General features: G+C 37.0%; 4 protein-coding genes and 1 long non-coding RNA gene across 7 annotated transcripts; 2 read left to right on the plus strand and 3 right to left on the minus strand.

Moving 5' to 3' along the window:
- Positions 1-2,303: 2,303 nt before the first annotated feature.
- On the minus strand, positions 2,304-14,667 carry GLO1 (glyoxalase I). The gene is made up of 7 exons (XM_034428033.3): positions 14,338-14,667; positions 11,858-12,336; positions 9,907-9,989; positions 8,243-8,383; positions 5,942-6,009; positions 3,653-3,742; positions 2,304-3,245 (listed from the first exon to the last, which is right to left on the minus strand). The coding sequence occupies exons 2-7, from the start codon at positions 11,936-11,938 to the stop codon at positions 3,157-3,159; spliced, it is 552 nt and encodes a 183-aa protein (XP_034283924.1). The 5' UTR covers positions 11,939-12,336; positions 14,338-14,667; the 3' UTR covers positions 2,304-3,156.
- Positions 14,668-14,704: 37 nt separating this feature from the next.
- DNAH8 (dynein axonemal heavy chain 8) lies at positions 14,705-147,794 on the plus strand. The gene is made up of 93 exons (XM_034428025.2): positions 14,705-14,918; positions 16,977-17,248; positions 19,306-19,440; positions 20,374-20,458; positions 22,151-22,299; positions 23,131-23,320; positions 24,919-25,082; positions 25,993-26,169; positions 29,507-29,620; positions 30,327-30,434; positions 31,933-32,034; positions 32,755-32,901; positions 33,988-34,185; positions 35,703-35,779; positions 36,586-36,685; positions 38,044-38,163; positions 39,867-40,002; positions 40,100-40,287; positions 42,347-42,427; positions 44,779-44,895; positions 45,301-45,417; positions 46,616-46,760; positions 48,357-48,472; positions 49,110-49,216; positions 50,255-50,360; positions 51,328-51,511; positions 53,352-53,548; positions 54,628-54,754; positions 55,678-55,913; positions 56,012-56,116; positions 56,530-56,643; positions 57,950-58,012; positions 60,036-60,136; positions 62,253-62,390; positions 62,825-63,065; positions 65,420-65,619; positions 68,786-68,939; positions 69,064-69,227; positions 70,016-70,118; positions 70,353-70,457; positions 71,567-71,728; positions 72,621-72,845; positions 74,688-74,860; positions 75,080-75,258; positions 78,302-78,489; positions 80,404-80,490; positions 80,651-80,758; positions 83,429-83,563; positions 84,355-84,516; positions 85,446-85,692; positions 86,130-86,371; positions 86,464-86,604; positions 86,845-87,082; positions 88,699-88,841; positions 89,625-89,759; positions 90,015-90,137; positions 91,906-92,119; positions 93,705-93,814; positions 94,450-94,613; positions 96,123-96,315; positions 98,760-98,882; positions 100,304-100,434; positions 102,188-102,341; positions 103,041-103,205; positions 105,148-105,374; positions 105,964-106,082; positions 107,445-107,548; positions 109,886-110,062; positions 111,099-111,266; positions 113,769-113,981; positions 114,877-115,014; positions 115,986-116,113; positions 116,923-117,094; positions 117,854-118,009; positions 118,999-119,154; positions 120,761-120,943; positions 122,228-122,333; positions 123,813-124,065; positions 124,167-124,357; positions 128,901-129,022; positions 129,325-129,443; positions 129,656-129,858; positions 130,594-130,667; positions 131,121-131,273; positions 133,340-133,495; positions 134,893-135,009; positions 136,663-136,764; positions 137,369-137,529; positions 141,572-141,728; positions 144,868-145,020; positions 145,118-145,307; positions 146,319-146,440; positions 147,342-147,794. Exons 2-93 carry the CDS (start codon positions 16,985-16,987, stop codon positions 147,627-147,629), a joined length of 14,025 nt encoding a protein of 4,674 aa, XP_034283916.2. The 5' UTR covers positions 14,705-14,918; positions 16,977-16,984; the 3' UTR covers positions 147,630-147,794.
- A 16,305-nt stretch (positions 147,795-164,099) lies between these two features.
- On the plus strand, positions 164,100-273,573 carry GLP1R (glucagon like peptide 1 receptor). 3 transcript variants are annotated; one of them, XM_034428023.2, is made up of 16 exons: positions 164,100-164,401; positions 192,451-192,516; positions 200,417-200,482; positions 213,563-213,659; positions 216,021-216,131; positions 227,044-227,144; positions 229,454-229,560; positions 230,623-230,776; positions 231,835-231,994; positions 247,122-247,182; positions 257,464-257,533; positions 258,208-258,296; positions 259,462-259,600; positions 261,565-261,606; positions 265,972-266,086; positions 271,939-273,156. In XM_034428023.2, the coding sequence occupies exons 1-16, from the start codon at positions 164,321-164,323 to the stop codon at positions 271,947-271,949; spliced, it is 1,470 nt and encodes a 489-aa protein (XP_034283914.2). In that variant the 5' UTR covers positions 164,100-164,320; the 3' UTR covers positions 271,950-273,156. The 3 variants fall into 3 exon arrangements, with proteins under 3 accessions (XP_034283914.2, XP_034283913.2, XP_034283915.2); XM_034428022.3 differs by having other exon boundaries at positions 265,972-273,573; XM_034428024.3 differs by lacking the exon at positions 200,417-200,482 and having other exon boundaries at positions 265,972-273,573.
- LOC132712055 (uncharacterized) lies at positions 262,513-264,978 on the minus strand. Its single transcript, XR_009622767.1, has 2 exons — positions 264,716-264,978; positions 262,513-262,587 (listed from the first exon to the last, which is right to left on the minus strand). It is a non-coding gene; the product is annotated as an uncharacterized LOC132712055 (long non-coding RNA).
- Positions 273,574-278,012: 4,439 nt separating the features above from the next.
- SAYSD1 (SAYSVFN motif domain containing 1) lies at positions 278,013-281,317 on the minus strand. Its single transcript, XM_034427280.3, has 2 exons — positions 281,078-281,317; positions 278,013-278,578 (listed from the first exon to the last, which is right to left on the minus strand). The coding sequence occupies exons 1-2, from the start codon at positions 281,207-281,209 to the stop codon at positions 278,243-278,245; spliced, it is 468 nt and encodes a 155-aa protein (XP_034283171.1). The 5' UTR covers positions 281,210-281,317; the 3' UTR covers positions 278,013-278,242.
- Positions 281,318-288,358: the final 7,041 nt, after the last annotated feature.

Consider the following 288,358-nt stretch of genomic DNA (forward strand, 5'->3'; position numbering starts at 1 on the left):
CTAGATCCTTAATTCCATCTATAGTTTGCAATTTCCCTGCCCAGGAAAAGGTAAGACTGGATAAACCAAAATTAAACTTTCCTCCTTGTAATATCCTATGCAGTAAGCAAATTGGAATAATCCTTGAAAATGAATGTTAGGCAGTACAATCATGTTGCCCTTTTTATGCCCTTTTGTTGTTAGTTGCGAAGTTGTGTCCGACCCATTGCGACCCTATAGACAACATTCCTCCAGGAATTCTTTTCTCATTCTTTCGTCCCCTTCTTTTGCCCTCAATCTTTCCCAGCATTAAGTTCTTTTCCAGTGAGTCCTTCCTTCTCATTAGGTTGCCAAAGTATTTGAGTTTCATCTTCAGGATCTGGCCTTCTAAAGAGCAGTCAAGGTTGATCTCCTCTAGGACTGACTGGTTTGATCGCCTTGCAGTCCAAAGGACTCGCAGGAGTCTTCTCCAGCAACATAGTTCAAAGGCCTCAATTTTTTGGCGCTTGGCCTTTCTTATGGTCCAACTTTTATGCCATGATGCAGTGAAAACGGACCTTTCATTCCTTCATTGATGTAGGGTTCAGAATTCAGCAACCAGTTTATAGGATGAAAATCGCACTTGCATGTACAAGAAATACTCCTATTACTATCCTTTTCTTCTGTAGTCTCCAATTATGGTCGCAGTCTGCCAGATTTAGTCAGATTAGATTGGATTTGGCATTTTTACTTACCTATCAAGCCCTTCACAAGGATCTGAGATAGGCAGATGTTTGATGGTATTAAAGCTACTGTTGCAGGATACAAGATATTCCGTGTAAAGGTGCTTTTTGCAAATGACTGATGATGATTTTGTCAATGCCAATAGAGTTCAATGTGGGTTTTTTTGGGGATTGCAACCAAGGCACCTATCGCTATTGGTACTATCTTTGCTTTTTTTGCCAGTCGTTCTATTTCTATTTGCAAATCTTTGTAATTTGTGATTATTGAAGAAATACAAAGATCAGTGCTGATCCCCTAACTGCCTGGGGAAAAACCCTGTTTTCTTGGCAGGCTTTCAGAAGTGAAAGTTTATCATTGCCTGCTTCTGCTTCCTATGACCAGAGAAAGTGACTGGCCCAGGATAATTGAGCAGGCTTCTAGAACTCACACTCCCAGTTTGTAGCCTGATACCTTATCATTATATATTTATTTCGTAGTGTTTTAGTTGTTTTTATATTTTATGATATATGCTGCCCAAAGTCACTTATTGAGATGGGCAACTATAGAAATCAAATAAATAACGGTAAAACCACTACAAGTAGTCTTTCCTAACTGGAATCAGCAACTCCACTGCTGAGCAAAGCAGATGATAAATGGGAAACCATGTAATCACAACTGTGCTTTCCAGCTACAAAGACTAGCAAATTTCATACCTTCTGTTTTCTGTCTACCTCCTAATCATTCTCACCTTTTGAAAGGCTTGTATAGATAAAAAGTAATATCATTGTGCTGACAGCTCACAGCTGGGAACTGCTGATATGCTAGGCAAACATCTTACAATACTCTCTTGAAATCTCTTCCTTTCCAATCGCTCCACTTGTGAGAAGGCAGACCAAGTTATTTCTGTAGGCCAACTCTCCTTTTCCTGACTCCACATTCACAACAGAGTTATGAGGAAAAGATTTCAATAGAGTGCTATGTACTTCTGCGCATCAAAAGCAATGTGTTTGTGCATCGGCAACGGGAAAGAATCAGACAAAGGAGGATTGCCTATAGAAGTTGTTTTCCCTGTCCTCGTAGAGCAGAAAGATTGGAGGAAAAAATTTCACAAGAGTACTGTAAGCTATCTGTAATGTGCCGGCAGCTTTCAGACCCAACCTGCTTGTATGATTGCACTAGTTTCAATGTGTAGAAGAGTAAACAGCTTACTCTCTTGCAATCCCTTCCTCTCCTCTCTCTCTGCTCGCAGTGGGGGGAGGGAGAAAAAAACAGGGCAGGCACACATGTCCTGAAGGAATGATAATCACTTGACTAAGGAATGCTGTGAAGATATTAAATGGTAGTAACTTGGCTGTAAAATTATTTTTTAAGCACCTGTGTAACTTCAAACACTTGCTGAACAAGTGTTTGGTAAGAGAGGAATATCTATGCACTAAACTGGCTCTCAATTTAGTCTCTAAAACCAATACTGTTTTACTATGGTATCTTCCTAGTTTTCATTTTGCAAACAACCAACTGAAATTATTTTTTCCTAGTGCCAAATATAAAGAAGCATAAACAAGATTCCACAAAATTGAAGAGTCAGCTTCAGCAACAGAGAATAAAAAAAGAATACAACTTAATAATTTAGTATGCAAGTATTTAATATTTTCCATCTTCCAGAAAAAACAGTCTTAAATTGCCATTTTGATCTTTTGTCAGCACTTCAAAATAAAGCAACAGTTATTTACTGAACAGGAGCTAGGAGCAAGAATCAATTGTATTGCACCAACCATAAATGGTTGGAATTCACCAACCATAAAAATGGTTCTATGGTGAACATTTTTCCAGAAGAAAAATTTCAGAACACTTGACTGCATTCAGGCACTATGGCAAAATAATATATTTTTTTAAAAGTTGGCCCTTAAACATGATTTGTACTAACTGTGGTTCACCATTTTAAAAAATCAGTTATGAAGGTTTGTTCTACCCCAAGAGATCTCTGCTTAGTAAAAACAGAAGTAAATTTCTAAAAAACAAAAAGCTGAAAGCTCTGCTTTTTCTATGGTAGATTTGGAAACTCAAACCTTGATAAAGATCTTAACACTGGTTTTGAGACTGACCCACGGTAAACAAGTTTACATGCCCCAAAAGAAAAATATTAGAATATTCTGTCTTCAGATTGAGTAGGAAATTGCATGCAAGAGCCAATATTGAGCTTCCAATATCTTCTTGCATACAAAATGAAGAGAGAAAGAAATTTGAGACCATTAGTACGCTGTTGCTTACTCCCTAACCTCTAATCTGAATGATTCTTCTGCTGTATTACACTAAAAGTGTTCACATTCACAACCAAATTCATAAATTAAGTAGGGAGAGGAGAAACAGAATACAGCATCAGCTAGTCTTTTTTCTTCCTGATTACATCAATTATTTTCCCTTAAAGAAATTACAATAGTTTCTTATAACTAACAGTGCATTGTTCTTATTTCTAATCTAGATTAAAGTCACCATATGATTAGGGTTCAGGATTTCAATCCAGTAGCCATCAGGATCCTGAATAAAAGCGAGGCCTTTCATTTTACCTATAAAAGAGGAATATATAGTTTTAATAAATTCTCATTTTAAGTCTTTACATTGTAAAGATAATGTAGGATCCAATCTGAATCGGTCACCAGAAGTTTCCTGAAGATGGGCTCCAGCACAAATCCGAAAGCTTGGAAGACGAAACCGCTGGTCCCTGTGACAGATCCAGATTAGATCCTACTTTACAACTTTTCCAGATTAATACCATATCTTTGCCAAGGATTTTTTTTCTAATGACAAGATTTTTATCATTTATTTACAAAAAGCAAGCTGGAGATAGACAAATAGGTTGGAGATACACATCATGCTACCCTACATATGTGTATATATAATTTGACATGATCGAAGAAATTCACCAATTTATCTCAATACTACATACAAAGAAAAAGGCTCACAGCACACTCACCATCATCTGGTTTTTTCACAAATTTTACCCCCAGTTCTTCAAATCTTTCACAAGCTTTATTTACATCAGGAACAGCAATTCCAATGTGACCTAAAGAACAGCAGAATAATCAAAAACAGTGCTACATTGGCAATATGTGAATAATGCCTTTGTTCATAAAGCATTAACATAAATCATCCATTTTTTGAAAAAAATACAACCATTATTCTTTACTACATACAGAAGAAATCTATTAATTGTATTCAAAATTATATTTAAAAGGGAACACCCCCAATCTGAAGTGATCCAGATGCATTGGTACAACTTCTATCATTTCCATCCAGTACTGAAACTCAATGATGGGATTATGGGAATTATAGTCCAATAAATTTAGAGATTATCAAGAAGATACAATTTTACTGAATGAACCAGAGTATTACTGTGGATCTTACATCTAGTCCAATCCCTAGCTTCTGCGATATGCTAAACCAGCAGTCCCCAAATTTTTCGGCACCAGGGAACAGTTTAATGGAAGACAACTTTTCCATGGACCGGGAAGTGGGAGCAACACGCAACCTAGATCCCTTGCATGTGCAATTTAGAATAGGGTTTGCACTATGTGACTCTAATGCCTGATGATCTGAGGTAGAGCTGAGGTGGTGATGCTAGCACTGGGAAGCAGACGCAAATACATATGAAGCTTTGGTCGCTCACCCATCACTCACCTTCAGCTCTGCAGTCCAGTTCCCAACAGGTCACGGACCAGGACCAAATGTCTTAACAAAAGTCTGAGCAGCATCCACTATTGTTGTAAACAAATATTCAATCTTACTCATTTTAAAAATAGGAAGTCATTACACCTTCTCCTGTCCTTAACTTCAAAAAAAAAAAAAAAAAGAATAAGTTCTCTCTATGCTTGTACACAGCAGGCTTTTTCTGTTCATGCTTGAAGACTGTCATGCCTTTCCATAGTCTTCTCTTTTGTAAGCAAAATATAGTCAGAAAGCTTAAGCATTCTTCCTGAGATTTGGTTTCCAAGCCCCTTATCACCCTCTTACTAAACCATGCAGCACACTTAAAGCTTATTAACTTTTCCCCCCTGGGAATTGCTTGGATCTGTGCTTGCAGTATCTTGTTTTTAAGGCTGTCCCACATTGTTGTTTGTCTTTTTAAGATTTCAAGCTATAGCATGCTGCCCATCTTTTTCCTTAATACATTCAATTCTTGAAGCCGAGTGCATATGGCTAATTTTTCACCATTTTTCCCTTCCTTCATTTTTGTGAATTTCAGAACATAGTCACTTGGCCTCAAGGTGCCTGACTTATTCCATCAATCTCCCAATTGGTCATAATTAGACCCAGGAGAGCCAATTCTATCATCATATAAAACCATCTTCTTAATAAAAAGTGCTACGTTACCCAAATCTATACCTCTCTCCTTCCTTCTGGTTTAGTTTTTATTCAGTTATTTCAATTTATATAGTCACCCATCTCCCTTATCTGACCCTGGTCAACTCATAAGTTAAAAAAAAATTAAAGTTGTTTCAAACTATTGTTGAACACTGCTCCTTTGTCTGCCCTTGAAGACACCTCAGGATATGCAGAATGCTGAAACCGACATGCTGCCTGGTAAAAGTAGAGCTGTGTAACACCTAAACTGCAGACTCTGCACTGCTGACTTGACCTTATAAAAGGTTTATTCTTGATCTTTACTCTCACATGCTGTCCAAAAGCCAGTTATTCTTTACATTAGTTGCCTTCTGGAAAGCCATTAAAACATAACTGTTTTGACAAGTCTTCAGAGTTGTGGTATGTCTATTATTTATTTAGTAATATGCTTTCAATATTTTTTTCACTCTGATATACAGTTTTAGGATTTTGCTATTTTGTAATTTTGTTTTGTAAATTACCTACAGAAGTGGCGGTATGCAAATAATGACAATAAATACAATCCAGATGTAATTAATATGATAATCAGGTATATTGTTTTTGTCTGAAGTTCCTCCAGTAGAATTACATAGTAATTGTAAATATGGTTTCTCTGACAAATGAAGCCCAACCTAGAAGGAAATTTATGCTGCCATCAAATTGTGGAAACTGAATACAACCAGATGCATTAAATTGGGGAGAGCTGATCCTAGAGCCAATGCCATTGTTTTATTTCTTGGATAATTTTTTTATAGATGAAAAGATTTAAAATAAATATGAAGCTGGAGTCCCCCCCCTTTTTTAATTGAAGATTAATAAACTTTTCTGGAAATAAAAGATACACATGTAATGCATTTTGACTTTTTTCCTTTTCAAAACATACCAAATCCTCTGGGATCTGAATTGCCATTGTGGTAAGCCTGATTCTCATCATTTTCAGTTCCCCAATTGCTAAAAGAAAGAAAAGGGAGAAATGGAACAAGTGGAGGACAAATATATATTGATTAAGCAGTTCCAGCACAAATTAGAAGCTAGCTAAACTTTTTGAAAAAATATTTATGCTTAAAGAAACTAAAGAAAAGCCTAAACTCTACTGTATTTTTCGGACTATAAGACACACTTCCCCCCCCCCAAAAGGTGGGTGGAAATGTCTGTGCATCTTATAGAGGGAATATTGCGACCCGGGGGGCGGGGTGTTGGTGCGGCACCAATCAGTTCTAGGCGACACACATTGCCGCCACCTATCGCTGCCACCCGTTCGTGGTGAGCGGACCGTAGCAAACGGGCCGCAGGGGCAAACGGGCTGCAGAGGCAAAGGCAGATTTTTTCCCCTTGTTTTCCTCCTCTAAAACTAATGTGTGTCTTATAGTCCGGAGAGTCTTATAGTCCGAAAAATATAGTAAGTATAGAGAACAGTAAGTATATAAATTTAAACCATTAGCAAATTTCAACCATTTATATTGGGATTATTGCTTTAGATAAATCAAAGCTACTATATACTAAAACCATCCATATCAAAAATGAGCTGCATCCAAAACAAATTAAACCTATAAACTTATAAAGAACAATGATTTATTTGCTTTGATATAAGATTGGAAGTAAATCATTCGGGAGGAATCTGCTTCTTTATTGCAGTGAATCTGGTACCCAAACTTGTAAAACTGCAGGTAGAATTTGCTTAACAATCATTCATTTAGTGACTATTTGAGTTATGATGGCACTGGGTACCTATCCCCAGCCTTGAAATAACTGTTATAGTGCCTCTGCAGTCACATGATCAAAATTCAAGTGATTGGCAGTCCACCTGCATTTACAATTGTAGGGATGTTTCAACTTCCCCTAACCATCTATATCCTTTTGGCTTTTCTGCACTCTGCTGCCCCAAACTGACAGCACAGTAGCTGCTTGTACACCCTCTCACTGGGCAGCAGCCATCTCCAGCCACCATGGCCATTAAGCAAATCTATTTTCCCCAATGGGCATGTTTTCTCAGAACCTGGAAATAAACATTGGGAACTGGAAAAAACATTGGAAATCCAGTCATGTAACCGCAAAGGAGCGTTGGTTCCAAGAACCCAAAATGTGATTACGTGACAGTGGCATGAGTGGATTATGTGGAGTAACTAGTTTTGGGGGACTTCTAATGATCATTAAGCAACCAGTTATAAATCAAGGACTACCAGTATTTATTTTAATGTAATTTGACAGTCACATGATTTGTAGCTGTTAAGCAATCAGTTATTCTTGGAATTTCTTTCCACTCTGAGTAGAATTGGGAACTATTTTCATTCTTTGACCAGCATTTCTATTTTATTTGAGTGCTGGTAAGTCGGACACCTGTTCCAGTTTAAAACTGATTACACGCATTGAAAAAAATCCATATATGACAATAGGTTGATCAAGCACACATTAAAAGCAGGATATGTATTCCTTTATATGGAACTGTCCTTTGAGTAGGCAAATTATAAAACAGACACCATATGAATTATTGGAATGCTACTCTATTGTTATATAGCAGTGATGGCTAACCTTTTTCTTTGGACTGAGTGCCCAAAGTACGTGAGTGTGCTCAAATGCGCGTCCAAGCCCCCAAAATGCAATGCGAGTGCCCCCACACACACCTGCCCCCCCATGCATGCACATGTGCCCTGCCCCCTGCACATGCATGGCAGAGACCCAAAGACCAGCTGGCCACCGGGAGGTGTGCACGCATACACAGCAGAGCTGAACTGGGATGATGGCTTACGTGCTGTCAGAGAGGGCACTGCGTGGCACCTCTGGAACGTGTGCCATAGGTTCGCCATCACGGTTATAGAGTATACTATCAGAATCTGAAAACCTGAGTGACTCTCCTTCCTTCTTATACTAAAGAGATCAAGGTAGAGCATCCTTAACTTTTCCCCTCATCTCCTTCTTTCTGCCTGGGTTAAATTATTGCTTGTATAATGGATGGTGATTTCCTTCTTCAAGACCATTTTCATACCCTCTACAGGAGCCAGATCTTTCTTTAAAAAAAATATTTTAAGTGTGTTATCTCTTCTAGGTGATCCATAGTTTGCAAAAAGATCACTCCTTATTCATTTCTCAGAATCTCCAGGTTTGAAGAGTATATAGTAGATGAAAACGTGGGGACTGGGGAAAAATCAACATGCAACAGTCATCACATTTGAGAGAATACACTCACTGTGTCAGTTCTACTGTGGCCTTCCTAGAAAAGGTCCATGCTATCCTCTCATTATTATCTTTTGGAATATCATTTTTATCTTCATAAGCCAAAAAGTAGAGGGAGAACTTCATAGAAGGAAAGTCATATTTTTGAAGTAAACTGAGGGAAAAAACATACAAATTATTTCATCCTAAACATGTAATGATTTGCTATCATTTCTTTTAAATGATTGTAAATGTACTGATTTTTTGAAGTAAAAAATATACCAAGAAAGCAAAATTTATCACATCTCAGAGAACAATAAATTCATTTGGCGCAAGCTTTCAGAGAGACCTCTATAGCTTTAAATTGAAGGCAATCCAATCTTTCACAAAATAAAGCTGATTTTTTTTCCAATTTCCTCATTATAACACAGCATCAAGCTCCTTGATGATCAGCTTTAGGACTGCTGTTCGTAATTTTTTTAATTGAAAAAAATTAATTAAAAATAAACCTGAGGTTTACAATGACAACAAAAATGTACAAAAAAATTATAGTTTTGTTACATAGATCAAATCCAGAAGGACACTTATTATGGCAATGTTGAAGAAAATGCAACTGTCAGGTTTCGATGTCTCAAATAAAATAAATTGCATTTCCAAACAAATAGTCTTTGATGAAATCTTTCATTTATTAAGCACGACAATCTGTCCCCGATTGTGGCATAGCCAACACTGACTTCCTGACCCCAAACCTTCCCTTTCCATTCCCCAATTCTCTGCGTCTCATTGGCCATCTTCCAAATCACTCTCCCCATATCTACTACTTCAGCTTCCAGGAATGTTCCCCCTTCCATCTCATCTCCTAGGGGATATTATCTTCAGGGAAAATAAGTAGGTGAGAAGTCAAGCGTCCTCTTGCCAGCTGCCCCCTCTTCTCCTTCTTATGTCAGCACTAGAGTAAATGCAGGTTGAAGTGCTGACAGCAACATTTTTCCTTGGAGGAACATTTGTAAGGAACAACATAAATTAACCTATAGTTCGCTGTACAGTAACCTATTACTGAACGAAATTCCTTCTGAGAAGAGACATGAATTCACTTTACAATACATCTCCCAAATCCTTACTTAATATGTCAATCAGATTTAATTCTGACTACATATAACAAGTATGCTAGCCAAAAGCATTTGGTTTCTTATTATTTCAGAGATTTTTGTAGTTACTGTTCTTAGAAAATCAAGTTTGTAGGGCACACATTCCTTTCATCACATGCAGCAAATAAAACCTTGCAGGCTGTAGCATACTGGGGATTTCCACTCAAGAATACTGCCTCACACCTAACTATACTCCAATATACTGGCAGGGTGAGATGGGAAAGAACAACACTGTGTTTCAAACCTTGGAGAAAATGCAGAGTTAAGCATGTTTCTCATTCAAATTATTGACAAAAACATTACATCCACAAACAAAACAAAGACTCCTTTTACTGAGTTGAGGTTCCCATCAAAGAAAAAGGAAAAGATTTTTTGGTTCTTTCTTTAGTAGTTTATCTCTTTTGTGCCAAGTTTTTTCAAAGGCCTTCCAAATCATTGGAACAGTTTAAAGCAGCTTAAAATCTTTCATTAGTGGAGGACTAGATTCAAGACTCTTTTGTTTTTAAATAGTTAAACTACTAATGAAGACAAGTAAATTGTTTTTACTTACGTCATCCCAAGAATTCTAGTATAAAAATCCAATGATTTTTTAGGATCTTTTACTCTTAGCATTGTCTGCTGCATAAGAAAGTCCTACAAAAAAACACAACTTTGGTACATCAGAAGACTCAACAAAATAGAATATAGTTTCCCTAGGGACAAAAAAATGGCCAAGACTAAAATATTTGTTTTAATATCAGATTAACAGCACTATACTACCTGGTCAGTTCTTGCATGATTTTAGCAGGATTCTGGTGGATGTTGATGCCTAGGGTACTGAATAACAATCAAAGAACCATTGTTTTGAAAGGGAGCTTCAAGTTCAAAATTTTTGTTCAGCCTAAGAATCTAAATTAAAATATGGTAAAAGATAACTGTCCAGGCCCCTTAAATACATCACCTTACTTGATAACTGGTTCAGTTTACACCTGTTCTTACTGATAAGAATGTTTCTAACTTTCACTGGAGCCATTAGTAAGAGAGGCTTGATTTAAATAACTCTTGCAACATACTTCTATTTTATCTTTTCAAGAGCATATTATAGTATGTTAAATGGAACTAATTCCCAGAGATATGTGCAAATAAGATTACAATCCACTACCTTGTATTAAATCTTCGTAAACTTGGTAGAAATACCAACACAACTGTGTTATTAACAGAGAAGGATATAAAGTACCTCAAGGAATTCTGATAACACTTGAGAAGGCATCTAGAATACAGATAGTCCTCAACTTATGACCACAACTGAGCCCAAAATTTATTAAGTGAGACATTTAAGTGAGTTTTGCCCTATTATTACTTTTCTTGCCACAGTTGTTAAATGAATCACTGCAGTTGATTAGTTAGTAACTCGGTTGTTAAGAGAATCTGGCTTCCCCATTGACTTTGCTTGTTAGGTGGTCATAAAAAGTGATCACATAATTTTGGGACACAGCAACAGTCTTAAATATGAACCAACTGCCCAGCATCTGAATTTTGATCACATGATCATAGGAATGCTGCAAAGGTCGTAACTCTGAAAAACATGGCTGTTTTTGCAGTGCCATTTTAACTTTGAAAGGTCACTAAATGAACTGTTGTAAATTCAAGGATTACCTGTAATCAATTCAGGTTGCAATGTGCAATCTTGCAATCCTAAACAGATATGAGGGGCCCTTGATGCTCTCTGAGCTTGGTTGTTTTCTTGCAGATGTTTCATTACCCAACTAAGTAACATCATTAGGCCTAGCACTCGTTTGGATAATGAAACAAAATGAGGATCCCTCATTTCAATCCTGAGCTACAAATATTCTCCTTTATTGGCTACGCACATCTATATCATGGTTAGTAGGATAGCTAACAAAGTATAAAAGAAATGTGCAGAATTGCTTTTCTCAGCTTGGGGCTGTCCAGATATGAACCAAAACTCTCACTGTGCAAGGTTTCAGATGATGGGAAGTGCTGGCCAAGCACACAGACCAGGCTGGGAAATAAACAATATTTGTAGCTCAGGGTTAAAAGGAAGGGTCTTTGGTGCTTTCTGAGCTTGCTTGTTTGGTTGCAAGATATTTCATTACCCAAACTAAGTAACATCATCAGTGCTAACATCAGGACTAGCACTGATGATGTTACCTAGTTTGGGTAATGAAACGTCTTGCAAGAAAACAAGCAAGCTCAGAGACCACCGAGGACCCCTCAGGCTGGAAAAGGCTGGCATATGAGGCAAGAGCATTCCGGGAAGGATTTGATCCTCCGGCAGCCAAGACTTGAGGTCATTTTTTGCTTGGCTAAGCGCTCTGGCTTCCACCCTGGCATTCTGCAACCCCTGAATCCTGCGAACTCTACCCGTTCTTTCGGCGAAGCCAAAGTCGCTCGCAGTGAAATCAAGAGTGCCCCCCTTCTTCCCACTTTCCAGCAAGCTTTCGCTATTTGTTCAACGGTTTCTTCCTCCTCCTTCTTGCAAGTCACTTCTTTCTCTTTACCTTCGTGCTGGGATCGGGGTCAGCACAGGCGCTATAGGCTTCTTCATCGGTCAGACCGCTCACCTCGCCTTGCTCCGACATGCTGCAACCTAGGACCCGAATAGCCACACAGAATTACGCCCAGGCCGTCCCCTCCCTGTCGCGTATTTTAGAGGCGACGAGATGGGGGGGGGGTAAATGAGCGAGAAGGCTCTCCAGCCAATAGAAGCAAGGCATGCAAATCGGGCAAATCCGTTGTTCCTACAATTCCCAGCATTCTTTGCAGCAGGAGTGTGTTTAATTCCATCCTCCTCCTTTGCATCCCCAGTTCCTTTTAAAGAAAAGATGATTCATCCCCTATAACTGACGAGGAAGCTAAGTAATTACTGCGAATTCGCTTTTGCAGGGGAACGATGACCTACGGCCCGGAAAATTAGAACAGTAGTTGAAAGAGCAGCAAGAGTAACTGTATGACTTATATAGTAGTCGACTGCAGAGAACTGGAAGAAAAGAAATATATATATTTAAAACAAAATTATGTATGTTAATTCTAGCAAAACTTTTTAAAACTCTATTAATACATCCAATAAAGCTCAATCAATTTGATCCACATGATCAAATTTGAACCACATTCATGCTTTTCGAAAGCAAAGAACTGAGTAAAAAAACTTCACAGCTACAGGAGACTTAATGGAAAATTTTAACTTGTTTGGTGTTCTCACAAAATCCAATTTTCTGAAATGTAATGGTAGCTGTGAAGCATTGGTTTTCAAAGTCAGTGTTTATTACAGTAAATAAGGCATCTGGTAATAAACAGTTGAGCAGAAGGCTGCAATTGAAGAAACTGTTATTAAAGCAATGCTCTCCAATTTAGTATTGTCCCCATGTACGTTGCCCAAATGCTTATTCAATAAAATATGAGTTGGCTCAGTTAATGCAGCAATTCGTTCATTCATGCCTTCAAGTTAGTATTGACTTGGCAACTGTCTGGACCAGACCCTGCAGTGTTCTTGGCAAGATTTGCAGAAGTAATTCGCAGCATAGTAAATCATAAACAATCATTTGTAAATTACACTCTTTGATTTACCACAGCACTCCCTTGGGGTAACTTTCTTGGATTAGACTGGCAGACTGGAACAACAGAGAGCAGGGTTTAACCTTTTTCTGCAGGGCTTTTCAAAGTACTGTCCTGTTCCTTCTTTTCTCAAGGCTAAATGACTCCCAATTCTTCCAGTCACTCAGTTTAAACTTTTCTTGCCTGGTCCTTCTAGTGTACTTTTCTTCTGAATCATTCCAACTTCCCAGAAAAAAAATCATGGTGTAAAAAGAAATGCCCACAGGAAGGAAAAAGTCACTGACCACGGTCATTATAAAGAGCAACCTATACAGGACTTCTGATCAAAGTTGCTTTGGAGAGTGCATGTTTGCAACTCCTTAAAGCAGCTGGAGCTGTAGTGCAATCTCAGGGGAAAAAGGTGTCTGGTTTAAGGAATTCAGAGAAGTATAATGCTTACACTCCCGATCTCAGTGAAACACATTTTTCCCTTTAATTAAGGCATTGCAAGTCATCGTATGTATATCTCAAAGATCTATTAGAATCCTATGTAGGATTATGAGAGGAAAAAATATAACTGAAAACTTCAAAAGCCAATAATAATCAGCAACAACTGCATTGAGTAAAATGGATTAATAGTCTGAGTCAAGTTTACTGCAAATTTTTAACTTTTTATGAGATTAACTTTCCAGAAGGTTCTGAAGAAACATACCCTAATCTTAAAGTGAATGTTTGTTAAGATGTTTGAAAAAGTTGCATAATAACATAATGCAGTAATTCAGAAGCATTTGTAATCATGTTGTCATCCTTTACCAGGACACACTAATCAAAACAACAGGCTTGATCAAGAGGGTCTAGATTTAAAAGGACTAGAAGGATATGCCAAGATACTGGCTGAGTTAATACAGCACAGTAAGGTAATAAACTATGGTTTATAAAGGAGAATGTTTGATTTACCACAGCACTCTCTCCAGTTCTGTTTATATAGAATGCATGCCCATGATTAAACATGATTTAGCTAAACCAATTTTGAGGTTAGAATGACACATTAACCAACAAACTATTTACTTTGAAGAAGTTATTATATATTATATAATGAATTTGTTCTTTTATTGATTTGGTTCTTCACAAAACCAATATAATCCAGATGACCATTTATTCATGATCAAACAAGAGGCAGGGATTCTCAGGCTGATCTCTCACAATTCTCTCTAATAGGTTAAAATTATTTCTCTGTGAAGCTTCTAGGCAAAAATGAAACCCAAAAAGTGACTGGCAAGCATCTTTTAGATGCTATAGCTTCAAATTGTGCAAAGGGCAAGCTGGCTATTGCATTCACTAGTTGTAAGTATGAAAAATGAGTTTACTGTTCTTCCAGTACCAAAAAAATTCAACATAATGATAGCAGTGTTTTAAATTTAAAGAAAAATTGAAACTTGAGACTTACTATTCAATATAAAAATATTTCTGAGAACAGGAATTAAATAAAATGCTCAAGATTCGATAATGTTTTAAAAATAAGTTAGAAGCAAAGCTGAAATAAAGTCGCCATACAGAGCAATAGTTCCCCCAAGATTGAGTACAAAAATACAATTGTTAGCAGGAAAAATATGCTGATTCCAAGTGTTCTTTCTTCTTTGATGATATTTTCAATATTTGCAAGTTGGAACAGACCGCACTCCAGGAACCATCTGTTTCAGCAACGGCACAATACTTGTGAGATATTCCTACTGCTAGGCAGTAATGCTGCATTTTGATTCTATCCCATTATTAGATTGATAGATTCTGCACTCAACTGCCAGTGTGGCCCTTGCACAGCTTAAAGGTTCCATGTCCTTCCACTTATAGTCCAAGCTGAGTGCTTGAAGCCTTTGGAAGCTTTGCTGCAAATGTGCTCTCTCTGAATTCTTCCGCCCACCTTTATTAGACTTCATTTTCCTTTGAGCTCAAGAGGGAAACTGCTTAACACTCAGTGGATGAAGTGAACTTCCTAGCGATCTGTCCATTTCCTTGCATCTTTTGAACACGGTCAGTGAAGAAAGAATTTTGGTTTGAGTTTGGTTTGAGAAAAAGATAAGGAAAGTTGGTTCATTTAGACTCAAGCTCATTGCCCTCTTATTCTACCAAGAGCCTGTTGTGCTGCTCTTTAAAGATAGCAGTAATGATTATATATATATATATTAATGTTTTTATGCAACTCTAAAGATTCCAGTGATTAATTTCTATCTTCCAGTATATGAAAGATCATCTCACCTTAAACATTACAAGAGGAAAAGAACTATTTTAAATAGATTTTAAATAGATTTTATTTAAAACAAATAATTGTTTCTTTTCAGTATTCTCATTTTAAAATAACTTAGATGGTCAAATATAGAATAAATCAGCATTAAATAAAAATTCTTTGCTACATACCCATTATCCTGCTCCATATTGGGGTAAGTCACATTTTGCCAAGAGCAAACAACAAGTAATAGAAAATTTTAAAAAGGCATGAGGTCAGAGGGTAAAAAAGGTAAAACTAATTTACATCATCATTCATGCTAAGTCTTCATATCTCCCTGTCCTTACTAACAAACTTCCAGCACATATATATACTGTGTTATACACTGCCTTTTGTTCTATATAACATAAAACCATGCACAGGTAACCTTTGACATATGACTGGTCACAGAATGCAGTGTCACCGATGCTGAACAGAAGGAACAGGTTTACCAGAAGAATGCCAGTTTTATAGTAGCTGTACTGATTGCCAGTAGGCTTCCAGTCCAATTGAATGTCCTTGTTTTTACCTATAAAGGGATTGCTTATTTTTTAAAAGAAAAACAGAAAAACCAAGAACCTAAAAAGAGAGGTGTTCAACAGAATACCTTAGTTATTCAGGAATACTTGATACTCTAAAAGAGTATTTGTAGTTCATGGCTGAACTATGGAATTGATACTCTGATATATCAGCATCTACTGAAATCAATTATTCCAGATACTGTTATTATACCTTTTGGTTGCATTACCCTCATGGCCTGAGCTTCCAAGAAGTATTTTTGGGAAGCAATAGGTGCTTCCCTTTTTATTCTATTGTAAGTATGAAAAATAAGTTTACTGTTCTTCCAATACCAAAGAAATTCAACATAATGATAGCAGTGTTTTAAATTTAAAGAAAAATTGGCCTAATCTCTTCCCTTTTTTAAATATGTAAATTTTAATCTGTTTTTAAATTATTGGGGTGTTTTAATCTGTCTGGGCCAAAATGATTTAATTTGATTTTATCTGGTTTTTAAATTTTTTGTATCTATGTATTTTATTGTTTGGCTGTTCACCACCCTGAGTCCTTCGGGAGTAGGGCGGTATACAAATCAAATAAACTAAACTAAACTAACTGTTCTGCAGAAAAAGCAATGTGAACCAGGCATTTTTCCCTAGCTATGTGGTGGAACATCTAAAAAGTAGTTTATTCTCAAGGCTGCTTAAAAGTTCATTTTTATGGGGCTGTTTTGCAAAACGGCACCACTGCACTGCAGCAGTTGCCAAGAAAGTGCATTCTGTCAGATGACAGGGAATATTTTCCTGATGTGAGAGACCTTAGTATTGTCTTCTCACCCAACATCAATACAACAGAATAAAACAGTCCTTGCAGTTTTGTCTGCCATTCCACCAGAAACTCTTTATTCTGGAGAGAAGCATTATTCTAAAGGGAAATTTTTCAGAGCTGCATAATAGCACTTAGACTTATATATTGCTTCATAATGCATTATAGCAGTTTACAGAGTCAGTATATTACCCCCAGCAATCTGAATCCTCATTTTACTAACCTCAGAAGGATAGTAGGCTGACTCCTTTCTTTCTTTATCAATCCTTCATTTCTCTCCCTCAGCCACTTTTCTCAGAGGGCTACTGAGGAAAGGACAAGATGGTCAAGCAGTAGGTCTGAACTGTTCATTTGAGGACACTATGGTAGATGCCTAGAAGTGGATTTGAAGAATTTAGGTTTAGATATAAGATATAATTCTTTTGGAAGGGATACACACTTTAAGACATTTGGTATCTTCTATTCTAAACTATCACTTTGCAACAATTATTAATAAACCACAGGAATAAAAATGGAGAACGTAGCAGACCCTGCTCAGGAGGAGCCTGCTGCTCGAGCGGAAAACCAGCCTCCTCCACCAGAGATTATAGAACCTGGTCCTGGACCACCTGAGGATGAGCCTGTCTCAAAACAGAAAGATGCAGATTTATCCGACCGTTCTCATTTGAAACCCACTGTTCGTGGAGGCGGAGAATCTGCAACCCGTAGAATGTCTAAATTTCGCCGAAGTAACAGCGGAGTTCAGTCACTGCAGGAAACTCTGAAAGAAAAACAGGTTTGTAATCATGATGCACACAGTAATAACTTTTAAACTCTCCAAAATTAGGCTTGATTCCTGCCTCTTGATCCAACTATTTAAAGATCTTTGTTCTCAGTTAATATTTTTCTGCATTACATATTACTGTATAATTTGAGGCAGTCATGTGGACAAAAGTACAAATCTCATAAATTGTTGCCATGACAATAACCCTGCTAACCTTAGTAGCACACTTAGGATAATATGTTGTTCAGATCATTTGATTTGATTAACATCCAACTTGGAACTGGCCAAAATATTTAGAATATAATTAAGAAGGGCAAAGCATGTATTCCTGGATCCACAAGGATTATTATATAGTGATCCATTAGATATTTGCAAGAGGAATAGTATCAAGAGTTGCATTTCATGAATGAGTTTAGAAGGACATTGTATTTTGTCAAATCGATAATTCATGGCACTCATATTCCAAGGCCTGAGCAGGGAAGATTTTGCAATGTAGATGTTCTATTTACATTTTCCAAAGTACTGGAAAGCAAATGTCAGTTAAAAAATAGTTGGGGATTTTATACCAGGGTTCTTGACGGAAACTTTTACTATCTGGGATAACTGTCACAACTGATTCTGATAGAAACTGTACAGCAGCATCCATGGCGGGATGGGGGAGGAGGTGGGGGGTGAGAGAGCATTGGGAGGTAACAGGATGAGGAAGCATATTCTACCATTGCAATGCAAATTTCACCCCTTTTCTATATGTCACGGCATCACACACACTTCCAGAAGGCTCAGGGGCAGGGCCTACAGCACAACTCTGCTTTTGTTATTTTGATGAAAGAATCATGTTCTGGGGCACCAATGCAATGGTGAAATTAAAAAAAAAATTCTACCAGTTTTGTGGGCGTGGCTTGGTGGGCGTAGCCTGGTGGGCGTGGCAGGGGAAGGATACTGCAAAATCTCCATTCCTATCCCACTCCAGGGGAACGATACTGCAAAATCCCCGTTCCCTCCCCACTCCTGGGGGAAGGATATTGCAAAATCTCCATTCCCACCCCACTCTGGGGCCAGCCAGAGGTGGTATTTGCCGGTTCTCCGAACTACTCAAAATTTCCGCTACCATTTCTCCAGAACCTGTCAGAACCTGCTGAATTTCACCTCTGCACCAATGTCTCTGCACCACTTTCTGGAACCAAGCCATTGATGGATTGATTGTTTTTTTAAAGGCCAGGATTTTTTTCTCAGAAAAACTGATGGAATATTTTTATTACTCATAAATTGAAAGATCACATTATGATTTACAGTGCTGTACCTTTGAAAATAAATAACTTTTTATTGTAATTCATTTTTTGTTTTGCATTCTTTTTTCCTCTCTTTTTAAAATTTTGTTCACCTCTGAACAAACATGTTCATTTGGGGTTTAGTCTTAAAAGGAATTATTTTGAATCTCTGAAGTATGCAAAATATTTTGACTGACTAAATGCAAAAATAAATAAGGGGCTCACTGCCTCATCATTTTTTATTAGTCCCATTATGAATTAACTGTAATAATTCAAGAATGAGGTGGCATGCTGCCTTCCTTCCTTCCTTCCTTCCTTCCTTCCTTCCTTCCTTCCTTCCTTCCTTCCTTCCTTCCTGTAATCTATTTTCTTCCTTTTAAAACTGGTGTATTAGCTGAATAAATTCAAAAACATATCAGGATCAGTTGTAACTGAAACAATATAAAACATAAACATAAACTGTGTATAATATAGAGAGTTGATTTTTTTTGTTTCAGATCAACATTTTGCATATATACATTTGCATATCTAAAAGCTTGAAGTAATATGTATGTATTTCTATGTTTATGTTATTGTGTAAGTATTTAAGAATCCCTACCTCAAAGAACTGTTTAGAAAATAACAGAAGAGAAACAATAAAGAAAGGCAAGAGAAACCAAAATAGGGATAAATTTGTTGAACATTGCCCATTATTTAGTTTCATACCATTGAATATATTTGAAATAAAATATGAGTACCACAGAAACAATAAATAATAAACATACGACTATTGCATATTTTTTCCTCAATTTTCCCAACTAGGCACGATACAAAGAAGCAAGAGAAGGCAGAAAAATGAAGGTTAATTCTGCATATAAATATATCTTTGAAATTCTATCCGACAAACTTGGATTAGACATTGGAACAGTAGAAGAATTAATCCTAGATGGCCCATCAGTGAGTTTACTTTACATTTGTTTTACAAGGAACATTTTTAAAACTTTGTTCATTCTGTGTTTTACCCTCTAATACTAATACATTGATAACTAATATCATCATAATACAATCTATGCTGAGATTTTCAGCATCAGAGTCACCAAAATGTAAGGCATTATGATTAAATTCAATGTGTAAATCCAGATAAACATCAGAATAACTTACATGTGAACAACTTACATATTGATTTTTTTTTTCTAATCAAATGTGCATGCTGTTATAACCACAGGGTACTGTATTTGTACTCTATATTATGACTTTTTGGTCTCATTATCTGAATCTTCTTGTATACACATAAATTTATTTACACATAGTCACACAGTATAGGATGAAGGGCAGGGAGATTCAGATAATCAGACCAAAAAGTCACAATATAAAGAATACAAATACTTTCTGAAATGCCTTCCACATAAGAATAAATAAATTCAGGAATCCAACTTTATTTGGATATGGCCAGCCTATTATAAAACTATAAATATAATAAATTAATTAAATATAAATTAAATAAATTATACACTCTTTGATCATCATGTGCGTTTTTATAATCAAAGGTATTTTTTTTAAAGTCAGTATTCCAAGATTTAAATTCTAGATTTTTCCTGTCCAAATAATGACTCTTTAATTTAATTTGAGGAAATAAAAGGCATATAGGATTTATTAACATAGTTGCTCTCAGGAGTTTAGGAATTGCTGGTCTTTGCTAGTTAGGTCCGTCCCTATGTTTTCTTCCTAATCAAGCTAGAAGGGAATCTTACTCATCACAACATAATGACAACTGAAAACACCTTAGAGGCATTGTTTTCCTTTAATATTTGGAAATTAGTACTCCCTTAGGGAATTTTTAAAGAAATAAATAATCTGGTGAATTTACACCATATATTTCCTTTTTAACAGTTACAAGCATTTGATAGTTTTTTTGCCAAGGGAGGAAACAGAACACTGAAGTTTATCTATCAAGAGGGTGAAGCTCCTGGCATAGGTAAATGTTTAAAATGATTTTATCTACAACTTTAGAGAAAAGTAAATTGTTTGGGTTTGAAGGAGGGGTGGGTTCTAAATTTTTTTACTACTGGTTCTGTGGGCCTGGCTTATTTTGTGGGTGTGACTTGGTGGGGTAACGTGACTGGGTGGGCGTGGCCAATTTTTTTTTTAACTTTTAAAAGCATTTTTTCTACAACCTCTTCGGCCGAAGAGGTTGCAGGAAAAAATGCTTTTAAAAGCCTCTGACGATCCCAGCTGAGCTGCGCGATCATCAGAGACTTTTTGTTTTAACTTTTAAAAGCATTTTTTCAGCCGAAGTTGTTGTAGAAAAAATGCTGTTAAAAGTAAAAAAAAAAAAAAAGTCTCTGATGAGGTGGGAGGGGTAAGCGAGCGGCGCCCGTCCAGGGACCGGTTTGGGGGTGTGGCCAGCCAATGTTATTACTGGTTCTCCAAACTACTGCAAACTTTTACTACCAGTTCTTGTGAACCGGTGCGAACCAGGAGCAACCCACCACTAGTTTGAAGTATTGATAACACGCATACAAAAAAAGAGCCAATCATGTAAAATAATAAAGAATTTCTACAAATTGGATTTTATCACTGTGGTATTTTCTGCTGCCGATATGCTACATATCATGGGACGATCTAATCAGTGGTGGGACTCAAAATCCTTTACTACCAGTTCTGTGAGTGTGGCTTGGTGGGTGTGGCATGGCATGGCTTGGTGGGCATGGCAGGGGAAGGATACTATAAAATCTCCATTCCCACCCCACTCCAGGGGAAGGATAATGTAAAATTTCCATTCCTTCCCCACTCCAGGGGAAGGTTACTGCAAAATTCCCATTTCCTCCCAATCAGCTGGGACTCAGGAGGCAGAGAATAGTTGGGGTCGGGGCCAGTCACAGGTGGTATTTAGTTCTCCGAACTACTCAAAATTTCCACTACTGGTTCTCCAGAACTGGTCAGAACCTGCTGAATACCACCTCTGGATCTAATGCTAATAATAATGTTGTATTTTCTAAATGATGGCTTGGAAACTCATTCAGTATTAATTTTAGAGGTCCCATGGAGGAATTTAAATATAACTTGAATTATATGAGGGTATAGCATTAGTATAAGTGTTTTCTATGAATAATTTTTTCAAAGTTTTATATTCTGTGTTTTAGAAAATATATCTGTTGTTATTGCTCATTAATATCAAGTAGGAACAGTCAATTGTTTTGTAGCACATGATAGGTCAGCATAGGACAAATTTAAATGATAGATTGAGGGTAAATATAAGTTAATATGGACTAGACAAGGACCTGTACATTTTGATTGATTGACAAGTTGGTGTCAACTTTTAGCTGAGATTTTTTGCTGTTCCCAACCTTATCTTCAGTTCTTCTAAGGGTGCATGCACTGCTGCTGTACCTCTGTACTTCTTTTGCACAAACCAGTGTATTTATTACATAGCAGTGACTTGATGAAAAGATAGCTAGAAGTTTGATACCCTAATCAAAGGAAGTGCCAAAGTAATTCCACAGCAGCTAAACTTAGCTTAACAACAGCAGAAATAACAACAACAATTTATTCAACCGCCTGACTCTCAACAACTCTGGGCTGCTCACAACAATTGAGAAAAGTATAATAAAATCAATTTTAAAAAGAGAAAATTATTTTTGTCTCTCTTTTTTTTTTTCATTTTCAGAGTGTGGGAGAGCAATTCCAGGTATTCTGAAAGGAACGAAAATGATGAAATTGTACGTAGATAAATCTCAAGACAAATTCAAAGGACAGTGCTTATTTTTTGTACGTGCTAGAAATGACGTGGCTGTGAATATTAAGACAATGCATGAGGTATTTTTATTTTCTTTCTCATTATTACCTCTCCTCAAAAAGCAAGATCATCAAATTTAAGGACAATAATAGAAATAAAGCCCATAAATTATAAAGAATCTTAATTCTGGGTGAGTGCATAGTTATTTGATTTGAACCACATAAGCACCATTATTTTGTACTTGGGCCCTAGTCTCAGATGAAAACATTCAAGCCACATGGATTTCATTATGACCAGAGGTGGGTTTCACCAGGTTCTGACCAGTAAAAATTCTGACTGGCCCCGCCCCCATCTATTCTCTGCCTCCCAAATACCACCTGATTGGGAGGAAATGGAGATTTTGCAGTAACCTTCCCCTGGATTAGGGAGAGAATGGAGATTTTACAGTATCCTTCCCCTGCCACGCCCACCAAGCCACGCCCACCATGCCATGCCATGCCATGCCACGCCCACCAACCCACACCCACAGAACCAGTAGTAAAAATTTTTGAAACCCACCACTGATTATGACATTGCAATACACACTTCCTCATTTGAACCCCAACCCATCCTGTAGATGCCAGTGGGTAGATGTAATATTATAGCGTCTGGGTTTACAAAGTACAAAAAGCCATAATGTGATTTGTTTGCTTTATTGTTAGTAGAGTATATGAACAGAGCAACTGTAAGATTCTTCATAATTTAGGCAGTATTAAATGCAAGGAGAAAAAAATATTCTTGTTGCAACATAAAACTTTTTTTTAATTGAGAGAGTTAGTATATTTATTTTGAAATGTCAACTATTATTGCATAATAGCTTTTTGATTCTTTCCACATCTGATAGTCATAGTATTTTAATCTTCCCTGTTTAGGACATATACTATTCATCAATGGATGGAAGTGAAGGTCTTTTGCTTGCCATCAAAAATACCTTGGCAATAGTTTTTCTGCCTGCCATTCTTGCCACAAGCAATTGGGGTGCTTTAAATCAGACCAAGCAGGGAGAACTTGAGAAACAAAGTTTCATCGAAACCTTGAATAGATATTTGTCATTTTTGGATGGTAAGAACAAATAGATCAAACAAACAGACAAATAAGTTGACCCTTCCATTTTTCTTTTTAAAATAATTGATAATTTGATGTACTGTCTAATATCTGGTTGGGACATATTATATCCTGATTCTTATTCCTATCCTGGCTAGCCAAAAGAACTGCTGATGTGGACAGAAAAGAAGAGCTGAAAGACCTGATTGGCTAATCAATGGCATACTTTTTTCTGTCCCTCTTAAAATACAGGCATCTTTCTGGGAATCCAGTAAAAATCATTAAAACCTTGTCTGATCATATTAAATGTATTGCCCCAAGTAGAGTGGGAAGAACATAATACTATAAAATTTACATATCATAGCTCTCTTGCTTCAAATATGAAAAGTTGATAGTTTTATAGTATATGAAAAGTCATCCTAAGACTGACTGAAATAATAAACTGGAGTGACCCAGTATCATATGACGAAAGGAAAGCAGTGGATTGTCAGAGCATTTTAGTTCAGGGGAAAATTACAAGTAAGGATAATTTCCACAACTCAAATACTGTACTTGATTTTGTGCATTTAACCAAGAGATGGGTCTTACTCCAAGGCCATTCCTAAAGATTGCAGAGAGGTAATCTAAAGCAATTCACATTTGTGTTATATGTACTTTCACTGTCAATTCTACAGAAATCATTTGTCCTTGTATATTACATTCCTATGACAATTTGTTATTATTGTTAAAACAATTTGTTATTATTGTTAAAACTTCCCCAGTAAGCTCTTCCTCTGGATTTTCCCTGACAACAGTATGCTTATTCATTTTCTTAGATTTTAAGCAAAGCTGTTGTTCTTATATAATAATAAATTAAGTACTTCATATGTTAAGTAATTATATATGTGTATTGAACGAGAGCTCTTTATGCTTTATGCTTTTCCCTTTTGCTTTTTCGGTCTTTCTTCTCCCATTAATTTAAAAATTTGATCCTTTTACTTCTTAAGGCTGTCTCTTACTAGACTCACCATTTCCTTTTCCTCTTTTTCCTGGCCATACATCAGGTTAAGCCCTTTCTGTTCCTTTCCTTTCACCCTGAGCATTTGTGTGTGTGTGTTGTTGTAGCTGTGTCTGAGACTTGCATACACAGCTCCATAACTTTTAATACTTTCTTAACTGCTGAGCTTCATTTCTGCTTTTGAGACAACTTCCTCCACTCCTTTGGAGATCTCCAATTCTGGTTTTCTTACTGACTCCACAACGCCTCTCAAGAAGTCACTTTATCTCTTCTGTGATCTGTAATGCTACCTCTCAGGATACTCTGAGGATCCCATTTCTTCTGTTTCTGGCATCTTCCACTTACAACCCTGTGAAACCAGACTCTTAGCGCCCAAATTAACTTCCTAGCTTCTGGCAAGCTGTGGTCTATATATATCTGTATCTTTGAGGTAGGATTCTTTTTTTTCTCTCCATCTTTTCATTTATAATATTTGCCAGGTGCAGCACCACCTGAGAATGTGCAAAGACTTGAAAAAAGGACATCCTACATGCTTTTCCCTAGAATACAAACTGTTGTAATGAAACAGCCCAGGAAACAAATAGTAGAATCTGAAAATGTTCTTACTCATTATACATAGGTGCTAGAGTGAGCATCCAGGGAACTGTTCAACTGAAAAAAATAGATAACATTGACTTCTCAAAATTCCAGTCTTTTGAGGAAGTGACAGCAGCTGCCGCCAATCCTGATATTATACATCAATTGGAGGATGCACTTATGATATGGTACAAGCAAATTGAGCAAGTAAGCATCTTCTGGTACCCTAGACAAGCAGAAGACTATGTATGAGAAGCATAGTTTTAAAAAAAGAGCCATGAAGAAGGCATTTCTGTGGCATCTTTTTCAGCACAGAACACTGTGGTGGCCAATCACATTATAAAATACAGACACACCTTGACAGTTCCAAGCTGGCGAAAATTGGTTTATATCAACATTCCAAACATGCTTTTTTAAAGCAAAATCTTTTCTAGATTAACCAGGCATTTGCTTGTGTTGTGATTTTACCCTGAAAGTTTAGGAAAGTGGTTTCCCTTTGACCAAGATAAGAAGTTACTGTTTCAGATCAAAACAGGTTGGTGCTTCATTTGCTCTTGGAACTGTTGTAAAGGCCAATAGCCTGAATGATAAGCAACTATATTTCAGCAAATCAAATATTATTTCAGCTGATAGTTAAGTATTAATTGAAGATGGCAGCCTAAGATAAGGATTTCAAGGGGCTAATTTTGGACATCTTAAAAGAGTAGCAAACTATTAGCTCTGATGAAGGTAAGGGTCATGATGATGAGGATGATCATGAGGATGAGGATGAGGATGAAGGTGGTGGTGCTGATTAGTAATGAACAGAAGCACTTGTAAGATTTCCAAAGCACTTTTGTGCTCTGCAGCTTAAATTACAAGATGAAGGCAGTGGTTTCTGTGCTAGAGGCACAGGGATAAGAGTGATGCAAACAGCATAATAATGCAAGCCTCACTCTTTGTCTACATGCATCTTGGAATGCATCTTGGAACATGGTATTGTATGCCAGCCCTCATTTTTCTGAGGAAAGTAGGCAGGGCCTGCAGATGCCATTGAAACAAAATATCATGTGACATCTTGAATGTGACATAGCAACAAAGACATGATACTTATCTTGTACAAATTTAATATTTGCAGGTTTTGATTGAGAGTGAACAGATGAGAAAGGAAGCTGATGACTCAGGTCCACTTACCGAATTAGAGCACTGGAAGCGTATGTCTGCCAAATTTAATTTTATTATTGAGCAGATTAAAGGGCAACCTTGCAAATCTGTCATAAATGTTCTCAACGTTTCACGTTCCAAAATTATAAAGGTAATTCTTAGTTGTTGGGTTTTTTTTTTTTTAAAAAAATGAGGTTTTAATGAATTTATACAGTCTACTTCAATATATCCCCATTCCCTGTTTAAAATAATATAATCTCTATGAAAATCTGTGGTAAGAGGCAATACCTAAGCAGCCTGGGATGAGCCCAACAAGTTAAACAGGTTGGGCCTGCCTTGAACTTGGATGGGAGTTACTATAAAATCACACTAGGCTAACTTGGGAAGTAAAAAAAACCCAATTAAAAAAAATACATTCATATTTCTGCCAGGAAAATTACATGCAATCATAAAGAGTTAAGTTTGACTCTGTACCTCTTTAATTTCATAAACAAGTTATCACATGTTTGAAGTATTACACTTTTTCCATTTAGTTTAATTAATTCATAATTAAACTGGTACATCTGCCTGGTGTAGCTCTAATTGCTAACATGTATTAGAATTGTGACACTCTCATAAGCATGCATTTCAGAATGTTTTAATTTAATCAGTTAAAATGATTACATCAATCCAATGGTATGACACATAAATTATGATCTAGATCAGGGGTGTCAAACTCACATCGTCACGGCGGGGTCACATGACATATCGGGACTTTTTCCCCCTTCACTAAACTGGGCATAGCCATCACGTGACACATCCAGCCCGTGGGCCGGGAGTTTGACAGCCCTGATCTAGATGTAAGGGTCAAGCAGGTGAGATGGGAATCTGATTCTCATATCAAAGTTGTTTTGTAAATAAAGGACAGAGGGCAGTACTTTCAAGGCCAAGTAAAGACTTTACTTGGAGATCCACAATTTAAAGCTGGGCCCTCAGATACATAGAGCGCAAGACTGGCTACTTGTTGAATAGCTTCTAATTCTCCACAATAAATCTACTTATCTAACATGTCTGCTTGGAAATGTGGAGTGGATAGAGTTAAATGGACGTAGTACTGTATTTGGCACAAAGCCTTCATTCTTCAAAAGTTGGGCTTTAATTCATTTCCTTGTGGTCTCTATGTGTGCACTAGTACTTAGATGTAATGCAGCTATTTCTCTAAGTGTCAGAACTGCATTTGACAGCAATATGATTTGGTTGACTGTTTGATACTACTGCCATTATATGGCGTAATTGATTTATTCTAATTTAACATTCAGAAAATTGGGGCTAACTTATGGCAACTTTACACAGATATGAGCATTAACATTTTTTGGAAATCCCAAGTCCAACTTTTGATGACTGAATTAAAACAGCTTTTAGAGCCTAGAGATTTGGAGACAGCCAGTGGGTTCAGTAGTGGTATTCACTTATCTTTTTTACTAGTTCACAAATATGAGCATGCCAGTGGTGGGTTCCTCCCGGTTCGGGCCGGTTCCGCCGAGCCGGTAGCAGTGATGATATGACGTCACCAAACCAGTTCTGCCCCCCCGCCCACCCCCGCGTTATTCTTACCTTTAATTTGGCCCCACCCCAATCTATTGCTGCCTCCTGAGTCCCAGCTGATGGCTAGAGGGAAAAAAACTGTTTAAACTCTTGCCGTGGGGCTTCAAAGGGCCACCCTACAGCTGATCAGTGTTAAAAGAAAACAAATGAGTAGACTGGTGCCTGCAAAAATAAATGGGTAGACCAGTGCCTGCAAAAATACATGAGTAGACTGGTGCCTGCAAAAATAACTGGGTAGACCAGTGCCTGCAAATATACATGAGTAGATCAGTGTCTGCAAAAATAAATGGGTAGATCGGTACAGCTCTGCAAGCAGTTAAAAGCCTGGTAGACCAGTATCTCTGCTAAATCCTAAATAATTATCACATGACCATCAAGCCACGCCCACAAAATGAGCCATGCCCACAGAACTGGTAGTAAAATAATTTAGAACCCATCCCTGGAGCACACGTGCTACCTTTGCGCATGTGCAGAGCATCCATGATGATGTCCGGGCGGGTGGGCAGAGCCTACCCTGCCTGACCGCCGCCAGTACTGGTTCGTACAAACCGGGTAGAACCAGTAGAATCCCACCACTGAATGGGTTGCCACTGCTCTCAGCAGACAATATTGTCCTTCCAAACAGTTGCTCTTCCATTTTTTTATTCTATTTCCACAATCTTGAATTAGCTGCATAGCACTGCATGAGTGCATTGTAATACCACTTCCCCGGTATGAAAGTATGCCCCTTCAGTCTACATAAGTGTATTAATGTAACATGGCAATGTCCTAATATATTTGTTGTGGCTCCGTTACCTGAGCCTGTGTCATCGGCAAGAGAGGACTCCGAGAGCGAAGGAGAGGAGTTGGCAAGGCCTCCCTCTCCAGGATCCTCCTCTCTGGCAATGCCTTCGGTGTCTGCCGAAGGGCAAGAGATAGGCCCGGGGCCAAGCATGTCCACGCAGCCACAGGTGGACAGTAATGAGGGAGATGAGTCTTGGCTGGATCCTCGGCAGCGTCGCAGAGATAAGCACGCACAACAGAAGAAGAGGCGTGCCAGAGATTAAGCTGAGTCACTGGACCACACCCCACAGGGTATAAAAGGGGGTGAGGTGGCCATTCAGACTCTGTGATGGACAAAACTAACTACTATCGAGTCACATTGCATCTTTGGAAACAGCATTATCTGCCTTGGATTTAATTACGGACTGGACAATTCTTGAACTGTGTGTATCTTGTTTATGAGTAAAGTTCTTGGCAAGCAGCTACTGGGTTGCTGCCAAGCCTCTTATCGGAAGAATTGGTTGTCTGCCAGTTTATTTAACCCCGGCTGTCTGTTTGTGTGCGTGTGTGAGACGGGGACAGAACAATATTGTTGTGCTGCCTCAGCACTCAGAACAACTTGCAAGTCAGCATGACTACTTTGTCATGGCACCGATCTAATGCCTCACCCCTGATATACATGGTCCTGACCCTGATGGCCTTCAGGAAAAATACTAAAAAGTTTCCCCAAGGTACTAGTGTCAGTATGTGGATAGAACTGACATGGGTGGCTGATGGATGATGTGAGTTTTATGGGGCCTCAACCTTGTTTGTTGTTTTAAAAGTTTTCATTCTGGTAGATGGGGAGCTACTGTATATAAATTTATTTAATAAGTAAACAATATAGTTTTGTTGCATATACAGTGTAATCTCTAGTCTCAACAGTGAGTGCAATCACTGGTAGTAAAATGAAACAATTTTCTTTAAATAATTTATTAATAATGTGTAGTTATCAAGAATTTGAATCTGTAGGCTTTTAAATTTTATTTATTTATTTATTTATTTATTTCAAGTATAGCTAGAATGTAATTACATTTCTACTATATGAATTCTGCACATTTTATTTCAGTGTTTTAAAAGTTCAACATTTTGTTTTACTCTAGCTGTGGCGAGAACTGGATGCCAGAATAACAGATACAGCAAATGAATCCAAGGATAATGTTAGATATCTATATACACTTGAAAAAGTTTGTCAGCCACTCTACAATTACGATTTAGTGAGTAAATTTTGAAGACGTCTGCATACAGTTTTGTGTATATTATGTAGTTACATTTTCTATTATAGTACATGCAGTAAAATAAATGGCTTTAAAATGTATATTATAAGCAGAAGATTCTAAATCTAACTATATTCTAGATATTCTAGTGTCATAAAATATCTGACCTTTAGGGACAATTATTATTAATTGATGCCTTACATCTTTCTGTTAAAGATGTAGATTTAAATTAATTGTCAAGACTCCGCTGTAGATAGGAATCTAAAATAAGGAAGAAACAAACAATAATCCAAAGTATAACCCAGACTGAAAGGAGAACCCGGAATGCATTCATATGAAATACAACAGAAGATACTTGATAGAAAATAATTTATAAGTTACTTGTTAATAAGTTATGCTTTATTATTTTTATGGGTCTATTGTAAATTGCCTTAATCATTCTTGGAATAGAAGAGTGATTCCAAAATGAAGAATTACTTTTTAAAAAACTTTTTATTGGGTGCAAAGAAAATGGGGGGAGGAACTGCATCCAGAAATTTGCCTTTTAACTGCAACAAACAAACGCTTCACCCTGGCACTTCTCATTTTAGGCATTAGGAATTTAGACTTGTTCTGAAAACAGCCATCTCCCTCTTGCACCCAGTCCCATCTGGTAGTTTAAAGTATGCCATCTTTCACTCTGAATTCTACAAAATATTTCTCTTAGGTTTCCATGGCCCACGGAATACAGAATTTGATTAATGCTATAAGAATGATTCATAGTGTTTCCAGATATTATAATACTTCTGAAAAAATGACATCTCTCTTTATCAAAGTAAGTGCTTTTAATCAGTGGACTGGAGAGCATTGTGAACATAAGAATGTTGTGCAAGCCTCAATGTTGATTATAGTTTTCTGATGTACACAGTCTATTTCAATGTTTTACATCTGCTGGTAAGTGTATCATTAAACAACAATATGTATTGCAAGAACTGATATACATATTCACTCTAAAAGGCTAAAGGGCCATATGAAATCTCAACAGGGCACCTGAGGTTTCCCAAGTATTAGCAGACATTATTTTCCTTGGCTTCAACCAGATTCCCTCTCTGCTTGTTTTTTCACATTTTAATTTAAATTATATTTTAAAACATTTAATTTTAAAAAGGTGTTATGTTTGAAAGCAAGTCTCCAGCTTCACAAGCACAATGGGCAAAATAAGCTTTCTTGGAAAATTAAAGTAAGCCAGTGCTATCCAGTCATCTCTTTTGAAGAGAGCATAAAGGAAATGGGAGGGCAGGGAGGTAAACCAGGGAGTGTTTTCAGGGAGTTAGAGGAGTGCTAGGTGGCATCCTAGGAGATCAATATGTCAGAGCTCATTTAAATGGACATACATGTAACATGTTTGACCACATGTAACTGATTTCCTATGCAAAGTGGAGGTTACTTTTATCTTGTCCAGTCAACTTTTCTCTTGCATTTTCTTTGATGTGTTAGCTATAAAATGCAATGTAAGCTATGGATCTGGGTTCCCTCTTTGAATTAAGGGAATCCTTTTTATCAGAATATTCTAATAAACTGAATAAAATGATCTTCTTGTCTCGGTCTTCTCATGGGAAAATATGCATACTGAGGCACAAGCCTAACAGCCATATTTGGCCTTTCAGCACACACGTTTCTCAAAACTACAAATATAATCAGTAGCCCCAAATGGTTGGAGACCACTAGTTTCAAATGTGTGCACACAGAGTATATTTAATTGTGGAACAACTAAATGCAAGGAAGAGATGGTGTCACACTGCAGAATATGCATCTTTATTTATTGTGCCATCAAAAGTGGAATCTAGTTCAGATGTAAGTCTATCAGTATGACTTTTAAAGCTTTCAAGCACCCTCTTGTCTTTACGATTTATATAATAAAATAATGATTTTTAAAGATGTGATTTTACTGTAAATTATCTAGTTTTTGTGATAATCTCAGTCATAACACAATAAGTACAGTCTGAGACTGTAGTCTGATGCAAGCTTGTTTTCATTAGAGTATCTTGAAAGAAAAGAAAAAAAGGCAGAAAAAGTATACAATACCAAGGCACTTGTAGGAATAGTTTCTTTTAAATTTTGAATCTCCCCCCAAATAATAATACTGACAATTAGATTCCTTTGGTTTGTCATTAGATCAGCAGTTGCTATGAAACTTTGGGCATTTTTTTTTTACTGTTAATGGGAGAGCATATCTAAATAACTAGCTATATACAAAGTTCTGGAAACGTGCAAAATGCTGAACTTTGATGTAAAAAATTATGTATGTTTTTTCCTTTTTAAAAATACAATAGGTTACAAATCAGATGGTCACAGCATGTAAAGCATATATTACTGATGGAGGATTTAGCCGTGTATGGGAACAGGATACTCCAACAGTAATTCAGAAAATTAAGGTATGTTTGTAATGCTGTATATATTTTCTGTGGTATTGTTTCTGCTCCCTACTGAATCCCTATAATGGGATTAGCATGATGTATAACTGCTATAAAACAAGATTTTGGATTTCATGTTAGCTAACTTATTATCATGAACCCTCATTAGTGTTATTAGTAAAATTCATACAAAGCCATAATTTACCTGATTGTTTATTAAAAACAATACCAATGTGGAGTTTTCTGCTTAATTAGGCCTCTGGAGATTTACTCCAGCATTGTACTTCATAGTTTTTATGCATGGAAATGAAAAGAAATCAATTTTGAATTATTAGAAAATAGTGAGCATTTTGTCAATATTTTCCCTTAATTAGCAGGAAATTATTAGCAATCAGTATAGGAACCTTATTATGTAGGCTAAGAAAAAATTATCTTCAAAAGCTTCTGCTTGCTCCTATGATCTAAAACAGATTTAGATTTCTTCATATTTCAGTTGACAGCATTAAACCAGATAAAATATTAATTATGAAGATACAAGCCTAAAATCAAGTTCTAATTGGAAAAGTTCTTTGTAAAAGATCCATAAATGGTGGGCTTTTTCCTACAGTAAATTATATGCATACATTAGATTAGTTGAATGTATATCCACTCTAATCATAAGGCTTATGCCTCTAACTAATCTTACTAATTACACTCTGATAGTAATTGCTACATAATGTTGGGGTTTTTTTAACATTTTAGGACTGTATTTTTTTGTTTAAAGAATATCAGAAAAGTTTTCATAAAACAAGAAAACAAATTTTGGAAACTTCAGGGGAGAAGACATTTGAAGTATCTGAGATGTACATTTTTGGCAAATTCGAAGCTTTCTGTAAAAGGCTAGAAAAAGTAAGTATTCTTTAGAAAACCTCAGTCTTTGCCTAACCTGTTCTTAATTATCATTGTGGTTTAGGATGTAACATTTCAGATTGATATAAAAATTCATGACTGAAAATGTTTGCTTTTTAAATATGGAACTTCTTTGGTATGCTAGAGAAGAAAGCCATGTAATAGCATCCTGGTTTATTTCAAGCAAGGGCTTGTGAAACAACTGACAGTAGTACAGACAGATACTAGAGCTAGACAAAAAGAATTAGATTTGGTTTGGGCCTACTTGGTGATTCAGGATATAGCTCAGTTGAACTTGGTCTTTCATAGTTGTAATTTAGTAATCCAATGTATGAATAAATGGCTCAGAGTGGAAATGGCAGGATTTCAGGCAAAGAATGAGAGTCCTAATAAGGTTTGATTTAAAAAAATGAAAACTAGTAGGAAGAAAGAAAAAGAATTAATAAGCCCAAAAAGAAATAACTTGTCCCATCACTTCCACTATCAAAGACAAGCTTTTGACAATAACTCTTTACTTAAGAAACCATTAGGCAGAAAATAAAGCAAAATGTGAGACTGAATAAACTTTATTAAATCCTTGCTTACTTCTGGACACTAGAGAAGGCCTCCATTGTCTCAAGGAGCACAGAATATATTTGAAGTGTTTGGTTTATAGAATTTGACTAAATTCAGTGAATGTTGGGTACCAAGCAAACCTCAACCTGTTATGAGCTGCCCAGAGTTGCTTAGGTGAAATGAATGACCATACAATCAGATTAAGAATACCGGTAAATATAAGGATAACTTTGAAAAGATGGCTTAAGATAAAATATGACAATAGTTGTCAATCATAGATTACTTAAATCAGTTAGGCTCTATATTTTGTAATTGCTGTAATTGAAAAATAAAGTTGAGGATTTTTTTCCTAGGGAAAAAATATTTTAAAATATAAAGTCATCTTAGGTGTTCAATATTTACAGTATAATAATGGGTACATTTTTTTGTCTGATGTCTGATGGTTTTGTGCAAGACTTTTCATTTAAGAAAAATATAATATTAAAAGAAACCATAGTTAATACTTGAAAAAAACAACTTTTCTGATTTTAGATAACTGAGATGATAACGATTGTTCAGACTTTTTCTGCCCTGAATATGTCTACCATTGAAGGAATTGATATTATGGCAATTAAATTCAAAAATATCTACCAAAGTGTTCAAAAAAAGAAATATGATATACTTGACCCACGGAAAACAGAATTCGATGTAGACTTTGCAGATTTCATGACAAAAATTGAAAATTTAGAGGTAGGTCACATAAATATCTCAATTCAACTCAAATATGAAAAATGTTATTAATTCAGATTAGGACAGGCTGTGAAGTTGTGGTTTCCTTGGTTAGCATGATGATCTGTACTTAAACTCCCAGATTTGACAAGCTGTTTATGTGGCTTTTCAATAAGGCTTAAAGTATTTTGCTAAGTGAATAAAGTTATTTTATTTTACTTTATATATGTATATGGCTGTCCATTTCATACCCATAACTGGGCAACTCACAATTAGCAAGATGGTTACTCAGATATCTTAGACCCATGCCATAAATGGCTTTAATAGTAATAAGCAATTCATTAAAACTGGCCACGGAAGCCAATCAGCAACCAGTGCAGCTTGTGTAACAGTGATGTTACATGTGCCTCCAAAGCTGTTCATATCATTGCATTCTGAACCAATTGTAACTTTCATATACTTTTCTAGGATAGCCCCATGAAGAGCACATTGTAGTAATCCAAATGAGAGATGACCAGACCATGAGTAACTGAGCCTTATGACCCAAAAAATGGTGCAACGGGTGTACAGCATGAAATTGTACAAAGGCTCTTCTAGTCACAAATGCCACCTGCTCTTTGATCAAGAGTTGTGAGTCTAGGAGACTCCAAGTTGCATATCAGTTTGTCTGAGGTAGTGCAACCCCACCCATTAAAGATAATAAACCTCTGAAACCTGAGGTACTACACATTCATAGCCAGGGTTCAACTGTCCCACATACAGACCCTTACAGCTTCCAGGAACCACAAAGGGCAATCATGCCATCACTTGGATCATCTAGGATAGAGATACAGAGTTGAGTATCATTGGCATATTGATGATAGCTCAGGCCATGGTGACAGATGTTTTCACCCAACCTAGATGTTAAAAATGAACAAGGAGAGTACAAAGTCCTGCAGTATCCCATAGAGGAGCAGCTATAGGCTGGACTTCTCATGGTCTATCAACACCAACTGAGACATGGCCTTGGAGAAAAAAACCGAACAACTGTAAGACTGTGTAACCCAGTCCAAATCCTCCAGTTGACCCAAAAGGATACCATGGGTGATGCTTATCAAAAGCCACTGAGAGGTCAAGGAGGGCGAGAATGGATGCAATACCTCCATCCTGCTCTTGACAGAGATTGACAGGTGCAGCCAATGCTGTTTCTATCCCATAACTGGCCTGAAACCTGACTGAAAGTGCTCCATATAATCTGTTTCATCCAGGAACCTCTGGAGCTGCAGCAATCACTTTTTCCACCACCTTCCCCAAAAGGAAGGTGAATGACTGGACAGAAGTTTCTAGGCAGGTGGGATCTGATGAGGGTTTCTTAAGGAGGGATGGTATGGCCTAGAAATGGAAATTCTTGCCACCTCTATTTACCTCAAGTTGTTCTTTCTTCAAACAATGACTTTAAGTGAAAAATATTATATTCTTATTCTGTGGCTGTCTTACTCTCTAGGAAGGAATGTTGATTTCTGAATTACTAATATTCAGTTTTGTTTTGTTTTCTGTAGGTCCAAATACAGACATTTATGGGTGCTTGTTTTGTAAAAATCTTATCTTCACAGCATGCTCTCCAGCTGCTTCAGAGGTACAGCAAATATTTTAAATTAGCATTTCACTTGGGTAAAGAGTTACGTTTATGTCCATTTGAAAGATTAAAGGCAGGTGCTCTCTTTTCACAGTTGATCTAGCAAAGACAGTCCCACATTATCTTGTTTCCCATTTTTTTTGGTAGGTGGGTAGCACAATAGACTGTAACCTTTCAGCTAGAGCAAGTTAGATAATTATTTAGCAAATTATATGTAGTAGAAAAAACCTAACCCAATAGCAAAACTTAAGTTTGTTTTTTGATCAGGTATTCTTTGGTCTTTAATGTTCTTCAGCTTCTTTTCTTTCATTTGTTCTGTTTTCCTGAACCTCCGATGCTTGTTGAACTTCCACCACAACTACTATGTATATATTTTCTAAAGAACACATAATAAAAACTACCAGATATTAGCTGCAAAAATTAAAATAATTACACAAAATTCTAAGCCTTTGTCTTTCAAGGTTATCTCAATGCTTGTAGTTCCTATTGGATAGTCCTCCATAATTATGATTAGCATAGCTAACAAACTGACAGCTTCCTTTGAAAAGAACAATCTTTATTAAATGCCCCTTATGAAATTATTATAAAAGTGGATGCTGTAATAATTGTCTTATCACAATATAATGTGATAAGACCTTTGTGGATTTTACTACAACAAATTAATTTAGTTGATCTTCTGGAAGCATAGTGTTTACTGTCTTATAGCCTACTTTACATCATTTGAAATTAAAAACCTTTATTTCAGTTTGATTATATTAACAGTATCATATTCCATACCTTTATGTATTTGAATATGAACTCTGTAGGTTTCAGAAATTGAACATGCCATGTCTTCAGAATGAAATTGCATATACAATCGGGCGTATTCTTCAGCACTATGTTGCCGAACTTGAATCAACTAAGAAGGTATTTAGTGTATGTTTATATTAAATAGAATCTGTTCATTTGAACAGGTTTACTTGTTGGAAGAATCAGTTTTAAGTGATAATTTTGTGGAACTTACTTTAACTCCATTCAGACAAATTTTAATAAGTCATGTGGGGTTGTTATACATACTGTATATCTTTTTTTTTTCTTTGATAGTGTTACAAGGGACATCTCGTGGAAAAGAAGAAGTAATTCAATATTAATATAAATAAATAATAAAGACAAAAGCTTTATTAAATATGAACAGTCTGCATAATCAAATGGTAGATTTGCTTTTAAAATTGTAAACTACATTGCACATATTTTTTAAAAAGGCACTATACAGTAGTCCTCACTTAACAATGGCAATTGAGTTTGGCATTTCTGTTGCTAACCAACAGTTATAAAGTACGTCAGATGACTGCATCACTTAACAAAAAAATTCTGACATTTCTAGTTGCCATTGTTAAGTAAATCACCATGTGACAAGGATGTCACATGTTGCCATTTTTGATCACCTGTGGATTTCCCCATTGCCTTTGTTTGTCAGAAGCTGGCAAAAAAAAATGCAAGTGGCAATCATGTGACCTTGGAAATGTGTTGATTGTAAGCAATTGGAGACCAGCTATAACTACCACTCATTCAGCATCATTGTAAGTTTGAACAATCACTGAACATTAAACAAGGACCGCCTATAGATGCATTAGCTATTTGTGCAGTTATTCAAAGACAAAAATAATTAAAAAGATAATAATCATCTAATTTGCTTTCACAGACTTCACTTCTAGTAATGAGATCTAAAATTGTGAATGCAATAGAACAAGCAGAGAAGCTTGAAATGTCTATAATGTACTTCATTGTGTATATTATAGATGTTAATTTCATATTGCCTACTTTGGAAATGCCAACTGGGTTGATTAGCATTAAAAATTATTAATAAAAAAAACAGCTGGAAAGGAGAACAAATGTTACATACTTTCAAAACTATTCATAATGCAGAAAGAGAGAGTTGAGGTGGCTTTCCATTCTCATAGTTATTAGCAAGTAAATTAGCTCTAATATATAATGTTTCACTTGCAAGCTTGCCTTCCTCTCCTTTTTATTCCCTTACTGAAAATTATACCTGATTAGTCTGGAATAGCTAAAATGGTCTAATCCAACCTCTTCCAACCTGCTGCTCTCCATTGCAGTTGGAAATTCTTGCAAATATTCTTGCAAATATTCTTTCTGTAGGCCATCAAACTGTAGAGGTTTAGTCTCATATATTACATTCCTTCCTATGCAGATGCTTCTGGAGTGACTTGTAACTCAAGTACTAATGGCATTCTCATTTGACACTTGACTTTGTTTTATCATAGCTTTATCAGGTACAAAAGGATAATCCTCCCCTGGCTCGAAACATGCCACCGGTAGCAGGAAAGATACTGTGGGTGAGACAACTGTTCAGACGTATAAGTGAGCCAATCAACTATTTTTATGTAAGTTTGTCATCACCCACCTATTGGTAAACGACAAAGCTGACACATGATTTTCAAAATATATTTCATAGTCCAGTGAGAATACTGCTTGTTATTATCTTGTTTCTTCTATCTTCTTCACAGTCTTTCCATATTAGTGCTGCTGGCTATGAATGTAGGTAAAATGTTTTAGAATATCCTGTAGAGGGCAATGTTTAATTGCTTTGAAAGCAATATCCCTGCTATCTACTGGTAGTTTCCACTCAGTTTCAACAGAACCATATTAACCATGGTGTTTAAATTGTAGCTGCTAGAAAATGCTAGTAAAATGTTTTATGCGTATGGTTTTGTTTTCCTTATGTCTGCAGAGATTCACTTTTGTCAGGCATCTCTTCAGAAAGCCAAGCCCAGCAGATTTGATGTTTAGGACAGTGCTAGACACTGTTAGAATCGCTGTATGATTAATAATGATAGTTGTTATTGTCCAAATTATTTCTCATTAAAATTGATTGCATGTGAAAATCAGCATTTCAGATAGGAAGGACGGCTATTCTCACATAGATTTGGATGATTTTTCTTCTTACACTGGGGTAATAAATTGCATTGATTATGCAACAGAATATTGCAGAATATCATCACCCCTTAATACGGACTTCTTTTCAGACTTCCAGCTTGCTAGATAGTCTTCTTTGGCAGATGCAATAAAGAAGCTCCAGTAAGCCATCTTGTTCTAAAGTTTTACTTCCCTAATCCAACAAGCTCCCTATTTTCTACAGTTTTGTGAAAACATGTTTCAAAGCAAGGGAGAGAGGAACAATTTTGAATGACCCTGCAGTGTCCACCTCTTGTTATCTTTAATTGTGCTGAAAAGCTGCCATCACTCAATGCAGTTATTAGTCTTACAAAATTGGCTCTGAGTGACACCCATGGAATTGTTTTTTCCTCTTAATATTAGTTTGGAATGAATTTTACTTCATTGTGATTCTGGCTAAGAAGAAAAGGCTTAAACTTTCCCTCCTTATTCTATGATCATGCTGAAGATGATCCTTTGCCCATGCTTTCTATTATATATTATAGATTCCACATGGAATTACACATTTCAAAGGTGCCTCATAGACCACTGAGTCCCAACCTGCAAGGCAATAAATGAATCCAAATTAAAGCCACTCCAACAGATGGTTATTCTATTCCTGCTTTGCATATCCCACAATGGGAAGTGCAACCTCTTTTTCCTAGATAAATTAATGTGTGCCATACTCATTCTGGAGACCACATGCTCTCGTTAAACTGATAAAAGCAATCCAGGCTCTTGATTTGTCTCTTATTAACCAGCTTAATATTTGTATTGGTTCTTAGGTCTCAAAAGACCTGGGACAAGTATAATTTTTATTTTGTTTTAGTGCAAATTGGAACACACCCACGCAACTTAAATTTCATTGGATTTCCTTAAATATTCCTCCAGGAAGCACTTTTACCCATGAAAAATGCTTATGTTTCCCACTGTTAGGTATTTATTTGAATTTAATTTGTGATGCTATTTGTAGAAGAAATGGTGTGAACTTCTGGCATATATAAAATATTGAAAGGGTTTTTCAAATGCAAACATTGCAAGATTACAGGTAAATTTGAGAGATAGGAATTCTGAATGTACTCTTTAGTAAAAGCAGAAGTATTTTATTCACCTACATTTTAAATATGTAGCTCTTTTGTTATTATTTTAACAGAAAAACTCAGACATCTTGGCAAGTGTGGAAGGAAAAGCAGTTGTTCGATTATATAATAAAATTTCCTATGTATTGGTGGAGTTTGAAGTACTTTATCACACAGCATGGATGAAAGAGATTTCACAGTTAGAGTATGGTAAGCCATTTAATCTGTTGCAAACTCTATTGAATAATACCATTATGCTGTCTCATTAGTTTGGGGAAATATCTCTAATTACAATATTTGACTTTAGCAATGCAGGTTACACTATTGGTACGTCACCCTGAAACTGGAAAGCTACTGGTAAATTTTGATCCCAAGATTTTAGAGATTGTTCGAGAAACAAAATGTATGATAAAGATGGGCCTAGAGGTACCAGAGCAGGCAAAGAGGATAGTCAAAATTGAAGGAGAAGTAAAAGGAAACAAATTATGCTTGGAGGTAGGTAAAGAAGAAGTATGTTGATTTTTCAAACAAATATTTATCTTGATGTAAAATATACATTAAGGAGACTTTATGATATATGTTGAGCATATGAGCAAGAGAGGAAAATAAAGAGAAAACTCAAAAAGGGGCCAAGGTAATACTTTAATTGCAAATTACATTTTGCTGGGGTAGGCAGGAAGGAGGAGCAATCTTATTCAACTGACATTTAATTGAGAAATGTGTATCTGTAAAAAAAATGTCAGAATAGTTCAGTAATAAAATTCATACATGAATACAGAGTTCAAAGCATGACAGTTAGAAAGCTTGAAGCTTTTTTAAAATACAGTAAAAAGAGGCAGATATGTCAGGATTGCTCCTGGGGAAGAGGTCATTAAACTAGTAGAGAGAGTGGTTTTTCAGCTTTTCAATATTTGTTGCTTTGATGCTGTAAGGAATTTCTCATCATTGGATATGTTCACGAATACCTTTAATGCTATTCAGAGCAGTGCAATATAATGTTGAAAATTATATGCATTATATGATGATCTCTGGAGGGCTCGGGACAGGGGTTGTTCCTCTGTTCTGGTCCTGTTAGATCTCTCAGCGGCTTTTGATACCATCGACCATGGTATCATGCTGCACCGGCTGGAAGAGTTGGGGGTGGGAGGCACCGTGTTGCGGTGGTTCTCCTCCTTTCTTTCCGACCGGTCGCAGTTTGGGTTGGCAGGGGGGCAGAGGTCGACCTCAAGGCCTCTCATCTGTGGAGTGCCGCAGGGATCGGTCCTCTCGCCCCTTCTGTTCAACATTTATGTAAAGCCGCTGGGCGAGATCATCTGTGGCTTCGGGGTGAGATACCACCAGTACGCTGATGACACCCAGCTGTACATCTCCACCCCAGGCCACCCCAATGATGCCCTTGAAGTGATGTCCCAGTGCCTGGAGGCTGTGCGGCTCTGGATGGGGAGGAACAGGCTCAAGCTCAACCCTTCCAAGACTGAGTGGCTGTGGCTCCCGGCATCCCGATATAGTCAGTTGACTCCATCACTGACCATTGGGGGCGAGTCTTTGGCCCCCATAGAAAGGGCTCGCAATCTGGGAGTCCTCCTGGATATGCAGCTGTCCTTGGAGGACATCTGACAGCTGTAACCAGGGGGACCTTTTGTCAGGTTCTCCTGATTCACCAGTTGCGTCCCTTTCTTGATCGGGATTCCCTGTGCACAGTCACTCATGCCCTCGTCAACTCTCGCCTTGACTACTGCAACACTCTCTACATGGGGCTCCCCTTGAAGAGCACCCGGAGGCTCCAACTGGTCCAGAATGCAGCAGCGCGGGTAGTGACGGGAGCAGCATGGCGCTCCCATGTAACACCGCTCCTGCGCGAGCTGCACTGGCTCCCAGTGGTCTTCCGGGTGCGCTTCAAGGTGCTGGTTATCACCTTTAAAGTGCTCCATGGCATCGGGCCTAGCTATCTTCGAGACCGCCTGCTGCTACCGACGACCTCCCATCGTCCCGTGCGCTCCCACAGAGAGGGCCTCCTCAGGGTGCCATCAGCCAATCAATGTAGGCTGGTGACCCCCAGGGGGAGGGCCTTCTCTGTGGGGGCACCTACCCTATGGAATCAGTTGCCCCCAGAGATAAGGAGAATCCAAGACCTTAGTGCCTTATGCCGTGCCCTTAAAACCCACTTTGTCCAGCAAGCCGGGCTGGCTTAAGAAGAAATTTTAAATGTTTTAATTGGTTTGTATTTTTAATTTTGGGCCAAATTTATATATATTTTAATTGTTTTTTAATATTTGTATTTTATGTTTTTTAATTCTGGCTGTACACCGCCCTGAGTCCTCAGGGAGAAGGACAGTATATAAATTTAAAATAAATAAATATCTTGACTAGCTGTTCATGAATTGACTATATATAGCTGAAGCTTGCTCCAGAAGATTATAGATTTTATTTTTTTTAAAAAAATGTATGTTTTTACACAGAAATCTGCCTAGGCTGAAGGCTTTAGGAAATTCATTATATATTTTAATTTCTATTCATATTAAGTTAAATCCTGAACATTTATTTTAATTCACAGAACATTCTACACTGCTATGAAAATTTGTGCCAAGAAGTTCCAACAGTGTTTGTCAACTTGATGGGACCTAAAATGAAGAAGGTATATTAGGATATCTATCTATATACTACTAAAACTCTCGTTGTTATGATTGTTAACTGTGAGAAGTGGTGCAATTTTTGAACTAAGATACCTCAAATAGCCTAACTTACAGAATATGTCCAAAATCCAGCATCCTTGACTCTCAAGGAAATAAAATTTGGGAAAATTGGGGCTACTTCAGTGCTACTGGTTACTGGTATACTGGTGCACTGCTGCTGCTGTAATCATGTGATCTTCATTTTCAACGTTCTGTGACAATTTCCCAGTCAGTCTCACAATCCCTCTCTCCTTCCCCAACCCAGCAGCAGCCACTCACTTTCCTTCTCGAAAGGATATGGAAGGCAAAAGAAGAGAAGAAGGAAAAGGGAGGAAGGAGGATAATGACAGTCTGACTGGAAGAAAGGGAAGGAAACAAGGGGAAGGGAGGAAGAGAGGGAAAAAGGGAAGAAAGCAGAGAAGGGAGGGAGGGAGATTTCTGATGCTCCCAGGCAGCTTCCCACAAGGAAACTAAATGGGGAAGCTGCACTAAATTGGAAGTTGCCCCATTCCTGCTGCTTTTTTACCCATCCATAATCATTCCATTTCTCTGTTTACATAAGGAAATATCTCTGAAATGATGACCCAATGGGTAACAAATTGCCTACTATATATGCAGATATTCATCTCTTGATTACATTATGTCTTGAGAGTTGCAGTGTATTTTCTAGGATGCTGCCCTATCTCTTTTACTATGCCATTACTGGTAAAAAAGTTAAAGTTAAAGTTAAAGTTTCAATAGATTGCTTTATCTTTGTACTTTATATTTGTGTGAAAATTGTTTTAAATTTTACAATGTTCATTTCGGACAAAATGTATTTATGAAAACCAGAAATAAATACCTTTTGCTATATAAACTATGTAAATAGAAGTGTCAGGAAGCAACTTGACAAAAGATTTCAGAGAGTTGTAAGAAGTGGCAGAAGAAATATTATAATAACATCTGTAAAGCCATTGAAGAGAAATGGAAAAACACGGAAAATCTTCCAAAAGATCACTGAGCTCCAAAGGAGATTCCAACATCAAATTTTATACTCAAGTATTTCAATAGACAAGTAGTGCTGATTAGAAAAAAAAATAAAAAAGGTGAAAGGAGTGTATTGAAATTCTGTACAGTTGAAATGTCAACATTCGAGATACCTTAGAAGATACTCTCTATTTACAAGCACCTATGGTTTTACTTTTAGTATGTGTGAGTGTTTGTATGTGTTTGAAGTTTAAAACAGAGCAGAAACCATGATCAATGGTATCTAAAGCCACTGAAAGGTCAAGGAAAGCAAGAATGGATGCACAACCCTTATCCGAGAGATCATCTGAAAGCATGACCAATGTTGTTACTATCCCATATTCAGGCCTCACTACTAATTGAAAGGAATCTAGATAATTTGCTTCATCTAGGGTCCTCTAAAGCTGTACACAACCACCTTCTCTATTATCTCCCTACCCCAAAAGATATTGGATAAAATTGTTCATTATATTGGGGTCCAGCAATGGTTTCTTGAAGAGGGATGTAGTAGCAACTCCTTAAGAGGCAGAGGAATGAATTCCTCATCCAAGGAGGAATTCACCACTATCAGAACCCACCCAGATGACATCCCCTTCCCAGAAACTTTAATTAGGCAGAAGGGCCATGGATATAAAGAGTAGGTGGCTGATCTTAGAGTCCCAAGGTTCCTGTCCACTTTCTCAGGTGCAACTTGTTCAAACTGTTTCCAGAAAATAGGGTAAGACTTCCATGGGACTTACAACAAGGCCAACATCCAACTGAGAATGAATTTGAGTGATGTATCTAACAGGAGTTGAGCACTGTATTCCACATAGCCCTATAAGGGGCTCTCAATATCCCCTCTACCCAAAATTATATTTTTGAGCATGGACCACGGGATGGCTGTCTGTAGACACAATAAGGGTGAAGAACTATTGTCACTTTGCCACCTTTACTACCACAAAGTAGGCCTTCATAGCAGTTCTAACCTGTGTATGTTAAGTTTATCCCTTGTTGTGCATAAGCAATGCTCTAGAGGTTTTTTGTTTCATTTCATCTCCCTCAGTTCCTTCCTCCATGGTGAATGATTGGATACATGAGAAGGGAGAGGTTGCATAGGTTCAATTTGGTTGAAGGCCTTAGTAGTTCTCCTGTTCTAGATGGTATCCAAGGCCTCAGTTGGACTGTGGCAAACTGACAGGCATACCACCAGCTCCCTCTGAAACTCATCTGGATCTATCAGTGAGGGTGTTTAGTGCAGTATAATCTATGAGATGCTAAAAATTTACTATAGTCCTAATAATTCTTTTTCCCCTTCTCCTTTTACTAGGTGGAATCTGTACTGAGGCAAGGGCTTACTGTTTTAACTTGGTCTTCTCTGACATTAAATAGCTTCTTTCAGGACGTTGATGAAGTTATGAAAATGTTTAATCAGCTTTTGAAAAAGGTATATTTAGTGGTATCAAGGATTGAAATTGGGCCCCAAGAATGCAAAGTATGCATTCTGTTGCTGAATTTTGGCTCTACAGCTTAATTCAAATTCAGATTTGCAAAGTTTCATAAGACTGAAAGAACAGTACAGTTAATTTACTGTATTGTTATTTAATATAATTAAGTTACAGTCTTATTGAAGGATTGGAGCATAGACGAATCTTTTATGTTGTATGGATTTGAATCACAGCTTTTTAATTTTAACCTTATTTTAACTTAATCTAATTGATTAATCATGCTATATGTTTTTCTAGTGGGGCTTCTTATCACCCCCAAGTTTATGTTTTTTTAAAAAAATTTCAAGCAAAATGTTTGTGTAATCCTAACAAGGAGTTGATTAACAATCTTTTCTTTAATACAGATTAATGATTTGTGTGAAATGCAGATTGATTTAACACTGAAGGACATATCAAATACTCTGCTGCTGATACTACCAGAAAGTGCAACAAAAGTGGAGGACTTACTGGCACGCAATGAGGTAACCAAGGTTTTTAGCCTCTCTTCTGTTGGTGAGCATATGTGCATATAATCAAATTTTAGATATTTAACTATGAGAATTTTTAAATATTTCTTTAGAATTCTAAAGAATTATATTTTTCATACTTCACAAGATGGCAAGCAGATTATATACCAGCATGTTTCTCTTTTAGGTTTATTGATTTGCTTGAAATTTATATTTTCTAGTTGTATGTAAACTTCAGTCATCTCTGTTGATGAAAGACCAGTGCTTTAAAGTGCTGAATAACTGCAGAAATTTACCTTGTAGGATATTCAATTCACTTTCTGTGATTATACATTCAGTCTTAAAGAACCTGCTTCAGCTTGTTAATAGCAGTTCCTCTGAATTTACCACACAGTTCTAATTATTATTTATTTCAAGTACATAACTGCTATTCATGTTTTGAAAACCTTATATTCCAAATAGCAGAAAATAATTGTACTAGTAAATATGAAATCATTGATGCTTCATCCACTAAAGTGATCTAGGTAAATTGAAGAGCTTCAGTATCAGGCTATATCTGTAGAAGTAATACATGACATAGTATAGGTACATGTAAACAGCTTGTGCCTTAGTTACCTCCAATTTGGGATTGGATGTAACTAAGATATGTACTGTACATTGAGCTGCTCTTGAAAGCCACTAGAAACTGTAGCTGGTTCTGAATAGAGCAGCTCAAATAATTACGGGCTTTCCTTTGTTTGCTCATGTAGCTTATCTATTTCAAGAGCTGCACTTGGCTTCCATGTTCACTGAATGTCACCTATAGTGCCCTTCAGAGAACAGGGTGAAGATATCTCACAAACTGATTTATCCCAATAGTTTCTACCTGCCCAGTTAGACAAGGAAGAGTGGCTTCCCTCTAGGGCTATGAATGACCATGGCATTTATTCTAGAATAGCATCTCACTGAATGCTTAATTTGCCTTATCACACTTGGAATTCAATCATGTCTGGCTTTGAGGGAGATTTTTTCCTGCATATGAATATTGATTAAATCAGTTGTTTTTCTTCCCCAGCATAGGTTATCTGTGTTAATGTTGCTGAGAAGGACAACTTGGAGCTTGGTTGTTTTAATCTTGTTTATGTGCATAAAGTCTTTAAGTTGTCCAGTCAATGATTAAAACTACATAAAAGTCTAATGAAATAAATAAAATGCTGTGATTGTATTTAAACAGGTACACACAAAGGAATGGGCTGAAATATTAAACAATAAAAGTAGACATATAGAAGATGCTGTACAAGAACTCATATCAATATTTGAGCACATTTATGAAGTTAAACATGTTAAAAAGCCAGCACCCAAAAAATTTCAATCACCAGGTATTTATTTATTTATGGTTCCCTTCATCTTTAAGAATTTAACTATCATCATCAAGACTTTTTCTATTTATTTATAGTGATTTTAATAATTGATAGTATTTCTTTGTAATTCTAATTTTGGAAGCATAACAAGGAATACACTCTTTATTATAAGTCATTAAAACAAGAGGTTTTGCTGCCTGGAAATATATTAATTCTGGCTTGTATTTAATAGAAGCTTAATTGTTTATCTGGCAGTATACTCAGGTAAGAAATCCTGGGATGCTGTAGGAATTTGGGAGGGAGGCTTTGGGAGGTGACTGCTGCAGCACTGTGTGAGCACAGGAAGGCCATGGGGTGGGAGGGTGTGGTGCTGTGTGAGTGCAGAAAGTGCACGGAATGGAGGGCGCAGCACTGCATAAGCACAGGAAAGCCAGGAAATAGAGAGTGCAGTGTGAGGTGCAAGCACGGGTAAGCCTGGGAGATTTATCAGAATGACTTGCAACTTTTCTGGCTGGCTTCCCCATTGATTTTTCTTGTGGGGAGCTTGCAGAGAAGGTCACAAATGGCAATCATGTGATCTCAGCTTCCTGCAATGTTGTAAATGTGAATTGGACATTCAGTATGCAGTGATGGCCAGAACCTCAAAGATTGATCATATGTCTCAAAGGAGGGAAAGATGTACTTTCAGAATCTATAAGATTCTGTTAATGTAACCTTATAATAAAGTAGAGCTAGTACTTCTGGTTAAGTTTCTTATCTGGACTACCTTGCAAGGCTGACATCAATCTTGCAAGTCTGAAAATACAGCTCAAGTAGAAAGAGCACAACTGGCACATAGTTATGGAAAATCATGATATCTTTCTGGACTACTTATGGCAATTAAGATGGGATGAATAATATTCTGGTGCTCTCTGACTAGTGTTGGCAGGCAGTGGATGGGAGAAACTGAGCTAGAAAACTCTGAAATTCAGGGTGGATCAGGGCCAATGCTCTTGTTTAATATTTGCCTGAGGTTGATAGGTGAGGACATTCAATAATTTTGAGTCGGGTTATCATCAATATATCAAAGACATCTAGGTATACATCTTAACCCCAGTCTGACAAGGTGAATTGTCAAGTTTTAGTGTCTACAGGCTGTGCTGGTCCCAATTAAGAGGAACAGGCTATCTTCCAAATGCAGGGTTTTATGTCATATTATTGGATACAAAGTTTGTATAAAAAAATTCACCTTTTTTTAAAAAAAAATTAACAATATAATACTAGTTATTATATTTATAAGCTCTGTGCCTAAGTCATCAAGTGCAGAAGTAGAATCATTTGGGTTTTCCTTTCTTAGGTGTAGAATCAATTGTTCCTCTGATGTTGCTGCCCCAGTTTTATGTTTCTCTTAACATTTACATCAATGCTCATGTCAAAGATGACCAATAAATCTGAATTGTCACTTAACTGACTACCAATAGGAGCAATATGTATTGAGCTCTACCTATTTAGGATTCTGTGGAAACCTTAGATTGAATGTGTAAATGGAGGCAAAATCTCCCACAATATTTACTATATGAACTTATGCACACGGCGGTTGATTGAATGAATTCACTTCTCTTTTATTTGCAATAGAAGGAAAACATGTAGCATTTGGAGGTGGAGAAGAAGAGAGACTATCTTCAGGGTCTTCAATTATGATTAGTAGTGAAGAAGCTGAGGACAGTGAAAAAGAGGATGAATTTAAAAAGGTATTATATCTCCTACTGGTAATGAACTACCGAAATAATGGAAAGAATTTAAAAACAATTGCACTATTTATTAGGATAATTGTTGCATGTCCTTCTAACTTTCCAATATGATATTTCATCCTGTGAAATTGCTTTAATTGAACAAAATTATAGACAAATTTAATGCAGAATTACCTTGCTGGTACAGTATGATTTAAAATAGAAAAGTGGCAAAGGGGTGCTGAAACCATCCCTTCCTTCACTTTTGCTAGAAACTTTTCATCCAATTTTCACTTGGTGAGACTTAATTCTCGACTTCATCCTGGCCAATATAAAAACAAGGAGAAGAAAGTATATGTCTGGGGCTCCTTCCTGACAATACCTTCTAAGTAATCACTTAGATCCATGCTTAGTACCTAGCTGTGCTTTCATTCCATTATTAAAACCAGCCTATCAGTTTGGTGAGCTCTGAAGCAGATCTCATTTGCCTTACATGAGATTTTCTTGTGGCCCATTTAGCTAAAAATAGGAATGTTGTTTTCAACAGGAAAATCAGTATCAGTAACCTTCACAGGCTATGCTAGAAGACGTAAATTACTGAATGGTTTTGAACAGATATGTAGTTGACACAAATCTAAACTGCTGCTTTTAACTGCAGGAATGCAAAGAGGTAGTTGCATATTTTAGCCATCAGTTGCTGGATAGCCTGCAGAAAACTACACGATTATCCTTAGATGCTCTTAAAAGAAGAGTATTTGTTTCAAGGTAAGTGATATAAGTGAAAATTTGTTTTTTTTCCTCACCTGCCCTGATACACTTGGCAGTTTTGTTTCTACCAGCAGAAAGGAACAAATGAGAAAATTCCAGCTGAATGCTTCCTTAACAACTAATAAAGTTTTCAATACCAAGAAATAAACAGATCCCTGAATTTTCTTCTTCACCTGCCATTCCTTGATCATTTGCTTTTTAGCCATAAGGGTAAAGGTATTCAGAATTCTTAATCCAGGAGGTTATCACCATGACTTCCATTAAAAAAACAAGGATTTTTGACTGTGTATGCTGATTATGATAAAGAATCTCCTTTCTATGGCTTAGTAGATGGTGAAAAGTCAGTTATGACTTATTTAATAGACTGGTTAATGCAATATGTGAACATTTAAGCTGCCTGGATTTGTGCAAGTGAAATGGATCCTTCCTTGGATGGTCCATGTAGCTACCAGAAGTTTTTTTTTTTTTTTTTAAATTTGATTTATATGCCGCCCTTCTCCAGAGACTCAGGGCGGCTTACAATGCGTTAAGCAATAGCCTTCATACTTTTGTATATTTATACAAAGTCAGCTTATTGCCCCCACAAACTGGGCCCTCATTTCACCTACCTTAGAAAGGATGGAAGGCTGAGTCAACCTTGAGCCTTGGAAAGATTCGAACCAGCAGTAAATTGCAGGCAGCTGTGTTAATAACAGGGTGCTTAGACCACTGTACTATCAAGGCTCTTAGTTAATCTTAATTAACTTAATTTAAGTTAATCTTAATTCAAAATATTTCATCTTTATAAAACTAATATGTGTACAGAAAACATAGTGCTCGACATAGGAGTATAGAAATGTTATTTGTTATTAAACAAATTGTTGTTAGTTATTTATTAAACATAAAATAAGTTATAATCAATGGCCTATCTTAGCCCTGGGAATTGTGAGTGTCACTATGACCTAACAGATTCCTCTGAGGAGCCCATGATAGCCCTTTCTCCCTGAATGCTTGTGTTTAATATAATAAATGATTTAATCTTCATTTCTTGTTCAGCTCCAGCAACTTTGGACGGCTGCCTTATTTACCTCAGACAACAGTTAAACCTGAAGATGTTGTTACTTTTCTGAAAGCTGAAGTACATTTAGCCATTCCTCATGTGGTAAGTGGTTTTGTTATATGTGATTTTTGCAATCACAGAGTAATAAATAATCTGTGAATTTCTTCTGACTATGTCACACATGCAGTGCTACTCAACTTGTTTAATAAAAGCTTGGATGATGCAATAGACAATACACAGATGGAAGATATCAGAAGGTTGGAAAGCTGATCTGGTAACAAAAATGAATTAAAAGAATAAAATATATTTAAATAGAATGTAGTGCTAAATACACAAATATCAAATAGAAATATCAATTTCATGCATGCTGTGAAAGAAGATTTTGTCCATGAAAGTTCATATTGTACAAATTTGCTTTAAGGTGCTTCAGGATTTGTTTTCAGCTCTTGTCAAAGTCAGTTCATTGAAATACAAATGTAGCAAAAGCTCCAGGCACAACTGAACTGCAAAGAAATGGATGACATTCGGTTCCTAATTTCTAGAATTAAAATTGTATGACATGTATATTAGAGTAAGATTAGAATAAAATTAAAGGCTGTCTATTAGAGTAAGTGAAGCGTTTCATATTATTGCATCATCTAGTAATGTTGGAAATTCTGGATCACAAGGAGGAAGCTATAATAGAAGTTCCATTCCATTCCAGTGCAGTCTCTATTTCTGCAAGAGGAAGGGCAGATGTAGAGAGAAACTTTGCGCCATCAGCTCTCATCTGCAAAAATCTGCTCAGTAGCTCAAACCCTGCATATTACTAGTGTGATTGATCCTAGCACACTTAAGATTTTCGTTCTTTCTCTGAAACCTGGAAAAATTGCAGCTTTTATGTTCCGTTTGATAGAAGAAAACCTGCCACTTCATTTGAATGTGCAGCTCTAATATTTCATAGTTTACACATACTGCATTGAAATACATAATTTTGTACCAGTGAGCTGGTGACTGATGGTGATAACCAATCCACCATATGTGTTTCTTGAAAAATAGCTTTTCCACCTTTATCCACCATTATTTTCAGGTGATGGTGCCCAGTTTGGATGATATCCAGCAAGCCCTTAACCGTATGATTCAGTTGACCTTGGATGTAAGCCGTGGTGTGGCTCACTGGGGCCAGCATCACTTGTTGAAATCCAACAACCAGGGGGAAAGCAATGTTCCTGCATCACCTAGCATATTGGGGAAACTACAAAAAAAAGAAGAAAGTAAGATCACTGTTTCTCTTTTGTCCTCCTTTAAAAATATTGCTTCTAAAATTTTAGTCTTATTTTAATTACCCAGAAGAGAATCACATTGGAATTCTAAGCATGCTTGTTGAGATGTAAATCCCTATATACTAAATGGGGTTTGCTTTCTTTAATAGGTATATAACAATAGCTATATTAGACTTATATACCACTTTACAGTGCTTTACAGCCCTCTCTAAGCAGTTTACAGAGTCAGAATATTGATCCCAACAATTTGGGTCCTCATTTTACCCACTTTGGAAGTATGGAAGGCTGAGTCAATGTTGAGCCTGGTGAAATTTGAACCGCCAAATTGCAGTAAGTCAGCCGAAGTAGCCTGCAGTACTGCACTCTAACCACTGCGCCACCATATAGAGTCGAACTGCATTTTATCTTTATTGCAATAAACTATGAAAGCATAATAGAAATTAGCTACCACCTAGTTATTTTAAATTATTTCTCTCATAAGTTCTCATAGGCTCAGAATTGTAGGAGTTTGTCCAACACATTTGAACACCACTAGGTTAGAGAAGTAGTGAGTATGATATAGCTGCCATGATAGAACAATTTGAATGTTTATCTATAACTCCAGAGCCAAGAAGTGTTGAGGGCCATTAACTTGGTGCCTTTAAAAAGGGCCTGTATTAACTGCCTGGAGTTTTCTACAACTGTTAGACAGGTAGTAAATAAATGTAATAATAAATAAAATATGTGTGTGGATATTGTTGCTATTGAAGTTTCAGTATTAGCTCTACATTGGGAGTACCTTGTCTTGAACATGGAGAGGAAGGAGTCTCCATCTCCTATTTAATAAAAAAAATGCTTTTCTTTATGTGCATTTTTAAGAATGTTTCATTAGTACTGAAACACTTTTCTGATTAATATTTTATTTAAAAACTAAAATAGTTTTTTTTAATGAAAAACATTATGGTACTCTAACATAATATTACTGTATTAACATATGCCTTATGGCTTTATACAAATATAACACTACGAATAATCGTTTTAAATAATTAAAACCCTTTTTAGACTGGTGTTTTTATTTAAAAAATTAAGGACTGTGTGTGTGTGTGTGTGTGTGTGTGTGTGTGTGTGTGTATCACTATCCCTGTCTTTCAGTTTAAATAGTCCTAACCAGAGAAGCAGCTTAGTATTCAGTAAATATTGTTTAAAAATAAGTGAACCGTAATAGGTTCAGCTTCCTAGCACTCACCAACCATTGTAATTCTTCCCACTTAAAAAAAAATGGAACATTGTACTAGACATTTTCAACTATGGAAACTTCTTTTACAGTTTTGTGATAAATGTTAGTTAGTAGACAGGATATAGGTATGAATAAAGGAATCTCATCAAGCCAATTAAAGAGATTCTTCTACTGCAGTATTTTGCTGATTTCCTGACTGTGACCAATGAAGCTAAAATTATGTAAAACAAATACCCCGTTTCCTCCGAAATAAGACATCCCCTGATAATAAGACCAATCGGGCTTTTGAGCGCATGGGAATAAGGCCAAATACTTATTTCAGGCTTCAAAAAAATATAAGACAGGATCTTATTTTCAGGGAAACACAGTACTGTATATGTTTATATTTCATATTTTATATTTTTACTTTTGTGGGTTTTTTATCAAAATGTGATGCGAATGTACCATGCTACAAATAAATAAATTCTATTGCAGTCAAGAAAATATAAACTTTCTTGAAGATATACATAATTAACATAATTGCTGATTTTTAAAATGTATATCTATATCTACATCTATATCTATATATAGATAAGGAATGTGAAATTTTTATGCGGTACGTTAAATTTTTTTCAGAAACACTGGAGGAGCAATTTCCTGCTAGAAAGCTGAGAAATTTTTATCCTGGTGTGGCAGAACATAAGGATATATCCAAATTAGTTCTGCTTCTATCCTCAGCAGTAAACTCTGTAAGGAAAGCTGCAAGTGAAGCATTGCAAGACTTTCAAAAGTATAAAGCCCTGTGGACAGAAGATAGGGATGCTAAAGTTCAGGTAACGCCCACTTTGGAATCTTTGCTATGATTTGAAAGTTCTGTGAAAGATAAATAACATAGTTATAACATAAGGAAAATGCAAAGCAGTTGCAAATCAGCATTTTCAGCCTTAGTAGTGAGCTTGCTATCCAATAATAGCAATAGCACTTAGACTTATATACTGCTTCACAGTGCTTTACAGCCCTCTCTAAGTGGTTTACAGAGTCAGCATATTGCCCCCAACAATCTGGGTCCTCATTCTTCCGACCAGGGAAGGATGGAAGGCTGAGTCAACCTTGAGCCTGGTGAGCTTCGAACTGCCAAATTGCAGGCAGCCGGCAGGCAGCAGAAGTAGCCTGCAGTACCTGAATTCTAACCACTGCGCCACAACGGCTCATGTGGCCCCACGGTAATGGTCTGTTACACTAAAGGAATTACAAATGTTTGAGGCCTACTTAGAATCAGTTCTCAACAAATTGACATAATTCATTCAGTCATTCATTAAGGATATACCTCTCCCAGTGTTGTTTTTCCATCTTTTTGAAAGCCAGATTTGTCATTTCTTTGACATCCGATGTACATATAGCATCTACTGGGGAAGAAGGAAAGAGTAGAACATTTTTGATGCAACTAATGGGAAAGACAATCAGTCATTGAGTAATAATAATACTGTTTCATCTAGTCTCATAAGGATTCTGAGATGGGGGCTGGCATCAACCCTCTTAAGGTATTCTGATACAGTCAGAATCCCTTTGTAACATTCAGAATCCCTAACAAAGTCAAAGAACCAGCTTTGCCAACTGATGTAGGGCTGCACTGCATTATAGTACAGAGCAAGAGACCAGGTCTTCATCAGCCAAAAAGAAGTTCCTGGATATTCTGGGAATGGGTAGTTAGTGGGAGACATTGTCACAAGGAAGACAATGGAGAAGAGGATAGGAATATATCCACAGCCACAAGCAAATCTATTGTTTATGGTTTACCTACTATAGCAATTCAAAGTATGTGACCTAGTAGAATGGACCAGAATTGAAATGATATGGTACCTAAATTAATCCTAATTAAATAAAAAATATTAATGATTGCAATTCCTCACAGCAATTTTTGGCCAATAACCCGTCTCTGACTGAGATCCGATCAGAAATTCTTCATTATGCTACCTTTGAACAGGAAATAGAAGATCTAAAACCAACAGTTTCTGTTGGCCCCATTGAACTCAATACAGGTATGAAATGGAGGCTGCAATATTTGGAAAAGCATCTAACAATTAGAAGACAGAAATATTTGCATAGATAAAATTAACAAAAAAGGTGCAATAGTATATATCTTTAAATAATATACCTTTGTTGATTTTATGTGAATAGCTGTATCAATATAAATTTGTCCAATTTATAATTTAAAAAAAGAGAAAAGACAATAATTAATGAAAAGTTGGGCACAGCGATGTTAATAGAAATTGACTAAAATATAAAAATTATACTTTTAATCTGACCAGCAATAGTTTTCCTGACAAATCTCTTTTTTAAAAATGAAATCAATAAAAATATCAAAAATAGCAATAAATATGATAAATATCGCAAAGAAAAAGATTAAAATGTGGCATAAATGGTCTTTAAAACACTATACAGAAATTATCTTCCATGAATTCCAGTCATCTTAGAAAGGGGATCAGTTTTGCATGTATAATTCCCAATCTCTCTCTAAATCTTTGTGCATCATGACAACTAACATATGATTGTGCAGAATGTATATCTGCTATTCCAAACAATTAGAGGGAGGAGCCTATGGACTTAGCTTGCTCTTTCAAGTTTGACAAACCACTGCTGAGAATGTAACAACTGAGCACAGAGACTTAACTATATATTTTAAAATCTTTTGAATTTGAAAATTTAGGATTTTCAACTAATATTTCTTAACATTTAGTCTTTTGGGGCAAAAATATTTCAGGGATTTGATGTTCAAACAATAGAAAACCAAAACTCTTTATGCATGCAAAACTAGTGACACAACTATTTCAGGCCCAGATGATATGTTGTAAATTTTCTAACAGTACACTTCTATTTTAGAGCAGTTTGAACAATTCATTTAAGAATGAGGCATTCACACATCAATAGCTTGGCAATATGCAGTATGACAATTTTTCAACAGGGCCGATGAAATTAGCTCTTTCAATTGAAGCAAAAGCATGGAAAATGTTGCTCTGTCGCTATTTAAATGAAGAATACAAGAAAAAAATGCAAGACATGATAAGTTTTATAACGGAGTATCTGAAAAAATTATCTCGACCAATTCGAGATTTGGATGATGTCCGTTTTGCTATGGAAGCTCTGTCTAATATACGTGATAAAGAAATAGAAATGGATATGATAATGGGGCCCATTGAGGTAAGTTTCTTAAAAGCAAGAATATAATTGAAACAAGTTTTTTTAAAAAAACAAGGGTGCTCAAAAGTGTAAATTGTGTGATACTGATTTTGTTTTAGGAGGCCTACACAATTTTATATAGATTTGAAGTTGAAGTAACAAAGGAAGAATCAGAAGGTGTTGATACGTTACGATACTCTTTTAATAAGCTTCAAAGCAAAGCAGTAAGTATATTAAAATAGCCTATTATATAACAATAGTTTATGAATATAAATTCACAATATACAAAATAAATGAAATTGTTCTATAATGGCAATAGTCCTGGTATATGGATCTCTACAAAATTCCAAGATTCTTTATTCCTTCAGGAATGTATATAATAGCCATCATAGATTTGCCCAAATCTATATCTTAACTTCATAGCCTCAGGGTTTCATTCCATTTATATAATCCTCCAAGATTTTCAGTTTAAACTTTTTTTTTTCATTCCCAAATCCCTTATTTTCCTCAAATCCTGCCAATCGGTATATACTGGATCATTTCTGTTCCCACAATTCTATAGATTTGGGGACACATATATAAAACTATAATAATAACTATTTTGCATTCTTATTACAGATATTTATTTCTATTTCAGGCTAGTGTTCAGGATGAACTAATTCAAGTCCAGCCCAAGTTTAAGGGTCAGCTTCTGGAGGCAGTTGAGGTTTTCCGTGAAGATGTGTCAGGTTATGAAGTAGCATATGAGACGGTAACTTGATTTAAATGGGGGTTGTGAAGAAACTACAGCTGGTTGTTTTAACCAAAAAATATTTATGTCTAGAGATTTAAAATACTAAATTATTAATGCTTGAAGTCTAATTACTTTAAAGGCTAGAACTCAACCCTATAGATTGAAGAAAACTTAATCCAACAATAATAATTTACTGAGTTATTAATAATTCCAACAATTTACTGTGGCCTAACTGAAATAACAAGCAGCAATATAAAAAGATTCATTAAAAATGTAAACGTTAAATATTTCTGGGCTTAAAAGAAATTTTGAGGACCAAAGCTGTTAAGGTCAACTATAGAGAGCTGTAAATCAGAAATATTCATTACCATAACAAAGGACAAGAGACATCTGTTCTTCCCAGTCCAGAGTGGGAAGATCTTACGTCTTAATAGGTAGCATGGGTGGAAGGAAGATACCGCAAAATTGCTTTTGCTTCCACTATAAATATGGATTGGATGTCAGTCTTGGCAATTGTTAGATTTATTCATAGCCACTAGCATTTCTAGTTTTTGCAATAAATAAAGATAGTTTATCAATGTTTATCCTTGAATCACTGTCTTGCAAAACTTGTGGTGTCAGTGTTGGCTGGATTAAAAACTGACATGAATGAAGTAATCCAATTAAAAAAGAAAAGCTTTTGATATTGCTGTTTCACAAACATGGAATAAATATGTAAGGAAAATAATTATACCTAGTAGAGCGCCGAGGTGGCACAGTGGTTAGAGTGCAGTACTGCAGCTACTTCAGCTGACTAGTTTGCTAGTTCAGCAAATCAGCGGATCAAATCTCACCGGCTCAAGGTTGACTCAGCCTTCCATCCTTCCGAGGTGGGTAAAATGAGGACCCAGATTGTTGGGGGCAATATGCTATTTAGTATACTGTCTTTGGTGTAAACCGCCCAGAGTCCTCAGAGAGTGGGCGGCATAGAAATATGACTAATAAAATAATAAATAAATAAATAGAACTTTGAAGTACTACTTCAAATTTAATTCTCAAACTGTACTTTAGAACATGATATACTGTACAACCTGTACCGTTTCTGTCAAACATTCTTTAAAGTAGCTACAGCCTTTCTCCAGATCACTTAATTGCTTTGAAGAATTAAATCCAATGTGCCACACAGTTGTAACAACTACACAAATAATATAAAGCATGATGGCCTATAATATTAAATTTTCACACCCTAGTAATTGTATGATGTCTCTGTTGAAAGAATGTGAGAACAGAACATAGGATTTAATCTTATCAGATAACTAGTTTTGATACATTTTGTGTATTTTAGGAAGGACCAATGGTTCCAAATACACCACCTCAAGAAGCTAGCAATAGATTACAGATATTTCAGGTAAAATGTTATTAAATTGAGTAGCAAGATACCTATTAGTTCTCTCAAAAGGAAATTATTTCAATTTATATTCTATTGAATGTTGCTTTTGAAAACTCTGTTTTATCTTGGAAGCTATAAAAATTATTAATACACTTTTTAAATAAAAGATAACATTTTGTGCAGCTGAATTGAGAACCTTGAGAATATTTTGTATTGTGTATTCTGAAATTACAATAAAGTTAGTTGATTTTTTTGTGTCTGATTTGTTCCATTTGAGCAGTTACAAACCAAATAGATATATCTCCATTTAATAAAAATATTGCAACAAATCTGACAGTTAATACATGAGTAGAATTATTGTTAAACAATAATGGAATGGAATGGAATAATGGAATATTTTATTTTCCATTTATTCCATTGTCTATTATTCAGTCATATTTCTTGATACTTTGTTTTCTATTGTAATAATTTTGCAGCTCATCTTTTACATGGCATTTGGAGAGCCATTGGGCTAGCCTGAATCTTGCATAGCTATTTAACTTTGTGAAGTATAAGATCTTCTACTGAACAACAAGATAACGAAATAGATATAGAGGTTTGGGTATAATTTCATAGAGGGTATAGAGTATGCTGTTTTCTCTTTTTATGTATACATGTATTCAGGCATATATACAATGTTTCATCCTTCTTATTCTCATTCACCAAATACTACAGCATAGGCTAGTTTGCAGTATTATACAATTAAAGTCTTACAATGGATTGTAAAGATCAACTAGTCCAATCCTTACTAGAGTATTCCTGACAGATGGCTACCCAGATTCTGTTTATACAGAATTTTCAGTCTTAAATGCACCATGGAATATCTGATGAGATTAATGCAATCTCACATGTTACATGGGAAACTGTTTTTCAAGTCCCATTCTTGTAGCTGCTCAGTGGAAGATGGGCAGAATTGGAGGGAGTTGGAGTGTGGCTGAATTGGTATATTGAGGGTGTGCTCAGTGGTGGGATTCAAGTAATTTAACAACCGGTTCTCTGCCCTAATGATTTCTTCCAACAACCAGTTTGCCAAACTGCTCAGAAAGTTAACAACCGGTTCTCCCGAAGTGGTGCGAACTGGCTGAATCCCACCACTGGGTATGCTACATGTGAGAATTACTGGTGATAAGTAGGTATATACAATGGTTGCGAATATGCATATGGTGGCAGGACTAGTCAATCCTATCTATTCTCACAAAGTAAAGAGGTGTCATGGAATGTCCAGCTAGAATGGGGGGAAGGAGTGAAGAGTCTGACAAGCTTCCTACAGGGCAGGAAGTGATGCAGACCTGACACTCCCCCCCCCAATTCCTGAAGTCTTTATCTGGCTGTTCCCAAGAACAGGCATAAGGAACCAGAATGGCATTGTGAACTGATCAGAGTTGCTTCTTTATTGTTGCTAATTTATGTACAAGAATCTCACCAGACTCACTGCATTGTCTTGGGAACAGCCAGATAAGGATTTCAGGGATTTTGTTTGTTTGTTTATTTGTGTGTGTGTGTGTGTGTGAGAGAGAGAGAGAGAGAGACAGAGAGACAGAGGTTGGTGACACTTCCTACTGTGCAAAGAGTCTAAGCTCACCAGCCTCTTCACACACACACACACACACACACACACACAATAGCTGGAGATTCCACCCTGGGGTATCAGGTCTGGTTAGAAGTTGGTGGAAAATCACTAGGGAATTCCCTAGACTAGATAGGAACATAAAAACCTGCTTGGAGAAGGCAGTAATAAATCACTTAAGGAACACTGCCAAGTAAATGTCATGGCTGTGTCCATGTAGTCAACAGGAACTGAGATTATGCTTATTTGATTGCATATACATTTGCATAAGGCAATATGTAGATGTGTATAAGAGTGTGTGAGTAGCCCCATCTATTTTTCATTTGGTTCTGCACACCACTGACATTTAAGTATCAAAATATTAGCCCCCAAAAAGAAAAAAATATTTGTGAATGATCTAAACTCTTAATTCCTATGTATTCTTTTATTTATTAGGCCAACTTTGATGAGCTCTGGAGGAAGTTTATTACATATTCATCTGGTGAACAGCTATTTGGATTGCCTGTCACAGACTATGAAGTTTTGCATAAAATCAGGTGATTGTGGAAAACTGCTGGAATAGTTAAGGTTTTATTAAGATTGGAAAAAAGACATTTGCACAAAATTGTAGCTACTATAGTGTAGTTTATACTGGAGCCCCAATATAGTTTTCAAAACTGTGCTTGTCCCAAATGTAACAAAACAAAATAGAATCATAAAGTTGATGAAAAAAAATCAGTAAGGAGGATTAAGGGACCAACTGTGTGGTAAGAATAAATATGGCAGCAGAATAAAAAAAAACCCTGATGAATATCTGTGATAAGAGAAAACAAGTGTTAAGGGATACATTGATAACTAAGTAGGAAAAGCATGCAAAGCATAGTATGTAACCTCTTAGCAGTGATGTTTCCCTAGGTCAATATTTTTCAACCTCAGCAAATTTAAAATGTGTGGACCTCAATTCCTCAGGCCATACATCTTAAGGTTATTGAAGTTGAGAAACACTGAACTAGGTTACATGATTAATGTACATGAAGGGAAACATAAGAAAAGACCAGTTGGTAAAATTCTGAGCCCCTATCCAACTTCTTCTCCAATATTTTTTCTGAAATTTTTCCTTACAGTCATTGGTTGCATCCAACCAAATTTCAAGCAGTGTCTTTCTTTTATTGCCTTCTTTTCCAAAAGTTTCATCCCATTCTGGTTAGTTTTCATACAGTTTTTTTTATTATTTTTTTTATTTAATTTATATGCCGCCCTTCTCCGGAGACTCAGGGCGGCTTACAATGCACTAAGCAATAGCTTTCATTCTTTTGTATATTTATACAAAGTCAGCTTATTGCCCCCACAACTGGGTCCTCAATTTACCTACCTTAGAAAGGATGGAAGGCTGAGTCAACCTTGAGCCTTGGCGAGATTCGAACCTGCAGTAATTGCAGGCAGCTGGTCTTAATAACCATCTTAATAACAGGGTGCCTTAGACCACTGTACTACCAAGGCTCTTTGATAATGGACAGATAGATGTCAGACTTGGCCAAGAACAATGTAGAACAATCCAGTTGGAGTTCTTTATATGCTTATATACAATGGACAGAATCTTGCCCTTATTACTCTTACCGTATTGGATAAACCTTTGCAGATTCTAGGGAGTGGCTACCTCTTCCTCTTTCTCCTTCAGCTCTGAACTGTGCTGCCTCTTGTCTCATCTTCCTCCTTCCTGGGAAACTGCCACTTCATTTTAGTCCATTACACCAGCTCCATGTGCATAGGCATAACCTCTCATAATAGGATGGACAGCAAGAGTCTAAAGCTTTTTTATTCAAATTTTTCCAACATTCCCTTTTTTTGGAATAGTAAAAATAGGCTATAGAGAACTATTACTTAACTGGAATTCCATCCGAAATGCTAGAAATAAAGTCAAATTGAAAGATTGAGATAGGTTTATGTTCTGTGAAGTGGGCTTTTATCTTTCCCTATGCTTCTCTTTGATATATAGCATATTCTCCCTTCCTTCCTTCCTTCCTTCCTTCCTTCCTTCCTTCCTTCCTTCCTTCCTTCCTTCCTTCCTTCCTTCCTTCTTTCCACTAGAATCTCAGTAGCATGTAGTCTGAGTTCTCCAGGTTTGTGATCTCAGATGTAGTTGATATGAATGCCAGCTAGAATAACTTATTGTGTTTTGGGGAAATCAAGAACAATTTACTTATCAAATTTATATGGCCTCCTATCTCACAAGGAGTGTCTCTGGGCAGTGTATAACAAACAAACAAACAAACCAGAAAAGTATATTAAGAACAATCATTATAAAAGTATAAAATAATAGAGACTACAAGGTCATAAAAGGGAAGATTTTAGTTTTATCACAGGGCATTGACTAAACCTCAGTTCAGATCCTTATTCAGCCATGATGCTCTACTAGGGTTTTAGCATGTCTCAACCTAACCCCTCTCAAAATCTTCTTATGCTATGAAATGTGTCCAGAAATTTAGTTAAGCACATCTACAAAATCCTGAATTTGAATCAGTAATGATTTATTATTTAGACTTTTATGCCACACTTCCTAAGATTACAATTTCCGAATTGCCTATACTTTTCTAATCACATTGTGGTATAAGCAGAAAGAATGCTATCATAATAATTTTACTATAATTAATCTTGTCCCTTTTTCTCCTACAGGAAAGAGTTGAGTTTGCTTCAGAAATTATATGGTTTGTATGATACCGTGATGAACAATATAAGTGGCTATTATGAAATTCTTTGGGGAGATGTTGATATTGAAAAAATCAATGCTGAACTTTTGGAGTTTCAAAACAGGTGAGATTGCTTCCTATATAAACATCTGTACTCAACTTCTTTAACTTTAACACTATTTTCTGATAATTCTATATCCTATCCCACAATAGATTTATTCATGTCAAAGGCTAACATTGGAACCACTCATGGAATCCCTTCTGAGGTTCTCTAAATAAAGCAACATATAGTTCAAATTGAGGGAAATTGCCTATTTGAAAAGGAAGAGTAGCATGCAGTCACTGAGATAGTGACAGCTGTTGTTGCTGTATACATTTGTGTAGGCTAAATCTGCCCTCCTTTAAGAGGCAATGCACAAAGCTGTAATTTTTAAGGAGTGCTTTTAGATTATTTCATACGGGATTTCATTTTTGTTCAGATAGTTGCCCCGCTTTTCTCTTCATTCTTCCTTTTTTCTTTTAGAATAGTATTTTTATTACTTTTTTTTCCAATGAAAGATGCCGTAAGCTACCTAAAGGGCTTAAAGACTGGCAAGCATATTTAGATCTTAAAAAACGAATAGATGATTTCAGTGAGTCTTGTCCACTGCTGGAAATGATGACCAACAAGGCTATGAAACTTAGACACTGGAACCGGATTTCTGAAACAACTGGGCACCCATTTGATGTGGAATCTGATTCCTTTTGCCTTCGGAATATCATGGAAGCACCACTTCTCAAGCATAAGGATGATATTGAGGTAGCCTTTCCTATTGCTGCATTTTATATTTCACATCAGGAAACATACTGTTAATGCTTTTATCTGCTGGGTTTTTTTTTACAATGGGTGATTTTAATATTTTTCAGCATTTTTATGTTGTAAGCTGCTCAGAGTTATTGGATATAAGATGGGCAGCAAACAAAATTTATAAATAAATACACAGAGAGAGAGAGAGAGACAGAGACAGAGACAGAGAGACAGAGAGAGACAGAGACAGAGACAGAGACACACACACAGAGAGAGAGAGACACACACAAACATACACTAAACTCAAAAATTTCTGAGTGTGTATAGGAGGAGTAGAATAATACATAATATACTTGTGCATTATCCTAATAGGAAATAAGTTATAATGGAGATTTTTTCCATTTAAACATTTATAAGTGTCCTTATACATTATATATTTTAATATTTGAACCCAGTGATTGATTTGTCCTACCAAAAACATGTGAACTCATAAAATGACATATTTTTTAAGCATAATATTTTCCTGTACTGATAGAATGAATGGGACTGTCAGATAGAATGGTCTTGTTTTTTTGCACTTTTGCTGTGAGTCACTGGAACTGTTGATATTGTATCTTACATTATTATAATATCCAAATGATTGAGCTTAATGCAAAAAAGACTTCAATAACAACAGGAAGTAAAACTGTCACTATTGTTAGTACAACAAAAAAGGCAAAAAATGAAGGCAAAAATGTTGAGCAGAAGGATTTTCTTGAAACTCACTTCCTGCCTCAATGAAGCCCATATTTTAGGGTGTAATGTTAATGCTTTAAGTTCTCCTAAGAACTTAACTATATCAACATGTCAAGTTTTTCTACGTGCATGTTTTGTGCAAATTTCCATGTTATATGCTCATCATTTCTACTTTTTTAAACATTGTTACATTTGTTTATAACAATATTTTCAACTCAAAGGCTATTGATAAGTCAAAATTACTTAGTGGGATGAGTGGTACTTCAGTTTGATAAATAATAAAATGCCTCAAATCCCCTAATACTTGATAGGACAGCCAGTTTGTTGTAGTAGCTAAGGCACCAGACTAGAACCCAGGAGAGGTGAATTCTAGTCTTGCCTTAGCTACAAAACCAACTGAGCCAGTCTCTCTCTCTCTCAGCCCTAGAAAGCAGGCAATGGCAATCACTAATGAAATCTTGCCAAGAAAACTACACAAACTAGACCAGGTAGTTGCCGTGGGTCAACAATGATTCAAAGGCACAAAAAATAAAAACAAAATATTTTGATAGAAAATACATAACAGACAACATGACATCCAGTCCCATCAACCAAAGTCTGATTGCTCAAAGTATAAGAGATATATCACAATTAACATTGTTCCTACTGTAAACCACTTTGTGGGACTAATAGACAGCATGTAAATATTCTTTAAATTGACACATTAAAAATAAGTATTTAGAAATTGTCATATTTGTCATTAAAAACACCACATTTGAATGATTGCTTGATATTCAAAAATTCTCTTCTATGGTTTTGGTTTCATTAAGCAGTCAATTAATACTTTACCAGACATAGTTAAGAGTTTCTGAGGTAAATCACAAAATTCGCCTTGATTAGACTTGAAATTTTAATGCACAGTATGTTTTCTTAAATTATTCTACAGGTATAGTAAAGTTTAGTAAAGTATTTTTCTTTTTACTAAAATAGAAATATATTACTTTTTAAAGCAGTCTAAAACAATAACATAAGACTGCATACTTGGATTAACATGAAGATATCACCACTTTTACTCCTCAGTTGTAAACTACCCATATGTCAAGGATCTTATACATTCCTGAGAAAGTTTATTACTTATTTGTCAAATTTAGGTACTACACATTTTATTCTCAGAGTAACTCTATATAGTGATATAGGTAAAATGATCCTCTTCACCTCAGGAATGTCTGTGTAGTATTTTTTTTTTTTTTTTACAATTGACCTTCACTTTCTAGAGATCAGGTTGTCTGAAGTGTACAAACTCAATTTATGGCTTCAGCATCCTTCCTTTTATTGGCTTTTCTTGTTTTTATTGACCTGAGGTTACCAGGTGTCAAGCAGAGAATGGAGTGAATATGGAATGTTAGCTTCTCCCCCATCCCCAAGTGCTTCTTGGTGTTTTCATTGGCCTATATAAGCAAGTGATTATTTTCCTAGGGATACCTCTTTAGTTAATTGATATTTTCCTCCAGTTAAAGATGGTGCTTCTTCTGTCACAGCATGACGTATTTTCATGAAACAAGGTTTAGTTTTTTGCCATGTGTTTATAAATTGCTTTAAAGATATATGCACTCGTGTTTTGCATAATTTAAGGGTATATCTTTTCGGGACAGGACATCTGTATATCTGCTATTAAAGAGAAGGATATTGAAGCTAAGCTGGCGCAAGTAGTGGAAAGCTGGGCATATCAAGTCTTGAGCTTTTCAGCATTCAAAGGACGAGGAGAACTCCTTCTCAAGGGAACCGAATCTTCTGAAATTATCACAATGATGGAGGACAGCTTAATGGTCCTGGGTTCTCTGCTGAGTAACAGGTAATCATGAAAATTTTAATCATTTCTACTGATATGTTTTCATTATTGAAGAACTGCCTCTTGTTTACAAGATAGGAAGGCTGGCACAGTCGACATTAGCCATACTGATTATTTGTTTAGAAAATGAGGAAAGGGAGGCTGGATTTAATCTTGCATCTTTGCAAACAGATGCTCAGGTGCCATCAAAACTGACAGAAATTACTGCAGAGTTACCAAAGGCACGTGCCTCTCCAATCTAACAAAGACACTGTCAGAGTGTGTTGCTGCGTGAGGTTTTGTAAAGCAAAGGATAACATCTAGCAAAACAACCCTTGCATTCAGGCAAATTTGTACTTTTTAATTAGTGTTGATACTGTATCAGAGCTATATTACAAATATACCCCTCTATAATTCTGTGATGTAGTTAGCTGGGCAAGGCAACTCTGCAACTTTTCCCAGTTTCTCTGATGAGAGATATAAAAGACAGCATGTGATCAAGCTGGTGAAAATATGTATGGAGGAAGTGATTAGAATGGAATGGAAAAGAATATTATTTTTATATAATAAGAAACATTATAGATAATATTATCATATTATCTTTGCATCTAAGGTTAAGATCAGGGTTAGGTTTATTTGGAGACATGGCCAAAATTAATGCTATGGATAAATTCCTAAAGGCTTATTAAAGAAACCAACATTGACATATTTTCGTTCGGATTTGTTTGTGGACATCAGTAAAATACAGCAGAAAACCCCATTCCTAATGAAAATAAATCTATGGTTAGGGTTAGGTCTATTTGGAGTCATGCCCAAAAACTAACTCTGTGAATAGATTTTTGGTGGTTTTCTAAAGAAAGAGACATTGTTTGGAGTTCATTGTGGACAACAGTAAAATACATGGGAAAATCCCATTGCCAAAGAAAATGAATCAAGGAATAGGGTTAGGGTTTGGATTAGGTTTACTTGGAGACATGCCCAAAAACTAATGCTATGGATAGATTCTTAGAGGTTTATTAAACATTGACATCTTTTCGTTCAGAGTTGTTTGTGGACAACAGTAAAATACATGGAAAAATCCCAATTCCAATGAAAATGAATCTAGGGTTAGGGTTAGGTTAGGTCTACTTGAAGTCATGGCCAAAATCTTAATGCTAGGGATAGATTATTATTAGTTTTCTAAGGAATGTGACATTGACAGCTTTTCATTCAGAGTTATTTGTTGATCACAGTAAAATACATGGGAAAATCCCATTTGAATGAAAATGAATCTAGGGTTAGGTTAGGTCTACTTGGAGTCATGGCCAAACACTAATGCTAAGGATAGCAGTTTTCTAAGGAAAGCGATGTTGACAGCTTTTCATTTGGAGTTGTTAGTAGAACACAGTAACCTCTGGTCTGTATGCAGATTCATCACCATCTCAAATGAGACCAATGGCTGATGTATCATCTGCAAACTTCAGTACTTTGGTTAGATGAAAAGTAACAGAAGATGGAATATGAAGCTGTATTCCTTAGATAACAGCATTTCTGACTATTAAAGGCCTGGCAACCCCCAAGTTTCATTTATTTCTCCCATTCTAGCTATGACTATTATAGAGCAGAAGTTATTTGACATTATGCATCCTACTAACAGTATTATACTAAAATAGTTTTGTATTTGTGTACTTCAGAGTTCTTTAGTTGAATTGTATTAACAGAAGCATTTTGTGGAAAGATCCCTGCCATAACCAAAGGATTTTTCCAGAAAGTCTTTTATTGCCATGAAACGATGAAAACTGATCACCAAGTGTTCTAACTATTGTTCCTTGGTTTTGACTATGATGGCATAGGTTTTGATTTTTTTGCTTCTATTAAGTTTTAATCATCCGATTGTTCCTTATAGCAGAGATGAAATTCGCAGTCTACATGGGAACTCTCAAATGCATGCCTGACACAAAGGAAAGATTGCCATAGCTTTTACTCATATTATTTTACAGTGCTGGGAAAAAAAGGGTCATGGCATTCAGCCAATTTGGTCTGTGTGAAATGAACAACTTTGTAACACATAAAATCTACACAGTAACTGTAAAGAACAGCTTGTCCTTCATTTGCCAGGGTGATGATGTCTTTGGATTTCAGAGTTGCCTACTGCTGCATAGCTGTCTGAGGAAACAATCACTGCTTCCTCTGTTATATAATACAATTGGTCTGCTTCCAATACCATGTTCTCCCTTCCATTTTGGCAACAGCTCTACATATGTGAAGACAAAAGAAGTTCACAACAGCTAGACATTTTCAACCAAATGAATGAAGCTGTGCTTTCTGGAGCATTCTACTTTCCATTCTATATTATAAGCAATGGACAAATTGCTTATCATGGGATTTCATCACCACAAAGGTGCTTTTTCAAAAGGCAACTGGACTTTGTTTTTACTTGAAGACATTTTGCTTTTCATCTTCAGAAAAAAAAAACCTACCTTTGGGACAACCATGACCTGGATGACTGAGAATCTCCATAGGTGGCAGGGATGAAATGCTCCCGGTTCGGACCAGATTACCCGATCTGGTAGTGATTGCAGCGGGTGGTTCGGAGAACTGGTAGCAAAAATCCCTGCCCCCCCCATGCCCAGCTGAGTCACGTGATCATCAGAGGCTTTTTTTTTCATTTAAAAGCATTTTTTCTACAACCTGTTCAGCCGAAAAAACGCTTTTAAAAGGAAAAAAAACAAGCCTCTGATGATCGCGTGGCTCAACTGGGATCGTCAGAGGCTTCTAAAAGCACTTTTTTCTGCAACTTCTTCAGCCAAAGAGGTTGTAGGGAAAAAAATGTCTTTAAAAGCCTCTGGCAATTCCAGCTGAGGTGCCTGATCGTCTCTTAAAGTTGTAGGAAAAATGCTTTTAAAAGTAAAAAAAAAAAAAAGTTGGCTACGCCCAACCAGTCACATTACCACCCCCACCCCCCACCAAGCCATGCCCACAGAACTGGTAGTAACAAATTTTACATTTCACCACTGATAGATGGGATTTCATCATTAATACTGTTAGCTTTAGGGCCAATTATTTGTTTATGTATTATTAAGAATGCACTGCCCTTCTCTCTTGTTCTCTTTTGTGCAGATTTCATATTTCTCCCTTACTGTCAGAGGCTAAAACAATTATTAATTGAGAAACATAAATCCTGAAATTATTCTTTGCCTCCTCTTTTTAGATACAATGCACCATTTAAAAAAGATATTCAAAACTGGGTGTTCAAACTCAGCACCTCCAGTGATATAATTGAAGAATGGTTGATTGTACAAAACCTCTGGGTTTACCTTGAAGCTGTTTTTGTAGGTGGGGATATCGCCAAGCAGTTACCACAGGTAAATCAGTAGGTAAATCAGCTACTGCTGAACTGTGCAAATATTTAAGTGTAAATGTATCTAGCCTGGACTTAAGAATGACCTCTGAGTCTCATTCAAGTGTATATGGATTTATTCTATTTAGGAAGCAAAACGTTTTCAAAACATTGATAAATCATGGATAAAAATAATGCAGCGAGCACATGAAAATCCCAATGTAGTTAGCTGTTGTGTTGGAGATGAAACTATGGGACAACTTTTACCCCATTTACATGAACAATTGGAAGTATGCCAGAAGTCACTTACAGGGTAAAAAAATTACTAATAACTTTTTCAACGCTGCAAAAAAGGTGGCTTGAGATAAAGTAATGTTTTATTACCGTAATTTAACACTGCATTTTTATTTTATTAATCTGCCTCTTATTCTAGCAACATTCTGGATTACATTTTTAGAAGAGAATTTTAAGAATATTGTTATTTAAAGAGAGAATTTTAACATTTTAGATTAATATGTAGCATGCATAGCTAATTGTAAATTTATGGATTTAGATTTGTGGATGTAATTTCTCTAATCTTGGATATTTCTTTTCATTTTTTTAAATGTTCAAAAAGTAATTAAGAGTAGTTGCAAAATAAAATAGCATTGTTACATTTATCTCTTGGAAGTAAAAGTTTTGCATATTCAATTCACTGGTAATATTTAAAGGGAGCAAAAAGAATAAAATAGCACTAGATTTATAGCACCAAACTCAGGGTTCCCCTCATTTGCACTTCATTTTTAAGTTGTGTTTGATTTTCTGGTGCAAATTGTGTTTGAAGATGCTGAAGCAAAATGAAGCAGACATCCAATTGTATTACATCCAATTGAAAAAAGAAAGTGACATGAGGATTACAGGAAAAATGCAATAAAGAAATTTGAATAGGGAAAACAAGAAGAACATTGCTCTTGGAGTTCAGTGGCAGCTTCACACAGTTGAAAAATTCAGCTGAAAGCTCAAAATATTTGTATGTACATTTATCAGTCTTGGCTGATAAAACACATTCATAAAAGAGGAGAATGATTGTTTTTCTGAAATATTCTTCTTTTCTTACTAAAGGTATTTGGAAAAAAAAAGATTGCTGTTTCCTAGATTCTTTTTTATTTCTGATCCTGCCCTTCTGGAGATACTTGGACAGGCTAGTGATTCTCACACTATTCAGGTAGGTTACAAGTGTTATGTAGATTTGTACTTATATATATGGATGGATAATTATTTATCATATTATAATTCCTCAATGAATATTGAATTATGTCAGAATAGTTATCAGAACAAACTACTTATATTACGATTCTTCAGTTCTATATTTTTTTCCTCTAACATGTGATCTTATTTATAAGAATGGCTAATTTAAATGATAATTATATTGTTGTAATTGGTCTTATTTTTCTTTTAGCCACATCTCCCTGGTTTATCCGACAATATAAATGAAGTGGAATTTCACCCAAAGGATTATGATCGCATTATGACAGTTGTATCAAGAGAAGGAGAAAAAATTCCTGTAACATTTTACATTGTTAAATTAGTATAATTTTAATTTTAAAAATAGTTATTTTATACTCCAAAATTCTCCTGAATTAAAAAGAAACTCATGTTGCTTGGCACAAACCAATATAAAAAAAAAATCTTATTAAATTATCTTAGCTATAAATAATCTCCTTTCCACCACAAATTTGCCAAAGCATGATTTAAATTTTATTGAAAATGTGGAATTTAATGTTTTAAAGTTATTTAACTATCTTTTAATGACTGTCATTCAGATGGTATGAAGTAGAACTGTGGTATTCATAGTTTCTATTATGTTATTTGTTGTATGTTAATTAATTTTATAACATGTTCTTTAATGGAATGTTTCTTAAACATTTTCTTTCAAAACCCCTTCAACTTTTAAAAATTATGGTGGACCCCAAAAGAGCTTTGAACGATATATTTATCTGTGTTTACTGTATTAAAAATTGAATTAATCCATTCATTGCTGAATATACCACAATTCACAATTTAATATTGAATTATTTTTCAACATAGGATAGCAGATAACTTTGATTTTGCAGAGCCCTCACTTTAAGAAACACTGTTTTAATAAATATTAAGCTTTGAGATAACCTTGTTTTAGTAATCCATAACTAAGAGCAGAAGATAGTATTCTCTGACATTGTTAGACAACATACATATCTAATGTTTAAAACTATAGCAGTTTTTCAATAAATTATATTGACTTGTGACGTTCCTGCTATTTGAAAGAAATAAGCAAATCCACCTCAATGTGATATCCTCCAGACATGTATACTCTATATTTTTCACAATGTTCCCTAAGAATTCTGGTAATCGTAGTGCAAGACATCTGGAGAGTATGAGAACAGAAAAGAATCAAATAGATTGAAATTTATAGTCATTAAAAAAAAGCAGTCTTCTTGCTTTCAATTTCTTTTATGTACTTAATATTTCTCTGTGGTGGCATACATACTCAATAGCAGGTCAGAATTTTTTAATACTATATTTTGTTGAATAAAAATAACCATATTTGTTGAATGTGTTATGATCTGATATGCACATAATGCTAAGTCATATAGGTAGTATTACATATGTGTTATGTGTTACATATTATTTCAGTTGGACACCCCAGTAAATGCAAAAGGACCCGTAGAGCTTTGGCTACTGGATCTATTGAAAATGCAACAGTCTTCATTACATTGTGTAATTCGGGCTGCATTTTATCAGATTAGCGATCCAGGCTATCAACTGCTAAATTTCCTATATCATTTTCCAGCGCAGGTGAGAAATTTGAAAAACAGTTGGTGTTCAAACACAAGCATGCAAAGAGGCTGAATTTGTATGCCAATAATCAATAAAAAGCTTGGAAAAATTTACATTATTTTGTGAACTGTAACTTTGCCTTTTGTGACAATAAATGTAGCAAGTAATTAATAGCGTACAGATCTATTTGTTTTTGTGTGAACATTACAACTGCTTAATGCTAATTGAGCAAATTTGGACTCTCTTTTATTGATTGATTTAGACAGTAGCTTGTTTTAGATTTGTATAAAGTGAATATGCAACAGTGACAATTTGGGAAAAAAAGATAAAAGGGATGAAAGAAGAGACAAAAATACTTATGTGCAGTAATCATGCAATGTGACATGGTGGCTGCTTTAATTATATATACAAGTCATCAGTTTTAGAAATGGGAGGTTCCCACATGTCCCCATAATTTCAGAGGTTCTCAGACAAGATGAAATCACTAAATGTCTCAACAGTTCTTTCTTTAGGTTATCCTCACATCCAGAGGAGATAAAATAAGAACCAATTAGAGTTTGTTCACCATATGTTGCCTACATTGATGAAAGATGGAAACCACCTCACAGAAGCTCTTTATTAAGCTTCCCACTTGCTTCCTAAACCCTTTCCCTTAGAGTGCTCCTTATTCGTTATCTCTGTGGCAATAAAGCAAAAGAAGGTTCAGGTTTTGTTCTGAGTATCTTTGAAGACGTTCTGATTGTTCACCCTGCATAAAAGGCAAAGTCTATAATGAAGCCCAATTTATTAGCTGTTCAAATTGATCACCCTAAATTAGAATTTAAAACGGGAAGTTGTTGAAGTATTTATCATTCATTGAAATGAACTATAAATATTCCTGTACACATTTTATAATTTGTTTAAATTATAGGTAGGATTGCTGGGAATTCAGATGCTATGGACCCATGATTCAGAAGAAGCATTAACGAATGCAAAAGATGATCGGAAAATTATGTCAGTGACCAATCAGAAATTTCTGGATATTCTAAATACTCTTATTAGCCAAACTACTCATGACCTTTCCAAGTTTGACCGAGTGAAATTTGAAACTCTTATCACCATTCATGTGCATCAGCGTGATATCTTTGATGACCTGGTAATATGGAAATATTAATGCTTGAGATGTTAATGTACATATAAAATTGTTCAAATTATGTTACGCTGGTACTGTTCTTGGGTATAGCAATAGCACTTAAGTGGTATATAAGCCTAAATACTATTGGTATTGCTATAGTGATTTACAGAAATCTCTGGGCGGCTTATAATGTCAGCATATAGCCCCCAAAAATCTGGATCCTCATTTTAGTGACCTCAGAAGGATGGAAAGCTGAGTCAATCTTGAGGCCATTGGGTTCAAACTCCAGACTGTGGGCATAGTTTGCCTGCGATACTGTTTAGTTTAGTTTAGTTTATTTGATTTGTATACCGCCCTACTCCCGAAGGACTCAGAGCAGTGAACAGCCAAACAATAAAATACATAGATACAAAAAATTTAAAAACCAGATAAAATCAAATTAAATCATTTTGGCCCAGACAGATTAAAACACCACAATAATTTAAAAACAGATTAAAATTTACATATTTAAAAAAGGGAAGAGATTAGGCCAAGCCCGCCTGATGGAATAAAAAGGTCTTCACAGCGCGGCGGAAGGTGCGCAGATCTGGGATCCTCCGTATCTCTGGGGGGAGCTCATTCCAGACGGTAGGTGCCCCCACAGAGAAGGCTCTCCCCCTAGGGGTCGCCAGCCAACACTGTTTGGCTGACGGCACGCGGAGGAGTCCCTCTCTATGAGAGCGTACTGGCCGGTGGGAGGCTATTGGTGGTAGTAGGTGGTCCCGTAAATAACCAGGCCCTAAGCCATGGAGCGCTTTAAAGGTGGTAACCAAAACCTTGAAGCACACCCGGAAGACCACCGGGAGCCAGTGCAGCTCGCGCAGGACAGGTGTTACATGGGAGCGCCATGTCGCTCCCATTACCACCCGCGCGGCCGCACTCTGCGCCAGTTGGAGCCTCCGGGTGCTCCTCAAGGGGAGCCCCATGTAGAGAGCATTGCAATAGTCCAGGCGGGAGGTGACGAGGGCATGAGTGACCGTGCGTAACGAGTCCCGATCCAGAAAGGGACGCAACTGGCGAATCAGGCGAACCTGATGAAAAATCCTCCCAGTCACGGCCGTCAAGTGCTCTTCTAAAGACAGCCGTGAATCCAGGAGGATGTCCAAGTTGCGAGCCCTCTCCGTGGGGGGCAATGATTTGCCCCCAATAGTCAGTGATGGCGTCAACTGACTATATCGGGACGTCGGAAACCACAGCCACTCGGTCTTGGATGGGTTGAGCCTGAGCCTGTTCCTCCCCATCCAGATCCATACGGCCTCCAGGCACCAGGACATCACTTCAAGGGCATCGTTGGGGTGATCCTGTACTGTACTTTAACCACTCCACTACCAGTGCTCTATAATCATGAAACTGTGCAGGGCATCAGGATGGGATTGAACACTGGGGATTGAGTGGGGAAATTGTACCCTCCAGCGATGGTCATCACCATCTGCACCATGCACACAATTCTAGTTCTGAATATTTAAAGACAAAATTAATGAATTTGCATATTTTAGCTGAAATTCTGCAGAAATGTCTAGTAGCAATTGGCAAGCAATTCAGTGATGGACTTCTGTAAGTGAGGTCTCATCTTCAGAAGAAAGGCTGGAAAATGGGCATATCAAATGTTCCGCAACATTCCTACTTAAAAGTGAGAAAGAGAACAAAATAACAAAGCAAGTAAATCCAAACATTAAACGTGTTAATTTGGGATAATATTAATTGCAGAGTAAGTTGGCAGGGGCACTAACTAAACAAATATTTTATCGTTCCATCCCTGAAATTCATCATGCAACTAATGTTTCTGTGCAGTTATATAATTCAGGCTCCTTTTCTCTTTTGAAGGTTAAAATGCATATAAAATCAGTGACTGATTTTGAATGGTTAAAGCAGTGCAGATTCTATTTCAAGGAAGATCTTGATCAGACATTGGTGTCTATTACTGATGTTGATTTTGTTTATCAAAATGAATTTCTGGGATGCACAGATCGTCTCGTCATTACCCCTTTAACAGACAGGTGTGAATAATTTATTTATATTTAAGTCTGATGGAGTATTAGTGTTGCCAACTGGAGCACACTATTTTCTCCCTGCAACTTCTAACTAATTTAAAGAAGGGACTGCATTAAATTCTATACTTTACCACTTTTTCACTCTATTTGTTAAAAGGTTTGTAAACTCAACATTTTTAAAGAATCATATGTGTGTACAAATATATGCTAAATTTATCTTTACAGATGTTATATTACATTAGCTCAAGCTTTGGGAATGAACATGGGAGGAGCCCCAGCGGGACCTGCAGGGACTGGTAAAACAGAAACAACCAAGGACATGGGGAAAGCACTGGGGAAATACGTAGTAGTATTTAATTGTTCAGATCAAATGGATTTCAGAGGATTGGGACGAATTTTCAAAGGTAAGATTTGGCTTATTAGATGGGTTAAGTCAGGGGTGTCAAACTTTTTCTAGTTTTCAGTTGTTTTAAATATATTTGAATGCAAATTAAATGCATTGCTTCCTAAATAGGTGCTACAAACTCAAGTGATGGAAACTTGACATTTGTATTGCATCATCACGATACAATAAATAATAAATATTGTTATGATCTATTTCTTGTATTTGCATTCCAACATTATCAGCAAGTTCATAAATCACAGGATTTGCACTGCAACATCACTAGACACATTTTGTCACTTGCTCCGTTTTTACACCACCCGCAATTCTAAATATTGCCCCGTATCTTCTCACTTCTTTCTTCTCCCCTACATATAAGAATTACGATGTATTCACCACAAAAGATAGTGAAGCTACTGTAATGGAGGGTCTTTGATCTCCTGATTCTGGCACTGAAACTGCACAGTCTCTCCCTATATCTTCTCAATCTCAGTCAAAGCCATAAGCATGATAATCTTCATTGGCTAAACCTATGTGTGCAGTTTTAATAAGTCTATGAGCATAGACTTCTTACAGTAGCTCATGTTTCATAAGTTGGTTTTGGGTGAAAACTAAGTGAGCCTCCTTTAAGGGTGAAGAATAATTAAAGCCTTGTCTAAAGGAGAGAAGAGGAAAGGGAAAAAGAAAAAAGAAAAGAAAAGAAATATTGGTAGAGCACATGCTTTGAAAAAAGGAAGTCTCAGATTCAATCCTTGGCATTTCTAAGTACTGGAAAACCTGGAGAATTTGTAATGTAATATCCATAATCATGGGTTGAAGTTACTCTATACAAGGAAGGTTCTGCATTTCTAAGTTTTGCTTAATGAAGAATTCTTTCCTGACAGCAATGAAATTGAAGTTAAGTTGGATTTATTTTTGAGTAAATATTGTCAAATAACATTGGGTTGTTAATACCAGATTAAACTAGAAATACAGAATCAAAAATAGTTTTCATGGAAGACCTAGAGAAATGTAATCATATATATTAAATAAGATACAGCTGAATGCAACAGAAAATTAAAATCTATTGGGAGATTATGATCCTGCACTTTATAGTTGTAAGCAGTATCTTTTTTATAATTAGAATTTTAACACTTTAGTTATTATCATGATTGAAATAACTTCAGAAATGTACAATGCCCACAATTCAGTAGTGGGTTCCACTTACCTTCACTACCTGTTCAAAATCGGAAGCGTGTGTATGCGTGGGGCGCTTCTGCGCATGCGGAAAACCTGCGCATGCACAGAGCGTCTGTGATGACATCCAGGCGGGTGGGCGGAGCCTCCCGCCTCCGCCACTACCAGTTTGCCCGAACCAGGGTGAACCGGTAGAAAACCACTACTGCCACAATTGATATTTCATGCATAAAAGAGAATTTTATAGTACCAACCATTTTAAAAAGTCATTTTAGCTGTAGACTCTACAGAAAAGAATTTCAGATTAGATTAGAGGCAAAGGTTTACTGATTAAGTGACACAGTACCATGATCAGAAATTCCTGGTCTGCAACCTATATATCTATCTAGGAGTCAATACCTTTAAAATCTATGATCATTTTGAATTAATATTATTGCAGGTTGTTAGCTTTTCCATACAGACCAGACAGGAATCATGACTAGATGAACTACCGTATTTTTCGGAGTATAAAATGCACCTTTCCCCCCCCCCAAAAGGGGGTGAAAATTTAGGTGCATCTTATACACCGAATGTAGCCCCGCCCATCCACTGGCCCCCACCCTTTGGCCTCTGCCTTGCAGCAGTTACCTCCTTGCAAGCAAACAGCAAGAAAAACCAGTTCCTTTCAGCTTCAGCACAGCCTAATTAGCACAAGTTGATTGGATCGGCCTCCCGACTCTCAGCTGATTTGCTCTCAGCTGTTTTGCGCAGGGCTTTGCTGCTTGCTGCAAAGAGGTAAATTGCTGGAGCAGATTTTTTTTTTTCCTTGTGCTAATCAAGCTATGCTGAAAACGAAAATGAAAGTAAAGCAGGCTATTTGCTGTTTGCTGCAATGAGGCAAAATTACTCAGAGGCAGAGGGAGATTTCTTTTTCTTCTTTTCCTCACCAAAAAAGGTAGGTGCGTCTTATACTCCGGTGTGTCTTATACTCCAAAAAATATGGTAACTCTACTTTTATTGTAAAGCTTCATTAACGGAAGCTTGAAAGTCTGATACTGGAAATTCCCCAATGGCTCTTTTACAGCCTGATACTGTATATTAGGGAGGTTTATTTCTGAAATTTCTCTGCCTATTATGCAGTATGCAGCCTATGCCATCTCTTAATTTATCATTCCTGAGGCAGCATCTCTTCCCCCCTCCCATCTTCCAAGGTTATTCCCACATACCATTACACAAGATTAGATATTCAAATTCAATGTGTACACTAGCTTGATTGCAAACAAAATTCCTCAGCTAGTATTATCTTTGAGTGTTAACACTCTCCAGCAGAGGCAGAGAGATAAGTAATCTCTCATCTCTCCTAATTTTACTAGAGATGCAATCTAGCTCTACACAAATTGTTTCTCTGTGAACTGTAATCCTATATCGTTAGGTTCCAGCTAGCATGGAAGTCATTGCATAGCGATGTATGCTGTCTGCTCTGGACAGTTGTACTGTAAATGCAGAAACAGATTATTCACAAGTCAGCAGCCTAACTAAAAGAGGGAAAGGTTTGTCACTGTAGCTCTGAATGGGGCTAATAGAGAATCTTATCATAGATCTTTCCCTTTACATCTTTTTCAGATGTTTTTCAATGTTTGTGATACGTTGCCTGTGCAATATTATGCTTGATTTAGTAGTATTGCTTCCAAACGCTATTGAATGGCATCCAACATTTACCTTACTAATGGGTGACAGTACCAGATGATTTGCTTTTTTATGATATTATAATATCCAGGTTCAGACACTTCATATTTCTTTCTGGGTATGATTCGAGGAAAAGAGATGTTGCCCCAATATGGTAAGAATGTGAAAACATTAATTTCAGGAAAGTTGTAATCTGTTTAAAAATAAATCATTTCCTATTTCAGGTCTTGCACAATCTGGCTCCTGGGGATGTTTTGATGAATTTAACAGAATTGAATTACCCGTCTTGTCAGTAGCAGCTCAACAAATTTACATCATTTTGACAGCAAGAAAAGAAAGGAAAAAGCAGTTCATATTTTCGGATGGAGATATAGTGGACTTAAACCCTGAGTTTGGAATTTTTCTGACAATGGTAAGTTTATTGTGATGAGAGTGTAGAGGTTCTTTTTAATTATTGATGAGAGAAAATCAATCATACATTTGTTATACAACTTACTTGAAGATAAATTCACGTTTCATTAATTACCGTATTTTTCAGAGTATAAGATGCACTTTTTATTCCCTAAAAAGAGGCTGAAAATCTGGGTGCGTCTTTTACTCTGAATGTAGCTATTTCGAAGCTAACAAGGCCCTAGCAATCTTCCACACGCTTTGCCTGCTCCCTCCGACTCTCAGCTGTGTTTTAGAAGCTTTTTTTTCAGCCCTAACGAGGTGCTAGCGAGTGAAGCGATCTCAGTGCTTTGCCTGCTTTTCTCATTGTTGCTCCCTGTCAGCTGTGCTTTAGAAGCTGTTTTTTATCCCCAAGCAGGGGTAAAAAGCACGCACACTCAAAACCAGCAAACTAATGTGCTGAAGCTGACCAGACTAAGGACGCTAGTCAGATGAATACCCGGTAGGCAGTTTTTTTTCTCCCTATTTTCCTCACCAAAAACTAAGCTGTGTCTTATACTCCGGTGCATCTTATACTCAGAAAAATACAGTATTTTGCCTATCCTAGCAATATATTTACAAGCTGTTAAATTTATAGCTATTGCACATTTTATTCCTCAAATAAAACTGATTGATTTCATGCCATCAAGACATTGTTGACTCTTAGTGACCACATAGATAGATTTTTCTCCATGTTGATCTGCTCCTGACCTGGTCCCTCAGATCTTCCAATAGTGTCCCTATTGCCAATGCCTCAGTAATTGAATGTACCATCTGGCTGCTGCTCATTCCCTTGTTCTCTTCCATTCCACTTTTTCCAGCATTAGATCTTTCTCCACAGAACTAGAGACTTCCATAAAATACAAATATTTAATCAAATAAGGTTCATATGGTATCTGTTTTAAGAATTTTCTCTGTAGATAAGTTTTTGAAATCTAATACTTTGGCTCAGGGAGGGCATGTTTATCTTCTGGCAAGATGATATCTGTTCAGGGTCTATTAAATATTATTTTCATTCCCCCATCATTATTTAATTATGTTGTGTTTAAATTTTTAAAATAACACTTGATTAATTGTTCATTCAGAATGAGAGAGCCGAATTGCAGTCAAATTTATCTGGGATCTGACATTTTAATCTAATCTGATCAGAAAATCATTCGAAGCTGCAGCATTGTAACCAAGTTAACAATTTGTGCTGAAAGTACTTCCGTGCACTTAAGTTTAGAAGTGGGAAATTGTATTTAATGGAGGGAGTGGCTGTTGCCAAATAGCCAGCAACCATGTCTATGTGAAATTTTAAGGCTTAGGCAAAATTATAATCAAAAGGACAGCAATGTTTACATTAAGTAGATGTGAAAATGAAAATTACTCTCAGATTTCCACTTATTGCCCATCAGTCATGATGTTTGCATGTACTAAAAAGTTCTCTGTACAGAGAAGACTGTTGGGAATATCTCTGAGAATTCTTTTCAAATGTATAGAATAACAGTCCAATGGTGGTGGGCATTTCTATCTTCAGTCCCATAAAAACAGAACATGTGCATGGAACTACATGTTCAGACTGTTATTTTCCAAGAACATTTTTGTGACTATAATAAAGCTTGGGACTATAGGAATCCATGCACAATGCTCCCGGATATGACAAGAGTAAATAGCTATTTCTTCCCTCACAATCAGGAAACTATAAGAAGTTCAGGCTGGCATCCATATAAACTAATATATACTGCACTCCTCCACTGTGAATTCAGGTAGACCACAGTCTTTTACATGAAAGGCAAGGACATGCCCCCATGCTGACTTTGAAATAAGAAGCACTATAGCTAACATGACCTATGGTTTGATATAATCAGAATTAGTCCCGCTGCTTTGAATTATTTCTGTTTCCTTTTATTCATAGAATCCTGGCTATGCTGGGCGGCAAGAATTACCAGAAAACTTGAAAATTCAATTTAGAACTGTTGCAATGATGGTTCCAGACAGACAGGTACTGCTACTACTGTGCCATATTGTCATGCAGTATCATTTTAAATTTATAGGGCATCACTTTTATATCCCCCAAGCCTCATATACTCATTTAGCCTGGGCTATTTTCATTTTTCCCCTACTTTTGATTAATTTCTTAAATCTGTATGATTCCATTTCAGATCATCATGAGAGTGAAACTTGCAAGCTGTGGCTTTATTGACAATGTCATTTTGGCTCAGAAATTCTTTGTTCTGTATAAGCTTTGTGAAGAACAGCTTACTAAACAGGTAATATTTCGTTCTGTTAGCCATGGGCAAAAGGTGGTCATAGCTAACAGCAGCTCAATCAGAATCTTTTAAGTAATAAAAATAAACATGCAAACCTAACTTGAAAACCTTATCAAGGCTTTTCCTAATTGATTTTGGCCTATTGCTATAGAACGAATGATTAGATGAGTGTGGTCTAACTTCCTTATAAGTCTTCCTTTATCATGGTGATGATAACTGGCAATATCCTAGACTCAGGTTATTTATCTATTTAATAATCACATTTATACGGCTGCCCATCTTACAAAAAACAGGGTATAACAATCTGTGGAACAATAAATATATATAGGTCAGTGGTGGCAAACTCAATTTCATTGAGGGCCACATCAGGGTTGTGTTTGACCTTGGGGGGCTGGAGTGGGCATGGCCAGGGTGGGCATGGCCAGCTTGATATCACTCGTGTCGAGGGCACCTGTGGTGGTCTGAGCACTCTGCCAGCAAAAATGGAGCAGCTCTGTTTTCGCTGGTAGAGGCATCGCAGGCCAGTCCTTTGCTGTTTCCAGGGTGGCCCTGTGGGCCGGATCTAAGCACCACACAGGCCGAATCTGTCACCCGGTCCTTGAGTTTGACACCCCTGATATAGGTAGTCCTCAATTTACAACCACAATTGGGCTCAGAATTTTGGTCATAATTTGGGGCACTTGTTAAGCAGGTCACCACATGATCTGATTCAACTTATGACTTTTATGTTGGTCATAAACTGAATCACTGTAGTTGTTAAGTGGAACACATAGTTGTTAGATTAACCATGTGGCCATTAAGCACATTCAAAAGTTTTTTCCTGCCAGAAAATAGCAAAAAAACATTGCAAATCATGGTCATATGACTGTGGAAGGACAGCACAACATTTTATGATGATCAAAAGTGCTTTATAAGCTGTAAAGCATTCTTACTAAGGCTATGATAATTTTGAATGATTGTCAAGCAACTGTTTTTTTTTCTTGTGAGGATTATCTGTACTTTTTAATTTTAAAAAAAATATTTTAAATTTTAAAATGTACAAATCACACAGAGCATTAAAACATCAACCACAATGTAGCCATTGAAGAACATCGCCAGTTCCTTGAAAAATCCAGGTGTGGTGATATAACCAGGTCTTGAGGGACTTCTGGAATGATAAAAGTGTGGAGAGGAGAATGATCTATAGGGTAGACACCATGGCAGAGAAGGCCCATCTCCTGGGATCCACCAGATATAAGTCCTTGACAAATGCTACCTGCAATGTGCCTTCTCTGTCAGATCTAATTACTAAAGATCACATTTTATTCATTTGTTTTTGTAAACAATTTTTAAAAACAAACCTCACCCATTTTGTACAAGATATATATGGCTTCTAGTAATGCCTATTAACACATGTATCTAATACACAAAAATTGATCCAAAATCATAGTAATGATTCTGTTGATGTGGACCCAAAATGTGCTAATAAAAGGACAAAATCAAACCAAATGAGTTAGTATTTCAAATCCTGTTCATCTGTAAGCACAGGATAATTGTAACCAATTTTTACTAAATTTTCCCCGAAACATCCAAAATACATTTAGACATTCCTTCGTTTATTAGCCTTACTTTAAGACCACAAGAAGTTAATGCCATGTTTTTTTTAAGCAAACTTCTATTGGCTTATCAGGACATTCAGTATATTTAAGTTTATATTTCAGAAGTTGTATGTATAATAAATATCAATTTCATTAACCCAACTTCCCATTAAAAAATACTGATTTAAGAGCCACAGGTGACTCTTCCAAAATTGCAGCCATTGTATAACTTCTGAAGCCACAAATGCAAGTCATTGATCAAGGTTTACTATTTGAAATATCATGTATTTGTCATACTGTTTAAAATTAATAGCAACTTAGGTATATCTAATTCAACACAAATATTACGCAAGGGAATAATACTTCTTCAGAACATCTTAATGCTCCCTATATGTGGTTGATTTTGAAGTGAATTATCAGTTCTTAGCTGTATAAAACATAGCCTCCAGACACATCAACAGCACCGCTTGGATAGGCCAGGGTCACCATGTATAACTGGATATCATCAATATACTGATCCATACAGGACTGTGAACATACAGTTAACTTCACCGAGCAGTTTCATGTAGCTGTTAATATACTGTGTTGAGCTCTATCACAGGTGAGGGGCTGTGTGTTTGAACCAACCACAGAGAAAGGGAAAAAATGGTAATGTGATGCACTCCACTCCCGAAAAATATAGTAACTGACTGTATCAAAAGCTGCCAAGAGATGAAGAAGCACAATGATGGCTGTACCATTCTCTTCTCAGTTCCTCCAAAGATCACGAACAAGCATGTCCAGTAGTGTCTCGGTACTATATCTAAAAGGGAAGGTTGGAGACTGGATAAAAGTTGTCATGATCATTGGATCCAATAATGGCTTTTTGGACAGGGAAGAATGCTGTTTCCATCAAAGTTAATGGAAGCATACCTTCTTTTTAATCACTTGAGACAAACTTTTTATACATACATGTGTATATGCTAGTATTGAAGTACTTATCTGCAATAGAAAGTAGGTTTTACAGGTTTTCAAATGTTCACAATTCTGTGAATGCCATTACTAAAGAAAGAAAACATGCATAACCTATTGATGCATCTATTTTGTTTTTTAGGTTCATTATGATTTTGGGTTAAGAAATATCCTTTCAGTGCTGAGAACTCTTGGATCACAGAAGAGGGCAAGACCAGATGACAGTGAAATGAGTACTGTTATGAGAGGTCTAAGGGACATGAACCTCTCTAAACTTGTAAGAATTTATCTACTGCAGTGTTGGTATTGGGCTGGTTGCAATATTTTTGTTTAGCATTGTTTTGAACTGCGTTTTCCAAATGAAAACAATGCTCTAAAATTATATTTTGACAACTGTCATTATTTATAAATCAGTTATTCCACTGAATAATTAATGAAAACATCATTCTCTTAAAAGTTAATTACTGTACTTAAGATTTGGAATAATTTATATCGTCAGATCAAAAATTGAAGGCTGATTTTGAGCAAGAAAACATATATCCCCTCTACACAGAGCCATAATTTTAATTTTGATCAGGGAAGCCAGTAGCTAATTTTGGTAAAAGAAGAAATATAGACAGTAAAATGTAATTTAAACTATTCTCTCCATGAAATATGAAATGTTGTAAAAGTTATGAATAACCTGGAAGCTGTTTAAACTTCCCATTGCTAGAGTAATTATGAAAATGATTTAGTAAGCTTCTTGTATACTTCTCTAGAAGTATTTGGTTCTCAGTCTGACTGCATACTCTCTTGTGCATATATATAGTTACTTGATTTGCATACAATGAATTAAGCAGATTATACAGAAAGTAATAATATTGAAACCCCACTGGATCCAACAGAATCAGGTTGTTGGAATTTATGCAGTACTTCCGTATAATTTACTGACGTTCATAAATTGTATCTAGCTTGGTCTCTATGTTCTCAGGCTCACAAGAAATATATATTTGAATATTCTCTTGCTGCTCCCTCCCCACAAGTCAACAATTTATATTTTAAAACATTTTTTTTTGTTTTGTTATCCAGGTAGATGAAGATGAGCCCTTGTTTCTTAGCCTTATCAACGATCTCTTTCCTGGGCTGGTGCTGGATAGTAATACTTACGTTGACCTTCAAGCAGCAGTTGCAAATCAGGTTGATGAGGCAGGACTGATTAATCATCCTCCTTGGAATCTTAAACTTGTACAGGTATAACATTACATATTTTAGGCTTTCAGAAGACAGTACTATAGAATATACAACTCAGTTAATTAAAAAAAGTTCCAATGTGAATTTTACCATCATTTTTCTCATATTCTTTTAATAATGTTTGAGAGCCTCTTCTCAAATAATCCAAGTGTAAAACTACATATTTTACATTATGTATGTAGTTATTAATATTCAGGAACCATACCCAAATATAACTTCACTAGAAAGAGATATAACATCCCTTTTCCTCCACTTCCAATAGCCTAATGCCTTCAGATAATTTAGGAATATAGTTCCCCCACAGTAATCAGCCAATGGCCATTTTTTATTTTATTTATTTTATTTATTTGTCAAGAACAAATTAAGTAATGTATATAAGTATAAGCATGAATTGAATGCATAAAATAGATACAAATAGAGGGAACATTAGGAGCTGGTGCTCTTATGTGGTTGAAAGTTCTGGAAATTGTAGATCAGGAAAAGGTCTGAAAGGGGCAATTGATATGAACTCATAGGCTCTCTTATGATTTAGCACCCTTCAAGATCAGTCTTCTATATCACAGGAATATTCTATTTATAAATTCTCTTTTAAATTGATGTTACAGGGAGCTATTATGTATTCTGTTCTATGGCATTTGGAGACAAAGGCCAAAAAAGTAGAACGTTGTATACATTTTTTTCTCTATTAAGTATATTGGGATTTTATATATATGTTAGCAGTACCTAGGCCATGATTAACTTCACCATTTAGAATTTAGCCTTTTTTTTCCTCTAATGACAGCGAGCTTTTTTCCTAATGCCAGCTCAGGGCCTCTCATAAAATATGCCCTCTCACCCTTCATGTTTTAGCCCTTCTCTGGAGAAAATATTTCTGAAAGCAAAGCCAATAATCCAACTCCATTCCTCTCCTACCATCCCTCCTTCTTTAGTTATATGAAACTTCCAAAGTACGCCACGGGTTGATGACACTTGGACCAAGTGGATCTGGAAAAACAGCAGTTATAACTATTTTGATGAGGGCAATGACAGAATGTGGATATCCTCACAGAGAAATGCGCATGAACCCAAAAGCTATTACAGCTCCTCAGATGTTTGGCAAACTGGATACAGCAACAAATGATTGGACAGATGGAATTTTCTCCACCTTGTGGCGAAAAACCCTTAAAGCCAAGAAAGGTATAATAAACCCACTGAAGAGTCTGTTTATATTTTGAAATAAAGAATATTTTGAAATAAAGAAATAACTAGCAACATAATCATAGAATATCATTTTCCTACAAAAAGTGTTTTTCTGTTTTCATCTATACTGATAGGAATTATATCACTTGAACCAAGCTAATATGAAAAACTATACTTTTCTATGATACAAATTGTTTTTTATTTCAGTTTTTAGGCGGAAAACATACCGGTAAAAAAGCTAGTACCTGCACTACCATCTTCTCTTAGGTGGATAAAAGACCTGAATCTGTTTGCAGCAGGGCTTAAAATGTGCAGCACAGTCAAATTTTAACATTAGATATGCATTACAGAATGATGAAGATGACGATGATGATAAGCTTATTAACCAAACAAGAAGTTTTGACTTTGTGTAAACTGTTTCATTTTATTTCCAGGGGAGAATATTTTTCTGATTCTAGATGGCCCTGTAGATGCAATTTGGATTGAAAATCTGAATTCGGTGCTTGATGATAATAAGACTCTCACTTTAGCAAATGGAGATCGGATTCCAATGGCTCCTACGTGCAAGTTGCTCTTTGAAGTGCACAATATTGAAAATGCTTCTCCTGCCACAGTTTCCAGGATGGGTATGGTGTACATCAGTTCTTCTGCCCTAACTTGGAGGCCAATATTGCAGGTATGTTTTCAGAAAGGATTTTAAAAAAATAATAATTTTAAATTGTGGGAAAGCTGATTAGCATTCTTCTTGGGTTTTTTTTCCCCCCTCAGGGATGGTTGAAGACTCGTACTCCACAAGAAGCAGATGTATTATTGGGTCTATATGACAAAGTTTTTGATGCAGCATATACGTACATGAAACTGAATCTTTTTCCAAAAATGGAATTGCTAGAATGTAACTATATCATGCAGGTATATTTTTAATAAATCTAACAAAATCATGCCATATTGCTATCAAAATACACAGAAATCTCCTTTTCTTGACAAGGCTATTGGAAAATATGAGATACATTAAATACAACTTTGTTATGTCCCTTGTAAGTAGCAAAATATATTATGTAAATCTGCAGTTATTTTCATTTTAGATTATACTCCAGGTATTCTTACTTCTCTCCCTTTCTCTTCTCTGTTTTCTTTTTAAAATATTTTCAGTCTATTAATCTTTTGGAAGGCTTGATACCCTCTAAGGAAGAAGGTGGCATTGTATGCCTGGCACATCTTCACAGGTTATTTGTCTTTGGCATAATGTGGAGTTTAGGATCCCTTCTAGAGTTGGATAGCCGGGAGAAGTTGGAAGCTTTCCTGAGAAACCATGAAAGCAAACTGGACATGCCAACATTTGATAAAGGGGAAACACATACAATGTATGAGTATTTTGTCAGTGATTATGGTAAGTGATAAAATAGTGCAATGCTTCTTACTTTTTTAATAACTCTGATATTTTAGTATAGTTTAGCAGAGAACATTATCTTTTTATAGCTTATTCAGCCTATATGTTCTGACCTAGGCTTCCTGATATAGTAAAAAGCACACAATTAGTCCCCAAACCCTTTTTAAAAATTATTTTAACGGCTGTGAATTCCTTTCATTCACAGCACGTGCTAAATCACCAATAGTTTATAAATAGTCCAAAAGAAGTCTGCCACAGTCCTTTGGATAAGGCTGGTAAACACTCACCTTTATCTTCTTTGACATGCTGCCAAAGACCTAATTGGCAATTATCTTGGCAAGGCCACACGAAAACACAGAGTCAAAAACGGAGCTTCAAAGTACAAACCAACACCATCTACAACGTTGCTTCCTGCAAAGGCCCACGTGCTGTGCTCTTCCTTTATGTCTTATGGGAGGGGTCAATCATTTCCAAGCCTTACTCCCGAGTCGTCCTTTTTGTTTTAACTATTCTTGCCTTCTGGAAGCTCTGTGCATGTGCGCACTAGGAACAGGCTCCCCCTATTCCTCTGCCTCTCTGATGTCTGACTCTGGAGGCTCCGGAGTCCGCACATAACTCCCAGATGGCCCTGGCCCCATCTCTGCCTCCAACGCAGAGCCCTCGTCCGAGCATTCCCCAGACTGCAGGACTGGCCCATGTTCCTCCCCAGCCTCCTCACTGTTCGACTCTGCTGCCAGCTCCGCAGGCTGCTGGTGGACCACAACACTATAACATGTAAATTTGACACTCATCCATAGATCAGAAACCCTCATTTATTTGGATGGTTTCTATTTGTACATTACACATTTTAGTAATTGCTACTGATGAGTCAATTCTGATTTAGTTATTTCATTAACTTTGTTGACTTGCATGCCATCTCAGCAGTGGTGGGATTCAGCCAGTTCTCATCACTTCGGGAGAACTGGTTGTTAACTTTCTGAGCAGTTTGGTAAACTGGTTGTTGGAAGAAATCATTAGGACAGAGAACCGGTTGTTAAATTACTTGAATCCCACCACTGCATCTCAGTAACTGGGTGGCTGGAAACAACTTAGAATCATGAAGTTAAAACATAGGAAAATAATATTTAACAACAAACAGACAAAGGCCAAATTATCCTTGGCACGACACACATTGTGTAGGAAAACAGCACAAACCATTTTTCAACATTTTGTTTTAGAACTAGATAGATAGTTCTGAATGGCAAAGGTTTACCCATCAAAGGACATCCTCCCCAAAGGGGTGAAAAATAGGATCCCTTCATTCATGTTTTTCTTATTGTCCATTTTCACCCACCCACCAGAGAGCAGAAAGGTGATAGCTGTTTTCCAAAATAACACTTCACTGGTTACAGGTTATCTCACCACTAGTGTTTACTGGATTTCATCTAATTTTGGTCAATATGCCTGAAGATTGGTCTGACTGAGAAAAAAAATCAGAGACCTTGATTTCTTCAAGTCTATTGAGCTGCTACTGCACAGAATATCTAATTTCCTAACAGCTATTTTGATTAATAAATATAGTAGTTAAAGAAGATAAATAATTAGTATTTTTCTACTGTTGTTATGTTCCATTTTAGGTGACTGGGATCACTGGAATAAAAAGGTTCAGGAATATGTTTATCCAACTGACAGTATTCCTGAGTATTCTTCTATTCTAGTTCCAAATGTAGACAATGTCAGAACACAATTTTTGATGGATACAATAGCAAAACAACACAAAGTGAGTGCATATTTTTTTGGCAAATTGTGAACTAAGGGATGCTACTTTGCCAGTGAATACAATGCACACATTCTGCTAAGCCATCATACCGTACACTAGTGTGTTTAGCTTTGCCTTAAGATTTTGGGTAAACCTGCCATTCAGGTTTCCGAACTATGATTTATGAAAATCTATTTGCTTTTTTCACAATTTCTCTCCTAATATTAAATTTTAGAAGTGGGAGGTGTGATGGACACATTTGTGCTCAATGTCATGCATGTTTAATTATTTGATTTTTCTATATGTGTCTATATGTTGTCTATTTTGTCTGTGGAGATATTTCCAAATAATTCTCCAATGAATAAAAACACCCTTCTCTAGCTAGAAAATATTATTCTTTTCTTTTAATTCTTTTATTTCTTTTTCTTACTTTGCAATCGTTCCATTCATCTTCTCTCCCACACCACTCTTTCCACACACCATTCCATGCCAAAATGTTTTTATTAGCTATCAAAGTGTGTGTGTGTGTGTGTGTGTGTGTGTGTGTGTGCGCATGCTGCAAGCGGGTGACAGATTTTATCTGTGTTTCTACAACTATCCTAAAGCTCTTTTTCTTATGGATGAAATGGCTTTAGCTCCAGTTCATTGAGCCCCAAATATAAATCAGAAATATTATATATAATTCAACAAGACAGCAAAGTCACGTTGCTTTTTTTGTTGAGTTTAAGTGTGTAATTTTTTTTGGCAGAAAAATATATAATATATAATAAGGATGTGAAAATAATGATACTAAAATTATTATAGGCAGTATTGCTCATTGGTGAACAAGGAACTGCAAAGACTGTAATGATTAAAGGTTATTTAAAAAAATATGACCCAGAAGAACAGTTATCAAAAAGTTTAAATTTTTCTTCAGCAACAGAACCTGGAATGTTTCAGGTAAACTGTAGATTTTATGAGCTGTTTCTAATAATCTGTTTCTATATAAACTATTTGAAATAAGATAAAGAAAAGGCACAATTTTGATATTTATTGTTAATACTCCAGCAATGATTATAAATTATTTTAAAGCATGCTTGTATAATTCCAATTGGTTGGCTTAAATTAAAATGAATTACATATACATATAACAAATAATTAAAAATACCTTCATTTTTATTTACTTATGTTTATTTGTGTTGTTTAATTATTAAGAGGACAATAGAAAGTTATGTGGACAAGCGGATGGGCAGTACCTATGGACCTCCAGGGGGCAGAAAAATGACCATATTCATTGATGACATTAACATGCCCATTATAAATGAATGGGGAGATCAGGTACAGTTCTAATAAGTATCCCTAATTCTACAAGTAAGCAATAGTTTGTTAATAAAACTGATACTTTTAAAAAATAAGCTATTTCTGAAAACTTTTCCCATGTTAACAATATTTTCTGTTTGTGTTATAAAATTATTAGCACTGCTTAGAAACAGTATTTTAAGAATCAGTCTAGGAAAATTGTGGGCTGATTATAATGTTCTGCCTGAGTGGGGAATAACAAAATACTACAACTGAATAACAACTTCTATCTATTAAATAAGTACATATTCTTAAAGCAGTCAAGTTGTGTATTTTTCTTGACGTGCTTGCAGGACATTTTTAAGCAGTGCAACCCTTGTATGAATCAGGAGTGACAGGGATACATAGATTGCATTTTAATGGAGTTCCTGCATATGCAACTGAACTGGGAGCTCATATGTATGCAGACAAATGTTGTATTGGGTTTTAAATCTGCAAAGAAACCAGGAGGTCAGCAATACAGCATCTTAACTGAATACTTACTGAATAGGCAGTAAGGAGCGCCCGCATTTTATTTTAAAAGCCCCCAAGTTCATTCCTTAACACTAAGATAGTTAGAATAGGGAGAAATTTTCCATCATCTCCAAGAGCTATTTTCAAGATAGTCCATGGCAGAGGTGGTATTCAGCAGGTTCTGACCAGTTCTGGAGAACCGGGAGCAGAAATTTTGAGTAGTTCGGAGAACCAGTAAATACCTCCTTTGACTGGCCCCACCCCCATCTGTTCTCTGCCTTCCGAGTCCCAGCTGATCGGGAAGAAATGGGGATTTTGCAGTACCCTTTCCCTGCCACGCCCACCAAGCCATGCCATGCCCACAGAACCGGTAGTAAAAATTTTTGAATCCCACCACTGGTCCACAGGTAAGAAACCAAACTCTGTTCATATGCCAGAATGCCCCTGACAACTATGCCATTCTACATGATTAGGGGAGATGAAGCCCCTGGATCTACCATTGTCCCACCAGCCTGCCTCTTTCCTTGCTGCAAAATTCAAAGAGTAATAATTTTCCCTTTCTGTGAAAAGAAGAGTTTTGGTCAGAATTCCGAAATGGTCTGTGCCTGAGTTCTCAGGAGAAAAGTCTGTGGACCATCATAAATGTGGGATTCTTACCAGCTATTGTTTGGACAGAGAAGATCAGGTCTTCAAAAACCTATATGTATGAGCAATGGAGATGGATTCTGAATAGGGGAGAAGGTGTAGGACTTCAGAAAAAGCAGGAGGAGTTGACAGAGCAGATAGTGAAGGGGTATCAAATTGGCGGCCTGCAGGCCGGATATGTCACACACAGGCCACACCCACACCAGCTCTACGAAGGGGAAAAACATCGTGAAACATCACATGCCAGCAACATGATGCGGCGAGTTGGACACCCGTGTGATAGTGGATTCCCTGTACCTGCTGCGGTACAGGGAATCCACTGTTCTGAATTAGATAACAAGAATGTTCTCAGTATAAAGAATTAGTGTAGTTTTTATTGTTAATAAAAATTGTCATTTTTGAAATCATTTTCATTTACTGTTTATACTGTATTAATTCATTTTTGCTGTTGAAAGTTAAGATATTTCTTCATCCTGAAATCAGGATAGGTCCATGTTATTCCTATTTATTTTAGGTGGAATGATACTTTGCATACAATGTAAAGGTACACTTAAACCACATTCTGCCATGTACCTCAAGTAGAATAAAAATATGTGGGCTTTTTTTTCTTTTGAAAGAATGATCTGTTGCTTTTTAAAAAAATGTGCAGGTAACAAATGAAATAGTACGTCAGATGATGGAAATGGAAGGAATGTATAGTTTGGATAAACCTGGAGACTTTACTACAATTGTTGACGTGCAGCTTATAGCAGCAATGATTCATCCAGGAGGAGGTCGAAATGACATTCCACAACGCTTAAAGAGGCAGTTTACTGTATTTAATTGCACCCTTCCATCTAATGCCTCCATTGATAAAATATTTGGTACTCTAATTTTTCTGTGTAATTTTAAGTAGAACCCAAAAGATTTCATGCATTTTTATTAGTAGATAATCCTTTTCTCTAGAGAAACTAAAGCCATATGTGTGTAAGCTGTTGCATGGAATGATATTGTTGGACATCAATATTTAATCTAGTTAATAATTTTAATATTTAATTAATTTTATTTATTTTATTTTATTTTACGAATTATTTTATTGATTATTGATGAGGTGATCTAAAGAATGTTCTCCATCAGAATTAAAAAGAAATAAGTCTGCACCCAAATGAATGATCATGCTAAAAGTTAATTAAATCATTTTGAGTCTCACCCGGTCCAAAAATTTGGATGATAAATTGGATGATACATTCTCTAGAACTAAATTTTTCCTACTAATAGCTGAGCTCATTTCAAGGACACTGTAATATAGATTCTTCAGCCACAAATAACTGAGCATTCATATTGTTTGTATATTTTGCTATGTTTTTGCCCAGTCCCTTGGAGAATTTATATTCTAGGACCAGTAATGCTATCTTGCCAGAGAGAAACCAGGTAATTTGTTTTTGAGAGTCTTCCCTGGGGACTTATATGAAGGAGCCCTCCTACTTCTGAAGATAATGCGAGTTGAAATCCAAAATATTTGGAAGGCTTCTGGTTAGGAAAGATTGCAACCAAATTTTAACAGAGCCACAGAGAAAGGAGTTCTATCGTTGCAGACAAAGGAACAGCACAGACATGAGACAAAGCATAAAGAAATATAAAATTGTATAGTTTCAGTACCAGGGAAATCAGGAGATCCAGGCAGTTCCAATGTGTATAAAGATTTATTGTAAGCCTAAATTCTCTGCAAGAATCTGAACTAGTAACAGTCAAGGAAAATCAGTAGGATTTAAGAATAGAAAGGAATTAAAGGTGGGCTGGACTTAGATCTCTTGTGGGCATGAAGAGACTCATGACTGATGATGCGTTCGACCCCTCCCTACGTTTTAAATAAAATTTCTTGGACAATTCAGACTTTATGAAAATGCCAAAGTTGCATCATAATGAAAAATGATTTCCAAAACGAAGTGCCAACCATCAGAAAGTCCTTTTGCCTAGTTACCATCTAGTTCAGTTGAAGCTGGTAAAAAAGGAGTTCATAAAGAATATATAAAAAGGGCTTTCTCATTAAGATCTTACCTGAGTTTAATCTTATGGAAAGAGAGTAGAGTAGAGCATATCTACAGGAAATTGCAGGAAATATAAATAGCAAAATTTCGTTCTGCATTGCTTGCCATTTGGAGATAAGCCTTGAAATCCAACAGGCTTCAGTTTTAAATTATTCTTAAAGAATTAGGGTTTGTTTTTTTTCTATTACAAGACAGACTATCACTCATTGGTCATATTTTATCTTGCCAGTTCTGTAATTGTGGCCTAATAAGTCCTTTAATTAAGCTATGTGTTTACAATCCTATACAGCTAAGAGAAAATCAGAAAAATTACAAATCCATACACTTGAACTGACTGCATGACACTGATGCAATAAAACTTTAGATTTAAAGCTGTTCTTATTTGAAAAATTAAAGCTAAAACTGTTCTATTATTTTTCAGGAATAATTGGCTGTGGATATTTTCATTCATGTAGAAATTTCAAGCCTGAAATAAGTGATATGATAATGAAATTGGTATCCGCTGGTAGAATATTGTGGCAATGGACTAAGGTATCAAAATCAGTACTTACTAGAAAAAAATTCACTATTTGGAAGTTATGGAAAACAAATCTGTTTTTATATGTTGTAGATGACTAATTTAATTCAATTTTCTTACCTGAGCATAAATAAGTAGAGAGTGCCAAAGTAATCTTGACAGGTGCTAGAAAAATCTGGTCCACTAAGATATAAGTACTTATTATGCTTTATGCAGTATTATAAAATTCTTCATTATCTTCTGTACTTTGCTATTTTTTCTTGCAAGAGTTGTCCTCTTTGTTTTTTAAATTTTAAAATGAGAATAAGGCCTCCGCCTTACTTTAATTTATGCAAGAAGCCTTATTCATATGGTTGCTCTGAAAAAAAAATACAAATTTCATCCTAGACAGGGATGAATCTAAAACCAGCCCCACTGTCCCTTAATCGAAATACACAAGTATGTAGTCAAGGAAAATTCACTCAAAAAGAAATTCACAGGTAAGATATATTTCCCATGTACCAACAGTTTAAAACATACTGAATACATTGTACTTGTGCTAGTGTATAAGGAAGACAATTCTACATGGGAACCTATGTACATGCTTTTCACTTCTGCATTATGAGAACTTTAACAAATACACATACATTTATATATATTTCTGTTATAGATAAAGATGCTGCCTACACCATCCAAATTTCATTATATCTTCAACCTGCGTGATCTTTCCAGAATTTGGCAAGGCATGTTAACAATTAAATCAGAAGAATGTACTAATATTCATACACTTCTGTCTCTATTTAAACATGAATGTACCCGTGTAATTGCTGACAGGTATGACTATTTACTGAAGCATTACAAGTAATAAGAGAAGGAATCAGCCACTTTCTATTTGGTTTTCATTCTGAAATCCAGATTCCAAAGATGAATTTGGAACCCCAAAACAAAGCTACAAAAACAAAACTGCAAATGTACACCCTGTACAAGTTGCTTTTGCAATGTGTTAGGGAAAACAGGGGGCGAATGAGCAGGCAGAGTCTAATATATCTATTTTGACTCTGCTTTGAAGGACCTGGACATTTTAAGAGATTTTATTTATTTATTTATCTTTTAAATTATTATTTTTCCTTTCCATCATAGGAAAATGGAGAGGGACTTCATATGTTGAAAAAAATTTCAACTGTCGTCTTCTCCCCTCCATTTTTCCTGTCTCTGTTTCAACTTGGCTAGTACTTCAGAAGGCTGATGTAAGGAGACTTGACATAGCAATTTAGGATGTCTTATATCACCACAGAACTGCTAGAGGAGAGCAATAAACCCCATATTTCCAGAAGGTCAGAAATGGAAAAGGTGGTGATGGAAGCAGAAGGTCTTTTTCAATATTTTTCCACCTCTGCCCTTTCCAGCTGCCAATCAGTAGCTGTCTTTATACCACAGGTCAAGGAGAGGAATTTGAGCTCCTCCCATTTAGACTTCTATGTCATGGTTAAATTGACATCCAGTGGTGCTGAAAGCAAAGGAAAACAAGATCCATGGAAGATCTGGGTGGCCTCTTGCCATGTAACAGAAAGTATGTAAAGTTCAGATGTAGTGAATACTCCATTTTGGTTTCTCTAAACTGGATTTGGGGTAGGAGTCTAAAGGAACAAATGAACTGCTATGTAGTAATGTGTCTCTGAATTTGATCAAACTCAGTTTTTACATACGAGTAGTTGGCATGCTGTTTTGTTATTATTATTTGTTGTGAACAGTGATTCACTGGTCCAGTAGCCCAAGATGAAATAGCCATGGAGGGCAGTAACCAGTAATTAAATGGGAGGGTATGTTCCTACCATGGGGAACAGTATCTGGAAGGGAGACATTTTTCTACAATACAGTAAAATGAAGAAAAGTAGGCAAACTAGACAGCACCACTTGATCCATCACAAGTTAGAACAGTATTTTATAATCTTGCCAACTTTAAGATGTTTGGACTTCAACATCCAGAATCTTGCATCCAGCAATGAAAAATGCTGATTTAGAGAATATTACTTCTTAAGTTTGGCAGGAAAACACATGGACAGCTGAAGTTAAGTAGAGGATGAGAATGTTGTCTTTTGTTATAAAAAGAGCCTGTATTACAAGATAGTTGATAAGAAAACTTTAAACATACCAGTTTACTTCATGATGAAGTATGGTCCTAAATTGTAGCTTTGGCTTCATTCAGAAATATATTATGTATCTAGTTCTAAGAATGATATGAATGTTACTGAAATGATTTTGTTCTCATTGTGTTTACATAGTTACTTAATCCAAAATTAGAGGGAGTTTTGCATTTATAATGACTAAATTTGTTCCTTGCAGATTTATTACCGAAGATGATGAAGAATGGTTTGACAGAAATTTTGGTAGAGTAATTGAAGAACATGTGGATCCAAACTTAGTACCACAAGTTCCAGCTGAACCATATTTTGTTGATTTTTTGCGGGATATGCCTGAGCCAACAGGTGAAGAACCAGAAGATTATGTGTTTGAAGCACCCAAAATTTATGAAGCGGTATTTACATAGATTTTTATTTTTGTATCTTTTCTTGAATCTAGGATGGGTAATTGCAAAAATATAATGAATAGAGTTACATAAAATTGAAATCCATAGTTGAAAACTGCATGAAGTGTACCCATTACATTCCAGCATAATAAATATTTGCAATAACTCTCTATAATGTTCAAGATTAGCGCCAATTGCATGTGGTACTTCCAAACATAGAAAAAGTTCCAATAAAGGAAAATATTTGTAGCTCAGGGTTGAAATGAGGAGTCCTTGGTGCTCTCTGAGCTTGCTTGTTTTCTTGCAAACTTTTCATTATCCTAACTAGGTAACATCATCAATGCTCCAGAGCTGCAGGTTGCTGACCCCTGGACTAGGTAATATCTTCAGTGGAGTTTAGAGGATGTCAGTGTTCTTCTGTTTATAATGGCTTCAATTGTGGATGCGTAATGTAAGGGTCTTGTGATGGGTCAGCTGTGTGTCATCAGTGAGTCTTGTGATGGGTCTTGTGATAAGGAAATTACATCAGGTCATTGGGAGGTGAACTGCTGGTGGGGGGGTTGCGTGGGTTGCTTAAGGGTTAGTGCTGTTTCTGGTTGGTGTAGTTGATTTGGATTCTGAGGGGTTCATAGACTGGTTGTAGATCAATGTGTCTGTTGATGGAATTTCTTGTGGAGTGTGATTAGTCTATATTCCCTTGTGTTAGTAAACACAAGTGGTACTGAAGAATAATTAGAATGTGCTGGATGTCACCTACAACCATTGCCTCCTCACCAGTCACCTGTTTTTCCAAAAAATTAGGCTAAGAAAGAAACTTTTTTTTTTTTTGCTTGTACAAACTCATGATAAAATGGATGGTAATGCTCCAAAAGATCATCTTATTAATAAACAAAGGGTCTGAGCTTCTTTTTCTTAGTTTTCTTGGTGACAGAATGTAAAGCTTGTTTTGTCAAAACAAGCATTCTTAGCCATAGAAACCACAGAAAGTAATAGAGTAGAGAATACAGAAAAATTGAGATGAGCAGTGTGCTGGAAAATAGTACAGAAATATATCAACTTCATTATTTTATTATTTATTAAGCATATTTGTAAGTTGCCACCAACAAAAAAGTTGTCATGGCTCATACAGAAATATGATCTCAAGAATAACCTAATTTTCATAATCTTTCTTATGATTTACACTTATGATGCACTTAAACTACAAGAAATGTCAGGATAGAAATTGTGTAGTGGCTATGTTCAGGAAGCTGTCATAGAGAAGAGCAATTATTAGAAAGGAACGTGCAGGTTGAAAATCCAACTAGTGCAAACCCAAGGTTAATTGACGCAGGCCAGCTATTATAGCTAAAAAAGCGATAGCCAGTGGAATAAGACAGATGCAAACATGAATAAAGAGGTTACTGTGCATGGTATAAGAGTGTGCTGCCTACAGCACTGGAACAAGAGAGAGAAGATATCAGGGTTTACAAAATGCAATCAAGTAATTAGGGAAGGAAAGTTATTTTAATAAAGTTTGTGTCTAGAAAACCAATGTGGGTACCTGCCTGATTTCTCTGCATTTATGTGATGACATTTCTATAATTAATATATATTATAATAACTATACATATTATAACAAATATTATCCTGTGATATATTGTATAATTGAATAAATTATATCATGTCTGACTTTACTTTTTGGTAGTATGTTCTCTCCCCCCCCCCCACCCCCTTCCATTCAATCATGTGCAATTGTTGGAGAATGCCTGAACAGGTCCATGCAGTTTCTTGGCAAGGTTTTTCAGATGTGGTTTGCCATTGCTGCCACCCTAAGACTAACAGAAAGTGACTGGCTCAAGGTCACGCCACCGCCTTAACCTATACATCAGGGGTGAAATTCAGCAGGTTCTGACAGGTTCTGGAGAACTGGTAGCAGAAATTTTGAGCAGTTCGGAGAACCAGTAGTGGAAATTTTGATTGAAATACCACCTCTGGCTGGCCCCAGAGTGGGGTGGGAATGGGGATTTTGCAGTATCCTTCCCCTGGAGTGGGGTGGGAATGGAGATTTTGCAGTATCCTTCCCCTACCACGTCCACCAAGCCGCACCATACCCACCAAGCCCTGCCCACAGAACCGGTAGTAAAAAAAATTGGATTTCACCACTGCTTTACATTATATTTACCTTTCTTTAATCTTTTAAATCATGTTAATTTTTTGAAACAGATTATTAATCTCACCACCATACACAATAGCCTCTTTATCTATGCTTCTATCTGTCTTATCTGACATGCTTATTTAAGGTAACCTCCTATCTAGGCTTTTGTTTGTTGATTTTGTTTGTTTGTGTAGGTTTAAATTCTTTGGGGAAAGACTTTTTTTTTTCAATTTTAGTGATTTATTGATTGCAATGGTGACTAATTTTTTTTTTTTAAAAAAAATGGTAGTTTTAACATTCTTATTATCTTTACCATTAGGTTCCATCTTTTGAATTTTTATCTGATAAATTACAGTTCTACCAAAGACAATATAATGAAAATGTTCGAGGTGGATTGCTTGATCTGGTGTTTTTCAAAGATGCTATCACACATCTTGTTAAGGTTTGTGTCTTTAACTCTAAATGTAAACTTCATTTCAAATCATTCATTTGGATTATGCCGATTCTACATTTTATCAATTTCAGCAAAAGTAAATAATGTAAATAAATGAAAGCCAATTATTAAGAATTCAAAAACTAATAGTGTTTTTTAACATGATGGTGGTATGAAGGAAGTGATAATGATAATGATGTTTTTAGCCTTACAGATATGTTGATACAGACTATCCTCCTGATTTGCCATTACTGGGAAAACTCTTTCTTGTAGGTGACCATGTAATGGAAATTATTAGCTCTCCTGGAAACACTGTTTTGAAGGGCTGCATATTATTTTAAGGAATTAGTTAATTTGTTAGATATAAATGTGGTATTTAATTTCGATTATGGTATCAATTAAAGATTATTAGGTCTATATTTTACCCGCAGAAAAGTTATAGAATTACCTATAAAACTCAAAGGGACATAAAAGCAATTCTGTAGTGCAGAGTTTCTCAACCCCTGGGCCATGGACCGGTGCTGGGCTATGGCCTGTTAGGAACTGGGCCACACAGCTAAAGGTGAGTGGCAGGTGAGTGAGTGAAATAAAAACAATTGCCCCCAGTCCGTGGAAAAATTGTCTTCCACAAAACTGGTTCCTGGCGCCAAATGGTTGAGAACCACTGCTGTGGAGGAGATTTCAGTGTGGGATTTTGTAAATACTGTATATGCATTGGAATTGTATAATAAAATTTAACTATTGTTTTTTACAACACAATTCAGAGAAAGTTTCTATGAAGTTCCTTTGAGATATACAAATGCACACAGAGATGTACACCAGGGGTGGGTTCTACTTACCTTTACTATCGGTTCGCAATGGGGCTGCGCGCATATGCTCTCTTTGCTCGCTCACTTGTGGGCGCTTCTGCGCATGCACAGAAGCGTTCTGATGACATCGGTGTCGGTGGGCGGAGCCTCCCACCAGTTTTACTACTGGTTCTATAGAACTGGTGCGAACCAGGGGCAACCCACCACTGATATACACCATCCTCAAAGAAGAATATTTTTTATCTTCTTTTTATTGCTTGGAAAAGATCTATTAAAAACTGACAAAATTCCTTTTCTTAAAAAATAAATCTTCAGCGTAATGTAGTGGCTAGGACAGGAGAGACTAAGGCTTGAATCCATTCTTGGCTGAGGAAACTAACTGGGTGACTTTAAGCCAGTCATACTCCTAGTCCCACCTACTCCTCACGTTTGTTTTGAAACTAAAATGAAGTTTGAATTTTATTTCCCTATTACACATCCTGAAGAAAAGAATATAAATCCAACCAAAATAAAATAAAATAAAATCTTTAAAAATAGGCTTAGGCTATGATTCAACTTTTCCATCCTTATGCAATGAGTTTAGCATACACTGCATGTCCTTCTTTTCTTTTAATATTGTAGATCTCCCGAATAATTCGGACAGCGTGTGGAAATGCTTTACTTGTAGGAGTTGGTGGTTCTGGAAAACAGAGTCTTTCCAGGCTTGCTTCTTTTATAGCTGGATACAAAATCTTTCAGATAACTTTAACAAGGTCAGAAACATTTACTTAACCAAAATGATTGAGTTTCCATACAGAATTAGAGGCTCCTATTTGTGATGAAGGTAGGAGTGGTGCAGTTATCTAGAGGAGGAGCTCTTGTCTCACAATCAGGAGGCTGTGAGTTCGATCCTAGGTAGAGACAGATATTTCTCTCTCTGGACACAATGAGAATATATCTGCTGAACAAAACTCCACACTGGTGACAGGAAGGGCATCCGGCCAGTAAACACTCTGCTAGTTCCATTCAGTTGCCCAGACTCCATACCGCAAGGGATTATGGGGTCATTAAAAGATTATGATGATTTGTGATGAAGGTAGAAGGTATTTATATGTATTCAGGACCACTGTTATCATATTAAATGATTATATGCTCTACTATTGAGTCATATTAAACCACATATTTTAAAAAATGACAAAACTGAGGAAAGAATTTCTAGGCACGTGGAGGAATTCTTGTTCTGCCCTCTGCTTATAATACATCTTTTCAAATAGCACTTGGCATGATACTTATAAAAGACTAGGTATGACTGGAAGTTCTTTCTCAGATGCCTTTCCCAGATCTTTGGGAAGGACTTCATAGGTAGATAAAAATGCCAAATGCAATCTAATATCTGCCTGACTGTGCAACCAACTATAATGTTAAGAGTTACAATATATTAAACTATAATATTTATATGCCATCTAGCGATAAACAAAAAATTAATTTCATTTGTGATGACACTCAGATTAACAAATATACAGATTTTCTTTTATTCTTGAATTCTTTTAACTGCATTGATACTTTGCATATGATATTTTTTTACTGGCATTCTTATAATGCAGAAAAATCATTACATTTTAAATTGATCACATTGATATGATTAATGATTGATAATAACTCAACCTATTTAAGGTTAGAATTTGGCATATATTTTGAGGCTATGCTGCAGGGTTAAGTATTATAATGCATCAGTGAGACAATGTGGTCAGTAGATGTGAGTTATAGTTCAAACAGAATGATAATATAACTAATATAACTGTTGGTTCACAGCTGATTCATGATGGCATTGTGTCTAATTTATATAAAGATAACCTTACTTTCTTCTAAAATGGTGAAAAGATTTTGCGTAAAAATATCCTGGAATTATCAATAGCTCACAATGGAGAAGCTACTTGGATAAGCAGCGAAACATTTAAAAAAAAAAAAGCTCCAGTTACCATGACTCAACTTTACCTGGATGACGGAGAATCTTTGTAGATATCCTGGAACCAAGTTTAATTTTAAATTTGGCTTATTTTTAACACATAATCCAATTCCACATCCTTTTCTTTGTTTACATTCCATTTGCACAAATTATATCTTTCAGTTGTTATAGTCCAGTCCTGGCAGCCATCCCAAACAGCTTTCCTTTTTTAGCTATTGAATCAGATGTGCCTTTATGTATTAAGAGCTTAAACGCATTTTGTTTCTTTCCCACACTTTGACATTAATATGTGGGCAATGAAGAGCATAAACTTTAGGAACAATACTTTTTCTCATTTTTGCTTGAGTGGTTTCAGAAGTTCCATTTCAGTAACACTCTCCAATAAAATATGCAACAAAATGTTTTTGTGGATATAAGTCCTAAAGGGAGCATTTCTAGTTGCATATGGAAGTCTTCTCACCTCCCATACCTGCTTTAATGATTTCATATTTGCTAAACTTATACCTGAAGAATTTGTACTGCAGGTTAAATTTGCTTGTTGGTTTGCTTTCTTCTCTCAGGTCCTACAATGTGACCAATCTAACAGATGACTTAAAGAATTTATATAGAGTTGCTGGCGCTGAGGGAAAAGGAATCACATTTATTTTCACAGACAATGAAATAAAAGATGAAGCATTTCTTGAATATCTTAATAATCTGCTTTCTTCCGGAGAGGTTAGGATTTCAAATCACTATAGATGTTGCTGTTATGCTGATTATTACATTTTTACTTATGGTTAAATAAGCTTCATCTTGATTAAGACCCTGATACGATGATTCATAAAACAAAAAATTACACCTCTGAATCACTTTGGAAGTTGCTGGGTTTTATTCAAAAGCTACTTTTATTGTATTCATTTGAAAATCTGAAATTTAATTTATTCATTGATAGTAATCTGATAGTAATCATAAAGTGGTATGACCTTTTTTGTCTCACAAGAAATACATATGGAAGCAATAGACCTTTATAAGAGAATGAAACCTAGTAAATCTTTAGCTGATCAGTACCCATTTTTTTCCAGCAGAGTATATTTGTTATAACTTATTATTATTCATTTATCATCTAAATAAAGTTAATATTTCTAGAAGCTTCAATATTTTGAACTAGCTGTAAGCATTGGAAAGAATAAAATCCCAAGCCCAAAAGACAATGTGCAACATTTTGAATACTGTGGACTTGAATATCTATGCTTCATTATTTCTTGACATATATTTTTATAAATACATTAGTGAACCTCAGTTACTTATGAATTATAACCTGAAGCCAATGTCTCCCGAATTAGGAGAGTCTTGGAATCTATAAATTAAAAACTGTGGTATTTTAATAATATTCATAAATGTCTTTTTTCTCTGATTTTTGCTTTTCCTGATAAGATCTCCAATTTATTTCCTCGAGATGAACTGGATGAAATAACTCAAGGACTTATATCTGTAATGAAAAAAGAGCTGGCACGAGTTCCCCCAACTTTTGATAATCTTTATGAATATTTTATATCACGGTCAAGGAAAAACCTCCATGTAGTACTCTGCTTTTCTCCTGTGAGTTTCCTTTAAATATATATTTAGACAACCAGTGACCCATTAGATCTTCATTTCAGAGATATCTCCTTGCCTAAACAGATAAGCAGAATGATCATGGGCAGGCAAAAAAGCAGTGGGAACCGGAGCAACTTCTGACTTACTGTTGGCTTTCTCATTGACTTCCCTCATAGGAAGTTGGCAGGGAACATTGGAAATGATAATCACGGAATTATGGCTGACCATATCATCAGGATGGTGCTAAAATAGCCACATCCTCAATAGGGTTGAAATGCACTTACCTTCGCTAATGGATTGCAAATGTGAGCACACGCACCTCTTCCACGCATGCACAGAGCCTTCTGCTCATGAGCAGAGGGTAAAAAATGGGACGTGATGACGTCCGGGCAGGTGGGCAGAGTGTCCCGCCACCAGCCATACTGGATCGTGCAAGCCGGATAGATCCAGCTGGATTTCACCACTGATCCTCAACAGATTTCAATCTTATGGGACTAATGGTTCCCAGACTTTTAATGCATTAAGTCAACCCGTTTAAGGTATAGGTGGTCCGCAACTTACGACTACAATTGAGCCCAAAATTTCCATTGCTAAGCAAGGCAGTTAAGTGAGTTGTATCCCATTTTATGAATTTTATTGCCACAATTGTTAAGCCAATCACTACAGTTGTTAAGCGACTCTGGCTACCCTTGTTGCACTTTGCTTGTTGGAAGCCAGCTGTGAAGTTAGAAGTCATAAATACATGCCAGTTGCTAAACACCCGGATTTGTTCAAGTGACCATGGGGATGCTGCAAGGGTCATAAATGTGAAACGTAGTCGTAAATCACATTTTTCAGTGCCATTGTAACTTCGAACGATCACTAAATGAATGCTTGTAAGTTGAGGACTATATGTTATTTCAAAAACTTTTGCCCTATGATGCACGTTACCCAATTGAAAGTTACAAACAGGAGAGTTTTAGTAGTGTGTGAGTTTGTGTGTGTGTGTGTATTTATTAAGGGATTGCAGGATCGTAAATAGGGATTTATTGTTTTTTGTCATTCTAAAGCCACTGAGAAATTCTAATAATTTATAAGTAAGATTTTTTTTTAAAAAAAAGTAAAGTTCTAAAGAAATCTGTATTATCCTGCAAGTTTAATTCTACAGTCATTTTTGTGGGCTTGTTTCTACTAAGTTAAAATAGACTGCTGTATATATAAAGTACAGAATAAAATTGGGATATGCAACCCAATTCTGTACATGCTGTTTGGAAGTAAGTGCCACTCCCAAATAGCACACACAGAAGTTTAAAGTAAAATTCAGAAGTATTTCCTTTCTTAAGATTACAAATAATATTCTAGACCTATTTATTCCAGATCTAGACATAGCACAGCATTTATGTTGTATGGCAATATTCAACATAAATCTGCATTTAAAAAAAAAATACCTACAAGCATTGTTAGAATTGTGTTTCTAATATTTTGTTCCTCTCTTAAATGATTTAATCAGCAATTACTATTTATTATAATTAACAGCTTACATTCTAAAATACTTATATTAAAATATGAAAGATTTCATAGGAGCCTTTATTCTCCTGTCTCCAATGAGATTTTATGATATTATAGATCTTGTGCAGATTGGTTCGTATTTATACCAAGCAATAATGTGATTTCCTTGGAATGTTATATGAACATAGTTAACATGAATATCCTTAGTGCCTTATAAATAAACACATTGTTTATTGTGGTTAATCCATAGATTTAACACAGTGTATGAACTTAGACTATGTGTATAGCCCCAGCTTTTTTTATATGAAACAATATTGCACTTGAAACTGTATATAAGTCAGACAGCTGATAAGTTTAATAAATCATGATGATGATGATTATCATCATCATCTGCTATATTTCCCATAAATATATTTCATTGATATGTCATTTTTTGTTCATTTCTTACTTTTGCTAGGTTGGTGAGAAATTTCGTGCACGGTCTTTGAAGTTTCCTGGTCTTATATCTGGATGTACTATGGATTGGTTTACTCAGTGGCCCAAGGAAGCACTGGTTGCTGTGTCACAATATTTTCTGTCAGGTTTCAATATTGTCTGTTCTGCTGAAGTTAAAGCTCATGTGGTAGAAACTATGGGCATCTTTCATGATCTAGTGTCAGAAAGCTGTGACAATTATTTTCAAAGGTAGTATATTTAACCATGTATAATTCTGTAATAACTTTTTAAAAAATAGATAGCTTTATATACCTAAAAACCATTTTGCAATTTAATCTCAACATGATTTATAAATTTGAAAGAATTTTAAAGGTCATCTAGTCCAACCTCTTGATCAAGGCAGGATCTATAATAGCATCACTGATAGATCAATATCCAGCTTCTGTTTGAAGAATTCTAATGAAAGAAAATTCACCACATCATGTGGCTGCTGTAAATAACATCACTAATATATAGTAAAAAGCTTAGAAGCCTCCATTGCCTTATTTTTCTATGTCAGTTGCCACCCTTGCAAAGCAAAATATACTTACAATTCAACAGCAACCCTGTCACACTGTGACAATTGACAAACTGAAATGTAACAGAAAACTATATATAGAACCATTATTTTGGTTTGAGGGAAAACATGATTATTTTACAAACTTTACTTCATAAATTACTGTTCAGAACTGCGATTCATGTATGTAATATAATAATCTAATACCCTAGGTTATATCTTGAGATCATTATAGTTAAATGACATTTGAATCTAAAGAGGTATCACTATTATAAATTACAGATATCGCCGAAGAGCTCATGTCACCCCCAAATCTTATCTTTCTTTCATCAATGGCTACAAAGAAGTTTATGCTGAAAAACTGTTCAGCATTAACGAACAAGCTGAGCGTATGAATATAGGTAAGTACAAGTCAAAGATTTTATTTTCTCAATCCTTTTACTATGTCATCATATATCAATATATTCAGAAGTGAGCCTCAGCTGGACTTGTTTTCAAAAACATAAGATTATATCTTACTCTTCTCTACTAATTGATTTTAAAATTGCAAATGGATCAGTTGTTCTGTTCCTATAATTATTTATTACTTTGGGGGAGTTAATTCTTATTCTTATTCTTGTATAACTATCCTGGAAATATTTGTTATGAAAAGTAGGATGTAAATCAATTAATTGTACATAATGATTGATTCATTATGTGCCATTAAGTTGAAGTCAAGACTTAGCAAAAGGTAGATGCACTCAATTATAGCAGTGATGGATACACCAATGTTTCTCAACCTTGTCCACTTTAAGAGTTGTGGTGGCGCAGTGGTTAGAAAGCAGTACTGCAGGCTATTTCTGCTGCCTGCCAGCTGCCTGCAGTTTAGCAGTTCAAATCTCACCAGGCTCAAGGTTGACTCAGCCTTTCATCCTTCCGAGGTGGGTAAAATGAGGACCCAAATTGTTGGGGGCAATATGCTGACTCTGTAAACCACTTAGAGAGGCATGTAAAGCACTGTGAAGCGATATATAAGTGTCATTGCTTTTGTTATGGGTGGACTTCAACTCCCAGAATTCCCAGCTGTGACATGTCGATAGAGAAACACTGGGGTACACTATAAAAAGCTCTGAAGGGCCAGGTAGGGAAGATCATGTTGGAGAAAGTTTTAAGTATTAAGTGTTAACACTGACTTAATGGTACATAATCTATCAAAGAAAGTGAATGAATAAAGACTGAATTACAAAACATGATGTTAAAAAAAATCAGTGAATGGATTAAATAGATGGGATTAAATTACGGTTAAATTGAATTGATGAGATCCTCAAAACAGATGAAAAGTTTGAACAAGAGGCACACTATGAAGTGCTGTTTGATTGTTGTGAACTCAAGCAGCATTTTGTTGTGAAATCTGAGATAGAAAGATATGAGGTAATTTATTCGATAGCATTGGTATTAAATAGGTTTAGCTTTAGTAACTTTTGTTTTTTCAATTACCTATTTATTTTCTTCAGTTTACTTTTTCTTTACTCTTACTACTTTTTGTACTTTACACTATGTTGCTTACCCTGAAAAGGAATAGCAAAGTAGATATAGATTGATAAGATTTGTTTAGCCGAGCTCTCTGGAGATCTGAATCTACTTCTAAATCCTAGTCCAGAGGTCAGACATATACCCACCTTTTAGTTGAAGATGTTGGCATTTTATGTTCATAATATTGCCTTAATACAAAATAGAACTATAAATGATTGCCAACTTCATCTGGATTTTGACTATTGTTATAGGGCTTGCTAAACTAATGGAGGCTAGTGAATCTGTTGCTAAACTCTCTCAGGACCTGGCAGTAAAAGAAAAGGAATTGGCATTGGCTTCTGTAAAAGCAGACAAAGTAAGTATAAGCACACATTAGAACATCGCTCATGGATTTTTATTTGTTTGGCCTGTGTTTTTAAGCAAATATGTTGGTACCTCCTGAATCAATCCATATTTTTTCCCCACTGCTCAAAAATATGCACTTTAGAATCTGCAATAGATGGAAGTTCACTAAAGCCTAATACCATCTATTCATGTTGTTATTCTTCTTTTTATACTGTACAGCTTCAGAATTCAGACAAACACTCAAAACTGATCTGATGACATATTTCCTTGATCCCTTCCCATAATGATTATTTTAACTGTTATAACTGGGTTAAGTCTATTTATTTATTTATGGTAATTGATTAAATCCTAGTCTAGTTCATAAACTCAAGGCACTTTAGAACAGTTAAACTGAAAATAAAATCACAAAATCTAGCACCATACACAATATATTATGTTAAGATCATAAACACCTAAAACACATAAAAACAAACAAACAGTTGTCTAGCCATACAGTTACCGGTTGAAATGGTTGTAGTGGCCTTCCAAAAGGAAAGTACAGTGGGGGCTATATTACTCTATGCTTTTAGATGACCCATAATGTCAATGAAACTGATTACTCTATCTTTCCGTGATAGCATGGTCCCTGTTCTCATCAAAAAGTCATGCTAAGGCATTAATTTAAAAAAAAATAGAAAATAGTTAATTGAGCCAGTTACTACCAATATTTAATCCTCCATTCTTCTCTATTTTAGGCAGCATTGAATGAGGACGATTTTTAGATTCTTTTCATTCTAACTCAACAGAGATCTCTTTTTAAAGGTGAAAATCCCAGGAACCAGAATAAAGCAATCAGTTTTACCTTGGAACCATACATCTTCATATTGAAAAGCTGGAGCTGATTTCTAGAAACATTTTTGTCTGACTTGCATTGCTATATGCCCTTAGTTTTTGGCTATGTGCTCAGACTGTGTGCTTAGCAAACAAATATTTACATATATCCTCAGGCAGAAAACTGCACAGCTCTCTACAATTTCCCATTAAAAAGGCAGGGTTGGATGAAAGTGATGTTTAGGGAATGGGAGAAAGGACTGATAACAAAAGGGATATACTAACTGGTAAAAGAAGTCAGTAAGGATGGAGTCAAGAAAACTAAAGCAGAGAAAGAGATGCGTTGGGAAAAACTACAAGATATAAATAAAACATTTTTCCAGAGTGTCAAAATATGATTCAAGGCATTTGTTGCTCTAGTACATGGGGAAGGTAGAGAATAATATAGGAAACATGGATAAGGAGGAAGTGCTTTGTGCTGTCTTTGCATCTCTTTTACCCCAGAAGAAATTCTTCTTAACGTGCCTGAGGAAAGGAGGGATGCACAGTCCAGAATCAAGAAGGGTATATTAAGAGCCTACCTTGCTACCTAAAAAAAAAATGCAAGTCTCCAAATTTTTTGCAAGTCCTCTTCCAACTATGATTTTATGAGGTGATCCTTTGCTTCTTTACCTTGATTGGCTTCCTTGATTTATGTCTTTGCCTTCTTATTTGTAGTTTCAGTGTCATTTTCTGGTTCATGAGGCTTCCCGCCATTGAGTCTGGACACATTGCCTTACCTTGATTTTAAGCCTTCTGACTCACTAATTCCAGCAGACTTTTATCCTTAACTAGAACATGCACTGAAAATGGATGGGTTGAACCTCTTGGCTCTCCAAAGCCATTCAGTAGTTTTAAATCATTTTAAAACAAAATACTTGCAGTATCACTAACTGATGAAGAAATTACTGTTTTTTTTTATTTTCTTCCTTCCTTCCTGCAAATTATTTTCCATTGAGTGAAAAAAAGAGAAGAATGATTTTTTTTTATTTAAAGTTTTTTTTTTTCTAGGTTTGCTTTTAATAATAAGGTGACAAGTAAATGTTTTTTGGGTAAGTTATGCATCAATTAATTGTGTTCAAGAATTACAGGCTTAATAGATGTTATTTTCCATCTACCACATATACACTATTCTTCAATAGGAAGGACCTTACCCTACTGATATTGTGCTGAAAATGACATCTTATTTAGTGCATTGTTTCCTGCCAAGTTCTTCCTGTTTCTGGAACTGTGTGCTTGAGAATGAAGAGGCAAGGAAGACTAGGGAGTTCCTAATGTCAGTCATACTATAGCTTTGGCCTTTACCATTCTAAATTTCAGATATTTGCTACAGGGGTGGATCGCTTGCGCAGATAACTTCTGATGACATCTGGGTCAGTGGGCGGAGCCTCCCGCCGGTTTTACTATCGGTTCTTGCGAACCAGTCCGAACTGGGGGCAACCCACCACTGATTTGCTCTGTAAATGATAATGCATCCTTTTCAAAAATGTTATATTAGGTGCTGGCAGAAGTGACTGTAAGTGCTGAGGCTTCAGCTAAAGTGAAGAATGAAGTTCAAGGGGTAAAGGACAAAGCCCAGAAGATTGTAGATGAAATTGACTCAGAAAAAGTGGTAGCGGAGGCAAAGCTGGAGGCAGCCAGACCAGCCTTAGAAGAAGCTGAAGCCGCTTTGAATGTGAGTGGCGCTTAGCCTTGCGAATGAAATGTGCAATATAAAAAATGCAGCTTGTGTAATTCTTCTGTAAATTTATGGTGAGAAACTAGAGAATGTTATCTTAATTCGAAATAGTTCCCAGGTAAGTTTAAATTACCTGCTGTTACCAAATTGTATTACCTTTTTGTCACATACAGTACTTGTTTATTTGAGAGGCGCTATTTTCCATCTTGATTATAGCGGTTTTAATGGTTGGTAAAATTAGTGTCTCCCTATTTCAAATTCCCAATGTCCTTTTTGGCAGCTGAAATAGGAGTTAAATGTCGAAGAGTAAAGTTTCTTAGCAATTTTATAAAATATTAGTCAAATACTAGTCATATATTTTAGCATGCCTGATGACTCCATGTTTAAATACCTGAATTGAAACAACATTCAGTAGGGCTGAGCTTCACATATTACATCAAACCCATAGGCTACTGCTGCCGCTATTTAAGGAAGCACAACCTATCAGCGCCAAAGCCCATTGTGTTTACCAATTTGTTTGTAATTGCGGAGACAATTACATCGGCAGAACTGATAGGTGCTTGGCTTTCAGAATGAAGGAGCATTTTCCGAAATGGGTCCAGACAGCTTTGGGTAATCCAACAACAACAGCAAATCATGGCCATAAAATGCCTTCTTCGGCCATTGCGAGACACTTACTAGCTACTGGCCACCAGGTGGATCCAAACTCTGTGTTTAAAATTTTACTGTGCCATAGAAACTCTCATTTTTTGCTTTTTGCCAAAGCGGTTGCCATTAATCGATTGACACCTCCCTTGTGCATGCAGAAACAGCTGTATGTCAATCTACACCTCCTGTGGGCATGAGGTTTGTCATTAGTTGCTTTCCTGCACATGTTATAGGCTTAATTAATGCTCTTGCTAGATCTTATATTTCAGGCTGATTTTAACCACATTATTGTAATGTTGGTACTGATGAGTCAATACGAAATGCTTGCATCTACGGCTGTTTGTCTTTTAACTGTATTGTTTTAAAAAAATATTTTTTTCCCTAGACTATCAAACCTGCAGACATTGCAACAGTTCGGAAACTTGCCAAGCCACCTCATCTGATTATGAGAATCATGGATTGTTGTCTATTGCTATTCCAAAAGAAAATTGATCCAGTTACCATGGATCCAGAAAGGCCTTGCTTAAAACCATCCTGGAGTGAATCATTAAAAGTAAGCAATATTTCCAAGCACTTTTAATATATTTTTTAAATCTATGGTTGAAATCTCATAAAATCAGACGGCTGGAATGGAACTTGAAGGTCTTCTAGTCCAACCCCCTGCCCAAGGCAAGAGTTCTTATAGCAGTAACAGAGTTGGAAGGGATGTTGGAGGTCATCTAGTCCAACCCCCTGCTCACGCAGGAGACCTATACTAGGGATTCGAACCGCCGAACTGCCGGCCTTTCTTTTTTTTTTTTTATTGAAAAAGTTTTCAAATACAAGTTTTTCCCCCCTTTTCCCCCCCTCTTCCCTAACCCCCCCTCACCACCCATCCCCCCCTGTGACTTCTTCACAACATTAAGCTAATTCATAACTAATTACATAATATTTTACCATTCCCTTACTCCCTCCTCAAAATACTGACCCTTAGCATAATATTCTTATAACCCCCATTTTCGCAATAATCTGCCCTTTTTCTCCTCCCCCAAACTTATAGTATATTATTACAACAACATAACATTTAATCTTTTATATATATTAATATAACATTTCAAAGCAGCCTTCTCCCCACATCCAAATTTAACATTTATTCAATTCTATCCAATTCCTCCACTCCCCTAAATATATGACTTAAAAATCCTTTTTCTTAAACTAATCAATTAGTAAACTAACCTATTTCAACCCAGTTTCCCGCAAAATTACCATGCACTACAATTCTAAGTATGAACCACTGCCCACTCTGCTAAAATATACATATATCTATGTATACATTCCATTTTGTAAAAAGAAAAAAAAAGACAATAACTTTAAATTTATAATCCATATAATATCTTCTTTGACGTCTTTCCACTGGATTGTTGGGCCGAACTGCCGGCCTTTCTGATTGACAAGCTCAGCGTCTTAGCCACTGAGCCACCTAGCCAGGCTTCTTATACTATTTCAGACAAATGGTTGTCCAATATTTTCTTGAAAACCTCCAGTGTGTACCAAAGCTGTAGCACAGTTGTAGAAGAGGGAGTCCTCAGTTTTCAAAGTTTGCCTTCTTTAGCCAAAAACACAATATACTAATCTAAAGTTCCTGATTCTCACAAATGTTTTGTTTTTAAGTATAATGTTTACAGCAAAAAAAACCATTATTTAATGAGAAGAATTTCCTTTCCTTTTCTCCTGGTCCATTTGATCCATATGTTCCATATGCAATATTTATTTTTGGATTTGATCCTCATTTATCCAGAATTGACCAAATCACATCAACATACTTTCTTGTACTGGCTTTTTACTTTTGTATTCAATTCAGATGTATTGTCCTCTGTCCTTCATACCTTCTCTTTTCTTAAGTAATAATTGCACAATACCACAAGCGCCAGAAAAAGTTAGTTAGTTTTACCCCAAGCACATACATGCTAACGTACACACACAGAGACACACTATGCCAGTGTGATTTGAATTAATTTTTTTAAGAAGTTTTTTTTTTCTTCTGTTCAGTTGTGTCTGGTTCCCAGAGACTGCCTAGACAAATCTCTGCAGTTTTCTTGGCTAGGGTTTTCAGAAATGGTTTGTCATTTCCTCCTTTCTCAGGCTGAGAGAAAATGAAAGCCCCACAATTACTCAATTGCAGTGGTGGGATTCAATTTTTTTCACTACCGGTTCTGTGGGCATGACTTGGTGGGCGTGGCATGGCTTGGTGGGCGTGGCTTGGTGGCCTGGCAGGGAAATGATAATGTAAAATCTCCATTCCCTCCCCACTCCAGGAGAAGGTTATTGCAAAATCCCTATTTCCTCCCAATCAGCTGGGACTGGGCAGACAGAGAATAGATGAGGACAGGGCCAGTCAGAGGTGGTATTTATCAGTTCCCCAAACTACTCAAAATTTCTGCTACCGGTTCTCCAGAACTGGTCAGAACCTGCTGAATACCACCTCTGCTCAGTTGGCTTTGAGTCTAAGGCAGGACTAGAACTTGTGGTCTCCAGTTTCTAGCCTGGTACTATTACGTCAAACTAGCTCTCTTTAAGAAGGTAATCAACAATAATATGATTTGGGTTACTCATATATTATATAATTAGCATTTCTCAAATATATTCGATTCAATAACATTTTACACTTCATCTGTTTGCTTCCCCTGTTTCCTTAGGACAGTTCTTTAATCCTTCGTTTCAGCCATGTTCATAATTATAAAATCTCTTCCTCATCCCACCCCACAGTTGTGGAGCTTGTTGTTCCTCAAAACGTCATATAATAAAATCACAGATAAATAAACTGAGAATAGGTATCTGAATCAGCCAGAAAAAGTCTTTTGAAACATTCCACATATTAACCTTTCTTACTCCATAATTTCAGTAATGGAACTAACAATGGTGTTAAATGTTTTGAGACTTTTTTAAAGAAAGAAGATTTTTTTTATTTAGAGAGGAGATGGGCTCAGAAAACTATTATATCTGGAAATGTGGTAAAGAAAAACATTAAATTTATAGGCAATGATGCTTTGTGTTTTCCCCCTGGTTTTTTTTACAGCTAATGAGTGGACCATTTCTCCAGAGTCTCCAACAGTTTGCCAAGGATATGATCAATGAAGAGATGGTTGAATTATTGCAGCCTTATTTTCAAATGGAGGATTATACTTTTGAGAATGGCAAAAAAGTCTGTGGTAATGTGGCAGGGCTACTTTCTTGGACCCTGGCCATGGCAACATTTTACGGCATAAACAGAGATGTATTGCCTCTTAAGGTAAAATAACAAGATTTCTAGTTAATGAGAAGAAATCTATTACAGATTCGTATTATCATTTCTGTCTGCACAGAATAATTACAGAGACATCAAGTATCTCATCTACTTTTAGTTTCAGAGACTTTGTAACAAATAATTTAAGTACCCAGGTAGCTCCATAAAAATCAGACCATATACTATGTAGTGACAAAACAGCACTTGGATACAAAGTGATTTGGACCTGCATATGCCACTATTATGAAAGGATATTCTAGGCTGTAAGACTAGCAAATAGTCAGCTGCCCAAAGGCCCAGTCATCTCTTGTTTTATCTTCAAATTTTCACCTTAGTTTTCCTTTACATAGAAGATAAGAATCAAAGCAGCATTTTCTGAGATTGAAGGGTTACTTAGATCGTAACTACCTACTAAATTACTTGCATCTTATCCCCCACTTTATAGAAAAATATAGGAAAAACATATCTACAATGACTAATTGATTGATTATGGACCATCAAGTCATTTTCAGCTTCTAGCAATCACAAAGATGGATTTTTTCCATGACAACCTATCCCTAATCTGGTCTTTCATCTCTTCCAATGTTTCACCTATCATTACTGTAACTGAGTCCATCCACCTTACTGCTGGTTATTATCTTTTTTCTCTTTCCTTCGACCTTTCCCAATATTAAAGTCTTTTCCAGATGGCTATATCTTTATGTGTTGAAAAGAAGATAATTTGAGCCTGGTCATTTGTGTCTTCAGTGGGAACCAGGTTAATTTTTTTTTCTTGGCTGTCCATGGTATTCTCAGGCATCTTCTCCAACATGAATTCAAAATATGCCTTGCTTCTTCCAAGATTTTAAACATAAAAATATTTTTAGTAAACATACTGCTTCATTTTTATTTATTTTTTTAGACTAACTTAGCAAAACAAGAAGGACGCTTGAAAATAGCCAATGCAGAATTGGGGAAGGCACAATCATTGCTAGATGAGAAGCAAGCAGAGCTGGACAAAGTGCAAGCCAAGTTTGATGCAGCTATGCAGGAGAAGATGGTAAACAAGATGTCCAAATTACACATTCCATATATTTTGCTATTTCTTATTTGTATGCACTTTTCATTTTAGGGTAGGAAAATTCTTGCTCAGCAATTTTGGATGCTCTTTGCTTAACTAGTCATTGTCCTTGCTTCCTCAGTTCTGAGGCAGGGAAGGGAATCGGGCAGTAGATATTGGCACTGCCAACTTTTGCATTTCCATATCCATACCATCAAGCTTCTGAGATTGGTATGATACTGAAATTTCATTGAAACTCTAGTTAGCACTTTAAGCAGAAATATTAAGGCTGTTGATCTTGGTGCCTTCAGATCTTTGTCATATCTTATTTAAATTCTCTTTTCAATTCTTTTAATCAGAGGTTGGCATGTTGCAAAGGGGAGGGGAAAGACTTTGGAATGTTGTCAAATAAAGAAAATATCAAGTTTTATCTTGACTTACAGAAATGTTTCTAGGCCTCATGTAATTCTAACAGGCATTTTGGAAAGTAAAAATGGCAAATGGTTGTAGATCAGTATTTTATTCGAATGTGTACCTTTTTCTGCCTAGGGTGTGGGAAAAGAAACTAAACAATAATTATAGCATCCAGACAAGCTCAAAGAATTAGCAAGGATACCTATATTAATTTGCTTTTTAGTAAGTGAATGTTCTGCAATTAGTTGCTTTGGCAGCCAAGAGACATTGGGAGGAGGCAGTGTGTAGGTAATCTAAATAAAATTCTGTGAATAAGCAGGTATATCCTTGGTTAGTGAAATTACAAAATCCTTTAAGGTTCCTAATCTATGCATGCTCTGAATTAATTATGCCCAGCAAAAAAAGTGGCAGTTTTGTAATCTTCATGCCCAAATTTACAACTAGAATCTGTGCCAAATATGTTGGGGTTGACATATTTATTTTTAAGTTGCATGCTCAACCTGCACAGTTCTTGGGATGAGCCATTGAAAAGTGTAATATATAATTTCAAATATCAGGACCTCTTGAATGATGCTGAAATGTGCAGGAGAAAGATGCAGGCTGCCTCTGCCCTTATAGATGGCTTGAGTGGAGAGAAAATCCGGTGGACTCAACAAAGTAAAGAGTTCCGAGCCCAGATAAACAGGTATAGTATGTGACCAATGTGATAATAGTATTCATTATAAAATAACATAAAGCAGTCATAGGAAAATGGAGATCAATGTCTGTCTTCAATCCATAAAGTATAATTGTTTTTTTTATTATTTTATCATACTGTTTATCTTCTAAAATGATTAGAAATAGCAATAGCAATAGCACTTAGACTTATATACCACTTCACAGTGCTTTATAGCCCTCTCTAAGCAGTTTACAGAGTCAGCATATTGCCCCCAACAATTTGGGTCCTCATTTTATCCACCTCAGAAGGATGGAAGGCTGAGTCAACCTTGAGCCTAGTGACATTTGACCTGATTACTGATTTGAAATAGATAATCTTCAGATAACTGCTGGATGGATAACAATGAAATTTTGAGTGTGACTCACTCCCTTCTTATGATGGAGACTTAGATATGTAAGCCAAAATTAGGATCTGTCAGTCTGGCTTCATCCTTCTAATTTTTTACATCTCCTCAGAGTTTAAATCAGAGCTACTAATTGCCAGGGTTATGTCAGAAATCGTAATGCTGCTTCCTTGTGCTGTGTTCCATTTAATCAACTCACTGAAGCAAGAAGTTATTGCAAGGAGGATCTTTGTTCATTTCAGCAGTCAATCATGCACATTTTGAAAAAGCTATAAACTTTCCAGCTTGAACCTGAGAAGTAAAATAAGTATCAAAGTGATTTGTTTTAAGTGCCTTTTTCCAACAAGCTTTTTAAAATGCCTTTGGCACATTCCTTTTTTTTTTAAGGTTAAAAAAAATGTATCTTAATGAAAGATTCCATGATTTTTCCTAGGCTTGTGGGAGATGTGTTACTTTGCACAGGCTTCCTTTCCTATTGTGGCCCTTTTAATCAGATATTCCGGAATCTCTTGCTTAAAGACTTATGGGAGACAGAGATGAGAGCACGAAAAATCCCTTTTACCGAAAATCTGAATATCATTTCAATGTTGGTAGATCCTCCTACGGTAGGTCTTCAGTTCTATTAGTTTTCTTACAGTTTAGATTTTTAATTCTATTGACCATTTCACTATGTGGTTGGCTAAATCCATTAACACGTTTTAGTGGCTTGATAAATTCCTTCTCACTAATTCTGTCTCAGTACGTGTCAACTTTGCCTGAGTGTAAAGGCTGAGCAGAGTAACCGCTTGGGTAAAAATATTCCTGGATATTATCATATCTAAACTAGAGTGAGAAGTTGAAGAATTGCATCTGCGTGGTAAAAATGTTAGTAAAATAGCAACAGAATATTCATTGCGCCCTCAAAGATCGTATTTAAATCATCCTGGGTTGCCTCTGGAGTGAGAATGGAGTCAGAGTACTATTATATTACAAAGGAGACAGTGTTACAATGAAAGAAATTCAAACGTGTGTGATTGAAAAACCTAATACAATTTCCTAGTTAGCTGTGGAGATGCTATAGGTATTTGCCCTTTGGAAGGCCAGGCATTTTTATGGGGAAAATATAGTAAAAAATATGTCAATGTGTGATGGGGAAATAGATAGGGGTTCATATGTGGCACTGAGTACATAAACCATGTCACTTCCATGTTGAGACTGCAATCTTTACAATGGGCTGGCATTAACTGCCATTTCACAGTTGAATGATGGTAGCAGTAAATTGTCCAGGGTAACCAGGATTCCAGAAGGGCAGCATTCAGAACTTATTGTTCTTGTTGTTTGGTTCAGTTTTCTTATTCATCTTGTGTCTTCTTCTATATATCTAGATCAGTGAGTGGAATCTGCAAGGGCTTCCAGGAGATGAACTCTCAGTTCAAAATGGCATCATTGTTACAAAAGCAACCAGATACCCGCTTTTGATAGATCCACAAACTCAAGGGAAAACATGGATTAAGCAGAAAGAAAAGGACAATGATTTACAAGTAAGTATTACAGAATTTTAATATTCCCTTCAAATTCTTGTTTCCTTTCCACTCCCCCATCTCAGAAAACTCAGCTATAGTAATGATTACATATGAAGAGGAGAGTTACTGCATTGCAGGGGCCAGAGCAAATCAATACCCAGCCATCACACTCAGTGTTCCTTGGGTGAGGAGGAGCTAAACTTTTTCTCTTAACCAGGTCACTGGAAGAGATGCCCCCAGGTTTGCCACTTCGGCAGCCACAAAAAATCAATAGTTAATAAATAAATGGGTCACACTGTAATCTGATACATGATGGCACTTCTTCCCTGTGGTTTATTGTCCTCGTTTGGGGTTTTTTTTGGGTAGTAACCACTTCTCCTACCCTGTTTCCCCCAAAATAAGACATCCCCTGATAATAAGCTCAACCGGGCTTTTGGGCGCATGGCAATAGGACCAAGCGCTTATTTCAGGGTTCAAAAAAATATAAGACAGGGTCTTATTTTCAGGGAAACACGGTATTTGTTTGGTATTTTCAAGAAAGGATCTTTTATTCATGTAATAAAAGTAAGATAATTCTACTCAGACCCATCCAACACAAAGACTTGTAGTCTTCACAGAATTTTCCTAGCTATTTTGTCAATCTGAAAACACCTTAGATAATCCATGACTGTACTTTACAAGGCACTGGGATAAAGTCACTGACCTTAGAAAATAGGAACATTAAAAAGTTGCTTAAATTCTGGTTCATATTTTTCAGACAGAAGTGGGGATTCAAGTATAGACTTGCCTCCAAGAATTCTCATAAAGTAAAATATAAAAGGAAATTTAGAGAATTATGAAATCCTATATAAGTCCTCACAAAGGTAACCTAAATTCACTGAGATTTACGTCAGATTAAGCAGGCACATGATTACAAGAACTTTAAGAAAATTCTAAAAATAAATGAAAATAAGAACTTAGATCAACTATATTGCCTTTGTTTATAATCAACTATTTTTATTCCTAAGGTGACAACTTTGAATCATAAATATTTCCGTACGCACTTAGAGGATGCCCTCTCTCTGGGAAGGCCACTTTTAATAGAGGATATCAGGGAAGAATTAGATCCTGCCCTTGATAATATATTAGAAAAGAACTTCATTAAATCAGGATCCTCTTTCAAGGTTAGCTACGTTATTCATTATATTCTGTTTTTTGTTTAAATATATGACAAATGTTCTGAGACAAACCACTTAAAGAAATTCTATAATCAAACAATGAACCTTCCCCTTCATTGTGTAACCAGTTTCTTCAACTTCCAAAGAACAGATAGGTCAGAAATCTCTTTGACAAGAGATTATTTGTTTGTGAACCTCTGGGGGGAAAAGTTCTCATTTTTCCTCCTACTCCTTTCCAGTGTTTCATTGGAAGTCTTCCCCCCACCCCCACCCCCGCTTACCTGCTACAAGGACAGAAATGTTTTACTAGATAATGGTAGCAGCATTTCAGAGATATTTTTTTTTTAAATTACTAGGCTTTTGTGAAGCAGCCTTGATTCTCCTTGACATAGTGGTTTATTCTGCAGTTTGCCTCACTGAGGTACAGAAGTGGCATGATTTGCCTGAACACAGCACTTAGCATCCTACTCTGGACTGACATTTCCAATAGTTGGAAGTTTCTTTCCATGCTCAGAAATCTGTGTTTGGCTAATACTGGAAGAAGCAAAGCATAGCAATGAGGCTACTTCGCTTTGTTTTGCTTCACTTCACATTTAAAAAGGGTTTACTGTGGGTTTAATGAGATGCTTTAATGAGATCCAAGATTTTTGTCCTAGTAAAGCCATCCCTTTGTCCAAGTGAAGCTATCCCTTTAATGATCTGAAGCAACCATTATGTATCTAAATGGTGTTGATTCTGCTCCATCTATTTACCATATCCATTACAAGTGCCATTTTCCCCCAACATAATACCATTTCACATGATCTCCAATTTTCCTAGGACAATTGATAGGTATCAAATTGCATTTGTCAGCAATCTGTCTCCTTTTGAAAATCATTGCATTTTTGGTCTTACACTTTACATTTCTGTGGAAAATAGTGGGCAAATTTACCATCAGATTATGGCAATGGGGAGGAGAAGGGGATGCTCTCAGCCCTAAACTAAGGAATTCAGAAATTGCATATCATCGATCTGTCCAAAGCTTGCCACCCCTAAAACAAATCAGTGGCAAAAGCACAATGCATTCTCTTCTTTTTTTGTAATGTTATATTAAAGGGATAAAATACTAATTGAATTTGTACCATACACTATGGAGATCAATTAATTAACTTCCATATGATAAGAAATATGATAAGAAATCTGAAATAATTATATATTAATAGATAGATAGATAGATAGATAGATAGATAGATAGATAGATAGATAGATGATAGATAGATAAAAATACTGAAGAAAGTATATTGGTTAGTACATTTACATGGTTAATTTCCTTGATTTTCACCCATGTCGCAGTACTTCCTCTTCAGTTAAATATTGGGATGGATGGGAGAAAGTGTCAAATGATTGAACAGTGATTTAATGGGGAAAAAATGAGGACAAAAATTATATTTTATTAGAAAATATTTAAAATATTTGTTTTACTCAGGTCAGTTAAGAAAACTGTCCATTAAGACCTGTAATGTTAAAAATATCTTGAGTTGCGTGAATTTTGCATACCTTCCTGAACAATATTTTTCAGTTATTAACTGTATTATTAACAATGCAGTGAAATGAGATTTGAATTTTTATTAAGGTGAAAGTTGGAGATAAAGAAGTAGATGTTATGAATACGTTTAAACTTTATATTACTACAAAATTGCCCAATCCTGCCTTCACTCCTGAGATTAATGCTAAAACATCAGTAATTGATTTTACTGTTACAATGAAAGGACTTGAAAATCAGTTATTGAAGAGAGTAATTCTCACAGAGAAACAGGTAAGATAACCTGTGTAATGAGTTGTTATACATAATGAAACACTGTTGTTTCACTGAAGCTTAAATACTGATTCCAAAATTGTAGTTTGCAGTTCATTAGCAGGCAAGGTGAATTTAAGATGATCTATGGTTAGCAATGAATTAGCAATGGTTAGCAATGAATTTTGGAACAAAGAAAATGGGCAAAGACTAGAATAGGAAAGGGAAAAGATTTAGACACAAAGGTTAAGGACATTATTTTCCTTACTCTTTCTCCCCAAAATTGATTATATTATTAGGTTAAGGTAATTACAAAGACCTTCCCTCCAAAGTGACAACAGTCACCTCAATGGGAGGCATTTCATCAAATGTCAAGAATTCTTTGGAACCATCTTTCTTCATGAGGACTACATTCTCAGGAGTGAATATTTTTAAGCACTCTCTCCTATGGAAAGGTGTAGAACAGCTAATGCAAAGCCTAATTTGCCATTACTCAAAATAAATAAACATAACAGAAATAAAAGCATTGCACAATATTTTTACTTTTATTTGATTTTATTTATTTGCTAAATTTATATGCTGCCCATCTCACTAACATGCAACGATGTGAATCCTGTTGTGATTTTTGATACTGCACAATGCAGCAATGAAAGAAGCAGAGTAGATGGAAGCATTTGTAGGAGAAAAACAGCAGTATAAAGGGGAGATTAACCCTTGCCCTCCATATTTGTGTTGAAGTTCATTTCAAAGCTATTTTCTTAAGGAGGTTTTTTAAAGTCCTATTTCCAGATTCCATTGGAAAAGTTGCTTAAGGAAAGAACTGTACAGGAAGAGTTACACACCCATTTTCCACTTCTACAGTGCACAATTTGTAAAACATAAAGTATCCAAATGAATTGTTTTCTCTTTTACAGACTAGGATGTAGAGGAGGGTCTTCAAGTTTAAGTGGATTTAGAAAGTTAAACGTGGAAAAAGTGAATCTTGCAAATTTGGATAGATTGTGCTGTAGGCAGTAACAATTTCATAAGGATGGAGGAATATAAAAGAAAACAATCATGGATTTCTATAGAAATAAATTTCTGAGATCTATCAAAACCATTTATACCATGGCACATTTAGCTGCTGATTTCTGGTACCTAATGTTCCTATGATCAAAAAGATCACCAAAATCCTGTATGTCCTGAAATGTACAAAAATATTTTCCTAAGAAGACAATCAATAAACCAGATTTAAACTGATCTTCATCATCTTTTTAATGCAAAACTGAAGAAGTAAACAAGTCTGTGTTGTGATATTTAATATAGGAACTAGAAGCTGAGAGAATTAAACTCATGGAAGATGTGACTTATAATAAGAGGAAAATGAAAGAACTAGAAGATAATCTCCTTTATAAATTAACTACAACTAAAGGTATGGTATTTATTTTTACCTACTATTACATAAATTATGTAGACATATTTACCAGTGCATCATAATAAAAGATAAACTTCTTATTTAGAGCTTATTGGATTATTAATTTGAATCTAGACTGTCCCTCAGAAATTTTCTGCCATATTTGGAAAAAAAAAAAAAAAAGATTTTGAGGCAAGGAAATTTTGGTTCCCTGCAGATAAAACAATGGGTGTAGTTTCTCCTGCTGTTAAGAAGCAACCTTAGAACAATAAGAATTAAATAGATACATTTGCCCTTAAATCAGCAACTGGGATGGTATGGTAGAACAGTTAATTGTTCTAGCATCCTACCTAACTGGCAATGGCTGTCTAAACTATCATGAATTAATTTGGTCATAATTATACTGAGATATTAAAGCAAATTGAGTAATGGAACTTTATTAGGGCTGAAGAATTGTTGTTATCCTTCGCTGTCTTTCCTGACTCTAAAATCCATTACTCTAAAATCTATAATGATCCATAAAGAATATACATTGAGCCAGTTTGGTGTTGAGTTTAAGATACTTTATTATTCATTTCATTCATTATTACTTTGAATTACATAGCTGCCAGGGGTGAAATACTACCGCTTCGGACTGCTTCGGGTGAACTGGTAGCGGACATGTGGATTGGGTCGCTGAACTGGTAGCGACCGCTGCAAAGGCAGAGCCCCCCCTTGCAGGGCAATCCAAAGAGGGGAGGGGCACATGCACATGTGCAGCAGCCCTGGGATGTCTGTAGCATGCCTGCCCTCCCGGAGCACTGCTGTGCTGCTGCCGTTCGCTTTCTTCCTTTTCCCACTGTGAAATGAAAGCGAACGGCGGCAGGGTTGTTTCGGGCAGGTGTACATCTGCAGCCAGGCGGGGAGGGAGGGCGGTGAGAGCAGAGCCAGCACGGGAGGCACGGGTGGAAGGCGGCCTTTTCTGCAGCATCCCCCTCCCCTCTTTGGATCACCCTGCAGGGGGGTTGCTCTGCCTTTGCAGAAATGGGGTGGGTGGTTTGTACAGAGATTGGTGGTGGGGATGCATGGCCCTCCAGGATGGAGAGCGGGGCAAGAGAAGACTCCGAGGTTCGCTTGGGCAGTCAAGCTAGATGGTGGAGGGAAACTCAAAGCATTGGGGGCTTCAGAAGAGCAGAATGTGCTTCAGAATGTGCAGCTCCTGGCTCTAACAGTGAGTGATGTCAAGTTGGCCACGCCCACCCAGTCACATGACCACCAAGCCATGCCCACCAAGCCATGCCCACAGAACCGGTAGTGAAATTTTTTAGGTTTCACCACTGATAGCTGCCCATGTCGAATGCATGACTCTGGGCATCTTACTGAAGACTTTTGACTCTGGGTTGTCAGTCCTTCTGTTGTCCATTAGTCTTTTTCATGGTAACTTTCCCTCTGGAAGTGAAAAATCTATTCAAAATATTCTAAAACTTTATTTGAAACATTTACTGTGCTATTCTTTAGGTTCTTTGGTGGATGATGAATCACTGATCGGTGTTTTGAGAACCACTAAACAAACAGCTACAGAGGTATCTGAAAAACTAGAAGTTGCAGGAGAAACTGAGAAAAAAATTAACACTGCACAAGAGGAATATCGTCCGGCTGCTACACGAGGGAGCATTCTTTACTTTCTGATCACGGAAATGAGCATGGTTAATATGATGTATCAGACTTCCCTAGCCCAGTTTTTAAAACTGTTTGATCAGTCCATGGCTAGGTAAGAACACAATGTTATTGTATACAGCGATTTTTTTTCTGCTTTCTCTCCAATATTTGTTGTAATTTAGTCAATTCGTTTGCTTTGTTTTGGCACCTTAGATCTGACAAGACTCCTATTCCACAGAAAAGGATCACAAATATTATTGAGTACTTGACATATGAAACATTCACATATTCTGTTAGAGGCCTGTATGAAAATCACAAATTTCTTTTTACCTTGCTTTTGACATTAAAAATTGACCTTCAGAGGGGCCAAGTCAAACCAAAGGAATTCCAGGCACTCATTAAAGGTAATCATCTAGAATTCTATATTAATTTTATTTTATATATTTTGCATGTTAAATCCTCATCACAATCTGGTATGAAGATTGAACAGAGCACGCAACACCTAAAGCCATTGGATTGAATCATCAGAGCTTTGTAGTAGTCATAGCCAAAAAAGTTATTCATAAAAGAATATGTGTTCATCACAGAAAAATGCAAACTATATAATATGTCACCATAGATACAAAGAGTATGAACTTAGTTTGTTTCATTCATTCATTCATTCATTCATTCATTCATTCATATGCAGTAATCGGTTATAATGCTATGAAACAAGAAAATTATACGTTTGTCTCACAGAATAAGTATTGAAGCAGAAATACCAGAAATACTATTTCAGTTATTGTGGATACATGTGAATGTAGGGATGATTTTTGGAACAGATTGGGCAAGTTTATCAATCTAAGTGAAACAAGGTAAAAATTAGATGACATGAATGCTGGATGGGAAGAAGACATGAGAGCACAACCACAAGAAGTGATTTGGCAATTTGGAGACCTGAGAATGAATGAGAATGATAATCATTTGTTGAGTATTTCCTTCGAAGAGTCAGTTTGTATCATGGAACATTAGAAAGACCCTGTGAATATGGAAATAAGAGCCATATTGTTACAGGAGGAAACAGGGCTGTAATAGAAAAGATTCTTGTGGCCAGGGAAGAACAGAACTCCTCCATTAATTATGCCAGGTATAAATTAAACTAACGAATAGCCTTGAATAGCCTTAACAGTATTCTGTTATTCTTCCCTACTAGTTATAAAGATTTTTCCGGATGCCCAAATGGTTCTTGTTTCCTGAGTTTGCCAGCCAAATTCTTTTCAAATGCACTGTTTAAGCATACATGGCTATGGACAATGAGTAAATTAACCACGTAATTTCTTTCTTTCTTATGAAATATTGGGAAAATTGATGAAGGAAACAAGGATGATGTTAAGTTTTGAATATGGGAGGGGCCACTATTTGTTAGCTTCAAAAGTGGATTTTCAGGAAAAAGTGGACATAGGGGGAAAAAAGAATGTAAACTAGAACAAAAGGAGAATGAATGAAAAAGGAGAAAATAGAGGCCTAGCATGAAAATATATTGGGGGAAAATACTCTCCCAAAAGAATCAGTGGAAATGTGCTAAGAAAAGACAATATGGAAACTGCATGGAACAGAATGGGAAAAATTGTCCTCAAGATTGCCATAGAACAGTTTGGATTTATTCTAGTGGAAATTATTAAAAAGGACACTTACTAGCATGATGACAAGATTATTGATAAATATAAATTTGTGCAAGACAATGGTTGCTGCAAAAAATAAGTATGAGAGAAAGATATTTTATGTGTGCATAACAAAAATAGAATTGCAAAGTATTTACTCAAAAGAACAAGATTAAAGGAGGCAGAAAAAAATGCAGTGACTTGATGAATGTAAAAATTGTTTTGAAAATGGGTGAACAGAGCTTAAATGAAGAGGCTCCCTCAAAGTGAATGGAATTAAAAATTAAAGTGATTAAATTAGTTGGAATGAAATTCCAATAAAGAAGTGAGAGAATGGCGAAAGGAATATTTGAGATTTTTATGGGAACCATGATGAGATATCAAAGAATGGAATTGGCATGGCTGCTATGAATATTAATGTGCAATGCTGTGAGAATGGTGGACTGCAGTTGTAGATAGTGTAAATAGAGAAATACTAAATATGGACACGGTTTGCCTAAGGAATAGCTGTGCACCTTATTTAACTTGCATGAGAAGTTTGCACAGTTTGAAGAGTGCTGTAATTGCTGCTGTAGATAAAAAGAAAGGTAAGAAGGAAGGCTGAATGATTAGTTTATTAGTTGTATTTGATAGAATTTTGATTGACAGCTTACAAGAGATGACAATGAGCAACATCTGTAGGGTGGCTTTATGCCTGGCAGGGACCGCACAGAACAAGGTTTTGCTCCTCATCAAATCACTGAAAAACATGAGAAACTTTGTTGGTTTAGAGAAAATGCATGATCAATGCATTATAATTTGTTTTACATGTATATATTGAAGGTTTAAGTATTGAATTTGATGAGTTATCAAAAAGAATAAAGAATGTGTGGGAATATGGAATGCTTGCAAATGATTCAGCATGGATAAAACGAAGATGGGCAATTCTTGTTAGCTGCATGTCGGTATAAATAAATATATCAAAATGCTTGTGGCGTTAAAGATGTGTTGGCTGGAGATATGAAAGTATGTGTAACTTTGTGTACAGGTAATAATGTGTGTTTACTCAAGAATTTATTTTGCAGCCATGATTAGACTCCAAAAAAGAATGGCTCTGAAAACTGATGTATCAAGAAAAAAGGTAGTTGTTCTTGATAGTAAAAAGGAATGAAGATTAATACCTAAATGGTGAAAAAAGGAAACTAGTATTTGAATCCTGATTACTCAAGGTGGAGAAATATTAAGATGTGTAATTGATGATAAAAGCTAATGAGTAGTATTGCTGTCCATTGTGAGGAATTAATATGAAGGGGGGGAAAGGTATTGTATAAGAGCCTGATTTGGTCTACTGTATTATATGGAGGTGTGAATTGGGGATGTCAGTAGAAACATCAAAGTAGAATGAGATATTTCTGAACTATGTGTAATAAAAAAGGAGAAAATAAGATCATGAATCTACAGCTGTTGAGTGAGTATGTATTGAATTTGAAACAAAATACATGGAGGTAGTTTAATAATATAACAACAATGAATGGAGATCAACTTGCAAAATATATGAAGAATAAATAGGTCAAGAGGAAGGAAAAGACCAAGCAAGTTGTGATTCATTGGAGCTGATGAGTTCTTTGGAAAGAGAGTGGTAAAAAATTAGAGAACAAGAGTGGTTTGGATATAGTGGAAGCAAAGGGTTTTTTTTTTTGCAGAAGTGGAAAATTATGATGACATATATCAAATAGTCTTGTTTTAGATGTTGCATTACCAAACTAGGCAACATCACCAGCACTTTCAAAATGTCTGCAAGAAAACCACCAAGCTCAGAGACCACCAAGGACTCCACGGTTTAACCCTGAACTATACATATTCTCTTCTATCAGTCTCGTTTGATGTAGCTAGCTGGATATAGCTACAGTTATAGATAGATATAGCTGGATGTAGCTGGATGTAGCTATAGTTCTTTTCTTTTCTCTCGTCTTTCATTCATTTATTTTCCTTACTACTTTTAGTATTTTTCTATGGTTTGCATAACATCACATGTTCTCAGAGAAAATAATCTGTTGGGTATGTGCCAGTGGTGAAATTCAAATTTTTTTACTATCTGTTCTGTGGGAGTGGCTTGGTGGGTATGGCTTGGTGGGCGTGGCAGGGAAGGATACTGCAAAATCCCTATGCCCTCCCCACTTCTGGAGGAAGGATATTGCAAAATCTCCATTCCCACCCCACTCTGCGGCCAGCCAGAGGTAGCATTTGCCGGTTCTCCGAACTACTCAAAATTTCCAGTACCGGTTCTCTGAACTGCTCAAAATTTCCGCTACCGGTTCTCCAGAAACCTGTTGGATTTCACTCCTGGTATGTGCACAGTACATTCCTTGACAAAATAGTGGTAAGCATCCTTCATCAAATGGGAGACCAGGATTCAGTACCCCAATGGAAAAGCTGACATTATGAGAACCACTTTGGTCTAGTAGTTAACGAAGTTTTAGGTAGAAGACGGTGCTCAAGTCCAGCGGTGATATCCACTTACCTTCACTACTGGTTCTGGAATGGGAGCGCATGAGAGTGTCAAAAACGGGATGTAATGATGTCCCAGTGGGTGGGCGGAGCCTCCCGCCACCGGCACTACCAGTTCGCGCGAGCCGGATTTCACCACTGCTCAAGTCCCACCTTAAGTCATGAAAGCCAGCTAGATGACTTTGGTCCAATCACTCTCTCTCAGCCTAACCCACCTCACACAATTGCTTTTGTGGGGAAAATAGGAGGAGGAAAGTGCGTTAGCTATGTTTCCTGCCTTGAGTTATTTATAAAAATAATAAAGTCAGGATACAAACAAACAATATAAAAATAATCATCTTACTTTCACTTTCTAATTGACATAGGACAATTATACACATCCCATGCCAGGACAAATGTGAATTGGAGAACAAAGTTCTATGCAACTTGATCATGAACCTCTTTGTTTAGCTCTCAGTCCTGCTGAGTTCAATATGAGTTCAAATAGCTAAGACGCTTGCTTAGAATTTAATTGCTCTCTGCAGCCCTAAACATTTTTATTCAGAAGTCCCATCCTTTCAGGCACAGTGGGCTAGCTCTGGTGAATGTTCTTTGGATTGCAACATTATTCTCTGTCTCAAATAGAGATAATCTAGAAAAACAACTATGCATGGAACAATGTGATACTTGGGATAAAAATTGCCGTTTTTTTGTTATTGTTCAGATCCGTAACAAGCAGAACATGCATGTATTTCACAATAATATGAAGTATTAAGGCTTGATATAGTTCTTTGTTAATCATAAGGGTCATTTTCAATAACTATTAATACTTTTCATCCAGGCGGTGCTGCATTGGATCTAAAAGCTTGTCCTCCCAAACCATTCCGATGGATTCTAGATATGACATGGCTCAATCTGGTAGAACTGAGCAAACTACCCCAGTTTTCAGAAATTATGAATCAGGTATGTTTATAGCCTTAGTTATTTTTACTTCTTTTAGCATTAGCAAAGAATCCTATTGTCTTTTATGAGCACTTGTGACATGGCCATTCATGCCAGGGCATTATGTTCTGCGTTTTAATTGCACATATTTTTTTCCTCCATGCATTAAGGTAGGTGGATGCAGAAATCATAATAAATGCTATCATATTTTGAAATGTGATGTGAAGTGACCTTTCCCGAATCCAAAGAACTTCCATGGAGACTTCTTGTCCATTCTTTAAAGGAAAAATAAGCTCAAATGTTATCCTCTTGTCCTTCATTAGATATCCCGTAATGAGAAAGGATGGAAAAATTGGTTTGATAAAGATGCTCCAGAGGAAGAAACTATTCCTGATGGATATAGTGATTCACTAGATACCTGTCGCAAATTATTGCTTATCAGGTAAAAATCACAAGTAATTTTGGCATTACTTTTTTAATATGTCCTTAGTTCTTTTCAGGAAGTACTGCATATTGGCACTGGAAGATACACATTTTCTAAAATGTTACGTTTAAAGCATTACAATAATTATGAATATAACATTATGAATAGGATAATTTATGAATTAAAATAATAATGATATAACACTGATTTTAGGAACATCTTTTTTGTAGGTCTTGGTGCCCAGATCGCACACTTTCTCAAGCCAGAAAGTATATTGGAGATTCCTTGAGTGAGAAATATACAGAACCTGTCATCTTAAATTTAGAGAAAACATGGGAAGAAAGTGATAAAAGGACACCTCTCATTTGCTTCTTGTCTATGGGATCTGACCCAACGAACCAAATTGATGCATTGGCTAGAAAACTTAAACTGGGTATAAATTTATGTTACATTATATAGCAAGGATGTTAGAAAATTGCTACACTAAATCTGCCTTTGCAGTAACTTTTTAGCGAATCTCTTGGGAATCCTACCTTTTGAAGTATTTTCTTCCACTAAATAAAAGCCCAGTTCCTTAATACTGTGCCTTCAAGCACGCAAGTCTCTGTGGGCAGCTACCTCAATACCTGCAGGCTCTATATCAGTGGTCCCCAACCTTTTTATCGCCGCGGCCCGCTGAGCGCGCGCAGGGGTGGGGGCACGGCCCAGGAGCTTTTGCGCACGGCCCATTGCGCACGGCCCAGGAGCCTTTGCGCTGCAGCGTTCATGTCCCCCGGCCGCTGCGCGGCCCGGTGCCAGGTACTCCACGGCCCGGCACTGGTCCACAGACCGGGGGTTGGGGACCACTGCTCTATATTATACTTTATTTCATTTTCCATTCTTTTTTATACTTTTCATTAAATAAACAATGCAACAGAAAGCTATCATGTAATGTGGGACTAGCACAAGCAAAGATAAAATAAATATTCAGTATTAATATGGAACACAATAATAACTCTACAACTGAGATAAATAAAAGATATCAGGTGTTCTTCGGTAGCGAGTACATCAAATCCATAACTGAAAAAATGAATTAATAAAAATAACTCATTCTTTTCAAAATTGGTTTGCAATTGCAAAAGCAGGAATATTTTCATTTATTAGCATTTTATTGTGTTATTTTTTGTAGAAAACAGAGCTATATCCATGGGTCAGGGACAAGAAGTCCATGCACGCAAACTAATTCAGATGTCAATGGTACAGGTAACGTGCAATGTTCTTTTTAGTTGGGTTTTAATTTTTTTCCAACCAAAATGTTTTGTATTTGAAAAAAGCTACAGTCCTTTACTTAATGATTTGAGAATAACTCTCATTCAACTAAATAGCTCAATAATTATGCCCAGATCTCAGAAAATAAAATTGATTACATTGGTAATTACCCCCCAAAATTACCATTTCCCCCAATTGACAATAGCTGTTCTATTGTAATTTTTATAACTACCACAAGATGGCAGTGCTACTTTATTTACAATTGGATCTACTCCTTTCATCTGTATGTAAATCCATATTTTTTTTTGATAGTATTAACAAACACATATTGGAGGACAAAGTATGGTATATGAAAGATAAATTTCCATTAGAAAAATCTTCATATAGTGTTATTAATCAATAGCAATATGCTCAGACAAATGGTTTAATCAACTGTTTTGGGAACAGGGTGGCTGGGTGTTACTTCAGAATTGTCATCTAGGTCTAGAATTTATGGAAGAACTTTTGGAGACAATGTTGACTGCTGATATTCCCGATGACACCTTCCGAGTTTGGATAACCACCGAACCACATGATAAATTTCCAATCACTTTGCTGCAGGTTAGCAAAATCTAAGGAAAGTGGGAGTGTTTATTGATTAAAAAATCAACTAAAAATACCTTCTTTGGAACTGAAAAAGCTAAACATTTAAGTATTTGAGCTAGTTTGCATTTAGACTGGTTCAAAAAGCAAATTGTTTTCTACTCTTTTATGGGAGCTGTTATCTGCCAAGCGGATGTGTGATACATTCAAAAGCAATTTACACTCTAGCTCTGAAGTGTCTGGTGCTCTTGGGCTACTCACTCATTGCAGATCACTGCTATTTTGAACTAGCAACAGAGTAGTTTGTGTATTCATGATATGAGGTATTAGACAATTAAAGAGATGAAAGTGAACATAGGCAACATGGATTAAAGTATTCCGATCTGAATCAAAGCTGGGTGTCTAGCAGAAACTGCTACTCATGGAAAGGGGAGAGGGGACAATGATTACCGATTCCTCATTGTTTCTGTGGCCACCTATGTTCTTATTAATACTGGGGGGAGGACTGTCATCCAACTCTCTAACAAAATTTGTGGTGAAGGGAGACTCCATGATCAAGTGTTTCCTCTCAGTCTATGAGTCAGGTCTATATACTCATTTCAAAATAAAAGTGGCAGGAGTTAAACCTGACTTTCTAATTGCAAGATCAAAGTTTAATGGGGGTATTTGGCAGACCATCTGCGGCCAGAGACAACTCCCCATCGCCCGGTGCATTCTCACAGGAAGGGTCTCCTTGGGGTGCCGTCGGCCAGACAATGTCGGCTGGCGACCCCTAGGGAGTGGGTCTTCTCTGTGGGCACACCTACCCTGTGGAGTCAGCTCCCCCTGGAGCTCCAGGTGGCCCCTAACCTTCGCTCTTTCCGCCATGACCTTAAAACATGGTTATTTCGCCTGGCTGGTTTAGACTGAAGGGGTTTTAAAGGGGATTTTAATGGTCTTTTTATAATCTTATTGGGTATTTTTAACATTGATTTTGCTTGTTTTTATTGTTGTGAGCCGCCCTGAGTCCTTCGGAGATAGGGTGGCATACAAGTTTAAATAATAATAATAATAATAATAATAATAATAATAATAATAATAATAATAATAATAAATGAGGGGAAAAACACACTGAATATACTGAGACTTTATTATTGCTCCTCATATCCTAGAAGTCATTGTTGTAATTAAAAACCAATACCAAGACTGACACTCATCAACACTAGGTAGACCAGAGCAGAAAATCAAGTTCACATGAAGGCTGCAATTACTTTTATTGAGAATGGATATAGTAAAAGAATCTCACGAAGCAATCCCTGATTGTCCTTCCCTTAAATTAGGGAAGTGTCTATCTTAGCCACTTCCAAATGTTACATTATTGCATTGTTCTCAACTTAAAAATATTTCAGCCTCTTTTGCTTACATAATGATCCCTGCTTATTTCTGTCAAGATTATCTTCCTTACTCTCTACAATTATATGGATTGGGAGAAAATAGTTGAACAGTGGAAAAATGTAGACATTGGAAAAGGAAATCCCCGCTAATAGAAAGAAATAAGAGAGAAAAAATGAAAGTTTCTAAATGTTTTGTGATTGCCTATTTTTAGGTTTTAAATTGACATGCTGAGATGAGGTGGATTACCTTAATGGTATTTAAGTGCTATAGCCTTGTAAGACAATGCAGAAACATATATGAAGTATGTGTGCTTTTATTTTTGATCACATTTCCTTCATTCAAATGCTTAATAAGCACAGTCACAGTAGCATTTGCAGTAAACTGCAAAAACAGCAAATATTACTTGAGATGCACACAATGATGCCACCATGCAAATGCCACCATTACATACTATGCCCCAATATCTGAGGCAGGTGTGTAAGTCACAGCATCTGTGTGATGCCTATCATTAACATATCCTCATTTGCTCTTTCTGTGCCCTTGCAGTTGCTATGGTAAACATTCTAACTAGTACATTTTGTTGTATTTGTGGACTTGATGAAACAGCATCATTTTCTAAATGATGTGCCCTGACCTTTACTTTTCAAAACGGTGTGGCATGCCTCCTTTGGAATCAGAAATAATAAACTCCTTTTTTGATGTTATGCCAGACTTCAATAAAATTCACCAATGAACCTCCACAAGGTGTACGAGCTGGTTTGAAGAGAACGTTTTCTGGGATAAATCAAGACCTGCTTGATGTCAGCAATATGCCTATGTGGAAACCTCTCCTGTACACAGTGGCCTTCTTGCACTCCACTGTTCAGGTATTACAGACAAATAGCACATTTTGTGCCTAAAATAATCTTTCTTTTAGGAACCACAATAAATCATTCTGGTATCATATTGAGGCCTACAAACTTTGTATGTCTCATGCCAAATGAAGGCCATATATTGTAAATTCATCCCTCAATTCCAAATGTTCTTCTATTTGTATTCAAAAGCCTGGTGACAGCTTAAATATTTTATTTCTTCTAGCTGTACTGATAGCCTTGTTATTGTTGTGACCTCAGCTTCCTGAGTCATTAAAACACACAAATAGTCCCAAAAAAACCTCTTTTATTGCAACAGCTGTGAATTACATTCATTCACAACTGAGTCCCAATTAGTTGCAAAAAGTCCTTCGGGAGAAGTTCTTCGGGATAATCACCAACCTTTATCTCCCTTGACATTCTGCTAAAGACCTACTTGGCAAAGCCACACGGAGTCCAGAATCAAACAGAGATGCTGACTGGGAACAGAATTAACAACATTGCTTTCCTGCAAAGAGCCCACATACCTTTGCTTCTCTTTTAAGCCTTATGGGAGGGGCCAATCATCTCCAGGCCATACTCCCGAGTCGTCCTTTTTGTTTTAATTGTTCTTGCCTTCTGGCAGCTCTGCACATGCACGCACTAGGAACAGGCTCTTCCTGTTCCTCTGCCTCTCTGATGTCCGACTCTGGAGGCTCTGGAGTCCGTGCATAACTCCCAGATGGCCCTGGCCCCATCTCTACCTCTGACGCAGAGCCCTTGTCCGAGCCTTCCCCAGACTCCAGGACTGGCCCATGTTCCTCCCCAGCCTCCTCACTGTCCGACTCCGCTGCCAGCTCCACAGGCTACTGGCGGACCACAGCAGTTATTTCCCTGTTCCTTATTTATATTTTAACCACAAATAACACTTAAATAATAATGTAATATTAATACTATTATTTCTTGTATCTTTTGAAGAAGAAATATAAATTAAAAAGACTAAAACCCTTTGTCTTATTGTATAAATAGAATTTGGGAAAATATACCATGTTTACTTGTCACAGTACACTGAATTTTGGATTATTTCCAGTTGTATATACCAATACATGTATTAATTATGCTTCATAAACTATTCACAGAAAGAAAATGTCCATCTTTATATTAAATAGTTTGCTATATTAATGTGAATGTCAGTAATGGAATTTGCATTTAAAAAAAGAGATTGTGTTGCTCATGAAAAAAAATCAAAATCTGTATAAAAGCTATATACTGAGAAAGATTAATAATGATATTGCTCTGATATGGATATTGGAAGTTGCTACACAAATTATTATTATTATTATTATTATTATTATTATTAATGAAAAAGTAATATACGTATACATTCATAAATCTCAATAAATTATTACTTGTTATATATTTTCTATAATAAGGAAAGGCGAAAATTTGGTCCTTTGGGCTGGAATATTCCTTATGAATTCAATTCTGCAGACTTCACAGCCAGTGTTCAATTTATACAGAATCATTTGGATGAATGTGACATTAAGAAAGTAAGTATCTGTAAATTTGTACTTAGAAATGCTGCCAAATAGTTAGGTATCTCAAATGGGATAAACATTTCACAGGTTTCTAAGGCTCACTGGAGATGCAGCTTTGTTACTGATATAGATGAAAACGATATAGATGAAAAGTTTATCCCTTCACTCCTCAACCCCCTGTGTTTCAAACAACTGCTTTATGTGACAAGAATTGTCGAAAAGCTTTTGCAGAAGAAAAAAAAATCTCCTGGAGGTATCAGGAGCTGGGATCAGGGAGGAGTGTGTGGGATCGAGTTTAATTAAGAGTTGGCAGAGTGATCTTGTTCTCACCAGAACTGGCTTAGCTAATGCAAGTCAAAAGCCACTCTTGGATTTCTATCAGTACTGTTCTTCTGCTATCTTGTATTGTAAAAATATCTTAATTGAAACATTTCATAACCAGAACCATAATCCTTCAGTGTGGGCAAAATTCTTACATGCGAAAATTGCTTGTGCGTTTATTTTCAGAATTTTTCTCCATTTTTACAAAATGAATTTGAACTACCCATACACGCTTTTTAAAATATAGTGTATATAGTGTTTAATTATGAGGAGAAATATGCTTTGAATTGCAGGGCTATTGCCCAGCCAAAGGGCAGTACTTCCACACTGCACAGCTAAATTAGAGAAATACGTTTATGCCCGTCAGAATCAAAATGCACATTTTGGGCGATAGGGTGGGAGGGCATTAAAGGAATGCAGAAACACAGATGAAGGAAAGAGATTATTTCTCATCACATTGCGTAAGAAAATGAAACATTCCTTGGCTGTGTATAGTCATATAAATTTAAATGCACACATATCTTTCTTCTGAAGCCGAGTCTTTTCTCAAAAGAGTATATTAATATAGAGTGTGTAAGAGGCATTCTATCCTCCCACACTGCCCTGCTAAGAGCCAAGAGATTGCAACGAGCTGGTAATCTTGTACAGAGTGGTTTTAGCCTCCCAATGGTACTGTAATCTGCACAATATTGTTGTTATTAGGATTCAAATGCACTTACCTGCACAACTAGAGTTAACTTAAGGGCTCAGTGTGAAAACAATGCCCATTTGTTTACTTTTGCTGGCAGCACTATACAGACAACATTTTGGCTTCATAAAGCCCATACGTGCTTTTAGTTTTCCTGGATTGTATAACGAAAGAAGAATATGCCTTGCCAAATAGTGAAAACTAAAGCTAAAGCAGCAATATATGATGCAGTATGCCACTGTCTTTTGTATGCATATCTGCACCTATTACAAGATGGATCATACATTAAACAATTGCTTAAACAACAAGGAAACACCATTTATATTTTAGACAGCTATTCAGCATTTCCAACAGTACATTTAAAATGCATGCAGTTAACACTGTAATATATAACTGGATTACAAGGCAAATTGGCAAATGATTTTTTGTTAACCATTTTCCAGCTATCTGGATTGATGAAAATTTGGGTGATGTATATCAAGAGGAAAAGAACATTTAGTGAAAATCCAAATCTCACTCCTTGATAAACTCCAAGATCCCTGCGTATAAACAAAGTGCAAACTGATGCGAGGGAGAGGTTTGCAACTACAGACTATGACTAAAAACTAAATTTTTGATACATATTTGTTATTTTCCATTTCCCACATTTTACCTAGGGGATATCTTGGAGCACAGTCCGATACATGATTGGAGAAGTACAATATGGAGGCAGAGTCACTGATGATTATGATAAGCGCCTTCTTAACTGCTTTGCAAGGGTAAGAAAATAAGATGAAACAGTTTTTAATCAAATAAACTAAAGAATGTTTTTTGAAATATACTTTCAATACATTAAGGCAGTCACTGTAAGAAATACATCTTCTGGAGACAAATGTTTTGCTGGACATTTAACAGAACTCCTACTGTCACAGGGGCCTATGCTAACCTTGGTTTCCTACAGGCCCTGTTCTTTCACTCTCCTTTTGCTGCTGCTGCTGGTTCACCTGCTCTCTATACAAATTTTCTTTACTACCCCTTCTCCTTAAAGGAAGTTTGGGCCAATGCCAAATGAGTGGACAATGGAAACAAGAAGAAAGTGGATCCTTTAGATTACCTTGCCTAAAAGTTTCCTAAAACTTGGAATTGCTAGAAAAATTAAATCTTATTAATTTTGGATGCTGCATTTCTGATAAGATCAATACATTAGGATCTTGTATTTAGATTGAAGAATATGTCTCTTTCATAGGTTTTGGTTTAAGAAATCATTAATGAGTTAGTTAACAGTCTTGATGTACACCTATAGTTTGGCTTTAATGAGTAGCCAATTTCTTTTTTTCTACTTGAATCACATATCTATTAACTTTTTGCCATTAATTTGTATAGGTCTGGTTCAGTGAGAAGATGTTTGAAAACACTTTCTGTTTTTATACTGGATATAAAATCCCAGTTTGCAAAACTCTTGAGCAATATCAAGACTACATTTCAACTCTCCCTGCCATGGATAGTCCTGAAGTCTTTGGTCTTCACCCTAATGCAGACATAACGTAAGTAGATCTAACAAGTTGATAGTCAGGTTTTTAAAAAGATAATTTTAGTAACAAAGGACATTTTACTGGGAATTTCAGAGTCTGAATAAATGTAAAATTTAAGGAAGTTTTCCTTGACTTCCTAAAGATTAAAGATTCAAGCCGATGCACATATATCTGGACTGAGAATCTGTTGAAATCACTGGGACTAACTTTTGAAGTCAAATGCACAAGATTGTGCTGTATAGTTATTGAAAAGTTTAATCAGTGTGATTGTGCTATAAACATAAAGCATTTCCCAAATGTTCAAGCATAAAATTCAACAGTACTTTTGTCCCACCTTATTATATTAAGTGATCTGGTTGACACTTCTGTAAGCAGAACATTGATTAAACAAATTGGAAGAAAAGTAATAATTTTGAATTTCTCAGGAAGCTCTAGTTCAGTGACGGCTAACCTTTTTGCCATCGCGTGCCAGGAGAGGGGGGCGGGGCGGAGGGTCGTGCATGCACGTGCCCACGCGCATGCGCACGCAACCCCACCCACCCCCGCTCCTGGCACATGATGGCCTGGTAGGCCCGTTTTTCTTTCTTACCTGGTTCCAGATCCTCTCTGTGTATCTGGGAAGGGCGAAAGCAGCAAAAAACGTCACTTCCTGTCCCACCGAGAGTTGGAAAATGGGCCCTTTCAGCCTCCGTAGGGCCTCCAAGGGAGTGGGAAAGGCTGCTTTCACCCTTCCCAGATACACAGAGAGGATCTGGAATCAGGTAAGAAAGAAAAACGGGCCTTCCCCACCCCCCACCAGGCCCTCCAGAGGCAGGAAACAGCCTGTTTCCCTACTTCTGGTGGGCCCAGAAGGCCCGAAAATCAGCTGTCCAGCACGTGCATGCGCCCAGAGCTGAGCTGGTGTGCCCACTAATATGGCTCCGCGTGCCACCTGTGGCACGCGTGCCATAGGTTCGCCATCACGGCTCTAGTTTAAAAATAAAATTTCAGCCATATCTGATAAGCAGTTTCAAATAGAAATAAAATATATGTGAGCATCTTTTTACCCCTACCAGGTTATTTCTTATTTTTAGCTTCAAAAATTGTATAGCTTATTGTAGGATATAATCAGTCTCTTTGAAATTTGTCTCCTTATAATTCATTTATTTCTGTAATGGATTATATAATTTGCAGAATGTTGAATCTTAATATTTGGGGATTGTTAAAAATAAACTAAAATATCTCAGTTGCATTACTATCAAAGTTCAAACACTTTGTTTATGTATACTTTTTTACTGTGCTCCATGACTTTCATTACAAACATTTGTAGATCATTCACATTTTCAGTCATCAGAATATCAGGCTCTTTCCTCAGTTTTAAAATCATGTTCATCTTCTTACATTCCAGCTTTTCTTAATATATATTCTACAATACAGGTTGAGTAAATACAGAGAGCATAGAGCTTTGCCTCACTACTTTGCCATCATACTGTGACTTTCTGATCTGCGTATAAGTTTTTAATAAGGGCAATGAGATGTTCTGGGATTCCCGTTTTTTTCTGAGCATTTTCTGCAGCGTGATACGATCAACACAATGAAAGGTTTTCTTATAATCAAGGAAACACATACTGACTTCTTTTTGGCATTTGGTTTTCTCAATTATCCAGGGTGCATCAGAAATAGTGTCTCTTATTAATAATTCCTTGGTCTTTTCTAAAATCAACATGAATATCTGGCATCTCCCAGAAAGAAGAGAAAAGGCATGAAGTAAAAAACTATGACACAATAGTTGCACCATCACTGTAGTATGGCCTGAGGGTGTGTTTTAAACCAAAGGCTCCTGTCTTGAGCAGAGGGTTGAACCAGAAAACCTCTGAAGTCCCTTCCAGCCCTATGATTCTATATTCTATGCTATTCCAAAGGCAACATATCCCAGGGTATAGGAACTACTACCATGAAAGCCTGACATTTCATCCCAAGCCATAGCTCTCTCAAGGGAGGCAGTTTCTCAATAGGTGACCAGACTGGATATCAAAGCATGCTTACAAAAACAGTGCCTGCTACACTCTATAAGGTTTTATGGATAATACCCAACACTTTGAACTTGGTACAGTAACCTATTGTCAGATAGTGCAGCAATTAAACAATAGGTGGAATTCTACAACAGTGTATTTCTCCACTTAGTAGCATCGCCACCACTTTCTGTATCAGTTGCAGTTTCCAAGATGTCTTCAAACATAATCCCATATAAATTGCAACAATCCAAAGGCGTGGTAATCAGGACATAAGCATTTTGGTTCAGGTTGAATTGTAATTGACAGTCAATGATAAGGAATCATAAGGTCCCATGATTTTATTTATTTATTTAAAACTTTTATATAACTGCCCATATTGAACAAAACTCTGGGTGGTTTACAACTGAAAAACAATATTTATCTATCATAAAAACATTAAAACCAGAACAAAATCTAAACTTTCCCATGCAGTGCACAAGTTCTCAACCTATTCTAGCATTTGGGAGAAAAGCCAGTTCTTAAGTGTTTTTTTAGGTTAAAAGAGTGGGGGCCTGTGAAAGCTCAGAGGAAATGGTATTCAAAGGGAAGAGGCTGCCAGGGAAATGGCACACTTCCTAAATTCCTTAAGATGGCAGCCTTTAAGGGAAGGCCTTAGGAACTTGCCCATTCTTTCGCATGTGATAGGACAGGTAGATGTCCTTGGGAAAAGGCAATCCCAGAAGTAACTTGGTCCTGTGCCATGTAAGGCTTTCAAGGTAATAACTAGCAACTTGAATTTTGCCCAGAAGGAAATTGGGAGCCCGTGCAGCTTGCTCCCAGCCACAAGGGCCCAGTCCACTTCTTCAGAATCAATTGTTTTAAACTCCTCCCAGATAACAGGGTACAGATGTGCCTCAATCACTTCTAAGGGACCTACCCAACTGGAACCCAACTCCAAGCAAAATTGAGCAACTTTGTGTAGCAGTTGGTAGGAATCTCTTGTGTTGCTTCATCTCTCGGAGCTGCTTGATTGGTCTGGAATCATGGCTGAAAGGAAACCAGATTTTATTTATTTGTTACCTTCTTTGATCAAGTTTTAAGACCACCACTTGCTGAACAATTTTGGATGGATTGCATAATGCATTTTTTTAAGATAATCTGATTCTTCAAGCATTCTCTATAGCTAATTCCTCATCAGTTTTTCAACAACCTCATTTGGAATGCTAGAAACACTTGATGCAACAGCTTTTTAAAAAAATAGTTTGCTGTATGAGTTGAGGATTCCATCCACCATGCATAGTTAAAGAACAATATATTGAAGAATTTAAATGACATTCCTAGTTTGAGAGACTAGCATCTAACTGTTTGGGGAATCTACAAAAGCTTTAGATTTTTCTCCACGGGTCCTTCCTTTACCTCATTTTTTCTGCATTAGAATTTAAAACCCTGAAAACCCATTTGGAGCAGTAATATCTCCTGTGCTTTAAAACTTAAAATATTTTCAAAGCAATGCTGAATTTATATACAGAGCACATGTTTAATAGCTGTAGATATTGAAGACAATCTGGTCAAGAATAACAAATTGTTCTCAAAAACTCCAAGCACTTCAGAGCCTCACAAACTCAAATCTGAAACTTAGCCTAACAAAAAGTTTCCAGGTTCCTCCTTTTCAGGAAAGAGGATGAGGAGATGGTAAGAGAAAAGATACAAGACAGAAGCCTGTTGAGAAAGGTCAACAAAATGCTTAATATTATACATGAATAAAGCTGTTGGGTTTTTTTTAACTAATAATTGAAATTGTGTTTCATATTATGAGTTGTTAGTTGGCCTTGCCTGTTTTAAAGCCTCAGAAATATACAAAAGCCATGTTCTGGTTACATTCAAATGTCATGGCCAATCATGGTTTAATAATCTTCAGTTTAATGAATTTGTTGTCTTTGTTTCCCAAATGCCAGAAATAGCAGGAATCCATTGAATTGTCTGTGGCTTTTTATTGTGGGTTATTTATAGCAATCATATTTGACAATTTACAGTTTTTACAAGCTCTGACTTTATTACATATTATTTAATATTCCTTTCAGATACCAGAGTAACACAGCAGCTGATGTCTTGAACACTATAACCAATATTCAACCAAAAGAGAGTGGAGGTGGAGTAGGAGAAACTCGCGAAGCTATTGTGTATAGACTAGCTGAAGATATGCTTGAGAAACTGCCTCCTGATTATGTACCCCATGAGGTAATTGTTCTAAAGTACACGTAAGCATGAAAATACTAATCCATAGTGGTAAACTCTTTGTATTGTTTAAGAGTGCTGAAAGGAAATACTCTTCTCAACCCCTTCTTTGTGTGTCGATTTCACACTTCTGCTATTGGGCAATTCTTTTTCTAGTCAAGATCCATACTTGCCCCTGAGGGTCAAAGAAATATCATGGTCGTGTTATGCTATCACTGGAGGGAATAGACTTAACATTTGGGGGAGGGTGTGAGTTTATGGTATTGTTAAATATACTTTACTATTGCTTTTACAAAAGCAAAAAAAAAAAAAAATTCACTCTGGCTTTAAATTATTTTCTTTGTGGTCAAGTATCAAAAGTGGCGATGGGTTCTGGATATGATCCAAATAGCTCTGTTGGACTATATGGAGCAGCTATTTCAATTTTGCCAAAGGACCATATAAATAATACAACAATTATTAGAACAATATTTTGGCAAACGTCTTGGCAAAATGTAAAATGTGTTTAGACAAAATGAAACAAAAGAACTTCATCCTAATTTATTATTTTTATGTATTTATTTATTGATTGATCCAATTTATATGTCCACCCTTCTTAGCAAATGACTTTGAGCAGCAAACAAAATTAAAATACCGTAATTATAAAGCATGAAATTGGGGCTAAAATGGCTTGAGTTGTTTTGTAGTCCCAGGCGCAGAACTGTATGTGTTGCAATAATTTAAGGAACACTGTAATTGACTCACCTTGGATCATATACTTATTCTCCTGGCGGAGTTCCATAGGATAGACATTACTTACCCCAGCAAATGTTATTCAGTGTGAATCCAAAAGCTTGGTACAGTATGATTTGGCTTAGCCTGGTATAAATAAAAAATGCCAACCCTTTTCTTTTTGCCTGATTAAAAGAAAATATCTACTAATATTTTAAACAGGAGCTGAAATTATCACTCTGGTCCCAGGTCTGTGGGTTTTTGAACACTTTGAACAGGCTCAATCTGACCCAGAAATTATTCAGGCTCATTTCTGATCTCCACAACATATCCTTGGAACATTATCTTGTTTTTAAATATGCTATCGGCATTGCTTGGTTGAAAGCCTGAGATTAAATATGCATTTTCAAAGCTCTTAGTATCTTAATTCCAAGGGGCTTGTTTTATTAAAAAATCTATAGCTAGTGATTCTCCACTACTTGTTATTTATATCTCTTCAAATAATTCTTGTGTTAAAAAGAGCTAAAACCACTTTCCTAGAGGCAAAAGTAGCAGTTTTGAGGGCAAATAATTGAGGGATAAACCTATCCCTGCTTATTTTGTTTCTCATTCATTGGTGTCTGTTCAAAGCTGCTTCTTTTCTTATTATGTGTTTATGAAAATACTTTTTAATTTTTAAAAAGGGATGTCTTCCTGAGGTGTTCCTGTCTCCCACCATCACTAAAAAAGATGTCATTACATGATAATATCAGCAAATAAAATTAGAATGAAAAGAATTCTACTTCTGGATGGATGAAATATGAAATGCTTTGTCCTGCTTTATAACTCTCTGCTTCCAATAGACCCGAATAGAATTTTTATTTTGTAGAGAATAGTTTTCTGAAATGCAACCATTTTGCATTACCCGGATTCTAAACCTGCTGGTAGAAGAAATCCTCAGGTGCTGCATAAGAAGGAAATGGGTCCCTTCATGATGTTAAAATATGAATTTCTATAGATATCCATATATATCTATATCTATATCTATATCTATATCTATATCTATATCTATATCTATCTATCTATATCTATATCTATATCTATATCTATATCTATCTATCTATCTATCTAATGATTCTAGCTTAAGGAAAAATTATTAGCTAATCATTTACCAATGAGAATGTTTCCCTTGATTCCATATTTCACATGAAAGGTCATGTGCATCCCTAGATTGTAGTAACTGCAAACAACTTGGTATATTAATGAATAATTTTCATATTTATAGTCAAGATGCTGCAAACATTGGCACATCTGTGCTGCTATTTAAAACTCCAATGAGGAGTTCAACATCAATGAGAAAAGATGCTATAAAAATTCACCCAGAAGAGATATGAAAGAATAAGACAAATATTAAAGTTGTAATTTCTCCACTTGCTTAAAGAAAAAACATAAAAGCTTTATTAAATGTAATATATATTTACTGTTGTTAGTTACTGTACTTATTTCTCAAAATTTAATAGTTAATCTGCATTGTCTGCAACAATGGCTTACAAATCTTAAATAAATGTAAGAATACAATAATTGCATTGCTTTCCACTAACTGGATAGTCATTTCCATTGTGTATCTGAGCTTAGATAATCATAATGTCTAATGATTTAAGGCACATTCCACTGAGAGCTGCTCACAGATATTCTCTATTAGAATTCATGGTGGCTGCATAGAATTTCTTCATGAACTTGATCCACTATAACTATTTGAACACATACAGGAATATTAGAGTTCTAAAGATACATTTGGTTTTGCAATAGCATTATAGTACTTCTTTCTTTTCTTTTCTTTTCTTTTTTCTTTTAAATGATTGGAGGTCCTTGGTACTCTCTGAACCAGGTTGGGTTTTTTTGCAGATGTTTCATTACCCAAACTAGTAATATCATCAGAGCACTTCATTTCAACCTTTAGCTACAAATTTTCTCCTCTATCAGTAAAGCATGATCAATTTCTGGATTGAATTTTTAGATTTACTTTTTATAATCTACTGTCTTTATTCTCACATATTCAAATGATTTCCTGTACATATTTTCACAATAGCCCACCAAACAAACATGTAAAGTTCATTTAAGCCAGCCTATTGTAAGGGTGAGGTTGCACTTTGAACTGGTGTACCATGAAAGAGCAAAATATGTTCATTATCAGGGTATCAAGATTATTATCAATGGGCTTTTACTCTTATTTGGGAAATTCTACCTCCAGCACCAAATGGGAACCATATAGTATACTTGGCTGGGAAGAGAAGGAAATTGCTTGTTTACAGTGTTGATGCACATGAACATACAGGCAGATCCTATCGTACTGTAAATAGGAATAGTGTTGCCTAAATATTCTTTATTTAGCATAAAGCTATCCTAAATGTTTTATTGATTGACTTGTTTTCTTTTAATTATTTTTATTTAGGTAAAAGCTCGTTTAATTAAAATGGGCCATCTTAATTCGATGAACATTTTTCTTCGCCAAGAGATTGACCGAATGCAAAAAGTTATCAAAATAGTCCGAAACAGCCTCCTTGACCTTAAACTAGCCATAGAAGGAACTATTATTATGAGTGAGGTAACCAAGTACAGTATTATGTATAATCATTCATTCTGAGATAAGAACATTTTCTATTCAAATATGCCATGACATGTTTTAACTTTCACTTCTCCAGAACCTAAGAGATGCTCTTGATAACATGTACGATGCTCGGATTCCTCAGCTCTGGAAGCGTGTATCATGGGATTCTTCTACCCTGGGTTTCTGGTTTACTGAACTTTTAGAAAGAAATTCCCAGTTCCGTGTTTGGATCTTTGAAGGAAGACCACATGTATTTTGGATGACTGGATTTTTTAATCCTCAGGGTAAATATCATTCATTATAAATAAAATCAACAATATGTTCTGTTATAAGAGTGAAGCCATATTAGTCTATTAAAAACATAACTTTTCCATTTCATTTGATTTATTCTATCACATTCATATAGAAGCAGAGGCAGAAATCCAATATATATAAAAAAAACTTTTTTCAATTGCATGGTGATATTACTATATTACTGTTTAGGATTTCTGTTAGATTCTTGTGAAAGTCATATTTCTCTTTAGCTGATTATTTAAGCAAACCAGTGAATATAGCATCATTTAAGCCATACATATTAAATTAGTTCTTTCTAAAACTGTTAACATGTAACAGTTTGTTTCATATAGGTGAAAGTCATTATGCAGGCACAGATATCAAGGATTTTTCAATTTTTATATAAAATTTTATTACAATTTGAAATAACTAAATGACAATTTATTGTATCAAATGAACAAAATTCTGCATTTCATAAAGTGATTAAAAAATTCAATGTTCTTTTAAGGATTGCCTTTGAAATTCTTATCCTGGTTATGATTAGAGGATTATTTATCTCTTATTGGTACCTTTGTTTAATTCACAAAAGAATTTTACAGATTTTTGGGGGGAAAAGCAAGGGAAAGATAAATATAACCTAGCTGAAGCTATTCGGTATCATCAATAGTTCGATGACTCTTGTGATGAATTGATGCACTGTGTAGTTCTTCTAAAAGTTTATTGCTGTATTTCTTTCTTTGTCCAAGTTCAGCTCTCAGTTTAAAAGCATTATGTTTCTCCAAATGTAAAATACAATCCAGGGCTTAGTCTATATTCAGACCAGACCAGCAGCCTATATATTTATAATTGTATTTTCTTTTTTTATTTATTTATTTACCCATATTTTGTATTAGGTAATTTTACTGAGTATTTTAGTGGTTCTTTTTTATGTGAACGTTTTAGCCATAAAACACTTCAGTATAAAAATGTATACAAGAAAAAGGTTGTTCTAAACTTGTCTTATTCTTTGGCCTGTTTTATAGGCTTTCTAACAGCTATGAGACAAGAGGTTACAAGAGCGCACAAAGGCTGGGCTTTAGATACAGTGACCATCCATAATGAAGTGCTGAAACAGGTCAAAGAAGAGATCACTGCAGCCCCTCCTGTAAGTATACCATGGATACATCCTTTTTTTAATTTCCAAACTAATTTTATTTTTTATTTTTATTATTCATATTTCTATGCCGCCTGCTCTCTGAGGACTCTGGGCGGCTTACACCAAAGACAGTATACTAAATAGCATATTGCCCCCAACAATCTGGGTCCTCATTTTACCCACGTCGGAAGGATGGAAGGATGGAAGACTTGAGCCGGTGAGATTTGATCCACTGATCTGCTGAACTAGCAGTCAGCTGAAGTAGCTGCAGTACTGCACCCTAACCACTGTGCCACCTAATTCTGTTTTCTGAAAATTCTAACATGATTTTTTTGAAAATAAATGTTTGGTTTCTATTCACTTTAGATTTTTCAACAATGAAATGATCAATAAAAGAAAGCACATGTGTTTTTCACTTATGTAGCCCTGACATGCTCCTTTCCTACCTTCCATTACCAAAGTAGCAAAGATGGAGGAGAGAGATAGAGGAGGATGACATCACTGTAACAAAAACCTCTCTAGATTGATTTGCTTCTGTCATCTGAGGGGGGTGGGGGTGTTCAGAAAATGTAGGATTCTACAAGGAATTTTTCTTATTGCATTCTTAGGAATACAGGTTGTGACCATGCCCAGATAGAAAGGTACATAGAGCATAAAACAGAAAACTCCTTTTAATCTCACGGTCAATTCTTTTCAGTAAACACAAATAAGTTTACATTGTTCATTATCATTCAGAAACATTATAGATTATTTTACTTTCTCAAATTTTGCTAGTATTTTTTTTTTCATTTTTTCATTTTGTTAATTATACTATAGTTTATACCGTACAAGTTAAATCAGTCAAGTTATGTTATAATATTAAAAGCTGATAATTTTCTAACCATAATAATTATACATTCTTTTTATATAGGAAGGGGTTTATATCTATGGATTATATTTGGATGGAGCTGGATGGGATAGACGTAATAATAAGCTTACTGAATCTACAGCAAAGATTCTTTTCACTTTACTTCCTGTTGTACATATATTTGCAATTAACACAACAGGCCCAAGAGATCCTAAACTCTATGTTTGTCCCATTTATAAGAAGCCAAGAAGAACAGATTTGACCTATATCACTGCAATCTATCTAAGAACAACTGTATCTCCTGATCATTGGATACTAAGAGGAGTAGCTCTTCTGTGTGACATTAAATAAATTCTAGTCCTTGGACTACAACAAAAACATGAAACATTCTTCAAAACACGAGGGCACACAAATTAATTTTTCCTTAAAATTAGATATTGTTTTCTCTTTCTAGCAATATTTGTATTGTTATTTTTTTTCCCTATTTATATTAAATCTTATTGTCAAAATGTAAAATCAGTTGTTTTGGTCTTTTTCTTCTTTCTATTTATTTTATTTATTTATTTATTATATTTCTATACTGCCTTTCTCCCATGGGACTCAAGGTGGTGTACGGTCAAGAAAAATATAGATACACAAACATCATAAAATTGCTAATTAAAATTATTATTATAACATAGTTTGGCCCAATTAAATAGAACCTAAAATTAGATAACATTTTAAAAACATTCACATGTTCATATGTTTAGCCCCGCTTGTTGGAACATCAGGGTTTTGAGGGCACGGCGGAAAGCACGGAGATCAGGGATATTTTGTATCTCAGGGGGCAGTTCATTCCAAAGGGTTGGAGCCCTCACAGAGAAGGCCCTCCCCCTGGGAGTCGCCAATCAGCATAATTTGACTGACGGTACCCTGAGTAGTCCCTCCCTGTAAGAACGAACTGGTTGGTGGGAGGCTATTGGTGGCAAAAGACGGTCTTGTAGGTACCCAGGTCCTAAGCCATGGAGCGCTTTAAAGGTGATAACTAACACCTTGAATCACACCCGGAAGACCACCGGGAGCCAGTGCAGCTCGCGTAGGAGAGGTGTTACATGGGCGCAACGAGCTGCGCCCATAATCACCCGCGCGGCTACATTCTGGACCAGTTGGAGCCTCCGGGTGCTTTTCAAGCGGAGCCCCATGTAGAGAGCATTACAGTAGTCCATATGGGAGGTAACTAGGGCATGAGTGACCATGCGCAAGGCGTCCCGATCCAGAAAGGGATGCAACTGGCGGATCAGGCAAACCTGATAAAAGGCACCCCTGGCCACGGCTGTCAAATGATCTTCTAAAGATAGCCGTGAATCCAGGAGGACACCCAAGTTGCGGGCCTTCTCTGTGGGGAGCAAGATTTCATCCCCAATTGTCAGTGATGGTACCAGCTGACTATACCGGGACGCCGGAAGCCACAGCCACTCGGTCTTGGAGGGGTTGAGTCTGAGCTTGTTTCTCCCCATCCAGATCCGCATGGCCTCCAGGCAATGGGACATGACAGCAAGGGCATCATTGGGGTGGTCTGGGGTGGAGATGTATAGCTGTGTCATCAGCATACCGATGAACACTCACCCCAAAACCACGGATGATCTCGCCTAGCAGTTTTACATAAATGTTGAACAGAAGGGGTGAGAGGATTGACCCTTGCGGCACTCCACAAATAAGGTGCCTTGAGGTCGACCTCTGCCCCCCTGCCAACACAAACTGCGAACGGTCAGAGAGGAAGGAGGAGAACCACCGAAGCATGGTGCCCCCTATTCCTAACCCCTCCAGCCGGTGCAGTAAGATACCATGGTCGATGGTATCAAAAGCCTCTGAGACATCTAATAGGACCAGGATAGAGGAACAACTTCTGTCCCAAGCCCTCCAGAGATCATCCACCAACGCGACCGATGCCGTTTCCGTGCTGTATCATGACCTGAAGCCCGACTGGAACGGATCCAGATAGACAACTTCATCCAGGTATCGGGGTATTTGTCGCGCCACCACACTCTCAACAACCTTCGCAACAAAGCAAAGATTGGAGACTGGACAATAATTTGATAATATAGCCGGGTCCAGGGAAGGCTTCTTGAAGAGGGGCTTCACAACCGCCTCTTTCAAGGTGGCGGGAAAGACACCCTCACTCAGAGAAGCATTTATAATCCCCTGGAGCCAGCCTCGTGTAACCTCCTGGGAGGCCAGTACCAACCAGGAGGGACACGGGTCCAATAAACATGTGGCAGCGTTAAGCTTGCCCAGAATCCTATCCACGTCCTCAGGAGCCACAAAGTCAAACTCTTCCCAGATAACGCTCTCAAGACCTGCCCCCGTCTCCTCCCCTGGATCTACCCAATCGGAGTCCAGGCCTTCCTGAATCTGAGCAACTTTATCATGCAGGAATTGTACAAAATCCTCAGCTCGACCCTGTAAGGGATCTTCCCGTACCCCCACCTGAAGTAGGGAGCGGGTCACCCTAAACAGCACAGCTGGGCGGTTCTCTGCAGATGCAATAAGAGCGGAGAAGTAGCTAGACTTCGCCGCTCTTATCGCCACTAGGTAGGTCTTAATATAAGATCTCACCTGTGTTCGGTCAGATTCAGATCGGTTTGTCCTCCAATCGCTCTCCAGGCATCTTTTCCGACGCTTCATCTCTCTCAGCTCCTCGGAAAACCAAGGAGCTAGACGAGATCGGCATTGGGTCAGAGGCCGCAAAGGCACGACGCGGTCCAAGGCCCCAGTAGCCGCCCTGTCCCAGGCGACCACCAGGTCCTCAGTCGAATCGTGAGCCAGAGTCTCAGGAAATGGCCCAAGCTACGTCAGGAACCTTTTGGGGTCCATCAGGCGCCTGGGATGGAACCATTTGGTTGGTTCCGTCTCCCTGCGGTGGGTGGAAGTGACTTGAAAGTCCATGTGAAGGAGAGAATGATCAGACCATGACAAGGGCTTGATGTCTATATCCCCTATTCTTAGATCATTCAGCCACTGATCAGAGACAAAAATCAAGTCCAGAGTGTGATTCCCCAAGTGGGTGGGGCCTTTAACTACTTGGGTCAGGTCCATGGCCGTCATGGAAGCCATGAACTCCCGAGCCGTCTCCAAAATCTTACCAGCGGATGGCAGATTAAAATCCCCCATAAGTCTGGGGGTTTCCACCGCCACCCCAGCTATAATGTTGAGCAGCTCAGGCAGGACCGCTGTTACGTGGCAGGGAGCCAGGTACACAATCAGTAGGCCCATCTGAATCCCCTGACCCCACTTCACAAGGAGGAACTCACATCCGGCTATCTGAGGAACAGTGGCCTCCCTCGGGCAAAGACTTTCTCTAATGATTGCTGCCACTCCCCCACCCCTTCCCTGAGTCCGTGGCTGATGGAATGCACGGAAACCTGGCAGGCACATTTCCACAAGGGGAACTCCTCCCTCCTGGCCTAACCAGGTCTCTGTAATCCCTGCCAGGTCAGCACCCCCGTCTGAAATTAGATCATGAATGAGGGGGGCTTTATGATAATTGTACTTTATAACTAAACAAATTATAGCATTTGAATTATACGGGACAGGTTTTTGGAATTTTTGTAGGAACTAGGCTTTTTAAAAATGTAAGAATTTTCTTAGAATTCAAGTTTTAACTGGTTGGTGAATCAACTGCCTGTCAGCAGCTATAGAACAGTATATACCATTTTTGAAAGTATTGTGTAAAAAATATTTGGGGAAATGTGTGTGGGCGTTTTTTAAACAGGCATTGCAAGTAACAGTTCAGTTACAACATTTTAAAGCAAGTTTAGCTGGATTGAGATCTAAGAAATTAAGCCATTGGGGGAGGAAATTTCTTTACATGAGATGTAACCTACAGCCATTATAAGCATAACGGCTGCTATTGGAACAAATTTTACTACAGAGAATATTTTAATTTTTAGACTAACATGTACCTTTACAGGGGGGAAAAACAGCACTTCCAGACTTACCTCTGAGGGCAAAACCTTCACAACGACCAGTAGAAGGTACTAACATTGGACAATGATACTGAACTTTCTCAGATACTGGGTGGCCAGCTCACAGTTGCATATAAACATCCATGAAACCTGAAGTAGATTCTTGTAAGAGAACAAGAAGAAACAAAATTACAATTATGGCAAGCCTGAAATAAGCCCAGATGTCTATGTTGCTCTACACTAAGTACCAAGACAGGCCCTGAGAAGAACATAAATGTCATTAGATGGACGTTCACATATTTTGTTCTAATGTGATGTATGCCATCATCTGCTGACCAAGCCCCTCTGTATTGTGCAAAGTATTTAATAGATACAGGTTTGACATCAAGGCACAAGCATAAAGTAATAACAGAGCATTTCAATCACTTAGGACATTTTGTGGCAGACTTCAAAGTCTGGTTGTTATGGGGAGGGAGAGTTAAAAAGGGGTCCTGAATGAGAGATTCCTGCAGTCACAAACCTACAAAAGTTTCACGCAACCTCAGAAGGTCCCAACAAACAGTATGGGTTTTATAACACACTTACAATTATTAATTGATAAAATACTGGTAATCTGTTTTAACGTTTAACTGTATCTGCGTAACCTGTTTTCTCCTCCCCTTCCTCCTGCCTCATTTAATTTTAATTTAAAACCTGCAACCATCTAGCCACTCTGCTATGCATCTGGTGAATTAAAATACAGTTCCTGAAATACAACAGGCTAACATGACTCCTCTCCTACACTGCACACCCAGTAAGTCAATCATATAGTAATTTTGTCTGATATTAGTATCCAATGAACTGCTTTGCACATACTGTACATCATGATTTGCTTAAACATAGTTTATTTGTTAAATTACTATTCGGATATATAACCCATTAAACCATGAACCATGGTTAATATATTAAAAATACATTGGCCCACATTTTCACAGTATATTAAGTCAGGTCCAAACAAATTCCATAACACATACTATAGGAACCCAAACATAAATATTCTTATACCTTTCAGATTACAGATTAACAGAGTTGGAAGGGTCCTTATCTAGTCCAACTCCCTGCTCAAGCAGGAGAACCTACACCATTTCTGACAAATGGCAGCCCAAACTTTTTTTGAAAGTCTCAAGTGATGAAGCTCCCACAACTTCTGAAGGCAAGCTGCTCCATTGGTTGATTGTTTTCACTGTCAGAAAGTTCCTCCTCATTTCTAGGTTGAATCTCTCCTTGGTCAGTTTCATCCATTATTCCTTGCCTGGCCTTCAGATACTTTGGAAAACAGCTTGACCTCCTCCTCTCTGTGGCTGCCCCTCAAGTATTGGAAGACAGCTATCATGTCTCCCCTGGTCCTTCTCTTCACTAGACTAGCCATGCCCAGTCCTGCAACCGTCCTTTGTATGTTTTAGCCTCCAGTCCCCTAATCATCCTGGTTGCTCTCCTCTGCACTTTTTCTAGAGTCTCAACATCTTTTTTATAGTGTGATGACCAAAACTGGATGCAGTACTCTAGCTGTGGTCTTACTAGGGCTTTATAGAGTGGCATTAGTATCTCACTTGCTCTTGATTGTATCCCTCTGTTAATGCAATTTAGGATTGCATTGGCTTTTTTAGCTGCCTCTGCACACTGCTGGCTCATATTTAGCTGGTTGTCCACTAAGACTCCAAGATCCCTCTCACAGTAACTGCTATTAAGCCTGGTTGTCCCCTGTTTATATGTGTGCTTTTGGTTTTTCTTACCTAAGTGTAGGACTTTACTTTTGTCTACATTAAATTTCATTTTGTTAGATAGGGCCCAGAGTTCAAGTCTGTCAAGATCCATCTGGATCTTGAGCCTGTCTTCTAGGGTGTTAGCTATTCCTGCTAGCTTAGTATCATCTGCAAATTTGGTGAGTGCCACTTCTATTCCCTCATCTAAGTCGTTTATAAAGATATTGAAGAAGTCTAAGTATATTATGTCCACAGTATATCGCTGGTCTACTATGTTGAAGAATGAAATAAAATTGGTTTGGCATGATCTGTTTTTAGCAAACCCATGCTGACTGCTAGTTATTACTTTACTCATTTCTAGGTGTTGGTAGATCTGTTTTTTTATTATCTTTTCCAGTATCTTCCTGGGTATTGGTCTGTAGTTTCCTGGGTCTGTTTTTTTCCTCTTTTTTGAAGATGGGAATCACACCAGCTCTTTTCTAGTTCTCTGGTAGTTTCCCAGTGTTTCAGGATTTTTGAAAGATGTGGTGCAATAGTTCTGAGATGACATCTGCCAGCTCCTTTAGAACTCTGGGATGTAATCCATCAGGTCCTGGTGATTTGTATTCACCAAGATCAGACAGGTGTTCTCTTACTATTTTTTTTTTGCTTGTTTTAACTTTTATTTCCAGTCTGTTTATTTAGTTGTTTCTGGTAGGTTGGGCTATAGTTTCTTTTTGCATGAAGACCGATGCAAAGAATGAGTTAAGCAGCTTTGCTTTCTCTCTGTTGCCTGTTACTTCATTGCCATTTTCTCTCTTTAGTGGACCATCTGTTTCCTTGATTTTTTTCTTGTTATTTATATGTTGGAAGAAACTTTTGTTTGTTATCTTTGACTTTTGTTGCAAGTTTTTGTTCATTCTGAGCCTTTCCTTCCATCCTTCCATCTTTGCAGATTCTGGCTATATGCTGATATCCTGCCTTAGTTATGTGTCCCCCTTTCCATTTTTTGTACTTGTCCTTTTTGTCTTTCAATTTCTCAGAGAGATCTTTGGGCAGCCATGCTGGTTTCTTCTTGGATTTCTTGTTTTTCTTTCTCAGCGGTATTGCGCTGATCTGGGCTTTTATGGTCATATTTTTCAGAGTTTCTCAAGATTCTTGAGTTCCCCTTTAGGATTTTCATCCAAGGAATCTTTCCCAAGTTCTCTCTGAGTTTATTAAAATCAGCTCTTTTAAAATTGAAGACTCTGGTATCATTTTGTTCTACTGCTTGTGTTTGCGTTATGTTGAATTCTAGTATGACATGGTCACTCTCACCCAAGGTTCCTGCAGTTTCAACTCCTTCTATTACTTCTTCTCTGTTTGTAAGTATTAAGTCCAGTATGGCTGTCCCTCTAGTTCCCTCCTCTACCTTTTGGACAACAGCTAGGTTGGTTAGGAACCTATTTGATTTTTCACTTGGTGCAGAATTAGTTTTCCAATTGATATCAGGGTAATTGAAGTCCCCCATTATTATTGTAGTATGTTTCCTACATATGTTTGTTAGTTGGTTGGCAAAAAGATATTTTTTCTGCTTGATTGATATAGTATACACTTATGGCCATGTCATTCTTTTTGTCTTTTATGTTGACCCATATGCATTCTAGGTTTTCGTCTTTGGTTTCATGCAATTCTATAGCAATATAGTGGTCCTTTACATACAGTGCAACTCCACCTCCTCTTTTATGGGCTCTGGGTTTTTTGATGCTAAGGTTTTTCCTGTCTCTAATATGGTACTACTAGATACAGGGTTCAGAATTAACATAAAGAATGCAAATCACTTTCCATTTCATTAGCTGTTAGCTTTTTCTTCTAAGATTTTTTAAAAATTTCAACGATTTATGACAAAATGCTTTTCCTTGGAGATTATCTATACTTGGTCCATTCTGACAGAATGCTTCAAATTAAGCTGTGCAGAAACTGACATTCAAACTGTGCAGAAACTGTGCAGCTCTGACATTCAATACCTCACAATCATAATTAATTAGCTGGTAATTTTTTACTCATTCTTGTTTAAATCTCAGGAAGCTACTTTTGTACCTATTCCATCAGTTATTGCCAGCTATGAAAACTTTGAGTCTAAATGTAATGATCTGCTTTAAGGACTGAATAGGGTTACATTCATTTTATTTCATCAAAATTTGCATCAGACATATAGGGCATGATTACCAAAATACTAATGAAATACTTCACTGCCTTAACCATAATAATTTATTTCCAGTTTCTTACCAAACTACTTGGTATGGTACAATGCTTTTGCAATACCTGTCTTAAATCATCTTTCTATCAATTAATCATAGGCATAGTGTGGGTTGTTTATTGCTATAGTAAATCAAAAGTATTGACATATCACAAATTTGCAACTTATTTCCCTTGCTGATTATTCATTAAGAAACATTTCTCATTTCAGCCTAAAGGATTCTATTGGAAAAGGAAAATTTGGGGTCAGTGAAGCTGATTCACTCAATCCTTCTCCAACTATTCTTCAAAACTGTAGTTCTTCCTAGAAATTAAAATAATACTAAAAAGGAATTAAATTTAGACAGGCAATGATATATTCAGAAATTCAATATCCCATAATCTGGTACCCTGCAAATATTCTGGAATTCAGGTTACTCAGTTTCCACCTAGCATGGCTAATGGTGATATCAATTGCTGATCATGGGAATTGGACATCCAGGTGAAAGGATCCTGGTGAAAAAAGAAGGTTTAAATTGCATTTTACCCCATATCCTTGGAAATCTGATCTGGGATGCATGCCTTGCTTATCCCTGTTTTTCTTTTTCCTTTAAAGTTTGGGGAAAGAGAATTAGTTAAAGAGAAAAGTCTTTGGAATTCACCTTTTTAGTTACATATGACATACCCATAGGGGAAGATGGAGGAAGATGGAGATTGATTTTTAAATTTATACTTCTGATATAGGTCCTTTTGTTACTCTGCAATGCTGCAGTCCAATAGGAATCAGGTAAACTTCATCCAACTAAAGGATAAATCTTCCTACTCATTTTTCTCAATACAGATTTCAATTCTCTAAATGATTTGTTTCAACAGCTTGAACTAATGTGTCCCATTATGGCTCATATGTCTTTGTTCCCCAGCAAAGTATTGCAGTTTTTAGTGATTGGGGATGGGGCTCTATTTATGCTTCCAATTCTCATAAGAAAAAAAACAGACATCTATTTCCTACTGATTAAAAATGCTCAAGAAAGAGGATTTTCACTCTATTTACTCCCTCTGTATTCTTGTTAATAGCTGTAGCTATTAACAGGAAAACATCTATTTTCAGGAGCTTCAATGAACTCTCATTTTTTCTGTCACTGTCAGGGACTAAAAAACAAACAAACAAAACAAAACTTTCTAATACACAGTTTAAAACTTTTCAGAAGCGTAGTACATATTTCTCTTTAGTACAAAGAAAAATATCTGAGGATTTTGCAGCTTTTAGAGTTATGCAGGAGATAATGTATGGCACTTCCTTCTTTATTAAACGAAGACAAATTTAAAATTTCTTAGGGGATTGTGCACATGGTCCCTTTTTTTTCCTAAGGATTCCTTCTGTGAAAGTAAAGAAATTTCCATCTTTTAGCAGATCCAAAATGCCAATGCATTTTGGCATTTCTGGATGGCAAAAATCTGGACAACTACTAGATAGCAGCAAAGACGGTTTTGTATGCCAAGTTAGTGCCACACTTAGTTCTGAAGTTGTACCCAGCAGCTTCAAAAACCGTAAGAACAGATTTAAAAAAGGGTGAAGAGTCAATGCTATAACAGTATAAAATGAAGAGGTACATATCCATATTATCATTCTCTTTTGAAGTAAGCAACATTGCATAGAAAGCAAGAATGAAACATTAAGCTAAGGTACAGTTTAAGAAATTAAAGTATAATAAAAGGAAGTATAGCTAAATCTGATTCATATCAACACCATTCACTGTATCTAATCATCTAAAAATGTACACACACATACTGTATACACACACGCACATACCTATATTAAAAACCAAAGCTGAATCATTTGGCATGTGTCCTATTTATTCCAATACATTATATCCCCTGAACATTCAACCTTCTTGAAATAAATGATTAAAACAGCTTTTTTCATTTCAAATGCAACTGGGTCTTGAATGAGAGTCTGCTGATCACCAGCCCAGCATCCTAACTACCTGAGCCACCATGCTCCCTATTGCACCAATAAAGGAATGTCATTATATAAAACTTGGTGCAGCCAAAATTTAAATATTAGGTGTATTTGTAATCCAACTTGCCAGAAAGGATATTTCAGAGTTGTGGGAAACTAAGAGCAACTAAGAAGAGCATGCCATGAAATCTGTAATACATTGCCTGAAATAAATGATGTGGTTTTTTTCTCTCTTGTAATATTAAAAGACTTGAACAGTTCACTTGACTTAGTTGGACTGAATTTCACCTGAAGGTATATAGCCTAATGGTTTATCAAATTATCACTGTTAATAGATGTATGAGTGGCATCTGTAAAAATGAACATTTTCCTACTTTAGCTGGTGCTCCAGCAATGATAATTTCTGGACAAAGTTTGATCCATGCATTGGTAACCTCACATCTTGATTACTGAACAGGACTCTCTGTCTCCCTAGATATGGTCCAGAAACTACAGGTAGCATACATGAAATGGTTAAGCTATTATGGGATGTGCATAGCCACTGAAAGAATGCCAATTGGATGTGAGACCCACTTTAAACTTTTTATATTACTCCTTAAGGCTCTAAAGCAGTGGTTCTCAATCTGTGGGTCGGTACCCCTTTGGGGGTCGAACGACCCTTTCACAGGGGTCGCCTAAGACCATCGGAAAACACATATTTTCAATAGTCTTAGGAACAATTTTATGGTTGGGGGTCACCACAACATGAGGAACTGTATTAAAGGGTCGCGGCATTAGGAAGGTTGAGAACCACTGCTCTAAAGAATTTCAGACCAGGAGACATAAAAGATACCTTTGCCCTTCTGTCAGATCCTATGATAATAAATGGAGGCCTTATCTAGTAAATTGATCTTGACACAATGGCTGTAATTCGCACAGAATGTTTACCCATAATTTAATGTACTTTATTGCATTAATCCAGTTGTTGAATCATAAATGAATTAGACAGATTATGTAACAAGCTGAAACAAAGTTATCTTTTTAACTAGTAGGTTGTATATACAATTCTAGTTAATTAATATATGTGCACTCAACCAAAAATCCTATAAGGGATAGGACATTGGTATGGAACCATTGCAGGAAATATAGTTATTCCCAGCTGCAATAATGCTTCAGATTAAGCAGCGTCTACATCTTTACACCACCAGACAGAAAATGTACTGGGAAGTAGGAATAACCTTGAGGAACAGGAGGAAGATCCACAACTAAGTCACAGTCAGATAAAATAATTTTGATCTAAGGCAAAAATGTAATTTGAGAAAATATGTCAGACTTGACTGTCCCTAATTTTCACAAAAATAAGGGGAGGGAGGGGGAAGCACATTCAGACTTGCAAGGTTCTGTTGCTATAACCTTATAATAAAAATTGTATTAACATTCCAAGTTTTGGTTTTCTAGTCTGGTCTATCCCAAAGGGCTGACAGAAAAGTTCCTTTGAAGGGTAAATTTATAGTAGAAAATGTAGCACAATCTCCTCTTCTATTTTTTCAACTAGGCACACCTGAATTGCCCTTTCTGTTTGTAAAGAGAGTTTATTGGCCTATTTTACATTTCAGTGTAATATTTATGTATTTATTTAAGTCTCAATGCTTGCAGTTAGGCAAACAGAGCAGAAATCCCGTAGTTTACAATTCATGCAGAGTTTCTGCATAATACAGAATTTGTCATTAATTGGTTCCGGGAGGCACAATGAGTATCAAAAACGATGAGCCAAACAAATTTTTCCCATAAGGAATAATGTAAATAAATTTAATGCATTGCCAAACAAAAGATAATGCACATTTTTAAGGCAATATGTAAAAAGATAGAGTTGTATAACTTTGCTTTATATGAGAAATAAACCTAAATACTTAGATTAAATAAAATAAAAATGACACTCTGTCTGTACTGATGAGAAAAAAAGCGCAAAAATACACAAAATGACCACAGAAGCTAAGATAAGACTGCAAGGGGAAGTCCACAGGGCAAGAACTATCACATGATTAATGTGTCATCCTTTTTTTTTTTTTTTTTGGCTGGTAAGGGTAGCCAGTCATGAGGCAATTGACAACAACAAGTTCTAACTTGTGCATTGAATACCAAACAAATGATAACTACTGGAACAAAATTTTCTGTCAAAATGAGTTAAGTACCAAATTCAGTTTCAAAGCCGAGGTACCACTTTACAGCTTTTTAAATCATTTAAGTGAGTATCTTTTAAGGAACTGAAGCAGAGGGAAGGGCCTTGAACAGGAATTCTCAGATTTCCTTCCCTGAATCCATCCCTTTCTCACCACTGCTGTCACTATTTATTCATTTGCTTGTCCTTCCTGGTCTTAAAAAAAAAATCACTTCGCCAGAAAGAGAACATAAAATTATGCAAAATGGGATGACACAACCTTGTTCAGACTATGGGTCACATGGGGCTTGTGAACGCCCTGCCAGCAATATGTAGGATTTTAATTAAAGTAATTTAGCATAGTTAATTACTCTTTCTATAATTAATAACACCCTCCCTTCTGTCACATTAAACATAACAATTCAGCAGGAATGTTTAGAGAAGCTAGGGTTTCCTTCCATGCGACATAATGATCACTCTGTGACTTCCTTTTACAGTTCACAGTTTTGCAGATCAGGATGAAATAGCAAGCAGGAGAAAGAGCAGCAGTATCAAAAGAATCCAGTTAGTTGGCAATGAGCTCCTTGCTTTAATGTGGTCCCTGGCAGGTGTCTAATAATACTCTTCCTCCCCACCTCCCATTTGTGTCTGTTGTTTTTGATCCAAATGGAGACTCAAAATCAGCAGTCCTTGCACTCTGAAGGCAGTACCACAGCAACTGCTGGAAATCAATCAAGCATTGCCTTGAGTTACAAACTATCTCTGTCTGGATTCTTATTTGCTGTTTCCTAAAGTGGCATTGTAGTGGCTGAAAAAACAATTTTTGGCTAGCATTCTTAGAAGTTTTCTTCACTGAAGTTTCAAAGTACCTTAAACTATTATGTTTCAGAAGCTACAATATTTCTTATATAAATAAATAAATTATGAAATTATGTTGATAAGTCTGCAGGGAAGAATTTCATTGATCAGATATTTAGATTTTTTCCCTTCCTTTTCATATTCCATGAAAGCTGTGCTGGGGTCAAAATATTTTCATTTTGGAGATTCAAATGCACTATTCAAATCTGATATATTGCTACCCTTCTGATTTGGCTGGTTCCTTCCCTTTTTGATGCATATTTCAACAAATGTTTTAATAGTCATTCTCACTTTTCATTCAGGGCAAACTTTCCAAATCTATAACAATTCATTCATGCATGACACAACTATAACTTCTTCTTTTGAAACCATTTACACAGTTCTATACTTCAGAGGTCAGCAATTTCTTTTGAGTAAAGGTTGCTCTCCCAAAGTGGGAGGGGATGCTGAGGAGAAAACAGGTACAGCAAGATAGGTGGCACTCAAGTCCATCAGATGCCAATGTGCTGTCCTGCTCACACACACACGCAAACAACTCTGGTTTAGTGGGTTTATTAATATTCCCCCACAACTCCCTTCACCAAAAACTCAAAACAGTCCCAACTAAGCCCAGCCACAAGCAGACCAATGCTAGTCCACAAAGCAATGGCCAATGAGTACACAAGGCACTTTAAAATTTCTCAGTCAAAATAAACCTAGCAGGCAAAATTAAATCCACAATACAAGAGGGTTCATGAGCCAAGAAAAGTCTGGAGTTCACAGGGCACAATCCAAGTCAAGGCATGGTGTCAATCCAAAGCAAAGCAAGAATCACAATGACAAGGAAACATGCAGCTAGGAAACGAACACATTGTTCCCAGCATCGCTTCCCTCTGTCTGTTGTACTAAATAGCTAGCTTCTGGTGTAGCCATCAAAAAGGGCAACTCTTTCTCCTCACGAGTAATCTGTCTGACCTTCTCTGCTCCTGCCTTTTCTCTGCCCTACATGTTCTTGGATCAGGCGTAGAAGGCAGTTCCTCTTCCTCATCACTGGCTGGCTGCAGTGGCATGCTTTCTCCACCTGAAGCCTCAGGGGTGTTCTGGTGCAGCTGTACTTGATGCAGATCTCTCTTAGACGGCTGCTTGGAGCCACTGACCAACTCCCTTCCAGATGTGCCTGGACTGGTTCATCTTCCTCCGAGCTGACATCTGGAGAGATATCTGGGGAAATGTCTGGGGGCATTATGACAGCCAATTGAAAAGAAATTCATAGTGTTATTTTCCCATCACCTTCCTTCTTACTCTTCTAATCATTTGTTATGTTTTTACCTTGTAATCCCATCAATTGGTTATTATTAGTCATTATTAAATATCTTAAGAATAAATTACTGATCAATAAATCATTATTGAATTATTACAGCCACAATGAATTAAATATAAATTTATGACTACAACAACTTACAATTTTGGTCCCAGTTGTGTTTGTAAGCTGAGGACTACCTGTAGTCAACCTGGTTACAGTGCAATTTATAGTCCAAATGTGCAAACATGCAAATGTGCAAGGGCTGTTTGAAGAAGTTATTCATGATATGAACATGATTTTCATGACAAAATTTAATCAATTATATGCATCATTCTTCTTCCCACGTCCAAAGTTGCCAGTGATGCCTGTTTCTGCTTTTGCATAGAAATCACCCAGAATATAAACTATGTCTTTTTTGGATACAGATAGTCCTCAATTTACAACAGTTTATTCAGGACAGTTCGCAGGTACAACAGCACACTTATAACCGGTGCAGCATCCCTATGGTCATGTGATTTACATTCAGATGCTTAACATCTGACTCACATTTATGACAGTTGCAGTATCCTGAAGTCACATCATCCCCTTTTGCAACCTTCGAACAAGCAAAGTCAATAGCAAACCAGATTCACTTAACAATTGTGTTACTAACTTAACAACTGCAGTGATTCACTTAACAAATGTGGCAGGAAAAGTCATAAAATGAGGAAAAACTCACTTAACAAACTTCTCACTTAGCAACATAAATGTTGACCTTCAGAGGATTTTCAGGTTTTTTTGATGCTGACAAAAAACCCTCTCTTGCATTAGTTATTGGGGCACAGACTTGGACAGCTGTGATTCTGAGGGGGTCTAGCACAGATTTGGATGGTTATTATGTTATCATTAACCATCTAGAAGTTTTGCATTGCTTGGATGAATTTCTTGCTTTTGACAAATGCCACTCCATTCATTTTCCTAGTGACATATCTCGATTAATAGATAGTGAATAATAGATAGTGAATTCTTTAAACTCGAAATAGCTATTGTCAATCCAGTGTAATGTTAAGGAGACTGATTTTCAATCTGTCCATCTTCCATTTGATGTTATCCAATTTACCCTGGCTCATTCCTCAGATATTCCATGTTGCTATCTGATATATCACTGTGCAACGCAGATGTTTGCTTTCACCAATGGCTGCATCAGTATCTGGAATTCTTGCTGGGTTTGTCATTAACGTCTTGACTACTCACTGCAGGATCTTGCTCTTCCCCAGAAACTTGTTGGGTACTTTCCAGGCTACCTTTGAGCACAATATTCAATTCATTTGAGACCTTTCCATAACAGTTTTTGGCAAGATTTTAACAAGGTAGATCACCAGATCTTACCTCAGCCCTCCCCATTTATCCAGGCTTGGGACTGGCATGCAGTTCTTAGGACAATTTATTCCCAAATATGTAATAGAACCTGGACAAAAGACAAAAAGCATTTTTACAATTAGCTTTTACTATTGAAGGCACATTCAAATTCTGACAGCCCAACCTTGCAGATAGGAATGAACAAATTGTGGAATTTAGTTATATTACAAAGAGATAATGAACAGTAGCTCACCAAAGTAAATTGAGCAAGTGTCTTTCTCTCATGAGTGATTTTGAATAATGTCTTTATGGGAAAAACATTAAGAAAAAAACATTTTTGTCTCTCAGCCTTAACCATTTCTCAGTCACTAGTCTTGTGACTAGTTTTGGGGAAAAGCAAATGTATTTATAAAGTTCAACATATGAAGGTTTTAGATACTTCTAGATGAAGCTGATATTAAGCAGTAATTCTAATTACGGCATAGGGTGGAGAAGCTGACAGGACTTCATTTTCCACTCTTTTCTGTATTTGCATTTTCTCCAGTGGGCCAAAAGTATGACTTTGACAGAGGAATACTCTGTAACGGCACCTATCATCTTCAGGGATTTTGTAAGTGGGGCTGAACAAGGTGTTTCTGGGAGAACTTACACAAAACTATTCTATTTCCAATATTCTAATTTGATTAATGAATTGTAAAATTATTTGATCATTGTCTTAGAAGAAAGGCCCCTGGATTGCATTAATCCTAGGTACCAAACGTTGGCAGGAAGAATATCCTCACAGCGCCTTTTCAAAGGATATAATTAGTTAATTGGCAAGAGCCTTGGTAGTACAGTGGCACCCTGTTATTAAGCTGGTTATTAAGACCAGCTGCCTGCAATTACTGCAAGTTCGAATCTCGCCAAGGCTCAAGGTTGACTCAGCCTTCCATCCTTTCTAAAGTAGGTAAATTGAGGACCCAGTTGTGGGGGCAATAAGCTGACTTTGTATAAATATACAAAAAGAATGAAGGCTATTGCTTAGCGCATTGTAAGCCGCCCTGAGTCTCCGGAGAAGGGCGGCATATAAATCAAATTAAAACAAAAAAACTAGCATTTGAGAGCAACAGCCCTGAACCTAGAAGGATGGCTTAACAAAAAAACGAAAATACCCAACCACTGCGAAGCGTAAGGTGCAGGCTTTCTTATTACTGTAGGTCGCCGCGCGCGCGGGAATGAATGAAAGGAAGAAGGAGGGAGCGGACAGTCGAGCGCGCGCGCGCGCGCGCGCACGTGCTGTGTACCTTCACGCCGGAGAGGGAAAGCGAGGGTGGGTCTCTCGCGGTTGCGCTTCGCTTTCTCCCAATCCAAAGGCAGGACACCCCCCACCCGCAGGGCGCGTACTCTGTTCTGGAAGCGATTGGCTGGGAAGCCGCGCTCCGACTGAATTGGGCTCGCGCTCCCCAGCCCCCACCGCCATCGCCGAGCTTACAAATGCCGCCGAGCCTGCGCCGCAAAGTTCACTCAAAAAGTCCGCGGCGCGGGAACTAAGAGACTAAGGTCTCCCTGCGCGGCCGCCTTCGGCCAAGTTTTGCAAGGGCTAACAATGCCTTCGGCGCTTTCTGCTCCCTGGAAGAGTTTCACCTTGGCGTTGCTCCTCACTACGGGGGGAGCGCCTTCGAGCAAGGTGAGCAAGCGGAGGGGACTGGGAGAGAGGGGACCCTCCTTCCTCTGAGCCCGGGGGCTCGAGGCGGGGTATAGGGAAGGCATGGCCGTTGCAAATCTCCTGCGGTTTCGGGTCTCCCGTTGGCTTATCGTGAGGAGCAAGGGAGGATTGGAGAGAAAAACAGAGCTCAACCCTTGCGAGGAGGGCGCCAAGTGGTGGAGTTGAAAGACCTCCTCGGGTGGCTTCCCCTGTGCAAACTTCGGCATTGCCTCGCCTGATGATTTCCAATTTTGCTCTTAAGATCTTCGAGGAAGAAACTCGACAGCTCGGCTAGCTGTCGTTAGGCGATCTCTTTCCCCCTGCCGCCCCTCCCTCTTCATTAGTAAAAAGTAGGTAGCCAAGCTTAGAATTGAATAGAATAGAATTCTTTATTGGCCAAGTGTGATTGGACACACAAGGAATTTGTCTTTGGGTGTATATGTTCTCAGTGTACATAAGGAGACTAAAATACGTTCATCAAGAATAAAAAGATACAACACTTAGTGATAGTCAAGGTTACTAAGAAGCTATCAAATCGTACTAGGAAACAAATAAAAACAATATAAATTGAAAGATACAAGCAACATGGTTATAGTAATAAGTGGGAAGAGATAGATACTAGTAAGGGAGAGAAGAATAATAGTAATAGTGTCTTAGTAAATTATTTGACACTGTTGTGGGAATTAGTTGTTAAACAGTGATGGCATTTGGGGGAAAAAACTGTCCTTGTGTCTAGTTCTGGTGTGCAGTGCCCTATAGTTTTATTTTGAGGTAGAAGTTGAAACAATTTATGTCCAGGATGTGAGGGGTCTAGATATTTTCACAGCCCTTTTTTTAACTCATGCAGTATACAGATCCTCAATGGAAGACAGGTTGGTAGCAATTGTTTTTTTTTTTAAAGGTTTGGGAGGACGATGTGGTAAATAGATGGTGGGATATTGTCATCTATTAAGTGTAAGCGTAGAACAAGGTTTTACATTAAAAACGAACAGCTTCCCCGGGTTTGCTTTTAAAAAGTTGGGCAAATATAAATTTGTTCAAATGCGGTTTCAGATTCTAGAAAGTATTAAAGATTGGAATAATGTGATTTTCCTAAGTACCAACTTCACTTTTTGGGGGGTAGTGAGGAGGGGTGACCCTTGTTTTCAAATTAAATGGCTCCTCTGATGTTCTGACATTTCCCTAAGAGCCCCTTGAAGTGTTTTGTCCCAAGAATTATCTTCCTAAATATCAACCTTCCTGTTTCAAGTTATACATACGGTTTGGTGCTCTGGAGCTATTCTGGGTGTTTTCAGATAAGGTTTTCCATGTGCATTATCCGTTGCTAATAGCATTTGATAGTCTCCAGATGCTGCCTTGAATCTGTAACTCCCTATGATTTACCCCTACTATTTCAGCTTTTTATTCCATGAAATATCCATCAGTAAGGAAGAGAGAGAATAATTATTCATTATTGCTGTTGTCTGTCTTAAAAAGCCTTGAGTTGAAACACTTTTTTTCTGGCTTATCTGAAACCAGACCATTATTAGCCAGTAAATGAACATCACACAAGCATATGAACTTCTAAGTTTTCTTTTTCCCTTTGTGTCATTTTTGTACAATTTTGTGTTTTTAGAAGGGTACTGGTGAATGGAACCAACTAAGGGTAGTCACTTTAATGTATGTGGGAATCCTTGATGCTCTCTGAGCTTGGTTGTTTTCTTGGAGACTTTTCATTACCAAACTAGATAACATCATCAGTGCTAGAAGAGAGGGGTTTGCTCTCATTTTATGTTCTGGTGGCTTGCTCTGCCAATAATGGCTTTGGTAATTCTTTGAGGAACTCCACAGTTCAACTCTGAGTTACAAAGATACTCTTCTATTGGGACTTAAATGTGTTTCAGGATGAGGGGAAATTAGGTACTTGGTTTGTTAAGAAGTAGCTGATTTTAAAACAATGCTCAAAGATCATTTTAATTTCTGAGCATTACTTACCAACAGCATAGAGATCCAGTAGTTAGGGTGTACAACTGTACATGATTCAAATGATGGACTAGATAACCCAGGTTCTGGTCCTCTTTTAGGCATGGAAGCCAACAGGTCAGTCACTGCCACAAGGTATCTGAAAAGCAAAAGCTCTCAGGCATTGATAACTTTTCATACTTTCGTCATGAAAATTGAAGCAAATGTGCAAAATAGGCAATCCTGCAACTTGGTGTACAACAAACACTATGAATAACAACTTTGCAGCAGCATCTCTTACTGGGCTGTTGTCTGAGCTGTTATTTGTGGTCAGTTTACTAGGGGGGTTTGCTGTAGGGGTGTTTCTTATTTATAATTATTCTTTCTTCATATAATTCCAGCTTAAGTCGAACTTGACTTGAAGTTTGTTTCTAACATTATTTAAATTGGCATGAATAGAATTGGTACAGAATAGAAATTTATGAATAATTGGGATGCAGTTCTTTTTTAAAAAGTATAACATTTCTTAGCATTTTGATTGATACGGAACTAAGGGCTTAAAAATGCTAGGCTTTACATAGTTAAAATTATTTTTATTTATTGTTAAATTTTTATACTGTCTGACTCCCACTGATTTTATATATGTGTGTATTACATGTGGAGCATAATTCCAAGGCAATGGGCAAGTAAAAGTCTCATGTGATTTTAGGAGTTTTCCCTAGTTAAAATTTTGCAGAATAACCAAAGTTTTCTGTAAGTACTGTGGAGAAGGAGATTGAGGTCCAAGTTGTAACTCAGGCATCTGTTTTGTGCTTGGTGATTATTGCTTTTATCAAATCAAAATAGAAATGATGGTTCTATTATTTAAAGATGTACATTATATAGAAAAGAATTATGTCTATCATATTTTGTTTAAATATGAATAATGTTAACCTCACCCAACTCATTTTCTAATAAAAAAAACATGGTGAAACTAATTATAATAGAGAAGATTGTGAGAGAAGCTAAATTTTAAATAGAGCCAAAAAGGGTAGCATGCATTTCAGTTACTTGATCCAAAGTTAATCTTTATCTCTTCCGAAGTGTTACCTCTACACTGCAGTGTGAGCTAAATCAGAACATTAAAAGGCAATGCATGAACACAAAGCTGGATTGCTAGCCATGGAAAGCATTGAAAATAAATGATTTCGAAGAGCAAAAGAGGTTAAATGTCAGCAAAATATATGGTGTGCTTTGTTTTAGACATGTTTGCCATTTGTCCGTTAGAGAAGTATTTATAGAACTAGTGTTTTGTTCAGTACCTATCAGTAATGGTAAAAAACCTGAGTATTTTAAGGTATTGCCACTATACTTTTCTTCCCTTGTTCTATTAAAAATATAAATACAAGTAAGTATATAAGAAACTGGTCAGTATAAAACTAGGATACCTTCTGAACTTTTTGGGAACTGTCTGCAGACATTGGAGTTTGTTAGAAGTATTAAGAGTGGGGTTTTTTTGTGAATACAATATGAATTTAATACAGAGAGAGAATTAGAGAAAATAAAGACAGGATTTGGCTGCTGAATAATGGGGAAAAAAGTAGTGGTGAAATTCAATTTTTTTTACTACCAGTTCTGTGGCTTAGTGGGCATGGTTTGGTGGGTGTGGCAGGGGAAGGATACTGCAAAATCTCCATTCCCACCCCACTCCACGGGAAGGATACTGCAAAATCTCCATTCCCACCCCACTCTGGGACCAGTCAGAGGTAGTATTTGCCGGTTCTCCAAACTGCTCAAAATTTCCTCTACTGGTTCTCCAGAACCTGTCAGAACCTGCTGAATTTCACCCCTGAAAAAAAGGGAATGTGGTTTAGTACAACTTCTGCATCTAATAATGCAGGGAATTGCATTATTAAATGAGAAGGTAGAGAAAGATGCCACTGTTGACTAAGTGAGAGAATAAGGGCATTTTTATTGATAAAAACCAAATACTGTGAGGTTTTGGATGTGCAGAACAAAATGTAAAAAACTTGTCAAAACAATGTTCCATTTCTTTAGAAGAACAATCTCAAGGTACAGACTTCTTTGACAAGACAAACTCAAGAGTTGATGATGGATAAAGGAAGATTTAGGCAAACAGTGTTATAGCAGCCCAACTTAACTGCTGAATGAAAACAACTTGGAATGCCTTTTATTTTTCATCTGTATAATTATTTATGGTGCAATGTTGTAACTAAGCTTTTTGACCAACCAACCTTTCTCTATTGGATTTTAGCAGTATCTTTGGTAACATATCCTTGTACTTGATGCTATGAAAATATTTTTAAAAGGCTGCATCATTTTAGTGCATAAAAAGTACCAATATCAATTAGTTTGTTTGAAGACAGTAGTAGTAGTATAGCCTTGATTGTCATTGTACATCATATAGATATACATATATACAATTAAATTACCAACAAAATCTCTAATGCCAAACTCCCTTGCATGTATTAATTGCAAGCAACCCCACACATTCCCTTAACTTTTCAAATTTCAAAATGTATTCTTTATTAACTATCTACCTCATACAGTTGCCAAATTTGCAGTACAATTCTATAAGTGCTTACTGAAAAGTAAGCCACATTTCGTTCAGTGAATCTCAGTTTGAGGTAACCATTAAAGGTAATAGTTGAAGAAAGGTAATCCATTTCCCCTATATTAAGTTTATTCTTACTTTTTGTTTTAGAAATATTTTAATAAAGCTATATACCCCAAACTTTTTTTTATTTCATGTACTACTGTGTTTCCCCGAAAATAAGACCCTGTCTTATATTTTTTGAACTTTGAAATAAGCGCTTGGCCTTATTTTTGGGAGGTCTTATTTTTTGGGGGCACGTGGAGCAAGACGGGGCTCCTCTTGCCGTTTTACCTGATTTCCAGCTCTGTCTCCCTAACCCTAACCAGAGGAAATGGCGGGGACCAGGTGCGCATGCCTTTAAATATTTTTGGGGAGGCTTATTTTCTGGGAGGACTTATTTTAGTCCATGCGCTGAAAAGCCAGATTGGGTTTATTGTCAGGGGATGTCTTATTTTTGGGGAAACAGGGTAGTATGAAGTACAATGCTCACTTTTAGTTTATTTAGAAAATATATATGGCTTCCCATTTTAAATAACTCTGGATGGCTAGGAAGTATTTTCTTTTGCATGATCACATAATTATCTTTCTGAAGAAGTCTTAAACATATGTATTCCTGCTGCAATAATTACTCTGTTTAATCAATTCAAGTGAAAGATGGAGCACTACATAAAGTTCTTGTTTATTCCTACCTAATTCTATTTACATCATTATCCACAGCAGGTGGCAGCATCTAGCCTGCCTTGGTTGATCTAAAAAAAACAAAAGTTAGTATCCGGATGACACACTATCCAGAAATCTCAGGATAACAGAGTAGATTCAGAAATCAAACATCCCAGAAGGTAGCAAAGGCAAGCCACTTCATTATTTTTGTCAAGAAAATCATATGAATGCTTAGCTAAGCCTGATGACAATGAATAGTCATCTTACCTTTAGTTTGTTTAGATCAGGGGTGTCAAACTCGATTTCATTGAGGGCCACATCAGAGTTGTGTTTGGCCTTGGGGGGCAGGGTAGGTGTGGCTAGGGTGGGTGTGGCCAGCTTGATGTCACTCATGTCAGAGGCATCTGTGGTGGCCCAAGCGCTCTGCCAGCAAAAAGAGGCTCCCGAGCTCCGTTTTCAGCTGTGACAGCTTCCTGCAACCCTCTGCCAGTGAAAACGAACTCTGTTTTCACTGGCAGAGGCACTGTGGGCCAGTCCTTCACTGTTTTCATGGCAGCCTCATGGGCCAGATCTAAGCAGCCCACAGGCTGGATCCACCCCATGGGCCTTGAGTTTGACACCCCTGATTTAGACTTTGCCAGTGTTACATATGGTGGTCTTTGAGCATTTGACTCTCCACAGAAATATTTTAAGTGCTTAGTTCTGATAGATTTCTTCTACTGAGAACTAAAGTAAACTAAAGTAAAAAGTTTAAATCTGTTTGTCTTCCATGCAAGAGATATCTGAAAATGCATGTAACAAAAGTTGGATCCTGAGCACAGTGCTATTCTTTACTAATTGTGGTCAATTTAGTGTGCAAAAAAACTATTTACCGGTAAATCTGAAGAAATCAATTTGTTAGCATCAAATATGTTGTAACTGACTGATGAATTTTCTTGGAACTAGCTATATTTCCAGGAGAACAGACTTTAATTGGGAGTTGGGTAAGCTTAGAGTGGTGAGATCAGCACAGAAAGGTAGATAATTTATAATGTGTATCACACTGTTGATTAGTTCAACTGAAATAGCTGAGAGGCTGTTAATTATCAATAGGAAGACTCCTCCACCATTCTGAAAAAAACATTCCTTCTGGAGGGTGTTCTTGTATTTTTAAAAATTACTTGGGAGGAGAACTCTTGCATAGAACAAATGAAGGATATACACAAAACAGAAACAATACTTGTTTTGAACTCAAACTAAAATACTACTTTCCAAAAGTTCTGTTAACCCAGTCTGGGTCAATCATAATTTATGGAAACAAATTCAGGACAATGTTCCAGCCCTAGGAAATGGTGGGATTCAGAAGAAGCTCCTTACATTGCAAACAATTGAATAGTTAATGGTCAGCAAAGAAATACAGAAAATTCTCACTTTTTGCGGCATACTAGTAGTCATATAGATTGATGCTTCCAAATCTGGTAGCAAAGTCCCAATCTTTTTGTTTGTGTGTGTGTGTTAGAAAAATCATTTGTGCTGTGTGGAAAGATACTCTAATTGAAAGGAATGTGATGAATAAGAAATACTGTATTTTTTCATCTCCCACATTTAGTTCCGCTATCCTCCTTCAAGGCAGGTCATCCTTGTGGAAAAAATTACATTATTCCAGTTAGCCTGCATCTAAACTTTTAGCCTTGCAGGCAGAACCATAAACCTCTTCAAATCTGTATTTACACTATCTTTTCAGGTTACTTTTTATAAACCAATAAAAGATTTGCAGATTCAGAGCTAAAGAAAGAAAACCTCAGCAGCATCATTAGGTCAGCCTACACAGAGATATATCAGAGAACATCAGTAGCATGGTATTGTTCCTTCATCCCATGCCACTGGATGATTTCACCCAACACCTTCACAAAGGTGTTCTAAAGAAATAGGAAGACATAACAGTCCTCCTTCCCTGCCCCCAAACACTGATGGGAGCCAGGCTATTTGCCACTGCGTATTGATGATGCCAGTGTTGTTTACATTTAGCGTTTAAATGAAAGTAGCTACACAGGAAGAAATTTTCTACTTCTGAGGTTAAAGCCTCTCTCTTGGGTAGCAGCTTTTCTATCCAGTGTTTGGAGGTTAAGAAAGTCTATAGGAAAAAACAAGTTGTGACTCAACCCAGGAAAGAGCGAGTGGCTGTGGTTTTGAAGCCACTCAGATCTTCAGGTTTTCCATCTCTATTTCTGAATAGGATAACATCCTCCAGTTAGAGCTGGTACACAATCTTGGATTCACTTTTCATACTCAACCAAGTGGTAGCTATGGTTGGGAAGGCCTATGCACAAATCCATCTTCTGTATCAGTTGGGCCCATTCCAGGATTGGAAGGTCCTGCATATGGTCACTCATGTCTTAGACTACTGCAGCTCTACTTGGGGCTGCCCTTATAGAGTATTCAGAAGCTGCAACTAGTCAGAATGCAACAATTTGTGACCTTCTGCTCTGTACTTGCAGTAGCTAGTTGTGTTCCAGGTGCAATTCAAGATGCTGATTGTCTCCTGTAAAGTCTTGCATAAGGGCAGGTGACTGCCTCAGATTTTGCTTATCCCAGAAATATAATAGGTTGTTTATGGGCATGATCTGGGTCCCTTCCTTAAGCAATGTTATCTAGTGGGACCCAGGAGATGTACCTTCTGTCACTGCCTAATTGAGTTGTATGGCTGTTGGATTTGAGTCTTTTTGGGGGCTGTGGCATTAGTGTTAGCATGCTTTTTTTACATTTTAGGTTTCATATTATGGTTTTAATTTATTTTAGCTGCCCAGAAACACAGGATAGTGTGGGCAACCATATACATTATTGAAATACATTTTGCACATCTCCAGAATGAATTCATTGCCCTACAGAAGTTATGGCAAAGTTCATAGTTGGAATAGCTTCTATTATATCTTTAAAGGGTTGCATTTTGATACATAAAGATGTTAGTTAAGTGATATGTAAACATTTTATTGTGAATTGGCGTCTGTTTTCCAATGCAAGCCTCTGTATGGAAATATGGATAGCATTGCAGTACTCACGTATGGGTTCTGCTAATTTTATTTTCTGAAATTTTTAGTAGAAAACTACTGTGCCAATATGGATGGTGATGATTGATAGTGGTCTTTAAATAAATAGAGTTGTCCAGAGCAAATTCATAATGTAAAATTAAACCTTCATTACTTTTATTGGCTACATTGTTTTTTTGCCTGTTGCATTTTAAGAATTTAAAAATGACATTGAATTCTCATTAAATTCCAAAATATTTTTTTTCCCAGAGAAGTGGAGAGTGTTAGTATACTACTATCATATCAGTTCTTTTGGTACAAAGTCCCAAGTTTAAGGAATGTGGGGTTTGTTTGTTTGTTTGTTTACAGACTTTCAGGTTTGCTACAGTTCTGTTGCTAGCCTATTTACTGTCTTTTCATCATTTGATAATATCTGGTTAGAGCTAGAGCTTCGTCTTAGCCCCGACCTGCACACTTTTTGCCGCGCCCTTAAGACCCTTCTGTTTCAGCAAGCCGGACTGGCCTAATATGAATTTTAAATGGGTGTATGTGTGTTTTAAATTGAGGGCCAAATTTTATATATCTGATTTTAATTGGTTTTAAATTTTATAAATTCATGTGTTTTAATATGGCTGTACACCGCCCTGAGTCGCTCGGGAGAAGGGCGGTATAGAAATTTAATAAAACCTAAACCTTACCTTGGTTCTTATTCTGAATTGTTTTGATTTGTTAACAAAGGCCTATATATTGGCTGTATTTGCATCCTAAATAAAGCCATGTCATTGTATTAATTTCATATTGCCTTGTTCTTCTAGGAGTACTATTTCCATTGTAAGAGGTGCTCCCTTGCATGCAAAATAAATTTTTCCTACACGCTGCTCAGACACTCCTCAGAATGGGAAACGATCACCCTATTTGCACAGCTGAGTGTCAATCAAATCCCTCTGGAGCTGGATCCACCTCACTTCCTGCTTCTTCCCCAGACTTTTTCACTCAGCCATTGCAATAGCATCAAGTGTCTGTATTTCTGTTTAAATTTATTCTTAATTTTACCTTTCCATTTAGTGATTTGGCTTAATATCTTTTATTTATTACTTTAAAGTGCTGCGCTTCGACTGCCTTCACTGGGTGAGGTTTAAAGCGTATTTGGCGGTCCGGGGCTCCGGCCGCCGCTAGCGGCTTGGTTTGACTGGCGGTTTATTTCTAATCATTGTTACCGCCATTTGCAGCCATTTTGCTGCCAGTCACTGTGCGAGGCCGTGGATTGATTTAGCGGCCATCGGATATATCGGCTTGAGTCCCTGCCGGCTGGCATACTCATCAGCCGTTTTGGGAGATTGAGACTGCTTCGTTCTGCTGCAGCTTCAGTCCGGCCGTAGGCGCTGTGTTTCGCCTGGCTTAGGACTTGTGGAAATTCGCCTCGCGGGCTGCCATTTTGGGCCCTGACCATCGCCGCTGTTTTTCGCTGCTACATGGGCATAGCGACCTGGGCTTTGGTTTCCAGGGTCGCTGGGTTGCCGGCAGGTGGGGACGCTGTCCTGATCGTACCTGCAATTTACAACTACCGCAGAAGGGTGCCTGAAAGTCCCAGGGAAGTACATATTGCTTAATTTTATTTACATTTATTATTAAAAAAAAAAAAGAAGAAGAAGAAAAGGCCGTTGCCTCGTTATAATTGATAGCCCTGTTTTTCTTGTACATAGTTATTTGAATTTATAAAAAAAAACAAAAAAAAAACAAAACCAATATCAGATATACATATATTAAAATTCATATTACTAATATTCAATTATATATATACAATTGATAAGTTTCTATTTACAATTAATTAATCAATAAATACTAATTCATTGGGGTGATTGATCATGGATGACAGGGAGGAAGTTGCTCTTTCTTCTGATATGGACAGGAGTCCCTCTCCCTCCCCAGTGCCTTCCCCTAGACAGCTTAGGGGGAAGAAATCTAAGGCTTCCAGACAGGTGAAGGCCTCCAAATCTGCCACAGCAGATAAAGATGCCCAAAGGAGGCATAAGGCATTAGAAAAGCAGTTTGCTAAGGCTAGGCAACGGGCCCAGGACCCTGGTCAAGGACCAATTCCTGAAGGCTTGAGCCACGAGGTGACCTGTGAGCCCTCGGCCTCTCATAATGTAGATTTATTGGCCAGTGGTCTGAGGGAGGATGGACCATCGACCTCTCAGGAGGTTCCAATTTCTGCGACTAATCAGTCAAGGGCTAGTGTCAGGTCCCGCTCATCTAGTTTTGCAAGCCATTTTTCTCAAGCTTCTAGGTCAGGACCTGAAGCTACCTTTACACCCACTGCAGCCGGCCTCTGTCCTGAAGCGGGCCCAGGGTTCCCTCAGCCTGTGGATTTTCAGTCCTTTTTTTCTAAGGCCATGTCCCATATGTATCAAATGGGGTTGCAACAAGCCACTGGTGCCTTCCCTGCTCCTACGTGCCCTACTACTTCTGCCTTTTCCATGCATCCCCCTGGGTCACAACATCAACAGCAATCTGTTGCCTGTAGCCTTGTGTCTGAATGAGCCCGGGAGGACGATTTCCTAGATGACTTTGAGATGTCAGAGGATGAAGAAGAGATTCAGGACAAGCCGGCATTTCCGGGTCTATTTAAGCCTTCTTTGTTTCACTCTCTCCTACGCAAGGCAAAAGCTGCCACTAATATGGATTCCACGCCTCTTCAGGGCTCCTCTTCTTCTACTCCATCTGGCCCCAATAGTAACTTGTTCAATCTACCTCAACCTGATGAGGCCTTTGTTCCCTGTCCGGATCTTTTCTGCCAGGTTGTTCAAAAGCCTTGGGACCGCCCCGCCTCGTTGTCGGGTCCGAATTCATTTGATCGAAAGCTCTATGCCTCGGCCCCTGCGCTGGATGCCCTCCTGCAGTTACCTACAATTGATGATCCGGTGGCGAGTCTCACATCGTCTTCCATCCTGGTAGGTGAGGCTGGGGATGGTCTCAAGTTTGAGGACAAACGAGCCGAAATGGGGTTTCGTAAAACACACCAAGTGGCGGCTTGGGCCATTCGTGCTGCAACCTCCTCATCATTCTTTAATCGGGCATCGCTGGTGTGGTTGCGTCAACTGAAGGACAGGCTTCCCCCGGAGGACACACGATTACAGCAGGACCTGGCCAAACTAGTCGCAGCTGCTGAATATTCGGCTGATGCGTCTTTGGACGCAGCTAAGTTCGCTTCCCGGGCCTTAGCTTCGACTGTATCTTCAAGACGTCTCTTGTGGCTCCGTAACTGGAGAGCTGACGCCAAGTCCAAATGGCGCTTGACTGCTGCCCCTTACAAGGGCCCTGCCTTATTTGGCTCATCCCTGGACTCTGTGTTGGTCGAGAATAGGGATAAGAAGAAGGTGTTACCCACGTCTTTCCGACGTCAGGACAGGCGCTATGTACCTTATAATCGACAGCCCTTTCAACAAGAGCAAGGCGCCGGGGGCGCCTCTTACTACAGATCTTCGCAGTCTCAGTACCAGTCAACTTCGGACAGGGCGCCCTTTCGTGACCGCGGTCGCCGACAATCCAACTTCAGGTGACCTTTCAGACAGTCGGCGGGCCGTTTTTCCAGGCGCGGTAAGTGACTCACCGCCTCTGATCCCAATCGGGGGCAGGCTCCAGGCATTCTCTCACCTGTGGCCAACTACCACCTCGGATGCCTGGATTGTCCAAACTGTCACCGAAGGGTTACGTTTGGAATTCACCACCATGCCACAGGACTTTTACCTTCAATGCCCTTGGCCACTTCAGCCGGAGAAGCGATCTCTTCTGTTACTCGAAATTCACCATCTGTTGCAAATCCAGGCCATAGAGCAGGTTCCATTGGATCAACTCAAAACCGGCTTTTATTCAACACTATTCCTGGTACCGAAATCCTCGGGCGATTGGAGAGGCATTTTGAACCTTCGACGTCTCAATCAACACATCTTGTACCGTCGGTTCAAAATGCATTCCCTCAAGTCTCTGCTGGGCTGCATTCATCGGGGAGATCTGATGCAATCTGTAGATCTAAAGGAAGCGTACTTGCACGTCCCCATTCATCAGTCGCACAGGAAGTTCCTCCGGTTTGGGTTTGGAGACCACCACTTTCAATATCGGGCTATGCCATTCGGCCTTTCGTCCGCTCCGAGGACGTTTACAAAGTTGCTAGCGCAGTAGCGGCGTCGCTCAGAGAGGTTCCTGTTCGTCTGGCATGCTACCTCGACGACATTTTGATCCTGTCGTCTTCTCCCGAACAGGCGACCCAGGACCGGGAGCTAGTACTTCAGTCCCTTCAAGACCACGGGTTCACTTTGAATCTTGCCAAAAGCCATCTTGTTCCCACATCGAGTATCCTACATCTCGGAGCAACAATAGATTCGACACTGTGTGTAGTCTCCCTATCTCCCGACAGACAAGCCAGCATTCGGGAACTGAAATCTCAAGTCTTACTACGCCGGACTGTGACCTTACTGTCTCTCTCCCAGCTTCTGGGAAAGTTGATATCTTGCATAGACATTGTTCCGTGGGCGCGTTTCCATCTTCGTCGCCTCCAATGGTTCCTGCTCCCTTACCAGAGACAAGGTCGAGCGGAGTCTCTTCTCAAGGTAAAGGTTCCAGCTCCCGTTCGCCTTTCCCTGAGGTGGTGGCTGTCTCCGGCCCTCAACAAGGGTCCCCCCTTTCTGGAACCAGCTCGGATGGTGTTGACCACGGACGCAAGTCTGCGAGGCTGGGGGGCTCACCTCGACCGTCAGCTAGCCCAAGGTGCCTGGTTGTTGGCGGAAAAGCTGCACAATATAAATTGGCTAGAGCTCAGAGCGGTCCGACTCGCCCTGATACACTTCAAACGCCTTGTATATCGCCAGGACCTTCTGATTCTAACGGACAATGTGGCCACCAAGGCCCATATCAACAAACAAGGGGGGACCCGCTCCTGGACACTAATGCAGGAGACGGAGCGTCTTCTGTCATGGGCGGAGCTCCACCTCTCGTCGATAAAAGCCGAACACATCTCGGGGACTCTCAATCAAGAAGCAGATTGGCTCAGCAGAGACCAAATAGATCACGCCGAGTGGAGGTTGGACCCCGGCTTGTTCCAGGACCTGTCCAGGAGGTTCGGCCTTCCCCTAGTGGACCTGTTTGCGACGGCTCAGAACACCCAATTGCCGAGATTCTTCTCCCGCTATCCATGTCCAGCAGCGGAGGGGCTGGATGCTCTTCGGAGTCAGTGGCCCCGGGGCCTTCTTTATGCCTTCCCTCCCCTTCCTGTCATCTCCAAGGTCGTGCGGAAGGTCATTCACGAACGGGCAAACCTTCTACTGGTAGCACCGTATTGGCCCCGTCGAGAGTGGTTCGCCGACCTCAAGAACTTATCGGTCGAACCACCGTGGAGGATTCCACCCAACAAGATAGTACTAACTCAAGGAGCCATCCGTCATCCGGAACCAGAATGGCTTCGATTAGCCGTGTGGCATTTGAGCGCATAAAGCTCATCAAGGACAATCTGTCTGACGATGTTATCTCCATTATTCAGGCAGCTCGAAGACCATCAACAATTCGTATTTATAACGCCTCATGGACAGCCTTCACGAGATGGTGCGGGGATCATCACGTAGATCCCACAACGGCTTCTGTTCCGGACATTCTGTGTTTTCTGCATGCGGGATTCTCCAAGGGCTTGGCTCCCGCGACTCTACGCCGACAGGTGGCGGCTCTGGCGACTGTCCTGTCAGGAGAAGCTCGTGTTCCTTTGTCTCAGGACTCAGAATCCGTTCCTTTCTCCAAGGGGTCTCAAACTTACGGCCGCCGCCGATTCACCGCTACCCCACTTGGGACCTTACCTTAGTGTTGCAGGCCTTAACGGGTCCTCCGTTCGAACCCATTGCTTCGTCCAGCCTGCACTTCTTGTCTTTAAAGATGGCCTTTTTGTTGGCAATTACTTCGGCTCGCAGGGTGTCTGAAATTGCAGCTTTGTCCATGAGGAGTGATCTCTGCGTTTTCTATCCAGACCGGGTCGTGTTACGCCTAGACCCAGCCTTTGTGCCCAAAATGAACACTCGTTTTCATCGAGCCCAAGAACTCGTCTTGCCTAATTTCTGCCCGAACCCTCGTCACCCTGCTGAGAGGCGATGGCATACATTGGATGTCCGACGGGCATTGAGAAGATATCTTAAAAGGACTTCCTCCTTTCGCAAGACTGAGGCGCTGCTGGTGTCTTTCCTTCCCTCCTCCTTGGGTCAGAAGGTTTCCTCAACTACAGTAGGCAGGTGGCTCAAAGCCTGTATAGCTAAGGCATATGACTTGAGGGAGGCCCCTGTCCCGGGTGGTATACTGCCCCATTCTACTCGTAGCGCCGCAACTTCAGCGGCTTGGGCTACCCAGGCTTCAGTAGATGATATTTGCCGGGCGGCCACATGGTCATCCCTTTCATCCTTTGTAAGTCACTATAGGCTGGATAAGTTTGCTTCTGCAGATGCTGCCTTTGGCAGGAGGGTATTACAGGCTGTAATCTCTCCCCAAGACCAGTCTACGGCTTAGTTCCCCCCCTTCTTTCTCTAACTTGGGTATGTCCCATTCTGAGGAGTGTCTGAGCAGCGTGTAGGAAAATGGTCGTTGCTTACCTGAACGACCCTTTTGTACACGCTGCGAGGACACTCCGTCCCTCCCTTTTTCTTCGCCGTGCCTGGCTTTGGTGGAGGTCTGCTTTCTCTCCCTCTGTAGCTGTCTGCTTCCTGTATGACTACCTGGTGGAGTTTCTAACTGTCGATCCTGCTGCTATTGGACCAAGTTGTCTTCGTGAAAAGTCTGGGGAAGAAGCAGGAAGTGAGGTGGATCCAGCTCCAGAGGGATTTGATTGACACTCAGCTGTGCAAATAGGGTGATCGTTTCCCATTCTGAGGAGTGTCCTCGCAGCATGTACAAAAGGATCGTTCAGGTAAGCAACGACCATTCTCTACAAACCAACATACTGTCAAATGAAACACAGAGGTGTTTGCGGACTGCTTTGAGTCAATAAAATAGGATCAACTGTCAAAGAAAAGGTATAGTCTCTTGGCTTTTTGGTTAAGTTCAAACATGTATCAAGAAAAGGGAGGAAATAAAACTTTGCTCTCTCCAGATGTGCCTGGCACTTGCATTTGCAATATTTAAAAGTGAAATTGTATACATTTGAGGAAAAACTACATAAATGTCTAGGATAGTTCAACTTGAAAAATTACAGATCTTGTTCTAATCCTTCCTTTTTGTTGTTGAAATTTCTCTTAATCAGACAAGCATAAACGTTTGCTTATATTTCATGTTTCTAGACTGCCCTTCTCGCTTGAGGGTGCTGGACGATGTACAAATGTTATTATTTAGCCACATATTTTGTTTAACTAAATGACTGCGGTAAACTATCAGCTCTCCTCTTTATTATTGCCTGAATTGGAATACTGACAACCGGTTATTTCTGAACAAATCAGTATTAATATATTGCATCTGTCTGCAATGCTTTTATGCCTTTTAACACTGGAAATAGAGTATTATAATAATGTGTTCCTCCAGAGAATATTAAAATTGCATTGTGCTGTTCTGAATTTCACATGGTTTAGAAAAAGTAGCTCAGTTAATGATTAACTTTGAGATTTGAAATACCCACAGGTTTAGGTTTAGGTTTAGGTTTAGGTTTAGGTTTATTAAATTTGTATACCGCCCTTCTCCCGAAGGACTCAGGGCGGTGAACAGCCAAGATTAAAATACATACAATATAAAAATTAAGATGAATTAAAACAGAATTAAATCAAATTGGCTTCCCAAAATTTAAAACCCTTCGCCCATAAAATAACCCATTAAAATTTTAAGCCAGCCCGGCTTGCTGAAATAGGAAGGTCTTCAAAGCTCGACGGAAAGTACGGAGGTCCAGGATCAGTCGTATTCCTGGGGGTAGCTCATTCCAGAGGGCCAGTGCCCCCACAGAGAAGGCTCTTCCCCTGTCATCAGTCGACATTGCTTGGCCGACGGCACCCTGAGGAGACCCTCTCTGTGGGAGTGGATTGGCCGGTGGGAGGTTATCGGTGGCAGAAGGTGGTCTCGTAAATACCCGGGCCACAGACTTATGCCATATTTTTATGCTTCTTTTGTAGCATTGATATCACCTACAAATTAATATATGTATTACGCCTTGTAAGCCGCCCTGAGTCTCCGGAGAAGGGCGGCATATAATTCAAAATTAAAAAAAAATATGTATCTGAGTGTTACTGTCAGTTAGCAGGTGAAGCAAGACACATATTATTTCCTTACTGAAGTAATGGATTGATGGCAAAAGATAAAGAGGAATAACAAAATATTTGTCAAAGATATATTTATATACCAGTATAGCATGACTGTATCTCATTGGAAACATACTTTTTCCTGTTAATGACAAGTGTGTTAAGGTAATTCATGTCAGAAAGAGAAATCACAGAATACCCACCTTCGAGAGAATGCCAATGAAAGCATATAATTCTGTTACAAATCAATGAAAAATAATAGTATATTCCATTATTTTTTAGCTTGCCACCTTTTGCTCATTTTATTAGTAAAGAAAGCATGTGTGATGTTATGACTGCTTTGATTCATTAAATTACGTTCTCTTTAATTAAAGGATTTAAAGTACATAGTTTATTATAAGCTGTATGATAGCTACTTCCTTCTGCTTCATGTCTATGGAGCTTTTTCAAGCTGGACTTTCTGATTTTTCTTTGAAGACTTCTCATCCAAGAACCTGCTCACTTGTCATCCAAGAACCTGCTCTGACTCGATGGTGGGGAATGGAAGGATTTATACTCCTGGCAGACAGTTGGTCATTTGTATTATTTTAGAGAGTCATTGAGGCCACCTGGAGGTTTATCTGTATTGTTTGGGTCACCAGAATAATGCAAATGAACGTGGAGCCTTTTTGGAACTGCTGAAAGGACTGTGTTGTAGACTGGAAGTAGATCAGGGATGTCAAACTCAAGGCCCGCGGGCTGGATGCAGCCCACAGGATGCTTAAATCTGGCCCACAGGGCCAGCCTGGAAATAGCAAAGGATCAGCCCGCGGTACCTCTGGCAGCCAAAATGGAGCACGGGGGGGGGGGCATGCGTGGTCCCTGCATGGCCCATTTTCAGCCTGGATAGCCTCCTGCAGCACTTTGCTGACCAAAATGGCACCCCACACCTGTTTTGGCTGGCAGAGTGCTACAGGAGGCCGTCTAGGCTGAAAATGGACTGCATGGGGGCTGCATGTGCCCCCCTGCACCCTGTTTAGGCCAGCAAAATGCTGCAGGAGGCCATCCAGGCCATCTCCCCCCCTCCCGGGCTGGTCCATGGAGGAGAACTACAATGCTGATCCAGCTTTCGAAGAAATCCAGTTTGACACCCTGAGATAGATGATGTTGTATCCCCCCGCTCTGATGAGAGAGGGCTGTTCAGTTTTGACACAGATGGCCTCTTTGACCCCTCTTTCAAACCTCTCTGTCCAGAATGTGTACTTTGCTGCCTTCAGAAGGGTGGCCTTTGTCTTTTAAATGCAGATGGACTTGCTGAATCTTGTCCTAATGGGTTTGTTCTCCTGTATTAATGCATGGCACAACATAAATGCATGGCATAACATAGGAGAACAAACCCATCAGGACAAGATTCAGCAGTCCATCTATGTTTAAAAGACAAAGGTCACTCTTTTGAAGAGAGCAAAATCCACATTTTGGACAGAGAGGACTGCTGGTTTGAAAGAGGGGTCAAAGAGACCATGTATGTCAAAATTGAACAGACCTCTCTCAACAGAGGGGGAGGGATACGATATCATCTATCTCCAGTCTAGAACATACTCCTTTCAACAGTTCCAAGAAGACTCCACACCATTTGCACTACTGAGGTGATCCTGATGACACAGATAAACCTCCAGGTGGCCTGAACGACTCTATAAATTAGAAAGTGGTAAGGACAGGGGAAAGAAAATGTACTTTTCTCATGCAATGCAGAAAATGCAGGCATTGCTGTGCCCGCATCACCAGTGTCTCATGTTGAGTGACCAAGCTAGCCTATTCAATAGCTGCACGCCCAGAAACATAATGCTGCTAACCACCTCCACTGGTGAATCATTAATACATAGAGGTGTGTAGCTGTGCCTGCCTTTTCTGAAATCAACAAAGATCTCTTTAATTTTTCTTACGTTTAAAACGGGGCTGGTTTTTTTTACATCAATTTATCAAACCCTCTATTTCCTTGCCATAAGCACTGTCATTGTCATCTTGAATAAGACCCACTACTGTTGTATCATCTGCATCAGTGGTGGGTTGCTCCCGGTTCTGTCCGGTTCTTTAGAACTGATAGTAAAAGCGGCAGGAGGCTCCGCCCACCCACCTGGACATCGTAATTGACGGTCTGCGCATGTGCAGAAGCGCGCACATGAGCATAGCAAGTGCACACGCATGCTCCTGTTGCGAACCAGTAGTAAAGGTAAGTAGAACCCACCCTTGATCTGCATACTTCACAATATGGCTGGGGGCAAACCTAGTACAACAGTCATGGGTCAACATAATAAATACTGTCAAATGAGAAATCAATAAATTTCCACAATTTACTTCCAAGATGAGTACAAAATAAAGAGTTTGGTTAATATGGAACTATTTTAAGTAAAGAGGCAAACAAGAAATGAGCCAACTAAGCCAAGAAGATAGTAAACTGGAAGTAGAATTGCTTATAGTTTATTACCCTAATCAAATCAGGATATATTTGATATATCAGCTGAAGACCACCCGGAGGCTTCAGCTGGTACAGAATGCGGCTGCGCGGGTTGTTGCGGAAGAGACCCGATACTCCCATATTGCACCTCTCCTGCGCGGCTTGCATTGGTTGCCGGTTGCCCTCCAGGTGAGATTCAAGGTGCTGGTGTTAACCTATAAAGCCCTTCATGGCTTAGGCCCAGGCTATTTGTTGGACCACCTGCAACCAGCGTCAACTTCCCATCACCCAGTGCGCTCTCACAGAGAGGGCCTACTCAGGGTGCCGTTGGCTAGACAGTGTTGGCTGGCGACCCCCAGGGGTAGAGCTTTCTCTGTGAGCGCCCCCACCCTTTGGAATCAACTTCCCTTAGGGCTCCGGTTGGCCCCTGACCTTCGCACCTTCCGCCGTGAATTGAAAACCTGGCTATTTATGTCCCTCAGCCTGGACTGATGGGGTAGTATTTTTTAAAATTTTTAAAACTTTTCATATTTTTGTGTATATTTGTTGATTTTAACAGTTGCTTGGTCGATTGTTGTTGTGAGTCGCCCTGAGTCCTTGGAGATAGGGCAGCATACAAATTTTATAAATAAAATAATAAAATAAAATAAAATAAAATAAAATAAAATAAAATAAAATAAAATAAAATAAAATAAAATAAAATAAAATAATAAAATATAATAAAATAAAATAAAATAAAATAAAATAAAATAAAATAAAATAAAATATACCATGTGCTGCAGGAGGAATTCACAGGATTTAAAGAGAACATGTGGGTGAACTGTGGATAGAATACCAGGAAGGCAGGAAAGGAGTTCCTGCAGATTTTACTCTGCTGACTGTAGGGGGCTTGCTCATCTCCGTTCTGAGGCCATGAGCCCAATAAAGTTGTACCTGTTTATCTACTCACATTTGCATGCTTTAAAACTGGTAAGTGGGCAGGAGCTAGGCAAAGAGAAGCTCACCTCATCACATGACACTTGGGTCTCAAACCCGGGCTGTCAGCCCAATGTCTTTAACCACTGAGCCATTGCGCCGCCCTGTGTGCCAGAAGCCACGTAAAAACATTCAGCTTAACCTTCTGTGGAGCCTGCATTAAAGACACTGGATTCTACCAAGCTTCACTCTCTAAAACCCGTTTGGATATAGATATAGAATCTTCCAAACAGCAGAGCAAGTACACACTTGATGAATGCCACTTCGACCCAGGATCTAATGAAAAAGAAAAGTAAACGAACAACCAGAGCTATAATCTTAATCTTTTTCTCTGGCATTCTAGAGCAAAGAATAGCATAGTCATAGGGTGACGAAGAAAATGCCTTCCTTACTGAAGATTCAGTGACTGATGGGTGTGTCCCCCAAGTCACAGTAATCCTTAAAATCAATAAGATCATTTACCAGATAGTATTTGGGAGATTAGATAGTTTTAGGACTCAAAAATCATTGACTATCATTTTATTTACAGTATTTGTATCTTGCCTTTATTATTTTTACAAATAACTCAAGGCAGAGAATATATCCAACACAATTTCCTTCTATTTTCCCACAACTCTGAGAGGTGAGTTGGAGCTAAGAGTGAGTGACTGGCCAAATGTCACCTAGCTGGCTTTTATGACTAGGATGAGACTAGAACTCACAGTCTCTTGTTTTCTAGCCCTTTTAAACATCATTTACTCCACGAATGTCAAACTTGTGGCGTCACGTTGCCATCATGTGACATTTTGCAACATTTCCCCCCTTTCACAGAGCTGGGGTTGGCGGGGCCTGTGCATGATGCATCCGGCCCATGAGCCGCCAGTTTGACACCCCTGATTTACTCTATACTGTAATTCTGCCTTGTTATCAGCTGAGTCCAAAGCTACCAACATCTACAATCTCCAAACTACTATTCAATATATATCCTCCCCACTTAAACAGTCATCAGAGGCTGAGGTTAGTTTTCTGAACATGGAAGCATGCACTGGATGCTTTTGTCTCCTATTTCTGCCTGAAAGTTGCAGCTTTTCATTTGCTTGCTGTAGTCCAGTCCACCTATTGCATAATAGATTCTTAATCCAAAATCTGCTTTTTGATGCTTCTGCCTTTTCCATTGAGATGGGTATCTCTCCATAAACACTGAAGAGTAGCTCTTAGCTATTGATAGACCATTATCTGTCATTAGCTCCCACTTGATAAAACATCAGTGACCATCTGAGTCTATTAACAGAAAATGAATGGTTAGATGTCACAAAGGTACGGGAATATTTGCATGTGCCTGCATTTTCTCTGGCTCCTGTTGTAGTCAAGGGCTTTAGCTATGAGAAGTAAATCAAACGTCAAAACTTCCTGGGCTGAACTGCCAGAAAATGCAAAAGAAAAGAATCTGATGAGTCATTCTCCTCTTCTGGGACCTCAGTGTTAGTTGTAGAAAACCTAGAACAGTAGTGCAATAGCTGTTGATTTCCATTTTCTACATCTTAGAATATTTGAGTCAGGCTCTTAAGGACATTGCTTGTAGAAATCTATGTTATTAACACCTATCTGAGAGTTGAAGCTTGGATAGTTGAAGCCTGGATAAGGTGCCCTCCCCCTCTAAGCATTTTAATTCTATTTTAATAGAAGCAAACATAACATACAGGAAACTGGAATAATAAAATATTTTGTCATAAACATTGGTGTTTGAATACATAATAATGTTAAATTATAGCTGTTGAAGAGAAAAAAGTTGGCAGATGTTTCTCAGATTTAATCACAGGCACACCTTTCTTTCAGTTCACCTGATAATACTGCTTCAATGCTACAACATAATCCGAACAGAAGAGAACAGAATAACAGAGTTGGAAGGGACCATGCAGGTACATCTAGCCTAAGTAGGAGACCCTATACCAGGGGTGTCAAACTCAAGACCCGGGGGCTGGATATGGCCCACGGGGTGCTTAGATGTGGCCCGCGGGGCTGCTCTGGAAACAGCGAAGGACTGGCCTGCAGTGCCTCTGCTAATGAAAACTGAGCTCGGAAGGGCTATGTGCGGCCCTCTCAAGCTCCGTTTTCACTAGCAGAGGGTTGGAGGAAGCCATCACAGCTGAAATGGAGCTTGGGAGCCCGTTTTCATTGGCAGAGCGCTCAGGCCACCACAGGCACCCGGACATGAATGATATTGAACTGGCCACGCCCCCACAGGTCCCCAAGGTCAAACAACCCTGAGGCAGCCCTCAATGAAATCAAGTTTGACACCCCTGCCCTAGAGCATTTTTGACAGATGGCAGTGGAGTCTCTTTTTGAAAGCTTCAGTGATGAAGCTCCCACAACTTCTGAAGGCAAGCTGTTCTATTGGTTGATCAGCTATGTTTAACAGCATCTTTGAAGGATAGTGTACTATTTCACCATGCATAACAATCATTTCTAATAAGCATTTGTCAATTCTTTAAAATGTATTTGATTTTAAAATGCTAATTGCTACAGAAAAAGCTGTCACTAATCATTTGCAGATTCAAATATGGGTCATTCACATTTGAACACTCTTCTTTAAGGGAACCTTTCCTTCCTTCCTTCCTTCCTTCCTTCCTTCCTTCCTTCCTTCCTTCCTTCCTTCCTTCCCTCCCTCCCTCCCTCCCTCCCTCCCTCCCTCCCTCCGTCCTCTTTTATCAAAGATTGCAGCCAGAGTGGCAAGATAAAGATTATGGTAAACTAGACTATACTGATTCCTTTTTTTCCATTTATTTTATGTGTAAATGGGAAAACAAGCCTAGGGGAAGTTGGATTCATTTGAATATAGGGTTAAGGGTGCCTAAACATGCCTGGATACATAAACCACCAGCAAATCTTTGTCCTGGATAGTTTAAACATCTGGTTATTTAGATATACCTAAGCATTCTACCCACGTTTAACTTTATACAAAGGATTTTTCTTGATTTATTGGTCTTCTGAAGGGAGAAGCAGAGTAAGAAAATATGTGTACTTCCATCCATCTCATTCTCACAATGTTTTATTAAACCAAAATGTTTGTTGTTAAATATAAACAGTATTGCTTACATTTTCTGTCTTGATCTTTTCTGATGATCTTTTTATCTGCTGGTAGGTTTTATTGCTGCTTACTTTAGATTTGATTCAGTGGTAAAACATCTTCTTTGTGTGTTGCTCCATAATTTCTGAGACAAAATTTTATTATAAATCTAAATCATATAGTATTGTGACGGATTTATGTTGCATTTTAATTCTCTGCATCTGGTTTTATCTGCGGCATTACCTGAAAGCACCACTGCTATCTCTATATTTCCTACAGAAGTGCTGTTTCTAAATCCTGTCGCTCATGCTTAATAGTTCTTTCTTGATAGTAAGGGCAGAAATGCATTTACAAAAAGCAGCAATAATATGCACAGATTGGCTAGTTTCATTTGATTCTCTGTCCATGGAAGGAGTATAAATGAAATACAGGGTTGAGAAGTGGTTGCTATCTTGAGTGAAATAGAAAATAGAAATAGAAACTTTTGATCTGAGCATTAAGACCTAACTCTAAACTTCACAACTTGCTTTCCAGTTATGTATGTATGTATGTATGTATGTATGTATGTATGTATGTATTTAAGTAATTAAGTAATTAAGTAATAAGTATAAACATGGATTGGAGACGTAAAATAGATACAAAAAGAGGAAACATTAGGACAGGGATGGTAGGCACGCTGGTGCTCTTATGCATGCCCCTTACAGACCTCTTAGGAATGGGGTGAGGTCAACAGTAGACAGTCTTAGATTAAAATTTTGGGGGTTTGGGGATGAAACCACAGAGTCAGATAGTTCATTCCAGGCATTGACCATTCGGTTGCTGAAGTCATATTTTCTGCAATTGAGTTTGGAGCTGTTCACTTTAAGTTTGTATCTATTGTGTGCTCGTGTATTGTTGTGGTTGAAGCTGAAGTAGTCATTGACAGGTAGGACGTTGTAGCAGATAATTTTATGAGCTACACTTAGGTCATATCGAAGGCACGTAGTTTTTATCCTGCCTGCTCCTTTCTCTTTTAGGTTATGAAACACAGTGATAAATCCAGATGAATATGAACAAGAATCTAGGTGTCCCTGTTCCTATTTCAGTACTTTCACAAGTACACTATGCTGGCTGTCAATGTCTTGATTACCCATGTTGGACTACACATTCATTCATTCATTCATTCATTCTTTGTTCCTTTTGTCTTGAGAATATTGGAAGTTAATCTACTATATTTGGAATTTAGCAAATTTGGGAAATTTGTATAGAAAAACATATATAAACTTAAAATACTTATACTTCTGTGACTATCAATTTTCAGAGAATATTAATTAACTTTGCAAACAGTAAGTGACTGTGAATAGATGCTTATGCAGTGGTAAATGCAGTATTTGGCAACTGTGCACAAAGCTTATAATTCTGAGAAACATGGATGCTGTATGCTTTTATTAAATCCTTAATCCTGATAGTTCTAACAATAGTTGGAAGGCAAACTGTTAGTGAAAGATACTGAGCTTGAATTGGGACTATTTAGTATTTCTAGTAGTGAAGATTTTAGTGGCTATCTTAGCCTTTTCCCACCAACATGCATTGATGTTATATATTTGATATAAATCTATGGGCACACTTCAAAATTAAGACATTTTGGCATGAAACTGCGTTACCTTGGTACATAATTTTCTTTTAGCACAGTCTGTGCAACTCGGAAGTGTAATCATAAATTACATTAACAACACTTAACTTTAAAGGAGATGGTAGAAGGTAATCTAACAACCACTTTTATTGTACTGGATTTGTTTAAAGATGTCCTGGTTCTGTAACTTAAAAGGAGAGAAGAGAAAAAAACTTGTTCTTCTAATAGTGCAAGATGGGCATGGAAAAGAAGATTCTAAGAACATCCAGTATTATCAAATGTTATTTAAGCATATTCATGAAAAACAATTTTAGATTCATTATTTCCAAAGTGTCTCTTCTGTTTTGCTTCTCTTTTATTATTATTTCTCTTTTTCCTTTAACTATTGTCTTATTTTTTAATTCCCACTCACTCAAATATTATAGAACAATTTCTTTTATTCCTTCATTGTGATAATTTACAATAACATAAGTTATTGATCATTTGTAACATCAGTGGTTGGTCAAATATTCGTTTCACTTCTGTGTTATGTTTCTATTATGCATTTGTTTATAGAGTTGGTGTTTCTGTTTAGTGCTTTAGTATTGGTGTACTAAATGATTTGTCATTTGAAATTGGATTCAGTTTTGTTCGAGTCAGAAGGATTTTATTATATGACCAAAACACAATGGAGCAGATCAGTAATTTATTATTTCATGTGGAATGTTTTCAGAGATATAAAAACTTTTATGAGCAATCCATTAGAAAGTGATTTGAAAGAGTTTCAGGGGATATGGGGGACATGACCTCCTGAAAGTTGTGAGCAAATTTGAGAGGGACTGACTGCAGGATTCCTGAGCATGTAAAAAAGAACTTGTTCTATCTAGACAAACTGCCTGTCAGATTGGAGAAGCAAAATAGAGAAGAAAGCTTGAGGAAAGTCTTCCAGGACTCCCAAGTTTGTGTGAAGTCTCCTGGCATGTACATTCAAAGTTGAATTGCTGTCAGAACTGGTCTCTGTTTTGCTTGGATGAGCTGGCAGCTGCCTTGTTCAGGCAAAATAGAAGCGAGTTCCAACAAGGTTCCAATTGCCCATACCTAGACCCAATGTAGTCTTCATTTTTATGCTTGGAGGGCTTAAACAAATGCACTTAGCATTTTAGATGACTCCACAGCAAAATTTGGGAACTTCCTATTAAGGTATCTTTTCAAGAAGATGGAATGTGTCTCTGTTGTCATTTTTCTATGAACTGGATAGTTTTGAACAGAAAGAGGTCTGTTGGCTTAAAGCTAACATTTTTCTTTTTATTATCTGTTAAATGACTCTTCCAGTTTTCCCAGCAGCTTGGCTATTGCTGAACTTTCTTTCTACCCAGTGATGTATTGATAATGGCTATAAATGACATTGCTGTGCAAGTTAACTAGCCAGAAGGAAGATTCTAAAAGACTTAGCTGAAACATCAAAAATATGTATGCTTGTTGAATTAGCGCTTTGAAGAACGTTTCCATCCCATTTCCAGAATCTCATTTTCAAATTATTTATTTTAGATTAGGGGAGAAATTAATCCTAAATATCGGAAGTGGATAAAGAGAAAAAAGAATGAAAAGAGAAATGTGGAATGTGGAATACAAGAATTCATTTGTGACTACAGGAAGAAAAATAGACAATGTGTTTCTTTAATAAAATGTAATTCTTTGTTCCTTGTTAAACTTTGTTTCTTTAGGACACAAAGCTTATTAAATTCATTTGGAAAAACCACTTAATCTATACTTTATATAGATTTTAATACATAAATAGTATATTTTATGCACCTACATAAGGGGCTTATCATGGAATTATGAAGTTAAATGGGACCATTTAGGCCATTGTGTCTAACATGTCATTCAGTGCAGAAACACAAATTATTGTCTACTCTCCACTTTTCAGATCTGTGAAGAAGAGCCCACAATCTGTCTGAATAGCTGGTTCCACTAACCTACCTGAATATCTCTTATTCATAGGAAGGTTTCCTAACATTCATTTTGATCTTGCCCTCAGGTGATTCAAATCCATTATTTTGTATTCTTCTCTTTGAAACGATGGAGAATAGAATTGGCCATGTTCTGTGTGTCATGCTTTCAGATATTTAAAGAGTACATCATTTCTGCCTTAATTCTGTTTTCACAAAGCTGAACATTCTCAGTTCCTTCAATGTCTCTTCATTAGACTTTGTTTCTAGTCCTCTCATTTCCAAATCTCTTCTAATTTGTCTTTGCCAGCAATTTATATCAGGAAATATCCTAGTTTGACCTGTACAGATTTGGGTAATATGATTGCTTCCTTTTTTGTTTATTTATTAGTTTATAATATAGTATATAATACAAAAAATACAAAGGGAAATAGTAAGAAAATAGGGGAGGAAAAAGGAAAGGGAAAAGTGTAGGACAAGGGGAAAAAAGAAAGAAAAAGTGTTGACTTCCGACTCCCTTTGGTGTAATAGAATAAGATAATAACATCAAACCTCAACTTTTTTACTTTTACATAATAATATAAATACTGAAATATAGGTGTTTCTGTAACAACAACCTTATTTATCAGTAAAACCCAAAATCAAAGTTTCATTTTTTCCACTTCAAACACAAAGTCCAGAAGTGGTTTCCAAATAGAAACAAAAGTAATTGTATTTTTTTCTTTGATAAAAGCAGTCAGTTTTTCCATGTCTACACTAATTCCATCAACTTTTGCAACTATTCACACATTGTAGGAATCCAAGTGTCCTTCCATTTTTTGTGTAAAGTAAACTTGCTGCCATTAACATATATAACATCAAAGTTCCAAGTCTTTTTCCATTAAACCCAGAAGAAAAGTTTCTGGTTTCATTGTTATATTCACTTTGGGAATCTTCTGTATTAAGATGTAAATCCTACTCCAATATTGCTTTGCTTTATCATATGTCCACCATAAATGTACTGTTGATAGCTGATAACACAGTTTCTTTCAGCTGAGCCTAGTGAATTTTTTAAATCTTAGTTTAATTGAAAGATAAAAAATAGCATTGAAAGGATTGGTGTTTTACCATGTTCATTAACAAATTTGTGGACTGAACAGGCATTACAGAATTGGATCTTATACTTCTGAAAGCCTAGTGACACTATAGTACAGCTTGAGAATTTGTTCATTATCTTTGCCTATGGCATATTTTTATTCTCCCAAAGTGTATGGGAATGGAAGCGGGAGGCAAATTATGTCATTTTATTATTCTCCTGCATTCAAAATCCTTTTGCAATCCTGAAGCATATTCTGAGTATCAGAGGAAACTAAGTATGAAAAATAAAGAGTTCCATTAATTCTGGCTGAAAATGTCAAAAATAAAAGTTAAAACCGTGAAGAAATTACCAAAAGTCTTATTCAGTGGTAAGGTACCTGTTTTATTGACATTTCTAATTCCTGCTTGACTAATCATAAGGAAAGACACCCAAATGAAAATGAAAATATAGCATAGTAGGGTTCTTTTGCCTTATTAATATGTATGTCTCTGTATATTTTTCCTTACTTAGGTGTCTGAACATCAGCATTTGGATCACCTAGCTGAAAAGTTGGAGCAGATTGAGAAGAATGGTTCGGTAAGATTGTCAGCATTCTTTCAGTAATTGTCTCCTATCTAATTCATATACCATTAGTGCATATTTTGTTTAGAGATTTATATATCCAGCATAATTGTTCTATTCAATATATACTAAAGCTCAAGGTTACTTGTTTTCAGTTTAGTATGCTATACAGGTAGTCCTTGACTGATAACAAAAATTGGGACCAGAACATTTGTTGCTAAGCAAGGTGGTTGTTAAATGAGTTGTGCCCAATTTTATGACCTTTTTGGCCATGATTGTTAAGTGTACACTGCAGTTGTTAAGTGAATTATATAGTTATTAAGCAAGTGTAGCTCCCAACATCGACTTTCTTGTCAGAATCCAGCTGGGAAAGTTGCATATGGTGATCATGTGACCCCAGGATGTTGCAACCATCGTAAATACATGGTTACCAAGCATCCAAATTTTGGTCATATGACCATGGGGATGCTGCAACAATAATAAGCATAAGGATCGGTCATAAGTCATGTTTTTCAGTACTGCGGTAACTTTGAATGGTTGCTAAACAAATAGTTGTAAGTCAAGGACTATCTGTATAGACTCAACCTTTATGGCATAAGGTGATTTACAACCTGGTCTCTATGATTTGTTCATTAATTGATTGATTATGTGGCATCTAGTTACATAGACAGATGTGCCAGCAACCGCATGACAATCTGTACCTAACTGGTCTTCCAGTGATGTACTCATTACCACTGTAACTGAGTCCAGCCACCTTGTTGCTAGTCATTCTCTTAGCTTTCTTTCCAACTTAACTGGCATTAGAGCCTTTTCCAGAAATACCATGGTTTGCAGTATTCTGATCTTCATATGTACAGACATCATGGCAATTGAATATTTTGGTATTCTTTCTCAATTATCCAGCATGCATCAGGAATTATGTCTTGTTCACTAAATCATTTTGGAAATCCAGGTGATAGCAGTAGATATGGCATTGTAATGCATATAGTGCATTAATTTAAATTTAGAATTTAAATAATAGTACAGAATACTCAGGTAAGACTATGGTGCAGCCCAAAATATTTGGCTGCTTTTGTGAACTAATCTAAACATGGAAAGATGCCTCCAACTTCTCTCCCTCTTTGAGACTGTGCTGTCCTTGTGTTAAAGATACAATCACTTGCTAGACTGCCCAGTTATATGTTTGAAGCTATAAGACTGTGATGGCAAACCTATGGCACGCATGCCAGAGGTGGCACTCAGAGCCCTCGCTGTGGGCACATGTGCCGTCGCCAGCTGCTCTTCTAGTTTCCGGTGCACCCGCTGATCTTTGCGTGTGCCAGAAACCTGGAAACCTGGTCTTTGTGTTTCCAGGGCTCTGGTGCATGCGAAGACCAGCATGCATGCCGGAAACCAGAAGACCAGGTGGCCATCGCATGCATGCACACTGGCCAGCTGGTCTTCAAGTTTCCAGGGCTGCGGTGTGTGTATGCGTATGCGCACGCGCACGCGCGTTCTGGTTTGGGCACTCAGTGCCGAAAAGGTTTGCCATCACTGCTATAAGAAGCTATAGAAATGATAACAGAAGTGCTGTTTGTGTAATGATCAAGATAGTCTTGATTTCTTGATAGTGCAAGTCTTATTTCCTGTAGGAAACAGCTGTGCAACTTTCTAGTTTTCTTAACTGTCTAAGCTGCCTTCCATTTTGTCTTGCTTTACAGCTGCCTAAACTCAAAAAATTTTGCTGTTAAAAACAGGATGTTCAGAGATTAATTGATAGAAACACTTACATGAAAATCATACTCATGACATATGAGAACAGAATGTGGCGTGCATGAAACTAATATTTGGCAAATTGTTTTGCTGTTAGTCTCACAATGTTAACATGTCATAATCCAATTAAGCATCCTTAAATGAGTAAGCACTGTGGTATTTATGGCCCAGTTAGGTGGCAGCACATAGCTGAATTTTGCTGATCTTGGAAAACTGAACAAGGTTATAATACTTGGAAGTGAGCTCATCAAGAAATAATAGGATTGTATACTACTAGAGTGGGACTTGAAGCATGATTTCAGAAGGTGGAAATGGCAAATAATAGGAAAATATTAAGAAAAATGCCCAATAAGTCATCAAGAAGACTTCATCATTTATTTGTGACTTTCAAACTTCTGAATGCTTAGTGAACTGAAGTACCTTCTGGAGAGCAGTCTTTCAAATCAGATTGCTGGTGAAAGTGGCTTCTTTCCCCTAGCACTATTTCTCCCAGAATAGATGAGGCAAAAGGTACTTTGGCTTCAGGGGTGTAAGGACAGATTGATGTATGTGAATTCCTCCTCAGAATGCAGAATAGGGCAAATGTTAAAACAGTTGGATGGTGAAAGCAGCTTCACTCCATTTACAAGAGAAGTCCCAGTGCATGCATCTGTTATCTGAAAATCAGATACTGTACATGCATTAATATGAAAAAGTAATTTATGCACTTTTGGCATCCATCCCAATATGGTGTTTGCAAAATTATTTCTGAGTGTTTAAAACTACTTAAAATAATCATAGGAGGAATGGCTAATTAGAACTGATCAGTACACTGAATATATAGGCATTGGATCCTGAGTAGGGTGACAACAGGTTCAGAGGAAGTTATCCTGGGTCATAGATAATGAATTAAAGCAAGCAGCTTCCTTTGTCTGAAACAGTAACTTTGAGACATAGTCTTATTCTTCATTTGCAATCACTTGCCATTAGGAAATGCAAGACCCATGAAATTATATACTAGAGATTATGTTTAATAGTTTTGTAATTACTGCCTTGTGTCTTCAGCTTAGCTTAGACCTAACAGTTTAAAGTTGGCATGGCCAAAAAAAAAAAGTAGTGAAAATATAATAATAGAATGTATTTTTCAAAGAAGGTTTGAAGCTGAGAATTATTGTGCTGCTCCATAGGTTTCATCGTTTTAAATTGCTCTTGTTTGTGCTACAGACTCGCATTTTTTTCTAAGTTTATTAAAATAGAAATAAACTGATGTGTGAATCATAACAAATGTTCTACTTTGATTTTTTAAAGTTTTATTTTAATTATAGTTAGGTGCTTTGTACCTTGGTGGAAACTTGGTGGAAAATATAGTAAATTAATTATTCACAATGACTACAAGTAAGATTTCCAAAATTCCACACATCTATTGGCAAATAGGTAGAAAGGAAGTATTAATTATCTAACCAAATCCAGTCTGCTTTCAAGCCAAAAAACCTTTGATTTGCTTTACTGCCAACTATTCAGTGGGAACAGGATGAACATGAATATCAGTATAATCAGTATCATTTCATACCCTTAATATTTGTATCTTGCTAGAATGTTTGGGAATTGGAATGCTATTTCTGAGAGCTCACTTCTTTCAAGGTTAGTTTCAGTGAACAGTATTAAGAGTTCTGTTCATGGCAGGTGAGATTGTAAAGTCTTGAAGAGTTTCATAACTTTTCCTCAGTATGGCAATCTATCTTCCCATTCTGTCTGAATTGGGTGGGATATGGGTTGACTGCTGGTGGCTGGAGAAAATGATGACACTAATAAATCGGTGTATATTGCAGTAACTATGCCTATTGGCTCACAAATCAGAAGCCGACCACAAACTGTGACTTCTTTCTTTATTGTATTCTGAAATTAAACCAAGTAGAGTTCCCAGTTCAGACAATATGTTAAATGAGCTACAAATAAAATTGCTGTGATTTGCTTGCAAGCAGATTTTTAGGGGTGGGGGTGGAAATGAATCATGGTGTTTTCCCATGTTCTGCAGATTGAGTCTAAAACCTGAGTGGATTACAGAAATTATTTTACATTGAAATAAAAGTTGTTGTTGACTTTTTTGAAAAAGTATTGTAATCAAGATTAAGCAGGCATAATACTAGACATTCTATCACATACTGTATTATCTCACTGTTTACCTCTATTTTCAGTTTCTTATTCTTTTTGTATTATTCCTTCTACGTTGAATTTTAGATTGTAAGTCTATCTAGGCAAAAAATGGGACATATTTCCTGAAATAGCTCTGCTTTTGATATACTTACTTTCTCTTGTTTGCCAGAACCCAAGATATGTCAAGTCACCTTCATCATCATCAAAAATTCTGTCTGGTTATATTTCTTGTATTGCAGAGTCATGTGAAACATAAGGCTCCTCATAGCAGACACGTAATCTTTATAGTTTCGATTTGATTGAAGTTGTTTTAATTTTTATATTTCATAGAAAAACAGGTAGTCCTCAACTTACAAAAGTTCATTTAGCGACCACTCAAAGTTACAACAGCACTGAAACTTATGACCATTTTTCACACTTATGACTATTGCAGCATCCACATGATAACATGATTTACATTCGGATGCTTGACAACTGACTCATATTTATGACAGTTGCAGTGTCCCTGGGTCCTGTGATCCCCTTTTGTGACCTTCTGACAAGCAAAGTCAACGGGGAAGCCAGATTCACTTAACAAACATGTTACTAATTTAAGAACTGCAGTGATTCACTTAACAAATGTGGCGAGAAAAGTCATTAAATGGGGCAAAGCTCACTTAATAAATTTCTCATTTAGCAACATAAAGTTTGGGCTCAATTGTGTTTGCAAATTGAGGACTACCTTTATTAATCATTAATGTAGGTCCACTCTTGTGGATCTTATCCTGAGAGTTGTATAATTGCAATGGTATAAAAACAATGAAATAAGCTTAAACTAAAATAGTGGCATTCATTGAAATGCATTACTGAGTCATTGCTGCTGGCAAAAAGAGATTAAAAAATGATGTGTAATCAAGAAGCCTGCTATGAGTGGCATTGCAGTATCACTCTGAAGGAACAGGATTTTGCCCAGAATTTTTTTTAAAAAATTGTTAAGGATATTGTTGAGTGACACCCGAAGTTGTGGCTTATGAAGCAGAGTACCATTAGAGTTTTACTCACGGAAACGGTTTGAGAGTAATTGTGAATAACATACAGACAAACTGGGTTTTATAGTATTTTACTTTTAGGGAAAAGCAAAATCATAGTCCATCATCATCATCATCATAATCATCATCATCATCATCATCATCATCATCATCATCATCATCAGCATTATTATTATTATTATTCAGATGAAATTTTATAATTATGTAAAATTTATAATTGTATATAATTTGGGTTTATATAAAATTATAGCACTACTGTGAAAATTGGGATTCTAGTTAAAATGGTTATTTCATCCCTCTATTTCCCTTGTCTAAGGAACAGATTTTCTGTTGTATATAATCCAGCTGTAGTTGCACAGTGCTTTTGGAGAACCAGTGGAAAGGTATCACGCTTTACTCAGACAGATGCTTAAATTAGAAGGCTTGTAGGCAAAGATTTGGAGGCATAACTCTCTTGTCTTTTTAGAAGCATTGGAGATGGTTCTATGGAAGTCTTTAATAACAAAGAAAAGCGGCATGATAAATGGTAAAATTCATACCATATATTTAGTGTAACCAAGATTGAAAGTTTCTTTCTCTTGTCCTTGCATCACAGCAGGCTGAGAAGCATTGATTTCTTACTGGAAGTAATAGTTGATTCCCATGGATTGTTATTGTAATGGACCAGTCTTATCTCAGGCCTTCTTCTGACCACACCCATTCAGACAAGAATAAGCCTCTGCCTATTAGGCATGAACTCTTGAAATTGCTTTTGATGGAATCTGGCTGAGTTATAGTTATGGGAATAAAAACTGAAGGATTGTCTTCACATAAGCAGCCTTAAGGGAGAGGTATTCATAATAGACTGCTTATGCTGACCGCAAAATGACAAGCTTTGACATTGCCAGATAAATAAAATAGCTATGTGCTTGCATCAAAATTATCTGAAGCAATTGTGTCAGTTGCATAGTAACATCATTATGCATGTAGCATCATTGTCTTCCTTCTTTTGCTACCATAAGCATTGACTCCTGAAGGAAAGGCGGCTATCTATAAATTAATAAAATAAATGTCTTTTTATATATTGAACCACATGTTGGGTTATAGGGAATTAGGAGTTTTCTGTCTTGAATTAAATATTTATATTTTTAAAATTCTTTGGTATATTCCTTAAACATTTTAAAACTGAATTTCCTTTTTAGGCTTACTACAGCTTTTTTCCGTTCTTTCACCACTCCAGGGACATGATGAGAAGATTCCATCAAACAGCACACATGTGTGTTTTTAATTGCACATGAAAACTAGTTCTGGATCCAATTCTGCAGTTGAGGCCAATATTATTCTGTAGGAAAATTACTGACTTGCTTATTTATTATGGTTGTTTGGGTTCCCTTTTGTTCCTTTGTTTGGAATAATTTCCATTTTCTGAAAAGAAAAAAAAGCTGGTAACAAGTTGGTAGTTTCATTTCCAGAAAGATTCACTTATCTTTTTCATTCAAGTTTTGAAGTCATTTTTAAAAATGTAACCTTATCGCCTAGAGCACAGCAAAGATTAAGCTATATATTGGATATCCTGCACAGCTCTGTTAGATTTCTATTTCCTTTGTCAGATTTTATTATTGTTTACTAAGAATGTTATTTACTGTTAATATGAGGAAGGATTGTGATTATTTTTTTATTCCTTGCCCACTTTCTACTGTACACTTAGCTTACTCCTTTACAATCTTATTACTGTATAATTTTGTCAGTTGAACTGTCTTCCTTCTTATTTATAAGGCTTTGTCACTGAAATAGGAAATAGAATATGGACTATAGAATCATAGGGCTGGAAGGACCTTGAAGGTCTTTTTTTATATATTTGTATTTTATTTTATTTTATTCAGAACATAGTTAAATAGAAAACACAAAACTCTATAAAAATCCAAGAAGACATAAATGAAAAAACAGGAACCACAAAACAGTCAAAATGTTAAAAAGCACATTATCAGTGCGTGGCAAACCTGTGGTAAAATTATATGAGACCCACCTCTGTTCTTAACAATAGCACTTATATAGTGCTTCTTAGTGCTTTACAGTCCTCTCGAAGTAGTTTACAGGGTCAGCATATTGCCCCCAACAATCTGGGACATCATTTTAGTGACCTTGGAAAGATAGAAGATTGAGTCAACCTTGAGCCAGTGAGACTCAAACTGCTGGCAGAATTAGTTTGCAGTATTGTGTTCTAACCACTGCACCACTACAGCCACCAAGGCTCCTCTTTTTCCTATTGCAGCTTTTCTTTGTCTTTTTACTTGAACAATTACTTACTAGCTCTTGGACCATAATCTTTGCCCACAATCTGAAATTATTTGTTGCTAAATTAGATATAATTTGTTATAATTAGATATGTTGCTGTTAGAGATAAAAGATATATATGTTTAATTGATGAGGGTCAAGAATTTTTTATGCTCTTCTTGATATATGAAATATTGAAGTATTTTAGTGTTTATTTAAATGTATGGATAGTTGAAGTCAACAATACATACTGTATTTAAATGTGAACTTGGCTTAGCCGATTAGCTGTTTCACTGTTGAATGCCTAATTCTCATTATTTGTGTGGAGGATACAAGTTACTCACTATGTTTATTTTGTGTTTCAAAGTGAGAACAAGCCTTTAAATCAATATTTCAAATTGTTGATGGAAGAACGCAGAAAACTGTGAAACTCAGGTGTAACATAGTTGAACAATGTATTCAAAATCCCTTTGATGATGGCCTGTTCTGATGGCCCTTTCACCTTATTTTGCCACTAAATTGTGTACCTCTTGTTCCCTAGAAGAAATGAGCCCCCAGTTCATTACAGACAATGAGCAGTAACTTTGGAGGCTGAGTCATTTTCCGATTTTAACTTCTCTTTCCATCTTACCCAATTCTACACCAAAATGCCTTTTTTGAAATACAAGAAACAAAATCATTGCCTTATTCTTTTTTTTATTTGTAGTACAGAGCTTTTGATCCTCAACTTATATTTATCTTATTTCTAGATTGTCAGTAGATTGTCAGAGAAGAAATGGGAATTGCCTGTTCCCCAGCTTATACCTTCATCACCAGTGAGTACTTTATCTTCATTTGCTCTTCAGATAGTGCATCTCTCTTTTTCCACTCCTCCTTTCCTATTCTTTAAATAACTGAACTCATATTAGCTATTCCAATAGATGAAAACAGGCTCATAAAGTGGTGATGTATTTCATTTGAAGCTGTGATTCATGTTAGTGCCCTCCTGTGCCTTGTTCGCTTTAGTTGCAACCTTTTAATCTTTCAAAAGACTTCCTGCGTCAAAGCAGTGTTTTGTGATTTGATTGGAAAATAAAAAACACAGAAAGAATTGTATAATAGCTGCTAAATGCATCTTCTTATCTAGAACATTTATCTAGAACATTGTAACACGATCACCTGAAAGACTTGACACCATTTTGGCACCTGGCAGATGAAACCCATAACCCCCCCCCCCGCCCCCCCAAAAAGGCAAAAGAGAGTGAAATTCCATCTCGGTCACCTTATAGTTTCTTAGATTGTAATACATTTTGTTATCGTTTAATGTGAGCTCATGAATGAAAAGTGGAATATAAATCTAATAAAATATAATTGATTGATAAATGATTGATTGATTGGTTGGTTCGATTTATATGCCGCCCTTCTCCGGAGACTCAGGGCGGCTTACAATGCGTTAAGCAATAGCCTTCATAGTTTTGTATATACCTGCTTAGTAGGGCTTTCGCCCCCCCCCAGCGGTGTTCTTTTTTATACAAAGTCAGTTTATTACCCCCACAATCCGGGTCCTCATTTTACCTACCTCAGAAGGGTGGAAGGGTGAGTCAACCTTGAGCCTGGTGAGATTTGAACTCACAGTAATTGCAGGCAGCTGGCAGTTAAGTACTACTTAACAGCACTTTAGTCCACTGCGCCACCAAGGCTCCTAAATCCTAAAGGCAATTGGGACCAGAATTTCTATTGCTAAAGCAATGCAGTCATAAAGCACAATGTTACCTGAATGTGATGCTTAGTATCAGTAATTCACGAAATCCCAATTGCTGGTGTCACCTGAGGACTGTATGGGTCATTAAGGGAGAACCTCATGCAATTTCAGCTTCCCCATTGACTTTTTTTGTGGGATGATGGCAGGGAATGCCAAAAGCCATAATCAAGTGTTCACAGCTCACTGCAATATCCTAACTGCCTATTAGACACTAAGCACTAATCTTTTTTTTTTATTTTTAATAAAAGTTTAAAAATTAAAAAAAAAAGACACTAAGCTCCCAGATCACAATCTCAAGACTACAAGGACACTGTGATAGCCTGAACTCCAAGGACCAGCCTGAACTCCAAGGATCAATTGTATATTGCACCCAAAATTATTTTTGTAATGTTTGGCTAATATAACAACAAACTTTTGTACTGAATTACTATATTTAGAAAAAATCCTAATCAGCTGTTTAAGTTGATTGGTGTAAAATGTAGAATAGCTGTGATAATTTCTCTTATATATGGGATAGGAGAATGGGGGTCATTGCATCTCACCTGAGGACAGGTGAGTAAGAAAGTAACAACTAAATTGGATAAAGCTGTGCAAAGCTTTAAAGGAATGCTTTGTTTCTGATGAAATTTCAGAATTATTTTCTAGAAGGATGAAGCTCTTCTTGCTCTTTTGCAATATAGCTGTTACTATGCAAAGAGGCTGAAATAGCTGTTCTTCAGCAAGATTAAGAGATGCCTTCTCCTGTAGTGTGGCCAACCACAAATCGGGTGGCTGCATTACCAAGTGAGAAGCATATGCCTCAGAGGCAGTCCATAGACAATTTCACTCCCTAAACTTTGGCTGGCAGGTCTTGAAAGAGGCAAGCCAAGAAACCCTTCCTCTCTCTTTGGTTTCCACTGGTTAAAGTTTCTGGGCAGTGCATCAGAGGAAAACAAGTTGATAGTGCTGCTCACCAATTTCTTTTTCTTGCCAAGTGGTCAAATATCCTGTTTGCAGGTGGTCGTTTATTTAAAAAAAATATTTGCTTTTGCTTTGGGGATGGGTGCTGGTGCTGGAATAGTTTATGCTTTGACTCTTACTTATTTAGGACCCCAACTTTTTTATTGACTTGAATACTCAAGAGGTAACATAGACAACTTAGTATTTGCTTTAGTCAGGATTATGAAATATTTTCAACCTGTGAGATGACAAAATAGTCTGTACTTCAATTACTTTTCCGAATAGAGATAATTCTTGCTTAACGATGGTAATTGGAACTAGAATTTCCATTGCTAAACAACATAATCAATGTTACGTCACATGACTGCATGGCTTAATGATGGCAATCCCAGAAGTTCCCATTGCTGTCATTAAGTGAGAATTACTGACCAATGTGAGGAACATTGCTGCCAAGTGGGGGAGTCTTACTAAAGTGACTTGCAGCCTTTTCTGCAACCTTCCTCATTGACTTTGCTTGCGGAAGCTGGCAGGGAAGGTAGCAGATGGCAATCACATGATCCACAGGGCATTGCAACTGGTGTTCCTATGAACTGGTTGCCAAGTTCCCAGATCGTGATCACATGATCACAAGAATGTTGTGTCAGCTGGAATTTCAAGAACTGATCATAAGTACCAGTCATTCAGCACAATCACAACTTTGAACAATCACTGAGCAAGTGATCACTAAACAATGACTACCTGTAAAGCAATGTGTGTCCATGATAGATGTACATGCAATTGGCAGGAGTACTAATCACATCGTTCAGTCATCCTTCCCTTTCTTTGCAGTAGATTCCTTCTTTGTAAGATGTAACTTAGGTTCAAAGGCAAAGAGCTGTTTCTCACTATTCTTTTTAAAATTGTCATTTTACTTTTAATTTCATGATTGTTCCAAGAGATTCAATCTGGATGGGTATTAAATCTGACTTTGGTTCTTGATCATTGAAAAACACTCCTGAGTGTTTCTTGTTTGAGTCATTTATTCAAAATGCATCCATAAGATTTTCAGCATGAAGGCCTGAATCTGACAAGTGGCAAATATGAATTTTCTATTGTTGTCAAAAATTAAAATTGGTTTATAAAATTGGCAATGCATTTCCATTTGATTTTTATTTCAGTTCTTTATTCAGTTGGATAATTGATAATTCTGAGATTAAATGAAATGTGGTGCCAGAATGAAGAATTTCTTTGATCTCTGCACAATTTGTACTCCGTATCTATCTCATCCATTCCATTGCCATCCCATGTACAATTTATACTGTCTTTTGCTTTTCACATATTTTCTCATCTTAGTGAAACATGTACTCAACACATTGTCCAATTCTATGAGAAATCATAATGTTCCCAGAAGTATACTTAGGTATAAGATCTGCTGGAGGTTTTGTGTTTTGAGATCTGCTTTATGATATTTTCCCTCCAGTCAAGGCACATTCAGAGCCTTCACTAACCAATCTGGGAGTCTTGATTTAGTTAGGAAATTTAAAGACAAAGTTCAAGAAATTATTGTGAGCTTAAAAATTGAATAAAAATATACAAAACCTAATTTCCAACCCACCAGTTTTCATCATGTACACAATATATATTTATTGATTTCCACTGAACTCCCACAATGTTAAGGACTACAGAAAAACTCTCTGGATTATCATTATGTCACAGAGTCCTCCTGTGTAAGAAATATAGAATATCTGAAATGCTTTCTGTAAAATGGAATGTAAAATGTAATTCCTGATAGAAATGTGGTAATTTAGCAAGAGGGCTTAAGCTTTGATGGAACAAAACATCGTATCTGACATAGCTACTGCTATATGCATTGGCATATGATGTAAGGCACTTTCCTGGTACAGATTGTGTTAACATACCTTGCAGTTAAAGAAAGAATTAAATTCTACAATTACATTTTCAGTTGGGGTTATTCTGAGTTTATTTAGTCAGAAGCATTTGACTAGGTTTATGCGTTTTAAGGGGGCTGAGGATGAATGTTCATTAGATTTTTTGGGAAAGTTATTTATGTCAAAACAACATTTCATGAAAATGCTCATATGTATTCCTTGTTTTTACTTGTAAAATGTCTTTTATGTGTATTATATGTTAATATACATTTTGATTTGATTTTCATTCTTTCGTAGTATTATTTAAGTTAATCTGATATATGTTGTCTGAAAATTATGGCCAAAGATTCTTCTGAATGTTATTTGCCTGAATTACAGCAACATGATGTTTCTATTAAAATGGAACCCTATAAATTGGGCATTCTTGCAAGAGGGGCTATCTTATTATTTTTATTATGGTTTGTTAATAATATTCCAAAGCCTGGCTAGGCATAATATAAAAACCACTACAGACTGTGGTTAAAGTCTTTGCTTAAAATAATAAAAATAATATTCCTTTATTTCATTTCGGTAGAAGGAATTTTTATATAATTCATAAATTATATATACTTTAAATTCTGTTAATAAGTGAATTTTGCCCCATTTTATGACCTTTCTTGCCACAGTTATTAAATGAATAACTGCAGTTGATAAGTAGGTAATGCGGTTGTTAAGTGAATCTGGCTTTCCCATTGATTTTGCTTGTCAGAAGGTCATAAAAGGTGATCACATAACCTTGGGACACAGCAACGGTCATAAGTACCCTGTTTTCCCCCAAATAAGACATCCCCAATCGGGCTTTTGAGTGCATGGCAATAAGGCCAAGCGTTTATTTCAGGGTTCAAAAAAATATAAGACGGTCTTATTTTCGGGGAAACACAGTATGAACCAGTTGCCAAGCATCTGAATTTTGATCACATGATCATAGGGATGCTACAAATGTTGTAAGTGTAAAAAATGGTCATAGGTCACTTTTTCAGTACCATTGTAACTTTGAAAGTCACTAAATGAACTCTTGTAAATAGAGGACTACCTGTATTTATTTTAGCAAAATTTACTAAAATCATTAAACTTTAGAAAAGCTTATCATAGTAATATGATAACTAATAGTTTGGGATTAATGTGACACAACATGACACTGCAGGCTTACAAAGATAGAACATTCCTTTGACGTTTACTGGACTTTTTAATGCCAAATATTTTATTTATTTATTTATTAAATTTATATTGCCACCTATTCACCCATGGCGACTCAAGCAGCTTATAGAATAAAAGACCACATTTAAAACAATAAAAAATAACAAAAGGAATCAAATAAATTAATATAGTACAATATAACAAAATCACCTCCCACCCCCTGCCCCGGTGACAGAGATCACACAAGCCATTTAATGAGTTCTATCCCACTCTGTGTTCCGCAGGCCTGCTGCCAGAACCAGATCTTCAGCACCTTCCGGAAGAGTATTAAGAGTGGGGGCCATTCTAATATTTGGGGGAATGATGTTCCAGAGAGAGAGAGTCACCATAGAGAAGGCCCTTCTTCTGGGTCCCACCAGGTGTATCTCACTCAGGGATGAGACCCACAACATTTCCTGCTTCCCCGCTCTGATGGGTCAGATAGATGTGACTGGCAAGAGATGGTCCCTCAGATAACCTGATCCCAAGCCATGAAGGGCTTTAAAGGTGACAACCAGCACCTTGAATTGCACCCAGAAGCAAATTGGCAACTAATGAAGCTCCCGCAGGAGAGGTGATACATGTGCACATCAGGGTCTGCACAAAACCATGTGGGCACTGCATTTTGAACCAACTGGAGCTTCCAGATGCTCTTCAAGGGCAGCCCCATGTAGAGCGTGTTGCAATAGTCAAGACAGGAAGTGACTAGGGCATGAGTGACTGTGAGTAGGGACTGTTGATCCAGGAAAGGGCAAAACTGGCACACAACCCGCAGTTACGCAAAGGCCCTCCTGGCCACGACTGCCATCTGCTCTTTGAGCAGGAGTCGTGAGTCCAGAAAAACCCCTAGATTACGCACAACAGGGTCTGTTTGGGTTAGTGCCACTCCATCCAAGATCAAAGGTGGCAATTCTCCCTGTGCCAGCATACCCCGAATCCAGAGCCATTCGGTCTTGCAAAGGTTTAGTTTCAACCCATTGCTCTCCATCCAGGTCCTAACAGCCTCCAGGCACTGCAAGAGGGAGGACATGACATCACTTAACTCACCATGGGCTGAGACATACAGCTGAGAATCATCAGCATATTGGTGATATCTCAGTCCATTGTGATGGATGATCTCACCCAGTGGCTTCATAGCAATGTTGAACAGGAGCAGAAATAGTACCAAGCCCTGCGGAATCCTGTAAAGCAGTGGGCAAGAGCTGGATCTCTCCCCTCCTATCTACACTGACTGAGAGCGGCCGCAGAAGTGAACCAGGATAGCACAAGGCCTCCCACTCCCATTCCCCAAAGCCGCCCCAGGAGAATACCACAGTCGATGGTATTGAATGCCATCAAGAGGTCAAGTAGAGCAAGGATGGATGCACTACCCCCATCCCTCTCCTGCCAGAGATCATCCAAAAGTGCGACCAATGCCGTTTCTGTCCCAAATCCAGGCTTGAATTCTGACTGATAGGGATTGAGATAATCTGTTTTATCCAGAAACCTCTGGAGCTGCCGCACGACCACCTTCTCAACAACCTTCCCCAAAAAGGAAAGATTGGAGACAGGTCAGTAATTATCCAACTGGTGGAGTCTAGCGATAGCTTCTTAAGAAGTGGGTGGGCAAACAGCCTCCTTAAAGTGGGCACTGCCGCCTGCTGTAGGAAGTACTTGCCTATCACCTCCTGGGAAGTTTTCACAAGCCAGGAATGACATGGGTCTAAACAGGTGCTTGCATATATACTCCCTAGGATCCTATCCACTTCCTCGGGAGTAACAGGGTCAAACTATTCCCAGGTAACAGGGCAAGCACCTGCCTCACGGGCTTTCACCGGACCAGCAACCACGCCAGCATCTAACTGGAAACGAAGTTGAGCAATTTTGTCTTCCAGAAAATCCGCAAATTCCTTCAGGTAGACCTCAATCACCTCCTTCCCCAGGAGGAGGAGACTCACCTTAAAGAGGGCCACTGGGCAATTATCTGCAGATGCAATTAGTGTGAAGTATTTATACTTCGCCACACAAATCATCACGAGGTAGCCTTAGTAGCAGCTCTTACCTGTGTTCAATCAAGTTCATCCCCTGTCTTGTGCCAGCGGTGCTCTAAACGTCTCCTCGTGTGTTTCATCCCTCTCAGTTCCTTTGTATACCACAGGACACAGAGAGGTCTATGGGTGAGGAGAGGTCGCATGGGTGCAATCCTATCCAGAGCTTCAGTCACCTTCCTATTCCAAATAGTGACTAAGAGCTTGACTGGACTGCACAATAGATCTGCAGTTAGATTTGCTAAAACTTTATACTCTGCAGTGTAAAATTGAAATGATTTCTTTGAGTGTTGGTTTATATTTTAATTATTTTTAGTTAAAAAGTAAGTTTAGAAATCTAGAATCATACAAATGGAAGGGATTACAGGATTTGATCAACTCTAATCTTTTCTCAGTGTAATACCTTCTACAGCATTTTGCGTATATGTCTCTCTGAGGATTTTGATTGAAAGGCAACATATAGCTTCATGAGGCAATCTATTTTATTGGATGATAGTTCATACCATCAAGAAACTTCTCTTACTAACCTAATTTGAATCTACTTCCTGTAGTTAAATCAGTTGATTCTGGTCCTCCCTTCTGGAACAAGAAAGAACAAGATCTCTTCTTTCTCTATTTGTTAATCTCTCTGCTGTTATTTCAACTGTCTTCTATTAGATTTCTTTCACTATTCTTTATGGTCATGCCTCCCAGTCTTGCACACCATTTTGGTAGCCCTCCTCTAAATTCATTGTAGTTTTAAAAGGACATTGAAAAACTGTTTGGTATTCACACAATATTCCAGGTTGAGTTTGACCAAGCTGAAATATAATGGGATAATTAATTTTTGGGATGAGTACTCAAACTCATGTTAATAGATCTCAAAAGAGCAGCTGCATCACCCTCTTGGCTCATGTTCAACTTGCGATCTACAAGAACATCCAGATCTTTTTTATATCTGCAGTTGCCAAACCAGGTCTGTCCCATCTTTTTATCTTTCTTTATAATTTCATCCTGTACAGTTTGGCCATTGTTCAAACCTATTTAGATTGTTTTTGAATTGTTTCTTCTGGTTCTAAAGCATTAGCCATTCCTTATAATTTTTTATAATTTGCAAATTTTGTAACTATCCCCTCAGCCCTTTCACCCAAGTCATTAACTAAAGTGTTGAAAACTTTGACCCAGGGTATTGCTTGGTGTATCTCACTGCTTTCCAATCTGCCATTTTTAATGATGGAAATTTCTGTGTCTAAACCCATATGTTACATGCCATAATCTTGTAAGATATATTTTTTTAGAAGCCATTTCGTCTGTTCCCTATTTTGTTTATCTTTAATTACCTCTCTTGCATCACTGTGGAACAATTATTTTGAAGCTGGTGTTTGCTTCAGATATTATAATCCCTTAAAACCAATTCCATCTAGTAGTAGCTTAAATATAATGCGAAACTATAGTTATCATTATTCATAAAAGAATCATCCTATAAAATGCTTCAACAGTTATATCCATGCCAGGATAAATGCAACATTATTACATTTTATTTTTTAAAAAATCTAAATATTCCCACAAATTACTGGAGGTAAATCTGCTTGTTCCCAATTTTAATTCCTAAATTGGATCCAGAGTTGCAATTCAGGTTTCAGCAGGAACTATACTGCCAAGGATTAGACTCACAGCAGGGAGCTTTGCATTATAAAGACAAAGAGTAATTATTATTGAAAAACTATACAAATAAAGGCAGTTAATAAATGTGCGTGTTGTGTAACAAGTACATAGGTTGAATTGCCTTTATGATTCTCTGAGAGCATCTTTGTAATTGATCATAATGGCTTATAATAACATTGGCTTGTTTGTTACACAAAAACAGTTCCTTCCTCCCCCCCCCCCCCCGATACCTTTTCCATGTATGTGAAGGCTGAGCAAGGGTGGCTTTTCAGTTGCTTCTTTTTTCAGTTACATGCAGAGAAATACAGAAATGCATAGCAGAAAGCAGTGTTCACATTCACACTTTTTACAATAACCTAACTTCTGTGGAGGGCAGTGGTCTTGGTTTCAGTGCTTAATTAGCCACATTAGTAAACAAAGAGGTAAGTGATGTACATTTCTAATGTACAGTGTATGTAGAACATTTAAAAATATGTTTCTGGAATATAAAAGGAAGCACTATAAAACTCTCAGTGAGTTGAGCAGGGCTAAAATTGTTGAAAGTAGTCCTTCCAAATTAAAGAAGGCACTACAGTCTGCAGTCAGTCATGAAATTTTATACATATTTAAACTAGAATAAATCCTTATAGAGTACAGTAGTAGAATAAATGCAGTTAGGATGAACCTGGGTAGAATTGAATTTTAGAGTAATTGAAAAGATCTAAATGTTAACATTTTTCATAAACAAAGGTGAATGCCATTTATTAAAATATTTACCCTGACTTTCATTCATGTAGATCTTCATGCAGCTAATAATAAATTGTAAGCAAGCGGTAAACATGTAAAAAGTACAAACAGTAGAACAGTTGATTAAATCCAAAAACTGGAGAAGCCCAACTACAGCAGACAGTGAATTTTTGCTCCGTTGTGACATATAAAATACTGTGCTTAAATATGTGATCTGAAAACAGATGGATCAATCTGACATTTTGAGGGAAATAATTTAGAAATCTCTGTTCTAAAGAACTGCTATCCAGTACTGCTTAGCTAACCACAACTACATTCTTGCAACTATTAAGTATATTCAAAATACAAATAGTAACCCTGTGTGCGCTTCAAAAATATTCAGAACAAGTCCTTTGGGCTTGTCTATTAACCATTTTACAATAACCATCTTCAAGGTAACAAAAGATATTGATCTCATTTAGAAAATGCTATTAAGAAAGTGTTCATTCGCATTTCATAAGAAAGAAAATTTCATAAGATTGGCAGATTTTCCCTCTGTTTTGTTATCCCACAGAGAGAGGGAATTACCAGGTATGATGATGATGTTATCCGTCCAGTTGTGTCCGACTCGTGACAATTCTATGGTCCAGGTCTCTCCACATCTTTCAAACTTGCACTAATTATTTGAGCTGCTCTATGCTCTGGCTGGTGTCAGCTTGGATAGTGGCCAACCACCATGTTCTATATTTATACGTGATGTATGACATGTGAATGTAACTTTTTCAATTAAATTGTGGAAACTACCATATTTTTCAGAGTATAAGTACGCTCCAGACTATAAGATGCACCTACCTTTTTTGGGGAAGAAAACAAGAAAAAAAAATCTGCCTCTGCATCTGCCTCCCAGCAATTTGCCTCCTTGCAGCAAACAGTAAACAGCCTGCTTTAGTTTCATTTTCAGCACAGTCTGATTAGCACAAGAAAAAAAAAATCTGCCTCCTAGCAATTAGCAGCAAACAGTGAAGGCCCGTGCAGTAATAGGCAATGGCAATCCGTGCAGCTGAGGGTTGGGAGGCCGATCCAACCGACAATCAACTGCTTGTGCTAATCAGACTGTGCTGAAGCTAAAACAGGCTGTTTGCTGCTTGCTGCAAGGAAGTAAATTGCTGGGAGGCAGAGACCAAAGGGTGGGGGCCAGGTGGGCGGGGCTACATTCGGTGTATAATTTTCACTCTCTTTTAGGAGGGAAAAAGTGTATCTTATATTCTGAAAAATACGGTATATGTTGTATTTTTTATATCTCTCTTCTACTTTTTTTTGCTAGAAATAAAGCATGGATATGCAAAATCACGGCAACCCTCTTCCCCTAAATTCATGCAATCAGGATACAACTACAAGAGCTATTAATCTTCTGCTTGGGGATATAGACTTGTATCAATAACTCTGGTCAGGAGATATATCAGCAGTTTAGTGGTAGATTCTGCATAATTAGGTTTCTACTGATGGTTTTATTACTTTTTTTTAAGCATGCTGCCCAAACTATCCTGAGTACAAGGAAGATAGTTTAGATGGGTCATTAGTTATTTAAAGGATTGTAAAATTTTACAGTTCATTATCATGTTTTATCATGTAGAACTTTGTTTTAGAAGGTATGTGATGAAAAGACGGAAAAATGTAACAAGTTATCATTTGTTATGCTAGTAAAAAAATTGCAATCAGATTAATTTCTATTAAAATGATGTTCCCATTTTCAGATAATATCATAGTTATGTATTCTTTGTGCTGCAAAATACTTAATAAAAATGAGTCAAAACTAATGCTTTCTCACTTTACGAATCGCTATGAAATGGTGTCAGTTTGGAAGCCTTACTCTACGGTTACAACTTGTCTTCTTGATGTAATCTATCTTGTTCAGTCTCAAAACTATAAATCATGGGTTCATTTTTGTTCTGTTGTACACAAAAAATCCATGCAGGATTTCCAGTCAGCAATAATTATCTTTTATCAATTAAGTAAATTTAGTAATCTTAGAAAATGTTATTATCTTTACTCAACCATTCCTCCACTGTGGATGGCACTGAATCTTCCCATAATCTTCCTACAGATAACCATATACAAAAACAAAGTTTCATGACTTTTTTCCCAATGGTTTGTCCATCAACTCCAAAAGAAGAACCTCTGATCTCAGTTATTTATTAATCTTTAAAATCCACTGCATCAGTGTATTACTTTGAATCCAGAATTTTTTACCTTTCTATATAACCACCAAACATAATAAAATGTCCCTTCTTGTCCTTCACATATCCAGTAGAAACGTGAATTGCCTTTATACATTCTAGAGTTTGTCTAGTGATATATACAGTATAGATACATTATTTTATAAAAATCCGCTTTTAAGATTATAAAAAGCCCAAATTTCAGTCCTTTCAACCATGTATTTTCCCTTTGTCCCAACTGTACATTATGACCAAAATACTTTAGCCTATTTTATCATACATTATTTCACTTGTTCTTCTATTTTAAATGTCTATAATACATGTTCATTGTTTGTATGTAATACTATTTCAAACTCTGTCTCACAGTGTTCAAAACCAAGAACTCTTTGTCCACTTTAAATCATTCTAATAATTGTAAATAAGAGAACCATTGATAACTATGCCCCCATTTAACTCTTGGTCCCTGTCCCCCCCATACAAATCTAAAAATGTTCTTCTGCCACTGTTTAAAATGGTACATAAGTTATCAAACAAGTTTTGTCTGAGACGTGTTTTCCTAGACATTTGAGGCAAGAAATTTCTTTTTATCATAAAAATTCTCCCCAGAAATGAAAGCTATAGTTTCTCCCATTTTAACATGTCTTTTTAAACTTCATTCTATGTCTCAACCTACTTATTTTCAAATAACATACAGGTCATGTTTGTCATAATGATAAGAACTAGCACATTCTATAAGGGCCAAATGTTTATGAGATTATTCCACATTTTGTTTGTCCAAATTCAGTATCCAAATTCACTGCTCCAGAAACATTTTTGGTAGGTATGTTCTATCTCTACCCATGGTATCATATGTGTACTAAAGTACATACACATTTATGTCCCCAACCTACATACAGCTAGGATTACCATCAGCTTTCCATATTCTTTTGTCTACAAATAAACAAAGGAAAAGACATCATACATCCTCATATAATTGTTCTACTCATTGTTGAACCATTTGCTAAGCATTCCATTTATTTTCAACACATGTTTTAATTTCACCATACAGAGCTCTCATCACACTCAACAAGTGTGAACTAATCTTTCAGTTAGTGTCTGTATTGTGAGTCACTGTCAAACATATCTAGCATTTTTGTAATTTTGAAAGGATAGTCTGTTCATTAAAGAAGATTGAAGCCCCTGCATATTGGAGTCAGTGTATAATTATAATAAATCATGTCAGATGCCAACAAAACAATGCATGAATGAACAAGTCATGAATAATTAATTTGGAGCTGGCTATCAATAAGCAAACTTAAGAATGATTGTTAGAATCATTCCCTGTTTTACAGTTAGAAAGGTGTAGCATAGCAAAGATTACTATAGCAAAATCTAGCCAAGTTTAATATTTTGTTGAACATTAATTACTAATTGTCTCTGTACTAGTTCATAATTTCCAGTTGTGAATTTGAGGAGATAATCACATGATAAATAGTTGCTTTAATATTATGGTAAAATAATGGACAATCGGATTTAACTGACTCATTTTCTTTCTTTTCAGAAACCGTATTCTTCATTTCCCTCCCTAAAGCAGAATTGGGAAGAATATCGGCTTCAGTGTTTAAAGTATCTGCAAGAAACACCCCCTCTTGTGGCAGGTAGGGCTTCTTAAATTTAATATATGGAAACCACAAATATATCAAAAAATGTTTGGCAAAAAAAAACCAAAAAAAAACCCAGAACACAAAATAAAAGATGAGTGGACATGACCTTATAGATGACCCTCACTCTGTCAAGGACCTTGGAGTACTCATATCTAAAAGTGCCAAAGCCCACTGTAACAACATCACCAAAAAGACATTAAGAGTTGTAAACCTAATCTTGCATAGTTTTTTCTTCGGTAATATCACACTACTAACCACAGCATACAAAACATTTGCTGGACCAATTCTCGAATACAGCTCATCTGTCTGGAACCGCACTACATATTGGACATTAATACAATTGAACGTGTCCAGAAATATTTCGCAAGAAGAGTCCTCCACTCCTCTGCATGCAACAAAATACCTTATGTCACCAGACTTGAAATTCTGTGCTTAGAAAACTTAGAACTACATTGCCTTCGGTATGACCTAGGTATAGCTCATAAAATTATCTGTTACAATGTCCTACCTGTCAGTGACTACTTCAGCTTCAACCACAACAATACATGAGCACACAATAGATACAAACTTAAAGTGAACCGCTCCAAACTCGATTGCAGAAAATATGACTTCAGCAACAGAGTGGTCAGTGCCAGGAAAGCACTACCTGACTCTGTGGTTTTATCCCAAAACCCCCAAAACTTTAACCTTAGACTGTCTACTGTTGACCTCACCCCATTCCTAAGAGGTCTGTAAGGGGCGTGCATAAGAGCACCAGCATGCCTACCATCCCTGTCCTAATGTTTCCTCTTTTTGTATCTATTTTACGTCTCCAATCCATGTTTATACTTATTACTTAATACGTTCTTGATAAATAAAGTAAAATAAAATAAATATCAATCAACTTTGGGGAGCTACAGAATATTGTCTAAAAATGTTGCCAAAGACTCCAAAAGCAGAGTTTTAATACGGTTCAAACTTCTAAAAAAGCAGAGTCTTAATAAGGTTCAAACCTCTAATAATGTTCAAACTTCAAACAAGGATCAATTTGTACACTCACAACTACCATTGAACATCTTTAAAATATTTTGTTGTATCGCAAAATATTGGGGTTTTTAGCTATAAAAGGTATTTTAGCTATAAAAGCATTAGAAACAACAGCCTAGTTTATGTTTAGGAAAGCCTTCATCACTATAACATTTGGTTGTATGTCTGAATTTAATCAAATCACAATTTTTTAGATCTGATTCTGAACCATTTTTTTTTCATTGCTCCCTCTCAGAGTTGCACTGCCAGTAACAGCCATGGAGAATTACCCCTATTTGTAATAATAATAGCCAGATGGAATTAATTTCACTTTATCATTTTGAGCAGCTAATACTGTAACTGTCATGGTTTAATAAATCCTATTGTAGGATGGTCTTTTGAGTGGGAATTTGTGCAGTGTATCAATGCATATCATTTACAACTAAAAACAACATGACAAAAGATCTCTGTCTAGGACAAACACATGAAGTCTCTGAATACTTTGATAGACCAGTAAGACAATGCCAGGTGTTGTAAGCAAGACAAAGTGGAAGATATCTAGGTGGTCACAATGAAAGCAGTTGCTTTCTTGACCATACCCATGGTCTTATTTATTTAAGTCATTATCATGTGGTTTCTGTTTGTCAGCTGAAACCAGAAGAATTTGTGACTTACTGAATTTCCTGAAAATTTTATGTATATACAATATGCATACACGGACACTGGCCACTTTTCAGTCCTTGATATAGAGACTTTTATTAGTGCAATATTCTTTATTAAATGATCGACAGTGTCTGATTTTAATTAAGAATACCTAAATCTAATAGTGTAATTTTCACTTTGTCAGTAAAATAGTCAACCTAGGACCAATATTTGGTTCCGTTCTTAAGATTCACTCTGAACATATAAATATATACATAGTTTGAAGTTTTTTGTCAGCTGTGCTGTAAAGAATATTGCAACAATTTGTGCAGTATATACTTCCTATTTACAATTAAGTAATTTATGATTGATAATAGGTCTATAAATGTTGAGAACAAAATCTCTGAGAAAGGTTTAGTTCAACAAGGGGAAAAAAGTGCACCATTGCCATTATCTGCAATTCTAGACTGGCTTTTTAAAAATCTAATTGAGGATTTGAGCTGTTGAATGTTGAGGTTTAATTGTAAGATTAAATCTTAAATGTTTCTTTCTAAAATTCAATTTGCTGCTTTAAAATTGTATTTAATGATAAAAAAAGCAGGCTGGAAATATCTTTTCTAAAGTCAAATAATTAAAGTAATATATATAATACAATGTTATTTGTTGTTGTTTTCCTCTGCTGACTTCTAAATTATTCTGTATTCATAGAAGGCAAATTTTGCAACAGGACATTTGACAACTATGTCTGCTGGCCTGATGGTATTCCTGGCACCTATGTGAATATGAGCTGCCCTTGGTATTTACCATCAAGTAGCTCAGGTAAGTTACTTGCATACCAATCCTGGAAAAAAGTCAAAATGTTCTTTCGTCTCACTACGATGCTAAACTTGTTAAAAGCTTAATGCCCATCAGGCAATGATCTACAGCCTATTGCTCTTCAACCACAGTATAGCTAATCCTTGATTTATGATGACAATTGGGACCAAAACCTCTGACAAAGAATGCAGTCATTAAGTGAGCCATCATGTGATCATGTCTGATTTTTCAACTTTTTTTTGTCTCCATTGAATTTGATTATTGGAAACCTGCTAGGAAGTTGCAAATGGTGATTGTGTCACCCTGTGATATTGCAACCATTGTAAATTTAAGGCAGTTGTCAAGTGCTTAGATCATAAACATGTAACAATAGGGACTCTGCAACAGTCATAAATCATAAATTACATTTTTCAGCCCATTGTAACTTTGAATAGTCACTCAATGAATAGTCTTAAGTATATATATATATGGCTCCCTGAATGATCAGGAATGCTGGCCAGGGATATTATTAGTTATCATCCTCAGACATCTAGGGAATTATCATTTTAGCAAATTTTCCAGAATGAGGAAAGTGTTATGATGCAATGGGCTAGACTTTAGCTGACCTATGTACTAAAAGATAGGATTAGATATTCTGTGGCATTCTAAAATTTGCTGATCTACAATGCCAAGCAATCTTAGCCAGCATGATCAGTGGTGAAGAATGCCAAAATTAGTGGCTCAGCAGATTCTGGAAACCCAGAAATTGATAGTCCCTGCTTTAAAATATTATTGTTTCATACAAATAGTATTCCTAACAAGTAATATGCGGAAAGATGAGTCCTAGACTGGAACAGCTGTTAATGAAAATTGACCTCAAATTGTTGCAAATTGCTTGGCAGCTTTTAGGAATTTAAGCAGGCTAATTTTATTCATTCTGTTTCAAAGATACAAATGGAAAGAATAGCCTTCTAAGAATATTTAGATGTAAACTTTTATTTTAAAAATATGTCTCTAGAATTTAAGAATGTAAGTAACGGATTAGGAAATCTCTTAACACTCTGCGTGAAGAATTAGAGGCCTTCCTTCAAGTAGTCTATTTATTTACTATCCTTAGGATTTATGATACCAATTTTGGCTGCTCAGTACCAACAACCTTTAGTGTGGGAAAAAGAACCAAGATTTACCATACTCCTGCATTGTTAATAAATTATCACAATTGGCTGCATCTTTAATGTATTTTTGAAAATAAGTAAAAGCTGTGTTATCTGGGGATAGGATTAGTGTTTGGATTTCTGGTGAGTTGATCATTAAAAGATTGCAAGTCCCTTTAGAAGTAAATTAAGGCTTACAAGCTGCCTTTTCCCAACTGTTCTTGAATTTCCTATTTCTTCATGGCCAAAATGGAATGTTCAGTTTTTTTAATTATGAAAAGCTGTTTGAGCCCATACTACCCAACTCCACTAAATTTGTGGCCTTCCTTTCCCTTCCTTCCCTGTTTGTATTGCAATATGTCTTAATCTATGGAACCACTGATTGGTTCAAAATTGAGAAAGGAGTTTGGCAGGGCTTTATATTGTCGCCCTGCTTATTTAACTTATATGCAGAGCACATCATGAGAAAGGCAGGGCTAGATGAATCACAAGTTGGAATTAAGATTGCCAGGAGAAATATCAACAACCTCAGATATGCAGATGATACCACTCTAATAGCAGAAATTGAAGAGGAATTAAAGAGCGTCTTGATGCGGGTAAAGGAGGAGAGTGCAAAAGTTGGCGTGAAACTCAACATTAAGAAAACTAAGATTGTTCTGTCCCCTCCCACGAGTGGCCTTGCAGAGGCTTAAATAGCCCGGCAGTAACAAACGCAGACTAGATAGACTGAAGTTGGCCCTTTAATAAATAGTTCTCTTCCAAAGCGTTTATCAGCCCAATAGTTACGGGGCAAAGTTCCAAAGGTCTTGGCAGACGGCCAGCAAGCTACTGCAGGAATGCAGACTCTTGTCAAAAAACTCCAGACTAACAGTTGTAAATCCACTACATCCAAAACGCCAACAAATTGTTCACCACGCCTTTCCAACCCAGTCACACCCCTTTTATACTTTGTAGGGTGTGGCCCTACATCTCCCGACCATACCTCTTGGGACGTGGCAATAGCTGTTCTCTACGACGTCTCCTATGTCTCTCTCTTGCATCCAATAAGGGCTCCCCCTCCTTGTTACCGGCCTCTGATTCCTTCTCACTTTGGCTGGGGTCCAGAGGCACGTCATCAACTGTCAGTTCTTGCTGACTCACTAGTGAAGACGGCCCCTCCGGCACATAGCTCGTGACAGCTTCCTTCTCCTCCATATCATCCTCTGACTCAGCATGCGAAGATAAATCAGCCTCTGGGGCCGGGGTCGCAACAAAGATCATGTCATCCGGCCCGATCAATTCCTGGCAAATAAATGGGGAAGAAATGGAGGTAGTGACAGATTTTATTTTCCTGGGCTCCAAGATCACCACAGATGGAGACTACAGTCAAGAAATTAAAAGACATTTGCTCCTGGGGAGGAAAGTTATGGCAAACCTAGACAGCATACTAAAAAGCAGAGATATCACCCTGCCAACAAAAGTGTGTATAGTCAAGGCTATGGTTTTCCCAGTTGCAATGTATGGCTGTGAAATTTGGACCATAAGGAAGGCTGAGCGCCAAAGAATTGAGGCCTTTGAACTATGGTGCTGGAGAAGACTCCCGCGAATCCCTTGGATTGCAAGGCGAGCAAACCAGTCAGTCCTAGAGGAGATCAACCCTGACTGCTCTTTAGAAGGCCAGATCCTGAAGATGAAACTCAAATACTTTGGCCACCTAATGAGAAGGAAGGACTCACTGGAGAAGAGCCTAATGCTGGGAATGATTGAGGGCAAAAGAAGAAGGGGACAACAGAGAATGAGGTGGCTGGATGGAGTCACTGAAGCAGTTGGCGTGAGCTTAAATGGATTCCGGGGGACAGTAGAGGACAGGAAGGCCTGGAGGAACGTTGTCCATGGGGTCACAATGAATTGGACACAACTTCGCAACTAATAACAACAAATGTATTAATCTGCATTTTCTTGGTTCTATATAAAACCTTTCAATCTCAGACCTACATAGTTTAGTTTTCTTCTCTTTTCTCATCGTATCACAATACACGAAGACGAGCAATAGTGAGAACTTTGTAGCAAAGTAATATAGTGGATCAAATCATTTGTTCAAGGTAACAATAAAATACAAATGTGTGCAATGTCAGTTGTTCTCATGTTAGAAACATTTCTTGGATTGACTTGCACAGACCTGTAGTTTAGCAAAATTAGCTAGCTAGTAGCTTTTGTCATTTTTTAAAGGCATATAATATTTACTGCCTGGAGGCAAGAGATAGTTCTGTATTCCTTCAATCTTAATAAGATAACTTTCCTTCTTAGTTCAGAATTACAAATGAAAGAAAGCTAAAATCTCTTAATTTAATCTAATAATACTTTCTTAGTAGTTTCTCCAAAACATATTTTGCTTCCATGAAAGTAATTATAGCTGCACTAATGGGGAGAAGGGATGCTTTATGTTTGAGGCCTCAAATTGCATTAGTACAAAATTTCAGTATTATCTGTTGTTAGTTGTCTATTTTGACTATGAAAAACACAAGGGACTTGGGTACTATTTTGTCTTTCACCTAGCTTCATATGCCCAGATTTTTCCTTTTATGCATTTATATTTTGCAGTAGGACCCAAGGCAAATCACAGTGATGCCAAAATGACATTTGGTGATACCATCACTCAACATTTATAAGAGATCAGAATCAGATAAAATTAGAGGTAAAATGAAGATAATGATAGGTACCATTATGTATAATAGGAGTACAAGAAGACTGCTAATGGTCTATCTCTTTTTAAAAACCATAAAAGAGTTTTTAAAACTTGGAAAAGAGCTGTGTTAAAAAAGATGGCTCATATAATTCACAATGTAGTTTCATTTTTGTTCATTTTTATAATTTAAATTCAGCTGCCAGTAACTCTCTGTAAACTACAAAAAAGTTTGGAGCTGCAAGGATAATCCATTTTACCTTTTGTATCTCCTTCAAGGTCCTGTATGTTAATTGTTTAATGGCACTAAATCCTGTAAAACTGAAATCTTCCAAAGATGCAAATTCCCAACAAGACTTACAGTATAAGAACTACAACCATACTTACTGTTTATGGCTTTTCAGAATAGAGGAAACCTGGTTTAGTATAACATACCCATGGAGTCCTTTGATGTGTATAGCTCAAGCAGGATCTTTAAGACGAGGACCAGCAATGCACTGCTTCAAACTATACTTACGTTAAGAAAATGCACCGAGGGGCTGAACTGTGCTAAGACATGTTGTGTGAATCATATACTTCGATAAAGTTTGGGTGATACATATTTTTCATTTATGTTTTTAAAATCAAACACACAATTTATATTTTACTCTGGATTATGAGTAAAAAGAACTCGGCACCACTCATAGATGTTGTGAGAAGGTTATCAAGTTGGATGGATGGATGGATGGATGGGTGGATGGATGGATGGATGGATACATATATACATAATAACTGATCTGTACCAAAGGTGGATTTCAGCAGGTTCTCACCAGTTCTGGAGAACCAGTAGCAGAAATTTTGAGTAGTTTGGAGAACTGGTAGTAAAAATTCTGACTGGCCCCGCCCCCATCTATTCTCTGCCTCCCAAGTCCCAGCTGATTGGGACGAAATGGAAATTTTACAGTATCCTTCCCCTGCCATGCCCATCAAGCCACTCCCACCAAGCCATGCCACACCCACCAAGCCACACCCACAGAACTGGTAGTAAAAAATTTTGAAACCCACCACTGATCTGTACATATTCAGCTCAAGAGGCTTTCACTAAACAAATGTTCTTCTAAGTCCCACTACTTATAGAAAAAAAAATGAAATGAAGGGAATCTTTAGATGTATCTAGTAAACATTTGCTGTGTGCTTATAGGAGGGGTATCAGTTGGAACACAAGTAGAGGATCATGCCGAGTAAAGAGTAAAGCTTATTTGAATTCTTATTTCACAGTAGAAGACAACTATTTTGGGAGGTCTTTTAACATCCACTTGTCAACACTCCTGTGCTGTACTGTGTACTGGATAAAGCAATCTTTCAGACTATCTAGTCCCAAGGGATGTAGAACTTTTCAGGTCAGAAGCAGTTACATCAGAGTAGTTTAGATAGCCAGTGAAGCTGTGGTAAGGTCAATGATTTGGTTAAAACATTCTTAGCCAGTTGACATTTCTGAATACTTTTCAAAGCCAACCCTTGGAAATTTGTTACTGCAGTCATTCTGGGATGTTACAAAGGCATCGTTGCTTCATAAATTCTGGATATAAAACAGAAAAAAATCTTTTATGTGAGATGTTAATTCACTGAGGCAAGAAATTCATACATATTTGCATGCTGCATAATATAGAATCATTCACATGGACACAAGACATAGGTACGATTAGCACTATTTGTAGCATAAGTGCAGTCATGGCTATAAGTGTAGCCATTTCTAAATTTTACAAATAATTTTGATCGTATCAGAATAGTGACATGGAATTATTTTGTGGAAAAATGTTAACTAAAAATCCACAGGAGAGATAAAAATGTTACCAAACGATTTTCTGAAAATTGTTATTTCTAAAGTTTGGTTGGACCAATGTATCCTTTTATATATAAACTGGTGAGTTTTGCTTGTAATTATAGAAGCATATTTTCATATTTAGAAAATATATGCTGGCAAGAACACATTACGAACATGACTCGTGTTTATCTCCATAAAAAACAGGCATAAAATAATGCAATGTCTTGTTCAATTATTTATTTCCTTCCTTCCTTCCTTCCTTCCTTCCTTCCTTCCTTCCTTCCTTCCTTCCTTCCTTCCTTCCTTCCTTCCTTCCTTTGAAAATCTGTCTACTAACTGAAAAGAGTCCTGCTATATCCAAGTTCTGTGAGGGAAAGATTATTTTCACAGACAGGTTTCAACTAAATCCCTTCAGTTATGGATGTTAAATTGTTTTTTTCTCTCATCACATCTAAACTTTGACTTCTGTTTCTTCATGCTCTTGGCTGAATTCTGTAATTCTAAGAAATAGTGTAGTATTTAGACTGTTGAAAGCAGCTGTAACATAATTGCTTCCTAAGACTTGGCTATACATATTGTAGGATGTGATGTGCCCTGAATGATAACTGGAAATGTGTAGATTGTGTTGCCCCTGTTGTCTGGAGTTGAAAATGGTGGGTCTGTTTCTTACCTAGTGGTATCATATAATCCAGAAAATTAATATATTGCACGTTAATTGGAAAATTGATATACAGATAGATTTGGTTGATGATCCTACTGGAATTACGGAACGGTCTTCTTTTTAAGCCACAATTCCTGCAAAGACTATATGTTATTTGAAAGCAGTAGAAAATAGGGACTTTGTTTTAAATCATAAATATGTCTTATTCTGAAAATAATGCAGAATCGACAGAATCCTCATCAAAATCAACAATCTGAAGGTAGAGAGATCATTTCATAGAGAAGCATCAGGTGTTGGGAATATTGCAGCTAAAACATTTCTAAAATCCCACATTTTTCTGTCCCTTTCCAAAAGAATTTCTACAATATGTTGATCATCATCATCATTATGATCTCAAATCTTAAATATGCCAGTACAACATGGAATTTTTCACAGGTAGAATATAGCTTGCCAAGCATATATATAATGAAGTGCAAAGTGTTCTGTATCTGCCACGTATTTTTGTAGTCTCAGTCTGTTTTTTTCCCCCCCCAGTTTGCCATGTTCATATGTCTGGGGTTATTCATGTGATTTCTCAGAAAATTTGAGCTATGTTAAAAAAAAATGTACTGTATAATAGTACAGTAGTTAAATCAGGGTGGCTCAGCATTGATTTGGAATTAGAACGTTTTGAGCTGAATTTCCAGTTTATGTAGATATCTCCATGTAAATGTCCTATATCTGAAATAGAATCAACGGAAATCTACCACACTGTTAGAATTAAAATGAACATCATATGGCAATGAGTGCGGATACTACTTTATAAATGAGGAATAATTGTCCAGGGATTTGACAGTCCTATTTGGAAATGTCAAAAACTGAACATGGACTATTTAAACTATGTAAAATGTCCTCTGTTATTAAACTATGGATTTATACCTTGCAGTATTAGATATTCTGTAACTGCTGCAAAAATATATTTGGAGAAAATACAACTATGATTACATTTTACAAGTAGATCTGATTTCCAGCTTTTTTTAATCTCATATCTTAAATACACTGACTGGGAATTCTAAGAGTTTGAACCCCAATTACCTGTTAGTTTCTTAAACATACCATTATTTTAAAATGTTCCAGTTTCATTTGAATATTATTTTTAAACTTTGCAGTGACTGATACCATTTTGCCATCACTATATTTACAAAGAAAACAGTATGAGAATCAGAAGAAGCATTACATTATATACACTCTAACTTACAATTACTTCAGTGGAAAGTAAGCCTGGGAATTTTATAAGCAGAGTTTGCCCAGCCTAAAGCCCAGCCCTTCCTTTTGGAAGCCAATGTATTGCCTGTGCAGTTAATAAATTAGAAAAGAAAATATCCATTATGATACCTGTTTTTGTCATCAGAGGCAAAACCATTCTGTCAAGTCAATCTACCACAGCAAGGAATTCAGCCCTTACTTATAAGCTTCAGATTCAAAACTTCCTTCTGGAAGAAAATTACTTGCTCTCCAGAACATATCCCTTGTTAACAATTAAAAAGAGTTATTAAATTTGGGGTAGCTTTCAATGTTCAAAATGCACACACAATGCACGGAGGGAAAACTCTACTCTGCTTCCTCTCTCTCAGTTTGTCTTTCCCTGTCTGGATAAATTGTGATAGTCTACGAGTTGCTGTAATTTGTTTCAAAGAATAAATTATGTGGCAATTTATTCTGAAGGACAATTGGGTGACTAATCTCCCACTATTCCTGTTCTGCAGCTGCACAAAAAAAACCAATCAGGTGGGCTATTTTAACAGGGAAAGCATTTAAAAGAGCTAGCTGATAAAATATTTGTGAGCCTCTTGGCATGTGATAACATATTTTCCTGTATTCAAAAGACTTTAGCCAGCTGTAACATTTGATTTGATTTAGAAGCTTATTGCAGAACAGGATAAATGATGATATTAACTCCAGATCTAACTGTTGTCCTCCCCTCTTGTTCTTTTATGTGCATATAGGGACTGCTTGAATTCTAGGCACCACTCCATATCTTTAAACATTTAATACTAACAAGATGTAATGGACATGGAATTTCAGCAGATAGGCTCAAAGAGAGCTGCTTCTAAGAAACTAACTTTACTTGAAAGCATGTTCCATCAGAAGCTAAATAAATCAAAGCCCTAGCCTAATTGTGTAGTTTTATAGCATAATTTCTGGAATATTGCTCCCTTTTGAATAAGATTTAAATGCTTATCGATTTCTCTGGTTCCAGACAATACACGAAAAAAATAAGATCCCTAAGAAGAAGTAAGAGCTTAACAATTGGACATTAATTTAAAGTTGTTTATAGGTCACCAACACAAGTATATTCATAAAGCTACACTAACTCCCTGATAATTGGACTTAAGGCCAGAATTACATGGCAGATGTTTTATTCTGCTATGGCACAGTACTGCCTCCTAAAACATTTGATCCTATGCTGAGAAAATAGATGGAATTCATCTTTTGTTACCCAGAGAACCTCTCCCATGTAAAAGTGATTCTGGTTGCTTTTGCTTGACACAAAGTCAAGTTTTACAATGAATTAAAAATGCCCCGCCAATATTCCAGAAAACAGAATTTTCTGGTTTAAAAAAAAAAAAAATTATGAGCATGGAGGGAATTTGTTCTCCAGATGGGACCGAACTGTCCAATAGTGAAGGGTAGGTATAACTACAATAGCAACTTACAGAAAATTTAGAGAAGAAGGTTGAACTTTTAAAAGGGTGAAAGAAAAATGATTTTATGAAGAAGAACATGTTTTTATGGCCATATGAAATTTAGTGAATTATTCAGTATTCTTGAATTTGGAAACGATAAACATTAGGGCAAGTTGTGAGTATCTGTAATAACAATGGTTATACACTATAGTTAATACCTATTTTTGTTATATCATTTTGGATACAAAGTCCAGTTATTTGTTTTTAAAGAGATTTACAAAAAGCAACATTTCAGTAAAAACCTATATTGGTGGTAAATGTAACATGCAGCAAAAATAACAAGTCAAAAGAATGTTAAAACCATGTTATTTTGGTAAACCATTTTTGTGTTTTTCAAAAAGGCTAATAAGAACTAACTTAGCCCTGATCTCTTAAATAAGATTCTTAAATAAAGGTAGCCTGAAATAAAATCAGATTAAAGAAGATTGCCTTGAGGATAATCTGAAGTTTGCTAATATTAGGTAAATACTACCAGGCAGATCAAGCATATTTTTCATAGGAATCCTGAATATTGGGATATGTAGAGTAAAAATAATGGGATATTCCTATGATGTGGTGTTTTAAAAACATTTTTTTATCGTGCCTTTATTATTATTTTTGTTATATATAAATAACTGACGGCAGAAAATCTACCTTCTTCTCTTCCTGCCCCTATTTTCTCCACAACAACAACCTTATGAGAAAAAGTGACTGTCTTAAATTACCCAGCCAGCTTTCAGGTGGGAACAGAACTCCCGGTCTCCTGTTTTCTAGCTTGTTGCTTTAAGACCAGGGGTGTCAAACTCAAGGCCCAGGGGCCAGATCTGGCCCGTGGGATGCTTAAATCTGGCCCACAAGGCCGCTGTGGAAATAGGGAAGGACCGGCCTGTGGTGCTTCTGTCAGTGAAAATGCGGTCCCCCCGAGCTACGTTTTTTGTTGGCAGACGGTTGCAGAAGGCCGTCCCAGCCAAAAATGGAGGTCAGGAGCCCATTTTCTCTGGCAGAGCACTCGGGCCACAGGCACCCCCAACACAAGTGATGTCAAGCTGGCCATGCTCTCCCTGGCCATGCCCACCCCCAGGTCAAACATAACCCTGATGTGGCCCTCAATGAAATCAAGTTTGACAGCCCTCCACTAGACCAAACCAAGAATTAGCTGCCTAATTTTTTTTTTTAATTTGATTTATATGCCGCCCTTCTCCGGAGACTCAAACTGGGTCCTCAATTTACCTACCTTAGAAAGGATGGAAGGCTGAGTCAACCTTGAGCCTGGTGAGATTCGAGCTTACAGTAATTGCAGACAGCTGGTGTTAATCACAATGCTATCAGTCTGCTGAGCCACCAGGCCCTTAATTTGATTCAAAACTCAAGAATGGGTGGCATGTCTTGTGGCATTTCTTCTTTTTAGAAATTAAACATTACAATTTTATAATTAAACATAAGTTGATTTCCTTATTTAATAAGACTGCAGCAAAATTGATGACATATACTTAGCTGAATGTAAATGCTATATTGACAGCACAGAAAACTCTAGGCTGCAAATTATTTGATCGTTTATTACATGCCAATCAAATACTATTTGGATTGTTTCTTACATACCAATCAAATACTGGTTTTTTATCTGATAGTAGCGGAATTGTTTCCACTACAAATGGTCTGATTCTGGGAATAGATTGATTTTAAATTTATATAGAGTTAAACCTCTAGTGTACTGAGAAACTTTGCTTGCCACAATTGGTACAAAGAATTGAAGCGCGCAAACTCAATTCCATCTTTCGGGTTCTAATTTGTCTTGGACTCCCAAAACATGTAATAAATAATTTACAGTCTAGTCAGGGCTATATTAATATTGTGGGCAACCCCTGGATAAGATTTTAATTATATTTGCAGTTGATTTGATTCCATTTGGCTTTTCCATCACCTGCCTTTTCATTCATGCTTGTTGAACAGGACAAGTTTACCGTTTCTGCACACTGGAAGGGACATGGCTGATGGAGGAGAATTCCACCAATCCATGGAGGAACATTTCGGCGTGTATGGTTCCTGATGAAGTAAGCAAACAATATTTGTTTGACAAATCTATTGCCCCAATGCTACATTCTTTGCTCTTGGTGCTCTGGAAGTGTCTTAAAATAAAGTTTTCTATTAACAATAGCAGCATGGAATCTTCCATTAGTTCTTATAGAATGATTTGGATTGTTTTGCAATTTTAGTGGGATTGAAAACAGGGAGATGTGACATAATATTCTTGATTGTTATGTCCTTTGGGTTTGTAATACTGATAATTGCAATGAAACTAAAGTTAGAACTTGAAAAACTTTTAAGGAAACCATTTGAGTATGTGATACAGAGGGAGGAAGATAATACATTGACAAAATTATATAATTTCTCCTGGTTTCATCTTCCAGGAAGATAATGAAAAAGGGAAATTAAATTCCATCTGGTGACATTTCTCTATGTCTTACTGCATTTCATTTTTTTATTTAATTGTATCCTGCCTTTATTATTTTTACAAATAACTAAGGCTTTGATATTTTATTTTATAGTATGTCATTTGTTTTAATTCTGTGTCATCCCGAATTGCATGTTGAATGGGAAAGTATATCATTTGTTTGAAAAAAAATAACTCAATACTTGAGAAGTAATTGGAATGCAGTGAGACATCATCCATTTCATGCCTTTTGGATTATTTGCTAATAATAGTACTTGGCTAAAGTAAAGGGAACGCGGTGGCTCAGTGGCTAAGATGCTGAGCTTGTCGATCGAAAGGTCGGCAATTCAGTGGTTCGAATCCCTAGTGCCGCATAATGGGGTAAGCTCCCGTTACTTGTCCCAGCTTCTGCCAACCTAGCAGTTCAAAAGCACATAAAAAATGCAAGTAGAAAAATAGGGACCACCTTTGGTGGGAAGGTAACAGCGTTTCATGCGCCTTTGGTGTTTAGTCATGCTGGCCACATGACCATGGAGACATCTTCAGACAGCACTGGCTCTTCGGCTTTGAAACGGAGATGAGCAACACCCCCTAGAATTGGGAACGACTAGCACATATGTGCGAGGGAAACCTTTACCTTTTTAAAGTAACTAAAGAAATTCCTTGCTATAGAAATGAATACTTATTCTTAGTGAGCTCATACTTATTCTTAGTGAGCTCATTGATAAGCAAAAATTGCAGAATTTCTATGCTAAAACAGCAGTTAAAAACTAGTATTCTCTTCTGTAGAATAATTCTGAACAAGAATTATGAGAGCTGAAGTGCACCAGAGACAATCTGGAGAAGACCAGATTAAGACTGGCTATAGAATTGAATGAACAAATGAACGAATGAATGAAAATGATTGAGTAAATAAATAAAAAATGAAATATATAATTTAGAGCACTGGAATTTTATGGAAATCATTTTAATGGAAGATCTAGTAGATATTGGGTTATTGAAAATGAAATACTTCTTAGAATATATATACATATAAAAATATCTTTAGCATCTGCAAGCAGATTATTTTCTCACTGATCTTAACAAACTTGTAAAATGAAGCTTTGTTACCTATGTTATACTTGGGAACTGATGCTGGAGTCACCTTATAATCCAGGAGAAATAACGAAGTTTGCTCACTTCTTAGCATACTGTGAACATGGTACATCCCTAGCCTACTATGAATTGCAGCAGGCAAAAAAACCAATACAATCCCTGTTTGTATATACAGAGGCATAGAATCAAAATCACGTGAAGAATTAGTACCACTTTATAAAGCCTTAGTAAGGCCACATCTGGAATACTGCATCCAATTTTGGTCACCACATTACAAAAAAAGATGTTGAGACTTTGGAAAAAGTGCAGAGAAGAGCAACTAGTATGATTAAAGTCCCGGAGAAAAAAACATATGAAGAACAGTTGCAGAAACTGAGTATGGCTAGTCTAGAAAAAAGAAAGATTAGGGGTGACATGATAGCAGCTCTCCCGTATCTGAGAGCTCCCACAAAGAGGAGGGGCTCAACTCAAAAGCACCAGAAGGCAAGACAAGAAACAATGGATGGAAACTAATCAAGGAGAAAAACAACCTGGAATTAAAGAGAAACTTCCTAACACTGAGAACAATCAACCAATGGAACAGCTTGCCTTTAGAAGTTGTGGATGCTTCATTTTAAGGAGAGACTGGACAGCCACTTATCTCAAATTGTACAGGGTCTCCCTTTCGGCTCTGTTCTGATTGATTGTTTGAATATTATGTAGTAGGTATGTTTGATCAGCTTTTTCTGTGTTTCCAGTAAAATTTCTGTCTGCTCCATTGAAGCAAACTATGACACAACAAAACAGGAAAAGTCCAGTAATTTTATTTCAGCTGTTTCTGTATTACTTTTTCAGGACTCAACAGGAAGACGGTTGTTATTCCTTTCTGTTATCTACACCACTGGATATGCTCTTTCTTTCTCAGCCCTTGTTATAGCAACTGGCATCCTCCTCTGGTTCAGGTAAGCCACATGGCTAAAAAGAATGAATTTTAGCATATGTATTTATCTGGTACTTGATGCTTAACTTCAAAAAATAAATGTAACGATGAATAATTAGGAGTAGCATAAAATTAAACGTCATATGACAATTGGGAAATTTTCAGAGTATGGAATTAAAGAGAAGTGTATAATAAGAAGCGAAATACAGTTTGTCTTGAGTGGATATGCGGGAAAGGAAAAAAGCTGCAAAAAAGCAAATAAACATTGCTTTTAAATTGGACACAGCTAAACTGGTATGAATATTCTGTTTCATAAATTGGCAGAACATTGGTTTTGTTAGAGGTAGAACAGAAGAACTTTTTTTCAACAGACTATTGTTCCTCTACTTCATCTGCTTTTAAATATGGTTTGTTATAAATTGGTAGAAATAAGGAGAAGGGGTTCCAAAATAAAGTACTGCTGCTCTAATGATGACAGGTTTAGTCACTGAATTAAGTTTTTCTTTTTGACATGCTGAAATTTATGTTCTTTTAACTTGATGCTCATAATGAATTTTCATTTTTGCCTATTGGGATGCCAGAAGTGAAATCACGCTCCACTTATTCCTACTGTGTGCATGCAAGTCTTTCTTAAGTGCTATATCAGTAATAGTCCTCTTTCAATTGCCTTTCAAACAATTGCTGGTAAATAGCATGCTTTCTCTTGATGGGAATGGATGCTTCTGTCACAATCTCCTGCAGAATGTGCAGTGCACAGTTAAACTAAGCATGTTTTACACAATGGGTTTTTAAATCTTTACCTACGGGACTTAAAACTCAATTTTAAATCTTTGTTTTTAAACCTTTTTTCTCTGAATACTATAGAAAATGGTACTCCAATAATAGTTTTGTATATTTTTTAGTATTAGTAGTTTGCTTTCCATTTCAGAAATGAGAGCAACCCACAAATGTATTTTTAACTCTACAGTGTAACTATCTGATGTACACACTTCAGTTTTGAACAGAGCTCCCTTGGTACCTCACTTGACAGTCATTATAGCCTACATGTTTTCAAGTGAATTAAGCATCATAATTATATTTACAGGCATCTACATTGTACCAGGAACTACATTCACTTGAACCTTTTTACTTCATTTATCCTACGTGCTGTGTCCATCTTTATTAAGGACTCCATGCTCACGTGGATGTACAAGACAGCCCCACGTCAACAACAGTGGGAGAGTGTAATTTCCTACCAGGTATGATAAGGCTAAACATATTTTCCTAAACAGAAGTATGTGATTGCAATATATTTGCATTAAGGTGTGCATTTCCTTTTGGGGGAAAGCTTGTTAGATTTACATATGAGTATAGATGAAAGTACTTAAAATAGAAACCTCTTTCAGTTCACTTGAGGATAAGATTTCTTCTTCGCTTCAATTTTCTTTTCTTTTTTTATACTTCAGAAGTCCAAAAGCAACTGTAAGTGCTTATATCTTTCTTAAAATGGTAAATCTTGATACCATGTCCAAAAACTCTGATTTTTAATCAGTATCCTAACAAATACGATTAGAAATATCCTTTGAAAAAGATATCATTTTCCTCATAATAAAAACATTGAAATACTACATAATACTGTCTAGCCCTATTCCCATTCTATACAAATAAACCCACTTTTGTCAGAGAGAGGAACCAGGATATAAGATGCAATTGGGAATGTAGTCACTAACATTTTCAGAGGAAATGGCAGTTCTTATTTTTATTAAAAGTTTTATTCTTGAACAATGGCTTACATTCTGAGAATAATAAACACAGAGAAACAGATAGAAGGAGAATGCATTGCTCTTCCAAAATCTGTTCAGAATATAATGAGGCATAAGCGCTAGAGTGTTGAAAAAAAGGAGTTTATATACTTTGGCAGAGACAAAGTTTTGCCTTCATAAGGCATCTCTGCATCATTTTCTGGCAGCTTCTATTGCCACAACCCAGGTTACTCAACTGAGGCTTTTATATTGAGCATAAGGGAAGCTGCCTTTTGGGCAGAATAGAAATGTCCCCTTGGACATAGATGAAAACTTTATAATGCTTCAAGTCAGCTAAGAAATACAGTAGTTTAAATAGGCATGCTAAAGGGCTGTATAGTGAAGGAATATTTGCTACTGAATTCAATTATTTTTTAGCCTGCTGTTGACAGTCTCCAAAGGTTGCATTGTTATCAAATTTTTGAGGGCATGGTGGCATTGTGGTTTCATGGGCACTTTACATTTTTCCTGGTCTGCGGCACCTAAAGTATTTACTCAAATCTTTGCCCTCTCAGGAGTCACTCAGCTGCCGCTTGATCTTTGTGATGATGCAATATTGTGTGACTGCCAACTATTATTGGCTACTGGTGGAAGGAATGTACCTATATACTCTACTAGCCCTCTCAGTATTTTCAGAGCAGAGAATCTTTCGACTTTACCTTTGTGTTGGCTGGGGTAAGTAGTCTTTATGCCTCTTTTCTAAATATGGTATTTCTTGGTTTAGTATTTTAGGAGATGTGAACTGAGAAAATACTGTATATATTTATTACAAAGAAATATAGATTTTTTAAAAATCCACTTTGTCTGTTTTTACACTTTCAATAAGAACATGCTCAGAAATAATGCAGAGGCCTTTCTGAATTCTCTAGCACAATGATCATTTGCTTTACTTTTAATGCTAATATTACAGGTAGTCTTCGACTTACAACAGTTCATTTAGTGACCTTTTGAAGTTACAACGGCACTGAAAAAAGTGATTTATGACCATTTTTCACACTTGCAGCATCCCGATGGTCATGTGATTTACATCCAACTGCTTGACAACTGGTTCACAGTTATGACGATTGCAGTGTCCCGGGATCATGTGATCATATTTTGTGATCTTCTGACAAGCAAAGTCAATGGGGAAGCCAGATTCACTTAATAACCATGTTAATAATTTAACAACTGCAGTGATTCGCTTAACAAATGTGGCAAGAAAAGTTATAAAATGGGGCAAAATTCAATAAATTTCTCACTTAGCAACATAAATTCTTGGCTCAATTATGTCTGTAAGTCGAGGATTACCTGTACTAACATCTGTGGATAATAATGAATGAGCCAAAATAATGTCCTTACTTGTAGGACATTGATTTAATATCATGCCTTTATTATTGTTACAAATAACTCAAGGTAATGAACTTATCCAACACACCTCCCTTCTCATATTCTCCTCTCAAGAACAACACTGTGAGGTGAGTTGGGCTGAGAGAAAATGATGACCCAGAGTCACCCAGCTGGCTTTCATGACTAAGACAGGACTAGAATTCACCATGTCCCACTTTCTAGCCTGGTGCCTTAAACTGGACCAAACTGTCTCTTACATGAGCTGTGTATTTACTTTCAAAGAGAGAAGACATCTTTCTCTTTCTACTTGATGTTGGTCCTAGGGTTTACTAGCATAAAACCATGTGTTATTTTTTCTTCATTAACCTTCCTTCCTGTGGTGTAATTCTCTATTTCATGGCCGAGAGGGTTTTTTTTTTTGTTATGTTTACTACCATGTTCCCTAATGTAATCATAAGGCAAATCTTTTAAGATAATATATGATGTTTCATTGTAAATATACATTATTCGGTAGCCTGTCATTTCATTAATCAAATCATTTTTAAACAGTGACATATTTCTGCACAGGTGCAGAATATACAAGACAAACGTCCCAATATGTTTTGGATTGTAGAATCACTGTAGATCCCTAGTTTAATGCAGCCTCTAGCCTGTATTGTGTTAAATGCCAGTGGGGGTAAAATATTTAAATACATCTTGAATGGGTTTGATGGGGCTTTTTCTCTTCCACAGATTTACATCCCTATGTGAACATTCTAAATAAGTGCACTGTAAAATTCATATAAATGATCACATGCATATTATTTATGTGACCCGAGTACACATGATGTATGGAGGATGAATATATTATGTTCTGTCCCAACCAATAATCAATGAAGTATTCATAAGAAAATATATTGGGCTGTTCTAGTAAAGTTCCATAGATCTCATAACAACCTACTTACTGTAAATTATTTAAACTTATAGAAAGCAAAAACATGAAAAATGGTGAGCCCTATACTAAAGTTATTGAATAGTTTTCTAAGCAAGTTGAAATTGAAGGTTTTATTGTTTTATTTTTATTGTTTAGTAGAAACCCAACTCCATTACAAAAATCATAAAAGGCTGACCTGAAATATTTCTGATTGCAGATTATATTTAGCAATACTTGAGTTCCGTGGTTGTCATCCAGTAGGTTAACTATATACAGTACGTTCTGAACAGAGGCTGTCTGATGCCTGTTATGAGCTGAAAACAGAACACTAAATGAAGCAAAAGGGGTTGTATAATTGTTTAGAACAAAGAACCCAAAATAAACTTCGTATACAAGGAGTTCTGAATCATGCACAATTACCCTGCTGTGATCAATACACCTTTGGGGTACTGAACGTACTATAGTTATCATCTATTTTCTTTATTGAGGTGATAACTATAGTAAGACATACATTTTTAAAACCCATTTTATAGGCATAAATGAAGATAAGGGGGCAACTAGTTAAACAAAAATAAGAGTTTGTCCCTTCCTCTTGTGTATGTAATAATTCAGTCTAACGTCTGATTTCTATAAGGAAATATATAAAGTGAGATTCCCTGTCTTCCAACTATTTAAATTGCCCAAGACCACCAGTGTGCCGTTTTGCAGCAAACCCAAGGCCCTAAAGAGCAAAAGTCGCTAAATGATATTTGAACACTTTACTTTAATGGCATTCCATTCTCTGTTTTTATTTTCCTTTTTTTCCCTTTAGAAAATCATGCTCATTTTATTCTCAGCCTGTCAGAGATTTCTTTCTCCAGGATTAGAAGCATGATCTTTTTGCAGTAAAGGAAACTGAATTATGGGTAATTCTTCTTGACTTGGACTTATTACTTAACAACCATTTATAGTTATGACAGCATCTGAAACAGTGCTTTACAACCAACTAAGCAATTCCAGCCAATGTTATATGTCACATACACACCCATGGCCATATAATCACATTTTGGGTGCTGTTCACACTTATGACTGGTTGCCAATCACCCTATTATTAAATAGATAATATTTTCAAAAACTTATTTCTGCTAATACTATATAGCACCCTGGAGTTTTGTATATAATTTAATTCACTTCATGTTAAAGGAAACATTATGTGTAATTCTGCTTATGAAAGAATTGGTAAGCTCTTACTTTTATAATGCAAAATCCTAGCTTTAATTTAATAAATAAGATGTACACAATTTTATTTCTCTACAAAACAATCTTGAAGGCTACTAAGACACATCCACGCACAGCAACTGTATAGATAGATTTAACAAAGCACTGTTCCCAAGGCTCTCCCACTGGTACTGAGTGTTTAGTAATATGAAATATCAAGACAATGAGATGAAAGATAAATCTTAAAGCCCAGACAGACAGTCACATAATTTAATTTTGGATTCAAGGCACATTTGAAATAATTTCCTACAAGGAGTGGAAAGGAAAACTCAGAGGAGTTTCTCTTTTTGTGTTGGTAAAAACTTGCTAATGACAAACTGTCCTTCATTTGAATGTTAACAGATAACTGAAAATGGGTATTAGCTTACTATGATGTTTAGTATAATAAATATGAAATGGGATGTGCATTTTCTTTCAGTAAAAAGGGGTAAATTATACATTTCAAATAAAAGGAAAAATACATATTTCAAATAGAACATACTTTGTTTTGAAAACCAATTATAGATTATATTCCTTCAAAATGTATTTGAAGAGATTCTTAGCTAATAAGAGTATGAAATTACTTCAGAAAAATAAAAAATTGTAGAGGAGCTCTGTTGCATAGAATACAAAATAATAATTATAACATTTTAAAGCTCAAATAGGAAAAGGAATGAAGAGAGAAGTTGAAAATAAGTGATTCATGTAGTCACTTTAATGTAGTTATACATATGGGTATATAATTTATATTCACCAAACATTAACTAAACTGCTTTTAAAACAAGTTTTGAACAGCTTTTTATTCTATTGTTAGTCATGTTTTCATAGAATCAACAAAATCAAGAAAGAAACAACTTTTGGAACTGTTCTACAATTATTTATGAATAATTGGGAAGCCTCTTAATTCTGATTCTCTATAAATAGACAATATGTATTACAATATCAATAATATTTTTAAAAAAGCTTTTCTCGTTTTTGGAATTTTCCATTGCTCCTTGATTTTCATTTCACCAACATTTTCTTTGACCTTGAGTAATTTGTTCTAATGTTAGTAGCCTGTGTAGTTCCTTTCTCTTGGAGACATTAATGTGGCACATATTTATACCATTCTGTATTTCATATTAAACTGTTATGCATTCTTTTCTTTTACTTAAATTAAAACTTTACATAGTGATAATATGTTCTTAGACTCCACAGCCCCATCCTATTTTTAATATGATTAGCAAGTATTGATTATTTTATAGCAATTATGCTTTTGTTATGCAATTCTGGAACCTCTCAACTGATAATATCTTGCATCCATCAGAACTCAATAGCCGGGCCATGTTTTTCCAACATTATGGTTACCTTCAAAAAGGGAAATTGACTCTGACCCAGTCAAATGTAGATTACAATTCAGTATTTAAGACCATAAAAGTCTACATAGGGAACAAAACTTTCATCTGCAAAGAGTTCCCAAAGGATCTCTCTCTACTGGTTCACAAGGCAACAGGGTGGCAGATGAGACTTGGCATTAATAAATCAGATTAGTTCACATTAGGGCAGATACTTACAACTCCTTGCAACCATACTGATGTGTTCAGAATTGCCACTAACTACTCAAAAAAAAGATGCAATTACTGTTGCAAAACAACTCTGAAGACATTAACCCAGCATGTGTCTGCAAGAAAGTAGGGAAAGATAATGATAGGAATTAGTAAATGGCTTAAAATTAAAAACCATTGTGCTAATAGTGTTATGTCAGTCTATTGTGAACATGTGTACCTCTGAATCAATGATATATGTCTTGCATCACACAAAGGCTATTTTTCCTCCACCACACACATGCTGTCCATGCGCACGCACACACACACACACACACACACACACACAAACACACACAGGCTCATATCCATTCATTCATTCCTCCATTCATTGAAAAAGCTGCAATATTTTTCTTAACAATTTAAGTCGATGTTTGTTTAGCAGTTTTCATTAACCATTGATGTTCTCTCATACATTTACACTTTCTAATTTATCAGTTGACTAATTCTATTATACGTAGCTTGGGGTTCTTGCAATTCTGCTATAAAAATATTGTTAATAAAATCTAATTATCTTACATGCCATTTACAGCAGTCTATAGCTTTTAAAATGTTGACCTTAATTTTTTAGTGGAAAATAAATGAATGCTAGGTTATTGGTTAAGCACAAATCTTTATATAATTGCACTATGCCAATTTGTATTCAACAAAACATATTTCTTCCCCTGGGATAAAATAGAAATTATTAAGCTGAAGCATGTACTTGGTTCAGTATTTCAGACTGTTATTTTATTCAATGTTTTTATAAAATTGTAGCTTTCTGATTTTATGAAGATCTTGCTGTTATTTTTTCTTATTCCTATCTTGTATCCTAGGCAATATTTTACGAAGTAGGTTTGCTCACCAACCCAGCAGAGATGCAGACAGGAATTGCAGTTCAAGTTGTGATTTGCATGCCTCTTCTGACATTGGACAGAACAACTTGTTGCTAGAATATCATTGCTATAGCCAACAGAGTTGAAGGAACTAAACAGAAGTTTCCTCAATTTTGTCCTAGTAGAAAATGCTTTGGATCTTTCTATTTTGGAAGTAGTAGGAGTGTAGCTATAAGTATCTAATTCCTCAACTATTGTTCCGATTCGCCACTCTTTGGAAATCAGGGTCATGCAAGGAAGCATGAATTGAATGATTGGTCATACAGATAATGCTCACTTAACAACTGCCCTGTCCAGTGACCATTCAAAGTTTCAACGGTGCTGAAAAAGAAGCTTTACATCTATGACTATTGTAATATTCCTACAGTCATGTGATCACCATTTGTATGCTTCACAATCAGTTTCTGAGAATCAGAATTAAGAGAGAAGCTTGCAATAAAATTGCAAGTCATGATCACGTCATATTTCGCTTAACAACCACAGGCGATTCATGTAACAACCATGACGGGTGTAAGATTATAAATCCATCATGTGATTTGCAGATAATGACTGTGTTACTGGAATTGCTAGTCCCAATTTGCTTGTTAAGCAAGGACTACCTTATCATGAAGGTTTTTTGCTAATGGGAGGATGTAAGGTTTGAGAAATACTCACACACTTCTGTGGTTCTAAAAGTCTAAAATTATACAAAGTAGCACAGCATGTAAAGCGAATACTCAGATTTCTTATAAGAAATACTAAAAGCTGGAATATTAATTGTAACTTGTGGCAGGAGATTTCAACGTTAAAGCAGTTTGAATAGGCTATAGAAACAATTAGTCTTAATGAGATTAATATCAGTCAAATATAAGTGTTTAATTAATTAAAGATACACTTTTCATTAGGAAAGCTACTGAGCTTTTCTTTTACCAGCTTCCATAATACTTTCATTCCAGAAAAGCAGAAAGCAGGACAGAGCAAAATGTCATTGTCTATTCTTGCATTTCTGCATTTTGGATGTTGGAGACTCTCCAACTCTCCCTCGGTCTGTGGTCTCTCACATTAGTGTCATTTTTATAGACTCTTAATAGGAGGACAGTCAGACTTAGATGCATTCCTACATGGGCATGACTGAATTTTCCACAATTATAGAAATCACAACTTTCTATTGTGATGACAAAATCCAAACAATCAGGATACTGTGATAATTCAATTTGAGACATTCAAATCTGTGTTAGAAAAAGTTAATAAAAATCCCAGTGCTCTTTCCTCCAACATTTTTGCATCCAATCTTCCCAATCAAAAAGAGTGAGAAATTATCTATCCCACTTTGATAATTTTGTTCCACTCTTTATTTATGATAGGGTTGGTGCAATATGTCAGCAAGCACAAGAGACAGAAAGAAGAATTTAACTAGAAAAGGGCTATGAGGGACTTTTAGGCTTTGAACTATAACACGATTTTGATACAGACCTTGTTCATTAAACAATTATTCTCCTGAACTCTTAAGAAACTTATTTAAGATATTAATATTAAAACTTTACTACAATATCATAGAGTGTCCTTTATTAGTTCTAGTTCTTCATAGGGTTTAGGGTTTTTTATATACTGTACACTTCCCTTTTTTTAAAATCAATGCTTTTTGCCAAAAATGTGAACTAGGGATGCAAAACATTTTGACTTCCAAATATTCTTATCCTAAAATCCCACTGAGAATTTAAAGTAAAAGTAAAGTAAAATGTGTATTTTTAAAAGATTCATTTCAAGTTCAAAACAAATCCTAGTGTTTGTTTTGAAAGTTGGAACAAAGCCATCCCTTCAAACAGCACCAGTTTGACTAATCCAACTGTTTAAAGTGCAGTGATTGGACTGTTGCTTTTTGGCCTGTGATTGGTTTGATTTTTTTTTTAATGTTTTATTTCAGTCAGTATAGCAGTGGGAATCAGATATGCCCTAGCACTGTTCATTTGGAGTGAATGGGGGTGATTCAGAAGTAGAGTGTTGAATAAACCAAATAGAAGACAGCTTATAAATGCATGTTTAGCAATGTACTTGACAAGTTATTTCTTTTAAATAATAATCATAGTAAAATGCTAATTAAAAAGAAGATCACATTTTGATGGTTATTTAGATATTGTGCTGTATTTTATCTTTGAGGCATGTTGTGTGTGTACATTGCCATATATACAAAGCTAATGCTGTTGAGGTTGCATAAATCTAACTAACAGAGAGCAGTGAGTACTGTTTGAATGTTCCTATGTCTTACTAATGCTGAGCAGGATGCATTTCCATGCGATATGGGATTTATAAGCCCTATATGCCCTCTGAGTCTTCTGTGCACAGTTGAGTTTCAAGAGTGCCTTTAGAAATGCCAAAACTGAAGATTCAGTATTGCTTTGGGTTTGGAAATATTCCTATCTTATAGTGCACTACACTTTTATTTTATTAAACTTCTCATGACTTGCTCTAGATAGCTACGAGTTTGCTGCTTTTGTCCTGTGAGCTTCGCAAAATGTGATTTTCTCTTATAATGTGTCATAAATTTCCATTATTAATGCAACAGTTAGAGGTAGTACCACTGTATCATAAGACAATCATACCTGTAATAAAAACTTGAGTTGAATTTCTGGCTTGCTTCTTCTGCTTGTTGGTTTGTATATCTCCCATTGCTAAAACATTATAATTGATAAGCTTTTGTTGACTGATCAGATTATTTTTTCTTTAAGTTAATGTGTTGAATGAAGGTTTGTTTGGATTCCTTTAAGGAACTGAACTTTGAAGTTGTCAAGGAAAACTTTTATTCTAATGGATAAAGGTCAGAGGGGTTGCAAGAAATTCATCTCCTTCCACCTAAGAAAGATTTTTTTTTGGTTGATCAAGAATCTATCAGTGGGAATTTAAGCTGTGCTACTGGGTATAATAACTTGTACATGTCCTCAGAAGTGATTCAGAAGGAGAGAAAAAGAGAGAGAAATTGGCAATCATGTCTTATGTTGTATTATGAATTAATATTGTCCTACTAAGCAGCATTCAGATAAGTGCTGTTGCTATTGCTAATTACATAGCAATAGCACTTAGACTTATATACCGCTTCATAGTGCTTTACAGCCCTACATGGTTTACAGAGTCAGCTTATTGCATCCAACAATCTGGGTCCTCATTTTACCAACCTTGGAAGGATGGAAAGCTGAGTCAATCTTTGAGCTGGTCAGGATCAAACTGGCAGTGGCAAAGGTTAGCCTGTAATAGTGCATTCTAACTACCAGAGCACTATGGCTCATATTTTAAATATCTTTTGTGGTTTAGATATGAATCAAACAAATATGCCTGAATATTTGATTCACTTTTTAGATTCTTTATTAGATAATTATATTGTTCCAGTTTACTTTTTCTGCATGGCAAGTATTACAGGTTTCTATATCAACATTTAATTTGTTACTCTTTATTGGTATTTAATTTGGTAATTCTGCTACTGGGCATAGTAACTCTTATATGTCCTCTGCTCCTATATTGGCATTTAACTTTGTAACTCTGCTTCCGGGTATTGTAACTCTCATATGTCTTCCAATTTCATGGTGAAAAAAGTGATTCAGTAAAAGATAATGTGGTTACTGTTATATTATAGCAATTCTATACCAGAGTTGTTCCCAACTTGATCATTTTTTAGTATCTTAATCCTTAATTGATAGAATAATAAATATAATAATGGTTCTATACTAATATGACCAAAATCTAGTAATAGTCAATTATTATAAGAAAAGCTTATTTTCCCCAAAATAATACTTAAATGCATCATCATAAAATGATACACTTTTTGTAAAACGGATGCAATAAGATTTGGAAGGCTATTTTAATAAAAGGAGGTGATAAGCCACCTGGGAAAGCCAAAGGAAATAATCAAAACCATTAAAAAGCTAAAGTTAGAATATTTCGGACATGTAATGCGACACCCGGAAAAATACGGCATACAACACTAAATCCTCCAAGGAAAGATTGAAGGCAAATGAGGTCCAGACAGAAGAGGAACATGATGGCTTCAAAATCTAAGGGACTGGTTTGGACAAAACTCAGCAGCACTTTTTCATGTGGCTGGTGATAAAAATAGGAACGCCAACATGATCGCTGATGTCCGATGACGGATATGGCACAAGAAGAAGAAGATTTTAATAAAGAGATAGTGTGCCAACATAATGGTAGCTAATTGCAATATTGCATGAAGAAGGAAAAATAAAATTTAAATATCAGAAAATTTAGAAAATAAAAGTTAAAGGAAATAAATGATAAGAAACTTAAATACGCAAGATAGCCTACACAGGAGTAAGGTTTTGTGTCTGGGGAACTGAAGAATTCCATGTATGCTCTTGCTATAGCATATTTATTAAATAATGAAAACAAGACTATCAGCCTGAACAAGTTTGAAGTATTTTACCAGCCAGTGCCAAATAGTCATCCTGTAGAATTAAAAATCACTGTTGACACACACACACCAGCTGACAGATACAAGCAGCTTCAAATACTTGGGAAGCATCATCTTGAGCAATGGATCTTTGGACTAAGAAATTGATTCTCAGATCAGCAAGCCCAGCCAGGCTCTGGGGCAGCTGCATACTAGAGTGCTCAATCACACAGCCTTAGTATCGCCACAAAGTTGAAAGCCTACTGAACTGTGGTGGTCCATTCGCTCCTATATGGATGTAAGTTCTAGACACTGTACCAACAACATATCAAACAGCTAGAGAAATTTCACATGCATACTCTCTGTTCCATCCATCCTACCTGGAGGTCTGGAAACATGTGAAGTCCATCACCATTGAGTCCTTGATTATCACAGACCAGATATGGAGTGTGGGACAAATAATTAGAATGCATGACCACCATATAACTCACCAGTTGCTCACCAGTTGTACTAGACTAGAAACTGTGAAGAGACCTTAAAGTCATCCACACAAGTACTTCAAAGATGCTGTGAAGGAAACCTGTGCTACTGTGACATCCAGCAAAGGGAACTAAAAGCTGTAACTGTCCTTTGAAGCCTCTACTGACTTTGAAGATAGTCATAATCAAAAACTGATAGAAAATATTGAGTGGCATCACAGAATAACACCAAAAGTTATTATAATGGAGTCCCATGCCCCAGTTGTGCTAGATTCTGAACTTCCAGACTATGTTTGCAGAGCCATCTCTGTGTCCATAGATGATGTACACAACATATCTTCATTGAATCTGAAGGATGACCTATATATAAATTGAATACAGAGAGGAAAAACTCCAATTGAAATTTTGTCCTCTAGATTGTAATATCATTTCTTCTATTAAGGATGTTTAGGGCAAAACATATAGTAATTCTGATTTAATAGAACAGCCTTTTTATTTCATAACCAACTTTTTAATACTGAGTTAAAGGTTTCTGAGGAATTAATAACTCAAAGCGTTTATAATAAAAAGCCAATAACCCATCGGGTCCAGATATCTTTCCTGTTTTAATCTTCTTAATAGCTTCACAAACGTCCTTTATTATTATAGGCCCATTCATAATCTATTTCTATTTCTCTGTAATCTTCAATAAATTTTGTTTCTTACATGTTCTTATATACTGTTTTCTCTAAGGAAATGCTTGTCCTTTATATAAATTGGAATAATATTGATGAAATACTTCTTTGCATAGCCAAATTATCTGTTATTTCAGTACTTCCGCCTTATAACTTCAATGTCATTTTCTTTTCATAATTTGTATGCCAACCACTTCCTGATTTATTTATAAAATCCTTTTTGTCAGTTTTATTTTCATTTCTCTTAATATTAACATAGATAATTGTTATTAAGCGGAAGCTTAATTTGTTGAGAATATTTATTGTCTCTGGAAACCTCTTTAATTCCTCTTCTTTTCTTTTTGTCTCATTGAAAATAGCTTGTGTTTTCTCTTGTCTCTTCTTTTTGAGTTATAAAGTAATCTCTCTTGAAAGATTTGCTTCCACCCAAACTATTCTTATATCTCTACTTTTATTAAGATTATTTTCAAAAAATCTATTTATACTTTTCCACTACTGCTTCTTTCTGTAATGGCATTTCATTTTACCATTCTGAAAGAACTGGGTTTCCATTTAAAAACCAAACTCTCTCTGGTAATATCTGTACTTTATGAACCTTAGTTGATAAGGTATGTTCTTGAAAAAGATCTATCATTCAGAAAAATTAGAATACTCTCTTGAACTGCCACTGTATCAACAAGTTTTGAATTGCCCATAAAACTAAAAAAAACTCTTTTGGTAATTCACCTTATGTAATTTTAATATTTTTCTCAGAAGTTCAGACTACTTGTGAAGAGATAACTCCATTCCACTTGCCTGAGTCTCTGAGTTTCTTGCTTAAGGATTGTCTCATTCCTCTTTGCTTATGTAATGGGTTTTGCCTGTTCCCCTCAAGGCCCTCTCATTACTTTCTACAAACACTTATTTGCTTTCACTATATTTCATTTGTAGTGTATTTTTACCTTATTGTTAATAAAACATCAGGTAACATCAGGTTCTTATAATTTTAAACCAAGCACAAAAAAAGATAATTTACAGGTGCATAGAGATTTTCCTAGGTACACAAAAGATCGAAAATAATCAACTCAGTTAAGTAAGCATCTGAGCTAACATAAAATAAAGGATATTAAAATATCACTTGAGGTAAAAAAAAAAGTTGCATTGGATCATTAGTCAGCAATTTATATCCTTTGTTGCAACTCATCTAAACACATTTTCCTGTAATGTGGTATCTTCCAAATGTGCTGACTGACATTTGGGACTGGCACATTCAATTTACCAGAAGCATATGCTGTTGGGAAAAGATTGCTTAAAGATAGTGGTAACTGTACAGTATATAATGGTCCAATATAAATCCAGACTGTTCAACATATGGAACCAATGAAATTTAGCAGCAACACAGCAGCTTATCTCTGAGCTCTTTATTATTTTTTATTTACTCAGAATACTGCAGTGGGTTCACAGCGACTGGCATTTGGATTAATAATTGGATTTCAAACATCAAATAAAAATCAGAAGTGGGAATGTTTCTGATATATTCTGGCCACGACAATTCTACAGTAACAGCAGTTATTGCTTTGCACATCTGTTGGTTCTGCAGAAATATAATTTGTTCTCTTTCAGTTTGCATATTTCATTTTACAAATGTTATGGATTATAAATACAGCCTTAATTTGTTTCAAAGTCAAGAAGATAGCATTCATAGTAAATAAGTGTTTCTTTTAATTAAACATGCACCTGGGTTTATAAATGAATTTGGATGAAAAATCTGATACATTTTTTTACTACCACAGCTGGATTATATTTATTGTCATTTACTTGTTCCAGTAGACAGTTAATGCAATATTCATTCTCAACAAGTCCACTGATGGTAATTCTGTAATCCCATTGGACATATTAATTGTGTAAATATCACTTTTTAAATGTTAAACTTCTAAATTGCATTTTAACTCATGAAAGTGTCTCTTTTCTTCCCGACCCACTTAGTGTTTACAGTGGCTAACTTCCTTATCAGTTATCTAAGAAATGATATAGCACAAATGTTATATAGCACAAATGCCATCATGAATCCTTGATTTATTTCTTGAAAAAAAATCTTACACATTCTTTAAATTCTAGCAATACCCTCTCTAATAAGAGTTCTTATCAGATTTAATGCTCCATTCTGTTAAGCACTAGAGGAATACAAAAGGTTTTGATTACCTATAGCTGCTATTAGAGTAAAACATAGCAACAATGTATGTTCAATTCAGGAATAGTATCAAAGCCAATGACTGAAATTTATCGGAACAAGATTGAAATGATTCTTCAGAAGTTTCCCCACTTCTGTTTGTTTGCTTTTCCCTGCTTTTATAAACCTTTTACAAATTGGATTTAATCCGAATTTTAGTCTGATCATAAAACTTAGTTCATAACAGCTAATTGTAGGTTGCTACAAGATTACACAGGGACAGTTAGACTATCCCAGGATATCATGCAGTACTAAACCGCGGCTAGGCATTATATCACATTTAGCGAGACATTTTCTGTTGTCACGTCACTTGCCTGCCTACTCTACTAACAGTAGAAAAATCAGAATAAATTTAATAAATAAAGGAGTATCAGTAGTTTTTTTTTCTCTGTTGCATGAAGAAAACATGTACTATTAAGTACATTCTAAAGCCAAAAGTGGTGGCAACATTGAGAAGATAAGAAAAAATATTTCTGGGTAATAATACCCAAAATTTTATCCATTATTGCAGATGTACATGGGGACTGATTCACCATGTAACCAAGCCTATTGCTTATATGATCAGTTGGGCCAATTTATATCTAATAAATTGTGAATAATGTAATGTTAAATACATGATTTAACATCTGCAGTCACCAAATGATAATTTCTCATAGTTCCTATACTTGGTTTTAATCTGCAAGACTAGTTGAACAGTGCTAAACTATCCAGCCTACTGATTAGTAATTTTCATCTAATAATTGAGGGAGCATTTTTAACTGTAGCTAGGACAACAGTAAAAAAAAAATAGGTTATATTTTGGCTTTACTAAACTTGCAAAAGGGAACTAATGCTGGCAACCAGAAATTTCCAATTAGAAAAAGTAGTTTACAGAAGCACACAAAGTCAACCATTATAGAACCAATGAATAAGAAGAAAAACAAACAATGGCATACCGATATTTACATTATATAGCAGTAACTTTACCCACATATAATTAACACTTAAAGTGAATTTACTTTAAAACTAACTTAAATTCTATATTTAATTTTAAATCTTTTATCCAGGGGTGAAATGCTACCAGTTCGCATCGGTTCAGGCGAACCAGTAGTGGTGGTGGGTGGTTCGGAGAACTGGAAGGGGCGGCAGCACAAGGCTCTGCCTGGATATCGTTACTTCCTGGTTTTAACCAGGAAGTAACCTGTTTTTTACCCTCTGCGCATGCACAGAGAGTCCAAAATCATACGGGATGCGAGCGTACACTTCCGAACTGGTAGGGAAGGTAAGTAGATTTCACCCCTGCTTTTATCCATTTGAATTATATAAAGGTTATCAATTTTCCAGCAAGAGAGCACTCTGGCATTAACTTTAAAGAAAATGATGAGATATTAAAAAGAAAATGCATGCTTGTCTGTGCCACACAAGTATGCATTAAACAAACTGTAATTGCTTACTGACTTTTTGCGTTTTATTAAACAGTCTTTCATCAGCAATATCAGCATTTCAGTATTCATAGCCATTAACAGTGGGAGGAAGGCATATTTTCTTTGTACATTATTAGCCATATTTTCTTACCGTAAGAACGGATTGGTTAGAAAGGTGAAGCAGGAGGAAATTCAAACTTGTTCAAATTGCACATGTCCATGATAGCACTGCAGGAAACATGGAGAAGGAGCATCATCTCACTAGATTGATTGATCAACATCTCCTTGAGGAAGAGCTAAGAACTACATAGCCTTCTTTTTAGAACAAATTACATATTTTGAGTATCCTCTGGTACTTCATATCCCAACAAGAGGTATCCAAGAAATTAAAGGAATGTGATGCTTTATTTCTTTGGATTTTTCTGTATTTGCACTTCTGGGCTTCATTCTATCTACTAACATGATGTTGTCTTATACTATATCTGAAGATATTACTGAAGTGCTTCCAACATTATGATTTTCAACCCAAATGCTTTCTTAAGGAGAATGCATTTTAAAGGTCATCAGATAATTATAAAGGACTTTGTAAATGCATAAGTGCCACTTATAATCTCATTTGACTAAGGAAGTTTTGCACTGAATAGAATTTCACAACATTGCAAGCCTTCCTGATTGTTTTTCTAGTGACTCATTCTCTATGCATTTCTTCTTTCCTTTTTTTCCCCCCAGGTGTGCCAATGCTGTTTGTAATCCTCTGGGGAATTGTCAAGTACCTTTATGAAGATGAGGGGTTGGTTCAGTTCTGATTCTTAACTAATTCATGTGAAGGTTGTGTTTTGTGGAAGGGGGGTGAAGTTGCAGATTTTTCTTAGTTATAATTGCTTTGGCAATGGCTACTGTATTGACATCTTGTGCATTTGCTCCACTTGTCACTTGATTAGTTTAAAAGCTTCTCATTACATTTTATCCAAACAAATAAGCACAAGCTTTTGCTGTTCAGCAACTTCTGCATGCCTAAATATACATCTGGCTGGAAAAGTACACTGTTTTATGTATCCTGCCCTTCGTCATGACTCACCATCACACTTGGACAGCCTGTCTTTAAACTTGTATTTCTAGAGGCAGCCAATATGCCTGGCTTATTTAATAAAACTTTCCAATGATGACATTAATCTCTGTGATGGAAAAAATGCACATTTTGAGGATCAAGAGTTGTGATTTTGTTGAAGTGACACTAATCAGAGATCAAACACTAGTGATAGGCTACTCTATAGTCTAGTTGTTTTTTCCACAGAAAAGAGATTAAATTTTCACAAAAAACAACATTTAGCTGATTTTAAGTATAAATCCATGATCCGTGAGGATTGGGCTATCCATAGCTTCTGGTCATTGATTCTGGTTTCAGGATACAACACAGTACTTACTGTTCTACTGAAGGGGACAACAACAAAGAAGTACTATTGGATATATGCCTTATTAGTGAGTTTCCAATGGATTTATGCTTTTGGTAAAACAATTATATAGCACCTTTCAGCCCTCATAAAAACCCCATGCAAGTAGTCCTTTCTTAACAACCATTTGTTTAGTGACTGTTCAAAGTTACAACGGCACTGAAACAGTGACTTATGACCATTGCAGCATCTCCATGGTCATGTGATCAAAATTTGGATGCTTGGCAACTGATTCATATTTATGACTGTTGCAGTGTCCTAGGTTCATGTGATCACCCTTTACAACCTTCTGGCAAGCAAAGACTATGGGGAAGCCAGATTTACTTAACAACCATGTTACTAACTTAACAACTGCAGTGATTCATTTAACAACTCTGACAAGCATGTTCATAAAATGGGGCAAAACTCACTTAACAACCATGTTGCTTAGCAACAGATATCTTGGGCTCAAATTGTGGTCATAAATCAAGGACTACCTGTAATTCACAACAACACAAATCTGGTTAATAAAATGACCATTTAAAAGGCATCCTACTGGTAGCTGTTTTTTTTTAAATACCTGGTTAAAATCATTAAACCCTGGTGAAAAAAATAGTATAACTGTAACTTTCTGTCCTCCCACCCACAGGTAGATTGTTTTGAGTTTCATTTTTCTTACTTACACTCTCTCGTACTTATTTGTATGTATTGCTTTGATTTGTAGGCTGCATTCAAGTATAGGCTACAATGCTTCACTTTCCCCATGATGATAAATCTCCAGTGACAAGTCTAATGCAAAGGGAGGCCCTTTGCAGGATATCCTTCCAGTAACCTGGTTCTAAACCTATCAGGGCTATTGACATTGAATTGGCTTTGGAAATGTTTATTTGTTTAGTATATGGCAGACTTTGGAAATAAATATAAAACCAGTGGGTATGAAATAGATGGGGAGTAATAATGATTCCAAAAGTGGACACTAAAGCATTCTCACTTCTGCATTTTGTTCCAAGTTTATTTTTATTCCCCAGTTTGTTTATTGACCATCACTACTTGTGCCTTGTCTAGATTAAATCTCAATTCTCATAGCCCCTGATCAATTTATTCCTGCAATCATACTAGTGAATTGTCACCGTGGAAACTGAACTTGTAAACTTTTTATCTGATTCTGTAGCGTCTTTAGTCTGATAAAGCATGTTTACTCATATCTCTAGTAATAAGCCATGCTTCCTGTGGATTGCAAAAAGCTTCAATAGCAGATTGTTATTATTATAAAGTATTGTCCTGCAGAATAGGTGCTAGTCTCAACAGGGAACTGATTTTCTTTTTTCTTTTATTTGACTTAGTAAAACGTATTTATAAAAAATATACAAAGCTTTTTTAGCTGTGGGTATCCATTTGATGAAGCAAGCCAGCTATACATACAGAATACATTTTTGTGCCCTTGCTTTATCAATTACAACTAGAATGAATTTGGGGAAAAATTCAGGATGAGTATGTTTGAATATGTATTATATTTTGCACTTATTTAGCTGTCATTTACTCACCAGTTATAAATGATTTTAATACACCTGTTCAGTGACAAATTTGATCGGACATAAAATTGATAACAAGGCACAACCTGAACTTATGCATTGTCCCATGGCAGCAAGTAAACAAATAATCATCAATGAATGTCCAATTCGTTAGGTAACTTACAGCTTTTATTGCAAATATAAGACTAATAGTAAATGTAATATTAAAGGTAGACTGATAAAACAAACTCCTTATATATCTTCAATTGATTTGGACCCTAGAGATAACAGATGTATCCCAAAGTTAGTTTTGGCATAGTCCAGTCCTAGAAACATGTTCTACATAGAGGTTCAGAGAATGATTATGGTGAAGTGAAACCTGTACTGTTATTCTGGTCACTTTTCACCACAGTGTATTCATTCATTTTATGGAACAGTATGTAGAGCAAATTCCTACTATTGTGTTTTGATACAGACCAATTGATACGTATCAGTTGAGTATTCTTTACTTCCCTTTTGTGCATCATCATCATCATCATCATCATCATCATTTTATTTCTATACTGCCCTTCTCCCGAAGGACTCAGGGCGGTGTACAGCCTATTTAAAAACACAATAAACATCAATTTAAAATAATGATGCTTTAATTGTTCTCTCTAATCAAAATTTTCCCTTCTTACGCCAACATTTCTATGCAATATAGCTTCAGTTTTTATGTAGCTGAAAAGTAATGCAATGATTTTAGTAGTATTGTTCTGACCTAATATGCATGTTCTCATCTGATACCTGATGGGTTTGCAGGAATTTTTATAAAAGCAATATGTACAGTCAGTGCCATGTCTGTAAAAACTGAAATATTTTGGGATGTAGGGAGCAATATTATCACTTAGGGGTGTACGCACTTTTGTTGCCACCAGTTTAGACATTAATGGCTGCATGTTGCGTTATTTTGAGGAGACAGCACATTTACACTGTTATACAAGCTGTATACTCACTACTTTACATTGTTGCCAAGTGTCATTTCTTCAGTGTTGTCACATGAAAACATACTTAAATATTTACAAAATGTGAGGGAGTGTATTCACTTCTGTGATATACTGCATATTCTTATTCTGCTTTTAGGGGTGTTTAGAAGAATATATAAAAAGAAGTTAAATATAAATACTTAAACACCACTGCTTCTGTAGATTTATTCAGTTCTGAATCTTTAAGTTCAGTAAAACTTTATCCCATAAGCGTAGGTAAAGTGATTGCCTAAAAGCCTTCAAACTATGTCCATTGGAGTGAGCATTCTGGTGTTCCCTTCCCCTAGTCTTCTAGAACAGTTTAGTATTTAATATTGCTACTATTGTGTTTGGGTATTGTAAATTGTCAGTATAACAGTGAGAATATTGGTTATTGGAATTGTTTTGATGCCTTTTTGCTTTCTGTACTAAATTAGTGACATTGAATATGTCTTTGAATTAAGTTTGACAGTAGTAGTTGCTGAAAGGAGTAGTATAGACAAACACGAAAGGGGTAAAAAGAGATTCTTCTAAAGCAGTGGTTCCCAACATGGGGCCCACGCCTCACAGGGAGGCAAATCTAATAAAACATAAAACAAACAAACATTTAATTTTTAATGGGGGCAATTTGAACCTTGTTTAAACCAAGTTATTGGCCTTTTAGGCTTCTTCCACATGAGTAGAGTTCACTTTTTGAGTAAAGTAAGAATTATATGTCACAGGGGGGCAAGAGTGAAATGCTGCTGGTTCGGACCTGATTGCCCGATCCAGTAGCGATGGCAGTGGGTGGTTCAGAGAACCGGTAGCAAAAATCCCTGCCCCCCCCCCCATGCCCAACTGAGCCGCACAATCATCAGAGGCTTTTTTTTTTACTTTTAAAAGCATTTTTTCTTCAACCTCTTCAGCTGAAGAGGTTGTAGAAAAAATGCTTTTAAAAGGCTCTGATGATCCCAGCTGAGCTGCCTGATTGTCAGAGGCTTTTAAAAGCATTTTTTTCTGCAACCTCTTACGGTTGTAGAAAAAATGCTTTTAAAAGTAAAAAAAACAAAAGTTGGCCACACCCTTCCAGGCACATTACCCCCCCCACCCCATCAAGCAATGCCCACAGAACTGGTAGTAACAAATTTTACATTTCACCACTGCAGGGGGGGCATCAAGATTAAAGGATGATTTTGAGGCTGTTGCAAATGTGACATTGCATCTTGTTGCATCTGTTGCTCTGTGCATAAATGATAAACCTACAAGTTTCATTTAAAAGTCTTTGTAAAATCCAGCACTTTCAACTGTCTGAGTAAGCTGTACAGAAAATACAGTTTTTATTATTACTATTATTAATGCAATTAATGTATTTTTGGGTATTTCCAACATTTTTTGAATTTCTTCTCAAAAACCAGATTACAGTAATTTTTCAGTTTTCTGTTTCTAGGCACCCAGAACACTTACAAACATAGCAGATTTTTGTCAGTCTAAAGATGTGTTTGAAGTGTTTATTATGTTCAATTGCTTGCCTTTTATGTTATTTTAAAAAAGACTTACAACTTCTGTTAAATACATTATCAAATCAGTAGAACTCATGGAGTATGATCGATTATCTAAATCTTACAAAGATATTTGTAAAATTGTAAAATATACTTGTGGCTTTCCTCTCTGTAAAAGGCAACATTTTGCCCCTTACTCTAAAAGGTAGGAATGGCTACTAAATATCCTAATAGTCTTCATACTTATAATAAATTACTCCATGTTATAAAATGAGCTTATGATTTGCCTTTGAAAGATAATGAAAAATAAATAATGTTCAATCTTCAGTGATCCCAGCAACCGATGCACAATTCTCTTTGTGCATAGAAGTGAAAATCAATAGTTTTAAACATAAAGCACAAATAATTTATTCCCTTCCTAAATGGTATCAGTTACCTTTAATAAAAACATCTTGCAGAATTGGATGAGTGAATTTTTGTTTAAGTTCAAAGACTTAGTTGCTCAGGCAAGGTCCAAGTAACAATGATATACCATATTTTTCAGAGGGGGTGAAAATTTAGGTGCGTCTTATACACCGAATGTACCCGCCCACCCACTGGCCCCCACCCTTTGGCCTCTGCCTCCCAGCAGTTACCTCCTTGCAAGTAAACAGCAAGAAAAACAGCTCCTTTCAGCTTCAGCACAGGCTAATTAGCACAAGTTGATTGGATCGGCCTCCCGACTCTCAGCTGATTTGCTTTCAGCTGTTTTGTGCAGGGCTCTGCTGCTTGATGCAAAGAGGTAAATTGCTGGAGCAGATTTTTTTTTCCTTTGCTAATCAAGCTATGCTGAAAACGAAACTGAAAGTAAAGCAGGCTGTTTGCTGTTCGTTGCAAGGAGGCAAAATTGCTCAGAGGCAGAAGGAGATTTCTTTTTCTTCTTTTCCTCACTCAAAAGGTAGGTGCGTCTTATACTCCGGTGCGTTTTATACTCCGAAAAATACGGTAATTAAAAATCAAATAATTTTCCTCTTTTTCACCCTAGTTCTGCTGACTAATTATTCTGGTAAGTGGACACAGTGGTTTTGCACATCTCTTGAAATATGTTGGGTTCTCAACATATTTCATTTGACAAACTAAAGAAAAAAATAAGTGCTTTCTTTGATGTGCATTTAGTATAAATGGTCGCATTTAGTCGACCATTTGTTCAGCAACTGTTCAAAATTATGATGGCATTGAAGAAATGATGTTTATAATTGGTCCTCAAAGTTCTGACTGTCCCAGCACCCCTGCAGTCATGTAATTGCAATCTGAACACTTGGCAAACAACTCACACTTACAGCTGGTTGCACATGATTGCTACTTGTAGCCTTCCCTGCTGGTTTCCTCAGAAAGACAACGGGGAATTCGACAGGGAAGATCACATCATTGCATGTTTCTCCCACCCACCCACCCACCCACTCTCCCCAACCCCCTCTGCAGTTGTGCTGTGCCAACCATGCACATCCTCCTTGAGCTTCACCATACCTATCTCAAACTATCCCTGAGCCTGACTGTGCCTCTTTTTCACCCCTTGCATGCCCCTATACACTCACCCCAACCTTTGCCACATCCTTCCTGGCCCTTTCTCTGCTTCCTTTACACCCTTGTCTTATCTCTTCATCCATGAATGGCATGTAAGGTAGTTAATAATATTAAACCTAATTTTATGTATGTATACCTGTATCAAATAGGGACGTGGTGGCTCAGTGGCTAAGACGCTGAGCTTGTTGATCGAAAGGTCGGCAGTTCAGCGGTTCAAATCCCCAGTGCCGCATAACGGGGTGAGCTCCCTTTACTTGTCCCAGCTTCTGCCAACCTAGCAGTTCGAAAGCACATAAAAAATGCAAGTAGAAAAAATAGGGACCACCTTTGGTGGGAAGGTAACAGCGTTCTGTGTGCCTTTGGTGTTTAGTCATGCCGGCCACATGACCACGGAGACTTCTTTGGACAGCGCTGGCTCTTCGGCTTTGAAACGGAGATGAGCACTGCCCCCTAGAGTTGAGAACAACTAGCACATATGTGCGAGGAGAACCTTTACCGTTTACGTTTTTATACCTGTATCAAAACAAAAAAGTTAAAACTTCATTAATTGCACTCATTGATTGTATTCTCCAATAAAAATAGCATGTCACTCAGTGTTCGGTACAAAAGATTGGGTCTACATGTGAAAGTCCAATTAAACTGGTTTATTGCTATTCACCCTACGCACAGGAACATTCTCAATTAATGATTAGTACCTGTTTGGAGTTCAGTAAGGGTCAACAGAATTCAAGGGAGGTTGCACTTAGTTGCTTGTGGCTACACAATACAATTATTTCATATTTCTTTGTAGTATTTTATTAATCAAAATTGGGAAGCATAAAGTTGGGAAGCTAGTGTGGACTATGTTCAATTTCAGACTTTGATACTCTTCGTTAAGCCAATCAGCTTATGAGGACTGGAGGCACTGAGTGTATTTCATCTGCAATGAATATATCTCTCATCTTAAGATACTTGTTTGCAACTTCTGACAGCTGCTGATCCACTTTGAGCTATCTATGATATATCAACAGCCATATTGCAAAGTGTAACTTCATTTGGCATATTTTCAGCAGAGGGATAGAAAGTTTTCAAGAAGTGTATTTGTTCCTTAAAGTGCTCTCCAAATGCTCATGAAAGAGAGGGGCAACCTTAAAAGAGCCCTGGTGGCGCAGCAGACTAAAGTACTGTTATTAATATCAGCTGCCTGCAATTACTGCAAGTTCAAATCTCACCAGGCTCAAGGTTGACTCAGCCTTCCATCCTTTCTAAGGTAGGTAAAATGAGGACCCGGATTGTGGGGGCAATAAGCTGACTTTGTATAAATATACAAAAGTATGAAGGCTATTGCTTAACACATTGTAAGCCGCCCTGAGTCTCCGGAGAAGGACGGTATATAAATCAAATTAAGAAAAAAAAGGATCCTTTCCTTAAGATCCCATCCGTCTATCCAGAGGTGTTTGACAACAATCAACCAGTATCCAACCTTCCCTTTTTCAAAAAATTAATTCCAGCATGATGGGATTAATTTGATGTAGGAGAAGAAGACCTGATCTTTTGTACCTGACATTTAGGGACATGCTAAATATTCTTATTTGAGAAGTTATAAGGATCCTAGGTTATAGTTGGCTTCTGTGGAAATGTCTTCATGATGAAGAATGGTTTAAAGATTTGAGTATGGCTAGCCTAGTGGAAAGAAGGACTAGGGGTGACATGATAGCACTATTCCAGTATTTGAAGGGTTGCCACAAAGAAGAGGGAGTCAACTTATTTTCCAAAGCACAAGAAACAATGGATGGAAACTAATCAAGGAGAGAAGCAATTTGGAATTAAGGAGAAACTTCCTAATAGCGAGAACAATTAACCGATGGAACAGCTTGCCTTCAGAAGTTGTGGGTGTTTCATCACTGGAGGTCTTTAAGAAGAGACTGGACTGCCACTTGTCTGAAATTGTTTAGCGTCTCCTGCTTGAGCAATGGGTTGGACTAGTAGACCTCCAAGATCCTTTCCAGCTCTATTCTGACGAGGGTGAAATGTCTTCAAGGAAAAACAAAGACCAGTTGCCTTTTGAAAAAGCACCTTTGAAATATCCTGTGGAAATCTACAGTTTTAGGGAATTTTGGATCCTATGTGAAAACGTATTCTGGAAAACTTACAAATTTTCTTATGGGAATGATAACAAAAGCAATTAGCCTTACATACTGCCCCATAGCACTTCATAGCACTCTCTGAGTGGTTTCCAATGTAAACATTATTTGCATATTACCCCCAACAATCTGGGTCCTCATTTTACCGACCTCAGAAGGATGGAAGGCTGAGTCAACTTTGAGCCCTGTCAGGATCAAACTCCAGACTGTGGGCAGAGTTGGTAGCTGTGGGTAGGTGGGAGGGAGGGACGGAATCTAGAGTTTTCCTGAGTTTTATTTACAAATGTTGCTTAAGACCTTTCTTGTTACATTATGCCAAATCCATACAGAAATGTGAACACAAACATTGTACAACTTATTATATCCAGTTCCTCATGTTCCACAAAGATCAGGAAACATCAGATTATCAAAAAAGGGGGGGAAATACTTGTGAAATGTACCTGTAACTTCTCAATATCTCCTAGTGGGATTGGTGATGTAAAGAGGTATATCAAGCTTGAAACGAGCACTAGTCAAAAGAGTTTAAATCATCCTGAGCGCTAATAACCTTTCCGCCAACAACCCAGTGATAGACCGAGTACTGAATGCAGAAGTACAGCTTTGTATTCCAGCATAATTTGCTGTGTGGTGAATGACAGTTTTGAGTAAATTGGTAGGCAGTTACTTGTCACTCACTAATGGACTTTTTTCTTTGGTTTGTCTTAGTGAAAAAATTGCTTCACAGTGCCAAATATCATTTCAGATCCAGTTACAATAGTGTTTTGCTATTGTGTGTGTCTGTTTTGAGAGTGAAGGTGTTATTTCTAAAAATAAAACTATGCCTAAAAATAAAAGTAAAAGATTTTCTTACTTTCAGGATATTTTTTTAAACTTCAGCTGCATGTCTGTAGAATTAGACAAGTAGTGCCTTGTGAATAATGCATAAATGCATAGTGAGATAGCAGCGTCCATTTCTACCTCTTCTATACCTATCATCTTCAGTGGTGTGTAAATGGTACATGAGCAAAATGTTGTACAGGCAGGCATTTGCCATATATATTGAGAATCTCAAGATTGACTTGGTGTTTTCCCCAGCAATGTGTCTCTGTCCAGCTCCTATCTTTAAGAGTATTAGACATTGCTGGGGCTATGCGAGGTCCATGTACATTTTAGGACTACTTTAGTTCCCACATACTTACAGGGTTTTATAAAGGATAAGATAATTGGGGACAATTGAAGTAAGAGGGGGAAAGTCACCCACTTTTATAGGGAGCAATTTAACCTTCAACCACAAAATTGTAAACATTATACCTCTATACTGTAAATTGTAATTAGATATATTTGAATAATGTTCAATCTCTTCATGATAATTTAATCAATAGATTATAAAGACTTTTCTCAAAGCTTGTCAGCTTTGAAGTGATTTGAAAGATAGATTGGAAGGAATTGTTGAAGGAGGGAAAATGCCCAAAGAAGGAGCTGTTGAAAATATAGCTTTGCAGGGATGTGCATGTGCGCACACTCAGATCGTTTGAACAGGCTTTCATTGAAAGTCAGGACAAACCAGACAGTTGTCTGGTCAGCTACAAGAACAAAATTTTCTGCAAACCAAAACACATATTTTTTTCCCCATTATCAATCAAAATCCTTGATTGATTTGGTATAGTAGTTTGATATCTGGACTTATTGGCAATCTGTCTGTGACCTTTTATTTTGAGGATGGAAATGTGACTATCTACTGTGCCTTATAATTTGTTTTCTGATTTCTAATGAAATAACTTTTATTAACTACTATTAATATATAACTGAGAGATCTTGAGAGCATCCATTTTTGCACCGATGATCTAGATTAACTGAAACTATTTCTAAGATTCAGCTGTGCTATGCATCAGCATTAAGTAGCATGCTTTTCTATGTATGGAACAGAAATGTGGGATAATTATCTCAATGTGTTGATCCTTGTCCCATTTTTTATTATTCCAGCTGTTGGAACAAGAATCTGAACATGAATTATTGGCTGATCATCAGGCTACCTATTATGGTTGCTATTGGGGTAAGTGTTTGGAAATCCTTGCAGTAGAAACATGGATTATGGGTAGTGAGTGGAAAGGGATAATAAAAATGCTGGCAGTGTAGCTGTCCTTTCACTAGTAAAATAATTTTGTAGGAGTTCCATTAATTGTTTTCTGTCCCCTAACTTTCAATGCATAAATGATGCATGACAGTTTTTTAACCAGTCTATCTGTAAAAACGAATTTGGAAATTGCCTTTTTCTGTGTTCCAATTAATAAATAATTGAATGTCCATCTACTTCACAGTCTACTTGTGACTAAAATCCTCTTTCTTAAAAAGCCAGTCTTTTCTTGGTATGCATACTGGACTCTGTGCTAAACAGAAAAGCTGTTGGCAAGAATCCTTAATAGCCTATGTTAATTTTATAATAATAATAAGCTATAGATAAAATGCGTAAGAATTAAACCATTATAATAATTAAGGCATCAATTAAAATATCAATTTATACTTGGCATGTGTATCTAAAATTTCATATGAAATGTGTCAACTAGAATATATAATGATGTATTCCTTCGTGATATTTCATAAGATGAGCATAATTTTGGAGTGAGTTATCTGGCAACATAATCTTAAAATGAATATTATTATAGAGATAACAGAGATATGCTGCTCAGTTCTACAATCTGCTTCGTAATTCCTTTTTGTTTTATTCAGGTGAACTTTCTGATCTTTATCAGGGTTATTTGCATTATAATTTCTAAGCTGCAAGCCAATCTGTTGCGCAAAAATGACATAAAATGCAGGTAAGATCATTTGTAGGCAAAAATACTATCAAGATTCCGCCCCCCCCCCGCCCCCAAGCAAAATGCTTATGGTAATTGATCATAATGAAAAATGCTTATGACAACTGAGAAAGGTGCAGATTACATCTAATAAGAGGAAACACAATTGTGGTGCCATTTATCAGTAACAATTTTAAAAAGATGAATTTTGAATAGTGGCAGAGAGTATAGTACATGTGTCAAATTTCTTTTTTTTTCTAAGGAGAGGGAATTCAACTCTGTTTTAGGAGTGTTTTGAAGTATATGCAGCTTCTTAAAGAGTCTCCCTAATAAATCACTTACTTTGAAGATTTACCTGTCACTCCCATGTCAAGCTGTGGGATTCTTTTTTTATGTGGGTTTCAAGTTATTTATTGTGGAAAAGTTCTGATTTAACAGGCATTTTAAAGTAATAGTTTTGGTATTGTATGGAGTAGAAATGTACCAATATGTTTGTATCAATATTTATATTTGATATTAATATTTAATGTTGCTTGGCATAGTGGCATACTGTATATAAATATATGTCCAATAAGTACCATTTCAGCAAATATGATACATCCACAAATACCCATCTCCAGTATGTACCAGTGGTGGGTTGCTACCGGTTCGCCCCGGATCGGGCGAACTGGTGGCGGCGGGAGGATCCGCCCAGACGTTTCTGCATATACGCAGAAGCGTCACACGTACCCACGAGTGTGTGTGCACCCATGAGCAAACCGGTAGCGAGGGGATTTGAAACCCACTACTGCTGTGTACATACTGGGATTCCTCTTTTTGAGAGAAGAGGAGAGAGATAGTTCAGTAATGCATATCATTAGGGACTATCACTGAATATCTGCTGCAAATGTTGATGCATAATGTAACAAGACTTCCCTCTGAAGCTTGGAAGAACCCATTAGCTATAAATAATTTTGTGCTAGCTTTATTGTTTCTTGAGCTAACTCAACATGTTGCCTTTCAGTTTTGAAGCCCTGCAAACTAGACCTCTGCATTTCCCAGCAGAAGTTGAGACCCTAGAGATGAAAGAACAATTTGTTTTGTGGGATAGTTTTCCAAAAAGAGTGGTTAGATTTGTTTTATTCCAGTGGATTTTTTTTTCTTTTATATGAATCTTTTACTTCTGTTTGTTGACTGATCTTCCCAGATTGGCCAAATCTACACTGATTCTGATCCCACTTCTGGGTACACATGAGATCATCTTTGCTTTTGTTACTGATGAGCATGCCAAGGGGATGCTGCGGTTTGTGAAGCTTTTTTTTGAACTCTCCTCCTCTTCTTTTCAGGTAGGGTCTACATTCCTTATTCAGTTTGAAATTTTATAATCAGGATTTCAGGATTTTTCATTTTTGAAAGTCTATTTCCAGTGGTGTCAGTTCCAGTCTACACTAGGATTGTTGTGCTCCAGAAACTGAGAGGATGAATGTCATCACTGGTTAGAATTTGATATACCATAGAATATATCTAGATTACTCCCAAAGGTGCTTTTTTTCAAGAGGTAACTAGACTGTCTTGATTTCTTTGAAGACATTTCGCTTCTCATCCAAGAAGCTTGTTCAGCTTTGATTGGATGGTGGGAAATGGAAGGATTTATACTCCTTGCGGACAGTTCGTCACTTGCATTCTTTTAGACGGTCATTAAGGTCACCTGGAGGTTTATCTGTGTCATCAGGATCACCTGAGCAGTGCAAATTGGTGTGGAAATTGGAATCCACACAATTTGCACCACTCAGGTGACTCTGATGACATCGATAAACCTCCAGGTGATCTTAATGACCCTCTAAAAGAATGCAAGTGACGAACTGTCCGCAAGGAGTATAAATCCTTCCATTCCCCACCATCCAGTCAGAGCTGAAAAAGGTTCTTGGATGAGAAGCAAAATGTCTTCAAAGAAAAACCAGAAAGTCCAATTGCCTCTTGAAAAAAAGCACCTTTGGGACAACCATGACCTGGATGACTGAAAATCTACATAGACATCTAGATTACACTCTCACCAGATGAGAACTCACAATTTTCTTTTTCATTAGATTAACAGGAAAGGACCCCTTTAATTTAATTGCAGGCATCTTTTACCCAGCCATTAGGTTTGTCAACTGTCCAGAATTTTGAGTGCTCATCAGAACTGAAGAACAGGAAATAACAAAAAAAAAAAAATTGCCAAGTCATTTCATCATTTTTGCAGCTGACTGATGCAAGACATTCAAGCTGGTTCAGAATTGCGGGTTGGAGTTGAACAAAGGAATCCATCAATTTTACTTGACAGCTCAAGTGGTACGATGTGTAAATATGAATCAAAATGTGCCCTGCAATCTCAGTTGGAAATACTTGCTTAATATGGCACACCTGGATACATCATCCCCCTGGACCAGATTGTTTTGTCTTAGTGATACGGAATACAGAAAAGATCACCTGGTGTCCTACTTTCTGCCTTTATTCTGCTGCTGTTATACAGAGAAAGGATTGAGGGTAGACTGTCTTTTAGGACTGTCCATGTTAATATTTCACAGAATTATTTGCAATGACTCTGGAAAAGACTTTTTATACAGCTATATAAAATCTTGTTTTTGCTCTATCTCTCCCCGATTTGCTTTTCATCTAATTCATCTACTTTAATCTAGTTTCAGAGTCAAATATTAAATGTTTTGAGGTTTCTAATGTTACACGTCAAGCTATATTTTTTCTAGCTGAACTGAATGCTCTGAATAGGCTTAGGGTCTACATAGACGTATGCTGGCTGCAAGCTAATCTGAAAATTACCCATATAATTTTCCAAGAGATGTGACTTGCATTATTTGCAGAGTATTTGTAAAGGGTCATCAGGTTGATGGACTGCAATTCCAGCCTGTCTGGTTGGGGAAGACTATGTTCTCAACACACTGCTCCTAATTCTGGGAAACTCCTTGTAGTGAATGTGCATCTAATTTAACCTGTTAGTGCTGCTGTTTTTACATTGAACCAGCCACTATCTGATTATCAGTTGTCTTTCTTTTTATCATTTTATTTCAAAAGGGCAATGAACCAAGTTGCTAATAAAATGAATTAAACTGACATTCTGTAGGAGCTTTTCTTCCTGGTCTTGAGTCAGCAAGGCACTATTTAGCCAAATGAAATATTCTTCCATTGAACTGCTTTCTCATGCTGCAGGAACTAATATTAGATATAGTCTGTTTCCTTATTAGCTTTGCTAGTGATGCTTAATTCAAGGATATGTTGTTTTTCTAACTGCTATTTTCTTATCTTTGCTTTTCAGGGACTTTTGGTGGCAATTCTCTACTGTTTTAACAATACTGAGGTAAGAGGCATAAAAAGTTGCTTTATTCCACAATACTAATTTTTAATTACTTCTATCCATAACACATTTAAAAGAAAATGAAATCATATTTATTTACCAAATGCTGGCTGCTTTGGCTCCAAATCATTTAAAGCCTTTATTTTAAAAAGGACTTTAAAAAAGGGATTTGAATCTTTAAAATGACAAACTAAATTTGGCATCAGGTGAGTTTTACCTTTTTGGATTTAAGAAATTTTAAACAGAGGCTTAAGTCCCTTGAGGAGCTCTGGGTGGTGTCCAAGGTACAATTAGTAAGAAGCAAAAAAGGAAGGGTGTTTTGATTTAAGAACGTTTTAAACGAATTGGGAGGGCTTTATATGTCTAGAAAAGAGAATTTGTTTATCCAGAAAAGAGAATTCCATGATAATTTCCATAATGACTTTTGCCTGAGCTCAAAACCTAAGCAGAATCAGGCCTGGTTAATACTTAGATGGAAGATTGCTATCTAATTACCTACTAGACAATGACAAAACATTTTTGTACTTTTGCCAAGAAAACTCTTTGGAAATGTTCATGTACTCACTAGAATGTAAGTTCAATTTGAAGATATGCTGGCTACAACCCATTCAGTATCAAATGCTATTGAAATTCACACAGAAGCAACCATATTTTATAACTGCTGTTCAATGGAGATCTAACAAGTCTCATTCATAAAAAACTGAGACTGGATTTTGTCCTGGGATCCAGTCTGATGCATATGGTTACAAATTTATTATTATTCATTTATTCTATGCAAGAATCACTTTATAAAAATATAGTTTCTAAAGAAGCAATTCCAAAGAGCAAAGTATATGTAACACATTGTAATTTGTGGCTTTCATTGAGACCTCTATATGGCAGAAGATATACACATCTAACACTTTGAAATATAGGGAATTTTCCATTAATTTATTTATTTGTTCAACTTGTATGCCGCCTTTCTCCGAAGATTCAATTTAAATGCTAGAAGGGCAGAAAACAAAATGAAAAAAGAAATTTGTCATATTGTTACAAATTATAAAATAGATAATGCTGGAACAAGTAGCAGAGCTTCATATCCTCTTTAAAATCATTGTACTCATCACACAAAAAGCATCTATTAAATCATGTAGCTGTACATCATTCAATAGATAGCATTCTTCATTCAATATGGTTCTATTTCTAAAAACAAGTGAATTTCATTGAACATTGAGCACAATAATAGGTCTGCATAACTTAGCGAACAGTGAATTACCACAAATGAAGTAATCATAATTTTGGTATGTTTGAAATCATTTGCTGCCCAATCTACTGTTCATGATAAAGTGAATCTTGAAAAGCTGTGGAACAGATGTTAAAGATAAATTTCCATTCAAGGGAAAACATGAATGGAAATAAACTAAATATCTTTGGGCAGATGGATTCTTGTTGTTTGATCATATTTTGTTGTCATTCAATTGTTTTCTTCAATCGATTCAGCTTTCAATTCCAATTCTTGTTAACAAGTAATTACACTTGAATTACTCAGTTCTTGTTCTGATAAAATACCAGAATCTGTATAAAATTTTTACTTGAATGTTTATCTCTGATGGAAAATTTGACAAGAGAATAGTTGTCACTAGCAAAGTTGTAGTACTTTTAACCAGTATAAACAGTTATTCTATTTTGCCAAATAAATCTCCTTATAACTATAGATGCATGGTTAGAAGGATTTCGAATCTGAAACTCCTTGAATTTTCAATTAATGTGCTACTAAGAATTAAAACCTGATTTTTTAAAGAAATACTGTAATTACACATTAAAACATGTAATAAAGTATTTAATTACAGTTCTACTAAATTCTTTAAACATTTTTTACCATGCACACACTACAATAGTATCAGGACAAATCTATTTCCAATCTGAAAAGCAAAAGGAAGGTCACAGGGAGACATCTTAATCCTATTTCTTACTCATACTCTTCTTTTCAGCTCTTCTTTCACCCAAGCTTTCCTGATTGACATATGCTACTGCTTACAAGGAATAAGTTTAAATATATGGGATGCTCAACCAACCTCACAGTTGCAGGCCTGGTTTGTTTTTGATATCTGATCTACACTTCTAACCTTTGCAGGCATGCAAATCAATATACCATAATGGAAAGAATTGTACTCAGATATTTTCTCTATTTTAGGTTAAACATTGTAACTTTCAGGTTTTGTTTCTGATTTATAGATGTGGAAAAATAATAGTAGTGTATAGATATGCATAGTCCTGTCATTACTTAATAAGCCACTCTATATTATTTCTACAAAAATCAAATGTACCATATTATGTAAAGAGACAAGATGAAACTGAGGTTCCTGTAAAAAGACATGATCCTCGATTCTAGAACCTAGAAATAATAACCTCACAGTGGTATTTTTCAAATTATTATTTACTTTGCCAAATTTCCCTCCCCCTTTCCCCCCCTAAAAGCTGATACGGCTAAAAGCTGATAAAGCTATAACTGTTATAATTAGTTTTCTTTCCCCAATGCCATTGGGGAATTCCCCAATACCTGCCAAGGTATTATCACCTTGGAGTTCATTCACAGATCACTAGATTGTTGACCTGGCAAAATGGCTCAGAACAGATTTTATACAATTAGATTTTAACACTTATACAACAATATGCTTTCTTAAATTGCAGTCATGGATGAAGGCTGGAGAAATTATATTAATCTTCAACCTAGCAGAAATGGAAAAACTATATGTTCAATTAGGAAAGCATGTGATGACGGCAATATAGAAGTACAATGATGCATTTTGTTCCTTAACTGTCATCATAAGGAGCTTTGGGGAGACATTATTTGGCTATTCCATCCAAATAATGTGCCATTTCATAAAGTATTGCCTATCCATAATTAAATAATAGTGGATCTCATGTTCAATATTGTAAGCAATGTGAAATAATTTGTACCAAATTTCCATCATATCCGAATGAATTGAAATAGTCCTTTTCAGTTGTTGATTAAAATCAAATGAACAGTAGAATGAATACTATTTAGATTGAGTTTTTATTTTCACATACCAAACTTGGTATTCAACAACTTCAGTCACCATAAATTTTAATTAGATTCAAAGCAACTTACTTAATGAAATACGAAATGTCACTCAACTGTGTTTTAGTTAAACTACTAATGGTGGCTTGAAAGAAGTTGGATATGGTTGGTAAATGCATGCTCTTCCTCACACCATTCATCTGTTCTGCTTGGGGGAGGGAGAAACTTATGGTAGACCCATGTTTGGCACATACAAGGTTCAATCCTCTGTTGTCCTCTCTGAAGCCAAAACTGCTGTTAGTACAGATTAGGCCTGTCAAAATGACGGCCCGTGGGTCGGATGCGTGACATGCAGGCTCTGCAAAGGCAAAAAACAATGCAATATGTCACAATACATCACGTGACATAATCGAGTTTGACACCCGTGGTATAGATTGTGTTGAGGTAGATGGTTATTTCATCAACAGTAATTACTCTTCTGATATATTGTATTGTAATTTGCATATTTTCTCTCATTGCTCATGCTATCGGGACTTCTCATAGCAAATTGCCCATCCTTAAATTAGAGTACAAAAGTTGCATGTACACAACATACATATGTAACTAGTTACAATTGTATTTGGTAATTGTTTTTATATTTCAGTACTGTGCAAAGTGACTCAGTAAGTCCCTCAGAGGTTCAGCCAGAGCTCATGAAAAAAAACCCCTACATTTTAATCAAGTTTTTAAAACTATTGATATAATGCTCTTTAACGCTATCTATACAAGAAGCTGGACTTGCTGCAATTACATTGGAAACACTGAATGCTAGAAAAGAGTGTTTGAAAAAAAACTATAAGCAAACGTATCAGATTTTATAAAGTCATGCTCTGTCTAAATTTACTAGAACAGCTCATTCTGCAGCAAAGAAGTTCAATAAATCTTCTATATTCTGTATTGCGTATGTGTGTGTGTGTATGCGCACACGCCATTAGTATATATCTGCTGTCATTAGTATAAAACAACCTATTTGAGATGTCTTGGAATACTCAAATTACATTAAAACCTTGCTAAAGATGCTAATTTTACACTCATATCAGATGGCCAAATATCTTCAATTTGTACAAATGCACAAAACATTTACAGGAATTGATAGGTGGTTCTACATTCTTACTGTTTCTTTTCCCTGACAATGAATTGCTGTACCAAACTCTGTTTTCCTACTGTAAAGGTCAAACATCATAATAAAGATATTTTGATTTGATTTGTTTTTATGATCTAAAATATTATATGATTTTTTAGCTCTGTAACAAAACAGCAATACTAGATCATATGTCGTTCTCTTTCCCTTTGTTTCCTTATGGAAGGTTCGGACAGAATTCCAGAAAAGCTGGGAACGATGGAGATTAGAACACTTTTATGTCCAGAGAGACAACAGTATGAAGCCACTTAAGTATCCAGCCAACAGCATTAGCAGTGGAGGTACAGTTGGAACCACAGTCTACGCTGCTACTTGTCAAGCTACTACATTCAACTAAGATGCAGAAGAAATGCCCCCTCTGACCAGAACTGTAGGAGATAAAATTGAACACCCAGCCAGACTCTTAGAGTCTTTAAAAGACTTGACCTTCTGCTGTTCATTGCTGCAGGCAGCTGAATAAGCTTTTAAAATAAAGCAGATGGCTAATATAATCAGTGCATTTGAGGGTAGACGTCACCTCCAACGTAAGTTTAAAGAGCTTTTCCCCAATTAAAACCAGAGGCCTTCAGGTGCCCAAACTCTAACAACCTGTGTTGATGCAGTTACAAAGCATGAGGTTAATAACCTATTAGAACAGGTAGACAATTTGAAGCATTGATTACATTATAAGAATGCAGCTGATTAATGCAGACAAGAAAGATCAGCGTTTGAGAAAGGTAAGGCTAACCACTGTCATGGTTAGAAAAAAGCAGTTATAGTCTGCATAATCTTCGTATACATTTCAGAGCCTTTCTTATTGATAGCATTATTAAGTGAAAAATAGCCATTTTGAGCCACTCAATCCAGAATAGAAAGTTTCTCTACATAGCAACACTTTTGTAGAGAAATATCTTCTACAGTACTTTGGCTGTAATAAGCTTTTCACAAAAGAGCATGCCCATTATAGTTAAAAAATATGGGCCAGTACTTTTTGTCATTAATGCTAATGAAAACATGTTCTCTGCAGTCCTGAGGCAGTAATGTTTAACTTTTTAAAAAAATATTTGAAATGCAAGTCCAGTAAATGCTTTTTTACAATAAGTAGCTCCAACGGCATTGGGAATGTTTACTTTCTTGCTACCTGGAAAGACCTGAACAACTCTTGTTCAAATGTCAGAAGTAATGGGATATGTTGCTTTTTGTTGCACGGTTTCAGACTTGTTAGCTTTTTTTTTTTTTTGTCTGAAGAACTACTTGGCTGTAGTATACCCTAGCCTTTTATGCCTTAGCTCTTGCATAGTCCTTCACTGCTTCAGAAAACTGCCTAAATGCTAGTATGAACCAAAGTAATTAATAGCTTATTGTCTTGTATTTTTAAGTGGATTATGTTACTGTCCCTGTAAGAATAGACAGAAATGCTATATTTTATTATGCTGAAACCTAGAAGGTATATGTGTGAAAACTGCCTCTTTGTGCTCAGATGTCTTGGTCATAAACATTCTGCACAGTATAGTTATATGTGACCATAGCTTTTTTTTCTGTCTTCTGGAAATATGATTTGAGTGAGTTGATTTTGGAGCTATAATTTCAGCACTTTGGTCAGCTCACAATCCAATAGGAGAGATAGCTGGCATTCATGCTGCCGAGAAATCTTCAGAATCTTAGTAATTAAGTGGACTCCTCAGTTGGAATGAATTAAAACTATATAAATTCCATATTCTGCTATTAGTAAATCCATTTCAAGGTGTCAATAATTCCTAAAACATTCATCAGAATAAAAAGATGGGTACTGGTGCTAATTTGAAAAACAGTTCAAACCTGAATTTGTTATGTGCCAATGTTGTTTTAATATTTTTTTTTTAAAGACAGAAAATAGATGCTATTGGATTAAAGCAGAATATGGCAAGCAGAATATGGCAATAGTAATGTTTGTAGCCATTCTGATCCTGGATTTCTTAAAGCTTAATGGATTGTTATTCATGTTTCAACCACTGTAGTGTGTAATAGGGTATGAACAGGTTATTTTTGGTGTGTGTGTGTGAGTGAGTGTGTATGACTGGTTATTCGGGTTTTCTCCCGCGTAAAATTGGAAGTGTCTTGGCGACGTTTTGATGAAGTCTCATTCGTCTCTCCATGATACACAAAGAAGGAACCCCACTTAGACCCATAGTCAGCTCCATAGGCTCACCTCTACAAAACCTAGCCAAATTTCTCGCCAAGCAACTACAGCCCTATGCTGAATCCATCATCTCACATGTAAAAAACTCATTCCAGTTCATAGAGATCATAAAGAAACAAAACTTACAGCCCAGCGACCTACTCGTGAGCTTTGATGTCATATCCCTCTTCACCCAAGTGCCAATCAAAGAAACCTTGACAGCTATCCAAAACAAATATAACCCCCCCAAGCACATCCTAGATCTGACCAATCACTGCTTATCCAACACATACTTCATCTATAATGGACAGATAGAAGGAGCACCCATGGGATCACCCCTCTCATCTGTCATTGCAAACCTCTACATGGAACACTTTGAAACCCAAGCTCTAGAAAAATCTGATCACAAACCCAAACTCTGGCTTAGATACGTAGACAACACCTTCATAATCTGGCCACACGGGAAAGAAAAACTGGACAACTTCCTTACACACCTCAACAGCCTACACCCCAAAATACAGTTCACCATGGAAACAGAAGCTAACAACCAACTTCCCTTCCTGGATGTCTTAGTCTACAAGAAATCCAATGGCTCCCTAGACCACACCATCTACCAGAAGAAAACACACACAAACCGCTATCTGCACGCACTCTCACACCACCACCCAGCACAGATCAACTCCGTAGCCAAGACATTCATCTCCAGAACAAAACACTTAGCTGACGAACAACGCCTAAAAACCAAACTATACACTCTCATTAATGTACTAACATCCAACAGATTCCAAAGAAATACGATTACCAACCTAATCCAAAAAGAAACCAACTAAAATCCAAGACAGAGAACAAGAAAACGGCAAAGCCCTCCTCCCATACATAAAAGGCACCTCAGACAGAATCAGCAAGATCCTCCACAAACATAACATCAAGACAGCATTCTGCACAAACCGAAAAATATCCACCATCTTAAGAAACCCCAAAGACAAAATTGAGTTAGAAAATCAAGGAGTATATGAAATCCCATGCACTGCCTGCCCCACCACATACATTGGACAAACCAACAGAAGAATAAGTGCACGCATTGAAGAACACAAGAACTCAGTCAGAAAAGAGGAACCAACTTCTTCCCTGGTCCAACACCTTAAAGCCACAAGACATGAAATTGACTTTTAAAAGACCAGAACTATCGCCAAAACTGAACACTTTAACAAGAGAATAATCAGAGAAGCCATCGAGATAGAAAAACACCCACACAGCATGAATAAACGAGATGATACCTCCCGCCTACCAGCCATTGGGAAACCCGCCTTTATTGACAAATGAGTCCCTAACACAAAGAATGACACCAGACCCACACTCACGAAAACCACACAGGATGTCACCACCACACATCCACGCAAAAAGCAAACCCAAACCCACACCGATGATGAGGCACGACCACAAACCAGAAGCCAGACCACAGCTGCATCATTAGCCACTTTAAACCCCTCCAATCCATACATGAAGCAAACTGACACCCACCATGAAGATGTGGCACGACCACGAACGCGAAGCCAAACAACAGCAACACAGCTGACCAGCTCAAATCCCCCTGCAACTCAGACTAACCCGAGCACAACCAAGCCCTCACCCAAACAGAACACCCCCCCATCCAATCAGAGCACAGCCAAGGCCTCAACCAATCAGAACACACCTCCACCCAATTAGAACACAGCCAAGCTCCCACCCAATCAATTCACACCCCCACTGGCAGTTAAAAGGAAGAAACAACTGCGATCACACATTGCTCCTAGAAGCACGAAGCCGAAAACACCAGCCTGAAGATGACGAATGAGACTTCGTCGAAACGTCGCCAAGACACTTCCAATTTTACGTGGGAGAAAACCCGAATAACCAAAGACCTACATACAAACACCCACAAAAACCTCAGAAAACACACACACACACACACACACACACACACACACACAGAGAGAGAGAGAGAGAGAGAGAGAGAGAGAGAGAGAGAGAGAGAGATTATGAGACAAACAAAATATAAAACAATAAAAAGAACAATACTGCAATTTAAAAACAAAAATGCATCTAAAAAACCATCCTAGAACACATAAAGCTCATAAGCACTTTCATTAACTCAGTATAACCATTGCGCTGGCTGCACCTCCCTCCTGTATTCCCATGTCTATTGGAAGAACTATTGCCTTCAATACTTTGTTGTTACTATAGTCCAATTCCACAACTGTAATTTCTAATTGCAAAACGCTTCTCTCTGAATGCTATATACAAGACATTAAAAAACTTTCCCCATGTGACAGCTATGTTAAATCTCTGTTAGAGCCCCTGTCCATGATTTGTGTGACTTACAAATAGATGAAGTCATTGGAACCATTGTGTCCAATATAACCTACTGTACTGACCACAGAAAATCTGCCTTCAAAACCTGAAGTCAGGTGGAATCTAAAGTTCCTTTGGCTTCAAAGTATGAAATGTGGAGCTGTACACTCACTTTTAGGAACAGAAACGGTAGATCCTACCAAACTCTTAGGAAAACCATCACTTCAAACACTGCAACAGTGATTGACTCAAATTTACAATGCAGCCCTATAATTGTCTGTTCAACGATAAGAATTTTTGAGGTTTGTTTCCAAGTAAACAAAAATGGAAGTGTAATTTTCAGTTATAGGTGGATACTTTATGTAACTGATTAGCCACTGACTGTTTATAATTCATGGACCTTAAAAATTGTATTTGTATATTTTTCTCCAATTATACTTTGTATAGTTCATTATACTCATTGTCAGTGATTTATAGGTAGATATAATTGCTATTTAAAACTATTATTTGTGCAATTTTTGGCAGATTTTGAAAGTGAGAGACTGTGGGGTGAAAGACTTGATTCAGTCTTATAAGTCACTATGTTTGTAGAGAAGGGTTACAATGTCACAATGCTTCTAAAGTCAGCCACAAGCTGTGATATGTAATATAGTCTGGGTTTACCACCAAGATAAACTGGTCATATTACATAGAACATTCATCCTATTTCTAGACAAGTAATTTGTCTTGTGACAGTCCTAGATATCTACCAAAATAAGTTTTATGATTAGCTGAAGTTAATTATTATAAAGCAGTTCTCCTCTATGCATTCATTAGTAATCTGCTTAAATATTGCCTTCTCATAAGTAAAATTGTGTTGTTAGTGAACTCAGTTATTTGTTTCCTCCTGTGACTAAAGTCTGTTAAATTGCTATGGGATTTAATGGCTAAAATTGGACTGCAAGGCAATCAAACTGGTCAGTCCTAGAGGAGATCAACCCTGACTGCTTTTTAGAAGGCCAGATCCTGAAGATGAAACTCAAATACTTTGGCCACCTAATGAGGAGGAAGGACTCTGCTGAATGAGGAGACTTAAGACTGGTCATCATAAAGCTACCACAGCATCACCATGTTCAAGTGATCACCATTTGCGACCATTGCTGACTTCTGACAAGCAAAATCAGTGGGGAACCAGCAAGAGGTTGCAAATGATGATCACATGACAAGTGCACCTAATAATTGTATGGGATTGATTTAATGACAGCAACTGGAACTGCCACAATCGCCATAAATCAGTATGGTCACATGACATTATGCTTTACTACTGTGTCACTTAGTGATGGAATTGCTGGTCCAAATTACTGTCATTAAGTAAGAACTACCTGTATGTGCAATTCACAACGCTATGCAATTTATGAAACTCCCATTAATCCATTGTTTTGGAGCATCAAGATAGTTATGTGTCTCAAAGATTTGACTTCTCCTGATCTTCTAAGCATATACCAGAGTTGCCCATGAAGCAAAGTGCCCCTCCAAATATTTTCTTCAATCTGAAGAAATGATCATAGATCAATGAAAAAACATGCATTGAATTGGTGACTAGCAAGTTCTGAATGAAAATGAAACATGATAGAGATTCCAATGGAAAATTGTTTATTCACTCATCTGTTTTTCTCACCATTGCAGTTAAGATCTGATCACCATTTGCAAACCCCAAATTGGGCTCTCCCAATAGATAATGCAAACCGTGTTGGCCTAGGTTAATGTAAGAGGGCTCAAGGAAAACCTGATGGAAACCTATCAGCATCAAAGCAGATTCCAAAGGAAGCCTTGTCTAGGAATTCTGTATCTGCCTAACCATATACACCTAACCTGGAGAGACCTTTTCCAAGTAATTTACATTTAGAACGAAAAATGCTTTTAAAAATGTGTAGCTCTTCTATATGGCTCAAGCATTTTCTTCTCTTGGTGTTCTGTTTTTCATTTGTTGAAGATAATTATGTGCTATTAAAACTTGTTTGTTTGTAACCTTCAGTTGTGTAAAATGGTGCATCATAGGGCAACCATTATTGAACCAAGGTACCTCAAATGGGTAAATTTACAGAATGCAGGGGCTCATTACTGCTGTGGGGATGAAATTCGGATACGTTGTGACCATTTCAGCTGTACTTCATTGCTGCTGCTTCAGTACTGCCACAATCAGCCAGGGTCACATGATCCTCATTTCCAATGCTCCCTGGCGGCTTCCAACAAGTCAATGGAGAAGCCAGCAGGGAAATTTGCATGTTGCTCAGATCTTACCTATCCACGCAATCTCCCCAGCTCCTTTGTGCTTATGCAGTGCCAACACTTGTGTATCCCAAGTGTCCTCCCCAACCCAGGACACCTCTTGTGCTCTCTTCCTGACCCATGCCACATTCATATACCCTTGCACATATTCCCAACCCACGCTGCAATTCTGTGCATCCTCCACAGCACCTCTTGTGCATCCTTCCTAATCCTTCTGCACCCATGCGCCCTGACTTACACTGCACCTCCTCATTCCCTTCCCCACTCAGCAGCATTCACTTACCTGCCTGCTGGTCCTGGACTTGCAACTTCCTGCTGGATTCCTCACTGAATTTCTCCCTGCAAGCTTCCCAGAAGCAAAATAAATAGGGAAGCCACAGGAATGTTAAGAAGGAAGGAAGGTTTTCTGACACTTCCTGCCAGTATCCCAGAAACTCAATGGGGAAGCCAACAAGAAGTTGGAAGTCATTCCACTTCTTTTTTGCCTGCTAGTATTATTCTGTTTCTCTGTTTCAGTAAGGAAATATCTTTGAAATGATGACCAAAAGTGATCCACAGGCTGCCTAGTACCCTCTAAATGTGGCTAGTAACTCTTCCAAGAACTTAATTTAGCTGTGGGGGGGGGGGAGGGGGTGGCAAGATTTTCTTTTATTTCTCCTTTGAAGTTGTAGAAATATTGAGAAGTGAGATATATGTTTGCGATTGCAAGCAATCTATTTAAAATATTCCTCACCAGATTAGCGTAGATGGGTATAAGAAAGGGAATATATGCATCAATCTGCATCCAAAATGTCTTTGTTTCAGAATATGTACTGTATTGTATGAGTGCTTGTTTATATGCATTGAACAGCTAAAGGCACCAGCAACCTGTTTACTCACTGTGACTCTATTTCAAGGTATATGGATAGTAAAGTTGCATTTGATAGTTATACATACAAATACTTCAGCTTCTGAGGTATGGAACTAAGTACTTGCTTGTACTGTAAATGGACCTAAAGATATATTCAGGATTAATAAAAATGAGTGAATGCCTTGTTTTTGTTATTATTGCTCTGACTCATGTTTAGAAAGTGTTCAATATTGCATGTACTTTAAAATTTTAAAAAATACTTATAAAATATTCTGAAAAATTAGTCCCATTCACACGTGTTCTGTCTGTCTCTTTTCCTTGGGATGGAGGGGGTACTTTGTACTTGAGATTTCAAACTGTCCATATAACTGTTTTCAGCTAAGCAGTATAAAAATCATTTTTTTAAAAAACGGTAAAGAAATAATGTGTAAAACATCAAGCGTTGAATCCAGCTACTGAGTTAAATAAATGGTTTGAATAAATGTCCAAAAATTTAGGATAGTAGTTTTATGCTATGAGGTTGGCAGGATTAACCTTACATGTTATAGTAAAATGTCAGAAGTCAGGTAATCAGCAATACTATTAGGCTTCTTGCCATACCCTATTTACCTTACTTTTTTACCCATTAGAAGTTAGTATCCATTTCTCATAGATGCTGCTAAAGACAGCTCCCTGTGCTTTTCATGCTGGCCCACTTCTGTAAAATTAAATATAATTTTAGTCTTCTTATTAGCTGACACCTTACTTTGTTATTGCTTTGTTATTAACAAATATAATTCCTCTTCTGTACTTTCAAAAGAAACACATATAATCCAGTGTAAATACTTAGAAGCATTAGTAATTCAACAAGAAAATTAATATTTTAAACCTGCAATTTTAATGCCAGATTATAATTTTGGCCACTGAATATTAAAAGTAGATCATCCATATTTACCTCTGAATTTGGATAATTGTTTCATAGGATTACATTTAAATTTGACTTAATCAGGTCTCAAATCTAATGATTTAAATTACTGCAGCAACTCGTATTCAATATTTAATTCTCTGGCTTTCCATAAGCAACTCCTGATATACAGATTTTTTTTTTTTGGTTTACAAACATATAGACCACTGCTACACATCTCATTTGCTGCATCAAATGTACCATAATTTCTTCTGAAGATACTATTGCCTATTTGTAGGCTACTTAAGCTTTTAACATTAATATGGTGACATTGTCAATTATACCAATGAAAAGCACCATATCTGCTCTTTTATAAGATTTTTTTTCTGTTTTTTTTTTATTGCTGTAATTTAAATAACAAGTAAATTATGTCAGAATATTTTGAGGGGTTTGTTAAAAATAGGATATTTAACTCAAAATGTTCAAATCCGAGAACATTAATGAATTCTAAATCAAACCTGTAAATCCACCCAAAATATAAACTAAGGGTTGTATTATGTCATGCAAACCTTTCCATAGATAATAGCTCTGATTATTCTTCCTCTTAACATTGGATTTATATTTAAAAAGGAGCTTAACAAGCAGAAATAAAATGGAGTTTTTCTAAAGGGCTATTGTTCGTCAAAAGAAAGCTGCTATTTCGGACTGATTTTGTTGATGAACTAAATGTTCTCATCAGAACAGAAAAAAGCAAGTACTGTGCTATCAAATTTAATATACTTGTAAGTGGAAAGTTGCCATGGAAACTCAATACAGTCATAATGGACTTCAGAAAATGATTAATTTCTAGATCCGATTGACTAATTTGTATTAGGAAATCATATTTATGCTACCAAGAGTTTTTGAAGAATTCAAATAAGAAATATGCTCTAATGAGGATGAAAGAATGGCTTCTGTATCAGATTGGAAAGGGAATCAATGCAAAATCATTTGTTAAAGCAATCAAGCACTGAGTAAACTGAGGCAAAATAGATTTTCACTTATCAAGCAAATAGAAGGATAGAAAGTGCAGCTACCGTAATTACTAAGTTCTGTCAAAGTTTTAACCAACAGATATTATTCTGCTTATAAGAAAAAATAGAGAAATTATATAAATGCAATAAAATTATACAAGAAATGGTCAAGGAGCTAGGAAAAAACAATTTGGGTCTGCAGTGCAATTCATAGAACTGCAAATGGAAGAGAGATTGGGAAACAAAGAAATACTTCACACACTACACAATCAAATAATAGAATTTATGACACAAGAAGTGATGAGTGAATGAGTAAACTGAGGTGACTGAACAAATTCGGAACAAATAGTGAAATGGCTACACTGCCACCTCCTGTAGTATTTGATTTGATTGGACTGGACGACTGTCACCCTGCCATTCTGCCCCAGTGAATACTGAAGGTAACCGATAAAATTGAAAACAGAAAACAAAAAAATGTAAAAGTATAAATTAACAGAGAGTACTAAATGGGCAATTAAAAGCCTGGCAAAGTATCGTATTTTTCGGAGTATAAGACACACCTACCTTTTTTGGTGAGGAAAAGAAGAAGAAGAAATCTCCCTCTGCCTCTGAGCAATTTTGCCTCGTTGCAGCAAACAGCCTGCTTTACTTTCATTTTCGTTTTCAGCATAGCTTGATTAGCACAAGGAAAAAAAATCTGCTCCAGCAATTTACCTCTTTGCAGCAAGCAGCAGAGTCCTGTGTAAAGCAGCTGAGAGCCGGAAAGCCGATCCAATCAACTTGTGCTAATTAGGCTGTGCTGAAGCTGAAAGGAGCTGTTTTTTCTTGCTGTTTGCTTGCAAGGAGGTAACTGCTATGAGACATAGGCCAAAGGGTGGGGGCCAGTGGGTGGGCGGGGCTACATTCGATGTATAAGACACACCTAAATTTTCACCCTCTTTTAGAGGGGGGGGGAAGGTGTGTCTTATACTCCGAAAAATATCAATGTATTTGATCCCTATTCTCAGGTGTTTAGACAATATGTACACTAAAAGTCTATACAGACTCAAAAAAATGTGAGAAAAGGAGACAAACACAACCTCAAACACTGCATATTCTTGGGGTGGCGTGGGGGAGTTTAGGATGTTATTGGTCAATCTTAACACTTGTTACTAGTAAGCAACTAATAACCAGTGCAGATTTTTTTTTAGTATTGCTACTGTATGATCCTGTACCCCACAGCAGATAGCAGCTTAAAGGCCCCTGATTTTGAACTGAACAGCAAGGTTGCTTATCTGTTTCTCAAGATTTATATTTACAAGTCTACAAAGAAAACTGGTGTTGCATTTTATTACTAAGTATTTATCTAAATTAAGAGTGGTTATAGTAGTTAATAAGGGCCCGAGACTAAAAAACCGGACACCATGAGTTCCTATCCTGCCTTAGGTTAAAAAAACAACAACAGCTGGGTGACTTGGGCCACTCACTTTCTATCAACCTCGAAAGGAGGAAATGGCAAACCACTTCTGAAATCTTGCCAAGAAAACTGCATGGCCTTATCCATATAGTCACCAGGAATCATGACAGATTCAAAGGCACAAACAAATCCAAATTCTAGGTAGTTCTTGACAATGGTAATTGGGACCGGAAATTATATCACTAAGCAATGCAATCATAAAGAGCATCCACGTTGCTTAGCAACGGCAATCCCTGCAGTCCAGGTTGCTGCCATTAACTGAACCCCATGGTCCTTATGTGAGGCAATTTCCTGCCAGCTTCTCAATCAGTGGAGAAGCCAGCAAGAACATGTAAGTCCCAGGCCAGCAAGCAGGTAAAAGTCTGCTGCTAGGTAGTGAAGGGAACAAGGAGGTGAGTAGAGAAGCCAGAAGGGAAGTTTGCAAAATCACAACACAAATTCCCAGAGCACTGAGCAACCAGCTGTGTCCAATCACAATCACATGATTGTGAGGTTGCTGGGATGGACAGAACTTTGAGGACCAGTGATTCATTCAGCAGGGTCAGAACTTTGATCACTGAACAAATAGTCATAGGTACAGGACTATCTGTAAACTGATCCACATTCATTTGATATATTTAAGGCATAGACTGCTTATGTGTGAAAAGGATGCTTATACCACTTACGAAAAGAATGCCTTTAGAATTGGGAATCTCAATAGCCTTAGAGAAAAAAGTTTGGTCATGTATAGCTACTGATTAGAATAACATTAAATGTCAGAACTACACACTTGGTTTTGGTTAAGTTTGCTGAATTTCAAAATTAATCTAGGCTGAATGAAAATTATACACGATATGCAAAGGTCTATATCCTATCAACGAGACAAGTACAAATGAAGAATTTCTATATTGGGCTGCTACCCTATTGTTGTCAAATATAGGCAACATTCAGATTAAATCAGAAACCAGTTTCCTTTGCAAAGATCAATATGTAAAATATTGTTACTTCTTACTTATTTCAAAAGATACTATAATTAGATGGCAAAACACTAATATAAATGTGAAGTAAACCTACTGAAATCATGGGGTTCATAATTTGTGAACTAGTCTGGATTAAACCCTCTTCTTCTAAGTCAAAGAAAGTGTGTTGAATACTCTTAAACTGCTTCGTGAGAAAATGGAGCAGGCAACGTTTTTGCAATTTTTGGGTTCTCCAATACACTAACAGCTATAGTTATCCCATTATTTCCAAGCCTGCTTCTCATTAGAAACATTCAAACAACTATTTGGATAAGTTTTTCTTCATTTTATTTGTCTATCAGGTGTTCAAAAAGCTTAACAATGGATGTCTGACAAAGTTTACATAGCCATCCTTTCTCTTAACACTAGAAACAGAATTCACATCTTCAGTGTTTTTTAAAAATAAAAAAATGTTGCAGAATATCACAAGAAATTGAACAAACAAATTATTCTCTGTAATTCATGAGCAGGTTAAGCATACAATAATGAATTTTAGTCTATTTATCTCTCAATTAAAGGCCGATACTGTAATTCCCTCTCAAACTGTTCTGCTGTGAGAGTTCCTTGGATAGCTTCACAGCCAGGATTAAATACAGAATATGCACTTTTTTCTCCAGGCTGCCTTTCCCTAGGACCACGAGTTCCTACATAGATCCAATAAAACATAGACAGAACAAAATATGGCAAACCAAACTCCAGTTCCACAAACAGTCCAAGTAGGACCAACCAGAGAAGAAACTTGAGAAAGAGTTCATTCTTTAGTACATAATGGATCCACCGTGGCAGAGGAGATGTAATGATTTGGGCCTCATGGTTTTCTGATCTTTGACCGGATTCCTGGGAAATAAAATAAAAATAACTGGATTATACATTTGGATTGTCATGACCTTGCTGAAATGCATAATAAAAACATACCTACAACTTTCTCAGTTTTTGCCCTTGCTTTTAATCCTTTCATTCTTTCTTCAAATAATTGTTTTCCAATAGTTTAATTCAGTTTCTATACAATCAAGACATTTCAATGTATTGTTTTTCTACTGGTCACTCAATTTTATATTCTAAAGTTGTTTTTCTAGATATTTCAAGATGCAAGTCTTCCATATGCCATCATCAGCTACCAGATGGACAAACTACCAACTTCTACTGCCCATCAAGCCATTCAGATCTTTACACAACAATTTTCTCCAAGAATTCCCACAAGTCCTGGCACCGGAAAAGTACTAGCAAAATTTTGTTCCATTGCTAGCTGCTCCCACACAACAAGTGTTGTTTGGCTGGCTACCGTCATTCATGTTTGATAGGTATATTCTGTGCTGTTAGGTCTTTGCAATGAATTCTGTAAAGGGATGGCTTGGATTTTTCTTCTCTTGAAAAAATAATAATAAGCTCTAACTGGGTTTTGGTGTTCTCATAGCATAGTTGTGTGGGTGGATTTTAATTCTACCCTATGCAAAACTGGCTCCACTTTTAACCCCAGGAGTTAGTTGGCTGGGCCAACTGACCCCTTTTTCGTGTTCCCATGATACACTGATCACTCCACTGACGCAATTTTAACATGTTGGAAGAGCAAGGTCAGTGCATGGAATTAAACAAAAGAAGGCCCTCCTTCCAATATTTATTTATTCCATTTAAGTGAGTGCATGCTGCTGGAAAATAGTCACGTTCGTTTTTCTGGAATAGCACTTATTAAAAAAATCCTGAGAACTTTTTAAAATTGCACGGTGGCCATAGTGTTAAACTGAATTATTACTTTCCCCTACAACGCTGAGATTAAAACTTCTTTCTCTTCCATGGCAGAATAAATATTAAATTCAGTCTCGTGTTACAGGAAGTACTGGAGCGAAGCTAGATTACGAAGAAAAGTTATCTTAATTAGTAACATTTCATTAGAAGTAAATATATAGTACTACCATTAATTAGTAACATTCATTATAAGGAAATATATTGTATTACCATTATATTATAATGAAAACAATAAGGCTTAGATCTGATTCTTATGTGCCTGTTCAATAATCATGGATTATTTAAGTGGCTATGAGCTCTTTTGTCAGACAAGTGTTAATCAAGTACAAGGCTAAATTTATATCCCTAACTATTCAACATCCTTTCAACCACCAATATTTAGTAGTAAACTATCAGTGCCTATAAGCCTTTCACAACTTTTGATTTAAAATTTTACTAACTTGCTTTCCAATAAGTTATCACCTGCTGACTGACAGCATGGTGTGTGATACCATTTTGGATACACATCACAATTTTTTGTATAATACAGTGGCTTGTTTTGGACTCTAATATCTATAAAAGACTAAGATGCTACATAAAATTAGACCATTTAAGATGTTTGGGCAAAAGGCTTCATAGTAGGCATTAGATCAGTTTCCCTTAAAAATCATGAAAGAACTATAGCCTGCAGCTGATAAGAACTACCAGTATTCAGTGCCAGAAATCCCAAGGAACTACAGTATGCAATCTAGATGTTCCCAAAAGTATCAATGCCTCTCTCTTTCTTACCATAATGATATACATTTAATAACTAATATAATGAATGAAATATAGCTGTACCAAAAAGAGTCACACCTGGCCATGCTGCTTGGCCACAGGCAAATTATTAGCAATCAAGCCTATCCACCCTCATAGAGACAGTGTAGATGTAGTCCCAACAAAAATACAAAGGGGAAGAAGAGCATCAAACTCTTCCTTTATCTCTGGATGAAATGCAGAATTAGCAAAAGCCCCTTTTGCAAGAAAAACAAGTACATGTGCATATGCAATTTCCAACTACAGCCTTTGCAGGGACAATAATCATTTTTTTTTTTTTACTGGCATTGGAGAAATCCACAGAGCAAGACAATTTCAAAGGTGGCAGTATCTGGCTGATCTCTACTGATGCTGAAAAAATAAGGTTAGACCTGGTTAGTTCTGGAGAGACCACCAGGAAATCAAAGACTGGGGCACTGGAAAAAGGGGGCCAGCAAAAAATGTCTACCTGTCCATTATGAACTACCTGTCCATACAGGCACCAGGTACGGAGACTTTTAAGGCAGATCTAAGGTATTGGGGGGGGGGGGTTTAGACAAGTCAGGGCACTGTATTATTATTGGATTCCCTCCAGGAACAAGGTTCTAGCCTAGCGTTAAAAGTTTTCTTATACGCAACATCGCCCCCTTCAGGGAGGCAAAAAAGATGCAATCGTAGGACTAGCTCTGACGGGATGTGGCACGGAAGCAGCTGCCCAATGCGCCTGGCTCCGTTGTCCATGTCTGCGGGACTGGGGGGAAAAAACCAGCAAAGGGGAACTTGGCAACCACCGTTCTCGGGGCGTAGAAACGCACCGACCTCCGTCGGAGCCTGGGCTGAGGCCCTGTCCCCGGTCTCGGTGGCGGCAGGGTTTCCCGAAACGGGCTCAACGCGAGTCGGGGAGCTAGAAGCGCGGCGATTCGCCCGGAACTCGGCCAGCTTCTGCTCCATCCCGCCGAGGCAAGGAGAACAATTGCCGGTAGCCAAAAGTCGGCAGCGCCCGGTCGGCTTTCGCCGTGGTTCACCGGCGGAAGAGGCGGGCAGAGCCAGGTGGGATGGCCGGCTTGGAGAGGACCGCCCCTGGGCGGCTCGGCGACTCAGCGGAGGGGAGAAAGGGGGACGGGCCGTCCGCCAGCTGCCTCGTCTTTGGCGAGCTGGACGCGGCTGTCCCGCCCGAGGGCGAAAGGCGGAACGCTTGGAGGAGGCGCTGCGTTGCGCTTGGAGGAGCAGCTGGTTGCGCCGCTTGAACAGCAGCTTGGCGATCTTGCGCCCGATCCCAGAGGGATCCCAAGGGAGTAAACTGCTGCTGGCCTTGCTTGCATTACTTTGTGCGCTGTCCCCCGGGGGGCGCAAGGACGGCCAGCTTCTCTTCTTTAAGGTTACCCTAGTTCAGTTTTCAAAAAAGAGGGGCGGTCTGCAGAGGTCCTTTTCTTTTCCTCCCTCCAACTCTCTTGCAAATAATAGTAACAGCAAAACAAAGCTTTAGGGGATATTAGCTTCGAAGGAGCTCCTGTGTAGTAAATGTCAGTGTTGCACAAAAGTTGTGTGCCTATTATAGAGTGAGTTAGAGATCCAGGGTAGTGGGGTAGTGGTTAAGGCATCCGACTAGACCTGAGTTCTATTTTGCCTCAGGCACAAAGCTAGCTGGGTGGGCCAGTCACTTTCTCTCAGCCTTAGGAAGGAAGCAGTGACAAATCACTTTAGAAAAACCTTGCCCAGAAAAACAACAACCCTGCAGGGACTTGTCCAGGCAATCACCAGGAATCAACCCTCACTTGAAGGCACACAAAAAGTAAAATAAAGGATGGATTATTGGAATGCAACGTTTTTCCATATTTTAATGTCTTTGGTCTGTATTTAACAGTCCATATAGATCTAGAACAGAGGTCTTCAAACTTGGCAACTTTAAGACTTGTGGACTTCAACTCCCAGAATTCTCCAGCCAGCATAGCTGGCTGGAGAATTCTGGGAGTTGAAGTCCACAAGTCTTAAAGCTGCCAAGTTTGGGGACCCCTGATCTAGAGGCTTATCATTGTTATCCTCAGGCACTGTGCAGAGCACATTGGACAGCAAGTGTTTTCCAGTGGTTCTGATCATTTGTGGCATCTTTGGCATTGTCCCAAGGGACATTAATAATCTTAAGATCTTAAGTGTTTGGCACCAAGTTTTCTAAGGGCGGCCACATTTCCCCTTTCCTTCAGGAAAGAGATTTCCAGGAGGCTAGACTATCCGATTGATAATGAAGTAGTATTTCATGCTACGTTCTTAGTCTCTGCCTTGGAAGATACATTGGTTATTCTTATGTATTTCTGTTTTCTTTTCTTTGTAATATTAAAATAATTGGACAGAAGCTTAATTGAATTAATTGGAAAGTACATGAATATGCTTCAGATGTGCAAAATAGGTAGACATTCAAGAGAGATAGAAGATTTTGAGATAAGTAAAAGTATACAATTCTGCATCTACTGGGGCTATGTGTAAAAAACTACCATATATCTTGGGATTGACAAAATGCAACCATATTCACACGGATCAGGGGAAGGTAACATAAAGTAGGCTAGGATAGTTAACCGGAACAAAAGGCCAATGTTAGCATGAACTAAACTAAACTCAAATATAAAATTGTAGAAATAAGGCAAGGCGAACTCTGTCTCATTGTTAGATGTGGTTAATTGTCCAAATGACTGAACGATTTCCAAGGAGTTTTATCAAAATTGGTATCTTGCCATTGGTTGAGAAGTTAGCATTCTATTCTTTCTTTAGAGAAAGACAGAGAAGCTGTCTTTCTCTATAGAAGGTAAAATAATAAAAGCCTTACTGTATCTAGGTCAACCTTCTATGTCACATACTGGTCAATCGGATGAATTTGGGAAGCCCAAAAAATTGAACAGGAGACCTGTAACCCTGACCCTAGCCCTAACCCTTTCAATTGCTTTCATATTTCAATATTTAAGATAGCAAATAGTCCTTAATATTAGTATCCATTAGTAGTATGATCCTCCATGAGCCTCTCTGATCCAGTCCAAGCCTTTTCAAAATGCAAATATTATATCCTATGGGTCGCTCTTGTTCTGTGTGATTGTAATCACCTTCAAAAAAGCCCAGGGGTTTATGGATAGGAAACTTATTTGTAGAAGCAATATTATTTCCTTTGTTATAAGGCATGTTCTATATTTTACTTGTTTCCTCTTTATTAATGTTTTCAACCCATTTTTTCTGAATGTTTGGTTAAGACACATGAATCACATTCTTTTTTAATGATTTCATTTCAGTACTAGGGAGAATGGACGCACCAGAAATTTTTGAAGTTCATGTTTGCATTATTCCCTAGCTTTTTAATCTGTTGGAGCGGTTTGAACAAATCTCTAAATTAGGTTCAGTTGACATTATCCTCTGCTAGCCGATTTCTCAAGAAAGCAATTGATTTACTTTTGTGTACTGCTTTGGTGAGCTTTTAGCCCAGTCAAATACACAACCATTTAAGTGCTGCTGTTTTGAAGCTCTGAGGATAACATATGTTAGCTCTTCCATCCTATTTTGGATATTAGGTGGTTTTGGAATAATATTAATGATGTGAGGACATTTCATTTGTTTTCTTCAGGACAGATCGATCAATTTAATATATTGAGGAACTTTTTCCTCTGTGACATGTATATCACTATATTTTTTTATTTTTATTTTATTTTATTTCGAATTTATATACCGCACCTTCTCCCAAGGGACTCAGGGCGGTGTACAGCCAGCTAAAAACATACAATACAAACATTAAAAACAATTAAAAGGATATATATTAATTTGGCCCCAATTTAAAATGATAAACCAGTTAAAAATGTTTTTAAAAAATGTTATGTTAAGCCAGCCTGGCTTGCTGGAAAAAGAAGGTTTTAAGGGCACGGCGGAAGGCACCGAGGTCTTGAATTCTCCTTATCTCTGGGGGCAGCTGATTCCAGAGGGTAGGTGCCCCACAGAGAAGGCCCTCCCCCTGGGGGTCACCAGCCTACATTGTTTGGCTGATGGCACCCCGAGGAGGCCTTCGCTGTGGGAGCGCATAGGTCAGTGGGAGGTCATCGGTAGCAGCAGACAGTCTCGAAGATAACTAGGTCCTATGCCATGGAGCGCTTTAAAGGTGGTGACCAACACCTTGAAGCACACCTGGAAGACCACTGGGAGCCAGTGCAGCTCACAAGGAGCGGTGTTATGTGGGAGCGCCAGGCAGCTCCCGTAATTACCCGCGCAGCCACATTCTGGACCAGTTAGAGCCTCCTGGTGCTCCTCAAGGGGAGCCCCATGTAGAGTAGTCCAGGCGCGAGGTGACGAGGGCATGAGTGACTGTGCACAGGGAATCCCGATCAAGAAAGGGCCGCAACTGGCGGATCATGCGAACCTGACAAAAGGTCCCCCTGGCTACCACTGTCAGATGTTCCTCTAAAGACAGCTGCGTATCCAGGAGGACACCCAGATTGCACGCCCTCTCCGCGGGGGCCAAAGACTCGCCCCCAATAGTCAGTGATGGAGTCAACTGACTATATCGGGATGCCAGGAACCACAGCCACTCAGTCTTGGAAGGGTTGAGCTTGAGCCTGTTCCTCCCCATCCAGATCCGCACAGCCTCCAGGCACTGGGACATCACTTCAAGGGCATCATTTGGGTGGCCTGGGGTGGAGATGTACAGTTGGGTGTCGTCAGCGTACTGATGGTACTTCACCCCAAAGCCACGGATGATCTCACCCAGCGGCTTCACATAAATGTTGAACAGAAGGGGCGAGAGGACCGACCCCTGAGGCACTCCACAAATGAGAGGCCTCGAGGTCGACCTCTGCCCCCCTGCCAACATGAACTGTGACCGGTCTGAGAGAAAGGAAGAGAACCACCATAACACGGTGCCCCCCATCCCCAACTCCTCCAACCGGTGCAGCATGATACCATGATCGATGGTATCAAAAGCTGCTGAGAGATCTAACAGGGCTAGAACAGAGGAGCAACCCCTGTCCTGCGCCCTCCAGAGATCATCTACCAATGCGACCAATGCTGTTTCCGTGCTGTGCCCAGGCCTGAAACCCGACTGGAACGGATCTAGATAAGACTTTTCCTCCAGGAATTGTGGAAACTGTCGCGCGACCACACTCTCAACAACCTTCGCCACGAAGCGAAGGTTGGAGACAGGCCAGTAGTTGGCTAATACTGCCGGGTCCAGGGAAGGCTTCTTGAGGAGAGGCCTCACCACCGCCTCTTTCAAGGCAGCGGGGAAGTAACCCTCACTCAGCGAAGCGTTGATAATTCCCTGGAGCCAGCCTCGTGTAACCTCCCGGGAAGCCAGTACTAACCAGGAGGGACACGGGTCCAGTAAACATGTGGCCGCACTAAGTCTCCCCAGAATCCTGTCCACGTCATCAGGAGTCACAGAGTCAAACTCTTCCCAGATAACATTCTCAGGACTGTTCCTTGTCACCCTGCCTGAATCTACCCAGTCAGAGTCCAAATCCCCCCGGATCTGAGCGATTTTGTCATACAGGTATTGTCCGAAATCCTCAGCCCTGCCCTCCAGGGGGTCCTCCCGCGCTCCCGGGTGGAGGAGGGAGCGGGTCACCCTGAACAGGGCGGCCAGACGATTCTCTGATGACGCAATAAGAGCGGAAAAGTAATTAAACTTTGCCACTTTTATCGCCACTAGTAGGTTTTAATGTGCGACCTTACCAGTGTTCGATCAGATTCAGTGAGACTGGCCCTCCAACTGCTCTCCAGGCGTCTTTTCCGGCACTTCATCTCCCTCAGTTCCTCGGTGAACCAAGCAGCCACGAGGGATCGGCACCGGGTCAGAGGCCGCAAAGGCACAACTCGATCCAAAGCCCCACCAGCCGCCCGATCCCAGGCGGCCACCAGGTCCTCGGCCGAGTCATGCGCCAGATCCTCAGGAAGTGGCCCAAGCTCCATCTGGAACTTATCAGGATCCATCAGGCGCCTTGAGGGGACCCATCTTTTGAATTCGTAAATGGTGCTAATAAAACAACTTGGGCCAATCATTCTCTCTCAGTCCAACTTACCTCACAGAATTGTTGGAAGAAGAAGGTGTGTTGGATGTGTTTCCACCTTGAGTTATTTGCAAAAATAATAAGGAGAGGATACAAATAAATAAATAAATAGCAGCTTCATTTAGCTTTCTGAATTCTTAATTCAGAGGAGCTGAAGGAATTAAATCTACCTTTAGAAAAACTTACATGTTACAAAAAAGTTATATGTTCAATTCTTTACTACAAGAAATCAGAAATACCAGCACTTTAAAGAAATTATTTTAGCATAAAAGAGTTGTTACATTTTTGAGAAAATATTATGTAATGAAAGTATTATACATCTGTGCCTTTTACTACTATTTACTACTATTGCTAGGAGTGAATGTCAGATATTATTCTTTTAAATCTGGCAAAACTAAGAAGAAAATTATTGAACTACTATTTGTTTAAACAATGACATTCCACAAAACATATTTGTACTCTGACTCATTTCAGAAAGCAAAATGCTGCAAAGTGCCATAAGCTCAAAAAACGTTTTCCATCCTTTTAGATGAAACAGTATATTAAATAACCATTCAGGGATGTAAAAAAGCATTGTTTACAATGCTGCTTGTGTAGAGATTTAAGTGAAGTAAATGAGATAGTTACATGGTATATTTCTTCAGGTTCCTGGTAGGCCTATTAGTCATGTAGGTCTGGCAGATTTGGAATAATAAGCTCTTTCCTGCACCCACTTCTGCTAACAATAAACCAATAAAAAAAATCCCCAGATGAGTCTATTGATTTGGTAAGTTTACTTCAAACAACCCAGTCCTATGAAATATTATGGCAAGGTAATAAATAATAATAATTCCAAAATGTGTAAGTATTCCATGTTTTTATTGAGAACCTAAATATCACCACCCAAGTGCAAAATCTGAGTTTTCCAAAATGCTTCATCAGATGAAAGTTCAAAAATCAGAGAAGTAGAAGAGTTAAAATATTAGACTGTATGATGTGTGGTTTAGAGTCTGTTTTAAAGTTTCAGTTGTGTATTGACTGCTTGAGATGTGGATAACATATTACACCTAGTATTCTGGAACAAAGCAGAAATGGGTCCCCTCGCATCCATCCACCCTTGCCCTGTTCTTATTCATAAATCCAACTGTACTTCAGATCTGTATTTTATTCTGGGTGATGTATGCAGTGTTGTGGACTGAAAGAAAACAACAACAACAACAACAACAAAATTCCCATAACCACAATTAATATTACCAAAGCTGGAGATCAGCTTTTGTAGAACATGGGCTCTGAAGACAATATTTCAATTCTAATAGACCTCTGCCCCAATTCTGCTATATGCATTTCACATTCAGCCTCTTCATATTGTAGGTTTATGGCATGGGGAGAAAGAGAAAGAAAGAAAATGAGGAGAGCAAAGCCCCAGGCTTCTCATCTTGGCTACTATAAATAACTATTGCTCTTTGGTGGCAGAGGTGAGCCACCAAAGTTATGCTTGGCAAGCAAGAAGCTGAGTTTGCCTTTTCTTTAAGTTAAGGTACATTTGCCACATTAGATTTATTTTTGTTCTAAGGAACGGTGCTTTACAGCAACCGAAAAAGTTATTCTGATTTCTTAGAAAAGTTGGACAAATGGGAAGATGGCCTGCATTGGCTTACTGAACAGATATTACGGGAAAACATTTATCCTTTCATATCCGATTTCAATATGTTGAGGAGAGCACATTACTACCAAGGGACTAGGACAATTTGTACAGACTTTAAAAGTTAAGACTTTTTCAAAAATACGTGTTTCTAGCATTTCATAAGAAAACATTTGGCTACTCACTCATTTTTGTTGGAAATCTGAGGCATAATTCTGAAACTAGAAATTGAATTGGCTGAAGTCTGGAGATTTTTGCAGAGACCATTTTGAACCAATGCATAATTATATGTTGAATATTAATGTTTGTAGGGGAATATTAATATTAATGTTTGCAATCTGCAAACAATTATGTTAAAATTTATATGTTCAAAAGCATGGAAAACCCTTGGAATGTGGATTTTCATTCAGTCTTTGGATTCTGGCACTGCAAAATTTCTTTTCGTGTTCC

Source organism: Pantherophis guttatus, chromosome 1, assembly GCF_059756535.1.
Source record: "Pantherophis guttatus breed Tessera chromosome 1, ASM5975653v1, whole genome shotgun sequence".
Classification (NCBI taxonomy): domain Eukaryota; kingdom Metazoa; phylum Chordata; class Lepidosauria; order Squamata; family Colubridae; genus Pantherophis; species Pantherophis guttatus.

Coding starts and splice junctions, on each gene's coding strand:
- GLO1 (XM_034428033.3), bottom strand. CDS start 11,938: ATGTCGGAGCAAGGCGAGGTGAGCGGTCTGACCGATGAAGAAGCCTAT. Junction 3,743..5,941: donor TTCAGATCCCAGAGGATTTG/GTATGTTTTGAA, acceptor GCTGTTCTTTAG/GTCACATTGGAATTGCTGTT. Junction 3,246..3,652: donor TGTGAAAAAACCAGATGATG/GTGAGTGTGCTG, acceptor CCTCTTTTATAG/GTAAAATGAAAGGCCTCGCT.
- DNAH8 (XM_034428025.2), top strand. CDS start 16,985: ATGGAGAACGTAGCAGACCCTGCTCAGGAGGAGCCTGCTGCTCGAGCG. Junction 111,267..113,768: donor CCTGGAGTGAATCATTAAAA/GTAAGCAATATT, acceptor TTTTTTTTACAG/CTAATGAGTGGACCATTTCT. Junction 145,308..146,318: donor TGGATTTTTTAATCCTCAGG/GTAAATATCATT, acceptor CCTGTTTTATAG/GCTTTCTAACAGCTATGAGA.
- GLP1R (XM_034428022.3), top strand. CDS start 164,321: ATGCCTTCGGCGCTTTCTGCTCCCTGGAAGAGTTTCACCTTGGCGTTG. Junction 216,132..227,043: donor TTTACCATCAAGTAGCTCAG/GTAAGTTACTTG, acceptor CTTGTTGAACAG/GACAAGTTTACCGTTTCTGC. Junction 229,561..230,622: donor GGCATCCTCCTCTGGTTCAG/GTAAGCCACATG, acceptor TTATATTTACAG/GCATCTACATTGTACCAGGA.
- SAYSD1 (XM_034427280.3), bottom strand. CDS start 281,209: ATGGAGCAGAAGCTGGCCGAGTTCCGGGCGAATCGCCGCGCTTCTAGC. Junction 278,579..281,077: donor CAGCCCAGGCTCCGACGGAG/GTCGGTGCGTTT, acceptor TTTATTTCCCAG/GAATCCGGTCAAAGATCAGA.